General features: G+C 44.2%; 1 protein-coding gene across 1 annotated transcript; it reads right to left on the reverse strand.

Moving 5' to 3' along the window:
• Positions 1-32165: 32165 nt before the first annotated feature.
• Positions 32166-212412, reverse strand: ZNRF2 (zinc and ring finger 2). Its single transcript, XM_088462784.1, has 5 exons — positions 211406-212412; positions 88164-88259; positions 54094-54199; positions 49514-49594; positions 32166-38994 (listed from the first exon to the last, which is right to left on the reverse strand). The coding sequence occupies exons 1-4, from the start codon at positions 211851-211853 to the stop codon at positions 49537-49539; spliced, it is 708 nt and encodes a 235-aa protein (XP_088318910.1). The 5' UTR covers positions 211854-212412; the 3' UTR covers positions 32166-38994; positions 49514-49536.
• Between the last annotated feature and the right edge of the window lie 75946 nt (positions 212413-288358).

Below are 288358 nucleotides of genomic sequence, written 5' to 3' on the forward strand. Positions count from 1 at the left end.
TGAAGCAAAACGTATAACTGAGGCCTTGACTGCTATGTTGGTGTTAGACGTGCGTCCGGTATCCGCCATTAATGCAGTGGGATTTAGACAATTGATGGAGGTAGTGTGTCCCCGGTTCCAAATCCCGTCTAGATTCCACTTCACTAGGCAGGCGATACCGAGACTGTACAGAAACGTCAGAAAAAGTGTCCTCAGTGTCCTGAAAAATGCCGTTGTACCCAATGTCCACTTAACCACGGACATGTGGACAAGTGGAACAGGGCAGACTAAGGACTATATGACTGTGACAGCCCACTGGGTAGATGTATCACCTTACGCAGCAACAGCAGCAGCGTCACCAGTCGCAGCATCTCAGAAATGCCAGCTCGTTCCAAGGCAGGCTACGCTGTGTATCACCGGTTTCAGTAAGAGGCACACCGCCGACAACCTCTTAGAGAAACTGAGGGAAATCATCGCCCAGTGGCTTACTCCACTTAGACTCTCCTGGGGATTTGTGATATCTGACAACGCCACCAATATTGTGCGGGCATTACATCTGGGCAAATTCCAGCACGTCCCATGTTTTGCTCACACAATAAACTTGGTGGTGCAGAATTTTCTGAAAAGCGACAGGGGTGTGCAGGAGACGCTTTGGGTGGCCCGAAAACTTTCTGGCCACTTTTGCCATTCAGCGACTGCGTGCCGAAGACTGGAGCGCCAGCAAACACTCTTGAACCTGCCCCGCCATCACCTGAAGCAAGAGGTTGTGACGCGGTGGAACTCAACCCTCTATATGCTTCAGAGGAAGGAGGAGCAGCAAAAGGCCATTCAAGCCTATACATCCACCTATGACATAGGCAAAGGAGGGGGTATGCACCTGACTTAAGCGCAGTGGAGAATGATTTCCGTGTTGTGCAAGGTTCTCCAGCCCTTCGAACTTGCCACACGTGAAGTCAGTTCAGACACTGCCAGCTTGAGTCAGGTCATTCCCCTCATCAGGCTTTTGCAGAAGCAGCTGGAGAAAGTGAAGGAGGAGCTAAGACGGAGCGATTCCGCTCGGCATGTGGGACTTGTGGATGAAGCCCTTCATTCGCTTTGCCAGGATTCCAGGGTGGTCAATCTGTTGAAATCAGACCACTACATTTTGGCCACCGTGCTCGATCCTAGGTTTAAAGCCTATGTGGTGTCTCTCTTTCCGGCCGACACAAGCCTGCAGAGGTGCAAAGACCTGCTGGTGAACACACTGTCAGCTGAAGCGGAACGTGACACGTCAACAGCTCCTTCTTCATTTTCTCCAGCAACTGGGGCTGCCAGGAAAAAACTTAGGTATCCTAAGCAACCCACTGGCGGTGATGCAGGGCAGGCAGGACCAAGTTTGGACATCTGGTCCGGACTGAAGGACCTGGCAACAATTTCTGACATGTCTACTGTCACTGCATATGATACTGTCACCATTGACAGAATGGTGGAGGATTACATCGGTGACAGCATCCAAGTAGGCATGTCAGACAGTCCATACCTGTACTGGCAGGAAAAAGAGGCAATTTGGAGGCCCCTGTACAAACTGGCTCTATTTTACCTGAGTTGCCCCCCCTCCAGTGTGTACTCCGAAAGAGTGTTTAGTGCAGCCGGGAACCTTGTCAGCGAAAGGCGTAGGAGGTTGCTTCCACAGAATGTGGAGAAGATGATGTTCATCAAAATGAATTATCAGCTCTTCCAGGGAGACCAGCCTCCAGAACGTACAGAGGGACCTGTGGTGGTGGATTCAAGTGGGGACGAGTTAATACTTTGTGAGGATGAGGATGTACACACTGAAGAGGGTGAGGAATCGGTGGATGAGGAGGATGAGGATGACATCTTGCCTCCGTAGAGCCAGTTTGTGCAGGGACACATTAATTGCCAGCTTGTTTTGTGGGGGCCCAAACGAAACAATCATTTCAGCCACAGTTGTGTGGCAGACCCTGGCGCTGAAATGATTGGTTTGTTAAAGTGTCCATGTCCTGTTTATACAACATAAGGGTGGGTGGGAGGGCCCAAGGACAATTCCATCTTGCACCTCTTTTTTTTCTTTGCATTATGTACAGTTTGGGGCCTAGTTTTTCAAACTGCCATCCTGTCTGCCACTGCAGTATCACGCCTAGATGGGTCACGTGTTTGTGCCGCCCACTCGTGTCGCTTAGCATAGTCATCCAGCTACCTCGGTGCAACCTTTTGGACATAAAAACACTATTGTGAGGTGTGAGGTGTTCAGAATAGACTGGAAATGAGTGGAAATTAAGGTTATTTTAGGTTAATAATAGCATAGGAGCAGAAAAACCTACAAATTCTGTGATTTTAGCTGTTTTTATGCTTTTTTTCAAAAAAATCCAGATCCAAAACACAAAACCCAGAACCCAAAACACGGAAGGGTGGTTTTGGCAAAACCAATCCAGATCCAAAACACGAAGAAAGATCCAGATCCAAAACCAAAACACAAAACGTGGCCGGTGCACACCCCTAATATATATACACACACACACACACACACACACACACATACAAATGTTCTTTGTCCTGATGACGGGGGTTCGGCTCCGAAACATTGATTGATTAAAGCACTTTATTTGCACTACAGAAGCCCGGGAGTTTCATGTATGGATGTTTGGGGCGGCTGTGTCCCTAAGGAGACCACCCTGGCAGGTCAATCTCACCAGATTCTGGATTTTTTATATATATATATATATATATATATATATATACACACGACAGGCTCAATCCACGGCACTCGACCATCTGGTGTGCCCTTGGTATGTGACCACACCATCTACATAAAGAATATCATACAAACTCGGCACTCACATGCTTTTCAAACTGCAACTCCTTTGAACATAGGGAATGTTGGTTCCAAAATATTGCAATAATTTGTTAAGCTGGCCACCGCTTCACGGTCATTCCCATCTAGCCAGTCCCTACACTGATTCTCAGATAAATGAACTTGATCTGCCATCTTGGCCTCAAGCTCCCAGGGCTATCAGTTAATAAGCACCTGGAAAAATAAAAAAGTTGGTCTTACATTTGAAAAACAGGGTGCCCTAGCAAGTGTGACCACAAAATCTAAATAAACGACAGGCTCAATCCACGGCACTCGACCATCTGGGGTGCCCTTGGTATGTGACCACACCATCTACATAAAAAATATCATACAAACTCGGCACTCACATGCTTTTCAAACTGCAACTCCTTTGAACATAGGGAATGTTGGTTAGAAAATATTGCAATATTTGTTAAGCTGGCCACCGCTTCACGGTCATTCCCATCTAGCCAGTCCCTACACTGATTCTCAGATAAATTAACTTGATCTGCCATCTTGGCCTCAAGCTTGCATAATTAACTTGATCTGCCATCTTGGCCTCAAGCTTGCATAATTAACTTGATCTGCCATCTTGGCCTCAAGCTTGCATGAAAATAATTTAAATTTTGTGGTCACACTTGCTAGGGCACCCTGTTTTTCAAATGTAAGACAAATTTTTTCTTTTTCCAGGTGCTTATTAACTGATAGCCCTGGGTGTGGTCCTGTCTCTTTAAGGCAGGACCCAGTTTTCTGTTTAAAATGTATGCAAGCTTGAGGCCAAGATGGCAGATCAAGTTAATTTATCTGAGAATCAGTGTAGGGACTGGCTAGATGGGAATGACCGTGAAGCGGTGGCCAGCTTAACAAATTATTGCAATATTTTGGAACCAACATTCCCTATGTTCAAAGGAGTTGCAGTTTGAAAAGCATGTGAGTGCCGAGTTTGTATGATATTTTTTTATATATATATATATATATATATATATATATATATCTCACACACATGAATGTGGGTAAGTACTGTTATATATATATATATATATATATATATATATACACAAACTTACCTGGACACTCTGCCATCTTCGTGACTCTGGGAGCTCAGAGGACAACTAGCGCAGAGTGATGTGCGGTACCGCGTGTCACTGGTGGAATGCATGTACCGGCAGCTGCCAGAGAAGAGGAAGAGTCTCGGTGGTATTTAATACATGGAGCCGGTCGCAAGCCAATCAGCAGCGGCCACTGCTGATTGGCTGGATGTTGTTCCAAGAGCTGTGATTGGCTTGCGGAACTGCAGCCAATCAGCAGCGGCCGATGCTGATTGGCTGGCTGCCGTTCCGCGAGCTGCTGTGATTGGCTTGCGGACGGCTCTATGTATTAAATGCCACCAAGTCTCTTTAGTTCTTTGGCTGCCCCCGGTGCATTCCAGCAGTGATGTGCGGTAGCACACATCACTGCATTTCACACCACCGCTACCCGGGCCCCCTCTCTCTCCGGGCCCGGGACTGGAGTCCCCGCAGTCCCCCCCTGATGGCGGCCCTGCCTCTGGGTACAGTGTTTACCTGCGGCAAGTGCAAAGAGCATTGCATGGAGGCAGCAGAGAGTGAACTGTGCATTCTATGATTATACACCTGGTTATAACTAAACAGCAACAAATGCCATTTTCAGACAAAGGAGCAGCCTAGGGAATACTGTATATACTGTAGTAAACACAGTTGGGTTAAACATCAGCATTTTCTTGATTCTTTACCATCTATTATGACATGCAAAGTTTGTTCCTACAGACTTGAAAGGGATGTGACTGGAGTATGGGGATCAGCATACACATCTATGTTATTACTGTGTGACCAGGGTTTCAATGATGAGACTGTTTTATATGCTTTATATGTCTTAACATTTTAAGATGTTCTGTTGTAAGTCCAGGGAGTATTTTAAATGTCAATATCCTGGAGTCACAACAAAATGGTACACAGCATACAATCTGACCTCTACATTAATAACTTATTATTATTATTTATATAGCCCTTTTCTCCTAATAGGACTCAAAGTGCTAAAATACTTGGGGTATAGCACACTACTTTATAGTATTTTTGTGTGTTAGGTCTGCCTACTATGATATTCTCTCCTTTGTGTTGCTGTAACTCCACATACTATTGCATTTTATTTTAACCTTGACTACTAATTGTGTGCAAGTCCCGCCTACTTTTGTGTAGCCCCACCCACTGTTTTTTGTCCCTCCTACATGGGGTCACTTTAAATATTTCCAGGGCCACTTTAAATTCCCAATCCGCCCCTGTGTGTGATCTTACAGTATTTCCCTCATACGCACAGCTGCAGGGGATGCAGGACCAGAGGAATCCAATTGGATCTCTGTTTCACAACCTAGACCTCATTCACAGAGGAACCTATGCCTTCTGAAGATAATAAGCAGGCCCTCATTAATAATAATGAATAGGCCCCTATATCACCAGAAACACACAGTTATACTATAATTCCACCCGCCTACATTGCTAATGTATCATTTCTCATACAGATTAGCTGACCCATTGTTTTTGGTTAAGTTACACACCATCAGCCTGTTACAAGGAAAGTAAAATGCTGCAGATCAGAAACTGTGCCATGACGTATTACTGTATGTACTATAATATAACTTTGGTAAATACTCACCCACAGTAATGGAGTAAGGTCGGTCCGCTGGTGTGCCAGGCAGGGCCGGATTAAAGGGGGGGCGACAGGGGCGATCGTCCCTGGGCCCCCACACCTGAAGGACCCCACACCCAGCCTTCGGGGTTAAAGTGAACCGGAGGAGACGGAACCAGTTCCGTCTCCTCCGGACACCTAACCCCGGTGCCGCACGGAGACACAAGGCGCCCGCTGAGATTGTAACTAGCAGGCACCCAGCTCCCTCCCCGCAGCGGCAGCCAGAGCCGGAGACTACAGCTCACTCGTGAGCTCCGGCTTCCGGCTCAGGCAGTGAACTATAGGAGAGGAGCAGCCCCAGCCGAACGGATCAGAAGGCAGCGGGAGCAGGGCTTAAGGTAAGTATGATTTTTTTCTCTTTAGCGCAAGCGGTTTTTCCACTGCTGGGGGGCACATTACTCGGGGGGGAGGCATTACTACTGGGGGCATTACTACTGGGGGCATTACTCAAGGGGACATTACTCGGGGGGGGGGCATTACTACTAGTGTCACTACCACACGGGGCATTACTACTGGTGCCACTACCACAGGGGGCACAACTACAGGGGTATTACTACTGAGGGCATTACTATTGGGCACACACAGGGGGCATGACTACTGGGGGCACAACTACAGGGGTGTTTATACAGGGGGCATTACTATTGGGAACACTACTACTGGGGGTATAACTACAGGAGGCATTGCATAGGGGGCACTGCATAAGGGGCAACACTCCTGGGGGCACTACTACTGGGTGCACTGCATAAAGGGCACGTAATAGGGGCCCCAAATGTTTGTTGCCCAGGGACCCCACAGACCTTAATCCGGCCCTGGTGCCAGGGACTGCTGTAATTGCGTCCCTTGGTGGCTCGATGGTATTTCCCAGCACATAGGCTCTGCACCTTGCCAGCAGTACAGAGCACAGGCCCAGAGCAGCAAGTGTTGGCCCGAAGATTTTAAGTACCATGCTGCAGTTGTTCTGGGGGTCTCTCTGGCAGGACTTATAGGTGACGATGGAGATGAGCCCCCCAGCACATATCAGGATCCCTCCAAACACGTACATACAAAATGTGAGTCTGCATGTGTGCAGTGAGCAGCACGATCTGCTGATAGTCGTCATTTTTACCTATTGAAAATAGAGATAAAAGGCAATTATTACATTTAAAAAATATTTTTAAATGTTTGGTTGCCACTACTGTATCAGCATGGTCCCACATCCTACAGATGGGTCCTTATACATCTAGCCTTCTTGCGCGTTAAACAGCCATTATAGTCAGCGCAGAGCTTCTTTTGTGCGTCTTTTTACCTTACCTGGGTTTGTGCAGTGGGAGGAGCAGCACTATGATACATCTCTCTACCTGTGGCCACCTGCATCTAACCAGCGGGAACTCCCAGGGGGAGTGTAATAAAGCCAGCAAGTAGTAGTAAGCCTAGAACACCGACCACTCTCACCTGTTCTCCATATTGTACAATGCTGCAAAATGAGCTGGAACTAAAAGTTCATGCTATATAAATATAGAAATATGGGATTGGTAGCTGACAGGGAATGCTGGTCCTACTATTGTTATATTTGGGGGCATTTAGGGTATCTCCCGCTGATAGAAAGAGGTTACACAGTGGTTCAGATTGAGATTTTAAATCCAAATGTTGGGCTTTGGATTCTAAAAATTACATGATTTAAAGAAAAAAAAAACTCCAGATCCAAAACCAACACTCTCGTGGGTGGTTTTGGGTTTTGCAAAACCAATATATATGTGTTTGTGTGTGTATGTGTGTGTATATGTGTGTATATATATATATATATATATATTAGGGGTGAGCGGGTTCGGATTTCTGAAATCCGAACCCCCCGAGCCCCGCCGATCTGAGTCAGGCTCGACTTTTCCCGCCTGACTCGGATCTGAAATCGAGGCAAAACGTCATCATCCCGCCTTCCGGGTCTCGCGGGTTTTGGATCCTATATAAGGTACCCGCGTCGGCGCCATTTTCTCACTCGGCTGTGGACAGTGAAGAGGGAGGGTGGGAGTTAGGGCTGGCTGGGCTGTGTAGTGTAGTGTAGTGTAGTGCAGTGTAGTGTTGTGCTGTGCTGCGCTGTGCTGCTGTTGTCCATAGGGGCTGTATCCACTACTTCAAAGTCCATAGGGGCTGGCTGGACTGTGTTGTGCAGTCAGTTGTCCATAGGGGCTGTGTCCACTCCAAAGTCCTGTGCAGTGTCCCAGTCCTAAAGGGGTGCTGTAGTGTTGTCCAGGGGGTGCTCTGTCCGTCAGGGGTGCTCCCCCCAAGTGCAAAAAAAATAAATATTTTTTCTGTGTTTGTGAATTGTGTGCACTGTGGCTGCACGTGCATCAACAAAGGAGCAGCGCCAAGCGTGCGCCTGTGTCCCATAAGTAAAAGGCCGGCTGGCTTGTCCGTTAAAGGGTGCTGTAACCCCCAAAGGGCACTCCAAACAAAATAAAAAAATATATTTTTTTGTGTTTGTGAATTGTGTGCGCAGTAGCCGCACGTGCATCAACAAAGTAGTGCCAAGCGTGCGCCTGTGTCCCATAAATAAAGGGCCGGCTGGCTTGTCCGTTAAAGGGTGCTGTAACCCCCAAAGGGCACTCCAAACAAAATAAAATTTTTTTTCCTGTGTTTGTGAATTGTGTGCACTGTGGCTGCACGTGCATCAACAAAGGAGCAGCGCCAAGCATGCACCTGTGTCCCATAAGTAAAGGGCCGGCTGGCTCATTTCTTAAAGGGTGGTGTAACCCACAAAGTGCACTATTCTCCAGCAAAAATAAAAAAATATTTTCTGTGTTTGTGTGCGCCTTAGCCGCACATATATATCAATATAACATAAATGGAGGACCAAACTTTCTCCGATAAAAATAAAATAGGGAAAGATCAAGAACCACTTCCTCCTAGTGCTGTTGCTGCTGCTGGGAGTTGTTCATCATCCCAGAGAGGAAGTAGGAACACCACTACTTTTACTAAACAATTGACCCTCCAACAGTCCCTAGCGAGGAGGATGAAGTAAGACAGCAGTCATCCTGAAGCAAAACGTATAACTGAGGCCTTGACTGCTATGTTGGTGTTAGACGTGCGTCCGGTATCCGCCATTAGTGCAGTGGGATTTAGACAATTGATGGAGGTAGTGTGTCCCCGGTTCCAAATCCTGTCTAGATTCCACCTGCATCCTCAAAGCAGCAGCGACAATTGTGCGTCTGTCTGTTAAAGGGTGGTGTAACCCTCAAAGTGCGCTACACAAACAATAAAAAAAATTCTTCTGTTTTTTTCTGTCTTTGTGAAATGTGTGGGCTGTAGCCGCACCTGCATCCTTAAAGCAGCAGCGACAAGCGTGCGTCTGTCTGTTAAAGGATTACATCGTGACAGCATCCAAGTAGGCATGTCAGACAGTCCGTACATGTACTGGCAGGAAAAAGAGGCAATTTGGAGGCCCCTGTACAAACTGGCTTTATTTTACCTGCGTTGCCCCCCCTCCAGTGTGCACTCCGAAAGAGTGTTTAGTGCAGCCGGGAACCTTGTCAGCAAAAGGCGTAGGAGGTTGCTTCCACAAAATGTGGAGAAGATGATGTTCATAAAAATGAATTATCAACTCTTCCAGGGACACCAGCCTCCAGAACGTACAGAGGGACCTGTGGTGGTGGATTCCAGCGGGGACGAGTTAATACTCTGTGAGAATGAGGATGTACACAACACTGAAGAGGGTGAGGAATCGGTGGATGAGGATGAGGACGACATCTTGCCTCCGTAGAGCCAGTTTGTGCAGGGACAGATTAATTGCCAGCTTGTTTTGTGGGGGCCCAAACGAAACAATCATTTCAGCCACAGTTGTGTGGCAGACCCTGGTGCTGAAATGATTGCTTTGTTAAAGTGTGCATGTCCTGTTTATACAACATAAGGGTGGGTGGGAGGGCCCAAGGACAATTCCATCTTGCACCTCTTTTTTTTCTTTGCATTATGTTCTGTTTGGGGCCTAGTTTTTCAAACTGCCATCCTGTCTGCCACTGCAGTGACACTCCTAGATGGGCCATGTGTTTGTGCCGCCCACTCGTATCTCTTAGCATAGTCACCCAGCTACCTCGGTGCAACCTTTTGGACATAAAAACACTATTGTGAGGTGTTCAGAATAGACTGGAAATGAGTGGAAATTAAGGTTATTGAGGTTAATAATAGCATAGGAGCAGAAAAACCCACAAATTCTGTGATTTTAGCTGTTTTTATGCTTTTTAAAAAAAAAAAAACAGATCCAAAACACAAAACCCAGAACCCAAAACACGGAAGGGTGGTTTTGTCAAAACCAGTCCAGATCCAAAACACGAAGAAAGATCCAGATCCAAAACACAAAATGTGGCCGGTGCACACCCCTAATATATATATCTACATACATATATACACACATTTATTTATAAATTATTACAGATGATGCCTTATTTCCTTTCTACGTATCTTTAGATCTTTTAGGACCATTGGGTTACCCCTAAGGGCAGTGGTTGTCTGATAGCAATATCTAGTCCAATACTGATCTATATATACCTATGTACAATAATTATGGAGGATTTACATAAACAAATGTAATATAGATAGAGCAGCTGTTCCCACACTTGGCCCTCAGGAACCCTAACATATCACATATCCCAGCCCATCCAGCTGGTGCACAGGTACTACACCTATCACACACACACCATAGGGCTGAGCGCTCCCTTACAATCCCCCCCTAGGTAACAAGGGGTTGTCTGACCCCCCTCATTGGGGAGCAGATGACAGAGCTCATACTCACCAGGAGTGTTACAGGCCAGTCTGTTACAGTTGGTGCCCAGGTGCCATCATCACCAACTGCCACATGTTTTTAAAATCTGCAGCACGTTCCTTCCTAACTGACACAGTGTAAGGGCAGGTAATGGGGTCCTGAGGGGCGACCATGATACAGATAGAGATGTCACATATAAGTATAAAGGATAATGTATAGAGTCACATAAGGTGACTATCTAGTACCCACACTCTTTATAGATAACTGTGGACATACTGTATATAATATATAACTCCTGGCTACCAAGTAATTAAATTAGTATAAAACTAATAATCTATCCATAGATCATTGGTGACCAACATAGTGACCACAAACTTAGTATCCTTCCTATGTAATATTATCCTCCCTTAAAATATAGACTTATTGTTCCTGGGGTAAAAAGTGATACACATGATAAAACAAATCTTAGCAGTGTAAGGGTGCATACACACTAGGCAATCAGGAAAGACAGTATGATTATGACATCGTAATCGTACCGTCGTTCCTGATCCCCTGTAGTGTCTGCACTGAACGATCAGTCGTTCAGTGCAGGCACTGTCCATCATTCCTGAACATGCCAATTTGTTGTTATCGGCAGATTGCGCTGAATGTTCAGCCGATGGACAATGTCGGAAACGACCAGCGGGAGTGTGCATCGCTGGTCGTTTCTGACATAAAAGTGCACGATTACTGAGCGATTGCACGATTACGATGTCGTAATTGTGCAGTCGCTCAGTAATATCGCCCAGTGTGTACGCACCTTAAGTGTCTGTACACAGATGGAGATAAAAGCTCAGAAATACAGAAATGACAGGTATAAAACATATACGTTTGGGGAACACATACTACTCACCGGTCAGGTGACACTGTAATGATAGAAGCGTCCTGTCACATGACACAATGTAGCTGGAGTTATCCACCAATCAGATTACATGAAGCTGTAATGAGCAATGGTGAGGGATGTGATTGGGTCAACCTATAGATATGAGGCCTGATTTTTAACTGGTTCAAATGGGCATGGTTTTTAATAAAGAATTAGGATTGCGGAAATGGGGTATAATGTTTCAAAGAAGGAGGTTTCATATTTGGTTGATAATTATCAATGTGAGAGAGGGGTTGTAAGTTTGAGGTATGGATGGTTTTATGAGGGAGGGGATTAATTTGGGCTTTTCATTTAAATGAGGGAGATGGAGGGTCAAATTTATGGTCTAATATTTAATGAAAATGGGTTTTAAATCCAACATGACCCGTTCCATTAGGTACAAAATACTCTGATCCTGGACTTCCTACCTAATGCATGATTGTAGTCACCTGTGTTGAACTAGTTAATTGATAAGACAGGTGTTTCAGCACAGGTGTCTGCAAACATAAATTATGAGGGAAGTCCAGGAGCTGAGCATTTTGTATCTAATGGAATGGGTCATGTTGGAGGGTCTGTGTATACTAATATATATATATATATATATATATATATATATATATATATATTAACGGAACTGGATCAGAACCTTTATATACCCCTGCCTATACCTTCTAAAATCCTTCCTATAAACCTCTAAGAATAACGCTAATTTGCGTACGCAGTCTGACCGCAAATAAAGACTGGAGTGGAATCTGTGGTTCCAATGCACAAGTATTATTCAGGTAAAAGTACAGTCAGCTACACGCAATTGATACATACACAATTTAGGCATAAAAGGAAATTATACAGACCCCAAGTACAGTATACATACGCTGCGCCTCCGGACCCAGAGATAGACCTCAGACTAGAGACCCTCAGTACATACAGCATTCAGCATGGACTAACTAACCAGTATTCGGACACATGTATTTATCCCCCCCAGACTAAAACAGGACAAAGGGGAAATTTCCTGCTGATGTCATTGGTTCCCAGAGGAGAAACATATGTTACCGCACATTTAACAGGCTGATTCAAATAGACTCCCCCTGCCTCTAACAACAGGGGAATCTTTCTAATAACACCTCCTGTAACATTCCAACAGCTAAACATTTTGTTGCTTGTAAGTTCTGCGATCCGTAACTTGAGTTTGCATGATGCGATTTCTCCACCGATAACACCGGGATGCTGTAAAAAACGTACGCATCAGAACGACACCAAACACACCTTGCTTATCATGTATAATACCTTAGTTATCAAAAACCTTTATTTCGCAGCATTTAAACTAACTAAACCAACTTGAATCATACATTTGATGCTTATTGAACCTTATGAGTGAATATGAAATGTGTGGGTGTTCAGGGTTTGGTATAAGGACGCTAGTTAACTTGGGACAGATGCGTGCGCATAAAGCTACTTTTTCAGCAGTTTCATATAAAGTCTTATGCATTCGCTAATATGCGACTAGTTAATAGCGCTCTTGTGAGTATTATTGTGTGTATGAGAAATGATGAAAGAAGCGATCGCATTGTGCTAATATAAATATCGCCACATGTACTATATTGTGAGTTCACCTAAAATGGCGCTTAGGCGGTCATTCGCAAAATGGCGTCTTGCGATCGCATTTCTAAAATGGAGTCTTGCGGCCATTCGCAAGATGGCGTCGCTGCGATTAAATTTTAAACTGAACTTGTCTCAGCCAATTATTCAGCTTCGACAATATATATATATATATATATATATATATATATATATATACATACATATACACTAGTTGGAGTACCCAGTGTTGTCCCGGATTTTAAGAATGTTTGTTTACACATCATCCTCAAACAAACCTGTCCTTAGGGAGGCCTCACAAAAAGTGTGACAAACTTCACCATCAACAGTCCTAAGGTCTTCGAAGGAAGTAGGACCTGTAATGGTGTAAAGCAAACTTCAGAGATAGAAGCATTCAAAATTTGTCGGATGTGCAGTGTAAACACAGCCAAGAGCTTCTGTTGCTCTGATACCAAGATGACCATCTACAGCGACTCCATGTTTTCTGCACATAAAATCTTTTCGAGAAGCATTCCATGTGTAATATTTTGGAAGCTCACAGTATAGCAGGGTAGCCTTGCAAAGTTATCATTTTGACACAGTTGGAAGAAAGAAGTGAATGTGTTGCTCAATTTGGTATAGTCAGAGAGCCGAGAATGCTGGCAAGGCCTGCCAAAGCTCTCTTCGATAATAAACATTAAGATCACGACAAAACATGACAACACAAAACGCTTGCTCTGAGGCCCTACCCATATGCTGTGAGGCCCCACAATGTGTACAGGAAAAATTGTGTTTTTTAATTAATTAAAAATTAAACAGTAATTAATATCGATTTCATATTTTTTTAGTTGCCTCCGCCGTGTTTTAATACGCTTGTATGTAAAATTTCACAATCTTCGCTTGTAAACTGTGGATTTGTATAGAAATAGAAAGTATGATGGTCGCTCAAATCAGCTTAATGATATTGCCCATGTGCTTGTAAAGGGTGGGGTTTACACTGAACCAGAGAAAAAAAAGGGATATTCCCTCCAGCACACTGCAGCAATATTGGCAAAAATACTTGAATCCTACATGATAACAGAATTCAGAGGTATTAGTTGCACACATTTGCAAATATATGATTAAGCGCTGGGCCAACGTCAAGGCTCCTCTATACCGGCGTCCCTAACATTAAGGGGTTCACTTCCGAGGTGCAAGGCACCCCAAAAGAATCCAGCCAAGGACCATTCCCAGGGCATCACACGAAAATGGAAGAAAGGTGATAGTGAAGTGTAAAGTATAGATGTGTAAAAGATAAATCAATAAGTGTTAATATAATAAGAAAAAATTAAAATTACATAGATAATAAACAAATAGAAAAGTGATGAAAAAGTATTTATGTGAATTAAGTGGTGATGCCCTGAAAAAGGCCCAGCTAGAATAACCCTGGGGGCCCCACGCCCAAATGCTCACCCCAAAATAATTATTGCTACCAAATAGTAGCACCCACTCTGGGTCATATAAGTACAATTAATGTACTGCATGAATACTTTTTCATCACTTTTCTATTTGTTTGTTTATTATCTATGTAAATTAAAAAAATTTCTTATTATATTAACACTTATTGATTTATCTTTTACACATCTATACTTTAAACTTCACTAGCCCTTTCTTCCATTTTCATGTGATGCCCTGGGAATGGTCCTTGATCATGACTGCTGTTTACAGGTGCATCTGGCTGAATGTATCTTATCAACAAATCTCAGGATGTTGCCTAGTGCTTCTGACATGCTAGGCCGCTCCTGTCCCTTGAAAATACCCTGCATTAGTGTGTACTGCGTCTTCTTGCAGTGGTGAGTCACTGGGCCACACCTGATAAGTCTCGGTGGTTGAGAGAAAAGTCCCTGACCAGTGGAACCATTTAGCAGTCCCCAAATTTCAGTATGGGTTGAGTATGTGATCCCAGATGTCAGAACCCTAGCAACCCTTACCCCTAACCATACCCTTAAACCCACCTTTCCTGTAGCCTAACCCTAATACTTACCATTGGGATCACAGCCATTGGGATTCCGGCGCCAGGATTCTGACTGCTGACATTGTGTGCGCCGGGATGCCGACTACATCCCATCAGTATATTAAAGATGAATGCAGCAGGAAGAACTGTGCACTATCAGCAATGTTAGTGCTGGTCGTTCCTGCAACATGGCTGTGCAGCATGCTACATGGCTGTGCAGCATGCTACATGACTGTGCAGCATTCTACATGACTGTGCAGTGTACTACATGGCTGTGCAGTTGCAGACATGGCTGTGCAGCATGCTACATGACTGTGCAGCTTGCTACATGGCTGTGCAGTGTACTACATGGCTGTGCAGTTGCAGACATGGCTGTGCAGCTTGCTACATGGCTGTGCAGTGTAATACAGGGATGGAGTCAGGAAGCCAACAGTCTAAATGCCGACCGCCGACTTCCCGACTGTCTAATCCCGAGAAGGTACTAATGACAGGCGTCGGCATACCGAACAAAGGTAAGCCGGGTGCGGACAGCCACGGGTGGGGGGGGGGTTAGGTTTTAGGGCTCCTGGGAGGACTTAGGGTTAGGCACCCCCCCGGGAGGGTTAGGCTAGGGGAAGGGGGGGTTAGGGTTAGGCACCCCCCCGGGAGACCCTGGTTTAGGCTGCGGGGAAAGGGTTTTAGGATTAGGCACTAGGGGGGGTTAGGGTTAGCCACCCCTAACGGAGGGTTAGGGTAGGGAATTAGGTTAGTGGTACTTACCTTAATTAGCGATCGGGATCTTCACCCCTGCCGGGCTTCCGCTCTCGGGATTTGAACTGCCGGCCACGTGGCTGTGCAGCTTGCTACATGGCTGTGCAGTATACTACATGGCTGTGCAGTTTGCTACATGGCTGTGTAGTGTGCTACATGGCTGTGCAGTGTACATGGCTGTGCAGAGTTGCAGACATGGCTGTGCAGAGTTGCAGACATGGCTGTGCAGCTTGCTACATGGCTGTGCAGCTTGCTACATGGCTGTGCAGTTTACTACATGGCTGTGCAGTGTGCTACATGGCTGTGCAGTATACCACATGGCTGTGCAGAGTTGCAGACATGGCTGTGCAGTATACTACATGGCTGTGCAGTGTGCTACATGGCTGTGCAGTATACTACATGGCTGTGCAATTTGCTACATGGCTGTGCAGTTGACATACCTGAAACATTTAGGTGACAATCACCCAGCATTTCCTGAGTGAGAAGACTGGGTCTTTGCACATTACTCTTCAGACCCTGCCAAGCAGAAATATATAAAGGATCATGGTGCTGCTTATCCAACTAGCTGTGGAGATTTGGAACAGGATGCATCAAATTAGGGGTGAGCCTGAATGCACCAATTTTGAATAATCTTCAGGAATGATACGTTACAGAATACATTTGGGGTTACTTCAATTAGTTTGTTACACTGTAATAAATATAGTAGAACTTGAGATTTCAGTTATTTGTATAGGTATTTTCAGTGCTCCCTGGAAGCACTGATTTGTGGATTGCTCCCAAACTTAACATTACTGAGCTAAAGTCAACTCTTCAAACAGTGTTTTTTTGTGCGTTAATGTCAATTTTAATGCGCTAATTTTCTGGCATAAAAATACTAGTCATTAAATTTGTATGGACATTAAAAATACTTGTAAGGGATAACAATCCAGCAGGTTTATATAAATACAGTATAAAAAAAATATTTCAACATACTTGGCATCAACTCAAGTTTACCTTAGGTCAGGTAGTCACTGTCTGCCACTGAATACGTTTATATTTAAAAACAGGAAGTGTGTTATACCAGCGCTGGTTCTTGTACACTGATAGATCCTGTTCTGTGGTGAAACAGCTGCCTGAGGAGTGTTTACCAAACTTCCTGTGAACGTGATCGTAGTTTACTGTTTTCTTCATGATACTTAAATGATAAATCCAGTTTTATGACGAATCAGTAAATATAAAGACAGATCAATCAACATACCGCTCGATTGTCCTTATTTTATAACAACTGCTCCTTGTGTAATATTATGTGATTTATGATGGTTGTAGTTATAGGCATTTGCTGTGTTTTTTGTCTTCAAAATGAATTGTATGTGTATGTCTATGTACAGTGCCTATAGAAAGTCATTATACCCTGTCAAAATCCTTACCTTTTGTCACATTACACCTTGGGAAGCAGGGCTGGCTCGAGGCACATTAGACCAGTGGGGTCGAACAGGGGCGCCACCCCATAGAGGCCTGACCCCTCCCAGCCATCCCGATTTCAGCAGGACAGTCCCACTTTTCGGGCACTGTCCCGCTGTTCCACCCATGGGCCCAAGTGTCGCGTGGGTAATTATCGGTTGGGCACCCCCACCGCTGCAGCCGTGCTGGACTCTGGAGAAGCTGACGCACGGAATCCATTCAGTGCTGGGGGAAGCCCAGCTACTGACAGAGTGCTGGGCTCGCCCCCAGCACGCCCGTTAAATGGGAGGCGTGCCATACAGATATGCCCCCAAATAACGTCATTTAGGGGGTTTGACCTATGGTAATTAAGTCACACCCCCTTTTCGGACTGGTTTTAGGGTTAGAACATTCAACTAATGAAAAAAGAGCAACATTTCTGAAAATCTATAAAAAACTGAAACAACAGGGTTGGAAAAGTTATCAGTCCCCTGATTGCATACTTTGTAGAGCCACCATTTCTCTATCAGCTTTGAGAAACTACATTGGGGAATATTTTCCCAAGTTGCACTTCAAATTCATCCACAGATTTTCTATCAGATTTAGGTCTGGGCAGTGATTTAGGGGGTTATTTATCAAAGATTGGAGAGAGAGAAATTTGTGAGAGATAAAGCACTAACCAATCAGCTTCTAACTTACATTTACAAGCTGTGTTTGAAAATGACAGGAGCTGATTGGTTAATACTTTTTCTCTCACAATTTTATCTCTAATCAAGATTTAGTACATAGGGCCTGATTCAGAACCGGACGCTCTGACCAGAGCGCTCGCTCTGAATCAGGGCCCTCCTACTTAAAAATGGAGCGGCCTCTTGGACGCTCGCATAGCTGTGGGTGACCACCCACAGCTTATGCAAGCGTCCATGATGGTCGCGATGGTCAAGACCATCGCGACCATCGGGCTTGCGACGAGACCCTGAGGTAGGGTCTCGGTGACCGCAAGCCCTGGAGTGATTTTGGCTCTATCAGAGCCAAAATCACTCCCACTGACATCACTAGTGATGTCAGTGGGGCCGGACCCAGACGGTAGGCGTTCCCATGGGAACGCCTCCATCTGGCAGCCATGCCCCCGGCACGCCCACCAAAGGGGGCGTGATGTCACTCACCATCGACAACACGCCCCCTTTGGAGCGAGACCCGGAGCGACAGCTTGGCTGTCGCTATGCGGGTCTCGTGCATGCGCAAGACGGAGCTCCCTCCGTTGTGCGCATGCGCAGTTGGGTACCATCGACCCACTTGCGAGCATCCTGAGCTCGCGAGCGGGTCTGAATGAGACCCATAGACCCTTGGTCACTTAACTGACTTTTTTTCCCCTAAAACTGCTCAGACATTGGGCCTGATTCAGAGCCGGACGCAATTAGCGCTCGCTCGTCCTGAAAATAGGGGTGGCTATTCAAATGAACCGTTCGCTGTTTGCGGTCTGTTCACGCCTCTAGGTCTGAATGAGCGAACAAAACTTGCGGTTGTTTTTTGGGAAACTACGCCCCCTGGCCGCTCGCATCCTACGTCATGTCCACTATTTATTAGATTATTCGAGTACATCAAACAGGGTATGAACTGCTCGCTATTCTTGTGGTTGGTTTTTCCTACCACAATTTTGCGAGCAGTTCTAGCTAAAAAAAAAACACAGTGACGTTGTCAATGACGCTGCTGTTTTAATTATGCACACCCATAAAACACCCGTTTTGACCTTTAAGCACGCCTGCGATCGGATCTCCACTCCCCGTTTTCAAGCACCTTCCCCTGTTACCACCCACATATGCCTCATTCTGTCACTCAAAATAGCAGGCATTCGCTATTTTGCGAGCACACGATTTTCGGCAGCACTGACTGGTTCGCGCATGCGTATTACGATCCGTACGCATGCGCAGTTGGGCAAACATCGCTCGGAGCGAACGAGCAGCCACTTGCGTCCGGCTCTGAATCAGGCCCATTGTTTTTTTTTTTTTTAAATTGAATTAGGTCAAAAACATCTATTTATAACTTATCCCGCACAATTTTATTTAAAAAATATATATGTTTATTTTTATCATGTCTCATTAACAGATTTTTTTAAATATCGGTCATCGAGAGATATATATCTCTCAAACCATCGAAGTTCATAAAATCGCGACTCCCCTGAGCAGCCGCCAGGTACACACTGGGGGGCTGGAGGCTGCTGCTCTCTGCAGCCGCTGGGTGGGGGTCCTACCGTGCTGACCGATCAGCGGTGATCGACAACACTGCAGTCACTGGGGGAGGGTGCATTGATGCAGTGGGGCCTCTGCTATTGGTGGCTGCTATATTATCTTCCGGCAGCTGCCCACTGTACGTTATTGATACATTGCATCATTTGCGATCATGTCAGTGTCACAAGCCTCCGCACTGAGACTGCTGTGCGGGGTGAACGCCGGGCGAGCGTTCGCTGAAGTCTCCTCCTTCCTCCTGTTTGGATCTATGGTTAGCAGCATATTGTTTGCAGTTCCAGTCTTGGTTGCTGCTGAGCCTCTGCACTAATTACTGCCTGTCTGTGTGCACTATCAGGTGCACACTGATTGATCATCCTGTCTGTGCACAGCCCAGGTGCTCACTGGTCTGTCATTAGGGAGACTTGCTCTGGTTGGTCCCTGTTTCTATTAAATTCTAGCCAGCCCTTCACTCCATGCCGGTGATAGCGTTCCACGTGTTTCTGGTTCCAGTGTGGTCTCCTGTTTTCAGTTGAGTTACCTGTGTCTTGTCAGCCCTATCGTACCAGCCGCTTGTGTCATCTAGGCGGCACGGACTGCCGTAAGTATTACCAGCCGTTTGTGTCATCTGGGCAGCTCGGTCTGCATGCCTGTCTACTGCCGTTTGTGCCATCAAGGCGGCATGGGCGCACCTCAGCGTCCTGAGTACGCAATCTTGTGTACAATTGCTGGTGTCATCCCGCCGGCACTAAGCGCACTTTAGCGTCCAGAGTACACTACCCAGTGTACAACCTCTGCTGTCATCCCGGCAGCACTCAGCACACCCCAGCGTCTCCTTGCCAAGTTCATCCAGCCCTCAAGGCTACTGCACAGCCTGGAGGCTGCCTCACAGCCCATAGGATGTGACTCCTTTCAGTGACTGTTAGTACTGACCCTCAGGCCACAACCAACCCAGAGGCTGCTACCGGCCCAAAGGCTGCACCTCATCCTACTGGCCCTCAGGCCACAACCAGCCCAGATTATATAAAGGGGAAGGGGGGTCTGGGAGGACTTCTGCACTAGTCTGTAGATTATTTGCTTATGTAGAGAAAACCCCCAAAATTAAAATTGCTCAAATGTTATTTGCTAATATGGTGATTGGGGGTGCTGCCAAGGACATTATTGAAGTACAATTGTAACAAGAGAGAAAGAAAAAGATGTCCTCTTTGTGGCGCATGGTTGATAAATATAAAATGTAACTTTTATTTATTAAATTTAAAATCAAATTCCTAAAGTGAAATATAAAAGTAATAACATGTTATGTAAATTAAACATTTTTATTACATATTAATACGTTATTACTTTTATAATTCACTTTAGGAATTTGATTTTAAATTTAATAAAAAAAGAGGACATCTTTTTCTTTCTCTCCTGTTACAATTGCACAACCAGCCCAGAGGCTGCTACCAGCCCAAAGGCCGCACCTCATCTTACTGGCCCACAGGCCTCAGCAAACCAGGCACCTCCAGCTCTCAAGGCTGCTTCCGAGCCAAAGGCCGCATCTCAACCTACCGGCCCACAAGCCTCATCCAACCAGGCACCTTCAGCCCTCAAGGCTGTTACACGGCCGCATCAAACCAAGGTATACCAGCCCTCAAGGCCGTAGCGGGACTAATACCGAATTATCTGACCTGAGCCTTAGCAGCCAGTTAACGCATTGCCTGGTGTGTATAGGAAATGGGCTTTGTCGAGCAGCTTTGGTCATATTTGGGGCGTGGGTCCCCCTGGATTGCTTTGGTTGATCTGTTTTAGGGCACCTCATTATAACACATTTTTCTTTTATAACACATTTTAACCCTTCACTGTTTGTTTATTATACATGTACTTCACTTTTTTATTTTCATTCTTTATATGCAGCTGCTCTTAACTATCTCTTTTACACTGCACTTTTCTTACTATGGCGGTGCCCTGGGGCGGCTTAGCTGGGCCGGTTTGGGGGTGTCCTGCGCTCTGCATTTTAATCCTAGTATATTAGGGACCTACCCTACAGAGATTACCTGAATATAGTGGGTAGGCCCATAACCTTGGCCAAGATTATGCCAAAAACCTCTATTCACTGCAAAAATTTATTTATTTATATACAATCAGTTAATTTGGAGTTGAGCACCTGTACTTTTTTTGTGCATTGCCTGGTGTGGTTGCAAACAATGCGACCATGCCAGGCAAGTGGTTAAGAATATTCACCTTCCTATCATTAAGCCTCTATGTTGTTTTCATGGCAGTATGTTTAGCGTCATTGTCGTGATGGAAGGTGAAGCACCTGCCCTTCTTCAGCTGTCTAGTTGAGGGCCACACATTTTACTCAAGAATTTGGGTCTACTTGGCATCATCCATCTTACCTTCAATCATGACCAATTGCCCTGTCTCTGCTGAAGAGAAACACCCCCACAACATAATGTTGGTACTATCATGCTTGACAGTACAATATGGTGTTTTGGGTGGACTGCAGTGTTTACTTTTCTCCAAACATAACTCTTGGAATTCAGGCCCTCATTCAGAGCCACTCGCTAGCGGCAGTACGCTCGTTCCGAGCGATGTTCGCACATCTGCGCATGCTTACGGATCGTTATACGCATGCGCGAACCAGTCAGTGCGGCCGAAATTCATGTGCTCGCAATATAGCGAATGCCTGCTATTTTGAGTGACAGAATGAGGCGTATGTGGGTGGTAACAGGGGAAGGTGCTTGAAAACGGGGAGTGGAGATCCGATCGCAGGCGTGCTTAAAGGTCAAAACGGGCGTTTTATGGGTGTGCATAATTAATACAGCAGCGTCATTGACCACGTCACTGGGTTATTTTATAGCCAGAACTGCTCGCAAGATTGTGGTAGCAAAAACCAACCACAAGAATAGCGAGCAGTTCATACGCTGGTCGATGTACTCGATTAATGTAATAAATAGCGGACATGACGTATGGTGCGAGCGGCCAGGGGGCGTTTTTAACAAATAAACGAGCGTATGTTTTGCTCGCTCGTTCAGACTTAGAGGTGTGAACAGACTGCAATTTGCGAATGGTTCATTTGAATAGCCACCCCTTGTTTTTGAACGAATGACCGCAAATAGCGAACGGCTCTGAATCAGGCCCTCAGTCCATATGCTACGTGGCATCAGAATCTTCCAAGTGTTTCTACAAAGCACAAATGAGACTATGGCCCGTATTCAATTAGAGGTGAAAAGTCAGAAAAGTTTTGCCTGTATGACTTTCCGCCTCCTTCGACTGTTTCAGAGGTGGAAACTTTACACACGTGTCCCCGCTTTTCTCCATATTGAATTCCTAAACAGGCGAAAACGGAAAGCGGCGAATGCGGAACAGTCAGAAAGTACTCTCAGAAGTGGGGAAATCAGTCTGTACCCCAAAAAAGATGCACTAACATAGGGAATCAATGTAGATGTGTACTAATAGCTCTAATAAAAGTGTTTGGGGTACTTAAGTAGTTTAAATTGCTTCTTATTAGCGTCTTTGCAAAAGTGGTTAAGAATGGCATAAATCTCTTTTTTTGGAGAAAATAAGTACTCCAGTCATATTTGGGGAACTTGAAAATGGGTGCTAGTATATTTTTATGTCTGTAAAGTCAACTTTTAAAGAACTTGAAAAACCACCCACAAACATGCACCTGCAATCTCAAAAACACTTGGCCCCTCCTTACAGCACCCCAAGAAGTCGATTTCACTAGTTTTTATAGTTGTCCCCCCACTTTTTACTTTTTTTCGCACCCAAAACTAAAGTACTTTTTTGGGGTGTTCTGAGGTAATTTGTTGGTTGATTTATAACGATTTTGCTCTTTTTTTTCACCTGCTATTCATAGGAGATACTTTTCCGAATATTACAATGCATTGACTTTCCGCTCAGGCAAAATCATCCTGGAATTGAATATGGAGATACTTTGAAAACATGCGGAAAGTCAGGAATAAGCTGAAACTTTTCTCCAAACGGCACTCTTTGCTTCTAATTGAATCCGGCACTATGTGTGGCACTTTTTCAAAAGAGTCTTCTTTCTTGTCAGCCTGCCATACAGGACAGCTTTATGTAAAGCTTGTGAGATAGCAGTCTTTATGCCTGAAATTGAGAACTAAGGGCCTGATTCAGACCTGGACTCTATGCCGCAAACACACTCTATGGTCGATTATCGCATGATTACGCATGCTTCAAAATACGCATGTGCGAACCAGTCACTGCATCCGGGAATAGTGCGCTAGTAGTACACAGACTGGACGCTACTTTGAGTGACAGAATGTGCCATTTGTGGGTGGTAACAGGGGAAAGTGCTGTGAACGGGGGAGTGGTGCTGTGAACGCAGATGTGTCTGGACGTCAAAACTGAGTTTTATGGGTGTGCATAATTAGCAAAGATGCATCATTGTACACGTCACTTGGTTGTATTTCAGCCTGCAGTGATCGCAGTGCTTGCGGTGGTGTAGGGTCTACCTCAAGTGCTGCGTGTAGCTCTGATGGCTCTCGATGGTTCTGATTAATCCTACACTTCCTGGAGGTGACGTGCGTTAAGAAAGAAAAGTGGGCGTCTTTATACCGGCATGCGTTCGCTCTGCCGTCGCTCTCTAAGACATAGAGGGCATCCTTACACCAGATGTGATTGCGGAATTAGCATACCCAGCCCTTTTTGGCTGCGAGAGAGCGTAACTTAATGTCCGGGTCTGAATCGACCTCTGAGTCCTTCAAAGTTTACTTGGGCAACTTGGTAGCTCCCCTGCTCAAATACTCCTGTCTCTGGGGGTGATTCAGACGCTAGCCGCCGATGTTTAAGTACTGTGCATGCACAAAGTACTCAAAGCGCGTGCGCAATCCTATCACAGCGATTGGGAAGCGATCGCTCATAGCACACCAAAGACATGCAAGCTTGAGTGACATTAGATGCCGTTAAGGGGTGTTGACGGGGGAGTGGTTGTGTGAACACAGACGTGTCAGAGCATCCGAACGCCGTTTCATGGGTGTCCTTAATTAACATGCATCATCAGCATTCACGTCACAGGGCTGGATTAAAGTCAGCAGCTCTCGCAGTGCTTGTGGTAGCCTCAGGTCTACCTTAGCAGTGCAAATGGGTCTGATGGTGCACGATGGTACCGATGTTCCTCTTTTGTAGCGGCGTCTCACCATTCGTTCGCAGAGGGAAGTGGGTGGACTTTAGTAGCAGATGGGTGTCTGCATGTTTGTACAGCGAGTGTCTCTGTGATTGCATATTTGCATAAACATGTAACGTCACGCACCAAACGACCGCTTGTTAGCAAGCGGGTCTGAATCACCCCCTCTGTCAGCCGGTTTGGTGGGATGGCCAGAGGTGTTGGTTGTGCCATACACTTTCCACTTCTGAATAATCCTTTGAACGGTTCTCAGAGGGAGAGTAAAAGCCTTTGAAATCTTTTTGTACCCTTCTCCTAACTTGTGCCTTTCCACAACTTTATCCCAGTACCCTTTTGAAAGCAGCTTTCCAACTATGGTGAATTTTGTGCTTTAACTGGCCCTACTAGTAGTAGTGGAATCCTCAAGCAACAGTAGGTTTTATTCTGTAATCAAAACCACTGCAATTGGTGTCAGAGGGTAGCCAATTGGCCTGTTGTGTGATCTGGAATGTCATCGGTTGTACCTGAGCAACTTTAAAATGACTACACTAAGGCTATGATCATTTATACAAACTAGGTATTTTAGTAATTATATTAACTGTTATGATTTGGTGTACATGTTATATGCACTTTCCTATTGAGGGATGTAGTGTGTAAAAAACATATCTGTTGCTTTGGGAATTACATTTTTAGAATATATTGTAATCAATTTAACCCCTATTGTCCTTAGTATCTATTCAAAATATTGTGTAATTGGGGTGCTGCCACAGATTGTGTAAAGGGGGGTGCTGCCACAGATTGTGTAAGGGGGGTGCTGCCACAGATTGTGTAAGGGTGTGCTGCCACAGATTGTGTAAGGGGGGTGCTGCCACAGATTGTGTAAGGGGGGTGCTGCCACAGATTGTGTAAGGGGGGTGCTGCCACAGTTAGTGTAAGGGGGGTGCTGCCACAGACCTTGGACTTTTCAAGCCCCACAGACTATTACATTTGTTCCCTTGTGCTTCTGTCCATCAGATTACTTCCCTCCCCACTTCTCCCTCTCCTCATTATCTGCAATGCTGGAAGCCACAATTATTAGGAAGAAGAGTCCAGTCACACACACTGCAATCACGTGGGCAGTTTCAGTTTATAGGAAGGTAAGTAAGCAGTGTACTCCAGCAGTGGGAAAAGACTGAATATTCCTTGGTTGTATAGAAAAGTATTAGTAGCAGGAAGATGGAAATTACATTGCACACTATAGGAAACTGCAGGGGAAGATTGGGAATTTAATATGGAACTGGGAAAATCTCTGAAAATGGTTTCATGAAGGAGGGGCCAAATAAACTTGACAGGGTACAAAATAGCTGGTAGCACTGACCACAGTACAATATAGGGAGCATCCAAGACTGACATACAATACAGAGATTATCCAAGTAACTGCGATACTATAAAGAGAGAAGTCATATGACTCCTTTACTATAAAGAGAGCAGGCATATCACCGGCATAAAGGACAGAAAGCAACCCAGTGATCACCATAAAGTACATTGAGCATCCCAGTGATCACCATAAAGTACATTGAGCATGCCAGTGATCACCATTAAGTGCATTGAGCATCTCTGTGGCTGCAAAACAGTACATGGGCATCCCAGTGATTGCTGAACAGTACATTGAGCATCCCAATTACTAACATACAATAAATACATCAGCTGTGGTAACACTGCATGTCACAGCACTTCCAGCTGACGTGCTGTGCGGATACTTGTAGTTCCACTACAGCTGGACAGACACAGGTAAACTCTAAGTTACACATTAGACCCCCAGACTTGTAGTCCCCAGCCTGCTTACATCTGGATGATGAACTCAAGGAAGACTGTTCTCTCCAAAACCTGTGCACAGCGCAGGAGAGGCTGCTGGGCTGGCGTGTCCGTGGTGCTAGCCTCCCTGCAATTAGAGTGGCCTGCACAGAGCCATTGGAGAGGGAGGAAGAGAGAGAGAGGGATGGATCTGCCCAGGGATGGCCATTAATACATAAATTAGCCATAACCTGCCCCCCATGAACTTGGGGCCCAGACTAGGGAGCATGGACGGTCATTAGCTTTCCATGAGATTCAGCACAAATCACGTTATCGTGTCCCCCCCGACAAGTCTGCAGGGGTGTTTGTGTTATGGTGGAGGGGAGTCCGGTGATTGTGAGGGGGGGGGGGTTCTGGGATAAGAGGCCGGCCAGGAGAATTGTCCCCCTTTCCCGGTGGCCCGGAGTGCCATCTGATGTTCGGGAGCATCTGCCCTTCCTGGGAGGGTAGGCAAGTGAGAGTCTAGATGCAAAGTAGAGAAGCTAAAACATGAGCACTTTGGATTTATTTGGAGCAAACATCATAGTGTTGATGTTAAGATCTGTTTCTATTATTATTCATTTGAAAATACTAGTACAATATTAGCTACCACTTGTATTTGCCGTACAAACTATCTCTGGTGATTAAAACAAAATAGATTCCAATCATGGCAAACTGACGGCAAATAGAAGTGGTAGCTAATATTGTAGTGTATATGATCAATAGACTGCCGGGATGCCAGGGATATCCCCAGTGGGCCCCACTGCTTTATAGCCCAGACTACTGTATGGAGCAGGGCTCAGTCTGTTATGCACAACACCTGGGAGCAGCCAGCTACCAGGAAGTATATTTATGTCACCCACCGCAACACAGCACAGTCATAGCGGAAGAGAGGGGAAGAGCAGAAGCAGTGCAGCAGAAGGTAGTGTTCAAAAGAGTGAAGCCCACAGGTAAGTAAAGCACAGCAGGGGCTCAAAGGAATCAGGAAGGGGGAGAATCACTATATAATATTTAATTGTTTTTTTTTGGGTTGGGTACAGGATGGCGGAAGTCAGACACCCGGTGGCGGCATCCCGACACTGTTAGAATACAAACACCTGCTGGTAAGTACCCTAACCCAACCCTTATACTTAACCATCCCTCCCCGTAGCTTCCCACTGATATTAGAACTATTCTGTGGTACCTGTCAGTCAATACACCCAAGTGTCCTTTTTACGGTTATGGATCATATTTCTTTAACAGAAGCATTTGACATATCCTACTATGAATGCATTTTCCCATCAGCCGTAACATTAAAACTGCTGACAGGTGAAGTGAATAACATTGATTATCTTGTTACAATATCACCTGTCATGTGGTCGAATGTATTAGGCAGCAAGAGAACACACAGTTCTTGAAGTTAATTTGTTGGAAGCAGGAATAATGGGAATAAGGGCCAAATTGTGATGGTTAGACGACTGGGTCAGACCAGTTGGAGGCATTACTGTGTTTCATATGATCAATTTGAGGCATTACGGTGTGGCATATTATCAAATAGGGCATTACCGTGTGGTATTTTATCAAATAGGGCATTACTGTGTGGCATATTATGCACTGCATCGCAGTAAGCATAATTTAAATAAAAAACATTTCAAGATATTTTTTTTAGTTTTAGTATTTCTTTGAATAACATTTACTCAGCAAAGAACCATTACCTAAATGCTGGGAGGAAAACAGTGAGGAAAAGAATTGCTGCCCTCTTCTAAAGTAATTTTCTTAATATGGCACTCCAAGAAAATAGTTTGCTCTATATCCCTGTTTATATTGGATCTTGCCCTATTACCTCCTTGATAAGCATACAGATGTGTCCTCATATACCAGCTAGCCTCTTTTGACCATATGGCGCGATTCCCGTGCTGCTTACTTTTTCCTCAATTTTGATTCTTAGGGCCTGATTCTCTATGGATCGCTATTGAAGTGTTTAATAGTAACTCAAAGATTTTGCTATTCTGGCAAATAATTTTTGTTATTGTATTGTGGTGCTTTCAATGAAAATATGGTAAGAAAAAGAATGAAGTGTCTAATAAATGTATCCAATGCTTAACACAGTACATCTACCCCATAGTCACTCTTCTCCATGGGAAACCTGTCAGAAACAGACTGTCCTGTAATGCTGATCTAGCTGCAGGCTCCAGCACAATGGACAGGACTTGTACATGATCACAGAACATACTGTACATTGGGCCTGATTCACTACTGTACGCAACTGCGTATGCATGCAGTTCAACTGCAATAGTATGCTAATACATTGCGATCACTATCCCATAGTAGCACTGCACAAGGACGCTCACTTTACCTTATACATATTCATAATATTTAGCAAGACTGCGAAACCATCGGTACAATCGAGTACCATCGCAGCCTCACGCACACTTGCACAAGGCCTGACCTTACTCAGAAATTGCTAACTTCAGTGCGCGTTATGAGACCTCAGGTTGCGTAGGGTATCGCAGTGGATAATTTATTGCTCCTGTGTTTTGCAGTCTTACCAGACCCATACATGTGCCGGCCGATTCACCAATTCCGATCGGACCGTAAACGCAGATCGGAAATGCTGACCGGCAGCCATCGATGGTCGCTTATCTGTTGGGGAATCAGTGAAATTCTACAAATCCCCAATTTGCTGATCACAATCATATTTCATATTTATTAATATTTCATATTTATACTTGGTATAAAGTCGCAGATTAAGCATAAAACTTTGCATGGCATAGCTTTATGGCAAAATGCATAGACTTTGGGCCTGATTCAGTTGCACGCTGCTGCGACCACTGTAGCGTCTTTAGCTGTAGTCGCATCTACGACTTTATGCTAATGCTAGTATTAGCCCTTCCCCTTATGTACAAGTGTGCATCTGTCTGTGTAAGGACTGGGATGCCCACTTCCCGCTTTGTGTATCTTGCGCCTGCCCCATACTAGGTGCAGATTCTCTGTAAGAGTTGGGCTCCTATGTAAGCGATTAAGCGCCTGAGTTCGTACCCAGTTATGCGACACTCCCATAAAACAGTGTATCTCCATGTGTCTGAATAGCCACCTCCTAGTCACTGGCCAATACATTTCTCAGACCATGCATCTCTATCGCTACGGAGACTGTGGTCCTGATTCAGAGATGGATGCAGTTCCAATCCCAGCTGTTAGTGCAAATCTGTGTACAAAAGCCCCCACCTCCAAATGCATAGACGCCCAGCGCAGCCATCGCACACAGGAAGGCAGCTGCGTACACCGCCGCAGTCCACTCGCAGGTTCACCAACTGTTGCAGTGCTGAGTAGCCCCATGGTCATGCAGCAAAGCCGACTGGAGGGAATCGCTGGAGCCACAAACAGTGCATACGGGATCACAGGCGCCTCAACCTACCCACCTGAATTTTGTCGTCCACTCCCGTCACCTGCCCCTAACACTGACTTTCTGTCAATCACTGCAATCCCATGAGGGCTGCGTGCGGGATCGCAGAGAGAACTTGGCGCATGCGTGTTGCGATGCATAGCTATCTAATAGTCACTCATCAGCATATGGGAACTGCGTCTGTCTCTGAATCAGGCCCTCTGTGTGTAGTGTGTAACGCATGCACTGTACATGGTTTTAGGGATATTCGTGTACACACAGTAGCAACATATTGTTCAGCTGTGTGAACATTGGCACTGGCTGCGACTCAGAGTCAGGCCCTTTATGTTATCTTGCATTTCATCCTCTTTTCCCGCAGGCAATGGGGTTTATATAACAAGCATCGGTATCTAAAACTCAGCACTTCCGATCATGGTTATGTCCGATATTTAAAGGGGCAATGATTTACAAGCTGTGTTGTACTTGAAAAATCATTGCCATTTTAAATTTCAGTCAAAAACACAATCGAGTTTTAGAACCCGATCCTTAATAAATAAACCCCATTAAGTCTAATGTGGACTGAAATACCACTCATACCCATAATGGCTTTTTGTGAAGGAGCCTGGTGGTGGAAAAAAGTTAACAACCTATACCAATGGTGAGAGGCAACCCTATACCCCAGGAATGGCAAAGTAAGCCCACTTCAAGTGCTCAAAAAGAGTAACTCCCCATTCTGGACAGTCCATACGGTCAAGTGTTTTTTTGGGGTCGGACTCCATATTGCTTCGGGATGCTGTTTCTTTCATCTGCACCTCCTAGCAGTGTCTTTGTTAGTAGGAAATGCTTAGTGCTGTTGAGAATCCTCTCTCTGCCTACCCAGGCCGTGCCTGGCACTTATCTAATGATGAGGCACACATGCATGTGCAGAACACTGGCATCCAACAGTGCACACCTTTGCATTTCACGGCCAAATCTGCTCCTGGGGGCAGCAGACAGTTGGTCCCCCAGTATCCAGCCCAGTTCTCAGCTTACAGTATAAGAAGGTGGTTCAATGGGACTAAAGAGATGGTAAATCAGAGCTCTACAACAAAGCAAGCATTTCCTGGCCATACTAATGCTGGAGACAGGATTTACAGGGGGAGGGGTGTTATTATATACCACTGACTACAAAAACAAGTCCTTTGTACTTAGGGCATTTAAACTGCAGTTATTCATTTTCAGTTACAGTATTGTTATCTATGCACCTTTGACGTTTGCAGCCAAATGCTAATATAAGTTCTTCATTCATCTGAAAGGAAGGTCTCAAACTGATGACTGGTGCATATTGCTTTAAAAAGCAGCTTCAGCGAGAGATCCTTATCCGTTATAGCATTTCATGCTGGAGTTCCTGTACTTACTGTGTCTGCTGTTGCGCCTTAATTTCTGACCACTGCTTGTTCCTCTACTCTGCTATTTGCCACCCAGAGTGACTGCTATTTGTGTACCCGCTCTGCTATTGAATGCTGCCTGGACCGACCTTTGTTTTTGGACCCTTATTTACTTTCTATTTGAATGCCACCTGAACCGCCTATTGCCTGTGACCCCACCTCTGCTAAATGTATGCCATTTGTATGATCTCTGCTTGGGTACCCTGACTCTGCATTAGTCTTACTACTTGAATTATTAATTGCCATTACTCACTTGTTACATCCATATCTCATTTGGATTAACCCTGCACTTTATAAATAATCAGTACTGGGGCTAACCACATACCAGCAAACACTTAGAGCCGGATTAATTAGAGGCGAAATCGACCGTCTGTGATTTTACCAAAAAACGGAAGGCGGAAAAAAAAACCAGGCAGAAATAGTCGAAAAAGTCAGGAATTTGCGTCTGTACCCCAAAAATTGGCTGACGTACATCAGAAAATAATTTAGAAGTGTACTATTGGCCGTAATAAAAGTATTTACGGTACTTAAATTGCGTCGGCTGACTGCAATTTGCGTATATGAAAAAACTTTAAAACTTGATAGAAAGCAATTTTTTTTCCACTAAATTACTGTTCGACATAAATTTGAGGTACTTTAAAATGGGTGCAAGTATATTTTCGTGTCACTTTTAAAAACGGTTAAAAAAGAACCTGCTGCAACCATGTGCGATGTTTAAAACACTCGACGCAAGCATATCAAAATACCAGACCCAATACGTTAAACCCATTTTCAACAAATTTTTTCGCCAAATTACGCAACTTTTAAAACATTTTTAGGGTAATTTATCATTAGTGGGGTGTGTCCAATGGGGTCTGAAAGAAATCCTCAAATTTTAGTCAAATATACCATAGATATTTAGCATTTTTTTCCACCTGGTCTGAGCTGGTGAAAACTTTTTGCCTGTTTTTTGGCGAAAATCATCAGTTTTCACCGTTTTCTCTTTAGAAAATCGTGCGATTTTGCTGGAGGTCGCGAAAACGGCAGATTTTGCTGCTAATTGAATACGGCCCTTAGTGTTCCATGGGTATTGGGTATACTAGAAGTAAGTTACTATTTGTAAAGGCTCACTATGATTGGTTTTGATAATTGATCAAGTGTATGAGCTTTGTGACACTTTTCTACTGGACCTCTGTAGCTATCCAGGAAGACACAATAAGTCACCGCTAATAGCTTAGCTTAGTAACTATAGGCTTATCAAGGTTTTATTTTTATTTTGGAGCTTGGAACAATCTCCAATATCATTTACATCACTTAAACACACATGACAAGTGCAAAGACTCCGCTTGGCTGAATGACTGTGATGACACCGGCATTTTAGAAACTGAAAAGTCCGGCATCAAACCGGAACAAAATCACAGTATTTTATTAAGTTCATTTCACACACTGAATTAAGAATCCGGCCACTGACATAATTCCTTTGTACTTACTCTGCAGTTGCAACACTTTTTGAAATCATGACAAGAATTTAACAGTTACATAACAAAGGTAAACTTGTAGGGCACGTTTATTTTTATTAGTATGGATATTAAGCCACGATGAGCCACCATATGTCCAATGTGTAAAGAAAATGACAGAGATAATGGAGCTCTTCCCATACCGAGGATAAGCAACGAAGAAAAGATGACATGGATAATGAACAAATCAGGACTAACAAGTTAGCGTATATTAAATCCTTATTTTAAGATTTGTCTGAAATTCAAATTCTTGAATAAAAACATAAAATTGCTAAATGTTGGACTTAACTATACTTTGCATATTACCATGAAGCAGAAGAGGCCCAAATACATCAATATTATCATTTATTGTAGCTCCTGGAAGTGTGAACTTGTGTTCTGCGATATAACATTCCAGGAATCAGAACTCTGTTCTTAAATTCAAAGATTTCAACTGAGCCCGACCATTGTGACAAACCAGTGGTATTATAAGCACATTCATTCTGATAAGACACTTCAGTGTACACAGGTACAGACATGTAACCGCCAGTATGCATACAGTACCAGTCATGTCTACCAGTAATGGTGGAGTCATAGGGTCATTATTACCATAAAAACACCGGAACACTTCGTAACAATCTTATTTCTTACAGGATAGAACCATATTTTTGTAACATAATGGCCTTGTGTTAGGCGATGTGATGATATTTCTGCTACTGCCAAGTCCTGAAGGGTAACGCTGTGTACAATGCATTGAAAGCATTATACTATATAATAATGTGCTATGATAATCCATGGAAAAAATATTATTATTATTACCAATTATTTATATAGCACACACATATTCCGCAGCGCTTTTACAGAGAATATTTTGGACATTCACATCAGTCCCTGCCCCAGTGGAGCTTACAATCTATAGTCCATACCACATGCTCACACACACTAGGGTTCATTTTTTGTTGGGAGTCAATTAGCTTACCAGTATATTTTTGGAGTGTGGGAGGAAACCGGAGTACCCGGAGGAAACCCACGCAAAAACAGGGAGAATATACAAACTCCATATGGCCGAGGTGGGAATCGAACCCACAACCTCAGTGCTGTGAGGCAGTAATGCTAACCATTACACCATCTGTGCTACCTTATCTAGCAGTTACAATAAAACCTACACAGTACTTTAAAAGGAAAGAATCACTAGTTTTGTATATATTTTAAGAACAGTTCATTATCTGTAACATAATTACATGGACACACCGGAATTGTCAGTGCCCATGACTAAACCAATTAGCTGTTGCACAACTTTTATACTAGGTGATGATCTATACAGGCTACATAGCTGGATCCATGTATTAGGGCCATTTAGATGTTGAGGGGTCCTGATAACTCTGACCAGTTATCAGGGGCATATGTACCTATTGGCCAGGATGGCACTTGCCAGGGGGCCCAGCCAAGGGGGGGGGGGGCGCGCTGTCTGCCGGTGCCACCTATGGCCAAGGAGTAGAATCGGGCCGGGACTACCAGAACTGCAGTCCTAAGTACGCCGCAGTCTCCTACCCAGAACAGATATCCAGGGCCGGGCAGCCGCTGACGCTTGCCAGCGGCTGTCTGGCATGTACAATTATTGAATAAAGTATTTTTTTTATTTCTACACAAGGCGCACGTGACATCACACACATGCCTGATAAGTATGTGTGTGGGTTGCGGGGGCTGTACGCGAGTGCCAGGGGCTGGAGAGACAAAAGGTGGCTGGCTTGGGAGACAGAAGGGGTAGCTGGGGAGACAGAAGGAGGATGGCTGGGGACAGAAGGGGAGATGGGTGGGGAGACAGAAGGGGGTAGCTGGGGAGACAGAAGGAGGATGGCTGGGGAGACAGAAGGGGGTAGCTGGGGAGACAGAAGGCGGTTGGCTGGGTAGACAGAAGGGGAGCTGGCTGGGGAGACAGAAGGGGAGCTGGCTGGGGAGACAGAAGGGGTGCTGGCTGGGGAGACAGACGGGGGTGCTGGCTGATGAAACGTGGGCAGGCTAGGTAGACAGAAGGGGGACTTGCTGGGGAGACATTAGAAGTACTTATTTATCGTATAGTGTAATTATTCAGAAATTATGGGGGGGAGGGGGGCGCCAGTCCATTACGTTGCCAGGGACGCTCGGACCCCTAGATACAGCCCTGACAGTTATTGTGAGTTGTTATGGTATCTTGCCTGGCTCTGGATGATAACCAACCCCTTTAAAGTTGAAACTATTACTGCAGTTGACAGCTCCTCTAACCAAGTTGTTTTACAAAGTACTTAAATGTGTGTTGAATTATAAAGTGATACAAATATGAACCCAACAGTTATCTCTGCTTTGATACATTTTATGACATTGGTAAACAGACCCAGCACAGAATTTCCTTTCTCTCCTAACTTTCACTGTAGATGGAAAAACATTAACTTTGTACAATAACATGTATACAAAACAGTAATTACAGCATACTTTGTGTACCATAATGGCTGATATAAATTACCCGTAAATGAAAAGAAATTTACTACTTAAAAAAAAACAAAAAAAACCAATATTCTAAAAAAAATTGCATAGCTGCAACATTTTGGTGCCTTGATTTTCATGTTCAGAACCTGTAACACAAAGGACACCCACGTGCATTAACCCTTTCATCCCTGAGTTTTAGAGCTTGTCTGTACTTCATAAGTCATTAAAACTTAGAGTCAAATGACTAAGACCTTACGCCATATTACCATATAGCCTTTAGTACTTAAAGTTGATTATATGAGCAATGTATTTTAACAAAAATAACTTATTATATCCCATTTGCATGTTTTACTATGCAACTATACCCCAAAGCAGTGGGTTTATCCACTTAAAAACAAAGTGCAATATATGTAAAGTAGTTGGACTCGCTTCCACTGCCTCCTGCCCACTGTGAGCCAATGAAAAAAGAGTTGCATTGCTATTAGGGAAGCCAATCCCACCTCATGGCTTGCCTAATTGCAATGCATTCAATTGGGCCATCAAAGCCAGTTTCATAAGGGGCAGTAGGTTAGAAGCAAGTTTAAACTGCAAGTGGCTCTTGCACAGCGACTAGAGTGCTGCACTGTGAAAAAGCCACCAGGAGACGCAGATGCACCAGCACTTCTCCTTTGGATTAACCAATGCATGCCTGTAGTTTGTGACTGCTCTCTGCATATTTAGGACAGTAGTTTTTCTATAGAATAAGGCTGCTGTCTAAAAAACAGTTTTCAGATTCCTTTGTAGCAATCACAGATGATTACAAACATACACCTTTATTATAATGTCCCTTAACCTAGCAAATTTTACTCATTTTGGCAGTTTTATGACCTTAAACCTGAGTAATATTTACACAGCTGACATGAGGTGACAGCTGTGTGTGTGCATTCAGCATCTGTAATTGGGCACTCTCTCACACATACATTTTAAATAGACCGTTTCTGTAACTATTGGCAGCTCCTGATTGACACATTAAAGATGTCCGCTATGTGTCCTACACTCGTATGATTGAATGACAATTTCGAATATGAAAGCACCGCTATTGATAAATAACCCACAAAGCATCTGAAATCCATGACTTCAAGATCCTATTTAGCAAACACAGTCTAATACAGTTTAAATGATCCAAAGCTTCTTATTGTATTAAGGGGAACTATGGCTCTATTACAAAGTGACATATGTCATTCTACAGCTCTAAGGTCAACATATTACTGCATTAATGAAAGTCATTGGAAACTTCAGATTAAAGAAAATATATTTGTAAATTTAGTGATTTGTTTTGTTTCTTCAAAGTAAATGCTGTCAATTTAAGTACAAAATCTTATTGTTATGTTAAGGCATAACTTTCTTTACTTTGTCAAGGGGCATATTTACTAAAGGTCGATTTTAAATCGCTTAAAATCGACCAACATCGATTTGTGTTTCTGGGGCTAAATCACACATTTACTAACAAAAAATCAAATACACAATTGTCTAAGTATTAGTACATGTGTGATTTAGCCCCAGAAACGCAACATCAATGTTGATCGATTTTATGCTTGGACATAACTTTGTGCCTAGGTTTCACGGGCAGCATGCAGGTGAGGGTAGCACGTGGGTTGTTATCTTACCTTAGATATCTGAAAATGGCAGGTTATATTTATGAATATTTGTATATTTCAGACCTTGAACAACCTATTAATAATGGGTATAATCCAATCACAACAAAACGTATTGCCATATATGAATTAGAGGTGTATCTATGGGCAATTATCTGTTAAATGAATGGTTTCGCAAAGTGCACTTCACCGTTCCAATGCTTATATTTCATGTGGTTTGTCTGCGTGGTGACAAGGTCCCAATCCATTGTATTTTCCACCTAAAGCAGCAAAGCGGTCAGGGCCACCCCAGTGTCCACTACTTGAAATTATATCATTCAAAAATCATTATTTATTACTCAACATTTTAATTGATTATTATTTCACTAGAGTAAATTGAATCAATGCAATCATCTCACTGGTTCAGAAGTTCTTAACCTATGGGTTGGTACCCAGCATTTAATGCAAGTCTGTATAATTCTCTTTTTGCAAATGTATTTTACACTACTAATATTATATAGTGTAATAGTATTTTTAAATGAAAAGAACAATACTACTGAAATAAAGCAAAGCTGTCACATAGTACTATATTGGGCAAAACAGGTTATTATTTAGTTAATTGCTTTGCCTTTGCTCTAATTTGGCAAATGTCATTAGCAAATCCGGCTAAAAATTTAGTAAATATTACCAGATGACCAATACTGAAAACATGATTTAAAAAAACACAAAAATGTAATCTAATTTAGATAATTTAATTGGGCTCAATTTCCATCTTTCTCGATTTTTATCAATACTCTAATTTATTGTGATATTACAACATTTTATTTAGAAGTCGCTGACATATATAATATGTATATAAGGCAGTGGTTCTCAAACTCGGTCCTCAGGACCCCACACAGCTCACAGTTTCCAGGTCACCCAGCTGGTGCACAGGTGTATTCATTACTCAATGACACATTTTAAAAGATCGACAGGTGGCGCTAATTATTTTGCTTGTGATTCGGTGAGGAGATCGGGAAAACATGCACTGTTTGGGGTCCTGAGGACCAAGTTTGAGAACCTGTGATCTAAGGGTTATCTGAGAAAGTGACACTTTCCTGCTTATGTGGCGTTCACCTGATATCATATATTGTATCTTTAAAGCCTCATTATCCCCTATGCTTAAATGTTACTAACCTGCACCTTCCACTCCCTGAACCCCTGGTCCTGCTCCATGCTGCAGTTCCTCACAAAGTTCCGTGGTTTGTCTCTCAGTCTTGGCCGAAAACCAGGGTTTGAGGCAATGCAGGAGAAGGGGGAGAGCGGAAGGACCAATGAGAAACAATAATTACAAAAGACTACGGCTTTTGACTGGATCTTCCCACTCACCCACCTCCTCCACAGCCATTTTAAAGTGGCAAACTTAATTGTTTTGCCATTTTTGCATTACACAAGCCATGGTATCCCTAGGTAAAATGCCTACATAAAGTGGCCCCAGGGTGAAGGAGCAGGATAGTAACATTTAAACATAGACCCCAACATTTCCAAATACATTCCAGTTACTAGATGCATCATATCACACACAACAAAGTCTCAGCCTATAGTCTCTCTCACAAGTTTAAATCATTTGAATTATACCATGGCTTTTTGAATTTGAAACTTCTCAATAAAAATTACCTCATGATGCCCAGAGAAAAATAACTCACAGTAAGTATTGCATTGAACATTGCCTGCAGATGATCAATATTGAAAATAGGGACATTTCAATAGAGAAAATCTTCCAGGGACAAATCTATAAAACCTTGGAAATTAGGGGGAAATTGTAATCAGGTTTAATTTTTTTCCTAACTTATGTAAACAGACCAACTTTTTTCATATTAATGGCACTTTGATGGCTTATGTTCCCTGACTGGTTTCAAAATGTTTTACATAGTGGAAAGATGCAGTTTACGCTCGCAATAAGAGGTTCTCTGAGATGAAAGGGTTAAGTGGTAAAAGATATGTTGTACTATAGCCAGTACCCACTGGAGGCAACCAGTGAAAGTCCTTGTATGTATACACTGAGCAGACACCGGAAAATGGCGGATATGGGAAGTCCTATACTACCTAAGCAAAACACATGTACAATTTCACATTTTTGTCAAAGTACAAAAATTGGGTCTGTACCATAAAACCATAAACCGTTTTGATTTTCAATTTGGCATCTAAAAAAGGAAAAAATATATATCAAGAATAAATGAAAAAAAAATTATTTTTTTTTTCAGAGATGTCCTTATCTCAGTCCAGTCCAAGATCGTATGGTTGAATTCCCTTAAGAAAAAAAGTTTATTGGCTCCCGGCTGTATACATCTTATAAAACATTAACGCAGGGAAAAGAGTTAACTTTGGCCTACATTATACAATGTTCTTTAAAAGAAATGGAGGGGCACAAGTGTGTTCTCTTCTTAAACCATATGTGCAGCATTTTGAAAATCCCTGTGTGTGTCCTTATATTAAATATTTGGCACACTGATCTCTGAGGAAATCATTTGTATTCATTCATTGCTAGTGAGTCTAGGGTCCCGCCGACATAAAGGCCTAAAAGCCTCCTCTAAGGATATCCACAGAAGATTGTTCCTCAGGTTAATCAGTCCATACAGTCAGGGAGATAAAGCTAGAGGAAAGAAACAGACAATATTATTGGTGAACATATTACATATATGAAACATATTTTATGATGTCTTGTCAACATGCCTGAATATTCCTTTTTCCCCTCCCTAGGGCATCTTTTATGTGCCATCCCAAGTCCCCCAACACTGTAGCCCACTATGGTGATAACATTCACTGCATTCCACCAGCACAACCACCACATAAAAATCAGTTATTGAATGATCCAATGGTAAAATGTTTATAAAGGAGATTGGACACACATTTCATACTTAGTATGTGCAGCAAAGAAGGGTATGCTTATGTCTGTATCATGATGTTTGCATATCCCTGACTTGCATTTCCTTATACCTGAGAGGCGAAATGGGGAGAGAGAGAGCGAGCATAGGCCGTTTTACCTTGTGCCCCCTTTCCAAGGGTACGCAGTCGGGAAGCCGGCGGACCTAATCCCGATTGCCGGCTTCCGACTGTCATATCCCGGCAAGGGTCTAAAGACAGGTGTCGATATTCCGCCACCTGTCATTAGGTATACGTCGGGAGCCCGACGCCCGGCATCCCGATCGAAGGGACGCCAGGTACCGAGCGCGGATAGCTGCGGGGGGGGGGGGGAGGAGGGTTAGGTTTAGGGTTCCCGGGGGGGACTTAGGGTTAGGCACCCCCCCTGGAGTTTAGGTTTAGGCTAGGGGGAGGGGGGGTTAGCATTAGGCACCCCCGGGGGGGACTTAGGGTAGGCACCCCTAAGTGAGGGTTAGGGGGTAGAAATAGGTTACTCAATACTTACCTTAGGACGAGCGGGATTTCCTCCTCTGCCGGGATGCCGCTGTCGGGATTCCAACTGCCGGGTGATAAATCATACCGATTCCTTTCCAAGTAGCAGACATCATACTTAGTTTGTGCTAGTTACTGCATAAGTGTGGAAAGGGGAGTGGGGTTGGTAGTAGGCGGGGTTCCCCTGAAAAAGTCACAACCAGTACTAGTCTAGGCTGGTAACACTATAACAGGGAATCCCACAGCATGGGTTAATTGCTGTCCCCAAGGTGATCCAATTCAGCGGGAGTTGAATAGCACTGGGAAGTTAGTCCCGGAGCCATTCAAATCAGCGAGCTGTTTAGTCCGACACTTGCAAGTTAAGTCGAAGAATGCCAGTTCTTGCAACAACATGGGTGTTCAGTCGCGAGAACCAGCATTCTCCGACTAAAGTGCCAGCCCCGAGGCTGTTAGCACTGCCATAAGCCGGTAAACAGCCAATTTAGTCGGATTTCTCCTTGCACCCTCAGGTGGGGGCGAGAAGAAATCATTTAGTTGACCTAACAGCGCGCTGCATTGAAGAGCTCCAGGAGTTCCCTCCCGGCGCTATCAACACCACGCTGAATTGATTCGGCCCCTTAATTTGTAAAGGTACATTAGGTAACACACAAAAAGAATATACAAAAATCCAAAGAGCATGTATCAGCTTTAAATAGCACCTAGGGTGGGAGGAGGAAGAGGAAGGGGGGGGGGGGGGGTTTGGAGATGACGCCAGGCAGTGGAGTCATAAGCGCTTTAAGCACCACTGAAAAATAACAAGACCTTCTGGGACAATAAATAGTACCTAATCACTGATATAAAGTTAATCCAGGCCCGATAGGGTTCTATTATAATAAATATACCAGAGAGTCCACACGTCAATTAATTTGGAAATGTTATCATTGAGGAGAGCAGGTATTATACTCCACGTAAGTGGTGTGCCAAACTCTATTGAGGAGAGCAGGAATAGAAGGCACAGCAGACTGCTTCCTCCCCAGGACCTCTTCATGCACAGAGCCTGGCATTTTTCTTACACAGCTCAGCCGGCCTGGCTTACAGAAGAGTGCGGTCGTGGCGCCAGCCAGAAAGGGGCACTGTGAGCAACAGATATGCTGATTGCACGGAGCCATCCCCACCAGAAAGTAGGATCCTGGCCGGGGAGCAGTGGCATAACTAGGGTATTTGGAGCCCAGGGCAAATTTGAAAAGGGAGCCCCCCCCCCCCGATGTGCGCGTGGTCACTTAAAAATGGGGCGTGTCTACATGACACACCCCTTTATTTTCACGCTGAACATTCCTATACATATGCACCTTAACCCCAGTAGTACCCCTTATACAGTACCCCCAGTATGCAGTAGTGGTCCCTCTTATACAGCCCCCAATTAGTTCCCCTTACTCAGTACCCCCAGTAGTGGCCCCCCAAATGCAGTGCCCCATGTAGTGTTCCCCCTTATGCAGTGCCCGCCGTAGCAGTCCCCACAATGCAGTGCACCCAGTAGCGGTATCCCCTTATGCAGTGCCCTTTATAAAGTGCCCCCAGTAGTAGTCCCCCCCTATGCAGTGCCCTTTATATAGTGCCCCCAGCAGTAGTCCCCCCCATGCAGTTTTCCCAGTAGTGGTCCCCCTTATGCAGGCACCCAGTAGTGATACCCCCTATCCAGTGCCCTCTGTAGTGGCCCTTCCTATTATTGCCCCCAGTAGTGGTCCCCCCAGTGCAGTGCCTCTAGTAGTAGGCCCCTTTTATAATGCCCCCAGTGGTAATTCCCCCCCAAGTAGTAGTCCCCAGTAGAGGTTCCCCCTCCCGATTAAGTGCCCCCAGTAGAGGTCCTCCCAATAATGGTGCCCCCAGTAGTAGCCACCCCTTCCCCGTTGTGCCCCCACCCCCAGTAGAGGTCCCCCCAGTAGTAGCCACCCCCCTCCCCCGTTGTGCCCCCAGTAGTGCAGACAGGTTTAATAAATATATATATATAAAAATATACTTACCTGAATCCACGCTGCTGCTCCGGACCGCGACACCGCTCCCACCGCCGCCCTCCAGTCCTCCTGGGCTGGCGCGCTCAGCATTATGGGAGAGACGTCATGACATCTGTCCCATTACCCACTGCAGGGGTGCTGCAGCAGTCAATGAGAGTCTATCTGACTCTCATTGGCTGCTGTTTAACACATGCATCGCCGCCAGCGCTGGCGGCGATGCGTGTGTTATGCACAGCCTGAGCCCGCCTCCTAGCGCTACTGGGCAAGCACTCAGGGGGAGGGAACGGGCTCAGCTGTGCAGCACAGGACCGGCGCTGGAAGCCTAGCGCCGGTCCTGTGTAAATGTGTAGCGCTGACCGCACTCACTGCGGTCGGCGCTACACTGGTGGCTTACTAGGGCGGGCCGGACAGTGGCCGGCGGCGCCCCCTCGCGCCACCGGTCCTACGGCGCCCAGGGCACGCACCCCGCTCGCCCTGTCCTAGTTACGCCACTGCCGGGGAGTGCCCTCTACAAGTCCACTCTGCCTCAACCCCGGCACACCATGCATGGGAAAGCAAGCATTGCTGACATAAAGCCTCCCACTCCTATCTGGGGGGGATGTGCGATGGGCTGCTGCTTCCCTCCTGTGAAAGGGTTGGGTCCACCCCTGAGTCCCCCCCCCCTTGCCTACCTCATAATGCCCTCCAGCTTTAAAAAAGGAAGAACACTGGTGTTCCCCTGTCACAGTGGGATACCTCCCTGACAAACTGCTGCTGATGATGATGACATCATGGCATGCTCACAGTGTACGTTAATGTGCTTTATATATACATTCTTGCAAACATATTTAACCAGCTACTTTTATTCAAAATAGTCATATAATTGCTCCATTTAATGGCAGCACACATTTTATTGTAAAGTCTTGGGACACAAAAGTGTTCTGCTCTAAATTTTGTCTATATACCAGTGGTTTCCAAACTGTGCACCGTGGCACCCTGGGGTGCCTCAGGTTGGTGCTCCAGCACTAAATCATATTATTTATGGTCAATGTGATGTAAATATGTGGACAAACAAGCACAAACCTGTCCATCACCACATAACTGACCCTAAGGATGACAGGAAGCACAATTTACTTCACTGTACTACTTTACTTGATTTTCTTCTGAATTTCTCAATAACAAACGTTTGGCTTAGGGGTGACGTGATAACACTGCTGACACTCTAGGGTGCCGTTATTCAAAAAAGTTTGGGAACCACTGTTATATACAGACTACTTGCATACAGTAAGCTGAATGTCACGCCAGCAATTCTGTCTGTGTAGACTTTACACAAATCCAGACCTGCTATCCAAGGAACACCGGGCCTGATTCCGAGACTTACACTAATGCGATTGCAGCTGTAATCTCTTATGGACTGCAGTTGCTAGAATATGCTAATGTCTTCCAAAGCTTACTCCAGCATAGGGACGCCCACTGCTGCCTTCTCATATCTGTCCGATGCAACAGTGTAAACATCGGTAACATCGGAGCAGATCGGGCAGCCACGCAGCTTGTTACTCAAGTCTGACCTGTCTCACACACTGCCACTCTCCTGACATGCAGAGAGCTCTCATGCGACGAAGGAGATGGCAATAGCTAATTTATGCACGCCCATGCGTGCATACCTCCCCCAAACGCTGTCACTCACTTTGCCAGTGAATCCTCTGTGTGAGCGTCATCACAATACAATCGCATGCGGAATGGCTAACAATTGCTCGATCTGCGTAAATATCGGCATCACGTAAATCTCGGAATCAGACCCTTTGTCTAGAAGACTGAATGACAGCAGTCAGCTGTGATGGAACTGCTGCAGTGCCACACAGGACCAGTAGGTGGAGATGCAGTCTAAGGTAGGACTGTACAACAGCTATAACTGATTCAGCATTTTGTTGTGTTTTCTTATTCCATGTATGAAATGTTAAGTTGCAGTTATCTGACTATAGGACATCTCCAGTGTAATACTGTTCCATGCTCAGTAATGATCAGATGTCTCTATATTGATAGTTTACTACTTGCATAAAATAACCATTCAATTTGAAGCCATAAGATAGGTGCACACCTGACAGTTCAGAGGAGCGATCCACAATTTTTTATTTCTTTTGACAGCTGAACAATCTAGAGCACATCCCGTTTCCTGTATATGCACTACACAATTATCTGTACACACTGCATTTCATACACAACATCTGCACAGGTCTGTGAACGACAGTCAGCTCCGTGTGCGGTGTGCACACTGGGCCTGATTCAGAGCCGGACGCTCTGAAAGAGCACTCACTCTGAATCAGGGCGGTTTTTTTTTTTTGGTGCGGCCTCCGGGCCGCTAACATAGCTGTGAGTGACCACCCACAGCTATTGCGAGTAGCCAGGTGATGGTCGTGATACCATCGGGGCTTGCGACGAGACCCTTGCGGTAGGATCTCATTCCCGCAAGCCCCAGTGAGCATCTGGCTCTTAATAGAGCCGGAAGCTCACCACTGACATCACTCGTGATGTCAGTGGGGCCGCCCCCAAACGGCAGGAGTTCTGTCGGGAACGCCATTTGGCCAGCCAACCCCCCTGCCCACCTCCAAAACGGTGCGAGCTGTCGATCAAAATCGACAGCCGCCCCTTTTGGTGCGAGACCCAGAGCGACGGAGTGCCCGTCGCTAGCCGGATCCTGTGCATGCGCAGGTCGGAGCCGGCTCTGTCTGACCAGCCAATAATTCAAGTATTCACTGAAAAGCACACAAAAATGCTCTATTTGGGTGTGCACAAAGTATTTTCTATATACAGTATTTCCTTTAGCTTTTGGGCACATTAGCTGCACTTCATCTATTTAGGAGGTTTTGATATAACTTTAACTTTGTACTTAGAAGCTATTAACATGTGTCTATCAGCCTTCTCAAGCTCTGAAAGGCTCCAGTCAGTATCTGTCATTAGACGTTATGGGGAGAATTCAATTAGCAGCAGGACTGCTGCAGCTCCCAGGTTTAACACTCAGAGCTATTCAATTAGCAGCCTGTTTCCTTATGCGGTAACCTATAGATTCCGGGTTAAGTACCCAGAGCAATGTGTAAAGGCTCGCAGGCAGCGGCAGCTGGCACTGAAAGCCATACTTACCAGAGATTTATGTTCACCTCTCAGAGTAACGTGAATTGGATATGGAAATACCAGAAGCAATGGTTCTAGCGTTACATCAATTTACAGCATTTTACAAATGTTAAAAACTCATCTACAATTCAATAAAACAATATCAGTCGATACATGGCTTAAAAATCTATCTGGCTTCTACATTTGTTTGACTGGCTCCTACAATTTTGTTATACAAAAGGATTTTTACCAGTGTTAGTGTGTATATTAGACACATGGGTGATATCTTTATTAGTAAGAAAATACTTACACTCTCTCTATATATAATTACTACTATATACAAAAATATACACATCCAAGAAATCATGAATAAAGTGAAAAAAACTTAATATGTCTCATGTTCAATGTAGAGATGGGAAAATAAAGAAGTAGCAGTTTGGCCCCTTCCAATGCGTTTCATTAGTAATGAAGTGGTGCCAGGGAGTAACCACACTGCAGTTTGCCATTCATATCCTTCAGACTCTGGCTCTGCTACTCATCTCGCTAGGTGGACAGAAAGAACTACCTGTACTGTTTTAGTTACATATGTAAATAATAAATTATTTCTGATATAGCATTATTCATTCCTTTGTTGTCCGCTCACATACATACTTGCCTGATGTGGAGTAAGCCTAGGAAATTGCTGAGCATTTTATTAAATGAGTAACTTTGTATGCGCATTACGCATACACTACGCATCATTGTATGTCTGTCAATACCACGTATGTGTCCTCATATACCTAGCCTCAATACGCCATGCAGTGCGAGACGCCTGGTGCAAGTGATCCACCAGCTCTCATGTAACTCAGCTTGCGCCAAGCGTCTTTTTCACCTAAAAAGGCGTCTTAGTTGCAATCGGATGCGACAAACTGCTTCACGAGTGCACTGATTAATTTAATATGCGACACTTGTATATGTGAGTCGCACAGGACATGGCACGACCAGGAGGGCTGGTTGGCGTGATTGCAGCAATAGTGTATGAGGACACAACTGTACATTGTCGCTCACCTATCTGGTCACAGTCAGCGATATGCATTTTATCTCTGCATATATATAACATTTGTGCCACATATGTCAGCAAGTTACAGTAGCTAGTAACATATGGCTCTCAGCTGTCTGAAGACACTGCCCGTAAGCTGAGATGGGTTTCCTCCTCCTGCCATTCTTTGGGAGAGTTTACGCATGTGTTACCAGCTAACCTGTCTGTGATCAGCACTCCTCAGTTTAGCACTTATTGGACCTCACCTATCAGTCAGTTCAGTTGTACTGTACACATGCACTTGTACACACCCGGTGAACTTGAATGAGCATCGGCATCTGACTTTCTAGCTTGCTTCTTGGCTACTCTCTGTTATTGGATTACCATGCACTGACCTGACCTCCACTTTCTTATACCAAATATTTAACTTGTGTCTGGGTTACGTTCTTGCCTTTTCCCTGCCTGCTTCTAATGTCTATCTGTGTACAATTCAACACGTTTTTAGACCTTGCATTGCCTAACCCTTGTCTGCTGATCATTGCTAGCTGTGCACAAACTGTGGACTGTGTGGCTATGAATTGTTTGTGGCCTGATACTTTGAGAGAGGTGAGCAACACTTTAAGACACCTGTATCAGTGCAGTTGCTCATGACAGATGTGTCCTCCTCCTACATCTTTGCTGCAGTTGCGCCAAACAGCCCTCCAGGCGCGCCAGGTCCGTGCGACTCTGCTAGCCACAGGCGTCTTTTTTGCAGAAAATGCGTCTTGGTTGCTCGCAGATATAAAAGTGTAACATATCAAATTAATCACAGAGTCTCCCGGTGCATCCTAGTCCCATCACATTGAGACTAAGGCTCATTTTCAGCAAAAGAGGCGCCAGGGCTAGCAGAGTTGTGCGGGACCAGGCGGCTCACTCACGCCAGGCATCTCTTGCCGTGTGAGGTATTCAAGCAAAATGTATGAGGACACATTTGTATATAATCTCATATACCTTCCTCCCCAAAAAAAAGAAAAAGGGCAACAATAGCTGCCTGTGACATCTCTTCCCTTTATCACTACACATTTTTTTATATTTCTTTTTAATAATCAATAAGCTTCCATAACTATATTCTATATACTAATGTCATGTTTGCCAACCGTCAACTTTACTGCCCGTGAATAAAAATATGATTTTTTTTCTGATTGTAAAATACACAGGTGTCCTTGCTCATCTAGCCTCAATACGCCATGCAGCGCAATATGCCTGGTGTGAGGAGCTGTCAGGTCCTGTGCAACTCTGCTATCGTTGGGCGTGTTAATAATTTTTTTGCACCGAAATTGAGTGTTAGACCCGTATTCAATTAGTTTCGCACCCGCGATACTTTTCTGCCCGCCGCACTTTTCACCTACTTCGCGGGTTTTGGCCGCGGAAACTTATCGTGCGCGCCCCCGCTATTCGCCGTATTCAATTCCAAAGGACGCTAAAATGCGTCCCGGCGAAACTCAAACAGGCGAAAAGTGCTGTCAAAGATGGGGAAATCAGCCTAACACCCCCCAAAAGATGCACTAACATTGGGGATCAGTATAGATGTCCTCGAATAGCCCCCACGAAGCTATTTGTGGTACTTAAGTGCTTTCAATTGCCTCTATATAGCATCTTTGCACAAGTGGTGAAGAACAGCATTAAGCAGTATGTTTTTGTGAAAATAAGTAGTCCTGTCAGATTTGGAGTTCTTCGAAAATGGTTTAAATTCGCTAAAGTGAAGTTTTAAGTGATGACAAAAGCGCACCTTCGGAAAGCGCCTGCAATCAAAAAAACACCTCCCCCATACTTGCAGACCCCCCCAACAGTCTATTTAGCTACTTTTTATGTGTGTACCCCCACTTTGTACATTTTCACCCCCATTTGCAAAGTCATTTTTTGGGGTGTTCTTTTTTTTTTTAGTTTTTTTTTTTACGCAGTTATCCTTTGGGGGTCTGTTCCAAGGGTGCAGAGTGGTTTCCGCACCTTTGCACCCCAAAACCGCAATTCTGCACTGTTTTCCGCCTGCTATTCATAGGCGAAACTTTTTCGCCTATTACATTGCATTGATTTTCCATGTATGCGAAAAGTGTTTGCAATTGAATATGGCGAAAAGTTTCCGCCTGGTGAAATGATGTCATCCGTGACAATTTTTTGCGGATTCCGACTTTTCGCCGCTAATTGAATACGGATTGCAATGATTCATTTGATATGTGACACTTGTATCTGTGTACGACAGACTGTAAATGGAACTTGGCGTGGCAAAAAGCTGCATTGTAGCACTTCGTATACAGATTGAGAGAATCAGTCGCACACAGATATACAAGTGTCACATCTTAAGTTAATCAGCACAGTCTCCTGGTACATCCTAATCAAGTTCAGGATCCAGACCGAGAGAGCTTCCGATTGGTCACGCCCCCTTTCTGCGCAGCGAGCCTGCTCCAGCTTGTCAGTGTGAGACGCGGCCTTGTACACCTAGCCGCTGGGACAAACACGTGGTGGACACCTGCACTTCATCCTGCACCCGAGCAGTACAGCGCTACAGATCCCGTCTGGGAACCTCTGCCTCCACACGTGGCTCTCTGCTATTAAGCATCAGAGAGCCACGCTCACCGTTGACCACCCCCTACACAGGTATCCATCCGAGTGCTGACTAACCGGGACGCCGGTATTCAGCGGGACTGTATATTGGTGACACTGTGAGTTTACATTAGAGACACCACTGGCTGATACATACCTATGTGCAGGCCTTAACTGCAGGTCCCAATAAGTCTATGGACTAACTCTCATTGACCCTTTCCCTGCTGGGTGACTGCATAAGCGGGATTTCTGCTTACTGTGACTTACAGTGGTTATTTTAAGTTTATCCCACTATCTGTGGATGTACTAATATACAAGACATTTCTGTTCTACAACTTTGCATGCACTAACAACCGCTGTGTTATGTCTATATTACTATACTAATATTCTATTTGACCTACCAGGAACCCCCATTTGTTATTTATTATTGGTCTGGTTTGATCCATTACTTGGGATTTTTTATATATCCTATTTCTTAAACATATAATTTTATTTATTTTTTGATTATTGTGTCATATACTATATGTGTAAACGTTATATGTATATTTATTGTATGTATGTTATTCTATTTTTTAAGTGATAATAAATATAACATCACTGTCCAGCGCTCTCCCGACTTCTTTTTCGGCATCCTAATTGCATCACATTATCGGCAGAAAAGACACCCGGCGCTAGCAGAGTCTCACGGGACCAGGCGTGCTGAGAGGGGCTGCTTGGTGCAACTGCGACAAAGATGAATGAGGACATATCTGTAAAAGAAACATCCTATTGACCATAATAAATGGGACTAAAGATGGTCTCCAGTGCTGTGCACCTCTATATATTTATTTTTATTTCCAGAGGCCTCCTGTCCTTTAGGTGTATTTTACTGGTTATCAAAATGTGTGTAAAAATGTCAGAGCGCTGGTGAATTAGCATGTGGTTGTTTGATATGGACACATGAATATACTTATTCTGATATAAATACGAGCCTGCGTGTTATACATTAACTTGAATAATGTAATAAAAGCTAGATGCAGAATGGAATGCTATCATGTCTGTACTATAAGCAGAAATAGCGCAGCCATGTACACGTTATTTACCTATCATACAGGACAACAGGTGTCTAGTCTGAAGGGTGCTCGGGACATGATCGATTTACTTCAAACCATTCATCTATGCACCTGTCAGAGAGAAGAAAACAGCATACAGAGAGTTTCATTAGAGGGAAACAGATGTCTGTGTAAGGATGGAAAACATTTTCTACTCAGTATATGATAAGATAGCGTTCCTTAGGCTTTGTAACCACAAACGATATATAAAGCATTTAGGGCCTGATTCTGAGTTAGACGCAGTGGAGCGATGTTTTTCGTCACATGCATTCCGATTTTCTTCTTACAGAGTCATGGAACAAATGCAGCTGGATGGTGACTGAGGTGGCTAAAAAGACACCTTATGGGAGTGTTGCAGGCATGTCGCTGAAAACGGATGTGTACATAGACGCACAGACACTCACATAGAAGCTGCACCTACAGTACCATAGGGCAAGTTTCCATGGTGCGACCTAAGATGCAGCAGACAGTAATGCAGAATCTATAGAGGCTGCGAGTCCTTGTACATTTACATACACGGCTGTACACCAGGGAAGGGCTTTGTGGCAGCACAAACACAACGCAGCAAAGGAAGCAAGGACGGACGCAGCCGTATCAACTAGCCAACATAACTATGTAACCTGAATAATTTCCATCAATTTCAAAAGTATTCAGAAGGGATGAAAGCATGCTGCAAATATATGTGTATACAATGTGTTCTATGCTGCAAATATATGTGTATACAATGTGTTCTATGCACAAATATATGTGTATACAATGTGTTCTATGCTGCAAATATATGTGTATACAATGTGTTCTATGCTGCAAATAATATATGTGTATACAATGTGTTCTATGCACAAATATATGTGTATACAATGTGTTCTATGCTGCAAATATATGTGTATACAATGTGTTCTATGCACAAATATATGTGTATACAATGTGTTCTATGCACAAATATATGTGTATACAATGTGTTCTATGCACAAATATATGTGTATACAATGTGTTCTATGCACAAATATATGTGTATACAATGTGTTCTATGCACAAATATATGTGTATACAATGTGTTCTATGCACAAATATATGCGTATACAATGTGTTCTATGCACATATGTGTATACAATGTGTTCTATGCACAAATATATATGTATACAATGTGTTCTATGCACAAATATATATGTATACAATGTGTTCTATGCACAAATATATATGTATACAATATGTTCTATGCACAAATATGTGTATACAATGTGTTCTATGGTAGGGTTCACTTAGGGTGAAATAAATCTAGAGGAAGGAGGGCCCTGCACAAGGCTTTACATTCTATAAGGAAAGGGGAAGGAGTGGGGGCATTAGGCTAAAACAGTAGGTTTAGGATGTAAGAGGGAAGACTGGAACAGGCAGAGATCTGGTAGGCTAGGGTGAATAAGTGAGTTTTGAGGGAGTGTTTGAAGCGCTAAATGGAGAGTCTGAGAGAACAACAGTGAGCGTTCTACAGGTTAGGGGCAGCGTGGGAGAAGCCCAGGAAGAGGGAGTGAAAGTTGGTAATCAGTGGGGAGAGAGGCGGCTGCAGCTGGCTTACCATAGAGGGCAGGAGAGTGTGTGCAGGGAAATGAGGTTGAAGATGTAGGAGGGAGAGGAGAGTGAAAGAGCACTGTAGATGAGGTGTTAAAACTGGTTCAGTGGAGAGATGCTGAACGCAGGTTTCCGATTATAGGGAATATGCACGTGCGCTGGACCCGTTCTGCAAATGTGCAGAACAGGTCCTGTGTGATCGCACGCAGCCCCTGCTATACCTCTGCCTAAATGACAGGAAGAGGCATTTAAGGGGGGTTGCGGGGACGGCCAGTTTTCCCGGAAACGGAAACATGTCGTACCCGTTTCCTAACCTCACAAGCTGGCCAACCTGAGTAAGCTGAGACTTACTCAGCAGGCCAGCGGACCGGCAACCGATGGATGCGATGGTGGTCGCAGTGCTTGGATTGCTAATGCAGCAGGGGGTGTCATACAGGGGGTGTCAGATGGATTTGCAAGGATGGAATTGCAAAGCTGCCTGCGTGCAGCTTTGCAATTCCGTCCTAAGCGGAATCACCCCCTTAGCAAAAAGTGCACTACTGTAGGTACTTAGGATTAGGTTTTTCTGTTGCAAAAGAACTAGTATAAAGTCACAGATAAAGCATAACGATGCATGGCGAGGGACCTGTCTTTTGCCTGTAAAACATGGATTGTTTACTTTTTCCTCAATTTTGCAAGTTAGTATGCACAGTGTACTAGATACTTAGGATTTGTGTTTTGACGCTACTAAATAGCAAAATCAGTAGTGTGCTATAAAGGGCTAATTGGTACGATTTGAGGATCAGTATATGTGGACACATCTGTAGTACTCACAGGATTTACACTACATGTCTTTTTTCTAAACTCTTTGTCCACTACACTGTAGGGAACTTTGAGGCACGTTTATGATTCCAGTAACTAGCCTTATAATAACACACTTGGGGCTCTATTTATTAACATTATTTTTACTAAAATAAAGTGAAAAAGGGTGTTTTCACACCCTTTTCACATTATTTTAGTATCACCTGTAGTTATTAGAGGGCAATTGGAGTAGAATTCGTAAAATTCTACTCCAACCCCTAATTATCACTTATTTTTAGTAAAGCAGATCGCATTTCCCTTAATTGTAATGGAAAATGTGATCCGACCAGAGTTACTAAAAATAAAATGTGAAAAAATATCGGGGAAAGCCGTGTGATAATAACGCCCCCTGGAGGTGGCGTTATGCAGGGTCTGACCCGGTTACCGGACTCCTGCCCTGCTCTAACGGGGAGAACAGAGCCGGGAGTCGGTCCCAGTAATCAGCTGTGTGGTCTAAACAGACCGCAAGCTGATTACAGTAATGTAATGTCTCCCCTCCGGTCAGCTGGTCTCCCACAGTGCACTGCAGCCCGGTCATCAGGTGATCGGGCCCCAGTGCAGTATGGGAGAACACCTGACCGGAGGAATGGAGACCATCACCGGGGGCTGGAGCATACAGGTAAGTGCTATTAAGGGAGGGGGGGGGGTCGCGAGGGGAGCGGGGGGGCTTAGCGCCGGGGGCGGGGTAGCAGCGGCGACCGGTCGGCGCATGCGCGGGCACTTAATCACTGTATTTTTTGCGAAAATACCGTGATAAGGCTCCGAGGGGGATTCGCAGGGACAGAGCTTTATCGCAAGCTCTGTCCCTGCAAGGGATTTGTAGTAAATCCCTGTGATATTGCCTGAATTCGCAATGCAAATTCACTCGGTAATATCACACTACAATCTGCATTACCAATGCGGATTTTAGTAAGTAGAGCCCTTGTTCATGAATGTTCAAGAAACATCTCCATTAGATACCCTACTCCAATCAAACACAAGTAAATATCTGGTTATGGGCCATGTATTCTCATTAGCATGCATGAACATGCAAAACAACACAATTCCTAGGGGCAAGTATGTGAACACTGGCCCTGATTCAGACCCGGTCGCTCTGACAGAGCGCTCGCTCTGAATCAGGGCCGGGTTTTAATGGCCTCCTGGCCGCTCGCATAGCTGTGGGTAACCACCCACAGCTACAGCAAGCGGCCATGATGATGGTCGCGATGGTCAAGACCATCGCGACCATCGGGCTTGTGACGAGACCCTTGTGGTAGGGTCTCGTGGCCGCAAGCCCCAGAGAGATTTCGGCTCTAACAGAGCTGGAAGCTCTCTACTGACATCACTTGTGTCTCTACTAACATCACTTGTGATGTCAGTGGGGCCGCCCCCAAACGACAGGTGTTCTCATGGGAACACCTCAGTTTGGTCAGCCACCCCCCAGCCCGCCCACCAAAGGGGGAGAGCTGTCACTCAACATCGACAGCTTGCCCCCTTTGTTGCGAGACCCGGAGCGACGGAGTGCCCGTCGCTATCCGGGTCTCGCGCATGCGCAAGATGGAGCCGGCTCCGTCGTGCACATGCGCTCTGGGCCACCATCGTCCCGGTTGCGAGCGTTCAGAGCTCGCAACCGGGTCTGAATCAGGCCCACTGTCCAAAGTGCTAATCTAATAGATCACGAAACACAATCTTACCCTTACCTCCCTTATTATTTGTGTGTTGCCTTTTTGTCCCTTCTGTCATTCCTTTTCATTAAATGGAAATTGATCAAGCAATGTAGTATAATCTTGCCAAAAATGGAAAAGTGGTGAGAGAGATTTGTGGGAGCAAGTTAAAGAGAAGATGGATAGGTGCCGTGCATCTATGGTAGGTAGTTGTAGCTGTGCACCTTTTAATGAGTGAGAGACCTACTGATCCATGTATCTCATTGATAGTATTACCTCAAATAGCTGCCAGTGTTACTGCGACAGCAAGTAGATAGTAATGTGATATTTAAACAGTGACATAAATTCTCATTGGAGTTTTGCAGCTCTTCCGTCTCATAAATGCCTGACATCTTCCAGGACAATACTTAACCCTCGAACAGCATATACCTGCACACAGTATGCAGACCTTGGGTGTCACCGATAAAAAAAAAACTCCTATATTTTTTAATTGAAAACATTACGGTAATAATAAATAATACTTACCCTTTGTGATATATACATAAACAAGGTAATCTTGCTATAGTGTCCCCTTGTTGTAGCTCTTCCAGACAGATGGTACATTCTCCTGCATCTTTACTGAGTACATCCTCTGTTGGGAGTAGAAATAAAGCATTATAAGGATAAAGTGCATATACTGAACATAAAACAACTCTGATTTGATACTAGGAAGACAATCTCATCATCACTAACACTTACAAGGACACATATATTGATGTGTTGAACTTATTGAGTAAAGTAAACATAAATAATGATTATAGTTACAGAGTACTTCTACTAATCAAGTTATGTGATCCCTGCAACATGATGGCGGAAATGTTCAGTAATGGCTTCTGAGCACCGATTAAGATCTAGTTTAGCAATAGTTGTTTTACTCAATCATAATAAGTTACATTTATATTTTCTCCTTTTATTAACTCTTCTGAACTCCATGATTTATATTGAAGCACTTAGCAGTGTTTGAAAAAAACTAAATGAACTCATCACTTTCTGATCTTTTGCAGTGATCTTTTTCACAGTCAATTTAACAACTAAAAAGTTAGACAAAAAAACAGCATCTTGAAACGACTGCCACTCAGGAGAAATGTCCCACTTCTGGCCTCATGGATATACAGTATTTGGTATCACACAGAAGGTCATGGACACCTACTGTAATAATGTCCCTTGTTTAGGGCTTGGGCAGCCTGAGACACCAAAGGAAGGAGTGATAGCCTTTGGGAGATATCCAATTATCCCAGTGGCGTAACTATACATTTTGCTCCCCCTGCCAAAAAAGTTTCAGATGCCTCCCCCACCCAAAAAACAAACACACCCAAAGACAATGTTTAAGGTGTGTGGTTTCATGATACAGTAATGCCCCTTATAACACATTATGCAACTCCGTAATGCCCTTATAACAAATTATGCCTCATCTTAATGTCCCTATAACGCTTTATGCCACACCGCAATGCCCTTATAAAACATTATGCCACACTGTAATGCTACACCATAATGCCCATATTACACATTGTGCCACAACGTAATGCCCTTATAACACATTATGTCACACCGTAATGCCCTTATAAAAATTATGCCACAACTTAATGCCCCAATAACACATTATGCCACACCATAATGCCCCTTAACAATATGCCTCTTATAACACATATGCCACACAGTAATGCCCTTTATAACACATTATGTCACACTAAGTAATACCCCTAATAGCACATTGTGCCACACAGTAATGCCCCTTACACATTATGCCATACAGTAATGCCCATTACATCCCACCCTGACAGATCTACTTCACCAACCTTCCTCTCCTCTCCTGCCAGTCTGTCACCTCAACTCAAGACAGGTTGCACAGTTTCTATGTCCGTGTAGAACCAGAATATTGGAAACATAGCTTATAACCTGTAAACTGCGTGTATCAAGTTAGTGCACCTTATACAGTGCCCCCTGTAGTAGTCCCTCTTATGCAATCCCCTGTAGTAGTGCTCCTTATGTAATGCCCCCTGTAGTAGTGCCCCTTATGTAATGCCCCCTGTAGCAGTGCCCCTTATGTAATGCCCCATGTAGCAGTGCCCCTTATGCAGGGCCACCTGTAGCAGTGCCCTTTATGCAATGCCCCTGTAGTATTGGCCCTTAAGCAATGCCCCCTGTAGCAGTGACTATTATGCAGGCTCTCCTGTAGCATTGCCCCTTATGCCCCATGTAGCAGTGCCCCTTATGCAGTGCTTGGTTAGCCCCTCATCACTTCAGAGGCCAGTGTTCACAATTGCAGTGGCGAAGCAAAGGCCCCCGGCGCCCCCAAACCACTGCGCGGGCCATAGTTAAGCCAGTGAATCATCCCCAATATATTTTCGGGGGTGACAAACTGGGATTTTTATTGGCGCTAATCCCCATTTTTCGCCCGCTTTTTATCCAGGTATCCTATTTGTTCAGTCGAAGCAATATGATTTTTTGGGGGGATAAAACACATAGGTTCCGTGATAAGTTCACGGACCTATGTGTTTCCGCCATTCAAGCAGCGAAAACACAGCACTTTTTTTTCAGGGATAATTTTTCTGGATAAATCAGATCCTGAAAAAAAAAGCCCTGATAAGTGCTGGCATCGGGCGGACTTTGGGGCTAATTGTATAGTCTCAGGGGATCCATTAGCGCCCGAACAATGTTCGGGGCTATTTGGACATCGCCCTTTTTTATGGTAACCAGATGGATAATGCTGTAGCCAGCCAGTTACTGTAATGTATAATATAATGCACTATTACAGAGAATATGCAAGGTCACCTTTACAAACCATTGTAAACATATTAGGGGAAATATAAAAAAAACATCATGTCTGTAGACTAAATGGATTGGATTCTTACCAATATCTTACACTTCCACCAGATGTCACTAGACACAAAATATAGAATATTGGCAGCATTATTAAGTTGGACAGAACAAATTAAATGGAAACTTGACACATTGCATAATAAGGAACTAAGATATACTTTGTTTATAATGTAAGAGGGACAGAATTTTTATATGAGTACGATAGTCTTTCAAAATAGGTCTGGGAAAAAAAACAAGGTCATATTTCTGCGACCTATTTAGAGTTTGTCTCAAAAGCAAATCTCAGTCTACAACTCCCTCCCCTGGTCATAACTGGCTGACAGGAGACTGGACGGTGACTGGAGGCATGGCTTCACAGGAAAGGCTGAAAATCACAGCAAACAATAGAAACACATTACACTTAATAGCCAGATACAGCAGAAAATATCTTCCCAAGTGGATTGGTGCCTCTGCAATGCTTAGCGAAGCAGGCGCAAATCTAAAATGTAATTTGATTTTAATGACAACATTTTAGAATAGAATCGGTATAAAATACTGACGGAGGAGATGCCGCTGTCAGTACACTGACAGCGGCATCCCGATGGTTGTAATCCCGACAGGGGAACGGTGAGTACTGTTCCCCTATTCTATTTACCCCCTAACTCTCCTTTTTTGTACCCTTTACTAACCTAGCGTTTCCCGCTAGGGCGCATGCACCCACAATCCATTCACAGTGACCGCAGCGCTTTGGGGCAGCATGGCATGACCGTAAATGCCAGGCACGCCCCCAAGAGTGACAAAAAAGTGAGGTATCATAAAGACACACCCCCTTTTTTATTGGCCGCAGAAGTGCCCTTTCTCTAGGTCTGGAGCCGGGCCTAGAGTGAACACTAGTAACCCTCCCTACCCCGCACCCTGCCACCTTAGTCCTAAACCTAACCCTCCCCCCTTAGTGCCTAACCCTACCCCCATAGTGACTAACAATAATCTCCCCCCAGTGGTGCCTGAACCTAATCCCCCCATTTGGAGCCTAACCATAACCTCCCCCCCACCCCCACCCACAGCCTAACCCTAAGTCCCCTCAGGGTTCCTAAAACTAATCCTCCCCCATCCACCCCACGGTTGATACTTACCTTTCCCCGGTCTCCTAACAATCGGGAAGCCGGCAGCCGGGATTCCGACATCTGCATCCCCAGTCCTGTCAGGATTCCGGAGCCAGTGTTCTCTCAGTGATTGGGATTCCGGCACCGGGATTTTGGCAGTTGGCATCCCAATCGTAGGGATATTAACCTCATCCACTTTAGAATATATGTGCAGGCTTCCCCACACCCAAATGAATCTAATGCTGCATACACCTTTGACGATAAGTTGGACGATATGAACGATAATGGTATCGTTATCGTTCATCGCGTTTAATATTGTCCAGTGTGTATGCAAGACATCGTTAACGATGTGCACTCTGGCGGATCATTAACGATGTCTTTCATTGCCCGTACTTGCAGGGCAACCTGACAATTTAGTCAGGTTCTGCAAGTACGGGGATGAAGGAGGGTGCAGCCACTGAACAATATCTTTAACGACATTGAGCTGGCCGTGCAGGGGAAACACTTAACGATATAGCTTATGGAGTATATCGTTAAGTGTGTATGTGGCTTTAGGATAATTTGTGTAAAACTAGTTGTGTATTGCATTGTAAAACACTTTTGAAACACTGCTGAATCCGTTTTAGAGGTTTGGCATAAAAAGCTTTTACCAATTGTAACCAATCGCAAGCGGGTCGATGTTGCCCAAGTGTGCATGCGCACAACCCGAATAACGACGGCCAAGCCGTCGTTATGGGTCTCGCACCAAAGGAGGCGTGCTGTCGATGGTGATTGACAGCATGCCCCCTTTGGTGGGCGTGCCGGGGGCGTGGCTGCACAGACGGAGGCGTTCCCATGGGAACGCCTACCGTCTGGGGCCGGCCCCACTGACATCACTACTGATGTCAGTGGGAGTGCTTTTGGCTCTGATAGAGCCAAAAGCACTCCAGGGCTTGCGGCAGACGAGACCCTACCACAAGGGTCTCGTCGCAAGCCCGATGTTCGCGATGGTCTTGACCATCGCGACCATCATTTTGCCCGCTCGCTATAGCTGTGGGTGGTCACCCACAGCTATGCGAGCGGCCAGGAGGCCACTCCAAAAAGTAAGAGGGACGGCCCTGATTCAGAGCGAGCACTCTATCAGAGCGTCCGGCTCTGAATCAGGGCCTTAGTCATCACTATCAACATTACGCTTACACCAAGGTCAGAGCTGATGCAATTCAGACCCCTCCAGGAGACAGACTTCAGACTTTTCGGCAGCCATGTTTCTATTAACTTCAGACTACATACCCTGTACACGGGACTTAAGGGGCCTATCCATTAGCAGATGTATTTCTGAGCGATGAAAGACAAAAGATATCCCTTGAAAATTCCGGTGGCTGTGCTGAACGATATCTGTCATGTACATGACCGATTTTGCAAACGATATCACGAACGATGAACGATATCGCATGACATGATTCAGGGGTTGGATTTTTTTAAATGACTGTTTGAATATTCATTAAAGAAGGAATTCAGAGCGTCCTGGGAGTGGCTTTCTAAAAAATATCTTTCGTCGTTCGCCGCATATAAACTGCATGATATTGCAAATATCGTACAGCTATATCCGATAATTGACCAACATGTTGGAGAGATGATAGATGCGATTTATCGGCCGCTGGAGTGCGCAGTAAAAAAACTAAAACTTAAGGTGCATACACACGGTATGAGCTGTACCACCAACAATATGAAAGATATCTTTCAATGAAGTCCTCCTGCCACATCTCTGAACAGGCAAAGTTGATGATATCGTCCAGATTGGCCTGCATGCATGGACAATCATAGATATCGTTATCGTTCATGCGGGAACGCGCATTGTTGGTTGTTCACTGACTAAAAATGACCGATATGAACAATATATAGTTCAACGATATCGTTTTCGTTCATATCGTAACGATATATCGTACGGTGTGTATGCACCTTATCACTTAAGACTGACTGAGTAAAGCCCAATGTTACATCATATTTAAGAAAAACCACTACAATAAAGTAAGAGGGATGGAGTCAAAATAAATAAATAACCAAATACATTATATTTTCCAGCAAAACGATGAATAATATGTTCAGATTTTAACTAAACCTTTTGTGGTTGGAGCTACTGCAGCTCATACCTTATTTATCATATCACATTACTAAACTGTAATCGCTCCATAGTAAACATAATATATAAATCAGCCCTATTATTGTATGTTGTCCCCCACAGTGTTGTATTTTAACAACATATATGAACAAATACTATCTTTGTAACATCTATCAGTGCGGCTATGGCTGTTTCCATGCGATTTGTGCACTGTACGATCACTGGTGCCCAGCTGGCAACTTTCCTGTGCTCGCCCTACTGCCGGGGCATGAGGGCTCAGACGCAGCAGGATAATATGCAGATCTATTTTCTGCCTCCACCTGCTGAATAAATTAAGACTTTGTGGGAGGAGTGGGGGGTTAGAACAGGCAGCAGCAGCGGAGAACAAGTGGCACACAGTGGGCCTGATTCAGAGCTGCTCGTAAGCGGGCGCTCGTTCGTTCCGAGCGATGTTTGCCCAACTGCGCATGCGTACGGATCGTAATACGCATGCGCGAACCAGTCTGTGCGGCCAAAAATCGTTTGTTCGCTGAATAGCGAATGCCTGCTAATATGAGTGACAGGAGGAGGCGTATGTGGGTGGTAACAGGGGAAGGTGCTTGAAAACGGGGAGTGGAGATCCGAACGCAGGCGTGCTTAAAGGTCAAAATGGGCGTTTTATGGGTGTGCATAATTAATACAGCAGCGTCATTGACCACGTCACTGGGTTATTTTATAGTCAGAACTGCTCGCAAGTTTGTGGTAGGAAAAACCAACCACAAGAATAGCGAGCAGTTCATACGCTGGTCGATGTACTCGATTAATCTAATAAATAGCGGACATGACGTAGGACGGCCAGGGGGCGTAGTTATCCAAAAAACGACCGCAAGTTTTGTTCGCTCGTTCAGACATAGAGGCGTTAACAGACCGCAAAGAGCGAACGGTTCATTTGAATAGCCACCCCCTTTTCCTGAACGACCATCCGCAAATTGCGTCCAGCTCTGAATCAGGCCCAGTGTTCACTATTACTGTTGATATTAATGGCCACTAGTATTACTAGGTGTGTATTAATATGCATTACTGTTGTGGCTATTCCATAATAGTGCTAGGCACTATTCCTGTTATGTGAATTTATTTGATTTATTCACCATTTGCTGTTATATTTCTGAATTACTATTACTCCTGACATTTTAATGGGCACAAATATTAAAGGTATCTTAGTAATGGGAATTAGTATTACTGCTCTCATATTAACGCCCATTGCTATTTCTGATGATACTGGCCCTGATTCACAGCCAGACGCTCTGACCAGAGCGCTCGCTCTGAATCAGGGCCGTCCTATTTAAATTTGGAGCGGCCTTTTGGACGCTCGCTTAGCTGTGGGTTACCTCCCACAGCTTATGCGAGCGTCCATGTTGATGGTCGCGATGGTAAAGACCATCACTACCATCGGGCTTGCAACGATACCCTGCGGTAGGGTCTCGCTGCCGCAAGCCCTGGAGTGATTTTGGCTCTATCACTAGTGATGTCAGTGGGGCCGGTCCCAGATGGTAGGCGTTCCCATGGGAACGCCTCCGTCTGGCAGCCACGCCCCCGGCACGCCCACCAAAAGGGGCGTGCTGTCAATCACCATCGACAGCACGCCCCCTTTGGTGCAAGACCCGGAGCGACAGCTTGGCTGTCGCTATCTGGGTCTCGCGCATGCACACGATGGAGCTCCCTCCGTCGTGCGCATTCGCATTTGGGTATCATCGACCCGCTTGCGAGCGTCCTGCGCTCGCGAGCGGGTCTGAATGAGACCCACTGTGTGTGTCTTAGAAATGGGCGTAACTTTACTGCAGGTATACAGTATTACTACTGTTGTAGAGACATCCCCACCAATGACAGCAGCTGTGGCAGACCAATCGCCTGCAGAGAGTCATTGTGGCTGTGTGCTACATTTCGTAGTGGGGCTGTTGCTCATATTATTTGCTGGTTCTGAAGCATGTTTGGTAGAAATCTCCAATCTGTAACAGGTGAAATGTCAATAAAATATATTAATGTTGTTTATCTCTAGATAAGCAACATTACAAATCAATGGTTAATGTGCATGCCCTTTTTGGGACAAGGTCCTGTTCATATTTCACAAACAATTCTATAATATATATTTTCAGTGCAATATGACATTGGGCAAGCTAAATATATTTTCATTTGGACACAGATCACCTCTTGTGGCTATTGCGGCCACCTTGATGCTGATTGACTTCACCAGAATCCACAAACCAGAGACACAAAAGGGCTACTACAGTGAACTTGTGGCTTAAGTTACATGTATGTTTCCTGTATCTGAATGTAGTTATTATGGATAATTCATATTTTTTTATGTTTTTAAAAAAACTTGCAATATCTTACTAACAGATGTACTGTCTGGTGCAACCCTTTCTGAGTTTTTACATTTTCTAATAAAATGCAATTACAATCTCCATTAAAGAAAAAAATAAAAACAACAAGTAGCCTATGTACCGCTAGACGTTATTAGCTACTGTATTTGGATGAAATCTAAGGTCAGTCAATTTATATCTGCTTAGTGAAAATAGATCACAATAGGATATCATGTATTATATATACACACACACATATACACAGTGTCTTGCAAAAGTGTTCACACCCATTTGAATTTTACATGTTTTGTTGCCTCACAACCTGGAATTAAAATGGATAGTTTGAAGGTGTGCATCATTTCATTCACAGAACATTCCTACAACTGTGAAGTTGTGGTTTTTTTTATATTGTGAATCAAACAACATTTAGGACAACATAACAGAAAACTTCAGGGTGCATAACTGTTCACCCCCCTAAAGTGAGTACTTTGGCGAGCCACCTTTTGCGGCATTTACAGCTGCAAGTCGCTTTGGCTAAGTCACTATGAGCTTGCCACATCTTGCCCCTAGGATTTTTGCTCATTCCTCAAGGCAAAACTGCTCCAGCTCCTTCATGTTGGATGGTTTCCGCTTGTGAACAGCAATCTTCAAGTCTGACCACAGATTCTCAATTGGATTGAGATCTGGGCTTTGACTAGGCCATTCCAACACATTTAAATGTTTCTCCTTAAACCACTTGATTGTTGCTTTAGCAGTATGCTTCAGGTCATTGTCCAGCTGGAAGGTGAACCGCCGTCCCAGTCTCAAATCACAGGCAGACTGAAACAGGTTTTACTCAAGAATATCCCTGTATTTAGCACCATCCATCTTTCCCTCGACTGGAATCAGTTTCCCAGTCCCTGCTGCTGAAAAACATCCCCACAGCATGATGCTGACACCACCATGTTTCACTGTGGTGACCCTGGGATGTGTTGGGTTTGCGGCCAGACATAGGGTTTTCCTTGGTGGCTGAAAAGTTAAATTTTAGTCTCATCTGACCAGAGCACCTTCCTCCATACATTTGGGGAGTCGCCCACATGCCTTTTGGCAAACTCAAATCGTGTCTTCTTAGTGATAAAAATAAGTAATGGCTTTTTTCTGGCCACTCTTCCATAAAGTCCAGATCTATGGAGTGTACGGCTTATTGTGGTCACATGCACAGATACACCAGTCTCTGCTGTGGAACTCTGCAGCGCCTTCATGGTTACCTTTGGTCTCTGTGCTGCCTCTCTGATTCATGCCCTCCTTGCCCGCTATGTGAGTTTTGGTGAGTGGCCCTCTCTTGGCAGGCTTGTTGTGGTACCATGTTCTTTCTATTTATATATTTGATGGTGCTCCGGGGGGTCATCAAAGATTTGGAAAAAAAATTATAACCCAACCCAGAATTGTACTTCTCAACAACTTTGTCCCTGACTTGTTTGGAGAGCTCCTTGGTCTTCATGGTGTGATGCCTCTTGCTTAGTGGTGTTGCAGTCTCTGGGGCCTTTCAGATCATGTGACACTTGGATTTCACACAGGTGGACTTCATTTCACTAATTATGTTTCTTCGGAAGGTAATTGGTTGCACCAGAACTTTTGAGGGGCTTCATAGCAAAGGGGGTGATTACATATATGCAGATGCCAATTTTCAGAATTATATTTCTAAGGATTCTTTTTTATATATATTTTTCTCATTTCACTTCACCAAAATAGACTATTTTGTGCAGATCCATCACATAAAATTCAGATGAAAAAAAATAAAAAATTACAGGTTGTAATGTAACAAAAAACACACACACGATGCAAAACAAGCATGTAAATCCACAGTCATCTTACCCCTTTCAAAATGAAATTACCGGGTAATTCACTTTGACCTGGTAATTTGCTAAACAACCAGGGATTTTTCAGTGTGTGAAAGGGTCATCCTGGGACTAAATTCCCAGGTCTCCGACCCTGGTTTTTTGCAGGGTCGGAGACCTGGGAATTTAGTCCCGGGATGACCCTTTCACACAGGGAAAAATCCCGGATTGTTTAGCAAATTACCGGGTAAAAGCGAATTACCCAATAATTTCATTTTCAGTGTGAAAAGCGTATCACACAGAAAATGGCAAAAAACCTGGCATGTAAAAGCTGGTTTTTTTTTGTCATTTTCTGTCTGAAAGTGGTATTAATGACAAAAAGCAAGATAAAGGGCTCTAGTTTAAATAGGGCACTAATGCTCTTCAGTGCCCCTCCAAGTAAAGCATAGAAAAAACTTAGTAGCCATATAAATATAATAAACCAGCTTCCAGAAAGAACAATATATTTGCTAATCAAATGTTTTCCTTCATTTGTACTGCACAGACTGTAAGAGGTTTGAAGACAGTGTAACAGTAGTGCAATAGTCATGCTACTCGTTATGCACTTAGTCAACAGGCTGGAAGGAAGGAACATTTTCATCCAGATGGCTATTGATTTTTTGTTAGAATACCCTTAGCAATATAAAACAAACCATAAATATATTAGCCTCAGACAAATTGTACTGTAGGGATCAACATACTGTACTATTATGGCAACTTCCATTTTTGGTGATGAATACAAAAATGCAGATAAATAACATTATTTGGGAAAAAATAGGGTGACATTAATGTTAGCAAAACATGGGCTATTCTTCCTAAACTATGCTGTCAATCATATTCATATATGATAATTGCAGTCTGACAGCGTGGCCTAGCATCAGTTTCGGATGAGACTGGGCACAGGACCAGGTCAGAAGAACTGGAAAGTGACCAAAGCAAAGGGAAGACAGACACGACCTCCTGGTTACAATCAGTACAGTACAAAGGGCAAAAAAACAATTCCTCAGCAAATAAATACACAACATGTCTTGCAATTTATTTGGTAAAGTTTGTTAAGTGGTGTCCTCTGCAAATGAGGGGGTGTTTTCTATGCACGGTAGGTATACTAAGTGTTGCATGCAGATTAGCCTTTCCTGTAAGAATACTATGTGGTTGCATAAACCCCTATATATAATGCTACACACTGAAGTTATTTACACTTTCACCAGCTAAATTGTGAACCTTAATATAAATCAGTGGTTCAAACTTTTTTGAATTACGGCGCCCTGGAGTATCAGGATTTTTTTCCCTAGGCCAGAGGTTCCCAAACTCGCTCCTCAAGGCACCCTAACAGTCCAGGTTTTAAGGATATCCAGGCTTGACCACAGGTGACTTAATTAGTACCTCAGTCAATTTGATTTAACCACCTGTGCTCAACCATGGATATCTCTAAAACCTGAACTGTTGGGGAGCCTTGATGGCCGCATTTGGGAACCTCTGCCCTAGGCCAAAAATGATTAAATGAAGTAAAGGCCGGTACACACTAGACGATGTCCAGTGTGTACCGACCTCGTTAGCATTGCTGATCCTGGGAGAGACAGCGGGGGCCATGCTGCATTCGGCAGCATGGCCCTCCGCTAACCATATCGCCCATCAGAACTGCATGTAGGTCCGATGGGCGGTGTCACTGACGACGCGTGGGAGCGAGCATCGCCAGTGACATAGCGGGTACACACTAGACTAGATGATGTGCCCGATATGTTCGATCTGCCGGATCGGTTGACATATCGTCTAGTGTTACCAGGCATAAATTGTGTTTACGTGTCATCCTTAGGTTTAGTTATATGGTGGGGTACAGGTGTGCACTTCTGTGTGTCCATTTTATTTATTATTTATTTCTTACCTCGCACACATATTCCGCAGCGCTTTACAGAGAATATTTCAGTCATTCACATCAGTCCCTACCCAGTGCATCTTACAATCTATATTCCCTAACACAAGTACACAAACGCACACACTAGGGTTAATATTTGCCAGGAGCCATTTAACCTAACTATTTTATGATTGGCAGCCGACACATAGACCATAAATAATTAGAATTTTTACAGGACCACCAACCGATGGCACCCTAGTGTGTCACTGCACCCAGGTTGGAAACTATTGATATGAATGAAATGTAATGCAAAGCAGAGGGAGGTGACAGATTAAGCAGACTCCCTCTCCTCATACAGCACTGTAGCACTTGCCCACTCACTGCAGGGCTATTCGGTTGCCTAGGCCCTCTACATTTCTGTCAGCATAATTTCAATTTATGAAAGTGGAGGAATAAGAAGGAAGATGGAAAAGCAGAGGAGAATCTAGAATTGGGACCTTAGCTAAGGAGATCTGCGAATTAATCCCACTATCCCATAATGTTAGGGCATGTCCACCGGAATGGGTATGATATATATATATATTCGAATATCGAATATATTCGATTCCCGTCAGCGGCAGCCCGACAGGAGCAGAGTTCGAAGCAGCGGAAGCCCGACAGCGCTGGAAATCCCGATCGTGGATAGGCAAGTATAGACTAACCTAACCTAACCCCCCTAACCCTAAAGCTCCTTAGGGGTGCCTAACCCTAACTTCCCCCCCAAGTGCCTAACCCTAACCCCCCCTCTAAGTGCCTAACCCTAACCACCCCCTTCCCCGCTGCCTAAACCTAAGTCCCCCGGGGGGGTGCCTAACCCTAAGTCCCCCCCGGGTGTGACTAACCCTAACCCTCCCTCCCCCTAGTCTAACCCTAACCCTCCAGGGGGGGTGCCTGACCCTAAGTCCCCCCCCCCGGGAGCCCTAAACCTAACCCTCCCCCCCGCGGCTGTCCGCTCGCGGTGCCCGGCATCACTATGATCGTGATGCCGGGCGCCGGTCTCACGGCGTCGGGGAAATGCGGGCGTCTACATCTAGACGCCCGGCATTTGACCCATGCCGGGATAAGACAGTCGGGAAGCCGGCTGCCGGTATTTAGGCAGTCGGCTTCCCGATTGCTTCCCTGTCCACCATATGCAGAGTAAGGTTCCTATGCTCCAGCAAACCTCACAAACATTAAGGACAGGAAGAAAGACATTTTCTGTAACTTAGTAGGCACAATTCAACAGGTCTTGCAACAGACAAGAGTCTTGTTAATCTATTATTATAGATATTACATAGATCTATTTAAAAAAAAAAAACATCTACATTGTTTCCCACTGTTAAACCTGTCCCTACAAAAACTGACTGGATTCCTCTACACAAACTGTACTGATTTGGGAGGAGTCAGCTTAATTTTTGTTCTGGAATAATATGGATCAGAGAGGGAGAACAATCCATCCAAATGACAATGGGGTTCTACCCAACACTACTAGAAATTAACAATGTCACAAAAAATATGTTAATGGATAGTGGTGCTTTTAAATGGGGTGAAATTTCAAAAAAAGTATATTTATTCACACTTTGCAATGTAAATAGACTTCTCACTAATTCAGTTCTGCAAATTGTAATCTACCCTGGCATTTAGGCATTTTGATTATCCAAGATAAGCAGATTCTGAAAAATGTTAGCTGTCTACAGCGGAACAGGAGGGGAAGTATACGGTTCGTGTCTTACAGATCAGCCTTAATTAGTCAGTTAACAGTGCTATTTAAAGGTCATCAGACTTCCACACAGTGACAAAGAAATAACTGCACAGCATGCTCAGTCAATGTTCAAGCTATAAAATGATAAATACCACCAATATTATATATTTTTTACTTAGGAATTATTTACATTTAAGTATATCATATGGGATTGAAAAATCTAGCAATAAATCAATAGTACAAACTGCATAAACCCAATTGATATTTATAATTCTTATTTGCAGAGATTTTTTTTCCTATGTGCTTGCTGATTTAATTTTTATTCTTGCCTTAAGGCCCCCATACATCAGCAATCAGAAAATCACAATTAAACAATTTGAAGATTTGTTGTCTGATTTTAGGATTTCCCAATCTAGCAATCTGCACTCATATATTACAGATCTTTTTCAGTGATTTGCAGATCATTTTCAGCAAACACAGATCTGCCAATCTTGAAAGGCCCATCATTTACAAATCTGCTGATCATCCACACATACTAGCAATCTACAGCCCCAATTGATCTGTGAAATCCAACATGATTTATCAATTCCAATCACTTTTTGGTTTAAACTGTGATCTGTGAAACCCATACATTGCAGATTTTTTTACACAATCATCTGCAAATTGCAGAATTGCCACAATCGATTGCTGATGTATGGGGGCCCTTAACGGTTGGACGAGGTGGATTCAATGTAAACCTGTTCAGAGTCAATGACACAATTTTGAAGGAAACGTGGAAACGCTGTAAAAGTGGGAAATCACAGTGTTGTATCACCATGGTGTGCCAATACATATTCATTAGCTATTACCTGCTCCCAAGCCTTATCCATTTTTCAATTAACACATGAACATCTGTTCAATTTCACCATGAATTACTATAAGGATGCTAACAGTTTAATACACAGTACATAATAACAAAACATTTCCTGTTTATTTCAGGGATATATAATTACGAAAGTGTGAAAGTTATACACTTCCGTGCCTGTGATTGTATTAAATAAAATAATATAATATATGAATAGTGGAATGATCAATACTAGTCTTTGATTATTTTTATTGGGGCTTAAGATACATACATCAGAAATACAGTTTTTATTCAATTACATACTTTTCTTATAAATCAATTTGTTTGTAAACCCATATATTTAAAGGGATCAAATCATTAAAAAAAAAAGTATTTTTTTTTTTTTTAATTAGTTTTCCTTTCATAGAAAGGATATTGCACTGTTATCAACTAAAACACCAGGCTAACCGTCTCTGCATTATTGATTTAAAACCTGTGTTTGTAGAAGTCCATGGAGCTTTACACAGATTAGTTTGCAAATGCAAGTTCTGGCATAAAATCGTCATGTAAAGGTCTTAAAATGCACAAAAGTTAGTCCTATATGACCCTTTGACACCCAAATGTGTTATAGAATGTTATAAACTCACACCTGACCTCAAAGTTGCAATGGTAATCTCAAAAGTAAATGATACTGTAGCTGAAGCAACAAAAAGCTATTATACTGTTGTGAACATTGTCTCCTTAGCGCCACCGAGGCACAATTTTCTTTATTCTACAATTTTTTTAATCATTTGTAAATTTATACTTTTTTTCTATTTACTTGTTTTTCCTCGTTGTAACATTGTAAAATATAAAAACAAACAAAAGAAAACCCTTAAGGTGCATATCCACTATCAGATAGAGAAATGACAGTACTAGCATTCCCGCTAGGTTGTTTCGGCGGGGCGCTGCGCCCTGCCCTATTTCTGAAGGGCAGAAAGCACCCTGCCCTCCAGCGCGGCGCCCCGCTGAAATAGCCTGCTGGTTCTGTCCTCCACCCGCGGGCCGCAGTGTCCAGCGGGTTGGGAAAACGGCAGAGCAGCGGTCACCGCCAGTGAACTGATGCCGGACACATGCGCCCGGCATCCATTCACAGCGGCGCTTGGGGGCTGCCCGACATGTCCGTAAGTGCCGGGCACGCCCCAAGAATGATGAAAAGGGGACGTGTCATAAAGACACGCCCCCTTTTCATTGGTCACGCTCCCTTTTCAGGGTAGCGCAGAAGTACCATTGCTCTAGGTCCGGCGCCCTGCCTGCCGCCGGACCTAGAGTGAACACGAAGAACGATTACAACATTGTAATCGTACAGTTGTTCCTCATAATGTTCAGTACAGGCACCCTCCCTCATCCCCGAACATGCCCAATCTGTCGTTATCGGCAGATTGACCTGCATGTTCAGGCGATGACTAATGTCGGAAACGACCAGCGGGAGCGCGCATCGCTGGTCGTTTCTGACATGATAGTGAACAATTAATGAGCGATTGAACGATTACGATGTCGTAATCGTTCAATCGCTCATTTAAATCGCTTAGTGGATTCGCGGCATTACATTAGAAACAAACATGTAAGTGTGGCCTATAGTATCACAGTGCAGAAAAGATTACCTCTTCACACAGACAATACACATATCGCTAACCATTACTGTTCTGAGATGCACGGTTTCCAACACCATACATTACAGCTTTCTCCCATCCACGTTACCCTTTTTCCACAATGTAAGCTCACAAAATGGTATAGGAAACGTCATGATTATGGCCTAATCAGGAATTATGAAAATAATATATTAATAAGTACATTATCTCTCTCAAATACATAAGTGGGTAACAAAATACATTTATGAGGCAAATCCCTGACTCTAAGTAAACCAGGTTTTAATAAGTACGGATATCTACTTTAGCTAGTGTTCCTAGTAGGATGGTTTAGCAGGGCGCCACACCCTGCTCGTTTTATATAATTTCACACATGCATAGATATATACAACTCTATGCAAGGCGCTCAGTACCGGGACTTAATACATTAGATGCTGTAGCACCAGATATTGTTCCCCTCTGACGTCTGCTTCTCCCCCTATTCAGTGCTGCAGCCAACTGGGTGGCACCAGGTCCCAAATTCATAACTATACAGCAAACAGACACATGCCCTGATTCAGAGCCGGACGCTCTGACAGAGCGCTCGCTCTGAATCAGGGCCGTCCCTCTTAGTTTTTAGGGCGGCCTCCTGGCCGCTTGTATAGCTGTGGGTGACCACCCACAGCTATAGCGAGCGGCCAAAAAGATGATCGCGATGGTCAAGACCATCGCGACCATCGGGCTTGCGACGAGACCCTTGTGGTAGGGTCTCGTTGCCGCAAGCCCTGGAGTGCTTTCGGCTCTATCAGAGCCAAGAGCACTCCCACTGACATCACTTGTGATGTCAGTGGGGCCGGCCCCACACGGTAGGCGTTCCCATGGGAACGCCTCCGTCTGGGCAGCCACGCCCCGGCACGCCCACCAAAGGGGGCGTGCTGTCACTCACCATCGACAGCACGCCCCCTTTGTAGCGAGACCCATAGCGACGGCTTGGCCGTCGCTATCCGGGTCTCGCGTATGCGCACGGCGGAGCCGGCTTCGCGTATGCGCACGACGGAGCCGGCTATTCATGCCACGCTTCATTATCTAATACTAAAAAAACTAATGCCACACTCTCACTACACCATCCCTATACTAATGCCACACTCACATTGCACACTCCCTATACTAATGCCACACTAACACTGCACCCTCCCTATACTAATGCCACACTCACACTGCACCATCCCTATACTAATGCCACACTCACATTGCACCCTCCCTATACTAATGCCACACTCGCACTGCACCCTCCCTATACTAATGCCACACTCACGCTACAACATCCCTATACTAATGCCACACTCACACTGCACCCTCCCTATATTAATGCCACACTCACACTGCACCCTCCCTATATTAATGCCACACTCACACTACACTATCCCTATACTAATGCCACACTCACATTGCACCCTCCCTATACTGATGCCACACTCACACTGCACCCTCCCTATACTAATGCCACACTCACACTGCACCCTCCCTATACTGATGCCACACTCACACTGCACCCTCCCTATACTGATGCCACACTCACACTGCACTCTCCCTATACTAATGCCACACTCACACTGCACCCTCCCTATACTGATGCCACACTCACACTGCACTCTCCCTATACTAATGCCACACTCACACTGCCCCCTCCCTATACTAATGCCACACTCACACTGCACCCTCCCTATACTAATGCCACACTCACACTGCACCCTGCCTATACTGATGCCACTCACACTGCACCCTGCCTATACTGATGCCACACTCACACTGCACCCTCCCAATATGCATGTCCTCTGCACCCTGTACTCATGCCACAACCATAACGTAGTGCTCTCGCAGAGCTTGTACAGTTAACTGGTATGCAGTCACTTTGTCGACACAGACATAATAACCTAAAGTCGGGTGTCACAATGCTGACAACTGACTTAGGTATACTTATATTATGCTGCCATTAGGGTCAGAGTTGGATTAGGATTAGAGTAAGGGGCATATTCAATTGTTTGAGAGAATTAGCTTCCAGTGTCCAGGAGCTAATTCAATCATTTTGGGCAACTAAGGGTGCAAGCGGGTTTCTGCATAAAGAAGGGGCTTAGGGCTGGCCACAAGTGCAGTGCGCTCCTTACTTAGCAGAGGGAGAAGCTGCGTAGTGCGGCTTACCACGTGCATTAGGGCGCGAGAATGCTGCAGTCACAACCAGTGCGGGGCTGGTAACACAAACACTTGAATTAACTCCAGGCCACTTTATGTAGAAGTAAATTCTCTCAAACAGTTGAATCACTCCTGAAAGTCTATGGGAAATCTCACTGTTGACATTATAATGGTTGACAACATATACCACACCGCAGTTAACCACATTTTTAAAAAACAGTTAAGACTGGTAGGAGACTGGACACCTTGTCCTGCACCCATCTCATTAAAATATGCCATGCTCTGTGACCTTCCACAAAATATCCTATAGTGAACGTTTTTAGAGATCTGTTTGGTGTAGATAAGGCTTGGGTATGCGTTCAATGGGCCTGATTCAGAGCAGAACGCTCTGACCAGAGCGCTCGCTCTGAATCAGGACCCTCCTCCATGAAAATGGAGCGGCCTCCTGGCCGCTCGCATAGCTGTGGGTGACCACCCACAGCATATGCGAGCGTCCATGATGATGGTCGCGATGGTCTTGACCATCGCGACCATCGGGCTTGCGACGGAGACCCTGCGGTAGAGTCTCGCTGCCGCAAGCCCTGGAGTGATTTTGGCTCTATCAGAGCCAAAATCACTCCCACTGACATCACTAGTGGGAACGCCTCCATCTGGCAGGCACGCCCCCGGCACGCCCACCAAAGGGGGCGTGCTGTCAATCAACATCGACAGCACGCCCCCTTTGGTGCGAGACCCGAAGCGATGGAGAGCCCGTCGCTCGCCGGGTCTCGCGCATGCGCACGACTGAGCTCCCTCCATCGCGCGTATGCGCCGTGGGGGAACATCGACCCGCTTGCGAGCGTCCTGCGCTCGCGAGCGTGTCTGAATGACCCCCAATGTCCCGATCGTGGGGATTCCGGCGCTCAGATAGCCGGCACCGGAAACCCGACCATCTGAATCCCCAAGGCAAGTAGTGGGGTTGGGGGAAGTGATAGCGTTAGGCACTAGGGAGAGGGTTAGGCACTAAGGGGGGAGGGTTAAGTTTAGGGTGCAGGGAGGGGAGGGGGAGGATAAGTTTAGGCACTAGGTGGGAGAGGAAGGGTTAGGGTCAGACACCAAGGAGGGAGGGTTAGAATACTGACTGACAAGTGTCGGTATTCTAACCCTGTTGGGATGCCAAGTACCAATCCCAATGGGAGTCATCTTAAATTTATTAGATATAGCTTCAATAGTTCTTTGCATTTGTCTAGATCAATAATTAACTGAATGACAGATTGACACTTCAATGTAGTGACATTTTAAACTAGTGTCATGGACTTAATGTCTATTTTCCAAATAATCTCTAGACATATTTAATATAAAAATCTCTGAGAGTAGAAAAAGGCGTTTGTGGTCTATTAATCCCCACACTTGACATATACATGTTATCCTGCATCCTAAAGCAGTGGCAGTAAGCTAAGGTTTATAGCACGTTTCAAAATTTATAATGCATGCGTTTTAAGATAAAACATGCAGGTAAAAGTCAGCGCCATGTCATGTGTGCACACTCTAAAATGTTAGAGCCAGGCATGCTTGGGACTATTATTTATGTAGTGCCAACATATTACACAGCGCATTACTAAGAATAATTAGTCATTCACTAAAGCCTCTATCCCAGTGGAGGTTATGAACTACCACACAAATACCAGTTTTTCAGAATGCGGGAGGAAACTTGGGCACTTGGAAGAAACTCACACAATTGTGGAGAGAACATACAAACCCCACATCAATAGGCTTCTGTTCAAAATTAAAGCCATGGCTCCAGTACTGAGGTAGTATTGCTAACCACTGTGCCAATGTATTAGCATATTCATTAAATACATGTAACATTTGGCTAAGTTTACATCTTAAGTATATATGTTTGTTTGATAGACTTTCTAAAACAATTTCCACAATTACATTATGTCAGAGTAAGCTTATTACATGCCATGAACTATGTGATAGAATATTTAAGTCAGGGCTCTACAAAACCCGGGGGCCAGGTCGCCATGGTGACCAGATTTACAGCAACCCCAGGCAGCAGCTAGTGTAGTGCAGACAGCGAGCGCGGTCCACACTACAGAGTAACATATACACAGCTGTGTGTTTGTTATAGCAGCCGATGATAGTCAGACAGATTCTCATTGGATGCTGCGTTGTCCACGGAGGGAGCCGGCAGGAGCTCACTCATGAGCTCCGCTTTCAAGGCCCCCCCCCCGCAGCGGGTGATGGGAGAGACATCATTACATCTCTCCCATAGTGCAGAGCGGGCCGGGAGGAGCGGGGATCAGGTAAGTTGTGTTTTTTTTGTGTATGTGTGTTTATGTAAAGGGTACTGCATAGAGGGGGTGGTTGCTACAGGGGGCACTGCATAGGGAGGGTGTAGCCGCTACTGGGGCACTGTACAGGGTGGGGCCGCTACTAGGGGCAATGCATGGTTGGGACTACTACTGGGGTCACTGCATAGGGGGGACTACTACCGGGGGCACTGTATATGGGGGCCTACTACTGGGATTACATGACAGATACAAAGAGAAATCATCGACAGTATCAATTTCAAAGTGAAACAATTATGTGTGGTTTAACAACCAATTCTATCTAAAGATAAAGGGCATTGCAATGGGTACGAGATTTGACCCAAGCTATGCCAACCTATTTATGAGTTGGTGGGAAGACCACAACATCTGGGGTCAGACGGGGCTTGGGGCAAATCTCGTACTCTGGAGGAGATACATCGATGATGTATTCCTCATCTGGCGGGGAGAAGAACTATCATTAACCAATTTTCTTGCCACGATCAATGACAATGATAACCATTTACACCTTACTGCCAAATATAGTAAGACCAAAGTCGAATTTCTGGATCTTAATATATTCATAGAAGAAGGAAGGATACACACCAATACATATATATAAAAAAACCCAGTAGACGTAAATAGTTTTATTTTATCTAGTAGTTGGCACCATCCCCGTTGGCTCAATACCGTTCCCAAAAGACAGTTTCTCAGACTGAGAAAAAATTGCTTGAAAATAGAGGATTTCTACACACAAGGGCAAGAACTAACAACACAATTTCTCAACAAACAATACGATAAGAGTAAAGTGGAACAAGCATTTGAAGAGGCGAAATGTCACACAAGAAATGACCTACTTGAGTACAAATCCAGGGCCGCAACTAGGGGGGGCTAGAGGTGCATGTGCACCGGGTGCCGGAATGCAGGGGGTGAAAAAGGGCTGACTCACGGTGGCTTGGGGGCTGCAGATTCAGAAAACAGCCATCCAAAAATGGCTGCCACCAAGGAGTTGACAGATGCTAGAGGTCCTTACTGGACCTCTAGTATCTGTATCCTTGGCGTGGGCCATTTTTGGATGGCCATTTTCTGCAGATTCCATACAGACTAGCCGTCCACTTGGATTCTGCTGAAAAGGGCCATCCAAAAATGGCCGCCGCCAAGGAGGAGACAGACACTAGAGGTCCTACTGGACCTCTAGTATCTGTTAGGCCAGCGCAAATGCCGGGAGAAGATGCTGAAAGCCCTGTGAAATACCCTGACAACGAGCATAAACCCCATAGCAACGAGTATGAAACCCCCTGACAACGAGTATGAAACCCCCTGGCAACGAGCATGAAACCCCCTGGCAACGCGAGCAGGTAATTTTAAAGTAATTAGAAGCCTTACTGTGGGGCATAAAATGGTGTCATGCAGATATGTAAGTGGCACTTTGGTAATAGGCATTACAGTGTGTGGCATAATGTTTAATGGGCATTATGGTGTGTGGAATAATGTAAGTCACTATACCAGGGACGTTTGACTAGTGCACTGCCTTATGGAGGAGCAAGGACAAAATCCAGGTACGGGAAGGGAGGGGGCGCAAAATTGCTGCCTTGCACCGGGTGACAGATATCCTAGTTTCGGCTCTGACAAATCTGACAAAGTCCAAAAAACAACAGAAGTGTTATTTATAACACAATATTCCAGACAAGCCAAACAAGTCCAGCACATATTGAAGAAACGATGGCCTATTTTACTTGGAGACGATACACTGATAGACCTCCTATCAATAAATCCCAAAGTAGTTTATAGAAAAGTACCAGATCTCAAATGCAAGATAGTTCACAACCACATCCCCCCAAAAAAATCAAGACAGACCACCAGTGACAATAGTACACCAAGTTCAGGATTTTTTCATTGCGGCACATGCATAGGTTGCAGCAATATCAGACACAGAACAACCAAACCCACCACCACTTTCAGATCAAATATCACAGGGAAAGATTACTCAATAAAGAGTAGGGTAACATGTCACAGCAAGGGTGTGATTTATTTGCTGGAATGTGGATGCCACAAACAATACTAGGGAGAACTACAAGACCCCTGAAAATAAGCATCAATGAGCACATGAGAAATATCAAGAGAGGATTTGAGGAACATAATCTTTCCAACCATTTTAAGGTCTGTCACAAGAGTGATCCTCAATCACTCAAATTTGTAGGTTTAGAAGAGGTCACACCTAACTGGAGAGGTGGGGATTTTGAACATAGAATCAACACGAGGGAGCTAAAATGGATGTACGAACGACCTTCGCACCAAAAGGACATCATTTGGACAATGAACTAAAATCCATCATCTGTTAAAAATGATCAAAACAATCATATGCACTAACCTACCCGATCTTAACACAGAGATGAGGGAATCTATTTTGAAGAAGCACCCTCACATCTTCCGGATTAAACGTAAGACTGACCGTACTGTTATAATACTTATCCATACCCTTGCCCATACTAGTTGCAATTAAACATACTATCGAGTCTGCGTGGGATTATTTGAAACACTACAGTAGAGAGATCCACCGATGGGATCAATTTATCTGTCCTCTAAACAATTCACTAACATTACTTACGTTATTATTTTAACGACAATTTCTATGTGTGCATATGGAGATACATGACATAGGTACATTTGTGATGTGTATATATAGATACATGCATATGACAAATTTTGACTTACCCTCTTTCCAATTTCGATTTATGTATTTCCATTTTTTCATATTTAGATTCATTTATTTCTATTTTTATTTACAATTTTATTAGGATTTCATTTACATTCACTTAAAATTGTTTATTTCTCCATTTTTACCTACAGTCTGAGTTACATACCCAACATTTTCTCACTTCTTCCGTCAGACACCTTTCTAACCATATTGTGACACTAGTAGGCTGTTAGATTTCTATGTTTGCTCATCTTGTTTTGGAATCCAATAATACAGCTGCATACACCCACCAATGAATACCTATGACCAGATAACCTATAAGAGCCCACCTAATCTACATATCACCAATCCGTGATGAGGAGCTCTCCCTTATATTCCCAGACAAGCAAACCATAAGTTACCCAAACTCCTAGAAAAAGGCCTATATGGCTGAAACGCGTTGGAGCAGTTTATATGCACTGGCATTAATATACAAGAAACACATTGGGACTCCCTAACAGATCTACGCTAACTAATTCGACGCGCCAGACAATCAGCGGTCACGTGACCAACTACCCGGAAGTGCAGGACACCAGCGATCGAGGAAGACGGAGCACAGACAGCAAGACGGTGAGGAGTGGAAGCTGGACATCTGGAGCGCGAGTCAGTGGTGAGTCTCCATCAAGAGGGGGTGTTAGACGGCCAGTTCACTAGAACCAGATCTGTCACACTCCCTCCCCAGGCATCGACCAGCCCCCCCCCTGCAGCACGGGTACAGGAGCGCACCTGGCAACAGGCGCATCTCTGGTGATCCCGTCCAGAGGAGATAAGGTCCGTCCAGGAGAGCCTCTCATACTACCCCAGTTTTCCCGGCTCACGCTTCCGAGAGAACATCCCGGGCACCGGTGAGCGCATACTGGACTTATTCCTTAACTATCTCAGAATCAAACTAGCGGGACGCCGCAGTCTGCTTAGACTTTCTTTCAACAGTACCATTCATATCGGAACTATTTCCCAATGCATTAAGAGACAACTTTATAGGATTGAACATTCATTAGATTGATTTGGTTATATATGTTCCCAGGCTTCATTTGAATTTACCTATGTTTGCCTGTTTTTTATCGTTGCAATCATCACCTAAAAAGTAAAGATTCTGTTTTGTCTACACATTTGTTGCTCATTAGTATTACCACATTGATATCATCCTTATTCCTCAAATAGTGACCAGTGATATAGCAATTATTCCTCAGTTAGACCACCCTAACGGTGTATACTAGATTATTCTAGTTTGCCTTACACTACACTAATAGGATGCAAAGAGCTGAGCGCAGTATATAATTTACTATTAATCTACTGGGGGGACAACTACTGGGGCAATGCATAGGGGGGACAACTTCTGGGGGCAGTGATTAAAGGGGCACTACATAGGGGGACCACTACTAAGGGCACTACTGGGGCACTGTATATGGGGACCACTACTGGGGGCACTGCATGGGGGGTTGGCCGCTACTGGGGCACTGTATAAGGGGGTGCTACTAGGGCACTGTATAGGGGGGCACTACTAGGGGCAATGCATAGTGGGGACTACTACTGGGGGCACTGTATAGGGGGGACTACTACTGGGGCAATGCATAGGAGGGATTACTAGGGGCAATGCATAGGGGGGACCACTTCGGCGGGCATTGCATAGGGGTGCCCAAAGCATATTCTTGCACCTGGGCCCACCACTCTCTAGTTCGGCCACTGCAGGCGGTGGCTTTGCTTGCCCTGGGTTTTTTGGCTGCGGAGGGGTGGTCTTTCTGGGGGTTGGTTGCCTGGAAAGGGGGGTTAGCTGCTCAGTAATGTGGCTGTGGGAGGGTGGTTTACCTGGGGTACCACGTTAGTGGTGTGGCCATGGGGGTTGGTTGCCCGGGGCATAGTTGCTCAGTAATGTTGCCCTGGGGGAAGGGGGGAAACTTTCATCCTGGCTCCTAGATTTTAGAAACATTTGTCAAGCCCTGATTTAAGTAGTATTTTTTTTCAAAGCAAACCACTGGTTGATTTAATATGGTGAACATATTGAGGGAATGGCCATCAATCATTTGTGTATTGAAGCAAAAATACATGGACATAACTTTATCCCTGTATGCAAGTTACTTATATAACCACTACAACAGTAGCAATGACAAGAGCAGTAAACTGACTGATTTGCTGCTGTCATCCTCTTTAAAGGGGAAAGTCACAAGTCTTGCATTTTAGCTAGTAACATGAAAAAATGGGATAATCAAACACTACAGAAAAAGAAAAAAATCTCATTATTATCATTGAATAGGTTGTGAAAACTGGTGAGTCCAATATGGTAACTGAAAAACCACAGCTGCTGTGGAAATACACATTCCAGCACACAGACAATTGTTCATCCAGTTGCAAAATTTTATCTAATGTTATAATTAATTAGGTCAAAAACAGTTGGTCACTCATGTTACTGTATATAATTTTGATGGAGATATCTAATTTCGATCTCATTTACCCTTGAGTTTTGAGCATACCTCCCAACTCTTCCAATATAACTGCCATCATTTGTGGACCTTGAAGGGAAGGACTCTTGCTCCCCTGTGGGGGTTTCCAAGACGTATCATTGTGGGGCTTAACCAGAGTTTGGAAGGTTTGATATGGGTCTTATTATGTCTGAATTGAAATGATTAGACGTGTTGAATAAATGTACACTTGACCATGGATAAAACATTGTTTGATTGCGCTGCTCCTTTAAAGATTTCACATGATTTTTATACATAAAAACAAAAAAGCTGGTCAATAGTGATTTATATCAGTGGTTCTCTTCTCCAGTCCTCAAGTAGCACCAACAGGTCATGTTTTGAGGATTTCTTTAATCATACATGGGTGAGTATAGGAATACATCAGCAATCGTTGTGCCAATTCTGCGTTTTGCAGGTGATTGTATAAATCTGCAATGTATGGGGTTCACAGATCACAGATTTAACAACTCCAATCACTTTTTGGGTGCAATCAGGTTGTCCAACATGTTGGATTTCACAGGTCGGTTGGGGCTGTAGACTCCTAGTGTATGGTAACGATCAGCAGATTTGCAGACCGTTACCAGTAAAGGCCCCCATACATCAAAGATTGATTGCAGCAATTGTGCAATTTGCAATCGATTGTGTACAAAAATCTTTCCCCTTTTCAATCGATTGCAAAATTGCCACAATCGATTGAAAAGGGGAAAGATTTTTGTACACAATCGATTGCAAATTGCACGATTCAAATGATGGGTGTTTCAACATTGGGAGATCTGTAGTGTATGGGTGCAGATTGCTAGATTGGGAAATCCTAAAACCGAGCAACAAATCTCTAACTTGTCCAATTGTAGTTTTCTGATTGCTGATATATGGGGGCCTTTAATCTATTTTGCTGGGTTAATATTTAGCCCACCTGCTTCTACTGACAGAAATCCTCAAGACATAACCTGTTAGGAAAACTTGAGGGTTGAGGTGGAGAACCACGGATTTAAAATATTACCAGACAATATTTTTCTTAGAAATTGAACTTCACCTGTGGCTTGTGTATAAATACTATGGGGGCGTGAACTGATCCAAATAAAACATCAATATACCTGAAATCCAGGTGAGGAAAAGCTCTGAAGTATAACAAATAGTTTGGCTGTCTACACAAACCACAAAGTTAGCAGTGGATTAAAATATATTTATCCAAGTAAGTCCACAAGACTGATATCATCCTAGGAAACCATGCAGTTTCCCACAGTCATGGAGTTGTTTAATCTCTCCATTGAAGGGGCAAAAGGTTTAGTTAGCATGTATAAGAAAAAAGGGTATCACCTTTAAATATTAATTATTTATAACATGTCCATAATAGAATGTTAGAACTAGGGGTGAGCGGGTTCGGATTTCTGAAATCCGAAACCCCCGTGCCCCCCCGATCCGAGGCCGATCCGAGTCAGGCTCGACTTTTCCCGCCTGACTCGGATCTGAAATCGAGGCAAAACGTCATCATCCGGGTCTCGCGGGTTTTGGATCCTATATAAGGTACCCGCGTCGGCGCCATTTTCTCACTCGGCTGTGGACAGTGAAGAGGGAGGGTGGGAGTTAGGGCTGGCTGGGCTGTGTAGTGTAGTGTAGTGCAGTGTAGTGCTGCGCTGTGCTGCTGTTGTCCATAGGGGCTGTGTCCACTACTTCAAAGTCCATAGAGGCTGGCTGGACTGTGTTGTGCAGTCAGTTGTCCATAGGGGCTGTGTCCACTCCAAAGTCCTGTGCAGTGTCCCAGTCCTAAATGGGTGCTGTAGTGTTGTCCAGGGGGTGCTCTGTTTGTCAGGGGTGCTCCCCCAAGTGCTAAAAAAAAATAAAAAAATTTTTCTGTGTTTGTGAATTGTGTGCGCAGTAGCCGCACGTGCATCAACAAAGTAGTGCCAAGCGTGCGCCTGTGTCCCATAAATAAAGGGCCGGCTGGCTTGTCCGTTAAAGGGTGCTGTAACCCCCAAAGGGCACTCCAAACAAAATAAAAAAATATTTTCTGTGTTTGTGAATTGTGTGCGCAGTAGCCGCACGTGCATCAACAAAGTAGTGCCAAGCGTGCGCCTGTGTCCCATAAATAAAGGGCCAGCTGGATTGACCGCTAAAGGGTGCTATAACCCCCAAAGGGCACTCCAAATAAAATAAAAACATTTTTTCTTTGTTTGTGAATTGTGTGCACTGTGACTGCACGTGCATCAACTAAGGAGCAGCGCCAAGCGTGCGCCTGTGTCCCATAAGTAAAGGGCCGGCTGGCTCATTTCTTAAAGGGTGGTGTAACCCACAAAGTGCACTAGTCTCCAACAAAAATAAAAAATTATTTTCTGTGTTTGTGTGCGCCTTAGCCGCACGTATATATCAATATAACATAAATGGAGGACCAAACTTTCTCCCATAAAAATAAAATAGGGAAAGATCAAGAACCACTTCCTCCTAGTGCTGAAGCTGCTGCCACTAGTCATGACGTAGACGATAACATGCCATCAACGTCGTCTGCCAAGGCCGATGCCCAATGTCATAGTAGAGGGCACATACAATCCCAAATGACAAAGTTCAGGAAAATGACCTTGAAAAAAACATTTAAATCATCTGAAGAGAAACGTAAACTTGCCAATATGCCATTTACGACACGGAGTGGCAAGGAATGGCTAAGGTCTTTCCCTATGTTCATGACTAGTGGTTCAGCTTCACATGACGATGGAAGCCCTCCTCCCACTAAAAAAATCAAACGAGTTAAGCTGGCAAAAGCACAGCGAAGAACTGTGTGTTCTAAGAAGATATCACAAATCCCCAAGGAGAGTCAAAGTGTGGTGGTGGTTGCGAAGCCTGACCTTCCCAGCACTGGACGGGAAGAGGTGGCTCTTTCCACCATTTGCACGCCCCCTGCAAGTGCTGAAAGGAGCACCCACAGTCCACTTGCTGATATGCAAATTGAAGATGTCACTGTTGAAGTACAACAGGATGAGGATACTGGTGTAGCTGGCGCTGAGGAGGAAGTTGGCGAGGAGGATTCTGATGGTGATGTGGTTTGTTTAAATCAGGCTTCGGGGGAGACAGTTGTTGTCCGTTGGATGAAAAAGCCCATCACGGTCATGCCTGGGCAGAAGACCAAACATTCCACCTCTTTGGTCTGGCAATATTTCTATCCAAATCCGGACAAGAACTGTCTTGCCATATGTACCATATGTAAAGGTGGAATAAGTAGGGATAGGGACGTTAACCATCTAGGAACATCCTCCCTTATACGGCACCTGCAGCGCGTTCATAAAAAGTTACTGTCAAGTTCAGAAACTTTGGCTAAGACCGTAAGCAGTCCAGGAACACCTAAATCCCGTTGTCTGTTGTATCCAAGCGCCTGCAAACCACACCGTCAACTCCATCCTCGTCAATTTCCTCCTTAGTCAGGATCGGAAGTAGTCCTGCAGGCCATGTCACTGGCATGACTGACTCTCCTATCCGGGATTCCTCCGGAGGATCCTGCATTGCTACGCCTCCTGCTGCCGCTGCTGCTGCTGCTGGGAGTCGTTCATCATCCCAGAGAGGAAGTAGGAACACCACTACTTTTACTAAACAATTGACCCTCCAACAGTCCTTAGCGAGGAGGATGAAGTACGACAGCAGTCATCCTGAAGCAAAACGTATAACTGAGGCCTTGACTGCTATGTTGGTGTTAGACGTGCGTCCGGTATCCGCCATTAGTGCAGTGGGATTTAGACAATTGATGGAGGTAGTGTGTCCCCGGTTCCAAATCCCGTCTAGATTCCACTTCACTAGGCAGGCGATACCGAGACTGTACAGAAACGTCAGAAAAAGTGTCCTCAGTGTCCTGAAAAATGCCGTTGTACCCAATGTCCACTTAACCACGGACATGTGGACAAGTGGAACAGGGCAGACTAAGGACTATATGACTGTGACAGCCCACTGGGTAGATGTATCACCTTACGCAGCAACAGCAGCAGCGTCACCAGTAGCAGCATCTCAGAAACGCCAGCTCGTTCCAAGACAGGCTACGCTGTGTATCACCGGTTTCAGTAAGAGGCACACCGCCGACAACCTCTTAGAGAAACTGAGGGAAATCATTGCCCAGTGGCTTACCCCACTTAGACTCTCCTGGGGATTTGTGATATCTGACAACGCCACCAATATTGTGTGGGCATTACATCTGGGCAAATTCCAGCACGTCCCATGTTTTGCTCACACAATAAACTTGGTGGTGCAGAATTTTCTGAAAAGCGACAGGGGCGTGCAGGAGACGCTTTGGGTGGCCCGAAAACTTTCTGGCCACTTTCGCCATTCAGCGACTGCGTGCCGAAGACTGGAGCGCCAGCAAACACTCTTGAACCTGCCCCGCCATCACCTGAAGCAAGAGGTTGTGACGCGGTGGAACTCAACCCTCTATATGCTTCAGAGGATGGAGGAGCAGCAAAAGGCCATTCAAGCCTATACATCCACCTATGACATAGGCAAAGGAGGGGGTATGCACCTGACTCAAGCGCAGTGGAGAATGATTTCCGTGTTGTGCAAGGTTCTCCAGCCCTTCGAACTTGCCACACGTGAAGTCAGTTCAGACACTGCCAGCTTGAGTCAGGTCATTCCCCTCATCAGGCTTTTGCAGAAGCAGCTGGAGAAAGTGAAGGAGGAGCTAAGACGGAGCGATTCCGCTCGGCATGTGGGACTTGTGGATGAAGCCCTTCATTCGCTTTGCCAGGATTCCAGGGTGGTCAATCTGTTGAAATCAGACCACTACATTTTGGCCACCGTGCTCGATCCTAGGTTTAAAGCCTATGTGGTGTCTCTCTTTCCGGCCGACACAAGCCTGCAGAGGTGCAAAGACCTGCTGGTGAACACACTGTCAGCTGAAGTGGAACGTGACACGTCAACAGCTCCTTCTTCATTTTCTCCCGCAACTGGGGCTGCCAGGAAAAAACTTAGGTATCCTAAGCAACCCGCTGGCGGTGATGCAGGGCAGGCAGGACCAAGTTTGGACATCTGGTTCGGACTGAAGGACCTGGCAACAATTTCTGACATGTCTACTGTCACTACATATGATACTGTCACCATTGACAGAATGGTGGAGGATTACATCGGTGACAGCATCCAAGTAGGCATGTCAGACAGTCCATACCTGTACTGGCAGGAAAAAGAGGCAATTTGGAGGCCCCTGTACAAACTGGCTCTATTTTACCTGAGTTGCCCCCCCCCCAGTGTGTACGCCGAAAGAGTGTTTAGTGCAGCCGGGAACCTTGTCAGCGAAAGGCGTAGGAGGTTGCTTCCACAAAATGTGGAGAAGATGATGTTCATAAAAATGAATTATCAACTCTTCCAGGGAGACCAGCCTCCAGAACGTACAGAGGGACCTGTGGTGGTGGATTCCAGTGGGGACGAGTTAATACTCTGTGAGGATGAGGATGTACACAACACGGAAGAGGGTGAGGAATCGGTGGATGAGGACGACATCTTGCCTCCGTAGAGCCAGTTTGTGCAGGGACAGATTAATTGCCAGCTTGTTTTGTGGGGGCCCAAACGAACCAATCATTTCAGCCACAGTCGTGTGGCAGACCCTGGCGCTGAAATTATTGGTTTGTTAAAGTGTGCATGTCCTGTTTATACAACATAAGAGTGGGTGGGAGGGCCCAAGGACAATTCCATCTTGCACCTCTTTTTTTTCTTTGCGTTATGTTCTGTAAGGGTAAGGGTTAGTCTTATCTTGTTTCCTTATGGGTGTCGGGATTCTGACCGGCGGGATGCCGTAGTTGGTATTCTGACCAGCAGCATCCCTACCACCAGGATCTTATACCCAACCCATTAATTTCATATAATTCAATGTTTGGAAAAAAATATCAGGTGTAGACATTTTTTTAGGGTTAAAATACAGAAAAAAAACTATTCTTTCAAATGATAACAGATCCATGAGTCTTTTTAAAATAATTGTTTATAAGTAAAAAGTACTGTGAAGCATAAAAAGAAAAATAATACATTACGTGCACATTCAGATAACAGAACTGCCTGTTAGGAGGCTACCAAGAGGTTATTATTCCGTCTCCTCTCTTACCCTACTACCTTTCTTCCACCGCTGGAAAAGACCACACTAGATTCCCTACCATGTCTATCTGAATGGAATCAGTGCAGACACAGTAATGTATTGCCATTATCATCTAACCCAGTGGTTCCCAAACTGGGTGCCTCATTTCTCTTGCAGGAGTGCCTCGGGTTGGTGGTCCAATACCAAATAAAATGATTTTTAGTCAGTGTGATAGGCTAAACCAGTGCTAATGACTGCCAATCATAACATATGTGGACAAATAGAAACGCAGCCCTGTCAACCACCACATAACTGAACATAAGGGTGACATACTCTATAAGCACAATTTACTTCACTTAATTTTTGCTGAATTTCTCAATAAGAAACCTTTGGCCCAGGGGGTGTTGTGGAAAAAAATGCTGAAACTCTAGGGCACCGTGATTCAAAAAAGTTTGGGAACCACTGATCTAACCTAATTCTGGGCTACCAACTACAGCACAATATTACCCACTTTTACAGAGTTTCCACAGCTTGATACATTTCACTGAACATTTGTACTAAAAGTTAGGAACACGCATTTTGTTGTAAATATAAAAATGTGAATCCCGTTGATTTTTAAAGACTGGATGGTTAGGCACATGCTGGTGTTGGTATTAATGAGGAGCAGCTCGTTTTACAATGAAAGGGAATAAATATTATACAGTACTACACAAAGTATCACTATCTTATAGTCAGTGATTCATTATACTAGCAGCAAATTACACATAACAGCAGCATATAGAAATGTTGACCAATATGTTATTTCTGTTCTCCTAGCTGGGGGCAGGAGGATGTTGGGTACACCTTATATTTTTTACCTGTAGGTACATTTTACATTCAAAGCTATGGTCTCTGATCCAATATTTCTGAACTAATATTCATTAAGTCTTTGGCCAAGCCTACTTAATAAGCATTTTTGTGTCACATTCCAGGTTTTGGGGAATATGTACCAACTTTGGAGAGCTAAAGTGGAGAGAGAAAGTACCAACCAACCAGCTCCTGTCATTTTTCAAACACAGCCTGTGACATGGCAGTTAGGAACTGATTGGCTGGTACTTTATCTCCGTTCACTTTATTTCCATCCAAGGCTTAGTAAATAGACCCATAATCTGTAAAGTGACATAAGCTGATTGGCTGGTACTTTATCTCTCTCCAAGGCTTGATACATCTAGTCCTTAATCTATAGGATTCACTATGGCCTGGCTAAATGAATAAATTAATTAAATAAATTGAGTATACTGAGTGCTTTTGAGTTTTTTTTTTCTCTATAATATATCTTCCATCTAACAGTCTCAAATAAAAATATTGGGGTCTATTTACTAAGCCTTGGATGGAGATAAAGTGAACGGAGATAAAGTACCAGCCAATCAGCTCCTGTCATGTTACAGGCTGTGTTTGAAAAATGACAGTTAGGAGCTGATTGTCTGGTACTTTACCTCTGTTCACTTTATCTCCATCCAAGGCTTAGTAAATAGGCCCTATTGAGTTGAGAAAACATTGAGGATAGCAAAGACAGACAGTCAGAGGATGGTAATTCCAGCTTCTGCAGCTCATTTGGGACTTTGGGGAAGATGCATCAAGCCTTCTAAAGAGTGAAGTGGACAAGTTGCCCATAGCAACCATCCAGCTTCTACTGATCATTTTATAGAATGCATTTGACAAATGCTAGTTATAAACTGATTGTTTGCTATGGGCAACTACTGCACGTTTAAACAAGCATCATTTTAAGTATTTCTGTGGATTGTAGAAGCTTTCAACATTACAAAGCCATGTGTAAGCAAAGATCAGAATAAATAACACCCAATGCTCAGGGTCATAAATAGTAATATTAGTCATACCTCCCAACATGACCCACCCCAGGAGGGACACAATGCTCTGGTCCTGGACTTCCCTGGTAATTTATGATTGGTGGTGGCTCCACAGGTGGGGCTGCAGCACAGTCCAAAATTTAAATAGGGGAGTCACACCAACTGCCAGTCAGTCCCAGCCAGTGATGTTTGGCAGCGTGTGAAATGACAGTTGGTGGGGCTCCCCTATTTGAATTTTGAACTGCACTGCAGCCCCGCCTCTTACCAGGGAAGTCCAGGACCAGAGCATTGTGTCCCTCCTGGAGAGGGTCATGTTGGGAGGTATGATATTAGTGCCTGGGGTGGGAAGGAAATGTAACACCCCCAATACCTCAGTTGTAACCAAATTAACCTAAAATAATAATTCACTGCGCCCCTCTTCAGATTTACACCCTGGCCAGTTTCGCCTCAGACGCAGCTCTAGTTAAAATCCTGCCATTACCTACTAAGAGTAAAGGAATCCATTTCGTCGGCTGAATTTATATTAATAGAGTATGCATTTTTATCACTATACACTTGGAATTAGGTAAAACACATGGCTCATTGCACTTTATGCCTCAGCAATGAAGTACAAGGTCATAGTGAACTCATAGGTCCAGTTTTTTTTTTCAGACCATAAAATGGCTGCCATCACTCTGTATACAGAGCATTACATAATAATAATTTACTTAACTGCTTTGTAAATTGCTTGTCAAATATTCTTTTGCAGTCTACTGTTTGTAGCCATATTAATGTGCAATTTAGTATTATCAAACAACTAGTAATACTTACCATTGTATGTTATTCTTGGCTTTGTTAAGCACATCACGAGATGCAAATCCATTTCATCTGTGGGAATGAACTTTGAGCAGACTGGGCACTTAAATCCTGTTAAAGAAACACAAACGTATTAGGAAACATGTATTCTATAAAATAATATGCAATTAAAAATAATATGTTCTTGTAGAGCTATAAGAAGTCATGTATATTATAATGATATTACTAGTAACAAAGTATATCTGAGACTAATTATATTGTCACCAGGCTGCAAACTGAGGGTTACCACAGTAAAGAGAAATTAACAGTTTTATCAGGTTTCATCTGCAGCGCAAATGGAAAGCAGCCAGCCTTACATATAAGGATTATTAGCCTTACAGCATACAAAGCTGGCATACACAGAGGCGTTACTGGCAGATGCATCATGCTTTACATATTATCTGCCTGCCCACGTCATAAGCTAGAAAAATGGATCAATAATTTACAAAGTAGTTTAAAGTAGTTGTGTTCATGAATTATATATTGAATGGAATAGATGAATTAAGTGGTGTAAAATAAAGGTGTACCTGCACTTATAGGGATTTATGCAGAGTTAGATTGAAATCGGGTGCCCATTGCTCCTAAACTGCGTGCAAGGACAATATGCATATAATTGTCTGCATGCTGAGTTATGGGCATCCTGCGGTGTGCCAGCCCCATATACTTGCGTTTTCTACAAGTCATCATCAATGCACATTTGCATCTACCCTATACCAGTCTTGCATCCAGGTCTGTAGACACACCTTTGCCTACGTAAGAACACCATGGAGGGCATTCAACTAGGTGCAAGAATAGCAAAAATCCTGCACCTGCGCGGTTTGTCCTGCAGGTGCAGAATTTTTGCTATTCACTTAGATGCGGGGGTTTTCATTTCGGAAGCATGCATACTCGCAGTGTCCCAAAATCTGCAGCAGATGGGCATCTCAATACAGCTCTTAGCAACGACAACATTTGCATATTTTCGCAGCTGCGGTTGTATTGGCGTACTTCTCTGATAATATTCAAAAGACAATTGGGAGGATGTTTGCTATTATCTATATACATATAAAGAAGGATCAATAAAATAAACCCTAACGCAAACCTAAGCCTCCGATTTATGTATGCCCACCGGAATTACATAGATGCAGCTCCCAGCTTGGCAATACTGTTTTGCCAAATACACCAAAGAACAAACAAGAAAGGTAAAGAGATATTCACCCAGGGAGTGCTCCCTGGATGAATATCTCTTTACCTATCTTGTTTGTTCTTTGATATAAAGAAGGACACTGACTAAAAGGTCAATTGATGAAGGCAGGAAAGAAAAACTTGGTAGTAATAGAATGAAATAAAGAATTTTAGAAGACGGGATGAAGTATTGTAGACTGTTGTTCTGTAGCACACTGATGGGGCTACATTTATAATCCTGAGTTATAGCCTTGCATTCTGTCTGCTCATATCTCTGTGATTAATGAATGCTGCCCTCACCGATATTAAATTTTCATAAGTCCATGCATTGGTGCCTTACAAGGTAGTATAGGTAATAAGCAAAGCTGAATATATATTTGTCTGTGATATTAAAGCTCTGTCAATGAGGATATATGAGGAGATATCTAGCGCTCATATGGTGAAACTATTGTTTGATTACTGAAGTAAGGAAATTCGATTACCTCTAATAATAAACAGCTAGAGAAGGGGGGGGGATCCTTCCTTGGGGCCGTACAAACCACACAATAGACTCTCCTAATACTGCCAATTTTGTTTTTTACAGATTGTTGTTGTAAAATATAACTAAAAAACAGATATCTAACTGGCATAGTATTTATTTAAAAAGGGTGATTTACAAGGTTACTGGATAGATTCATTATATAACTTCTTAACAAACATATATGTTGTTATACTAATAGGTACGAAGAATTTTCACTGATGAAGCTGAAACAGGAAGTACCAAGTCATGAGGGAGCTGCAGTAATATCTAATCCTGCCATATTGTGTGGATTTTTTTTCTTATAGAGCTGACTGGCCAGTAAACAATAACACATGACCATCTGACCATATGAATGCATCTAATAAGCTATTTCCTGCAAAGCCAATTTTTCCACAACAATTTTAATTTATAGTGTATCAACAAAATTGTCCTGGTTATACAATAATAAGGAGGTGACTTAGCCTGCATTGGTTACAGTTCTAAAAAATACAAACCAGTTATTCGTTTTTGGGGGTTACAAAAGAGGAGCTATTGGGCCAGCTGTCTGATATTGCTATGGCCAGAGATTTGATCTGATGGCCAATTTTAACCTAAACGAATTCCATTAATGTGGGTAGAAAATTACTGCTATGAACGTGTGCAGTCGTCTCCCATATCAACAGGCTACTATGTGGAACACAAGTTATCTGGCAGAAGGGCAAAAGCTAATTTGATCTTGGTTTTCAGTATGAATACAGATTGTGAAAGTGCTGCCTTATGATCCTTCTGACTTTTTGGATTCTATGCTGGAATTGGTCAATTTGGGCAGAGAGACTGGCACTCAGCAATCAAGCATAGCTGTAGGATTGGAATATGTATGGCCACGTTATATATATTGAGAAAATCTCTGGTCACAGTACATCTGTGGAGGGGTCCCATGTTGATCGCCCTAGTGGTGTTCAGACAGCAGATACCCAAAAGGATTCAAGCTCAGCCAATCAGCACCTGTTTGAAAATGACAAACAATCTTTCCCTTTGTCAATCGATTGCAGATTGCAGAATTGCCACAATCGATTGAAAAAGGGAAAGATTTTTATACATAATCGAATGCAAATTGCACGATTGCTGCAATCAATCTCTGATGCATGGGGCCTTTAGCTTCAGCAGTTCATAAAGAAGTTTACTCTATGACTAAAACATACTAATAATAAGCACATCGTAACAAGTCAATTAGACTCAATCCCACACAACATTTTAAAAATAATTCTCTTGAATAATTGTAACTTAAAAGATCAGTGAACTTTTAGCTCCTATTGCAAAACTATATATATATATTGTTTTAATTTCCTGAAACTTGTAAAAGTAAAAACAGAAACACAAGTATTTTAGTATAATATAGGCACAAGGTTAAATATATTATAACAAAGGAACTAGTCAATCATTTCCTACTCCTGGGTCATCGACACTGCATGTGCTGATCTGTTTCTGCGATGTCGGTCGCAGTGCCCCAAAGCCGCAGCATGATTAACATGCTGCTGGCATCTAGGGGCAGCGACACCGAGCGTTCCAGAAAATGGAGTGTCTCTGCCCAATTTTCTGGGCTTCCCGAAGCCAGCGGCTGCATTCTTGGACGGTGCTTCACTGGTCCCAGAAGCATGATTTTCCCGGACATCCTGAGTAACCTGAGGGTTACTCAGATGTTTGATGCTCACGAAGCCAGTCTCTGTTGGCTGCGTCTTTGGATGCAGCATCAAATCAAAGATGCAGACATTGGGCGTCTTAGACTTAACACGCCTCCTACAGCTTTTGCATATTTTAGCACAGCCGCAGCTGACACAGCGGCTGTGCTAAAAATTAATCCTAGTCAACGGTGAACTGCTGATTCTATATGCACTGTAATGTACAAAGACAAAAATTAATTAAATGAAAAAACAAAATAAAAACAGATTACCATTAGAATAGAAAAAGTACCTAGGCGCTTAATGAATGGATATCACAGCCTAATAAATCACAGCTGATTGGGTTAGTCAATCCCAATAGTCAAGGAACATAAAAATAAAAAAAGCAGCTGGAAAATCAGGTTGTGTAAACAATGTAACAGGTTCGATAGTTTTAAGCAGTATTTATTATCAAGTAATAAAAATGTATCAAAACATATATTCTTATGCCTCTAATAATACATGTTTTATAAAATAGACATTAAAAACACAAATTGTTGCAGAGTTTAAATATATAGTCTTGCGACTCACGTAGAGTCTTAAATGGTTTCTAATATATTAAAAACAGGTTCAAAATGTACAGTATATGTGTATACTTGCCAGCCAATTGGAAAATTGAAGAAGTATACTTCTAAGAAAAAAAGTGTGAATATCACTGACAGCCAAAGTCCTTGTAAACTGAATTATGGTATTGATCCCGGTGTCACTAGAGGCTCAGAACTAATTTTAGGGAGCCAGGATCTCCGTTAATCTCCTGAACCAGCTGAAGTTGTCCTGATTGGGGACACTAAGCTCCTCATCCGGCAGCTGCCCCCGTTGGTGCCAGAGGGGGTGTGTATGCCGCTGTTTATTATTGTCCTCTGTTAGAGCAGCGGAGTTCACGGTGTCACTAGCAGGGCTCAACCTTGTAACGGGAGCCTGGATGTCCGTTTAGCTTCAGCAGGAGTAACGGGTTTCTGTGAGGTTGATGGTGAAACTCACCCAGCAGAAATCCCGGTGTATTCAGGAGGAGTGAAGCGCTGGTAGGGATGTCCAAAAACAGGAGAAAGATCACGTGGACTAGGTGTCACCTTGACAAAGACGCCAGAATAGCGTTGAAACGCGTAGGTGATTCCCCTGCCAAGATTTTCTGATTGCTGCAGAGATTTACTTCTAAAGGATACATTACCATTGCCATTTTCAGCCACTCTTAAGGATGTTTCCAGGGAACTATTCATTGAATAAACCCACAGGCATATTTCCATCTGCCGCTTCATTGAAAAGCCGGACAAACCATCTGCTGACTAGTCCACGTTATCTTTCTCCTGTTTTTGGACATCCCTACCAGCGCTTCACTCCTCCTGAATACACCGGGATTTCGGCTGGGTGAGTTTCACCATCAACCTCACAGAAACCCATTACTCCTGCAGAAGCTACATGGAGATCCAGGCTCCCGTTACAAGGTTGAGCCCTGCTAGTGACACCGTGAACTCCGCTGCTCTAACAAAGGACAATAACAAACAGCGGCATACACACCCCCCCTGGCACCAACGGGGGCAGCTGCCGGACGAGGAGCTTAGTGTCCCCAATCAGGACAACTTCAGCTGGTTCAGGAGATTAACGGAGATCCTGGCTCCCTAAAATTAGTTCTGAGCCTCTAGTGACACCGGGATCAATACCATAATTCCGCTTACAAGGACTTTGGCTGTCAGTGATATTCACACTTTTTTTCTTAGAAGTATACTTCTTCAATTTTCCAATTGGCTGGCAAGTATACACATATACATTTTGAACCTGTTTTTAATATATTAGAAACCATTTAAGACTCTACGTGAGTCGCAAGACTATATATTTAAACTCTGCAACAATTTGTGTTTTTAATGTCTATTTTATAAAACATGTACTATTAGAGGCATAAGAATATATGTTTTGATACATTTTTATTACTTGATAATAAATACTGCTTAAAACTATCGAACCTGTTACATTGTTTACACAACCTGATTTTCCAGCTGCTTTTCTTATTTTTAGATTACCATTAGAAAAGGGGCTTAGGTTATGTGCTATAAAGTATTTTCTATCTACCTAACTTTATTTTTGAAAACTTCCACCCTTTTAGCAAAACAAGTACTTCAGTAGAGATGGTAGATACAATTATACAATTAGTGGAACCTCTGCTGGCCTGCATCTGTCATCATTCCACAGAGGAGAAGACGAGTGCCAATAGAAGAACACTGAGGTAGCTGTATAAAGCAGTGAAAAGAGTGTAGAAGTGTGTCAGTTGAGAAGTTATAACAACCAATCAGCTTTGAGGTTTCATTTATCAAGTACATTCTGTAAAATAATAGGTAGGATGTGATTGGTTGCCATGGGTAACTTCTCCACTGGCACACTTCTCCACTCTTTTCACTTCTTCTAGTGATTCAGGTCCTATACTGTCCAGAGATCATGAAGGAGGCTGGGCAGCAAAGGTGCTAACTATATATATTGATACCCTGATCATTTGGGCAAACAGCAGGAGATCCATATGCAGGGTCTGCACAGATGTTTTTGTGTGGGGAAATGATGGAAAATGTCTATAGAGTGCAACAGTTTATCTGTGGTTTATACATTATGAACTACAGACATCACTGAGGCACTTTATAAGCTTTACTGTATTCATTGCATACAATTGGACATACACAATGAGTTGCTATCCAGAACCATTCAAGAGCGCCATGAAAGCCTTTTCAAGGCACAGTCCCTGTGTATCCCTTCTAGTTCTTTTAGATAACAGGATGCCAGGATTTTTGCATTACTGGACCTGCATGTAGGTCTTCAGTTTGGTGCTAGGCCATACTTTCCAACATCACCACTGGGCAAATTTGGCAGTATGAGCATGTCGATACCAACAGATAGGAGGCATGGTTGTGGTGGATGGGCCAACCTTGTATCACAAGCCAGACAGTGGGATACGAATGTAGGGAAGTCAAATAGCTACATAGGCTGCTGCACATACGTGAGTCACATGACATTTATGAATCATGCAATTATGAGGCAGGCAGACAGCGAGGTGACGCATACAACAATGCATTAAAACTTCATCAATATTGTATTAATTGAAGCCACAATTTATTTGCCATGATTAAATGACCATAGCCTAAACAAGAGCTTTTTCAATAAGTATATAAATAGAGCATTCATTGTGTCTTTAGTCGGTTTACATTTTGTTCCATGAGGTCCTGGGAACTGTTTAAATTAGCAAAAAGGTCAAATACTAGATGGCATTCTGTAGTCTGACAGTCATGTCAGCAAAATTATCTTTGAAAATTGTCCAAAAATCCAGAATACTATCATCTGGCACAAAATGGGTCTCAATGTTTCGGTATTAAAAGGTTCAGCCTGTACTATGGCAGGGAGAATTTTTTTTTTTTTAAGGAAATCCAGCTGCCCCTAGGGAATAAAATCCCATTAAAAGCTAACAAACAGACATAGCAAAAAATGCTTTTACTAGAGTAAGTCATCGACACATAATGTTGATTTGAAGAGCCCTGGCTGAAACTGGGTAGTACAGAGTGGTTGTATAACTGTGCGATTGCTGGTTTTTACACAGGTGATTCCAGATTTGTCTTGCTACAACTGGCTAAAGAGAGAAACAAGGACCTTGGTTTTAACCCTTCAGGTGCTGGGAAAATCAAAGGTTGTCGGCCTTCTCCACAAGTAGTATATGTGACAGTTTGAATAAATATCTATGACCAAACTGGTTGTCATCCACAATGTGGCTCCATTGTGACAACTTATGGGCGTATTCAAGTTGAGGCGTAAAGTCAGTTTCCGCATGTTTTTGGCGGAAACTTTTTGGCCGATGACGTCATTTTCGCCTGTTTGACTTTTACCCCATATTCAATTTGAAAAACTTTCTGCCTAGGCGGAAAGTCAATGCAAAGTAATAGGCGAAAAAGTTTTGCCTATGAATGGGAGGCGGAAAGAAGTGCAGAATTTGGGTTTTGGGGTGCAACGTTGTGGGAACCCCCGTGCAGCCTTCAGACAGTCCCCCAAAGGTAATCTGTATCAAAAAATGTTAAACACTTAAGGACACCCAAAAAATGACTTTGAATAAGGGGGCGGAAAAAAAAAATGTTGGGGTACAAACTTAAAAACTAGCGAACTTGACTCTGGGGGGGTCACCAAGTATGCCCCAAGTGTTTTTTTGATTGCAGGTGCTTGCGGCAGGTGGATTTTTCAAATTCACTTTATCAACTTTTAAATATGCTGACCCCCATTTTCAAGTACCCCAAATTTGCTGGGATAACTTATTTTCTGGGAAAAAAGCGCCTAAATACTATTCTGCATCATGTATAGAAAAACGCTATTTAACAGCTATTGAGCCCATTTAAAATCACCAAATACCTTCAGCAAGCCAAATCGGGGGGTACCATAGCTAACCCCCATATCCGCATCTTTTGGGGGGGGTGTCAGGCTGATTTCCCCAAAAATGACAGTACTTTCCGCCTGTTACAGTTTTGCCGGGTCCAGTTTTCGTGTACTTCCATACTGAATACGGGGTAAAGCAGGGACGGCCGCGATACTTTTCCGCCTGCAGAACAGGCAAAGTAGGCGGAAAGTCTGGGGCCGCGAAAAAGTATAGCGGCTCGGCTCATATTGAATACGGCTCTTATTATCTTAACCAGATTGTAAATAATTTCTGTTGGGTGGAAAAAAAAAATATGATGAAAATACGACGACCTCTACTTGTGCATGTTTGAGGTCATATATTGGCGTGAAAGTGGAGGAAACGGCATACTGGCGATATGCACAGCGTCATCCAGACACTTGCACCATATATATTATTATCCTTTATTTATATGGCGCCACAAGTGTCCCGCAGCGCCTTACATAGTACATAGTCAAAAAAGTGAACAATAAACCTGTGACTTACAGTACATTCAGAGGCATAACTAGGTTATTTGGCGCCCATGGGCAAGATGAAAAATGGTGTGCCCCCCCCCAACTGTGTGTAGGCGCCTTTGGGCCATGCCAAAATGGGCGTGACAACTTGCCCCAAGGGGTGTGGCCACTGGAAAATTGGGACGTGTCAACATGATACGCCACCGTTTCTAGTCACTCTGGGAACATTCCTTTCCATTCCAGTTTGAATCCTAGGTATGACTGTGTTTTAAATTAATAAGTATGTGAAGTAGCTTGATATAGTTATAATTCACAGTCTTCCCTTGTAATAGCAGATGGCTCATTGGTAAGCCCTCTGACTGCAAAGCATGAAGTGACAGGTTCGAATCCCAACTATGACAGTATTTTCAAAGGTGAATATGACTGAAGGGGAGGAGATGTGATCTGTGAGTCCCAGCATCTCCTCTCTGCGTCTGATCACTGAGTATTGTACCACTGAGTACAATACAATGCAGGACAAGACATACATTGCAGAGGGATGTTTCTTCCATAATGGCAACTTCTGGATATGCTGCCCTGGCCAGATTACAGTAGTTTCAGATAATTACAAAGATCCCAGATATTCACCTAAAAATTTACAAAAACACAGTGGTCATATAATAGCTAACAGTATTAGGAATACAGGAGATCTATTCAAAAAATATTCAACTGCATAAAGATAATGGACAACTGCATATTTAATCAATAATTCAAATGGTGTACAGTAACACAAATAAACATACCGTTACTGTATGACAATTACCCTTGTTAGTGTATTGTTAGTTTCATGTTTTAGCTCCACCTAGTTGTGCTATGTAAGGGTTTATAAGGTGCAGCTACCTGTGATTGGGGTGTGTTTTTTTTTACCTGTGTTTGCACAACATGGCTATTTGGAACTAGCATGGAGTGTTTGTCTTTATTGGATGCTTTTGAAAAAAAATCTGCAAAAATCAGGCTTACAGTGATTTACAATAGTTGTTGCTGGCAGGATACAGTTTGTCTTACTTATTTTTTATGCTAGTAAATATTTGTTAAAAATATATGAATCTGTCAAATCCTCAGCCTTGTGGCTACGACTACACTCTAAGGGATCAATTAAATTATGAGCGAGTTTACAAAAGCAAGTTTGTTACAAGAAAGTCGCACACATCGTGTGAATACACTTAGCCAAGAAATGAGAGATCCAACTAGAAATGCCAAATTGAGGTAGTTGCAGTGAGGCTGCGTGACTGTTCTACAAAATGCATCCAGGGGGAAATGCATGCAAAAAAATGGGAAACCATCGTGGACCTCAAAAAAGTGACAACTGATAAAGCAGAACAATAAAGAAGACTGTTAGTGAACATAAGAAAAGTACTGGAGGTTCTTAAAAGGTGTCAAAAGGCTTATTTTAGCACTTTTTATTAATGGTGGAAAAATGATAGCAAGCAAGTGTTTTACAGCAAATTATAGTTTTTACAGAATTTTGGGGTACAGAAAAAAGGTCTGTATCGTAATTTTTCAGTGTTTTTATACAAGTTGTTAAAAAGTTTAAATAAACCTGTCTCACATCATTTACACCTCCACATATCTGTCCCAGATCATTTACACCTCCACGCACCTGTCCCACTTTAATTACACCTCTACGTACCTGTCCCACATCATTTATACCTCCACATACTTGTCTCACATAATTTACACCACCACGTACCTGTCCCACATCATTTACACCACCTACCTGTCCTACATCATTTACACCTCCACATACCTGTCCCACATCATTTACACCTCCACATACCTGTCCCACATCATTTACACCTCCACATATCTGTCCCAGATCATTTACACCTCCACGCACCTGTCCCACATCAATTACACCTCTACGTACCTGTCCCACATCATTTATACCTCCACATACTTGTCCCACATAATTTACACCACCACCTACCTGTCCCACATAATTTACACCTTTACATACTTGTCCCACATCATTTACACCTCCACATACCTGTCCCACATCATTTACACCACCATGTACCTGTCCCACATCATTTACACCACCTACCTGTCCTACATCATTTACACCTCCACATACCTGTCCCACATCATTTACACCTCCACATACCTGTCCCACATCATTTACACCTCCACATACCTGTCCCGCATCATTTACACCTCCACATACCTGTCCCGCATCACTTACACCTCCACATACCTGTCCCGCATCATTTACACCTCCACATACCTGTCCCACATCATTTACACCTCCACATACCTGTCCCGCATCATTTACACCTCCACATACCTGTCCCGCATCATTTACACCTCCACATACCTGTCCCACATCATTTAACCCATTATTGAGTTTTTAAGAGAAAAGCCTCTGAAAACTGACGTCTCTATTGGCCAAATTATGTTATTTAAACCCCTCAAAGTGCATGATCATTCATAGGGATGGGTGTACCAATGTTCCAACATTTCTACCTTAAAAAAAAAGATTTACCTTACCTTTTCACATGCCCAGGGGGGGGGTGCATACAGAAAAATGTGAATTTCCTCTTAAAAAAAAAAAATCAATGCGAGTTTCTAATTAAATTACCATTCTGCATAACGAGAATGTACCACCTAAACGTACTGAACGAACAATAATTTTCTCTGTATATTTGCCTATTTAACGCCTTGATTACTGTAGCTTTGTGACATTTTAGCATTTTGCTCTGTGCTGATAAGCAAGTCCGGGTGCTAAAGGCATTATGTATCGTTGATAAATGGAGTCCTTTATTTGTTAAATATCACACAATTTTCTGTTGATTCCGCCCATCTTGAAATCATACTTGCGTACTCTCCCAAATAGTATTTGTGGGAATTCAATTAGCCACGGGTCTTACCACGAACTTTTAACTTCTGGTTTATATGCCCAAAGCTATTCATATATATCCTACAGTAAGCCCTGTATCCCGTGGTAAGCCCCGCGGCTAACGAGCAGTAAGGCTTAATTCCAGGTTAAGTGTTCAGAGATATGCAATTACCCTGTGCAGTAAGCCCCAAGGGTACACCTAACATGGATTTCTTTTTCACCCTCCTATGAGATCCTGAATTCCACAAGACCAGGGAACCTCTCTTGTTTTACCCACTTTCCTAGTTAAGTGGGTTTTTCCTGCAAATCGAGTTATCAAGTGTCTGCCCTCCGTGGTGTGCCCCCTATCAAGTGTCTGCTCTCTGATTTATTTGTATGTCCCTGTTTTCTATTTCTTCTGCTTTGCCCATTGTTCAGTGCTGTGAAGCAATGCTGTGCCTTACAAATAAACAACAATAATCATAATAAGAATGTCTTGCCGGAGACAATGGTTTTAATGCTTCATGTGACCTTGGACAAGTGTCTCCTAGCATCAAATGCAACCAAAATACAATGAAAATTGATGAACAATTCTGTGTACATAGCTGTGTAAGATAATATGCGCTATATAGAAAATAGTACATGAATAAACAATTCAGTTTAGAATATGCAATGTAGAGAGCTAAATAAATGAAAAGCTATCTGTTAGTAAAAATAGCACAGTTAACTTGTAATAGCCAGTTAAAGTAATTAAAATTAAGTTCAAATTATTGTTAAAGACTTAACCATGGTACTTAAGCTGAAAATCCATCCCTCTGCATATTTCTGGAGCTAGGCATATGGTTGGGCAGCCTCCAAGAGCTTAGTAACCTAAATTCTTCCTCTACTCTTCTGAATGAAAGGAGAATTGCTACGTTTCCCTCAGGATTGTTCTCTGATCTTTCTGGCAGCAGAATAGCAGTCAGGGCTGCCCAAAAGAAAAACCCAGACAGGGACGTGAAGTTCTGGGAACGGTGTACGAGTTCTGCTCCTGCCAAGTTTTATGCAATTTGTGAACAGCCATAATGGAACGGAAAAGCTTTATGGCAAAGGGAATACTATTTTATTCACATCAGACTGCTCTGCAGGGCATAGAGTGCTAATCTTACTAGGTAATGCTGATAAAATGTTGAAGTGTGCACACTGTCATAGAGACGAGGTGAATGCATAAAGTATTAGAGAGTAGATAGACGTGTGGTTTCATGGAAATGACAAACAAAGTTAACTGATAAGCAACAGATATGAGAATAATGTGAGCATTTGATGTAATCACTAATAACCAGCAATGAAGAATTTGGGAAGTCTCTTAATTTTTATATTTAAACTCTTTCTTATTCCATTTCTAAGCACTGTCCATAGTCATTAAGGTGCGATCTTCCCAGTGCCAACAGGAAATGTGGTGTGGCCCTGTACTGATGAGTGCAGCCAATTGTGTGTAGGTTGGGGTGGGGGCAGGAGGATTGCCACATCCCTATGCAAATTGCAGGGCTCTCTTTACATGCTGTAAAGGGGATCATCAGTGGATTGAAGGACCATTGGTTAGGCCCATCACAGGTTTGAAAAAAATATTGCTCACGGCAGCAACCCAGAAAAACAAGGAGAAAGGAGAAGTTACAACCATGTAAGTATTTTAAAGTGTCATAATATGTCAATAATGTCTTAAATTTACAGCGGGCAAAATAAGTTTTGAGCACATCAACATTTTTTCTGTAAATATATTTGTAATGGGGCTATTGTAATGATATTTTCACCAAATGTCAGCAACAACCCATGCAATCCACACATGCAAAGACATCAAACTATAGATGTCCATACATTAAGTTATTTGTAATGTGAAATGACACAGGGAAAAAGTATTGAACACACGAAGAAAGGGAGGTGCAAAAAGGCATGGAAAGCCAAGACACCAGCTGAAATCTATCTGCAATTAGAAAGCAATCCTTCCCTTGTCAGTGCAAACTAACATAAGATGGTTCAGTCCCAACTGATGGCCTACAAAAAGGTGTCTCAATACCAAGGTGTCACACAAGAAACACATCTCATGATGGGTAAAAGCAAAGAGCTCTCTCAAGACCTTCTCAACCTTATTGTTACAAAACATACTGATAGCATTGGTTACAGAAAGATTTCTAAACTTCCGAATGTTCCAGTGAGCACTGTTAGGGCTATAATCCGGAAGTGGAAAGAACATAATTTCACCATAAACCGCCCATGACCAGGTGCTCCACGCAAGATTTCTGACAGAGGAGTGAAAAGAAGAGTTGTCCAAGAGCCAAGGACCAATTGTGGAGAGCTTCAGAAAGACCTGGAATTAGCAGGTACAATTGTTTCAAAGAAAACAATAAGTAATGCTCTCAACCGCCATGGCCTGTATGGACGCTCATCACGCAAGACTCCATTGCTGGAGAAAAAGCATGTTGAAGCTCGTTTAAAGTTTCCTGCACAACATTTGGACAAGCCAGTGAAATACTGGGAGAATATAGTCTGGTCAGATGAGACCAAAATTGAACTCTTTGGATGCCATAATACACATCATGTTTGGAGGAGAAATGGCACTGCAGACCACACCAAAAACAACATACCAACAGTGAAGTTTGGAGATGGGAACATCATGGTGTGGGGCTGTTTTTCAGCATACGGTATGGCATACTTCATACGGTTGAAGGAAGGATGAATGAAAAAATGTACCAAGACATTCTTGATTAAAATCTGCTGCCATCTACCAGGATGTTGAAGATGAAACGAGGGTGGGCATTTCAGCAAGACAATGATCCCAAACACACAGCCAAAGACACTCTCAAATGGTTTCAGAGAAAGAAAATAAAGCGGTTAGAATGGCCCAGCCAATCACCTGACTTTAATCCAATTGAAAATCTATGGAAAGAACTAAAGATCAGAGTTCATAGAAGAGGCCCACTGAACCTTCAAGATTTGAAGACTGTTTGTGTGGAAGAATGGGCCAAAATCACACCTGATCAATGCATGCGACTAGTTTCTCCATACAGGAGGCGTCTTGAAGCTGTCATTACCAACAAAGGCTATTGTATGAAGTATTAAATGTCAGTAAGTGCGTTCAATACTTTCTCCCTGTATCCTTACACATTATTACACATAACTGTGTAATGCACAGACGGTGTAATGGTTAGCGTTACTGCCTCACAGCACTGAGGTCGTGGGTTCGATTCCCACCACGGCCCTAACTCTGTGGAGTTTGTATATTCTCCCTGTGCTTGCGTGGGTTTCCTCCGGCTGCTCTGGTTTCCTCCCACACTCCAAAAATATACTGGTAGGTTAATTGGCTCCAAACATAAAATTAACCCTAGTGTGTGTGTGTGTGAGCATGTGATAGGGAACATATATTGTAAGCTCCACTGAGGAAGGGACTGATGTGAATGGCCAAATATTCTCCGTAAAGCGCTGCGGAATATGTATGCGTTATATAAATAACTGGTAATAGATAAATAAAAAACTTAATTGAATTTATAGACCTCTATGGTTTGATTTCTTTGCATGTGTGGATTGCATGGGTTGTTGCTGACATTTGGTGAAAATGTCATTACAATAGCCCCATTGCATATAAATTAACTGAGAAAAATGTTGATGTGTTCAATACTTATTTTACCCGCTGTATATGTAGTTGATTTAGGGCCTGATTCAGACGCAATGCAGATATATTTACGCAAATTCCACAATTGTTTGCCGGTGCGCATGTATCTAAGCTGCACTGATTTGCGAATATGCTCACAGAGGATTCACTCGCAAAGTGAGTGACAGGTAGTCAGCGTTTGGGGGAGGTAACTCAGGAGGATAGGAAAAATGCAGGCATGTTGGACCATTTAAATACTGTTTTCTTGGCTTCCATAAATAAGCTACTGCGTACTTGCTCGCAGCAGGAGAGCCCTCTGAGTGACTGGAGACCCAGTGTGTCTGCGGCAGCTTAAACTTACTCAGAAGGCTGATAGCCACCTGACCTGCGTTCCATGTTTCCGGTTTTGTGCGTGAGCGGTGGACGTGAAATGCTTTCAGTGGGCGTCTCTGAGCTCTGGGCAACTAGTGAGTCATTAGCATATCTTCACAATTGCGATCCGTGAGAGATTGCAGCTTCTATGACATTTGCGTCCATTTCTGAATCAGGCCATAGTTTTTACAGTATTGTCTACATTAAACAAATAGTTATTCTAATATGAATCCGACACTCTTAATGTTTGCAGCCACGTACTATGGTAATGCAAGATATAGAACACCCTAGTCTATAGTGGTGTGGACAATCTGGCCATGCCCCCACTGCTTTTTCCCACTGATATTGCCTGGCCTACCCTGGGCCCTGTAAGGCCGAAAGGCCGACGTACCTGAACTGGAAAGAACTGCAGCAGACGGGAGACATGCCGATTTGGCTGCCGCCAGCGTGGCTACAATTTTGTCCAGATCCGGACCAAATAAGACTTCTCCATTAAAAGGCAAGGCTTCCAGGCCCTTTTTGGAATCAGCGTCCGCCTTCCAAGATCGCAACCATAAGGTGCAACGAGCCGCCACTGCAGCCAAAGAAATCCGTGAGGTCAGGGTACTGATATCTAAAGCCGCTTCGTTAATGCAAGTGGCCGAATCCCTGAGATTGCCTATCAACTCGGTCTGTTCAGCCGAACAGTCGGAATCGAAAGACGCCGCTAAAGTATCTGCCCAGCGCTCCATAGCTCTGGCTACCCAACAAATGGCCATAGCCGGCCTGGCTGCCCCCCCCCCCCGCAAGGGAATAAACGGACTTTAGGCAGATTTCCACCTTACAGTCTGTGGCATCCTTTAAGGAGGACATGGAGGGCATGGGCAACGTGGCACTTCGGACCAGGCGTGTCACATGTGAATCCACCTGTGGCGGGGATTCCCACTTAGCAAAATAATTGTCTGCAAACGGATAAGCCACTGCTAAACGCCTTTGAGGCTGATACCGTTTGCCTGGGTGTTACCACGCCTCCTCTAAGTGGTCCACACAGACCTGAACCAACGGAGGAGAGGTATGCCGGGGGACCCAGACCGCGATGCCACCGATCTTTAGTGTCCAGCAGCGCTCACCATGCTTCCAGCTAAAGATGGCCACCGAGGAGCAGAGAGGAGGCCGGCCTGGGGGAGGAGCGCTGCCACAGGGCCAGTCAGCAAAGCGGAGAGGGCTGTGTGCAGCGGGGGAGGCGCCGGCTGTGTTACAGGGAGGGCGCGCTCCCCTGGCATGCAATTAACCCCTGGGATGCCGCAGCGCTACCGTTCAGCTGCAGTCCGCTGTCCCAGGGGGGTAGTGGAAGCGCAGGTCCGAAACCTGGCTCCACGCTGCAGCCAGTCCCCAGGGAGCTCCCTGCCTGGGGACTCTGGACCATGTGTTCAGCAGGGACCCACTGCAGGACCCCGCTGCTTACCTGCTGCCCCCTTGAATCTGGCCATGGTCCCAAACATCTGGGGTCTCCGCTAGCTGTGACCCCAGATGCCTACCAGTATCCCCAGATCAGTACCGGCGTTCTGGTACCGGCAGGGGTGTAGGAAAGACAGCATGGATGTCAGTACTGACTGTCCATGCTGTACATCCAGATGAGCAGCCACAGCTGCTTGTAGAAAACTTCAGGGCCAATTCTAGCCCCCCTCTAACAGGTGCATCCGACTCCGGCCGGGCACCAAACGAAACTGAGATGCCTTGGCTCGGGGGCGGGGTATAGGAGGGGAACCTAGTGCAACCTGGGAGGCTGAAAACTTAACTCTATGGTGCCCGATGCCTGACGTCATCACCTATACCCAAGGTATCCTGTGGATACCCTATGGACCCAGAAGTAGAAATATGCAAAGTGAATATCAAATGTAGTGACATTAACAAGCGGATGTAGTAAGGATGGGTCAAATTGGATACAACGCTAATAGACCCTTTGTATTTTGGCGTCTCCGATATGGAGGCTGCAAGCTTTTGGAATCCATCTGATGCAATACAGTGTTTCCAGGTAAGGTACCTTTCACAATACAAGTACTGGATGGGTGGCATTACATCAGAAGACATAGATATCCAAAGTGGACATATCTCCTTTCACAAAATACATGACATTTGTTTATTGTTTAATTTTGGCACCAGAAGTTGTCTAGGTTTTCATTGCTCTAGAGATCTAGCATTCAGCCAAAACTACAGAACAAATACTCAACTGTAATACAAAAAAAAAAAAAAAAGGAGTATGTATATGTAAAGCTACTCCTTTGTGATTTCATGGATTATTGGGTTGATAATCCAGTGCTTGTTGTAACAACCTCTTAGCCAAAGAAACAATGCTGCCTGTTACTCTGTTTTTTCACTCTTCTTGTTCTGTTTGTTGGCCCTTTATATTCCATATACTAGTTCCCCACTGTAAGGTGTGTGAAAGTAGAGAGAGAGTTAGAGAGAACTAATGATTATAATATGAAAACAATCCTCTTCAATAGGAAAATAGACTTATGGGTAAATCCAATTAAAGGGCCACCTGTGAGTCATTACCCATGGCACAGGGGTACAAGGGCAGGACACTTGAGGACAGATATGCACATGGACATCTGCTGACGCAGAATAGGAATTTGCTGACAGATGTGTTTCAACATACCATTCGACTCCTCAATCCAGGGCAGTTTACTCTGGACAGCATGGAATGAGTTATGGAATCAGCTTCACCAGTAAGAAGTGAGAAGAGTTGGCGATAATTCCAAGCTACACTTATCGTAAAAAAAAAAAATTAAACAATACCAACCCAAAGGAGAGGAGATTCTGCACATTAAAGTGCTACAAGAAAATAATAGTAAAAATATCTTTGATTATTTTTAAAAAACTAAGTGGTTACATTTGGGTATTTCTGTGTGAGGGGAAGTATTATTGCATCTCTGATAGCAAGGGGCAAAACAGTGCTGTGGTGTGACTGCGCATTAAAAACATTTTTTTCTTTTAAATTATATAAACCAATTGTATTTGAATGATACTGGTTGGTAGTTTCTGCTGTGAATTGCAAGGTAACAGTCCCTACTTAATCCACTTAAAATTGTAACAAATTAAGTGAGTTCACTGAGGGGAGAATTCGACTGTTTTTTGGGACGGTGATAATTAATGGGCGCACGACGGAGCAATTCAATTGCTTTGGGCGCCCATTAATTATCGCGATTGTCACGCCCAAAAGACCGGGTTTAGCCGCATAAAGTTAGGTTAAACTAAACCATGGACTTTTCGCTTGGTTTGTTAAACTATGAATGCTCCTTTTTATATACAACATAATGGTGGGACAATTTCATCTTGCACTATTCTACTTTGTTGGTTTTATCGAGGTTGGTGGTGTTTCTTCTCTTTGAAAATGAACACTCAATGAATCTGCCTCTCACACGTTGAAAGATGTTAATTGCTTTTTTCAAACATTTCACATATGGACATTTGGCCTACTGGCTTCTACTCTGTTACTGCTATTATTCTACTATTAATAGAATATAATTATTCTATTATTATACGTTGCTATGTAAAATAATCAAAATTAAAGACACCAACTGTGTTTTTCAGAGCATTTCACTTTTGACCTTTGGCCAGGTTGCCGCTGCTATGCCTCTGTCTGTATGCCAACTGTTGGTTGTTAAAATGAGCAGTCTGACGATTCTAAGCCTCAGAATCAATGTTTTGTGTATAGAGAATCATCTCCATGTCACACATACTATACGCGGTCCTTACCAAATGACATACGCGGTCCTTACCAAATCATTTCTATTCTGGATGAGCCTCATCTTGAGTATCTGCTTCTAAAATGACAATTCTATGAGCCAGTACTCTGCCTGTATGTTTGATGAGAAGTGTTGTATTTTGTATTAATCTGCCATGTGTTTTTGTCAAAGAACTGTCACTAATTTTAGCCAGCCAGCCAGCTTTGAGGTAGTCTTTATAAACTTTAATGTATAAGCCTGTAAATGAATGTTAATCATATAAATACTAATATTACATAAGTTTACCTGTTTTTGACTACTTTTAATGAAATTCAAAACTAAAATAGGGTGTTTTGGTTTTGGCAAAAACAAAGTTGGAAACTCAGGGCCTGATTCAGAGCCGCTCGTAAGCGGCCGCTCGTTCGCTCCGAGCGATGTTTGCCCAACTGCGCATGCGTACGGATCGTTATACGCATGCACGAACCAGTCAGTGCGGTCTTAATTCATGTGCTCGCAAAATAGCGAATGCCTGATAATTTGAGTGACAGAAAGAGGCGTATGTGGGTGGTAACAGGGGAAGGTGCTTGAAAACGGGGAGTGGAGATCCGAACGCAGGCGTGCTTAAAGGTCAAAACGGGCGTTTTATGGGTGTGCATAATTAAAACAGCAGCGTCATTGACCACGTCACTGGGTTATTTTATAGCCAGATCTGCTCGCAAAATTGTGGTAGCAAAAACCAACCACAAGAATAGCGAGCAGCTCATACCCTGGTCGATGTACTCGATTAATCTAATAAATAGCGGACATGACGTAGGATGCGAGCGGCCAGGGGGCGTAGTTTCCCAAAAAACGACCGCAAGTTTTGTTCGCTCGTTCAGACCTAGAGGCGTGAACAGACCGCAAAGAGCGAACGGTTCATTTGAATAGCCACCCCTATTTTCTGGACGAGCGAGCGCTAATTGCGTCCGGCTCTGAATCAGGCCCTCAATTCAGAGCGAGTTTGATAAGCTACCGGGATGGAGCCTGGAGCTGTTCAATTGCCCCTCATCATGTCCGGCACTTACGTCAGGAGATGCAGACTGATGCCGGGGCTTAGTCAAGTTAAAGTGCATTTTCCAACTTAAGTGCCAAGTGCGATGCCGTTATCACATACGACACTGCCCAAGGCACTAGTTAGCGTGGATTTCTGCTCGCACTTCAAGAGGGTGTGAGCAGAAATCTGCTAGTCGTGAGTTTACAGCGTGGGCAACTGAATAGCTCAGGGCACTCATCCCTGGAGCTTAAAAAACTGCTGAATTGAATTCAGACCAAAGATGGTTGCTATAATGATGTAATATGCAGCAAATCTAGTCATCAAGCCCCATACCCAAATTAGTTAAGGAAGTGGGCAACATGCAGGATTGTGGAATGTTTATCTAGGAGTATTGATGTCTCCTGGACATCCTAGGCAAGTATGGTCTTGGTTGCCCTACAAATTAGGATCAACATACTGCTCAAATATATATATATTTTTATTTTGACCAAGATTTACAAATAAGAGAAAAACAACAAATCAGGAAGTGGTTGTCCTAGATAGATGTAAATTGGGGAAGTAGCCATTAAATGAGAACAGTATTCAAAGGCCTCAACACTTCCCCAAGTAATAGCCTCGTCTTTCCCCAGTGATCCCCTTTCTTTAGTTTTCAAATTATTTTTAATTCCTGAAGGTGCATACACACGTAACGATTTTGTAGCCAACGATTTTCGTTCAGATTTTCTATCAGATTATCTGTCAGATTTTCCCTTGATAAAGTGAACGATTTTTTGAAGTGTAATGAACGATTTTTACAACGATGAACAAAAAATGTTCCTTCCCTTAATGAAAATCGTTATGTTGGACAGTCTGAAATGGACGATGAACTACAAACTGGAGCGCGCTTGAACGATTTTCGTTAATCTTTAGAACTCAGAAACTGAACGATTGAACGATAACGACGTTGTCAACGACAAATCGTTCAAAAAATCGTTACGTGTTTATGTACCTTACCTAGTGACCCCCATTATTTGTGGTAAATTAAGGGAAAGGTATGAGAAATTTCTTATGATGGAGGAGGCTTTACGTCTAACTCTATGAGACCAGTTTGATGATAAATGGATTTAGTTAAAGTGAAGTCTATAAAAAGCAAAAGTAAATTCAGGCCTGTTCAAAAACTCAGTTTGGTGGTGAGATAAAGAATGTTGGTTTAAACTATCATATATGAATAAGTTCCACAAAATATGTACATGCAGTGTGTGCAATATCTTGAATGTGAATAGTTGATACAGTACACAATCACACGTGCACATACACAGAGATCGACAGCTTTAGAAACACATCCATTTGCATAAAAGTTAGCACAGTTGACATCTGGGGGGAATTCAATTATGCACAGGGTTTGTAGCACGGAGTTCTTCAATTAACCGGCATTTTCCCCATGTGGTAGACCATGGGTTAACGAGCACTGACCCATAGATTCCCTGCAGTCTGCATTTTAACATGGATTTTTCTTCACAGTTCCTGAGGCTGGGAGGAAATATCCAGCCCGTGGGGCTTAGTGTGCGGGGTTCCCGCAGCTAACTGAATTGGACAGTGCGCTCAATTAGCTGCGCGGGATATCTCCATTGGAGTAAAAGATGGTGTGGTGATGGTATAAGTTTTGATAATGTTTTAAATTGATATTTGGAAGATCTGCTCATTAATAAAAAAAAGTCTTGTATCACACATGCATAGAAAAAGTCAGAACTGCCGTACACCAGCTCCTGTGTGCATATATTTGTACACATTCCTCTTTTGTTCCATCAGACAGGTTGCTGTGACTGCTGTTTTATTTTTTTTATTGTAGAAGCCACACAATGCATATAATGAATACTACTACAATGTTTCATCCTTCCTGTAGATAGCTTTACAATGGATATAGAAAGGATTACATTAATACTTGCATAACCTTACAACACTGACCTTCACGGAACAAGACAATACATGCTCTCTTCTGGCAGATAAGAACTGAACTGCAGAATGGTCTGGAACCAGGCGCAGTTTGAAGAAATTAAAAATTATGAAAATTATACCCACAAAGCAAATTGGTAATAAATATTTGAAAGGAATCTATGCATATAATACACAAGTATCATTAATATAATAGGTGTAAAACACAGTAGATTGTGTTTTGAGAAGTCATCATTTACACTAATACTACATGTACTAATAACAGGTAATATTTGAGGATTTCACAGTGTCGGGCACAAGTTCCTACTTTCCAACTTCCAGGGACTCTTCCCAACAGCCAGTCTCGTAGTTTAAAGTAATAATCACGTTTAATTTCCATATAAATCTGACTGCAGGGTCTGTATTTGAGCCTTCTACAGGCTGCCTGCATCTACATTAATGTCACCTGTCCTATCCAGTTCTGTGGTGTTATGTTAAGGTTTAGGACTTATGCTATGGTCTACAACTGTGGATAGTATTATACAGATGTTCCTCACTTAACGACCTACCTGTTTAGCAACTGATCGGACTTATGACCAGCGCTCTGACCAGCTAACACTGGCTTGCAGGATCCAAAAAACATAAGATGACAGACCCTGCTGCGAGAGGGGGCCTGGCTGTGGCGCGTGACACACAGGAGACCTTGCCTCCCATGAGGGACAAGACTGACGGGGATGCAGTGCACTCTTGGAGGTGGGGTACACACAGACACGTGTCACCCTCTGCCTGGGTCCTGCTGCTTCCCGGCCACTATACGTCCTCTCTTTGCTACCGATTTGTTTAACAACCGAGTCGTAGGAACGGAACTCGTCGTTAAATGATGAATGGTGTACTCTGATAATCTGTTAATTTTAAATGTTTCTATATGTTTGCATCAGTTCACTTACTGTCTATAAGTCTATCTGTATAGATCTTTTTCAGTTCTAGGATATCCCTGGCTTAGTTTTGGACCTTCCTGCTTTCTGGCTTCCCTGTCCTGTGCATGGATTTGAATATGAACCTACTATTTGTACTCACAGCTGCCTGAGCCTTCACTATTTTGTTGTTTGCCGTCTGCCTGGATATAGGACTATTCTTGCTACTCATCTGCCCTGTTCTTAGGTCCATTTTCGCTAGCCACCTGCCCTTATCTCCACCTGGACCATTGGACCTTGATGCAATTAGTACTTAAATATTGCACTGTATGAACAAACCTTAGCACATAGTTTATTAAGTATTGTCTAACTTCAATATTATTTTCTGTGCCAGCATCGTTCTAGTACTATGTGCACAAGACCTTTGGGAAACTAAGAACCAGTGAGCACATTCAGGTCTTACAGAAAGGGGGGCTGCTAAAGGCAAAACCTTGCTAAACCTTATTCTAGAGGTTTACTCTAGGAGGCTGGCGTTTGACATTTAAACTCACAAAGGGCCTAATTCAGAGGTGCGCACAAACGCGAATGTGTCTTTTTCCGCAACTGCATCTGCAACGTTATGCAAATGTCGCAACTAATTCTCTGCCTACTGAGATGTCCTCTAGTAGCGGCACAATTCCGTCGCAGCACGTACTAAGATGCACCATCGGCCGCCACATAAGTCACATCATCAAAGCTTGCACCAGCCTTAAGGCAGGTGCAATTTCGCCATCTGAACATGGCCTCCTGTGTCAGTGCACCCGCGTCTTTAGAGGCAGTCGCTGACCATGGCGAGCCCGCGTCTGGCCAGCCACCTGAGTTACCTACCAGGAATTCCCACTGAAAGTCAATATCTCTGTATGCAATTTCAATCTGCGTCTTAGAACAGGAACCATCACGATGCAACCGCAGTGCAACTCTGATGCACGCGCAGACTGAAAACAACGGTGAATTGAGTGCAACATCACCACCTCGTGCACCGCAGAATCTGGCCCAAAATATCTTCTATAATTGGGTTCAGGCATCAGGGACAAATTAAGAAACTCTATATGATGTGGCTTTTTGAGGTAGGTGGAAAGAGTTGAAAATTAGAACATAATTAATAAAATCTTGGCATATCCCTTTTTTGGAAGTCCAATATCCGTTAATATTCTTATAATATACTGAATGGAATATATTATCTCACATATCATTACATACCTCTCTATTCAAACCACTTCATATTTAAAAAAAAAAAAATTACAAAAATCACTAATCAGTCGTAAATAATCCAAAAAAAAGGGTAAATAACACAGTGCGCAAAAATAAGGGCTGCTGGGTGTGTCAATCGCCTATACAGATGTCCCTGACACCATCACCAATAATCACAAGACAAAAATAAATGGAATTGGTATCACCAGCGCTCCTTTCTATTAGTACGTATAATTCTTCATATACTGTACATAAATTGTCTTTCCTTTTAGCCGCCAAATTCCCATCATATGCTCAATAATAGAAGGGAAAAAAAGAGGTATATAGTATAACACCCTTTTAATTAGCAGCATAAGCAATACATAAAAAAACATAATCCATAAAATATAATAAAAGAATTTGTCAATCGGCATTCACATTGGGAAATCCTCATATAGTGAGTGGCGTGGTAATTACCAGCTAGGTGCAAGAACTGGCAACGGACAGTTCTTTATAAGCATGTATAGCAGGGCCTGCTGCAGTTCAGGATTCTCCCTTGAGGTGGATAATAGTCACCATGCTTCTCTATTAAGCCGCATCGCTTCGTCAGCCTCACAAGGAAGTCTCCGGCACCCGTGCGTTCCGACCCTTCCTGGGTCTTTTTCAATGTAAGCCTAATCGGTGAATGCCTTCCTGAGTCAGGATCAGCGTATAAATACCTGTTTCCCTATCTGGGGTTGGTCCTAATGCACTTGATCCCTATACAGTGATTATCTACAAAGTTCTGTAGTAAATAAGTCAGCTACAGGGACAATGCAATGGGGAGCATTCATATAATTGACCCTTCAGCCTACTGAGCAGAGTAGACAGAAAACAGCGGATCAGTCTACTGTGGTTAGTAACACATATAAACGGATTACACTGGAAAGCAGGGAGTCAATCTCACAGATTTAATAAATCATTAATATGAATCCAAATCATGAAATCTGCCAAACAAGCAATATTCCTATGAATGCATGGGACAACTCTGAGCGATAGCCTTACTTGTTCTTTTAATCTTGAATTGAGATAACATTTTTAGACTAGGTAATTTTAATCTTACAAACCCCAAATATAAACGGACTACTATCCAAGGTCAAGGCCAATGAGATGTTCATCTAAATTATATTCAACCTTTTCTGGAGTCCGCTGAGTACATGTAAGTCAGCAGCTTCTCATAAAATATTTCAAGATTTGATTACAAAACAATGTTCTGTTTGTGAAATAAAAAAAATACAAAAAAGGGAAGTTCTTATGGCACCAAAAGTAATTAAACACACAGAGAAAGTCTATATAAAACAATAGCAGTCCGTAATTTGGAATAATAATGCTGACATGATAAGACATGAGTCAAAGTTTTTGTTTTAGGCAAAATTGGAGGTACTTCAGAAAAACTACAATGAAGGACATTTCTGAAAATAGTACCTAGTGCTCTGACAGCTGAAACTGCATCTCCTGATACGTGGACTCATCCAGCCGTTCAACGCTAAAGGAGATTGAATAGGGGCTGATTCAAAAACACTAAGGATTCAATCTTATTCTATTCGATGCTATCGCAGATGTGAGTCACTGCGAATTGGGTGCACTTGATAGCAGCTTGGATTCACCTAAAAGTGCTCGCAGCCCCATAAGGCTCAGAGCAAAATTAAGTGAATTCGAGCTCGCAGCGGGCCACGAAGGGTGCAAGGTGCCGGTCGGTTGTTGGCGTTTTAATGCCATTGCAACGGCAACTTGCACCCTTCGCATGGAATAGGATTGATCCCTAAGATGGTGATTCAGCAAGGATCGCAATTGCAAAGCTGCACGGAGGTCGCAGGCTGGGATCATCATAGCGACCATCGGTGGTTGATGGTCTCAATGGTGGACGGTGCGGGGCCGCCAGCCAGCAGGTTTGCGAGCCCAGGACACTGCGCTTGTAACTCCCGGAAAACTGAGCAGACACGCTCCCGTTTCCGAGAATGGTGGCCGCCCCCGCACCACCTTTTCAATGCCTCTGTCTGTCATAATAATTATGTACACTACATATACTTCAGAGACTTCCGTATTTAATATACGATAGTTTTGAAATATACTGTTTTACTTATTTTCTATGCTATGCTCACATCATTACCTTTTTTTTAATTCAATATATTTTTATTGATTATTTAATAAACAATTACAAACAAAAAGGAATAACATTGCTGAATTGTTATAAAAACAATATATTGAAATTTGTTGATGCACAATAAATGTATACATCTTTATTCAAAGAGGACATGGACACTGCCTCATATTTTATATAATTAAGCATCGACTCAAAAATAAAACAATTTCTGAGAGGGTCAAACATGGTAATTTACAATTAATTCCGATCAAACAAGTCTCAGTTACATATGTCGTTGGAATCACAGTTAAACATCATACATGCGAAAAATTATTATACCAGACATTTGATAATTATCATCAAGACTCAGTAAGCAATCGGCAATCATCGACAGAATCTCAATTGGCACTTCGAGCATATGACGATTCAAGCCAGCTAGACCATATTTTAGAGTATTTTTTTTCCGATTTCCTGGCTATATATACATATTTTTCGTGTGAAACTACTTTGTTTACCAACGATACCCATGTATTAATGTTTGGGCCGTGCAGTGCCATCCATGCCCTCGCTATGCACACTTTAGCGAGCATACACATATTGTTTACAAATAATTTAGGGTATTTACCAATAGAATCAACCTCAATATTAGCTAAAACACAGGATACCGGAGTAAGGACGTCCCGTGGTATACCCATATCTGATATAATGTGACATACTTCTTGCCAAAAAGTATTTATCTTTGAGCATTGCCATATAAGGTGCCCAAAATTTCCCTCTGTTGAGTTACATTTGGGACATTGCGTGTTTGCCCTACCCCCAATTGCATATAACCTAGTAGGTCACATAATTACCTTTGTTGTGTAATAGCTTAGTAAAAAATGTGTTGCTTAGTTAAGTGTTCCCAACACCTGTTAAACAGTATACTTATTTAGGCAGAGCCATTTTTACCTTATGTTTTATGTTGCAGTATGTCATTTGTTTTCCTCCTACTTTTGCAGGTCCTTGAGGCAGTGGCGTAAGTTCATCCCAGATGCCCGGAGGCAAGTTATAATTTGGTGCCCCCTCTGCCACAGCCGCTGACACTGTAATGTAGCAATTTGCATGCAGACAGGCTATAGATAGACGAAGGCAGCAGCTGATGGTCTGACATGGAGCTCTCCACTAGTGTATGGTGGCTTCTCAGGTGCCGGGAAGGGGTGCCATGTATTGGGCGGCCGTGACGGTACACTCCGGGTACATAGTTACAGCCCTAAGTGGGGTGAATATGTTGTGGACAATGGAGGAGATGCCCCTTCAGAGCTGGAGCCCGGCGGCAGGCGCCTCCATTGTCTCCCATAGTTCTGCCCCTGCCTTGAGGGCCGAATCACGATAAGAGCATTGCTATAACAAGGAGTGCCTACCGCTAGGCTTCCCTCACTTCCCCCTCCAAACACCCACTCATTACTGTGATCATCTGTCACTGGTGCATGCAATACCCATTCACCACTTCTCTGTGATCATGCCTCCCAAGGGTGTGGTATAAAAGACAGACAGGTAATAGGTTGACACCGAATGGTCGGCAGGCTATAGGTCCTCAGTGTCAACATGTCGACAAGTACCGAAGGTCGACCATGCAAAAAATCGACTGGGACAAATGGTCGACACACATATGGTCGAGACGCATTTATTTTTAAAAAATCTTAAACCCAATCCTATCCCTTCCCCTAGTGCCCAACCATAATGCTCCCCATGGTGCCTAACCCTAAGCCTTCCCCAAGTGCCTAAGCCTAACCCTTTATCTAGTGCCTTACCCTAACCATCCCCTGCGGCAGCCTAAATGTAACCCTCCCCCTAGTGCCTAACACTAAAAGTCAATCATTTTAACTGGTCAACCATCTGTAGCGGTCGACCTATTTACTGTCAACCTGTCATGCGGGTACAGCCTACCAACTTTACAAGCTGCGGGACAAAGAAGCCCATGGCTAAGATAGCGGGACAGAGCCCTCAAATCAAGACTGTCCTGTCTAAATCAGGTCATTTGGAAGCTATATAATAATAATAATAATAATAATAATAATAAAATTGGGATGAAAGTGTTCCCATCACAAACACATAAAGGAAACAGCCATTATATATACTAAATCAATATTATGACTGAGGCACAAACTATCTCAGACCTCAGTAATGTTACTAGTCTTTAGTGAATAAATATGGGTATTCGGATGGTAAACAGAAAATAGGTTGACAGGTAAATATTTATGAAATAAATGGATACAGGAGAGCGCACTCAGTAATAAGGTAAAACATACTCTTTACTTGTGTATAAATCCACATACATTTTTAAAACAGCAAGCATGACATTTCAGCGGTCACCCAGTCCCTGGCAGATAGCAGCAGCTTCAGGAATGAGACCTCTTCCCCGAGTAACGCTGGCTCTGGACACAGGTAGCGCTCGTTACAGCGTCCACATCACAAGCCAAACCGCAACATGTTTCATCACCCAATGACTTCATCAGGAGGTGTGTGCAGGTAAATATTTATCTTTAAATATTTGCAGTATATTCCCCAAAAACACCAGTTTTGGGGGGATATCCGCATATATCTAGTATCCCTGCAATGTATTATGCAGGGACAGCAGCACTGTCCCTCTATTTCGGACAGCAGCTGCAGCTCCATAGGTTTCTATGGGGGATGCGATGCTGTCAGATTTACTAAGCTACGGAATGCTAACTATTCCGAAGCTTGGCCCCTGCAGCTAATACCACCCACCCCCCCCCCCCCCCGGCAATGGCCGCAGCACATGTCGGTAGACCACGCATGCAGTGGAGTCCCGGCACATGCATAAGAGTCATTCATCGCATCGTCCCTACAGCAGGTGGGACGATGCAATGAATGAAGCGGTGCTGTCAAATGCACCAGGTAATGACACACCGCGCCGTTGTTATCGGATTGTGAAGGGTGTATGGTGTGTGCGATGTATTGTTACACTGCGTTGTTCCGTTGCTGGGTACACACATGGTACAGCTGAGTCTGTGGGCAGGAGGAATAGAATACCTATCGTGAAACTGCTATTGACAACCACAAAGTGAATGGTTAAACTATAAATTGCAATAAAGTAATGTAGCAGTTCTTCCAGATGCTGAATCAATGGCTTTTAACCCCTACACAGATATGCAGGTTCTAGCTTCCAGCAAAAGTGGTGATTTGAGGCAATGCTTAAATGGATTTAATTATCATTTTTATGGTTTTGGCATATAATGGTTTTGGGTTATTATGATAAAATACAAGTTTACAAGAAATGGTAATGGTAAAATATGATGAAGGCAATAAATACAATAATGAGTGTTTTTATGACTAATTTGCCAGGGAAGGTTGTCTATTGCTCACATCATGTAGCTGACTGTACAATGTACTTTATTATCTGCATGACAATATAGGCTTTATGTTTCTTCATAAAAAAACACTCATTTTTATGTAAAATGAAACATTTGCTATTGTTCTGCAGCAAAAGCCTATCTGTCACTCTAATGGGGCATACTGTACACATGGTCAGATCAGACGACAATAAAGACCTGCATGTGCTGGATGATTGTTATTGAACAACCAGCATGGCACCAACCCCTAAACGATCCGCGATCAACGATCGCGGGTCCCTATAGTAACCTGGTCGATAACGACTCGGTTGGACTGCATGGACGGCCGATGGTCGTTATCGACCATCCATGCCCACGCATCGTCCGTCATTTGGGGGGTTGGAAGGGGCTAAAAAATGGACGATAGAAACGATCTAACGATCGTTATCGTTTATATCGTCCTGCTAAATCTGACCATGTGTATGCACCATTACTAGAATACAATATGGTGAAATCAGTGCTGTGACACAAATCCTGGTTGCACAGCTGGGTCTGTTACTGGCACACCACATCTCAGTGACGCTGTTTGAGACTCAACACATAAAATAGCCTGGAAGTGTGGGGCAAAGGACAAAGTAATAATCACATGATCCTAATGCTACTTATGGTGTGTCATGGTGCAGAGCAGAAAATCAGCCCCCATCCTTTTGATAATGTTCTTATCAGCCCCCTCAGATAGTGTTATAAGTAGGATGATGAGGTTCAGGCAACCCTGTGCTGCAGATTGTTAAGCCCCAGTATGCCATTGCATTGTTGCTTATGCTAAGTATAAAGTTAAAACTAGAAAAGTATTATACAGGGAAAAAAAACACTTATGAACATCTCTTAAGAAAAAAAAAGTTTACCCGCATTCTATTGGCCCGTACACACGGGACGATCAGACAATGATCAGATATCGTTGTCTGATCGTCCTGCATATCAAACATCCAGCATCATGCACCAACCCCCAAACGACGCAACGACCGCGATCGAGCAAACAGGCTAACCTGATCGATATCGACCAGGTTGGCCTGCATGCACGGGAGATGGTCGATATTTACCATCTGTGCCCGCGCATCGACCATTGTTTGAGGGGTTAAAAAATAGAACGATATAAACGATCAAACAATGTCGTTATCGTTTATATCGTTCAGACGTAGTCCAATTTTTTTTTTTTAAATCTATACCTCAAAAAGACCACCACAAAGCCTAATTCTGACTGTACACAAACTCGATGGTTTGCGGACAAATCCAAATGTTAGAGATCTGTACTGCGCATGTGCAGGTTTCCTTAAGGGCACTACAGGAGTACTCGCATGTGCAAGTACTCCTGTAGTGCCCTTAAGCCGCCATGCTGCAGAGTTTAGGAGTGGGGAGTTGGTGTGGCCAGCCTGCATTCCCGCAAACTGGGAAGGTGCCACCCCCGTTTCTGGGAGTGCCAAGTATTTCCTGGCCTCGGCTGAGCATGAGCAGTTCCGTTGCCCATTCTAAGTTTAAGCTTACTCATATGGGCGATGACTGCGTGATCTGTTGCTTCGTCTTTGGACGCAGTACTTGGATCTGCGATGCTGTCAGGTGGTTTCTTTTGTCATCCTGCAGAATTAGAGTATTTTCGCATCGTTGCTGCACCCAGCAACTATGAGAATAGCATACAACTCTGATTCAGGCCCATAGTCCCTCCAATACAAACAACAGTATCAAAGAAATCCGATCCTCAATATCAAATATTCTCTCTTCTATGCTCTGGCTAAAAGCTTCAACCAATTAAAAGTTGTCAAAAAATTTTTTTTAAAGATTTTTGTTACCCCATCACCGGACTGGTGGGTATCTTTGAAGTGTACATGCTTCTCTCTGATTGGCTCAGTGTTTTTATCAGACAAGCGTTGTAGCCTTGTGCTCAGAATAAAGGCCGGGGGGAGGGGAATGTGGGCCTGATTCATACCCGGTCGCAAGCGCTGAGCGCTCGCAACCGGGTCGATGGTGGCCGAGAGCGCATGCGCAAGACCCGGATAGCGACGGACAAATCGTCGCTCCGGGTCTCGCACCAAAGGGGGCGTGCTGTCGATGTTGAGTGACAGCACGCCCCCTTTGGTGGGCGGGCCGGGGGGGGTGGCTGTCCAAACGGAGGCGTTCCCATGTGAACGCCTACCGTTTGGGACCGGTCCCACTGTCATCATAAGTGATATCAGTGGAGAGATTCCGGCTGTTAGAGCCGAAATCTCTCTGGGGCTTGCGGCAACGAGACCCTAACACAAGGGTCTCGTCGCAAGCCCAATGGTCGTGATGGTCTTGACCATCGCAACCATCTTCCTGGCCGCTCGCTATAGCTGTGGGTGGTCACCCACAGCTATGCGAGCGGCCAGTAGGCCATTCTAAAAAAAAAAAAAAAAGACCGGCCCTGTTTCAGAGCGAGCGCTCTGTCAGAGCGACCGGCTCTGAATCAGGGCCTGTATTCTTTTCTTGTTTTTAGGAGTTGTAGTTTACAGCAATTTAAAAGCCACATTCAATTCCACTGCCTAGGTTCATAACTGTGCAGCACCCAACACGCAAAGGGCATAGGATGGTATTATCCCATCTCTACACAGAGCCACCTGGGTCTAGGAAGAATCTTACCTCAATCGCAGAGGCAGGGGATATGTAATACAAATAGCCCCATAACATGCACCAGGTGAGGTTGATAAAACAGCCCAAGGCCACACCAGGTGAAGCCAGGAATAATTTTCAAGTTCATAGGACGGTAATTTAAAACCAAAATGGACACAACCCACACCACATTGGAATGGTTAAGACCACACTGCAACAGTGAAATAATTTCCTCTTCTACAGTTTATATTTCTTCTTATTTTTTTAATTAATTTATTTTTTCAAATCACAGCCATGTCCAACTTGATGGCTAGAACATCAATGTTATTAAGAGGTTCAGCTTTGCTCTGTTTAAATAGCAACACCCATTGCTCCTGCTGACTGCTAAATGCCACTGGGGTTATACTCTCCAGACAACACAACCTTTTTATCAGGAGCAATGGAGATTAAAACCCTTCTTTAGTAAGAGGATGCCTAAACCCCTTTAATGAAAGTAGCAACAACCAACCAGCTTTAGATGACTGTATTGATTAAGCTTAAATGACCCCTAAAGGCCTACACCATAATTGAATTATCTGCCTATCCTTAATTCTGGGCACACACACTGCAATAAATGCACTAATATTGCCAATTGGCCTGGCAATGTAACGCGTTTTGTTTCTGCTGACAGTGGTGTACAATATATGCTAGATCTTGCTGTCTACGCCTCAGGAAGAGTTAAACCGATGAATCTAGTATCCCAATCTAATCCCTTATTATCCTCATCTAGATGCATGTTACCAAGCAACTATCAACATGTTGAAGTGTCTTCCGTCTGAGATGTGTCTGCCAATGATTTGCAGTCTGGGAGTGTGTGCCAGGTAGCGCTGAGTTATGCAGATGTACACTTTCATAAAATGTAAATGTCAGCCTGTCTATCTGCTTACTATTCTTACTGGAGGCATGGAAGTCAGCCAGCAGCTAGTGAGGACATCTCTAGTGTCCCTGGAAATTAAGACATTTCCAAACTAATTTCCATTCTTAGAAAATCAGGTGTGAATATGTTCGGTGTAAAGAAGTATTATGAGCAATACCCCAAGACATGAATAAGATATAAAGGAAATTCTTACTATCTTGTGATCAAAAGCTCAGTTTCTCTGTACATTAGATCAGAATGAAATTTAGAGTAGAGACAGGATTGTTTGTCATTCTCTTTGAATATACAGTAACATTCAAAATGTAGCATAAAGCTTTGTGACAGGTGAAGCTATAACTAGGACATGTAAAGATCATAATGAGAGTTCTCTTTAAAGTACTGCAAATATGCATGGGCTATATAAAGACCTGTTAATAAATTAACTAAACTTTATCATACTAAGAAGTATTGTGGTTGTGGCCCATTAGGTACTCTGGGCCCGATTCAGCATATATCGCATCTGCAACAGCGAACACAGATCAGCCGATGGTACGTACTTCGCATGCACCGCAGTGCGCAGGTTAGCATTGCGATCACGCACGCTGATAGAAAGCCATCGCAAGGGAGTGATGGGACGTCAGCGTTTGGGGGTGGTGATAGGGGAGTGGTTGGAGAAACGCAGGCGTGCCTGTCCCCTTGAACGCCATTATATGGGTGTGCATAAATTAGCCACTGCAACAGCATACGCAGCTTGAGTACTCACTGCGTGCGACAAGACTTGCAATTTCTGAGACAGGTCAGACCTGCTGTAATTCTATGTGAGGGTCCGATGTTACTCGATGTTACTGATGTATACGCAGGACTGCGAGGTATTACGGATGAAAGAAAGTGTTAGTGGGTGTCTATGCTGGCTGAGCGTTTGCAAACATTAGTATATTTTCGCTGCAGAACTGCGTGCGTAATCTCAGCTGCGATCGCAATAGCGATCCATGCCCTCTGTCCCACATCTTCTGTAACTGTCCTAAAAAAAAATGCCAATTTGGAAGGAGGTACACCTCCTTATCTCCCAGATCCTCCTTCCTAGACCCTTTCCAGATGTTGCACCGAAATGTACACACACTTTTAGTTCTACTTACCTGGACATTGCACTACAAGTGAAATGCAATACATTGGAAACAAGGACATATATCAAGGAAGTTGATTCCAATACATATTTAAATGATAAAAGTGGCCATCAGCGTGTCTGGAAAGATAGCACCCCAAAGGGTGCATTCTGAGACTAAAGTGCAAATGCACAACCAATGCATTGTTCTAGTTACAGGCATGGGATGTGCACTCACCGTTTAAAGAACAGGGGTATTTCACTTGGATTCTAAACAAAGCACTTAGAGAAGCACTCTAGACATAGGGGGATATTTATTATCGGGTTCTAGACCAGATAATCAAAATTTTATATCACATCTTATCACGCAATATGAATTAAAGGGGCGCCAAAAGGAGTAAAAAGGGAAGTGATTGCTGATGCGGGAGGGCTTAGGGCTAGACACCCCCCGCACCGGGTTAGCTTTAGGCTAGGGGAAGGGGGGGGGTTAGGGATAGGCTCCCCCCCCCGGGAGGGTTAAATTTAGGGTGCGGGGAGGTGGGGTTAGGCAGCACGGGGGAGACATAGGGTTAGGCACCACCCCCTGAGTCTTAGGGTTAGGCACCCCCAATAGAGGGTTAGGAGGGGCGAGAGGGGAGGGTTAAAGATACTTACTAGCCGGCGTGGGGATTTTGATCTGTCGGGCTTCTCTCGTCAGGATTTGAACCGGAGGGCTTGTACGCCGTCGGTATTTCATACCCAACCCCCAATAAACCTATGGGGGACACTTTTGTGATCGAAAATAGGAGACTGCAACAGATATTGCCTATATCTGCTGCGGTCAGCGATACATACATTTGGGAAAAACTTAACATTTGTGGGTACCACCGAAAACGCCAATTTTCTGTGAATATCCTGCAAATATTGACTGATAAATAGGCCCATAATCTTATATATCAGGATAAAGGGGAATTGCAAAACAAAGAAGAATCTATGGCCCCGATTCAAAGCCGGACACTCTGACAGAGCACTCGCTCTGAATCAGGGCGTCTTTTTTTTTTTTTATGGAGCGGCCTCCTGGCCGCTCGCATTGCTGTGGGTTGCCACCCACAGCTAATGCGAGCGGCCAGGATGATGGTCGCGATGGTCAAGACCATCGCGACCATCGGGCTTGCGACGAGACCCTTGTGATAGGGTCTCGTGGCCTCAAGCCCCAAAGAGCTTTCGGCTCAAACAGAGCCGAGAGCACTTCCACTGACATCACTTGTGATGTCAGTGGGGCCGCCCTCAAACGGTAGGCGTTCCCATGGGAACGCCTCCATCTGGGCAGCCACCCCCCCACCAAAGGGGGCGTGCTGTCACTCAACATCGACAGCACGCCCCCTTTGGTGCGAGACCCGGAGCAACGGATTGCCCGTCGCTATCCGAGTCTTGCGCATGCGCACGACGGAGCCGGCTCCGTCGTGCGCATGTGCTCTGGGCCACCATCGACCCGGTTGCGAGCGCTGGCGACCGTGTCTGAATCAGGCCCTAAATACAGAGAGCTAGCGTTCATATCTCAGTTTAACACGTTTCAGAGATTTAAAGATAGCATTAAAAATAATTCAATGCTCCTGCAAATGGATAATATTTTGAATCGACTTTTGGTGAAGGGAGGTTTGACCACATTTAGGAAAGTGCAAAAATGTTAAAATGAAATTAGCTTCTATTGTTTTCAAAATAAACCCCAAAATTTGTGTGTTTCAAAAATGGTGAAATACATCAGTATTTCATTATTGGAAACTAAAATGAGGCTTGCAAAGCAGAAGTAAAATATTCATGATAAGCTATAATTACCTATTGTCTCTGGCCCTGATTCAGAGCCGGACGCTCTGACCAGAGCGCTCGCTCTGAATCAGGGCCGTCCTATTTAAATGTGGAGCGGCCTTTTGAACGCTCGCATAGCTGTGGGTTACCACCCACAGCTTATGCGAGGGTCCATGATGATGGTCACGATGGTCAAGACCATCGTGACCATCGGGCTTGCGACGAGACCCTGCGGTAGGGTCTCGTGGGCGCAAGCCCTGGAGTGATTTTGGCTCTATCAGAGCCAAAATCACTCCCACTGACATCACTAGTGATGTCAGTGGGGCCAGACCCAGACGGTAGGCATTCCCATGGGAACGCCTCCGTCTGGCAGCCACGCCCCTGGCACGCCCACCAAAGGGGGCGTGCTGTCAGTCACCATCGACAGCACGCCCCCTTTGGTGCGAGACCCGGAGCGACAGCTTGGCTGTCGCTGTCCGGGTCTCGCGCATGCGCATTGGGGTAACATCGACCCGCTTGCGAGCGTCCTGTGACTGAATGAGACCCTCTGTGACTACAAACCAGCCATTCAATTGGCTGAGTAGTAGAACAAAAAGGACACACAAGCCACTCCTCTTATGTAACCGTCCCTTACATAAGAGGATGCGGAGAAACGCGTCAACCATTGTACCAGCATAGGATGCTCTCATCAGCTGTTCCTAATCGGACTGACTGTTTTTGCCCAATCTACTTTTTAGTGTAGAAAGTTTCAGCCAATTACAGGACTCCATGAAACTGCCTCAGAGGTACGGTCTGGCAGTAGGGGTGACAACGTCCCCAGTACCAGGAGGTAAAACAGTGTTGTATGGGACTGTGTTATATATATGGTATATACGCCAACTAATACCCCTTTTCCACAAAATGCTGTGTACAACCTGTGTTACTGAATATGGTTTCAAGCCATGTCACAGTTGCCTGAAACCCTGTTCAAACCGCAGGTCATCCCTTTGCAGGCGCTTGGAGATAACATCAGCTCCACGCGCCAGTGATCCGGCTCTTGGCTACTTATAACGTGACCTAGGTCGTATACCCCGGGTCATGAGTTCACACCACTGCCTTCCCTGGTCAGTGCTGGGTTCGATCCCGGTAGCTACCAGGGTCGGATTCCTGGGTAACACAACCTGGGTTGATCCTTTTACGCCAAACCTAGACACAGGTTGCCCCAAAAATAACCTGGATAACAAGTTTGGTGGAAGAGGGGTATAACTGGAAGACCCTTTAACACCATAAATTGTACAAACATTGGTCCTGATTCTGAGTAGAATGCAATGGCACTGTCAGATGTCTAATTCACACTGCGCATGTGTGTCCAGAGTCAGAGTTGAGATTGAGGTGCAAAAGAGACTTCCTGTTTCAGATATAATTTTGAAAATGAATTGGGTGTTCCTGAGCGGTGAAATGGAGGTGGCTTAGTAGATGCACGAAGATGGCCCGTCCTGTGGCGTGTTATGGAAGTGTCGCAGAAAGAAGCACTCAAAGAAGCAATTTAGATGTTGGGGCATATTTATTATTGGGTTATAGACCTAATCATAAAAATTATATATCACAGCTTATCGTGGCAATATAAAATGAAGGATCACCAGAATGTATTAAAAACCACCTGCAGGGACAGGGGCGATGACAGGAGCCTGTCCCTGCGATGTGTAAGAAGGGAAGTGATTGCTGACGTGATCATATTCTTTCTTTCACTGGACCCCACAGCACTAAAAGAAGTACAGAGACAAGGAATCATTCACATAGGAGGCCATATTCAGACGGAGACTCTAAAGACCCACCAAGCTGTATTTCAGTGTTTATGGATGCTGACAGTGGACGTCTCAGTCCTTGCTCATTCGGACGCACGGCTTTACACCAGAGAAGGGTTTTGTTGCAGTATTTGCATAAGTAGACGTGCGACCAGCAAAAGGCGCAGACACGGGCGCTTGGATTGCTCTCTCCCTGGGCGGTCAGTATATTGGTCAGTATATTGGTTGGGCTCTCCCTAAACTTCATTTGGGATTGTGCCCTTTTGTAATGACTACATTATTATAGATTACATTCTGTCAATGTCACAGTGTGCTCTCTGATAACGTTGATGCTGTTCTCCTTGCTAATGTATTGGACGTTGTACGTTTTCTTATATAATCCTCATTCCCCATTTTGTACCCATCTGGTTGCATTTAAAAATTATTTCATAAAACAGTATAAACGAAGCATTGTGAAAGAATTGCAGACATGATCCCCGCACCCTTCAGACAATCGTGTAGGTTGAAGTCCTTGCAAGACAAAAGTAAGGTGTTAAAGCACAGAGGGACATTGCAGTTCAAGAGCAGCCTTGAAGAAGAGACTATACGTCTCGAAACGCGTCGGAGACCTGCACCTGTGCCAACCTCCGGATTACAAAACTTCAAAGGACTTCCTCCCTGACTGGGTATATGCGATTGGAGCCACTGCAGGGCAACCCGGGATCCTGTAGCCAACACCTGCTGGCTCCCCACCCCCTGTCGGGTAGGACTTCCTCAATTCATGAACAAATCCATTAATTTATAATGGCATTTTAACTTCAATTATTTTATTTACATTGAGAAATTTTTCATTTATTTTATTTTTCATTTGGGTTTTGTGAATTCCAACCCTTCATGTGGGATTATTCAATTCACTGCCACAATTTTATATCCTATGAATAGAATCGAAGATACTTTCAAGTTGTTCCTAATATGCATATGTTGTATGTTTATTCTTTTTATCAATAAAAGTATTTATTTGAGATTTAAGCGAGTTAGCATCCTAATTAGCGCCTAACCAGGACAAATACTCCCTTTTTTCCATATATTCTGACCAGTTTCCACTAGGGGAAACTTTTTGTCCACACGGCTTGCTCACAAGTAGGGAGCGCCCAGTTTCAGTTTTAAAACCTTTTTTCAAAAAAACCTTATACACACAGCCTGCAGGTAATTTTATACAATATTTTCAATAATTTTGTGACTCAAACAAAGTTTGTGTACATACATGAAATTCAGTTATGTTTCACATACACCTTATATACACAGCCTGAAGGTAATTTTATACAATATTTTTAATAATTTTGTGCTTTAAACAAAGTTTGTGTACATTGAACCATCAAAAAGCAAAGGGTTCGCTATCCCAGTCATGCTAAAAAAATTCCATATTTCAGAATATTCCGTATTTCGGAATATTTGGATATGGGAGACTCAACCTGTACTAGCAGTTCTATGTGTTTTTAGAACATGCAGCTAGTTTCTTATTTATTAAGGAAAACATCTATGACAGTGGTTCCCAAACTGGGTGCTGTGGCACCCTGGGATGCCTCAGGACACTTGCAGGAGTGCCTTGGGTTGGTGGTCCAGTGCCAAATAAAATGATTTTTAGTCAGTGCAATTGGTAGCCATTAGCACTGGTTTTACCTAGCAAAAAATATGTGGACAAAAACTAGTGCATTCCTGTCAACCACCACATAACTGAACCTAAGGGTGACATACTCTATAAGCACAATTTACTTCATTTCATTTTTGCTGAATTTCTCTGTAAGAAACTTTTGGCCCAGGAGGTGCCGTGGAAAAAATGCTGATACTCTAGGGCGCCGTGATTTGAAAAAGTTTAGGAACCACTGATCTATGAGTTAATCATCCAAATATTGCTTAAAGACAACTGAGCTTCATTTCATGTACATTATTAAACAAAATGGGACTGATACAGAGATGGTAGCAAAAAAAAAAGGAAAGTAACTTCGCACCTTGGTAAAACATTGCTGTACTGCAGGTGGGGCAGATAAAAAATGTGCAGAGAGATTTAGATGTGAGGGGGTGCATCCAAACTCCAATCTAAATTGCAATGTAAAAACAAAGCTGTTCAGCATTAGTGGGCTACAGTGGGCTACAAAAGCAGCCAGTATTTACCCTGCATGCTAAAACAAAAAGTATTTGCACGTTGCATTTGAACATGGTTTGTTCAGGTGCAATGTTGCTTGCTTTTTTTGCTTTTCTCGCTACTAAGAACCAGAACCCATTTGTGGTTCAATCTATGCCCTGAAGAATATATTTACAATGGTACTAATCTACTGTAGGTATAACTGATGGTGGTTTGTCCCGCACAATTAGGACAAGGACGCCCTCCAATGGCTTCCACTGCAGAGACAGGACAGACCACCATAAGAATTCAAGAGGACTGTTGCGCCGGCACGTAGAGGGGGTTGGAAAGGGAGTGTAGTGGGGACAGTATGAGGCAGAGGTAACCTTCCATATGCAATATTACTGGTACAACATAATACAATAAAAAATATAATAAAAATTTGTCAATACAATGAAAAGTGATAAAATAAATGTAATATTTGAAACAATTTAGGACTGAACCAGAGTCATACTCAATTAAGCCACATTGCCTGCTGTGAAATAAATGTTAATCTTCACCTGTATTCAGTAGCCCACGTCTGTGCGACCATACCTCCGCTATATATCCATTTGTGGAAATAGTCAAGATCTCTGATAGACTCCCCTCTGACTAGCCCACAATTCCATCTTCAAAGTTCAAACCCATGGAACACTTATCTTATGCACGAATGACCAGCTGTCATCTAGTCATAGCCATTTAGCCACAAATGGAGATGTGCACCAATCGGAATCGCAGGAGTTGCTCAATGTTACATATATGCACAGTTATTAAAAGTCATGAAATCTGCAACTCTGAGCCCCTTTCTATCAATTCTAGCAGAAATAAGACCTGTCCAAACCTGTGATCCCAAACCGAGCAGGGCAAGCAATTTAAATCTCTAGAAAATAATATGTGCACAGTATATAAAATGTATACAATATACTTTAAAGAAAGAAAAAAAAAATCAATATGTACAAATAGTCAAACTGAGAAATGGATATGGCAAACTGCAAACAGATTAGACTACAGAATAAGTACATGTTTGTGTTCATTAGCATTCAGGTTAACCAAAGATACAGGATTGTGATGTAAAACATGCGGCTGCATTTCATCCTAAATTACAGTGAATTGTAAGCATGGCATTAAATGTGGCTGTTGCACGTCATGTTATTTTATATTTAGTGCCTAGAAACACAGAGTGAGTCACCATTTTACAGCTTATTGGTCCATACAGCAGGCCAGCATCTTACATCCAGCACTGTTAGGAAGTGGGAGCTCACCAGCCATAAAAACACAGAATAAAACCTCTAAAGGTATTAACTAATAAAAGAGCCTTTAATACTAAGGCAACAGCACCAGTTCATTAAAGCTATGTTGAAACATATTTATTGAAAATAGAGTGGTACAGTTAGATTGTGTGTGATAAGTGGAGACATTGCCCATAGCAACCAATCAGCTTTTAGCTACATTTATCAAATACATTTCATAAAAAGCTGATTGATAGTTGTGGCCACGTCACCTGTCCTCCTTAAAAGGTTTGATACATCTCCCCTATAATGAGCATTCAGCAGCATTTTTTTGTGTAAACAATTGAGAAATATAGAATCTGAGCTCTATGCACACAGGGCTTGAATTAGAGGTGCACATTATTACAGCGTGACTGCATGTCAATGCTAAGGCCACAACCAATGGCCTTTGTACTGAGCCGCCCACCAGCCGCAGCGCTAATCCGCCGCTGTGCATATTAGGACGCAGCAATGCAGTTTGCATGTGCAGGAGTTATGGCAGGTGCAATTTCTTCATCTAAACTTGGCCACTGGAGTCAGTGCACATACATCCATGGACACAGTCGCTTACCGCAAGCAAATAAGACTTATAACAGCACCAGAGGGTGTAAAATAATGTGCCTATATTATGCCTGTAAATTAATCTATGGTACCAAACAAAAGTTTAGGTCCTGAAAAAAAAAATCTATATATAACATTTATGTTGGTGGAGATAAAAATAAAGAAGCTATTCTAGGCAAAAGCAAACTATATTGTGAAAACAATCCCGGCCTCTTTAGTGATCACATTGACTCTAACCTCTGGCACTGAGAGGACTAAACAGAAACACTAATAGCATCCCACTGACAGGTTTAATTTAATACTTGTATATACATATTTAATAATATATACACTAAAATCAGTGCACTAACTGTACACATATAGCTCCAGCTCTAGAATGGACTGCAATGTACTTTTGTACTTTACATTCTTTATTTAATGTTTATGAATGAAGAGTACAAAAATATAAAGGGACTTTGGATAACAAAAACTTACTTAGCTCTGCAACCTTTCAAACACAAAATGTTCTCTCTTCTTAAAGCTGCAATACCACATCTTACTAACTCTACTAGCTCTGTAATACAGAACTGGCCTATTTATTAATTCACCATTTTTTAAATTGTAAAGTTCTTGATTGCAGCACTTGATTGGTCTTTCTGCTCACTCCCCCTGACCCCCACCCAGCACCAAACATGGTCGCTTAGGCCTGTTTAGAATAAGCATGGAGTCTGGGGAAAAATCGCAGCACAGAGCAGCTTTCCGGGCTCCTGCAAGGGGACTCTAGTTAATAAAATTTATTCTGCCGGGAAAAATGCGAGGCACCAGTCCGTTGCCGGAGTTTTAACGCTGTTGTAATGGCAACTCGCAACCTTCGCATGGAATAGGATTGACCCCTTAATATAAAGAGTGTCATATCAAAGGACAATGAGATATAAAGAGGGAGGGACTATTGTGAATGATTTGGTTTACAAATAAACAACAACCACAATAATAATAATAGTAATAACGACAGCAACAACAACAACCACGGTATACAATCAGGAAGCCGGCTGCCTTAATACTGGCAGCCGGCTTCCCGACAGTCATATCCCGGCATCTAGATGTAGACGCCTGACATTTCCCCGACGCCGGGAGACAGGCGCCTGTCATCCCGATCGAAGGGACGCCTGGCGCCGCGGGGGGGGGGGGGAGGAGAGTTAGGTTTAGGGCACCCAGGGGGGACTTAGGGTTAGGCATCCCCCCGGAGGACTTAGGTTTAGGCAGCGGGGTAGGGGGGTTAGGCACTTAGAGGGGGGATTAGGGGTAGGCACTTGGGGGGAGTTTAGGGTTAGGCACCCCTAAGGTGGGTTAGGGTTAGGTTAGTAGATCTAACGGCTTCTGAAGCCGGGAACTCTGCATCTGTCGGCCATGCGGCTGGCGGTGTTTCATATCGATTCCACAACCACCTGCCTCAAAAGAAAAAAGCTTCACGACCGTATGTGGAAAACCCTTTTAAGGTTCCATCGCTGCTAAATTACATTTTCTACAACCATGTTTTTAGGTCAAACTTTCTTAAAGGATACTTCGCGCCCGAAAGGAGGACATCCCGACAGCAGCTCGTAAGTATCCTAGCCCTCCCCTGTCCCCCCCAAACCTCTCCCTCCCTTGGTGGTGTCTAACCCTAAAGTTCCCGGGGGGGGGGGCTAACCCTATCTTCCCCGCAGGGATGCCTAAACCTAACCCCCCCTTCCCCTAGCCTAACCCTAACACTCCCCGGGAGGGGGTGTCTAACCCTAAGACCGCCCGGGGGTGTCTAAACCTAACTCCCCCCCCATCCCGTGACTACAACCTAACTATACCCGGCTTACTTTGTTTGGGATGCCGGGCCTCGGGATTTTGGCGTGGGGTTAAAAATAGGCGTATGCATTTCAATCCAACTGTCGGACCAAACAGCGCGGTAAATTGAACAACTCCGGGAGCTCCCTCCCTGGGCTATTTAGCATCGCGCTGAATTGAATCGAGCACTTAGAGACTTTACAATCTAGGAGCAGTTTGGGCTTTTTGAAAAGCCCATTTATTGGCACACATCCTTAGCTTAACATTAATTTTACATAAGTCTGTTAAGCTCACACTTACTGCAGCCACTACAGACATTGATGTAAAATAATCAGTAGAGGTATAGTTCCAGCTTCAATGTGTAGGATTTAAACTGCAAAACAATAGTCTCCTTCATTCCTAGAAATATCATAGGGAAGATTCTATTACAAAACAGTGATCCCATGCACACCCCCTTACTCTCTGCCAAAATAAAACCGGCGTGATAATAGAGCAGATTGTTTCTTTAAGCATCACACTGATAGCATTCTGAGTCCTTGCCAAAATATGCAGTCAGCCTCTAGGGCCCATTACAGCTACAAGGAAAGGTCTATTTATCTTTACAACATGGTCAGGCATTTAGTCAGTGATGTGCTATATAGGTATATCACCATTACGTCATTAAATGAGCTGAAAGCCAGCCTAGAAAGATCTTTATGTTATTGTACCACAACTACTACATTTAAGACTCGATCCACTTAGGAGCTAAGGGGGTGTGTTGCCTGTAGGGCTGCGAACTAAAATATGCGACTCTGGCGCCGGGAGTAATTTGCTTGTAATTGGATCGAGCCCTTAGTTTGTGTCTTGTGTTAATAAAGTATCAGATTAATAATAACAACAACAACAACAAGTAACTTAAATAGCGCCAGCAAATTGTGTCGTTGCACTTACAATTGGGAATGGACACACATTAAAACATTTTTCATTGCAGTTGGTTCAGACACATGATGCTGGATAGTTTTATTGCAGCTGCAGCAGACATGTGCCACGTGTACGTCATGTATTTCTGGTAGAAACGAGTTTTGAGAAGAAAATATGAGATATGGTAAGAACTTACCCTTGTTATCTCTATTTCTACGAAGTCCATAGGGTTCCACAGGATACCTTGGGGTATAGGTGTGACGTCAGTCGCAGGGCACCAAAGAGTTAAGCTTTCAGCCTCCCAGGATGCACTGGGTCCCCCTCCTATACCCCGCCCCCGAGCCAAGGCACCTCAGTTAGTTACCAAGCCATAGGCCGGAGGAGGAGAAGGAAGAGAGAGAACAAAGATCTGGACACATACAAGAATCACATTCTCACCAGAGGGAGACGGAAAACCGGTGACCAGAGCAAAGCCCATTTGCAGCACAGGTGCGACAGGGCGGGAGTCCTGTGGAACCCTATGGACTTCGTAGAAATAGAGATAACAAGGGTAAGTTCTTACCATATCTCATATTTTCTACTTCAGGGTCCATAGGGTATCCACAGGATACCTTGGGGATGTCCCAAAGCAGTATCCTTTAAGGGTGGGGACGCTCCTGTGCTGAAAGGAGAATCCGCCGCCCGAAGGAAGCATCCTGAGAGGCGAAGGTGTCAAACCTGTAATACCCCACGAAGGTATGGACAGAGGACCACGTAGCAGCCTTGCAGATCTGGACTGCAGAGGCACCACGTCGAGCTGCCAACGAAGGACCCACAGACCTAGTGGAATGAGCCTTCACAGAAGGAGGGACCGGTAGGCCTTCATGAAGATAAGCTTCAGAAATAGCCATACGGATCCAGGCTGCCAAAGTTTGCTTTGAAGCAGGCCAACCCTTTTTACGGAAGCCATAGAGGACAAACAAAGCGTCCGACTTCCTAAACTAAGAAGTGCGGGCAACATAAGTCCTTAAGGCCCGCACAACATCCAAAGAGGCCTCACCCACGGAAAGACCCGGTGAGTTAAAGGCCGGAACAACTATTTCCTAGTTAACATGAAACTGGGAAACAACTTTGGGAAGAAACTCGGGCCGAGTGCGGAGCACTGCCCTGTTCCCATGAAAAACCAAGAAAGGGGGTCTACAAGAAAGAGCCCCTAACTCAGAAACACGTCTGGCCGAAGCAATGGCCAGAAGGAAAACAGTCTTAGCTGTTAGCCATTTAAGATCCACTGAGCCCAGTGGTTCAAACGGCGGTCCTTGGAGAGCCCTCAGGACCACAGCCAAATCCCAAGGCGCCACAGGTGGAACAAAGGGCGGCTGAATGCGGAGAACACCTTGCATAAAGGTGCGCACATCAGGGATTGTAGCAATCCTACGGTGAAACCAGACAGATAGACCCGCAAAGACTTGTTGAGTGCTTTCAGGTTGAGAATCGGACGATATGACCCATTGGGTTTCTGTACCAAAAATAGATTTGAATAGAAACGCTAGCCCTTCTGGGAGAATGGAACAGGCACTATAACTCCAGCCTGGAGCATAGTGTGTAATACCTTCCGCAGCTCCGTAGCCTTGTTCCGGTCTGATGGTAGACCCGTGGTGAAGAATCGAGCCGGGGGTCTGTGCCGGAAGGAGAGGGCGTAATCCACCTCCAGAACCCAAGTGTCTGTCGTAGTGGTCGACCAACACTGGGCGAACTGTAGCAGGCGGCCTCCCACCCTGGGATCCCCCAAAGGGAGGCCCGGACCGTCAGGCCGCAGGCTTGTCATCTGGCTTGGGGGCCGGACGTCTGGTACTCCATGCCTGCTTCCGGGGCTTGGCCGATTTCTTAGGACCAGCCTGTCGAGGAAACGACTGTGGTCTGGGCCTGCCCTGGGCCCTAGATGACCGAAAGGACGATGGTCCAGAACCAGAAGGAGCAGCGGCCGACGGGAGACAAGCCGATTTGGCTGCCGCCAGCGTGGCCACAATCTTATCCAGATCCGGACCGAAGAGAACTTCTCCAGTAAACGGCAAGGCTTCCAGACCCTTCTTGGAATCTGCGTCCGCCTTCCAGGATCGCAGCCACAAGGTGCGACGAGCAGCTACCGCTGCTGAAGAAATTCTAGACACCAGAGTACTAATGTCTAGAGCCGCCTCGTTGATGTAAGTGGCCGAATCACGGAGATTGCCAATCAACTCCGCCTGTTCGGCCGGACAGTCGGAATAAAAAGAAGCCTCTAATGAATCCGCCCAGCGCTCCATCGCTCTGGCAACCCAGCAAATGGCCATAGCCGGTCGTGCTGCCCCCCCCCCCCGCAAGGGAATAAGCGGACTTCAGGCAGTTTTCCACCTTGCGGTCCGTAGCATCCTTAAGGGAGGACATGGATGGCATCGGCAATGTGGCACTACGGACAAGACGGTTCACGTGAGAATCCACCTGTGGAGGGGATTCCCACTTAGCAAAATAATTATCCGCGAACGAATAAGCCACCGCCAGGCGTCTCTGCGGCTGGTATCTTTTGCCAGGCTGTTTCCACGCCTCCTCTAAATGGTCCACCAACTGACCCGAAAGAGGAAAGACTGTGGCATCGCCCTTCACATCTTTGAAAAAGGCATATTTAGACTTAGCCGCTGGGGGAACTTCGTCCTCAATCACCAAGGCTGTGCGGACCGCCCGAATAAGTCCAGGAATATATACTTTGGACTTAGCATCAGCGTCCTTAGTATGGAGAGGTTCCTGATCGTAAGGATCCAGAATCTCCCCATCATCAGACGTCCCTTCGTCATTCTCATAAGGAGCGGACAGAGACGCCACCGGCCGTTTATGAGGCCGCATCACAGACTCCCCTTGCAATACATCCGACAAGTGCTGTACAGAACTCGTCAGGGAGTTAACCCACGCTGGCTCCTGAGAAACCGGGAGCGGGGAAATAGGGAGACTGTGGGGTACCACCAATTGTCGTGGGAAACCCTGCATGGGTGACGACACCACAGACTGCTGGGACAAACCCATCGGAGTAAACGCGGGCTGCGGAGCTAACTGGCCCACTAAAGCTGTTAGCGCCTGAGCAAAACAAGCCCAGGGCGGCTCCTGTACCGGTGCTGTAACCGTAAGAGGCCGCGCCATGGACAAACACTGCCAGCAAAGGCCCTCCGCGCTACCCTCCCCCTCCGCTAACGGTACTTTACACGTTGTACACTGTAGCCGGAGGGGAAAATCACTTTCAGACATGATGGCACCACGTATGTGACCCCTCTCACCAATTATATATTAAATAGGCGAGAGACCACCCTGCAGCACCACACCGCAAGGGCTTAGCAGAAAGAACAGGGACAGTAATAAAGCTGACAGTTTAGAGAAGAAAAGTTACAGGCAGCGCTAGCACAGTCACATACAATGCAAAGAAAATCAATTCCTGCACTAACAGCGCTGATCACTCAACTACACAGACACAGGGCCTGGTAGGACACAGCGCTGCATACACAGACCTGACCACAGCGGAGGAGAGGTATGCGGGGGGACCCAGACCACGATGCTTCCGTCCAGTGCTTCCAGCAGCGTTCACCATGCGTTGGAGAAGATGGCCGCCGAGGAGCAGAGAGGAGGCTGGCCTGGGGGAGGAGCGCTGACACAGGGCCAGTCAGCACAGTGCAGAGAGGGCTGTGTGCAGCGGGGGAGGCGCCGGCTGTGAGACAGGGAAGGCGCGCTCCCCTGGCATGCATTTAACCCCTGGGACGCCGCAGCGCTACCGCTCTGCTGCGGTCCGCTGTCCCAGGGGGTAGTGGAAGCGCAGGTTGGTCGCCTGGCTCCACGCTGCAGCCAGTCCCCAGGGAGCCCCCTGCCTGGGGACTTAGGACCATGTGATCAGCGGGGACCCACCACGGGACCCCGTTGCTTACCTCTGTCCCCCTTGAATCCGGCCATGGTCCGGAACATCTGGGGTCACCGCTAGCTGTGACCCCAGATGCCCACCAGCATCCCCGGATCAGTACCGGCGTTCTGGTACCGGCGGGGTGTAGGGAAGACAGCATGGACGTCAGGACTGACTGTCCATGCTGTTCATCCACATGTGCAGCCACAGCTGCATGAAGAAAAAGCTTCAGGGGCTCTTCTAGCCCCCACTCCAACAGGTGCACCCGACTCCGGCCGGGCACCAAACTAAACTGAGGTGCCTTGGCTCGGGGGCGGGGTATAGGAGGGGGACCCAGTGTATCCTGGGAGGCTGAAAGCTTAACTCTTTGGTGCCCTGCGACTGACGTCACACCTATACCCCAAGGTATCCTGTGGATACCCTATGGACCCTGAAGTAGAAACCATGCAGTTTAAATAGGTATTACTTTGTGCCACTATAATCTTTGACTTTTGCTTTTTGTTCGCCATACTGGTACAGTGAGAAAAATGAATAAATAATTACTAAACCCTAGAGCAGGGGTATTTAACATGTGGCCCTTGAGTTGCTGTGGAACTACACATCCCAGCATGCCCTGCCACACCTTTCTTATTAGGGTACGCAAGGTATGCTAAATCTATGGCAGAGCGGCTGGGATGTGTAGTTCCACAACAGCTGGTGGGCTAAATGTTCAATACCTCTGCCTTAGACAGTCCGGGCTGGTTTTCTCTAAAACAGGGAGAAAATGAGCATAGGTTTCCCTCCTGCAGTACTGGTGTCTCCATGGGAGGGAGCATAAAACAGTGGGCCTGATTCAGAGCCAGACGCTCTTTCAGAGCGCTCGCTCTGAATCAGGGCCCGCCGATTGTATTTTTAGAGCGGCCTCCTGGCCGCTCGCATAGCTGTGGGTGACCACCCACAGCTAGTGCGAACGGCAAGGATGATGGTCGCGATGGTCAAGACCATCGCGACCATCGGACTTGCGACAAGACCCTTGTGGTAGGGTCTCGTTGCCGCAAGTCCCAGTGGACTTCTTGCTCTTACAGAGCAAGAAGTCCATCCACTGAGAACGACAGGCGTTCTCATGGGAACGCCTCAGTTTGGGCAGCCACCCCCCGGCCTGCCCACCATAGGGGGCGTGCTGTCACTCAACATCGACACCACGCCCCCTTGTAGCGAGACCCGGAGCGACGGCATGCGCACTGGGCCAACATTGACCCGCTTGCGAGCGCTCAGCGCTCGCGAGCGGGTCTGAATCAGGCCCAGTGTATGCATAACCTCCTAGAGCAGTGATTCCCAAACTGGGTGCCACACAGCACTTGCAAGGGTGCCACAGGTAGGTGGTCCAGTACCAAAATCAATTTATTTATGGCCAATGTGAGATAGTCAAGACCAGTGTCGGTGGCTGGCAATCGTAAAATATGTGGACAAACACAAACGCAACCCTGTCCACCACCACCACCACATAACTGACCCTAAGAATACATATTAGCTCCCACATAAAAAAAAAACACATACATTGGCCCTCACAGGAATAAAAGGCAACACATTGGCCCCCACAGTAAAAATTAACACTGGCTGGCCCCCACAGAAACAAAAAAAAGACATTGTTGGCCCCAAAGAAAAAAAAAAAAAAACACATTGCTCCCCCCAAAAAAACAAATTACACTGGCTCCCACACAAAGTATTAATTTAAATTTTTTTTCCCTACCTGTTCCTCATATACAAAGCTGTCACCAGAGAGCAGGAGTCTGGCTTGTGGCCACGGGGCTGGCTGGCTGGGCGTGCAGGCAGAGTTGGTGGATGTGGGGTTGGCTGGATAGTGAGGCAGGCAGGAATGTTGTCGGTGCTGGTAGCCGCGGGGCTGACTGGTGAGACAGGCTGGCTGGTGGTCGTAGGGCTGGCTGGCTGGCGTATTGGGGGTGCTGGTGGTCACGGGGCAGGTTGGTGAGGCAGGCAGGCTGACTGGGGGTGCTGATGGCCTTCATGCAGATCATCTGCAAGGGTCACGGAGCTGGCGGGCGGGCAGTCTGACTGGAAACGCGGCGTGCGTGACATGTGATGTCACGCCGCCGTGTCTGCATAGGTGATGACCCGGGTGCGCCTGAGACTTCCAGAAGAGCTCAGCGTTGCCCGGTTGGCAATAAGGCAGATCTGACCAGCAGCTCTGACCATGCGGCACACTTAACCGCTCGCGGAACACTAGTGTGCCGCGGCACAGCAGTTGAAAAACGCTGCTCTAGAGAACTGTGATGTAAGAAAGTTTGGGTACCACTGTCCTAGAGCCTACCCGAGCTGCAATGAAACTGGTCAATTAAGCAGCAACTATGTCACCATGTCAGCGCCCAGTATAATTGACAGAGTGCCAAAGACCTCTACCATTTTACCCACCCCCCTCCCCCCAAAAAAAAATATGAGATATGGTAAGAACTTACCCTTGTTATCTCTATTTCTACGAAGTCCATAGGGTTCCACAGGATACCTTGGGGGTATAGGTGTGACGTCAGTCGCAGGGCACCAAAGAGTTAAGCTTTCAGCCTCCCAGGATGCACTGGGTCCCCCTCCTATACCCCGCCCCCGAGCCAAGGCACCTCAGTTAGTTACCAAGCCATAGGCCGGAGGAGGAGAAGGAAGAGAGAGAACAAAGATCTGGACACATACAAGAATCACATTCTCACCAGAGGGAGACGGAAAACCGGTGACCAGAGCAAAGCCCATTTGCAGCACAGGTGCGACAGGGCGGGAGTCCTGTGGAACCCTATGGACTTCGTAGAAATAGAGATAACAAGGGTAAGTTCTTACCATATCTCATATTTTCTACTTCAGGGTCCATAGGGTATCCACAGGATACCTTGGGGATGTCCCAAAGCAGTATCCTTTAAGGGTGGGGACGCTTCTGTGCTGAAAGGAGAATCCGCCGCCCGAAGGAAGCATCCTGAGAGGCGAAGGTGTCAAACCTGTAATACCTCACGAAGGTATGGACAGAGGACCACGTAGCAGCCTTGCAGATCTGGACTGCAGAGGCACCACGTCGAGCTGCCCATGAAGGACCCACAGACCTAGTGGAATGAGCCTTCACAGAAGGAGGAACCAGCAGGCCTTCATGAAGATAAGCTTCAGAAATAGCCATACGGATCCAGGCTGCCAAAGTTTGCTTTGAAGCAGGCCAACCCTTTTTACGGAAGCCATAGAGGACAAACAAAGCGTCCGACTTCCTAAACGAAGAAGTGCGGTCAACATAAGTCCTTAAGGCCCGCACAACATCCAAAGAGGCCTCACCCACGGAAAGACCCGGTGAGTTAAAGGCCGGAACAACTATTTCCTCGTTAACATGAAACTGGGAAACAACTTTGGGAAGAAACTCGGGCCGAGTGCGGAGCACTGCCCTGTTCCCATGAAAAACCAAGAAAGGGGGTCTACAAGAAAGAGCCCCTAACTCAGAAACACGTCTGGCCGAAGCAATAGCCACAAGGAAAACAGTCTTAGCTGTTAGCCATTTAAGATCCACTGAGCCCAGTGGTTCAAACGGCGGTCCTTGGAGAGCCCTCAGGACCACAGCCAAATCCCAAGGCGCCACAGGTGGAACAAAGGGCGGCTGAATGCGGACAACACCTTGCATAAAGGTGCGCACATCCGGGATTGTAGCAATCCTACGGTGAAACCAGACAGATAGGGCCGAAACCTGTACCTTCAAAGAAGCAAGGCGAAGCCCATGATCTAGTCCCGCTTGCAGGAAGGCGAGAATCCGAGACAGACGAAACTCCCGCGGTGCATAACCTCTCGGTCGACACCACTGGAAGAACGTATGCCACACGCGATGGTATATCCTCGCGGAAGACGGTTTCTGAGCTCGCAATATGGTACGCACCACAGAGCTGGAAAACCCCCGGGACCTCAGCATGGCCGTCTCAACAGCCACGCCGTCAAAGACAGCCGAGTCAGGTCCGGGTGTCGACAAGGACCCTGAGACAAGAGGTCCGGTCGTAGCGGCAACCGCAGAGGACTGTCCACGGACAGACCCTGAAGGTCTGAGAACCAGTGCCGTCTGGGCCACGCGGGAGCTATCAACAGGAGCGTCCCTCCTTCCTGTTTGAATTTCCGGATTACCCGTGGAAGAAGGGAGACCGGAGGGAACAGATATGCGAACCGGAACGTCCCCCGGACGTACAGAGCATCCACCAGAGACGCCCCTTCGTCTCTTGTGCGAGACCCGTACACCGGCAACTTGTTGTTGTGCCGGGACGCCATGAGGTCGATCTCTGGAAGACCCCATCTGTCCACCAGTAGTTGAAAAACGTCCGGGTGCAGGGACCATTCCCCCGGATGAACGTCCTGGCGACTTAGAAAGTCCGCCACCCAATTGAGCACTCCCGGGATGAAGACCGCTGATATGGCCGGAAGATTGCGCTCCGCCCAAACCAGGATCCGAGACACCTCTACGAGAGCCGCCCGGCTTCGGGTTCCTCCTTGTCTGTTTATGTAGGCCACGGTGGTAGCGTTGTCCGACTGGACCTGTACCGGGTGACCCTGGAGAAACCGATGTGCCTGCTGGAGAGCATTGAAGACCGCACGGAGTTCCAAGATATTGATTGGAAGCTCCGCTTCTGTCGGAGTCCACCTGCCCTGGACAGATGTGGACCCGAAACTGCACCCCAGCCCCGAAGACTGGCGTCCGTAGTCAACAGGACCCAATTTGGAAACCAGAACGGACGTCCCTCGCTGAGGTGGGTCGTCTGTAACCACCAAGCAAGGGACAGGCGAACCTCCGGGGTGAACACAATCGTCTGGGACTTCAGAGACTGAGGCAGCCCGTTCCACTTTGACAGGATCAGGTGCTGCAGAGGTCTGGAGTGAAACTGGGCATATTCCACCATGTCGAACACCGACACCATGGAGCCCAGTAACCTCATCGCCGAGTGTAGAGACACCTGGCGGCTGTGCAGACAACTGCACACCCTTGACTGCAAAGCAGAGATCTTTTCCTCCGTCACGAAGATCTTTTGCTGTCCCGAGTCCAATAAGGCTCCAAGATGCAGAATCCTCCGAGACGGGATTAGAGTGGACTTCTGCCAGTTGATTAGCCAGCCGTGCCGTTGCAGCAGGGCAATGGTCAGGTCTAAGTGGCGTAACAGGAGCTCTGGAGATCCCGCCACCAATAACAGGTCGTCCAAGTACGGCAACATGCGGACTCCCTGCAGCCGCAGAGAAGCCGCCATGACCGCCATCACCTTGGTGAAGACACGTGGTGCTGTCGCCAAGCCAAAAGGTAATGCCAGAAACTGGAAGTGGTCGCTGCGGATTGCAAACCTGAGGAACTGTTGATGGCGCAAAAGAATAGGGACATGCAGGTAAGCGTCCTGTATGTCCAATGACACCATGTAGTCCCCCAGTTCCAGCGCCAGAATGATGGACCGTAGGGTCTCCATCCGAAACTTCGGTACCCGCAAAGACTTGTTGAGTGCTTTGAGGTTGAGAATCGGACGATACGACCCATTGGGTTTCTGTACCAAAAAAAGATTTGAATAGAAACCCTGGCCCCTCTGGGAGAATGGAACAGGCACTATAACTCCAGCCTGGAGCATAGTGTGCAATACCTTCCGCAGCTCCGTAGCCTTGTTCCGGTCTGATGGTAGACCCGTGGTGAAGAATCGAGCCGGGGGTCTGTGCCGGAAGGAGAGGGCGTACCCGTGGGAGACACCTCCAGAACCCAAGTGTCTGTCGTAGTGACCGACCAACACTGGGCGAACTGCAGCAGGCGGCCTCCCACCCTGGGATCCCCCAAAGGGAGGCCCGGACCGTCAGGCCGCAGGCTTGTCATCTGGCTTGGGGGCCGGACGTCTGGTACTCCATGCCTGCTTCCGGGGCTTGACCGATTTCCTAGGGCCAGCCTGACGAGGAAACGACTTTGGTTTGGGCCTGCCCTGGGCCCTAGATGACCGAAAGGACGATGGTCCAGAACCAGAAGGAGCAGCGGCCGACGGGAGACAAGCCGATTTGGCTGCCGCCAGCGTGGCCACAATCTTATCCAGATCCGGACCGAAGAGAACTTCTCCGGTAAACGGCAAGGCTTCCAGACCCTCCTTGGAATCTGCGTCCGCCTTCCAGGATCGCAGCCACAAGTTGCGACGAGCAGCTACCGCTGCTGAAGAAATTCTAGACACCAGAGTACTAATGTCTAGAGCCGCCTCGTTGATGTAAGTGGCCGAATCACGGAGATTGCCAATCAACTCCGCCTGTTCGGCCGGACAGTCGGAATCAAAAGAAGCCTCTAATGAATCCGCCCAGCGCTCCATCGCTCTGGCAACCCAGCAAATGGCAATAGCCGGCCGTGCTGCCCCCCCCGCAAGGGAATAAGCGGACTTCAGGCAGATTTCCACCTTGCGGTCCGTAGCATCCTTAAGGGAGGACATGGATGGCATCGGCAATGTGGCACTACGGACAAGACGGGTCACGTGAGAATCCACCTGTGGAGGGGATTCCCACTTAGCAAAATAATTATCCGCGAACGGATAAGCCACCGCCAGGCGTCTCTGCGGCTGGTATATTTTGCCAGGCTGTTTCCACGCCTCCTCTAAATGGTCCACCAACTGACCCGAAAGAGGAAAGACTGTGGCATCGCCCTTCACATCTTTGAAAAAGGCATATTTAGACTTAGCCGCTGGGGGAACTTCGTCCTCAATCACCAAGGCTGTGCGGACCGCCCGAATAAGTCCAGGAATATATACTTTGGACTTAGCATCAGCGTCCTTAGTATGGAGAGGTTCCTGATCGTAAGGATCCAGAATCTCCCCATCATCAGACGTCCCTTCGTCATCCTCATAAGGAGCGGACAGAGACGCCACCGGCCGTTTATGAGGCCGCATCACAGACTCCCCTTGCAATACATCCGACAAGTGCTGTACAGAACTCGTCAGGGAGTTAACCCACGCTGGCTCCTGAGAAACCAGGAGCGGGGAAATAGGGAGACTGTGGGGTGCCACCAATTGTCGTGGGAAACCCTGCATGGGTGACGACACCACAGACTGCTGGGACAAACCCATCGGAGTAAACGTGGGCTGCGGAGCTAACTGGCCCACTAAAGCTGTTAGCGCCTGAGCAAAACAAGCCCAGGGCGGCTCCTGTACCGGTGCTGTAACCGTAAGAGGCCGCGCCATGGACAAACACTGCCGGCAAAGGCCCTCCGCGCTACCCTCCCCCTCCGCTAACGGTACTTTACACGTGGTACACTGTAGCCGGAGGGGAAAATCACTTTCAGACATGATGGCACCACATATGTGACCCCTCTCACCAATTATATATTAAATAGGCGAGAGACCACCCTGCAGCACCGCACCGCAAGGGCTTAGCAGAAAGAACAGGGACAGTAATAAAGCTGACAGTTTAGAGAAGAAAAGTTACAGGCAGCGCTAGCACAGTCACATACAATGCAAAGAAAATCAATTCCTGCACTAACAGCGCTGATCACTCAACTACACAGACACAGGGCCTGGTAGGACACAGCGCTGCATACGACCTGACCACAGCGGAGGAGAGGTATGCGGGGGGACCCAGACCACGATGCTTCCGTCCAGTGCTTCCAGCAGCGTTCACAATGCGTTGGAGAAGATGGCCGCCGAGGAGCAGAGAGAAGGCTGGCCTGGGGGAGGAGCGCTGACACAGGGCCAGTCAGCACAGTGCAGAGAGGGCTGTGTGCAGCGGGGGAGGCGCCGGCTGTGAGACAGGGAAGGCGCGCTCCCCTGGCATGCATTTAACCCCTGGGACGCCGCAGCGCTACCGCTCTGCTGCGGTCCGCTGTCCCAGGGGGTAGTGGAAGCGCAGGTTGGTCGCCTGGCTCCACGCTGCAGCCAGTCCCCAGGGAGCCCCCTGCCTGGGGACTTAGGACCATGTGATCAGCGGGGACCCACCGCGGGACCCTGCTGCTTACCTCTGTCCCCCTTGAATCCGGCCATGGTCCGGAACATCTGGGGTCACCGCTAGCTGTGACCCCAGATGCCCACCAGCATCCCCGGATCAGTACCGGCGTTCTGGTACCGGCGGGGTGTAGGGAAGACAGCATGGACGTCAGGACTGACTGTCCATGCTGTTCATCCACATGTGCAGCCACAGCTGCATGAAGAAAAAGCTTCAGGGGCTCTTCTAGCCCCCACTCCAACAGGTGCACCCGACTCCGGCCGGGCACCAAACTAAACTGAGGTGCCTTGGCTCGGGGGCGGGGTATAGGAGGGGGACCCAGTGCATCCTGGGAGGCTGAAAGCTTAACTCTTTGGTGCCCTGCGACTGACGTCACACCTATACCCCCAAGGTATCCTGTGGATACCCTATGGACCCTGAAGTAGAAAAAACACAGATGCATAATTTTAAAATAAATGCCCCGAGACCTTTGTTCCCCATTGAATTACATTTAAAAAAAAAACCCAGTCCTGCTCAAGCAATGGACCGATGCATGATCTATTGTTAGGATTATACATTTTCATGCGGATATAATAGTGTGCCATTCAACAAGGATAAGGTTTCCACTTAGGGGTGTTAAGAAAGTCGCATTGTGAGAGATAAGGTGCGGGACGTGTTTGGAAAGATATTGTGTTCTGAAGTAAAAATATTGTATTCTGTAGTTAAAACTAAAATGACTTCACAGCAATACTAATAATATAAAAATGACAGAGGGGCTATACATAGTGCTATGAGATTATAGCGGGTATCTAGGTTATCCTAAATATTTTTTTGGGGGGGGGGAAGAAATAAAGAGAATACAGGTTACACTGATAATAATTTTTTGTTTACTCATTTATCCTCACTAATAAAGCACACTGTACCTTAGAATGAGTAAAAGCCAGTGCAATTCTTCCTAATAGTGCAGCACATACTTACAGTAGGCTAAGCACTTGTCTAGATTTTCCAATAAGAGTATCAGGTTCTTCATTGCTGCATAATCCCAATAGGTGTGTCATGTTCAAGGGAATTAATGCAAACACTCCAGTGCCGGGAGTTAGCATTAATAAAGCATCATCTGTCATTTTAATCTGGGTGGATATGAAATATTGCACATCAATGCGAGTCCTTAAATCTACACATGCATACTTTAAAGCTGGCATTTATACATTTCTAATTAGTTAGTACTCAGGACGCAACATTAAATACAGCAATTTTGATACACATTGGCCATGTAGCATACTTACATATTGGTGCCTATATTGTACATGATGTAGTTATGAGACCGGTGGGGCTGCGAGGTCACCGGTCTCAATCCCGACAATGGAGTTAAGAAAGACGTTGAAATACCGACACCTATCTTAATCCTGACGCCGGAATCCAGGAGAACATGTGCCCAAACGAAGGTAAGCCAGGGTGCCCTTAGTGTTAGCCGCAGGGGGGAGGGTTAGGTAAGTTAGCGTTAGTTTTTTGTTTTTTTTTGTTGGGGGGGGGGGGAGGTTAGGCACCCCTAGGGGGAGGGTTTGGATCAGGCACCACTGGGGGGGTTAGGCACTAATGGAGGGTTAGGTTTTAGACACGAAGGGGGGAAACTTAGGTTTAGCCACTAACGGGGAGGGTTAGGGTGCATGGTGGAGATGGTTAGGCTACAAGAAGGGAGGTTTAGGGTTAGGGGGAGAGGGGGGGAGGGATACCAACTATCAGATGCTGCTGTCGGTATTTTGACAGGAGGCTGCCCGACAGCCGGCATTACATACCTATTCCCCCAGCATACATGCCTTATGGGCGGCACATACTAAAGCAGTACCCACTCCTGCTGGCCTTGGTCAAACAGCTTCCAAGTGGGCTCCTACCGCTGTTGAAATTTGCATGGACATCACTCTTAACTAAAGATAATGTAGACTATATATTATATACCCAAGCAAAGCTCTTCTGAGAGGACCATATGTCAGATCTAAATTTAAATGGAGAGGAAAATGTAGCAACAGCAGCCATGTGCTTTTAAGACGTTCACCATGACATACGTTGTAAAGTGAGAATCCCTTTAATTATACTCTCTGCCACTCATTTGCTGCACATGAAATGCATTGGGTGTTGGGAGGATTAGGAGAGTTAATAGACAATTTATTAAGGTTAGGATGGCTGCAAGAAACAGAAAATACATCAACAACAAGCAGGTAGAAGAATCTTATCTAAGGATGGGCAATAAGAGGCCCCCCAGATGTTGTAGCTATTAGACCATGCTAAAACTGTTGCAAGGCATGCTGGGATGTCTAATTTGACAACAGCTGAAGGGACGCTTATTGCCTGCCCGTACATCGCATTTCCCAAAATCATAATGAGGCAATCACAGTTCAATTTGAAGCCTCGATCTCAGTGATACCAGGCTAAAGGATCGCTGTGTAGTCACTAAAGATTTCTCCTCACACCTTCCTGAGAAATCCGACTAAAGTGCCAACCGCGAGGCTGATTTCCGGCTTAGGACTTCACTAACAGCCACGCGGCTGGCACTTTAGTCGGAGAATGCCGGGTCTCGCGACTAAACACCCAGGTTAAGTCGCGAGAGTCGGCATTCCCCGACTTAACTACTTCCCGTCAGAGTACACACCACGCTGAAGTGAATCGCCCCATTGTGGCAGTTTTCAGAAATGCTTCCTATTATCTGCACGGATTTTGTCACATTACATTGCATTTGTCTGCAAATACAACACACATATTTGATTAGATTAGAGATAGAGTTATAATACACTCGACTCCCAAGTGCTTTGTATAAGTCAGATGATCATTCTCAGATCTTTAGGGCTCCTTCAGATGAGGATTTCTTTGAATTTCCTCATGCTGTATTCAGTATGGAAGACAACGGGAAAAAAAAATTCTGATTCAAAATCATCTAATTCTGAGCATCTGACACTCAGACAAGTGTATGAGAAAATATGGCTCACAGTATCAGTGGGAAAATCATTCAGGTATAGTTTTCATGGCTGCTGACATATGGATTAGACTGATACTGAACAACAAGGGGTACGAACACTGGGGTCAATTATTTAGATAGCAGTGGAATTTTCTTTAGATCTATACTATACTTAGTTTATACACACTGCGCTGCCCCCAACATATTTTTTTTTTTTTTTAAATGTCACTCTACAATAATATGTTGGGCATGTATAGAGACATATCAGTGACACTATTATTGTAAATAATATGCTAAATGTCATAAACATTATATCAGTTTCCAATAGTAGTTGTATTTGCTTACTTTGCTAACAACATATTAATAACAAAGAAAGTATTTTCTCTTCTGTTATTTCATCTGTCTGTAAGGAAAGGGTTCTCTTTTAAGTGGCGGCTGTTTATCGAGTACCTCTTAGCAAAAAGCAGAGAGAACGCCTGCTGATCTCTAAGAGTTAGGAACGAAGGCTGCACGGTCACCTCAAAATAGAGGTGAACAGTGAGATCCAGTTACCTCTGCATGTGACTGTCCAAAGTTACTATCCTATGAATGAGTCTGGAAGGGTTCAGTTACAATGCAGGTTCAACCGCTTGATATCTCTGTTCAGGATCAGCTTTATTGCAGAAATATATTGTCTCCTTAATGTCCTGGTTTCTAAACACATTCCTCTCCCAGTACTGGCAGCTTGTAAATCATAAAACTATACTTTACTGTATAACTCTGGATCAGCCTGAACGCTTATTAAAATACCAATGGCCTACTGGTCCATCCGATAGTCAGACACATTTTCCTCAAGTCATTCAAGAGTGGCGTCTATTCCTGGGGTAGATCCTGGCATCACAAGCCTTAGTTTCATTAAGTAAAAAAATTTATTAGAAGCACTGGAACGGCCTCCTACGATCAGGGCTCAACAATTTTTTCTAAAATCTAGGAACCAGCTTAAAAAATTAGGAGCCAGACCATCGTCCCCAATCAAAACATATGAAGCCTTGTATACTATACCACACAAGCACCTTCAATGCCCCTCAAACCTCCCAACATGCCATTTAACCACCACACATGCCTCTTCAATGCCCATCAAACCCAGCCACATGCCTATCTCTGATGCCCAATATATAGTATGTCACAAAATAGGGCCCCCTATTCATAGCATGCCACTCAGCAGGGCCCCCAATGAATAATACTTTTATAAGAGGAAGACCTTAAAATAAAATGTCTGCAGTAGATTATTTGAGTAAGTAAACTTGAAGCCCAGCAGAGGGAGGGTTGGGGCAGCTGAACAGATGATCAGAGTGGCTTCAGGACCAAATAAGGTACAGCAGGAGGCCAAGATAGTAGGTGTCAGGACGGCGGTGTGATATAAATGTGCATCTAGAAGTAATGTGTCTTACTGTATTGGATTGCTGCTGCTGCTCTAATTCTTCACAGGAGATGCCTGGGACCGCTGGTTCTGCCAAAGCTGCTGGGACCACCGAGGAATCCGGAGCCTGGGACCTGAGAAAGGCAGGTATGCTGGAACTTAGAGACCGCTGGGGATGCCGGGACCCAGAGACCGCCGCACCGGGGATGCCGGGACCCAGAGACTGCCGCACCGGGGATACTGGGACTGCTTTACTTATTTCTGAGATGTCTAGAGCTTCTAATGAATTCTCTCTTCCATGCTAAATCCAGTCGCCAGGTCTAAAAATTTGGCCGCCATGGCGCCGGGATTTGTCGAGCCCTGTCCTAAGATAATATGCATATATGCAGTATAAAAATATGCTAATGAATGCAATCGCACGGCAATCGCAGCTCTATACCAAGACGCCCACCACTGTATAAAGCCACCCACTTACCATGACATGCATCTGCAAGTCAGCGAAAACATCAGTAACATCGAGTAACATCCGCACAGTTGTGGTTGACCTGACCCTACCCCAGAAACTGCTAAACTTCCTGTCGCCATCTAGACTTCTGCCAGCGTATGCTATCGCAGGGGCTTAATCATGCATGTCACTGGCACGCCTGCGTTTCTCTGACCACGCTCGTCACCACCCTCAAACGGTCACTTCCTGTCAATCACTGTGTAAGAACTCTGCGTGCTCACTGCAATCGCTTCCCGATCACAGTGGCCGGTTCGCGCATGCGCATTGCATCTTATACGCATTAGCAGAATTCAAATATCGGCTGGCTGCATGCGAACGCAGCCTTGCGATGATACCTGAATCAGGTCCTTAGGATTAAGATTTTACAGTGCTACTCACATCAAAGTTTAAAGGTTCCCACACATTTTTTCCCCGATCTGGCCGATTCCGACACATTGGAACGACAGATCGGGTAAAAAATGCCCAAATCGTGAGTCCCCACTCACGATCACTATGGGATGCACGCCCCCGCAGGTCGCACATCGCATCGTCGGATCTGCTGTGCTGTACGTTAGATCTGACAATCTGGGACACAATGCATTATAAAAAAGTCTGGCTGCAGGAGATCGGATGCAGATTGGACAGCATATCGTGTGCTGATCGTGTACTGAGCTGCCGAGGAGAATTTCAAGGGAAATCGGACACATCGTCTGATCGTAATTATATCGGTATATCTGTGGGCACCTTAAGACTTAGGGGGTCATTCAGACCCGCTCGCGAGCAAAGTTCGCTCGCAAGCGGGTCGATGTTGTGAGAATGCGCATGCGCACGACGGAGGGCGCTCCGTCGTGCGCATGTGCGAGACCCGGCGAGCAACGAGAAATACGTCGCTCGGGGTCTCGCACCAAAGGGGGCGTGCTGTCGATGGTGACTGACAGCACGCCCCCTTTGGTGGGCGTGCCGGGGGCGTGGTGGCCAGACGGAGGCGTTCCCATGGGAACGCCTACCGTCTGAGTCTGGCCCCACTGACATCACTAGTGATGTCAGTGGGAGTGACTTTGGCTCTGATAGAGCCAAAATCACTCCTGGGCTTGTGGCAGCGAGACCCTACCGCAGGGTCTCGTCGCAAGCCCGATGGTCGCGATGGTCTTGACCATCGCGACCATCATCATGGACGCTCGCATAAGCTGTGGGTGGTAACCCACAGCTATGCGAGCGTCCATAAGGCCGCTCCATATTTAAATAGGACGGCCCTGATTCAGAGCGAGCGTTCTGCTCAGAGCGTTCAGCTCTGAATCAGGGCCTTAGTTACTACATAAGTTTCCATATATTGTGAGATCTAGTAGTTACTGCTACAAAATATTCTTTCATATGTGGTACTTGCTTCAGCAATTTATAGGGAAATAGGCAAAAAGTAGTTGTGGCATAACAGCTCAAACACAGCATGACAGTGTAATATTCAGGGAATAGAATAACTGGTAAACGGAACCTTTTGTTTGTAAGTGTATGGAACTCAACATATACACATTTTTCATTACAGGACCAGTATTTGAATATCAGCAGTACACATTAAAGGGATAATACAATAAAATAGATAATAATACATGGACGGTAAATAATGCATGAGATCAAGCGGTATTGTTAGATTACTACTTGCCAATTGTATTGAAACCCATAAGGGTTAGTTTTTATATATTAACTATATTGTTGTGTAACTATGTGATATTAAAGGTTTTAAAATGTACATACGTATCCTAATTTAAATTGTTTCTGCTATGGTGATACTATGTGAGTGCAGTTCCTTTTTTCTTATATTCTATTTCTGTTTGTACATATAGTCAGTTTCCACGGACTCACATTAGGTGACTGCAACTGCTTATTTACAGATTTGATTTGTCACAATTTCTAACACATTCAAATTATTCCAATATTCCTCTGAATTAATACAGTGTTTTTCCTTATTTATATAAGCATCTGAGATATATTTTTTCTGGTTAAAATATTCTGTTTTTTTTGTAAATGTAGTCTATTTTGGCCCATTCACTTCCTCCTGCACAACTGTTAGGCAGATTTTCTATTTGTAGAATTATAGTGAAGTATAGGTTTTTTAGTTACAATCAAACATTTTGTGTTCTTTAAGGTAAGCATCTCAGTGGGCCGAATTCAATTTAATGCGAAGCTGAATAGCCACGGGAGGGAGCTCCCACAGATATTCAATACACCGAGCTGTTTGGGTGGCTAAAGGATTTCTTCTCGATCCTTCCTGGGGATGCGAGGAGAAATCCGTCAAAAGTGCTGGGTGCGCAGCTGTTTGCTGGTTTAGCGCGGTGCAAACAGCCGCGAGCCCGGCACTTTAGTCAGAGAATGCCAGTTCTCGCGCCTAAACACCCAGGTTAAGTCACGAGAATGGGCATTCTCTGACATAACCAATTCCCGACAAGGCACACAGCGCGTTGTATTGAATAGCTGTGAAAGCTCCTACCCGTGGCTAGTGATCATCACATTGAATTGAATTGGGCCCATTGTATTTCTGAGTATGACTAAATAAACACTTGCATGAAAACTTCATTCTTAATATTTCTTACACCTGCTTTACCGCTAGAGCTGGCAACTCTTTATCAGTGGAAAGTACACATTTATATTGCCTGTGAATTTTTGAATTTAGGAGCCAATGTGCTGAACTAATACACAAACTCCTTTTAAACAGATTTGAGCATCTATAGGGTCTGTGGGCAGCTTTTATTTTTTTCTGCAGTTACATGTGCACCCATTTCACCTCTGTATCTTATGTGAATGTTCAGTACAGTTCAATTGAAAATTAGAAAAACGAGGTATGGCCTGTACCTAACATTTTAGGGTATATTTAGTAAATTGTGGGTTAATAGAAGTGGAGGTGTTGTCCATAGCAACCATTAAGATTCTACTTATTATTTATCTAGCACCTTCTAGAAGATAATAGCTAGAATCTGATTGGTTGCTATAGGCAACAACTCCACTTCTATAAACCCACACTTTAGTAAATATACCCCTTGGAGAGCAATTAATATGGTGGATCTATTTAAAATGTCATTTCACCAGTTCAAAGTAAACAAAGATGGTGCAATATTCCTAGGACTATGAAACCACTACAATGCATAGACTAGTAATTTAAATGATGGCCCCTATGAAACAGCAAATTGTTTCTTATCCCGTTACTTAAGACAGCACATAACACTGCATGCATATTGAGTTTCAGGGTGAATGGTCCGGGGAACAGAGACTACAAAAGAGCAGAGAAGACAGGAGACTGCAACTATCCCGTGAGTTACAGGGGTGTCCTGCTGTGGTACACAAGTTACATGTAGATGAAGACCAACTGTACACAACAGAGAAGATATTTTACCCTTTTGTTTGCCTTTGTATGCCTTTGTATTTGTAACATCACCTCTGAGATGGACGTTCTCTGTTTAGGGACACGGTTTTGTTTATTTCAAAATAAAAATCACAAGCTGCTGCTTGTTTGAACCTGAGCTGAAAAGCTAACTCAGTCCACTTCACAATGTGTTTTTTATATAAAAGAATGGCAGTCTACTAGCACAACGCTGCTTGGAATGTGTGCATGATATCTGCTGGCGTCTTATGTCTCTAATCATCCAGGCAGTGATGGGCTGCAGGAAAAGAATCCTTATCTCTAGTGACACCTGTTAAACCAGATTATCAGAGCTAAAGTCTCATAAAAAGTCTAATCTCGTATGTCACGTGGGGCAAAAGTGAAGCCTTTGCCAACGGCCCTTGGTAGCTCTGTGGTAGAGGAAGTTTCAGTAATGATTTTAGCTGCAAAGATAAACTGAGATCCAAAATCCTATATTGTTTACCACTAGCTGAGTACAAAGTATGAGTGAAGTGCTGTTGAATATTGGCTGTACCCAGGTCGGTTCAATGAACACATCAGAGCAACAATAGCAGTAACCAATAGAAAGCGTAAAACAAAATTATGATACAAGGATATGGAGGTCTCCGTATGGTTTAGAACTACAATACCTATAAGGCTATAGTAGAGAAAATGTATAGTTAAGAATCTAAAGAACTACAGATTAATCAGTCTAGGTTATCTACTGGGAAAAGTCAGAAACTATTTAACAGTTTGACATCAATTGCCTTTAGAGGATGATGGGGTTTGATTATCCAAGGAAGAAGATATCTAAATCCAAAATGGTCATTTTCAACATTCTCCATGTCAATGCCCCCACCCTGCGATGGCAGCAATATTTAGGGAAGCTAATCAATGCATAACACTAAGGTTGAGTATGGTATCTTGATGGTCAGGCTGCCGATGGTCAGAATACAGAAAACGGCATCCTGACAGTCAGAATCCCAACAGATTTCTGTAAGTATTATAACCCCTTACCTTAACCCTTCCGTCCTGCAGCCTAACCCTCCCCTCTCGCAGCCTATCCCTAACTCTTTCCACCCACAGCCTAACCCTCCAGTCCCACAGCCCAACCCTAACCCTCCAGTCCCACAGCCTAACCCTAACCCTCCCCTCCCACAGCCTGACCCTAACTCTCTCCACCCGCAGCCTATCCCTCCAGTCCCGCAGCCTAACCCTAACCCTCCAGTCCCGCAGCCTAACCATAACCCTCCAGTCCCGAAGCCTAACCCTAACCCTCCCCTCCTGCACCCTAACCCTCCCCTCCCACAGCCGAACCCTAACTCTCTCCACCCGCAGCCTAAACCTCCAGTCCCATAGCCTAACCCTAACCCTCCAGTTCCACAGCCTAACCCTAAGCCTCCAGTCCCGCAGCCTAACTCTAACCCTCCAGTCCTGCAGCCTGACCCTAACCTTAAGTCTGCCCCTGACCCTAAAACTTACCTCCGCAATCTGTCGGAATTCTGACAGTCAAGATGCCGCTGTCAATATTGTGACCGTCTGCATGCTGACGACATCCCCATATTTTAACATTTTGGTCACACATCAGCAGTAGGGTTCCTGACTAGGTAGGTCTGTGCTTACAGCTGTATCAAGCAACCTATCCAGAGATTTATTGTTGTAATAAAATAAAGAAAAATCACTAGTGGCAACAGAAAATCTGTCTGGGTTATTTGATAAACAGACCCCCAATCTTGATTAAAAAAATATAAAGAGGGAACAGAGCTTAGGCTTGCACAGTCAGGGGTGTCAATATGTACGTAAATGGGTCACCCAAAAAATTGCACATACTGGCAATGCACAACCTATATTTCTATAATAATTAAATAATACATTGCATTGTATTGTGCGTAGACATTGTGCAAAAAGGCAGACAATACTTTACACAAGCGATATCCAAGTATGTCTTTGGGACAGACAATTATGTTATGTATAACATCACCATATTAATCTAACAGGCGATTATGGAGTTTCTCAAATTAACAAATGGCAGCAGCCAGCCAGTGGGACACCAGGTAAATGACTCTGCTTTGCAATGTGGCATTTATAGGAAAAAATAAATCAGCCCAGAAAGAAATATTTTCCTTTACCTGGTGAGGAGCCAGACCATGAAAGACAGACAGAAAAAACGATTGATACTGTTTCCACTGTTATGTCCAGACACAGGTGCATCCGGACGTACATAATGTTCAATGCTGTGCGTGCTTGCGTTTTTTATCCAAACAGATAATGTTTTCCTTGAATGGCGTCCAAAACAATGCATGGGAAATACACAGATAGGTACATGTGCTTTTTAATGTAGTTCTGCTGCTTTCAACAAAACCTACACGTATTAATGCTCCATTGTAAGCAGGAAATACATGTTGTCAGGAGTCTGGAACACACTAGACTGGTTTGAATTACCTCTATGGACATAAAACTATTGAATTATAAATACTTCCTCTGAAACATCTTTCCATATTTTGTATGAGAAACGTTAAAACACAAAACAAAAGAAGAACTTGTACTGTGCTGTTGTGAGTGACATTATGCCTGATTCAGAGTCGTGGCTGCAAGTTTTTGCAGAGTCACAGCGGTGGTAATATGCAGGTGCTGGTCACAGCCTTCCCCTTGTGCGCTAGTGTACAACGGACTGTGCAAGCTCTGAGACGCTCACTTTCAATGCTCGTGGACATTGCAACTCTGCCAATGGTTGTAAACAATCCACCATCGGCGCACCGTTGACACTCACGACAGCCTATGGAGGGCGCAGTGTTTCTTTCTGAAAAACCTCTAAATATGGACTCTGTGGTTGTGAACGGCGTTGGAGAGTGCAGTAGCGTTCACTGACATGCCCATGACACTCCCATAATATGTCCATGTCCTGTGTTCAGCTCATATTGAAGCGATCCCATAGGCAACAGCGTTCTCTGCATACACTCAATGCTACGCATGCACCGTAGGGGTCTTTGGGACTTTTTTTGCGCATGTGCAGTGACAAATAATCGCTTAACAGCACAAACATCAGCATTACGGCCACCTCTGAACCAGGCCCACTGTAAGGGAGGATGTTACTAAACTTCCCCACACTTACCAATGTATTTTAATAAACTGCAAATTCAAAAAGCTTGTAAAATAGTTTTACTACAGTTTTTGTAGATACTGCATAGCTACTTACATGTTTAATTCCATTAAATATATAAAACAATGTTATCCCTATTGAAAAATATTAAATTATTTCACTACTTACAACTATCAGTTACATTTTAAAAGGACTGACATCATTAATGAAGTGTAAACATATGTAAAATCCATGCAGAGTAGTATTACTATGGCCCGGCACAGCGTATACACTGCATTTTGGGGGTCACCACATAATGCAACTGATTGAAAAGAAAAGTGCTGCAGTTGTACTTTCAGTCCTTTTTTCATTTTACTTTATTAATTCTGACAAACACATTTTTTAACTCACCAGATATAGTTTTTTTTTTATTATTATTATTAACAACTACACAACTCTATGCTTTTGTGTTCCAATTCAAGAGAAGAACCGTCTGGCCTAGCACAGCTGTAAATATCTCCATATCCACAATGTTCTGGCACTCATTCTATGCAATGCCTGTTATCAGAAGGGTCATATTTTTAGAAATGGAAGCAGAGAACATAAATTCTGGGGGAAAAAAAGCCTAAGAAAAAAAAAAATATTCACAAACCTATAAAACAACTAATGTTTGTGTATGCAAAGTATGTAGAGGTTAAAATGATGAGCAAAAAGAAATATACTGATCTAGACAACAGCAAGCACAACATACTGGTACCTTTTAACAAGGTTTTATTTAAATGATTACAAAGTAATCAGAAGAGTGCCTTTGCTATTGCACAAAAAACTTACGTCAAGCCAGTGTTTAATACATTTGCTGACAACTATCACATAGGGGAAATTCAATTATCGCAGGCTGCACTTACTGCTGATTTCTGTTCAACCCCTCCTGAGGCTCAAACAGAAATCTGCTGTAAGGATTTCTGTACTTACCACGGCCACTGTAAAAGCTTAGCTCAGGGCACGTAACCCGGATTCTATGTGTCAACTCGCGTTAGCCACGGACATGCCACACCAGGAAAATGGCCTGTAATTGAATAGCTCTGGACATTAATGTCAGAGGCCAGCGGTATCACGGTTAACTGAATCCGGCCTAAAATGGAGAAGTTGCTTATAGCAACCAATCATCTTCTTCCTGTCATTTTTCTAGCACAGCCTGTAAAATGACAGAAGCCAATTGGTTGGTACTTTATCTCTCCACTTTACTGTTCTTCAAGATTTGATAAATCTCCCCCTCAGTTTATAGTTCCACTTTAAGAGAAAGTGCCAGCTTTCATGTTGTTTTGGGGAAGTTGCCCTTAGCAACCAAACAGCTTCTAACTAACTAACATATATCAAGTAAATTCTATAAATGACAGGTAGAAGCAGATTGGTTGCTATGGGCAACTTCTCCACTCAATAGAAGGTTTGATACATTTCCCCCAAAGTTAGATATTTGGAAAGGGCAACATTGTGTACTGAAATGTCCTCTTACTCTTATTAATATGATAATTTGAGCAAAGGATGTTCATCACTACCTCATGGTGTGTACCCTGAAAACAAGCTAATATGTTATGTATTTATACCTTTACCTCTATCATTTCAAAAATAAAAAGGGAAAGTAGTGCATGGCCTCCACTACAATGAATGTGCAGGATGGAAGATAAAGTTGGCAGCCTGATGTGCCACGAGCAGTGATAGGCAGACAAGTCACTGCAGCTTTGCATGTCACGAGCAGTGATAGGCAGACGCATTCGGTATGGAATGCCGGCTGCAGCATGACCGGCAGCTCGAATCCCGGCTGCAGCAGCCAAACAAAACAGCAGAGCCCGGCAGTGGAAGACCGACAGCGCTGGAAATCCCGATCGTCTAAAGGTAAGTATAAACTATTCCATTCTAACCCCCTAACCCCCCCTTCTCCGCTGCCTAACCCTAAGACCCAGGGGGGGTGCCTAACCCTAACCCTCACTCCCCCTAGCCTAACCCTAACCCTCCCGGGGGAGTGCCTAACCGTAAGTCCCCCCCGGGTGGCCTAAACCTAACCCTCCCCCCCCGCGCGGCTGTCCCCTTGCGGCACGCGGCATCCCTTCGATCGGGATGCCGGGCGCCGGTGTCGGGAAAATGACAGGTGTCTGGATTATAGACGCCTGTCATTTAACCCTAGCCGGGATTAAGGATTCTAGATGCCGGCGGACGGGGTTGCGACCGCCGGCATCTTAAACGTATCCCAGGCAGACAAGTCACTGCAGCTTTGCATGTCACGAGTAATGATAGGCAGAGAAGTTACTGCAGCTTTGCATGTTACGAGAAGGGATGTGCAGGCTCGGATAAGTTCGAATTTTCCCGCCAAGATTGGATTTTTCACGCCAAACAACGGGTCTCAGAAAGAGGCAAAACGTCATCTTTCATGGACAAACATCATCTTTCATGGACTTTTGTCCAGGAATGATGATGTAAGTCCATGAAAAATAACATTTTGACTCTTTCTGAGACCCGATTTTTGGCGGGAAAAATCCGAACTTGGCGGGAAAATTCGAACTTATCCGAGCCTGCACATCCCTAGTCACGAATAGTGATAGGCAGACAAGTCATGAGTAGTGATAGGCAGACAAGTGACTGAAGCCCCATTAAGGCCAGAAGTGATCATGCTGCTTGACCTGAGGGACCACATAGCCACTTATGTGTGTGGCCAAAGTGTACACGGATCCACACTTCTGTGTTCAGCGGTGACATACAAAATCACATCAGAGGTGTATTGTGGTAATATTATGACTAGAGGAAAAATTTAATTTCAATACTAAAAACTACAGACTTTAGTAGCAATGCATGTCCAACACGGTTGCTGGTTAAGCAAATATAGTGGGGGTGTTAGCAAACACGTGCTACAGATACAACTCCCAACCACTAGTGATAGTTGTGGGTATTTAAATCCAATGGCTGCCAAGCCAATTAACATGATTTTAGTAAAATTGAAGAGTGTATAGTTAATTGATTTGAAAAGTTTTGACCAACTAAAACCTAATCATTATCTTAGGCCCTGGGGCTGCCACTTTTTGCCCCCAAAACACCAGGCTGTGGACAGTTAGATTGCTCAGCTTTTAATGTATAGGATCAGAACCATATTTTTTCTCTACATAATATATCCACCAATGAGCCCTGAAAGGAGGCCCAGGTCTGGGTGTACTTCCCGAACCCCCCACACCAATCTTCAAGCTCCTGATAATATCACATCGGCCAACTTTTCTGCGGACATTTTTTTATAGCACAGGGGGTAAGTTTACTAAAGGTCAATTTTGATCAATTAAAAATCAATCTAAATCAAATCAACAACCATGTTGTGTTTTAGGGGCTAAATAGCACATTTACTAACTCTTCAAAATCAATATAAAAAAAATCATTGGTTATTAAATGTGTAATTTCTCCCGAAACTTTTGTTTTTCGATCACTGTGTAGTTTCCTTGACAACATTCTAGTTAGAGCAAGTTAATATGTTGGTCCCAAGACAGGTGATATGAATGGATAGGAAAAACAGGAGGACTGGTGACTTGCTCTTTATATAAATAGGAGTAAGTCCATGTTTTGTTTGGGAGAAAACCACGTTAATACTGACTATATCAAGAATGCTTTGTATAAAATATCTTCCAGTGCGAAGGATAAGACTACAGAAAACATTGACATGTGATGCTTTCTTTACCTGACTAATGGATGTTTATGTGAAAAGTCTTTAAAAGTAAAATATTGTTCCCCTCTCCCTAGAGCCTCAGGAAAGCATGCCAGTGTTCATGACTGCACTTTGTGATTTGCCTTCTCACACCCTCTTCCTCCTAGAACAAAAGCTATAAATGAAAAAATAAGGAACTCAGCAAAGTCTTCTACCTAAGTGGTAGTGAGCTGTAAGGAAGAGCATCATACAATATCCATGGGGCCAATACTTAGGTTAGTAAAAAATAGCTTCAAAAAAGAACATCAGGGCCGTAAGAATCCAATTTTTAGGAAAACAATTAGTCAGTGACTACACTGCATATACAGGTTGAGTTCCCCATATCCAAAATGCTTGGGACCAGGGGTATTTTGTATAGCGGAATTTTCCATATTTTGGAATACTTGCATACCATAATGAAATATCTTAGGAATAGGGCCCAAATCTAAACACAGAATGTATTTATGATTCATATACTCCTTATACATACAGCCTGCAGATCATTTTATACAATATATTCAATAATTTTGTGGCTCAAACAAAGTTTGTGTACATACATGAAATTAATTTATGTTTCATATACACCCTATACACACAGCCTAAAGGTTATTTTATACTTTATTTTTAATAATTTTATGCCTTAAACAAAGTTTGTGTACACTGAAGCATCAAAAAGCAAAGATTTCACTATCTCAGTCATGCTAAAAATATTCCATATTTCGGAATATTTGGAAATGGGAGACTCAACCTGTGCTAGCAACATGTAATAGAAATTGTGATGATGATTACACTGGGGAACAGTCAATCTGTTGCCAGGTATTAAAGAGTCGATTTCGATTAAGTTTGTGCTCCTGATCATGAATATGCCATGCTTATTTTTCAATTGGCTCTAGTTTTTGAGATATGCATAGGTCTTTAATATTTATGAAAAATTAAATTAAACAATGTTAAAACTAGTTAAAGATATTTTTTATTCTGATTAAATTTGGTTCGGAAAATGTTATAAAAAGACACAAGATAATTACATACATAAGTGTTAGGAAGCTATGAGAACCGTTTTTGGTAGGATTTTCTTTAGTATTCTTGTTGCGGGCAGTCCCTCTGCAGTAGGCCATCATGTGACGATACCACTTTCCTTGATATCTTTCTTCCATTACCTGAAAATCCTGGTGGAACCGTTCACCCTGTTCTTCATTTAAAACTCCTAGATTGGATGAGAAGTGATCTAAATGGCTGCTCAAAAAATTTACTTTAACACTCATGTTGGCACCTACTTTCTCGAAACATTTTAGCATGTTGTGGGACTAATTCATGATAGTTGTCTGACTTGTGATTGCCTAAAAATTTTTGAACGACAGAAACTTAACTCAGCCATGCTTCAGATTCGGTTTCAGTCATAGATGTGGTAAAATTTGGATCCTTCACCAGTTTCCGTATCTGTGGGCCATCAAAACTTCCTGCCATTAATTTTTCAATACTAAGAGATGGAAATGTTCGACAGATATACGTGAAACAATCGCCTGATTTGTCTGATGATTTTACAAATTGTTTCATTAAACCCCGTTTGATATGGAGAGGCGGCAGTATAATTTTTTTCCTGTCAATTAAGGGCTCATGAATGATGTTGGCTTCTCCAACAGTTATAACTTCTCTTGGAGGCCATATGGTTTGCTGCGGTATGTGACAAGGATACTTAAGGTGCCCACACACATGGCGATCTGCACACGATCAGCCGATCTGTAAGATTTATGTATGATTTCCCTTGAAACTCTCCCTGGAAGCTCAGCACACAATCCCCACACGATCTACACACAGTTTGGTATCCAATCCTCAAATGATCTCTCCTGCTGTCAGACTTTCACAATGTAGATTGTCAGATCTGCCCTACTACATGGCAGATCTGAAGATGCGATGTGCGACCAGCGGGGACGCGCATCGCATCGTGATCGTGAGTGGGGACTCACGATTTACTCAGGATTCGGCCATATTTTACACGATCTGTCGTTCCAATGTGTCGGAATCGGCCAGATCGGGTAAAATATCGCCATGTGTGTGGCCACCTTTACTATATCCACTTTGCTGCACAAGAAGAAAGTTTACCATTTTTTAATTGACACAAACAGACCACTGATGCTGAGAATAAGCAATTTTTCTAAGACTAACTTGATAGAACGTACAGAACAAAACAAGCCCAAACGGCGACAAATTGGTTGTAGTGGGACAGAGAGAGGGCCGAACAAAGGCACAGGAGGTGTGCTAACTGCGTCACTGGGTCCTCTCCGTGGCTCCTCTCTGTACGCTGGAGGAGGCGTGGCTGTGGTCTGAGGATTTAGATATACATTTTGTTACATCACTAAAAAGGCACACACAAAGATACAATGTGAAATAAACTGAAGACCTTTGACCTGTGTGATCAATATTGTTCATATACTATACATACAAGGTGATGAGCAAGCTAGAGTTGTTCAAAACGTATGATCTAGCATGATTATACTGCAACAATGAGAATTGCAGAAAATAAATGTATGGACTAATGCAGTGGTTACCAAACAGGGTGCCATGGTACTTGCAGGGGTGCAACCGGTTGGTCAAATTATTTATGGTCAATGTGATAGGCAAAACCAGTGCTGGTGGCTGCCAATCATGCAATATGTGGACAAGCAGAAGCGCAAACTTGTTCACCACCACATAACTGAAAATATAGGTTGGCATTTAGGCACAATTTTATTAATATAATATTTTTCTGAACTTCTCATTATGAAACTATGGTGCTGTGAAAAAAATGCTGATAATCTCGGGTGCCATGATTCATAAAAGCGTGGGAACCATATACTACCTGCTAACCCAAAGAATTTCTACAGGAAAAATTGCATTTTAAAAATGAAAAAGTGTAGCTAACATAATGGGAACAAGACTGGCAAAGGACTAATAAATTCACACCTCATTTTATTGCTCACTATACGACCCATTCCATAACACTGATCAAAGCAGTCTGGGCATATTAATGAGCCAATGATTGCAGATGACAAGACGCCAGAGTAACATCATGAATAGCCTTGTGGTACAAGCTGGACCTTTGATATCCAAGTCATCAAGCACAAGGCCTAAAGGGATCCTGATGCCCATCTTTGGCCAAAAGAATACTACCTCTATAGTAGCATGTAGGTCCTGCTAAGGCTATAGAAATAATATCCCCGACAACGTTTTAAAGACCTATAATAGAGGCAGGACCATAAGTTATCCCTGTCTATTATAATAATAATGAAAAAAATAGAACTGCCTAACTGTTTGATTCTTAAACAAATAAATTAATTTACGAAATTAAAGTGAAGGTAACAATTGTTTGATAAAACATTTAGTACTATATGTATGAGCAGACGGACCTAAAACCACTTAATGACAACACCTGTATTCTTACCAAACGTGATCCAACACATAAAACATAAAATTATGTGCACTATTATGTTGTACAGCCAGCTCAACGACCCTGCAATCAAATTATGTGCTTTACTGCAATTAAATCAACAAGGGGGTTATAAAAATGGTTCCACTTGTAACAGATATTATTAATCTAAAATATTAATTGTATTTAAGTTTTCTGTTTGTTAATGAGGTACAACCAGTGGCAGACTTTACCTAGGGGTTGCAAGGCTGCAGCCCCTCCCCAGTAAAAATCCCATACTCCCCTGTGATCGCCCCAGGCCCCCTGCATGTGAATTAGCAGCAGAGACTTCTCATTGGAAGCACTTCTGCTTTTACTACAGAAACCTTAACCAGCTTCTCAGGGCTGAAGCAGATGCAGCCCCTAGCCGATGCCGTTATGCTGCACATACGCGTGTTTTTTTTTCTTCTCTTTGTGCGCATGCGTTTTGAATGAGGACCGCGCACAGCCGCCACAGCACAGGGTGTTTGGACTGCAGCCCGGGAAGCCCCCCCACCAGAAATAAGGTAGAAGACGCTGCTCCCAAGCCTCCTGTGTATTAAATTTGCTTTACATAGTCTGTTATAAAATTGTACATTTTCTGTCATAGTCACATTTTACATTCTGTTTGGTGAGTATCAGTATTCTTGAGCGTGCAATCTGACTACTATATTAAATACTATGGGGCATATTTATCAAGCCTGTTTTTCATAAACTTATGCGGAAACGACAGCTTCTTCATAATTATATGTATCCCCGCTATGTACTAATAGCCTAATACAGGAGATTTCACAAGAAAATCTTCTGCAAAAGGCTAATTAACGCTGCAGACTGCAGTCCCCATTATTCTCAATCGAGACTACGGTCTGACTCATATGTATTAAGTTTGGCCACGTTGCTTAACCCCATCCTCAGATGGCAATATCCGCTTTGTGCCTAAGAAAGCATTTTCGGAGGAGAGCAATCTCGCCATTCCCCTTCCTCAGTCTCATGGCCCTGATTCAGAGCCGGACGCTCTGACACAGCGCTCGCTCTGAATCAGGCCCGTCCCTGCTCCTTTTTGGAGCGGCCTCCTGGCCGCTCGCATAGCTGTGGGTGACCACCCACAGCTATAGCGAGCGGCCATGATGATGGTCGCGATGGTCAAGACCATCGCATCCATCGGTCTTGCGACGAGACCCTGCGGTAGGGTTTCGCTGCCGCAAGCCCAGGAGTGCTTTTGGCTCTATCAGAGACCAGCCCATGGGAAAGCCTCCATCTGGGCAGCCACACCCCCGGCACGCCCACCAAAGGGGGCGTGCTGTCAATCACCATCGACAGCACGCCCTCTTTGGTGCGAGACCCATAACGAAGGCTTGGCCGTCGTTATTCGGTTCTCACGCATGCGCACGACGGAGCCGCCTCCGTCGTACGCATGCGCACTTGGACACCATCAACCCGCTTGCGAGCGCTCAGAGCTCGCGAGCGGGTCTGAATCAGGCCCTCAGTCCGAGTCCGGCATTTGCAGTGTCAGATATTAAGCTGTGTACACACTGACAGATATATGGCCTGTTCCATTTGAACGGGCGATATATCTGTAGTGCATCGGCAGCTTGTACAGAAAAAATGTCTGTGAACAACGTGGTTCACAGACATATCACATTTACCCTGCAGTACAGTTGATGCAGATATATCTTGCAGATATATTGACACGTCTGGCTGTGTGTACAGGCAACGGACCGATTACCCGTACATTTACTGCAGGGACCGTCGATGACTGACATCTCAGCTGAGCGGGCAAATTTAAATGCCCACCAAGTTGTGATGTCAGTGCATGCAGTGCAGATACATCGGCCGAACGATTGGTAAGTGTATATGCTCTTACCAATCGTTAGGTAGGTCGGCGGGTCAGCTAAAAGGCCCAAAAGGCCCACCCGTTTGACCAGGTCTGTACTAAACATTAGGACTCTTTCGAAAAATTGAAAGAGTCATCCGATTTGCTAAGGATGTAACTCGTACTGACAGCAATCCCTGCAAGTTAATTTTAGTACATACTGGGATAGTATTGTTGAAAATGAAAAAGTCTGCCACTATTATTAATACATAGGCCCCTATATCAGTTTGTATTACAACATAGCAGTGTTTTGGCAGACTATACAACCTGTGTATGTAGTGTAATGGTAAAGATTTATGACACCTCCCTCACCAAAGTAGTTATTTTAATTACATATCATTTCTAACTGGTATTTTTATCTATAACTTCATAAAGATGTTTACTCTCCTTATTCCATTCTGAGTGAGTCACTAATGAAATAGTATTTTCACTGTCTAAAAAACAGACTCTGGGAGACCACATGACATTACTGAAACTAGCTCACATCTTGTAATTTGAAGGGAAGTGGTGGCAGATGTCATTTGCCAATTAAAGGTTAATAGCAGCCTAGCTATCTATCAGCACTCAGGCAGGAAAGATGCCTCATTTGCATCATAGTGGTGAGAGGATTTCAGCAACAACTCGCTGCAGGAAAAAAATCTAATTTAATCTTCTATGGTATTTGAAAAGAATGCCCAGTAATCATCCCTAAAGAGTCTAATTGCACACTGTACACAATAATATCATGGATAATTTGATGTATGCATTTAGGATATTATGGAATTAGGAGATTATGGGTCACTGAGGAGTAAGAGACTACTAAAGCTTTTAATATAGAATCCCAAAGCAACTTGTAATATTTTTATTAAGGTAGGACACAATTATATAAAAGGAGGACTCCAAATAATATGATGTTATAATTAATCAGATATTTGTATATACTGGAGATAGCTGTACACTGATTATATTACATTAAAAATAATATAATATTCCTTTTTAACAAGTATATCAATATTCACTACAGACTTCGGTGCTCAGGAAGAACATTATGAATGATTGCATGAGGTGTCTGAATATAAAATATTGCTGAATCCCACACTAAAAATTCTCATGGTGCCTCAAAAATGATATTACCATTACAAAGACATTGGGATCTTCTATGACAGTACTGTCTGGCTGAATACAAGATCACAACCATGCACATGCATAGCAAGGGTTTAAGCTGTGAGGAAAAAATATGAGATATGGTAAGAACTTACCCTTGTTATCTCTATTTCTACGAAGTCCATAGGGTTCCACAGGATACCTTGGGGTATAGGTGTGACGTCAGTCGCAGGGCACCAAAGAGTTAAGCTTTCAGCCTCCCAGGATGCACTAGGTCCCCCTCCTATACCCCGCCCCCGGGCCAAGGCACCTCAGTTAGTTACCAAGCCATAGGCCGGAGGAGGAGAAGGAAGAGAGAGAACAAAGATCTGGACACATACAAGAATCACATTCTCACCAGAGGGAGACGGAAAACCGGTGACCAGAGCAAAGCCCATCTGCAGCACAGGTGCGACAGGGCGGGAGTCCTGTGGAACCCTATGGACTTCGTAGAAATAGAGATAACAAGGGTAAGTTCTTACCATATCTCATATTTTCTACTTCAGGGTCCATAGGGTATCCACAGGATACCTTGGGGATGTCCCAAAGCAGTATCCTTTAAGGGTGGGGACGCTCCTGTGCAGAAAGGAGAATCCGCCGCCCGAAGGAAGCATCCTGAGAGGCGAAGGTGTCAAACCTGTAATACCTCACGAAGGTATGGACAGAAGACCACGTAGCAGCCTTGCAGATCTGAACTGCCGAGGCACCACGTCGAGCTGCCCACGAAGGACCCACAGACCTAGTGGAATGAGCCTTCAGAGAAGGAGGGACCGGTAGGCCTTCATGAAGATAAGCTTCAGAAATAGCCATACGGATCCAGGCTGCCAAAGTTTGCTTTGAAGCAGGCCAACCCTTTTTACGGAAGCCAAAGAGGACAAACAAAGCGTCCGACTTCCTAAACGAAGAAGTGCGGTCAACATAAGTCCTTAAGGCCCGCACAACATCCAAAGAGGCCTCACCCACGGAAAGACCCGGTGAGTTAAAGGCCGGAACAACTATTTCCTCGTTAATATGAAACTGGGAAACAACTTTGGGAAGAAACTCGGGCCGAGTGCGGAGCACTGCCCTGTTCCCATAAAAAACCAAGAAAGGGGGTCTACAAGAAAGAGCCCCTAACTCAGAAACACGTCTGGCCGAAGCAATGGCCAGAAGGAAAACAGTCTTAGCTGTTAGCCATTTAAGATCCACTGAGCCCAGTGGTTCAAACGGCGGTCCTTGGAGAGCCCTCAGGACCACAGCCAAATCCCAAGGCGCCACAGGTGGAACAAAGGGCGGCTGAATGCGGAGAACACCCTGCATAAAGGTGCGCACATCCGGGATTGTAGCAATCCTACGGTGAAACCAGACAGATAGGGCCGAAACCTGTACCTTCAAAGAAGCAAGGCGAAGCCCATGATCTAGTCCCGCTTGCAGGAAGGCGAGAATCCGAGACAGACGAAACTCCCGCGGTGCATAACCTCTCGGTCGACACCACTGGAAGAACGTATGCCACACGCGATGGTATATCCTCGCGGAAGACGGTTTCCGAGCTCGTAACATGGTACGCACCACAGAGCTGGAAAACCCTCGGGACCTCAGCATGGCCGTCTCAACAGCCACGCCGTCAAAGACAGCCGAGTTAGGTCCGGGTGAAGGCAAGGACCCTGAGACAGAAGGTCCGGTCGTAGCGGCAACCGCAGAGGAATGTCCACGGACAGACCCTGAAGGTCTGAGAACCAGTGCCGTCTGGGCCACGCGGGAGCTATCAACAGGAGCGTCCCTCCTTCCTGTTTGAATTTCCGGATTACCCGTGGAAGAAGGGAGACCGGAGGGAACAGGTATGCGAACCGGAACGTCCACCGGACGGACAGAGCATCCACCAGAGACGCCCCTTCGTCTCTTGTGCGAGACCCGTACACCGGCAACTTGTTGTTGTGCCGGGACGCCATGAGGTCGATTTCTGGAAGACCCCACCTGTCCACCAGTAGTTGAAAAACGTCCGGGTGCAGGGACCATTCCCCCGGATGAACGTCCTGGCGACTTAGAAAGTCCGCCTCCCAATTGAGCACTCCCGGGATGAAGACCGCTGATATGGCCGGAAGATTGCGCTCCGCCCAAACCAGGATCCGAGAGACCTCTACGAGAGCCGCCCGACTGCGAGTTCCTCCTTGCCTGTTTATGTAGGCCACGGTGGTAGCGTTGTCCGACTGGACCTGCACCGGGCGACCCTGGAGAAACCGCTGTGCCTGCTGGAGAGCATTGAAGACCGCACGGAGTTCCAAGATATTTATTGGAAGCTCCGCTTCTGTCGGCGTCCACCTGCCCTGGAACAAGTGTGGACCCGAAACTGCTCCCCAGCCCCGAAGACTGGCGTCCGTTGTCAACAGGACCCAATTTGGAACCCAGAACGGACGTCCCTTGTTGAGGTGGGTCGTCTGTAACCACCACGTAAGGGACAGGCGAACCTCCTGGGTGAGCACAATCGTCTGGGACTTCAGAGACTGAGTCAGCCCGTTCCACTTGGACAGGATCAGGTGCTGCAGAGGTCTGGAGTGAAACTGGGCGTATTCCACCATGTCGAACACCGACACCATGGAGCCCAGTAACCTCATCGCCGAGTGTAAGGACACCCGGCGGCTGTGCAGACAACTGCGCACCCTTGACTGTAAAGCAGAGATCTTGTCCTCCGTCACGAAGATCCTTTGCTGTCCCGAGTCCAATAAGGCTCCAAGATGCAGAATCCTCCGAGACGGGATTAGAGTGGACTTCTGCCAGTTGATTAGCCAGCCGTGCCGTTGCAGCAGTGCAATGGTCAGGTCCAAGTGGCGTAACAGGAGCTCTGGAGATCCTGCCACCAATAACAGGTCGTCCAAATACGGCAACATGCGGACTCCCTGCAGCCGCAGAGAAGCCGCCATGACCGCCATCACCTTGGTGAAAACACGTGGTGCTGTTGCCAGGCCAAAAGGTAACGCCCGAAACTGGAAGTGGTCGCTGCTGATTGCGAACCTGAGGAACTGTTGATGGCGCCAAAGAATAGGGACATGCAGGTAAGCGTCCTGTATGTCCAATGACACCAAGTAGTCCCCAGGTTCCAGCGCCAGAATGATGGACCGTAGGGTCTCCATCCGAAACTTCGGGACCCGCAAAGACTTGTTGAGTGCTTTGAGGTTGAGAATCGGACGATATGACCCATTGGGTTTCTGTACCAAAAATAGATTTGAATAGAAACCCTGGCCCCTCTGGGAGAATGGAACCGCCACTATAACTCCAGCCTGGAGCATAGTGTGCAATACCTTCCGCAGCTCCGTAGCCTTGTTCCGGTCTGATGGGAGACCCGTGGTGAAGAAGCGAGCCGGGGGTCTGTGCCGGAAGGAGAGGGCGTATCCGTGAGAAACCACCTCCAGAACCCAAGTGTCTGTCGTAGTGGTCGACCAACACTGGGCAAACTGTAGCAGGCGGCCTCCCACCCTGGGATCCCCCAAAGGGAGGCCCGGACCGTCAGGCCGCAGGCTTGTCATCTGGCTTGGGGGCCGGACGTCTGGTACTCCATGCCTGCTTCCGGGGCTTGACCGATTTCTTAGGGCCAGCCTGTTGAGGAAACGACTGTGGTTTGGGCCTGCCCTGGGCCCTAGATGACCGAAAGGACGATGGTCCCGAACCAGAAGGAGCAGCGGCCGACGGGAGACAGGCAGATTTGGCTGCCGCCAGCGTGGCCACAATCTTATCCAGATCCGGACCGAAGAGAACTTCTCCGGTAAACGGCAACGCTTCCAGACCTTTCTTGGAATCTGCGTCCGCCTTCCAGGATCGCAGCCACAAGGTGCGACGAGCAGCTACCGCTGCTGAAGAAATTCTAGACACCAGAGTACTAATGTCTAGAGCCGCCTCGTTGATGTAGGTGGCCGAATCACGGAGATTGCCAATCAACTCCGCCTGATCGGCCGGACAGTCGGATTCAAAAGAAGCCTCTAATGAATCCGCCCAGCGCTCCATCGCTCTGGCAACCCAGCAAATGGCCATAGCCGGCCGTGCTGCCCCCCCTGCAAGGGAATAAGCGGACTTCAGGCAGATTTCTACCTTGCGGTCCGTAGCATCCTTAAGGGAGGACATGGATGGCATCGGCAATGTGGCACTACGGACAAGACGGGTCACGTGAGAATCCACCTGTGGAGGGGATTCCCACTTCGCAAAATAATTATCCGCGAACGGATAAGCCACCGCCAGGCGTCTCTGCGGCTGGTATCTTTTGCCAGGTTGTTTCCACGCCTCCTCTAAATGGTCCACCAACTGACCCGAAAGAGGAAAGACTGTGGCATCGCCCTTCACATCTTTGAAAAAGGCATACTTAGATTTAGCCGCTGGGGGAACTTCGTCCTCAATCACCAAGGCTGTGCGGACCGCCCGAATAAGTCCAGGAATATATACTTTGGACTTAGCATCAGCGTCCTTAGTATGGAGAGGTTCCTGATCGTAAGGATCTAGAATCTCCCCATCATCAGACGTCCCTTCGTCATCCTCATAAGGAGCGGACAGAGACGCCACCGGCCTTTTATGAGACCGCATCACAGACTCCCCTTGCAACACATCCGACAAGTGCTGTACAGAACTCGTCAGGGAGTTAACCCACGCTGGCTCCTGAGAACCCGGGAAATAGGGAGACTGTGGGGTACCACCAATTGTCGTGGGAACCCCTGCATGGGTGACGACACCACAGACTGCTGGGACAAACCCATCGGAGTAAACGCGGGCTGCGGAGCTAACTGGCCCACTAAAGCTGTTAACGCCTGAGCGAAACAAGCCCAGGGCGGCTCCTGTACTGGTGCTGTAACCGTAATAGGCCGCGCCATGGACAAACACTGCCGGCAAAGGCCCTCCGCGCTACCCTCCCCCTCCGCTAACGGTACTTTGCACGTGGTACACTGTAGCCGGAGGGGAAAATCACTTTCAGACATGATGGCACCACGTATGTGACCTCTCTCACCAATTAAGTATTAAATAGGCGAGAGACCACCCTGCAGCACCGCACCGCAAGGGCTTTAGCAGAAAGAACAGGGACAGTAATAAAGCTGACAGTTTAGATGAAGAAAAGATTACAGGCAGCAGCGCTAGCACAGTCACATACAATGCAGAGAAATAACAATTCCTGCACTAACAGCGCTGATCACTCAACTACACAGACACAGGGCCTGGTAGGACACAGCGCTGCATACACAGACCTGACCACAGCGGAGGAGAGGTATGCGGGGGGACCCAGACCACGATGCTTCCGTCCAGCGCTTCCAGCAGCGTTCACCATGCGTTCTGGAGAAGATGGCCGCCGAGGAGCAGAGAGGAGGCTGGCCTGGGGGAGGAGCGCTGCCACAGGACCAGTCGGCAGCATGCAGAGAGGGCTGTGTGCAGCGGGGGAGGCGCCGGCTGTGAGACAGGGAAGGCGCGCTCCCCTGGCATGCATTTAACCCCTGGGACGCCGCAGGGCTACCGCTCTGCTGCGGTCCGCTGTCCCAGGGGGTAGTGGAAGCGCAGGTTGGTCGCCTGGCTCCACGCTGCAGCCAGTCCCCAGGGAGCCCCCTGCCTGGGGACTTAGGACCATGTGATCAGCGGGGACCCACCGCGGGACCCCGCTGCTTACCTCTGTCCCCCTTGAATCCGGCCATGGTCCGGAGCATCTGGGGTCACCGCTAGCTGTGACCCCAGACGCCCACCAGCATCCCCGGATCAGTACCGGCGTTCTGGTACCGGCGGGGTGTAGGGAAGACAGCATGGACGTCAGGACTGACTGTCCATGCTGTACATCCAGTTGTGCAGCCACAGCTGCATGAAGAATAAGCTTCAGGGGCTCTTCTAGCCCCCACTCCAACAGGTGCACCCGACTCCGGCCGGGCACCAAACTAAACTGAGGTGCCTTGGCCCGGGGGCGGGGTATAGGAGGGGGACCTAGTGCATCCTGGGAGGCTGAAAGCTTAACTCTTTGGTGCCCTGCGACTGACGTCACACCTATACCCCAAGGTATCCTGTGGATACCCTATGGACCCTGAAGTAGAAATACATTTATGTATGGGAGGGAGTGGAGATACACAACCAGGAATACTAATTTAAAAAGCACAACCCTGATTCACATTCTCTGTAACGTACAGCATATTAACAATGTTAGATATAGAGCATGCATCCTATAAAACACTACATGTTAATGTGTGTCCATTGTTGCTAGAATGGTCTCATTCTTTGATGCCTCAGTGTGTATAATTGTGTATTAAATGGTAATGGTTTGTTTTTCATATGTTCCCTCTATAAGCTGTATTCTGTATAAAGCTGGGCACACTCTGCCAATTATAATTGATAATCAGCTGATTGGCCAGGTAATTGTATAGTGTATTGCCAAGGCCAAACAGTAAGAACTGGTCTGTCGAACATGCTGAAATCGTCCAGCATGTCCAAATAGATCTGATCCATTCATCGGCCACATCTGGCAGTGGATGTACATCAGCCGACCACCTGACATTTCCCCTGTTCCTTCACAGGGAAGAAGTAGGAAATTTCTCCCAAGAGGAGATACGCAGATATCATGGCCATACATTGTGACACATCTCACAGTGTATGGCCACGATATCTTATGTTGCGTACACACGGTACGATTTTAATGAACGATAAATGCTTCATATCGTTCATTTTTATGCAGCAAACGATCAACGAATGACTAATGAAGTGCGTTACCGCATGGACGATAAAGATATCTATGGTCGTCCGTACATGCAGGCCAACTTGGACGATTTCAACACGATTTGCATGTTAATAGATGACTTCACTGAAATATCTATCATGGATAGCTATCAGTGTCAGTGACGTAAGTTCATCCCAGACGCCTGGAGGCAAGTTATAATTTGGTTCCCCCCCTAATCACAGCCGCTGACACTGTAATGTAGCAATTTGCATGCAGACAGGCTATAGATAGACGAAGGCAGCAGCTGACATGGAGCTCTCCACTAGTGTATGGTGGCTTCTCAGGTGCCGGGAAGGGGTGCCAAGTATTGGGCGCCCGTGGCAGTACACTCCGGGTACATAGTTACAGCCCTAAGTGGGGTGAATATGTTGTGGACAATGGAGAAGGTGCCCCATCAGAGCTGGAGCCCGGCGGCAGGCGCCTCCATTGTCTTCCATAGCTCTGCCCCTGATCAGTGTGTACACCCAAAATCGTTGCTAGTATTTATCACTATTTCTGTACTAAAATATATGATAGAGCACAATGTCAGTTGGAGTCTTGCAACACTGATTGGTGTTTTCTTTGCCATTCAAGAATATATTATGCTTTTCAGTGTGTGTTAAAGTACAAGCTGAAAAGATGTTTTTGCTGTATCGCAGAGGTGTTTTATTTTATTTTTTTTAACATCACTATTTCTATTGAAGAAATTTCCAAGCATAGGGGTACAGAAAGTAAGGAGAAGGTTAACAAAATAATGGATGGCAAAGATGACACACAAACATATTATCATCACACTGTACACCGCATCTTAAGTCCCACTTGGGCAAAATTTTATTATTATCCTTTATTTATATGGTGCCACAAGGGTTCCGCAGTGCCTTACATAGTACAGAAAGTACAGAAACAGTAAATAAACAGTTGAACAGAACAAGAATACAGTGACAGACAGTACAAGACATTGCATGACAAGTACATGTTACAGTATATAAACATTTCTGCAATAGTAGCAGGATGGCAAAAGTCAAGGTTTAGGTGCTGTTGTAAGGGGTATAGAGTAGATAACAATATACGTAAAGAAAGGAAAAGCACATGGGACTTAAAAGTCTCTGACTTATGTCTGGCATAAACCACAGTTGTCATTTATTTGCCACAATTGCGTTTTTTTAGTGAACACAAATGTACACACTGTTATAATGTTAAAGCATTTAAACCGTGTTGGCATTATAACTTTAAACATGATCATAATGCAAAATGTTTAAAGTTATACGGTCAACATGAGTAAATTGTAACAGTGTCGGCATTCACCTGACAACATATTCACGGTTGACATAGTCACTGTTAACATACTGACTACTTCCCAATTGTAACTGTATACCAAAATAAAGTGGATTCATTTTTTCAGTGACGGTTTATGAAAACAAAAACTTATGGTGTATGAAGGTTGTTACAGTTTTATAATTTTGGCAGGCAAAAGCAGAGCTCATTTAGAATTTGAGATTAGATTCAGATTAATCATTTTTTAAAAACACCTTGAAGATAGCCTCTACCACTACTTCTTTGGCGAGTGTTCTAGAAATTATTAGCTAATATATTACATACAGTCTGATATATTTAGCTTAAGTTTAGCTGCACTGTGATTCAGCCAGCCAGGAAAACGAAATGTGATGCTAACTTTGTGATTTGTTCTTGGAAACTGGTAGGTCATTGCAGGAATATTACCGCCAGAGGGACATTTCTGCAGTATCCAACGCACCCCTTCATCTGTCAAGACATGAAAGTGAAACATGCAATTCTAGAACAAAGCCAAGCTTAGATTCCATGTAACTGCCCAGCTGTCACTAGCTGAAGATATGCAGCAATAAAATACATGATATTGTAGAGTTGGAAACATATTTGTCTTCATGAAAACACCAGTTCCCACAAAGAGTAGCAATAATTAGTCATCTTTACATCTTTGCTCTTCTGAAGTCAAATAATCTGGAGAAGCCTAGGACTGCTCTGTTGGCCTCGCTTCACTGCAACCCTCAAACTAATTTGTTGGACTTGCACTGCCCCAGACAGTTATTACTACTAGAGGCCGTATTCAATTAGCGGTGAAAACAGCCATTAGTTATTGGCGAATACGGCCGTTTTCGCCAAAAAACGGCGATATTTTCGCCAAAAACTGGAGGTAAGTTTTCTCCATCCCATACCAGTCGGAAAAAAATGCTAAATCCCTATTTTTAGCTAAAAATGGGCCTTAGGATGCAACGTCAGCCTCAGACCGCTGTTACTCCTCCCTCCAGCAAACATGACTACTACAGCCTGCCCTACTGACAATCTCTGGACTCGTCTTCAATAATATCCATCGGATTGACGTACTTGCATGCGACACCCAGACATCCATCCGCTACTACTACTGCAGCCATGACCTCGATCCACCACTTGTCTGATCCACTCACCTCCAAATCCGCTTTGCCAACTCTGATCTCTCCGGTTCCGGGGAATAGTCAATGAACTAGATCCACTATATGAGGCCCTGGTGGCTCCAGCTTCACCGCTGGAACTCCTCCCTGCATCGGTTCCCGCATCCGAACTTGGTACAGCATTCCATGGATCCCATCCAGTTTCGCCTGGAAGCCACCCCTGTATTACAGCCTATAGCCTCTGTGCACTGATTTCCTCTCATCCAGTCTAGCAGATTCCCTCTGGACTATTCACTATCTCCTTACGAGACGCCTCACTACAGGCAGCTTGACCCTATTTTTGCTCCATTCCCCTGCACCACCGTATTCTACTTTTGCTCTTATGTTAACTGCGCCTGTTTTTGAAAATGTTTGCACACTAAAGAAAAAACAAAAACATTGCAAAAATTAAAAGAAAGAAAAAAGGGAAAGGAGAATAGAACAACCTATTATATGATATTATAAGGAAGACTCCAAGGGGGACCTCCAGAGACCTATGGGAGACTAAATTTAGAAAGGGCCATTCTGCTGATGTAATCATAACGTTCATGATCGATGGTATCATTAACAAGCGCCTGCCACTTATAAATATCCAGTGGGTCAGGAGCACAGCATCAGCAAGCAATAATAACTTAAGCTAGAGTAGACAGCCCCAGAACATAGCAGTAAATAATAACATTAAAAATATCCTCAATATCCATGTAAAAAAAACCAATATAATCTCCACAGTTGGCAATGATGGATATTTTATACCATCATCATCCATTCACACATTTTCTTAATCTACTGTAAATAGAAAAATATTAACTATTTTCTGTTTTTATATCTAAGTGACATTTGTTTTTGCCTCCCACTGCTATCTTGTTTGGCTTTGTGCTGGCATTTTCTTGTTTTGCCTCCATATTGTCAAATATATACTGTACTGCATTGCTTGCCTAAACGTGGGTACACACTAGACAATGGCCCTCATTCAGAGTCTATAGCTAGATACAAGCGGTCGCTCTGAATGAGGGCGGCCGCTTGTGGTGTGATGTGCGGCCTCCTGGTCGCTAGCTAAGCTGTGGGTTACCACCCACAGCTCTAGCGAGCGACCAGGTTGATGGTAGCGATGGTCAGGACCATCGCAAACATGGGGGCTTGCGACGAGACCCTAAAGTTGGGTCTCGGCAAGCGCAAGCCCCAGGGAGCTTCCTGCTCTGATCAAGCTCCCCACTGACCTCATTGTGAAGTCAGTGGGGCGGCCCTCAACCAGCAAGCGTTCCGTCGGGAACGCCTCCGTTTGGCCGGCCATCCCCCCTGCCCGCCTCCCGAACGGGGCGAGCTGTCAATCACCATCGACAGCTCGCCCCCTTTGGTGCGAGACCCATAGCGACGGATCGCCCGTCGCTAGCCGGGTCTCGCGCATGCGCAGGTCAGAGCCGACTCCGTCGTGCGCATGCCCAGATGGCATACATCAACCCGGTCGCAAGCACTGAGCGCTCGCAACCGGGTCGATGTTTGCCATCTGGGCATGCGCACAACGGATAAGGCCCAATGTGCTCACAATGCGATATCATGAATGATTTCTCTTGAACTCTCCCTGGTAGCTCCCCGGCACTCCAGGACATGATATGGTGCTTTAAAGTGCCCAATCTGACCAACGATCTATCGTGCGTCCTCAACGATTTTCAGTGTGCATTGTACGAGATTGGCAGATCTTGCCTGCTGTAGGTGAGATCTGAAGATACAACGGACAACCCGCGGGTACGCGCATCGACATCATTATTGTGAGTGGACACTCACGATGTGCACATATTTTACACGATATGTCAAAATCGGGCAAAATATCATCTAGTGTGTAGGCACCTCAAGTTATATTGTATATCTTTACATTGTGTTACCTCTGTTCACATTTTACTTTCCCATCTCCTGCAATGCAGACCCGTTCCCACTTTCACCCCATGTACCGGAACTTGACACTTTGCTCTCCCATCTCCCCCTCACTGCCCTCTCCCTTATTCAGTCCCATCACTGCTCTTCAGTGGTCCCTCCCCTTCTCTCAATACCCTCCCACACTCCTTGCCCCCTATATTATTATCCCATATTTCCTAATCGATCCCTTGACTTTTTTCTCGTTCACTTCCTCTCACACCCCCACCTCATCCTCAGTCCACCTCCCTTTCTCTTACAGCTTTGCCCCTGCCTGATGTCCGATCTCCAACTTTCTCACCATGAGCAGTTTTATTTCTCTCCGTCAACCTCCTTGCAATTACCGAAACCTGGTTCACCTCATCTGACACAGCTGCTCTCTTAGTTAAGGAACCCTCTCTCTACTACACCCCTCGCCCTGGTGACCGGCAAGGTGGAGGTGTTAGAGTCATTCTCTCCCGCTACTGGCTGCACCTTCCTTGGCCTAGCCACTGAACTCTCCCCCTCTCCTTTTTCTCCTTTGATGCCCTTTCTATTCACCTCTTCTACCCTATTCATCTTCAGGTCGCAGTTATCAGCCACCCCCTGGTCCCTCCTCCCACTTCCTAGATAACTCTGCAGCCTAGCACCCCCACTTCCTCTCCTCTGACATTGCATTTCTAATCCTGGATGACTTCAACATCACTTTGGACAATCCCATGGATGCTGCTGCTTCCAAGCTGCTGTCCCTCACCACCAAATTTAACCTCACCAAATTTACCTCCACCACACACACTATAGTGGTCACTAACTTGACCTAGTCTTCTCCTACCATTGCGATTTACCTGATTTCACGAATATCCCACTCCTTCTCTCTGACAACCATATTATCTCCTTTGGTCTTTTCCATACACCTTCAACCCCCCTCCCCCTACCTACCAAGAGTAGGCTCATCATGTACAACCTTTCTGCTCTTGAGTCCGCCCTCTTCTCCTCCTTACCGGACACCCTCCTCTTTCCCATCTCCACCCTCTCCTGCCCTGACCAAGCTGCTTTACTTTACAACTCTACACTCACCTCCGCAACTCAACATGGCCAAGTCCGAACTTATTGTTTTTCCCCCTTCCACTCCCCCTCTATCACCATCTATTCTGTCACCCAAGTCAGCTGCCCCTGTGTCATCTTCGACTCAGCTCTCTACTTCACTCCCCACATTAAGGCCATCACTTATTCCTGACGCTTCCACCTCCAGAACTTCATGAGAACCATTTCATTATTACTGCAAACCTCCTTCTCTCTGGCCTCCCTTCACTTCAATATATTCTATACGCTGCTGCTCATCTTATTTTCTTTTCCCACTGTATGGCTCCTGCCTCCCCCATTGTAACACGCTTCCATGGCTTCCTATCTCACTCAGAACCAGTTCGAACTGCCCACCTACAAAGTCTTAAACCCATTGGTCCCTCTCTAAATCTCCAACCTCATCTCTGTCCACACTCCCTTCAACCATATCCGGTACTCCTCTGACCAATGCCTCATTTCAACCCTGGTCACTTCTCTCCAAGACTTCACTAGAGGTGCCCCAATCCTCTGGAACGCAGTACCTCACCAGTCAGACTAACTACAAGCCTCCACAATTTTAAACACATCCCTAAAATGAACCCTTTTAGTAAAGCATACCAGCCCTTCTCTTAGATCAATACTTCTCCAATTCTCCATCATTTAGCTTTATAAAATCACCCTCCAACTGTTCTTCCCTTCCCCCTAGTATGTAAGACAGGGTCCTCCTCACTCTTGTTCTTCCCTAGTACACTCCATGTCACCAGTGCTCTGCTCAATTGTCTCTTTCTCCTCTTCAGCAACTCTGATTATGTCTGTTCACCCATACATTGGGTAAGGGGTCACTGAGTACTAAATTGATTCCATCCTGTGACTCCTGCTATCTTCAGTAAAGGCCCCCATACATCAGCAATCGATTGCTGCAATTATGCAATTTGCAATCGAATGTGTATAAAAATCTGCAGTGTATGGGCTTCACAGATCGCAGATTACAACCAAAACGTGATTGGAATTGTTAAATCAGATTGCCCAACATGTTGGATTTCACAGATCGATTGGGGCTGTAAATTGCTAGTGTATGGCCATGATCAGCAGATTTGCAGACCGTTACCAGTAAAATGATGGGCCTTTCAAGATTGTCCGATCTGTGTTTTCTGCAATCGATCTGCAAAACACTGAAAAAGATTTGTAATGTATGGGCGCAGATTGCTCGATTGGGAAATCCTAAGATCGGGCAATAAATCTTCAAATTTTTCAATTGTGGTTTCAGATTGTTGATACATGGGGGCCTTGAGTTGTCCTACCCATACCCCAGTTATCTGTTCTTTACAATCTGGTGTGCTATTAATGTTTGGTACTTCTGCTATGACATTGCTTTGTGTCGTTTATTTAAGATCTTATATCCTGTTTAATGTGGAATGTTTGTATGTTTCGCTTGTATGGTGCAGAGTACACTTTGTGGTGCATTACATAAATAATAATAATAATAATAATAATAATAATAATGTACCCTTTAAATATATAACCAAAATAATAATAATAATAATAATAATAATAATAATAATAATAATAATAAAGTACCCTTTAAATGTACAGTCAGGTGCATAAGTATTGGGACATTGACAGAATTTTCATAGTTTGGCCTCTATTCACCACCACAATGGCTTTGAAATGAAACAAACAAGATGTACTTTAACTTCAGACTTTCAGAATTAATTTGAGGGTAATTACATCCAAATCAGGTGAACGGTGTAGGAATTACAACGGTTTCTATATGTGCCTCTCACTTTTTAAGGGGCCAAAAGTAATGGGACAAACTAAACAATCCTAAATCTAAGTTTCACTTTTTAATATTTTGTTGCAAATCCTTTGCAGGCAATTACAGCTTGAAGTCTGTAATGCATAGACATCACCTGGTGATGCTCTGCCAGGCCTCTACTGCAAATGTCTTCAGTTCCTGCTTGTTCTTGGGGCATTTTCCCTTCAGTTTTGTCTTCATCAAGTGAAATGCATGCTCAATCGGATTCAGGTCAGGGGATTGACTTGGCCATTGCATAACATTCCACTTTTTAGCCTTAAAAAACTCTTTGGTTGCTTTTGCAGTATGCTTCGGATCATTGTCCATCTGCACTGTGAAGCGCCGTCCAATCAGTTCTGAAGCATTTGACTGAATATGAGCATATAATATTGCCCGAAACACTTCAGAATTCATTCTGCTGCTTTTGTCAGCAGTCACATCATCAATAACTACAAGGGAACCAGTTCCATTGGCAGCCATACATGCCCACGCCATGACACTACCCACCACCATGCTACACTGATGAGGTGGTATGTTTTGAATCATGAGCAGTTCCTTTCCTTCTCCATACTCTTCTCTTCCCATCACTCTGGTATAAGTTGATCTTTGTCGCATCTGTCCATAGGATGTTGTTCCAGAACTGTAATGGCTTTTTTAGATGTTGTTTGGCAAACTCGAATCTGGTCTTCCTGTTTTTGAGGCTCACCAATGGTTTACATCTTGTGGTGAACCCTCTATATTCACTCTTGTGAAGTCTTCTCTTGATGGTTGACTTTGACACATATACACCAACCTCCTGGAGAGTGTTCTTGATTGGCCAACTGTTGTGAAGGGGTTTTTCTTCACCAGGGAGATAATTCTTCCGTCATCCACCACAGTTGTTTTCCATGGTCTTCCGGGTCTTTTGGTGTTGCTGAGCTCTCCGATGCGTTCTTTTTTTTTTAAGAATGTTCCAAACAGTTGAGTTGGTCACACCTAATGTTTTGGCTATCTCTCTGATGGGTTTGTTTTGATTTCTCAGCCTAATGATGGCTTGCTTCACTGATAGTGACAGCTCTTTGGATCTCATATTGAGAGTCGACAGCAACTGATTCCAAATGCAAATGTCACACCTAGAATCAACTCCAGACCTTTTACCTGCTTAATTGATAATGAAATAATGAGGGAATAGCCCACACCTGTCCATGAAAAAGCTTTTGAGTTGATAGTCCCATTACTTTTGGCCCCTTAAAAAGTGGGAGGCACATAAAGAAACCGTTGTAATTCCTACACCGTTCACCTGATTTGGATGTAATTACCCTCAAATTAATGCTGAGACACAGAGCCTGGCTCCTCTCTGATTAGCCTGTTTCCCAGTGAGCAATAGAGCAGGGATGACCATTGGTGGGTAAACCATCGATGGTCCCCCTGTCGATGGTTTCATACCATTGAGGTTAACCACCAATGACTATCCATACCCTGAAGGTAATAATCAGCTAATCTTGCTCCCATCTGCCTCATTTAGAGACATTTTAAAACAGCACGTGTGTCTTATTTTTGTGCAAAAGAACATATTTATAAATGTACCTTACCATACTCCGTAAAAAGAGGTCACCCCATGCAGGACATTAATATTAGGGATATTGTCTGAGGTAAATATTCAAACACTAGGCCAGTCGGTAACTATGGGAAATGCCTATTAATAAACAGATACTGAACTTTAACAGTAAATAAAATTCAATGACTCAATTAATCTAATCAATTTCCTGTATGACTCTGAATATTTTATAAGCTTTATTTTCCAGTGTAACACTGGCTATAATATTAGTTGAGTCAGTAAGTGAATCAGGTAGTATATAAAAATGGATACTGTTGTCCATTGGATATCAAATTAAAAGGATGATGACCTACTTACTGACAAATGAGCTAGATTTATAAGGGAAACATTGCTAGCTGTAGAGTATGTGGGACTAGCACCATTTTGGAGCTATATCATGGATAGACACCTCAAACTCACATTTGGCTCTCTGTAAACAAACACAAGCCAGCTGGGATGTCTCCGTGAGCTGATAAAAGCCTATGAGTTTTCTACACTTGGACAAAAAAATACAACTCTTATTTTATGCATAAGACATAGGGGGTCATTCAGTCGGTCGCAAGCGCTGAGCGCTCGCAACCGATTCGATGTTGCCCCACTGGGCATGCGCACGACGGAGCCGGCTCCGTTGTGCGCATGCGCGAGACCCGGCTAGCTACGGACGCTCCGTCACTAGGGGTCTCGCAGCAGACGGGGCGAGCTGTCGATGGTGAGTGACAGCTCACCCCGTTTGGGAGGCGGGCAGGGGCCGTGCCTGCCCAAACGGAGGCATTCCCACCGGAACGCTTGCCGTTTGAGGGCGGCCCCACTGACATCATTGCTGTTGTCAGTGGGAAGCTTCCTGTTCGATCAGAGCAGGAAGCTCCCTGGGGCTTACGAGTGCCCAGACCCAACCTTAGGGTCTGGTCGTAAGCCCTGATGGTCGTGATGGTCTTTACCATCATGACCATCACCCATGTCGGTCGCTAGAGCTGTGGGTGTTAACCCACAGCTTAGCAATCGACAAGGAGGCGGTCGTTCAGGATGCAAGCGGCCGCCCTGATTTAGTGCGACCGATTGCAACTAATGACCGCCTCTGAATGAGGTCAATTGTCTTTAATAGCATAACTTCCCATACAGAAGAGAAAGCCTTTAAGTTAATGATAGTGAATTCATTTATAGAAAATGCTAACTGCCATGTAGAAAATACTCTGCAATATGACTACATCAATTTAAAATGGGAATGGTTATTATGCACGCCACTGCATAGCAACCCAAGAAACAAAGCAACCGAAATGTAGGGCACAGAAAATAAAAAAATATCTACGTATAGTTATTGTGCCCAAAAACAGCACCCTATTTGGGGGAGCGAACCCCTTTAAAGGTGTGCTAAAGACAGATAGACAGCCTGCCAGCCTACAAGCATACCCCAAAAACTTAATTAATATCCCCTATAGACTGTAAACTCGTATGAGTGGGACCCTCTACCCTTTGTCTTCTCTACAAAATTATAACTGCTCACAGTAATTATGTGTATTTATATACTGTCTTTATTAGTCTGTACTTATGTATCCTGTTGTCAATTTTAATCCCTTGTACAGTATTACGGAACCCTTGTGGTGCCTTATAAATAAAATATTATAAAATAATAATAACTAGACCATGGTTCAGAACAAGCAGCCATAGTACTTTCAAATCATGTCAATGTATTCTAAATTAACTGTCATTGTTCTTTACAACTTAATTTTTATTTCCTTTGTATAAAAAAATAAATAAAATGGAACAGTAATCCTATTTAAATAAGGCCCAAAACACTTACATACAGCAATAACAGAAGCAGCATTATAAAGTAGTTTCATTATACAAGCCTCCCGCAGTTGTTACCCTTAACTTCAGCAGATGCTGTGGCAGCTGGAGCTTTGCTTCTGGCTGCAAGCTACAATTGTCACAGTAACCAAAATAATTACCTGCCATTGTTTCAGAGCAAGTGAACACCAGGGAACTCCGTACCAGAAGACTAGACTTGTATGGCACTTTGAGGTTTGGAAATCTGCATTTGCAGAATATAAAGGAGTTTTTCATTTAAAGTGGTATTATACTGGAAAACATTAACAGTAAATTAAAGAAAACTTTCTTGAGAGATTTTTCATGCAAACTCGATCTAGTAAAGAAAACAAATCATTTTACTACACTAATAAACACAAATACACAAAGACCATCTCTTATGTCATTCCGTGAAACTTTACAATACACCTATAGGGAACATTAGCAAAACCAAAAATACTTATAAATGTGCAATATTGTCTGTCAAGTACTAGTCATCATATTCCTGGTAACTAGTTAGCACACACGCACATCAACAGTAATCGCAGGGGTTCTCTTCTTTTGGCAATACCTTTTAGAGAGAAAAAACATGCCCATCTGTATGTATGAAAAATAGGGGAATTCGCCCTCCCAAAGCTATGTTTAAATTACTCTCTATTGGTAAACTTCTTGGTACAGATGTGTCCCCATACATCTAGCATCAATACGCTACGCAGCACGACTTGCCTGGCGTGAGTGAGCCGCCAGGTCCCGTGCTACTCTGCTAGCGTTGGGCGTCTTTTTTTGCCGAAAATGTGTCTAAGGCATTCAATTTGAGGCGAAATGTCCGAGCTCGTACTTCTGGGGTCTTCCCATGGATAAAGTATTGGGCGTGTGCCCGCTTATCCCCGTATTCAATTAGGATCCGGCGAAAACAGGACCCGGCGGAAAGGTAAGTATGGAAAAGTCCTGGGAATTTTCGGGAAATCATTCTGGGACACCCTTAAAGATGTTCTGACATGGGGAATCACTATGGGTACCCCCATTTTGGCCTGCGGAAGGTAAGTCAGGTTTTTAAATAGCCGCGGCAGGTGCATAAATGTGCCTGTGAAGAAGTTTATCTTTTTTTTTTTTTAAATAACTATACCCATCAAATTTGAGGTACATGAAAATGGGTGCAAGCATATTTTTAAGTACCTAAAATAATTTTTTTAAATTCTTCAAAAATGCACCTGCCGCTACCAGTCACATTCTAGAAAACACCTGCCGCATACATGGGTACCCCCCCTGAATTGAATTTCGCTAGTTTAAAACTTTGTTCCCCAATAATTTTTTTTTTTGTCCCCAAAATAAAATTACATTTTGTGGGGTGTCCTGAGGAATTTAAAATATTTTTTTTAAGCCTGCAGCCCTAAACCCCAATTCTGCACTTTTTTTCGCCATGTATTACATGGAGAAAAGTTATGCGCGTTTTTTAACAAAGACTTTGTCATGATTGGTGTCTGCGAGTTACCTGTCTCAGGTGGTGATCGGGTTTCAACGGAGGTCGGCATGACTGGAATCACAGATAATGTAAATAGCTCTATTTACAAGACTTGGGTAGCAGTGAAAACTGCCTTTGATGATAAATGACAGGAACTGGAGGGACCGGACTGGAACCGGCAGGAAGACTTGTTGAATTGAACTGATGAGCTTGGAACTTGACTCTGGACTGGAACAATGTGGACTGAACTGATGAGCTTGGAACTTGACTCTGGACTGGAACAACGTGGACTGAACTGATGAGCTTGGAACTTGACTCAGGACTGGAATGTGACAATGGCTGAAGGAAAGTCAGGTAATGCTGAGATGAGGGCTAAACAGGGTAATCTGGAATTACTATGACAAAGGCTAGAACTCAGGTGCAGGCTGGACAAGATAATTGGAAATAACAGGTTTCAGGAAGGATTGGGTAGGTTTGGGAATTTGCAGGCTGGACAGGATAATTGGAAATAACAGGTTTCAGGAAGGAATGGGTAGGTTTGGGAATTTGCAGGCTCAGGGAGGGAATAGGTAGGTAACAGGGGCAGGAGTTGATCCACAGCAGGAAGCAAGGCAGGGTAACACGATGCAGGTTTACAGAGTGCCAGGGACCAACCAGGAGTAGGACTAGCAGCAGAGCACAGGCCAGGTATTGCTGTAACAGGACGTCTGGATGCCAGGTATTACTGTAGCAGGTTTTCGGGATGCACCAGTGGTTGCTGTCAGCAGGCTTACTGGATTGCCAGGTTTGGCTGTAACAGGTTTTCTGGAAGCACCGGGGGTTGCTGCCAGCAGATTTACTGGATTGCCAGGTACAGCTGAAACAGGTTTTCTGGATAGCGCCAGGGATTGCTGTAGCAGGTTACAGGGACAGACTTGAATGCATGAACCATACACCACGGGAAGACTAGATGTTCAGGCCCAGAATGCTATCAGGAGAGGATATATATACCATGGGTCTGGCAGCAATTGGTGGATACGGACAGGTGGTCTGGTAGTAGCATTCTGAGTGGTGGAAGGCACAACATGCAGAGGGAGTATTCATCTCTGCAGCTCTGAGAATCAGAACCACACCTGTGATTCCAATCAGGGCTAGCAGTGCTCACAGACAGAGGAGAGGCCAGGTGCAATAATCAGAGCGAATCCTCCAGGCAAATTACACACACAGCTCCATGGGGAAGCTGACAGGGATAAGTCTCAAAGCAAAAAGGTGACAACTAGACAGGGTCGTGACAGTACCCCCCTCTTTATGGGTGGACTCCGGACACCAAAACAAAAACTTTCAGACATCTTCCCAATTCTCAATTTCTTGGGATACTTGGAGTGGAAAGTCTACAAAGGAGATAGTTCAAGACCTTCGACGATTCTTCTTTTTGCTGCGAGAACGTTTTGTGCCAACCAACGGACCAGGAATCTTTGGCAACTCCTGTGGAAATATGTGGCTGGGAAGGACAGGATCAGATTTTTGGGAGGAACAGTAGCAGAAAGGGGACAAGGAGGTGTGTGCACAAGTCATGTTCTGGGTTACAGATTCAAAAGTACTGCTCTCTTGGGATGCCTGGGATTCGGCACGCTGGCCCTTGAAAACTTGACCTTGTTCAGATTTCAGAGGAGTGGAGGACAAATTCTTGGTAGCACAAACAGAGTGCTTGGACAATATTTTGGAACTGAGAACTTCGCTAGAATTTTGGTTTACAGGGTAAGGACCAAATTCTTTGACAACAGCTTCACTGAAAGTCTTTATATTTTGAAGCATTGGATCTTTGGAGTTGTAAATAGGAGCAACCCAGTCCCAAGCTTTACCTTGAAAAGATGAGATAACAAACTCTACAATATTAGTAGACTTGACTCCACATGGTTGGGAAGAATTCATCATACCGAAGAATTGTTTCAATAAGGCATAGTATTGAGTTAAGTCCCCATCAAAATAAATGCATGGTGAAGTATCTGACGAATCCTGTGTGTTCAAGGATTGTGGAGCACTTTCAGGTGCCTGGCAGGAGGAAATTTGAGGATGCTCCGATTGATGAGGAGTCGAAATAACTGAAGCTGACAGATGTTCGGAATTCGGACCAATTGATGGAACTGGAAGGAGTCCTGGGGAGCTAGAGACAGTAGCATCAACAATCAAAGCTGAGAACAGACTACAGAGATTGTCATCTTCTGGAACAATATATGCAGGAGACGGTGAACAGGAACCATAATCAGATTTTGTAGCACAAGACACTTCTCCCTGATAACAGGAACTTGAGACCCCCTCCTGGGGCGCGAGACTTGAGACCCCCTCCTGGGGCGCGAGACTTGAGACCCCCTCCTGGGGCGCGAGACTTGAGACCCCCTCCTGGGGCGCGAGACTTGAGACCCCCTCCTGGGGCGCGAGACTTGAGACCCCCTCCTGGGGCGCGAGACTTGAGACCCCCTCCTGGGGTACGAGACTTGAAACCCCTTGCTGGGGTGCCAGAATTGAGATCCCCTTCTGGGGAATGGGACTTGAGACCCCTTGCTGGGGTACGAGACTTGAAACCCCCTCCTGGGGTACGAGACTTGAAACCCCCTCCTGGGGAACGAAACTTGAAACCCCCTCCTGGGGAACGAGACTTGAAACCCCCTCCTGGGGTACGAGACTTGAAACCCCCTCCTGGGGTACGAGACTTGAAACCCCTCCTGGGGCTGCTGACTGGAGTCCCCTGCTGGGATGGGCAGAATCCGGGCTGGGACCGGAACGGGCAGAATCCGGGTTGGGACCGGAACGGCCAGAATCCGGGCTGGGACTGGAACGGGCACTGAGACGTTGACACTTAGAACCACTGCTGGAGTTGCAAAGGAAACAGTCTTTAATGAAGTGGTCAGAACTCCCACAATAGAGACAGAGCTGTAAATCTTTGCGCCGTTGGCGTTCGGCCACAGAGAGCTTGGGGCGTGGGTAACTACGATGTCTGACAGTACTTGGTTCAGAAGAATCCTTGTTTCTTAGGGATTCCAAGGCAGAGGTTTTAGTCGAGACAGAGGCAGCTTTAAGAAATTCAGGAATGATCTGAAAAATTTTGGTGATTAGAGCCTAAAGCTGTTCCAGCAGTCGATGGAAGGTAGTTAGGGGTTCAGGTAAGGTTTGGGTAACATGTAGCCGGTTATTCAGGATTTTCAAAAGCTGTAGCACTTGATGCTGTACGGCCTCCTGTGAATCCAAGCGGGTGACCAGGTTACGGAAAGCATCTAGTCCCTTAATAGGTGCTTGATCCGCCACCATCGTTGGGCCTGAACATTCTGTCATGATTGGTGTCTGCGAGTTACCTGTCTCAGGTGGTGATCGGGTTTCAACGGAGGTCGGCATGACTGGAATCACAGATAATGTAAATAGCTCTATTTACAAGACTTGGGTAGCAGTGAAAACTGCCTTTGATGATAAATGACAGGAACTGGAGGGACCGGACTGGAACCGGCAGGAAGACTTGTTGAATTGAACTGATGAGCTTGGAACTTGACTCTGGACTGGAACAACGTGGACTGAACTGATGAGCTTGGAACTTGACTCAGGACTGGAATGTGACAATGGCTGAAGGAAAGTCAGGTAATGCTGAGATGAGGGCTAAACAGGGTAATCTGGAATTACTATGACAAAGGCTAGAACTCAGGTGCAGGCTGGACAGGATAATTGGAAATAACAGGTTTCAGGAAGGATTGGGTAGGTTTGGGAATTTGCAGGCTGGACAGGATAATTGGAAATAACAGGTTTCAGGAAGGAATGGGTAGGTTTGGGAATTTGCAGGCTCAGGGAGGGAATAGGTAGGTAACAGGGGCAGGAGTTGATCCACAGCAGGAAGCAAGGCAGGGTAACACGATGCAGGTTTACAGAGTGCCAGGGACCAACCAGGAGTAGGACTAGCAGCAGAGCACAGGCCAGGTATTGCTGTAACAGGACGTCTGGATGCCAGGTATTACTGTAGCAGGTTTTCGGGATGCACCAGTGGTTGCTGTCAGCAGGCTTACTGGATTGCCAGGTTTGGCTGTAACAGGTTTTCTGGAAGCACCGGGGGTTGCTGCCAGCAGATTTACTGGATTGCCAGGTACAGCTGAAACAGGTTTTCTGGATAGCGCCAGGGATTGCTGTAGCAGGTTACAGGGACAGACTTGAATGCATGAACCATACACCACGGGAAGACTAGATGTTCAGGCCCAGAATGCTATCAGGAGAGGATATATATACCATGGGTCTGGCAGCAATTGGTGGATACGGACAGGTGGTCTGGTAGTAGCATTCTGAGTGGTGGAAGGCACAACATGCAGAGGGAGTATTCATCTCTGCAGCTCTGAGAATCAGAACCACACCTGTGATTCCAATCAGGGCTAGCAGTGCTCACAGACAGAGGAGAGGCCAGGTGCAATAATCAGAGCGAATCCTCCAGGCAAATTACACACACAGCTCCATGGGGAAGCTGACAGGGATAAGTCTCAAAGCAAAAAGGTGACAACTAGACAGGGTCGTGACAGACTTTGCACAGGCGAGAAGTCTTTGAAATTAAATATGGAGATAAGTGAAACAGGCGAAAATGACAAGTGTCGCATATCAACGCGGCCTAGTCGTATCACATTGCAACTTAGACCTGGCGTGCTCAGAGGGGCTTTTTAGCACGAGTGCAGCAAAGATGTGTAGCTACAGTATCTAAGTAGTGTTCTTTCTTTGGTGGCCACCTTTGTAAACCACAATATGTATCGGTACCACCTACATTCCAATAGTAGGGGGAATATGGTATCTGTTTTTATTCCTCTTGTTCGTACCCTATTGCCATGTCTATGCTACAGATGACTAAACGTGGAAACACAGCAAATGAAGTACATGGCATCACTAAAATTGCTTGTTATACATTGAAACTACAAAAAATTCCCAAACAAGAATGAAATGTGAAATTCCAGTCTACTCAGAGACAAGCACACGATCATAACTTTAAAATAAATAATGTTACAATTAGATTGTAAACGTGGTAGGAGTTAAGCACTATAGTAAGCAGGATTATTTACTTAGTCACAGATTACAGCTATCTAACTCACAGAGACAAACCACGTGTACGCGCTGTGTTCTCTGAGCCAACTGTTTAGCCAACACTTCTGGGTTTCTCCCAACAGTCAGAGACTTCTCCTTTAAATGACATTTGAAGGATGTCAAGGATAATAACTTTTACAACACAAACTAACAGAAACAAAAAAAAATGTGATCACAATAAAGCCTGAATGCCAGTGTGTGTCTACTGATTTCTCGTGTCACTGTCCTCTAAATAACGCACAGGCAAAGTACACACACATTTTTCTTTTTCACGTTGCAACCAAAGTTCTTAACCATCCATCTCCTGCCTCAACTACTGCAATCTCATCCTACCTGGCCATCCTCTCATCCATCTGTCCTTGCTCCAATCTACCCAAAATGATGCAGCAAGACATTCCTATCTCACAGCTCCACATCCACTGTAAATCCTTATACTGGCTCCCCATTTTCTCTAGAATCCAATGCAACTACTTATGCTGGACATACACTTCAAATGTCAGACTGACAGGCCAGTTATCTGATATGCTGACAACAACCAATATCGTTGTCATAAACGGTTTGAATATGGCAACGATATTGTATGCTTTCAGCCTGTCAGCATATCAGATAGTTGAATCGAGCACCGATTATCGGATCTTTCAGACACGCTGGATGATTTCGCATGACCGACAAACCAATAATTACTGCTCTGTCGCGGAAATACACTGTACAATTATCCGATAATCGTCGGGTCGGCCAGATAATTGTACAGTGTATGCCTGGAATTACCTACGTAGCCCTCAATGCCATCACCCATTCATACATCTCAAAACCCATTTTGAAATACTCTCCCTCACTCCTAAGGGCACAAGAAGCAGTCACCGGGCCACATGGCAACATTTGTAGGGGGCAGGGGTGCTGGTGATGTTCTTCTGACAGGGGAAAGGAAAGCCCTTACAGGCACCACTTCGCATTCTCAAAAAGGACAGAGCAGGGTACTCCAAATAGGATATTGTCCCTCCCCCTACATACAAACACACTCACTCACTCTCATAGCAGTGGCCCAGATTGACCCTACTAGCTAGCTAGCACAAAAGAGGCAAGAAAACTACCAAATACAAGTTGAGTCTCTGTACTCCCCTGGAAGGACAGATGGACGAAGTCCATGTTTCACATGTGCCCGTAGAATTATGGAGAACCCAAACGTTTGTTATTTTTAGTAAATTATCTTTATTAAGTTTCTAAAGGCAAACAAAGAACATGAAAGAAACAGGTTTAGGCCTGACAGAGTTTTTATGCTAATGCAGTAGCATTAGTAGCAATAAATGACAATATTACATATTTCCAATTCAAAAGCCATAAAACACAAAAACAAATGCTATTGTTGTTCGTTAACTTAATAACAATGTTATACTGAATATGGACCAGGACTTAATGTCAACACAGTAAAGTAAATTAGCTGAACACAGCGTGTTACAGACACACAGCACATAGTCACTTTATTTGTTATAGCCGTGATGCTGAAATAAAGACTGATAACATGTAACACATAAAAAGCATTGACAAATCTGTGGAACAAAAATAGAAAAAAACGTGAAAATCTTTGCTCTTTTTACAGTCATCTTAAGATTCATAATACAATGGGATAATGAGAAACACCCTATTTATTATTTTTGACTAAAATCAAACTCCCCTCATTTGCAATTTTTCTCCCACATGTAAGAAATGGTAGCTCCCTCCCACATCGTTAACGATGTCTTGCATACACACGGAACAATATTGTGAACGATAACGATATTGTTATCGTTCATACCGTTAAATATCATTCCGTGTGTATGCAAGTGTATTCCGTGTATACCCGGCTTAAGAAATGATAGCTCCCTCCCACATGTAAAAAATGGTAGCTCCCACCCACATGTAAGAAATGGTAGCTCCCTCCCTCATTTAAGAAATAGTAACTCCCACCCACATGTAAGAAATGGTAGCTCCCATCCACATGTAAGAAATGGTAGCTCCCATCCACATGTAAGAAATGGTAGCTCCCATCCACATGTAAGAAATGGTAGCTCCCATCCACATGTAAGAAATGGTAGCTCCCACCCACATGTAAGAAATGGTAGCTCCCACCCACATGTAAGAAATGGTAGCTCCCACCCACATGTAAGAAATGGTAGCTCCCACCCACATGTAAGAAATGGTAGCTCCCACCCACATGTAAGAAATGGTAGCTTCCTTCCACATGTAAGAAATGGTAGCTCCCACCCACACGTAAGAAATGGTAGCTCCCTCTCACATGTAAGAAATGGTAGCTCCATCACGCATGTAGCACATGGAGGGCACCCACTCATTAGTGCAGGTAACAGCAGTAGTTTGTCTTGTCCGCTACAGCAGAGATGAATAGCAGCATTCAGGGAGACATACTCCATATTTGTACTTAGTCCAAAAGTGGGAACCCCCTTCAAACAACTCCAGTGTTACAAACTATGCCTTTTCAGTCATTTCCACAAAAGAGAAAAGTATAGTTTGAGAAAGAAGAGTGGTTTCATGTTTTTGTCTTTGAGGGCACAGTGCATGGGAGCTTTTCATGGTCTGATGCATTTGGCAACATGGGAATAGGGCATAATCTAACAGGGCCACACAAGCACTGAATAGCCCATTCCTGCGCAATGTTCATGCACCTGGGCTCATGTGTGTGCTGGCTGGCCATGACAGCATGCATGTCTTACACAGGACAGTAAAAGTACATTATTTGACCAGAATGTAACAAGGTAGGGGTTTTACATTATATTTCATATAATTATATTGGATTAACAAGATCCTGATATAGTAAAACATATTGTGAATACAAATCAAAATGCTTTTGCAGTTGCTCTTAAAAAGTACTTCACAATTTTATTAATAATCCAAAATTATATGGTATTAATAATACCGGAATCCAGCATTAGATAATTACCAATTTGTTTTCCTTTTAATCTGAATACACCAAAATATGGAAATGTAAAGTCGCATATCCACATGCCGATATTAATGGACAACTGAACGATAAAGACATCGTTATCATTCAGTCGTCCATTAATCGTGCATAAATCGGGCAGTTTAATGTCGGAAACGACCAGCGATGCGCGCTCCAGCTGGTCGTATCCAACATCAATCATCGCCTGAACATGGCGGTCTATCTGCGATAATGACAGATTGGCCATGTTCAGGGATGAGGGAGGGTGCCTGCACTGAACGACATATCGATCAGAGTAGGCACTACAGGGGATGAGGAAGAACTGTACGATTACGATGTCGTAATCGTACAGTCTTTCCTAGTCGGCAAGTGGATACGCACCTTAAGAAAGAGACTAGTAATGTTTGCAGTTGAATGATAAAGCAGACAGGAAGCATAATGCAGATATATTGAATTGAAGGGTAAAGACCATCATACATCTGCGTTAGATTGGGACAATTTTCTGATGATTGGGGGGGGGGGGGGGGGGGAATCTGCAATGTATAGGGTACACCAATTGCCAAGTCCGACCAAAGAAAGATCAGATCTGTAAATCAGGTTGTCCAACATGTGGATTTCACAGACCATTCGGGGCTGTGAATTGCTAGTGTACTAGTAAAAATTATGGGTCTTTCAAGATTCCCAGATCTGTCTTTCCTGAAAAAGATCAGCAAATCACTGATTAATATCTGTAATGTATGGGCACAGATTGGTGGATTGAGGAATCTTGAGATTGGGGAAAACATCACAGGATCTGTGAATCGTTCTTTTGTGATTGCTGATGTATGAGCCCCTTAACTCGTTCAGACAAAAGCACTACAAAGGTTATGACTAGCAGGGGAAAATACAACGCAAGCTCTCCACTGGCACATTACTAAACCAGCACAATCTGTTTCATTTGTTATTTCACCTACTGTATCTACTAATATATTTGCTGAAAAAATGATATTGTTCTGCATGTTAGGAGTGCTGTAGATATACAAGAGTTAGCATTGGCAAGTAGCGAATTGCTTGCTGTAGACAGAGCTCAAAGTTCTTTTTTACAAGGAAACTCCCCCTAGACCTAAGGACACAGCTGTTATATCACAAACCAAAGGTTGTCAATTAAGTCTAAACAAGGGCAATAACATTACATTGTGATAAGGCTCCAGTTGCATTTTAACCTGTTCTTCATCTGAGCAGAGTTAAACGATTGTTATAATAGATTTACTAAAATGGGTGCAGGAGTGAAACCAAACAGGCATTAGCTTTTATTAGTTTGCCTTTAAAATACAGTCGAAGGTAACATCATGTTGTCTCTTATGAGTTACAAAAACACGGCACCTGTGTTAGTAAGTAACCCTCGTGGATGGCAGCAGGTCATTTACAGGAACGCTAACAATTTATATCTAGCCTCACCCACAATAACATTACTTTCCGTCTATAAACCGGATATAGGGTACCATGACCAGGGTTAGATTGCAATCTCAAATTTTATTTTAAAAAAAGGAAGCAAGATACAAGAGCAGCATACAGCACATATCGAAGTTTGCACAAAATTCATTATGATATTGCATGATTCTATCCATAGGATATAGAACATCCATCTATCACATTCACTGCTACAGAGTTCTCAATACAGCACTGTGGTCTGACAATACAGTAATGGGGCACATCCTCTAGCAGACTTTGAAACGACTGCACGATTACGACATTGTAATCGTGCAGTCGTTTCACAGTCTAATGTGCCTACACTCAACGCTCAGTTGTTCAGTGTAGGTACATCAATCATCCCCTAACATTCTCAACCTGACATTATCGTCAGGCTGACCAGCATGATCAGGCGATGATTGATGTCGGAAATGACTAGCGGGAGCGCTCATCGCTGGTTGTTTCCGACATTAATGTGCCCGATTCATGCGCGATTCATGAGCGATTGAACGAAAACGTTATCGTTCAATCGCTCACAGAAATCAGCAAGTGGATGTGCGTCTTTAGAGACTGATTTCACATAGCATTGCGGTAATCAAATGGTAGTGTAATTGTTCATTTATAGCATAGGGGACATAAATCAAAAGTAGGATCTGTAGTCTTGCCAAGGTAAAGAGGCTCATGTAATGTTCTCACATGAGTCTTTGTTTTGCATAAAATAGGGGATGATGGTTTTTGATAGTCCCTTCAGATTCACTGAAATTGCACAAAATTATGGCTTCTGGCTTCTACTATGGCAGTGGTTCCCAAACTGTGCGCCGTGGCACCCTGGGGTGCCTCAGGGCACTTGCAGGGGTTCCTCAGGTTGGTGGTCCAGCACCAAATCAAATTATTTATGGCCAATGTAATGTAAATATGTGGATAAACAGAAGCGCAAACCTGTCCACCACCACATAACTGAACCTAAGGATGACAGGTAAACACAATTTACTTCACTTTACAAAAAATTTTTCAGAATTTCTCAATAAGAACCTATTGGCCCAGGGGTGCCAGGAAAACAATGCTGATACTCTAGGGCGCTGTGATTAAAAAAATCAGAGTTATGGTATAACAAAGCTTAGATAACTCCTTTTCTCAAGGTCCATAGGGTCCACAGAATCTACCTTGGGGTATGTAGTGGAAACGATTCATTGCACCAAACAGCTCTAGCTTTGTAGCTCCCAGCATGCATCGGTCCTTCTCCCTATATACCCCGCCCTCAGCCATAGGCATTCAGTTTGTAAACAAGCCTAACAGCAAGAGATGGAAAGTGGAGAAGGAAGTACATCGCACACAAGAAACACAACATACGAAGAGGGAATCAGGGATACGAAAAAAGCAAAAGAACAGATCCCAACTGAGGCCAGGTGAGTCAGGGAGGGTGCTCTGTGGACCCTATGGACTTTGAAGAAAAACAGTACCTTCCCTGCAAAAGGCAAAGATTCAAGAGCCTTCTTGAATCCTGCATCTGCCTTCCAGGTTTTTAGCCAAAGGAATCTTCGAGCTGCAACTGAAGTTGCCGAGACCCTAGAAGCCAAAACACCTGCGTCAATGACCGCTTCCCCCAAATACACAGCTGCTTCTCGCATCGCTTCCCCCAAATACACAGCTGCTTCTCGCATCTGATAGAGAAAAGACTGCTGTTCTCTGGTAGCATCAGGTATAGTACCCTCCAGAGCTGTCGTCCATTCTTCCATAGCTTGCGCTACCCAGGCTACAGCCATAGCTGGTCTGGTAATATCTCCAGATAATGAAAACATTGATTGAAATGATTGTCAAGCTTTTTATCTGTAACCTCTTTTAAAGAGGATGCTGCAGGAATGGGTAACGTAGCGCTCCTAATCAACCTTGTGACATGAGCGCCTATCGTTGGGGGAACTTACTCATTTGCACTTGATGAGTGTAACAAATGGGATCGAGAGGATATATTCCTTGTAGCATGAAAATGCTTCCCAGGAGTACTCCATGCCTCAGACATAAGATTTGAAAATAATCTTTAGCCACCTTCTGATGCCTAAAGACCACCTTGGGACCTCCTCTTCCTCTATACTGAAGACAGATCTAACCGCTCTCACCAGGAGGGGACGTCCATAAGAGACTGGTGGTCTTCTTCCACTGAGTAAGACCCAGAACTCTGAGTATCAGATTCTGAAGAGTCCAGGTCATCATGAGGCAGCTGATAGGAACCTCTCTTATGCCCCAGTTTTGCCACCACTTGTCTATCTTGCTGCAGAGTAGCTATAGATGGCGGCATACTCTGACCAGAGTGACCAGTTGAATCAACCCAACAGGGATTCATAGGGGACATATACATAGAAGGATGTAACTGCTGTGAATACCACATAGCATGGGGAAAAACCACAGCCAGAGCCCGCGCTTCTGCGACTTTGTCCACTAAGTTTGACAAAACCTGATACCACTCGGGTGGTTCTAGCGCTGGAGCTCTACTGGCTTGAACAGGTAGCTGTTTACAAAAGAGTCTACACAATCCATCCAGGTTAACATCCTGCTCAGATAGGCCTGCCAAACAAGACACACATTATCTGAGAACTGGCATAACATCCTTCTCACCTACACCTTTAGACAAGACAAATGTATAAATGGTATAAGGTGTACAGCGTAAATGCAATGTGACTCCCTTGTCAATGAAACTCCACACACCTTTCAGACGGATGAGGAGAAACACAGTGATAGGTACAACTGACAGTTTGAAACAAAAAGGCAGTACAAATACAGCAGCTAGCATTAAAGTCACATACAATGCATAAATACGCACAATTGCTATTGCAAATGGTACTCTGAATCAACTAGCCAGCCCCAGAGGGGTAATGGTAGGATATAGAGTGCTATATACCAGACCCAAGGGATAGGTATACAGGGAGACCGACCAACCTCTGAGACCAACAGCTACAGCAGTACACACACACAAACGCGATGTGCGAGCGTCTCACCACGAGGTGGTCAAATATAGCACACCAGTCACTTGAACTCCGTACCAGAAGTAGCATCTGGTTTGGGGGAGGAGCGGCCGGGGGAGTGCCTTATCTCCTCCAAGCTGCGATTTTGACGGCACAGGTATGCTGGCCTCATAGTAGTAGACCCTAACTAATGCACTCTAATGCGTCTACTACCCACCCCCGGCGACAGACAATAAGGACCCGGCCGCCTTAGTGAGGATACGTCACACAAGGCCTTCACCCACAGCTGCACCCGATGCGTCTCCTACACTGGATGCTAGGACTGCCGCACACTTACCCGTCATCTCCGTGTCAGACCTGCAGTCCGGACCTCAGCAACAGGCGCTAGCAAAGCCACCCTGATGCCCGCCGAGAACCTCAGGGCATATAACGGTACTGGTGTTTTTGGCCCTGGCGGAGGTAGTAGGAATCGCAGTAGCTGCGTCTTTACCAGCGCCTGGTACTGCTAAACTTGGTAAATCATAAAATAAAAAAGCCTGAGACTGCCTAGGCAGTCCCGCTGTATAACAGGTGTGTCTACTTGCTGCGCAGCAAACAAAAAAAACTGAATGCCTGTGGCTGGGGGCTGGGTATATAGGGAGGAGGACCGATGCATGCTGGGAGCTATTTTGGCTATCACAGGCCTATGGTGTTAAATGATATGGAAGATAATCTTAACCAATATAAAATGTCAGAAAACTAGAACTGATTACATTTGCATTTCATTAAGTAAACTAGTTAGTATTTTTGCTTTTGGGAAAAGATTAAAAGTCAGTACTTATTTCAAGTAATATGTACAGAAATATGGCTATCTGGTCACTTAACAAAACAACATTTCATGCATTCTGTGCAATTTTGATGATAGTGGTAGAACTGGCATTTTTCCATGCATTTTTAATGATTGTAGAACACATGTAAATAGTTCTGACACTAGGTTTTATTGTCTGTAGTGTTGCTATACCCAGTAGCGTTGTGTTAAGTTCCTTTGGGGCGATGTTTATCACAACGTTCCCGCCAGGCTGTTTTAGCAGGGCGCCGCTCCCTACCCAATTTCAAAAAGGCAGAATGCCCCCTGCCCTTTTGTTGGTGCCCTGCTAAAACAACCTGCCAAGTGCCGTACCCACCCGCAGACCGCAGTGTCCCGGTGCAGCGATCACCACAGGTGAATAGATGTCGAGTACATGCATCTATTCAGAGAGGGGAGAACTTGGGGACAGCCCGGCATGTACATAAGTGTCAGGCACCCCCCCAAGAGTGATGAAAAGGGGGTGTCTTAATACTCTCCCCCTTTTTGTGGCCACACACCCATTTCACACACACCCTGCCCGAAGCCGGACCTAGAGTGAACACATTTTTTTTTTTTTCCTTTTGAAGGATTACTAAACACAATGGAAAGCCTACAACGATCTGTGAAATGCAAGTAAAAATGTATTACACACACACACACATTTTACTAGCGTTAAAAAAAAAGTCTATTTCCAGAATATGGATGCCATTTTTATATTGAGCTCAAACTTTAGGAACAACAAAAGCTAAATATAACATGTGAACTATATATATATATATATATATATATATATATATATATATATATATATATACATACACACATATATATATATATATATATATATATATATATATATATATACACTATAACAGAACTGATATTACTGCAGTGTGTGGATCATATCTATATAAATAAAAATATGCAGATAATGTGAATATAAATACAGTAACATGAACAGCTAAAAACAACAACCATACATATAGAACAGGTAAGAAAATCTTTTAATACAGATAATTAAGACATTTTCATCATAATAACCGTCAACATCTACACCTTGAGGGTTATTTACAGGGCACAGAACAGCAATAATGCAGTAAAGGGCCCCATACATCTGCGACGGATCATCGCGATGTAGCGAACCTGCAACCCGGCATCGCAGGATCGCTGAAATCCAACATGTTGGATTTCACAGATATGCCGATCGCGATCAAAAAATGATCGTGATTGGCAGATCGGTGAAATTTAACATGTAGAATTTCACAGATCCTGAGACGGATCGCGGAATATCGATGGCTGCCGGTCGGCATTTCTGACCGGCATATCAGTGTTTCCGATCCGATCACAGGATCGTGTAATCTGTCCGTAGGTGTATGGAGGCCTTCAGAAAACCTGATACACATCCAGGGCCGCATGGTCACCACTCTAACCTCCAAAATGGCTCCATATTATAAATAATCTCAGTAATAAATTAGAACAATTTAATAAAAGAGACACCAATCTGTAATAACATATCAGAAGACATTTAAACAAGTGTTACAAACTAAAGCAAACAAATGACAGAGCAGGAAGGAGCAGAGGGTTCATGCTAAGGCTCTGAGGGTCGCCTGTTGCTCATCACTGATCTAGCCAAATGCAATTTCAAGATACATGAGTCACGAATGTGACTAGAATACAGGGGTGTATCTAGGGGTCCGAGCGCCCCTGGCAAAGTAATGGACTGGCGCCCCCTCCCCCCCATATTTTCTGAATACTTCTATCTGTACTTCCTTGTGTCTGTCCATGCTTCTATCTTTTCCTCCTTCTGCCTCTCTGTGTCTCTTTATGTACCCCCTACTGACTCTATACCCCATATTCGTCTCTGTGCTCACTTCTGCATCTCTGTGCCTCTACATGTATCCCCAATTCATCTCTGTGCCTCTATCTGTGTTCCATTCTGCCTGTCTGTGCCTCTTTCTGTACCTCCTTATGTCTGTCTGTACCCCCTATTCTTCCTGTGCCTTTAACTGTACCCTCTTCAGCCTGTCTGTACCCCATATTCCTCTGTGTCATTATATGTGCACCCTTATGCTTCTATCTGTACCCATTATTCCTCTCTCTGTACCCCCTCCCCCTTGCTAAATTCCCAGCTGCCTGTTGAATGCAGCTCACCTGCTCCAGTAGTGCAGCAGTGTCCAATGTCCAACTTATGGATTACTTGGTCCTGATGGATGGCGCCCTCCACGGTGGGCACGTGTGTCCCAGGAACCTCCCCTCTCCAGTCCAATTTCCTGTACACTGCACTGCAGTCTCCGCCCATCTGAAGTCATGTGCGCGTTGGGGGCGCGGAGGGGGAAGTGACAGCTCAGGTTGACAGCTGTGACATGTCTAAGGCCAGGCAGTTTAGTTGAAGCGGAGTCGGGCTCCGGCGCACCTTCTATCATTTACCGCGACTGGAGCTTGCCCTCCCTACACCCCTGACTGTACTAGGCAGCTGCCGGCAAGCAATGGCGGCTGCCCGGACCTTGACATCTAGGAACTTCCTAGATGTCAAGGTCCGGGCAGCCGCCATTGCTTGACGGCGGATGCCTGGTACAATAGAATAAATAAAGTTTTTTTTTTTTAATAAGGCGCGCTTGACGTCATAACGCCATGTGGGTCTCATCGGTGCTGCTGCTGCTGCACTGAGGAGCCACAGGGGAATATCCGGGACTGCAGTCTTGGCAGCCCTGTTTTCATTCTACCCCCTGGCCACGGGTGGCACCCCCCGTTGGCTGGCGCCCCTGGCGAGTGCCAACCTGGCCAATGGGTAGATACGCCCCTGCTAGAATAGAACATAAGCAAGGCAAATGACGACATTACAACTACATTTACATAAAAGAAACATACAAAGATTCCATAGTACAATTAAACATTCTCCCTTATCTCTCCCATTCACTGTAGAACAAGTGGTGTGGACTGTAATGGTGGGTACACACACTGGGCAATATTACTGAGCGACTGCACGATTACGACATCGTAATCATGCACAAATCGTGCACTTTTATGTCGGAAACTACCAGCGATGCGCACTCCCGCTGGTCGTTTCCGACATTGTCCATCGCCTGAACATGCAGCACAATCTGACGACCTCGTCAGGTTGCTGCATGTTGGGGAATGGGGGAGAGAGCCCGCGGCGCTGAACGATATCGTTAATGATATCGTTCAGCGGCTGTGCTCAATGCCATGAACGACATTGAGCACAGCCTGCCGGGGACACACTACACGATATCTCTCAGGGAGCATATCGTGTAGTGTGTACGCACCTTAAGGCACATAAATCAGTCTGTCCTTAGAACACATGCCCGAAGTAACAACATTATCACAGCTTCCCAGTCATCTCCTGCTAGGTCGGTAATGTTCATAAAATGCATTCTTAATAGCTACCCACAGATTATCAAGAAATAAGAGTTCCAAGGGAATTGTCTTTTTAAGTAGCTTTTCCTGAAAATTGTAAGTTGATTCTGTAATCAAATCGTAATGGATAGGACATAGATGAATTAGTGGTTTTGTCCTCTTAGAGAACAGTTTGTGAAGGAAGCAAAACAGCATTTGACATAAGAAGGAAACCAGCCTGACTGAAGTCGGAGTGGTACCAAGCAGATCAACAAGCTCTGTGTGGCTTACTGCAAAATGTGTGAAAACCGTTAAAGAGAAACTGCTCCTGCCAATTATACCCAAACCTTCAAATTTTCGATTAGCATTAAAAGGGACAGTCAAGAGTTTTTCCAAACATAGAAATAGTAGTGATGGTACCCAAATTTTGCTTATGGACATTCTTAAACACTTGAAGGGCAAATCTGGTCTCTAAACAGCCCAATGTATCCAAGATCCACAGGTGGAGCTAATTATTTCACTTGTGATTCTGTGAGGAGACCTGGAAAACATGCACTGATTGGGGTCCTCAGAACTAAAGGCCTCCATACATCAGCAATTGATTGCAGCAATTCTGCAATTTGCAATCGATTGTGTATAAAAATTCTTTCCCTTTTTCAATCGATTGTGGCAAATTGCACAATTGCTGCAATCAATTGCTGATGTATGGGGGCCTTGAGTTTGAGAACCTGTGATCTAACAGGATGCAAGTACTAACTCACCTTTCTTTAGTTCCTCACTGATTAAACCTAATGTTAAAGCTGGCCATACACGCTACAATTATCAGGGCGATCCGCCCGATATCCGCGGATCACCCTGATAATTGTAGCATGTGGGGGCGACCGAGGGTTAAATATTGCTCGGTCGGGCATGCCGGATTGTCCAGCATGCCCATCCGATGCGATATTTACAGGTAAACTGTTGGCCGCATCGGGCAGTGTATGCCCAGCCGCGGTCGATAGACAGACATTTCCTGTGTTCCTTCCCATGGAAGGAACAGGGAAATGTCTCCTCCCCCGTGGGCGGAGCGCAGATGTCGGGCTAATACACTGTGAGAGAAATCTCACAGTGTATGCCACGGACATCTGCGGCTGGCAGGCTGCCAGATAAAATGTCTGTCGGTCTGACAGACATTTTATCTTGCCGTGTATGCCCAGCTTTAGTAATGGTGACATTACATTTTTTATTAATGGAGACTGCGATCTGAAGCGCTAATCAGCACTTTGCCAGAGATTTCTGTGAAATCTCCTGCATTGTTCCATTACTACATAGGATCAATACATAAAATTATGCAGAAACTGCAGTTTCTGCATAATTTTATGTAAAAAAATGGCTTGATACATAGGCCTCTTAATGCTTAAGTTGAATGTTTGCTTTTAGGCCAAATGTGAAAATCAGGTAAGCAAGGTATCAAATGCATGGTAAAGTATAAGTGTGATGTCACAGTGAAAAGACATGACATAACCGAACCTAAAAATGATTAGAAGAACAGGGAAAAATAGCTAACAGGCTTTTCGTTGTTAACAAGATTTTCTACAGAACCATGTTAGTCGAGAGGCTTTTTAAGTACAGACCACTATTTTTGGCCACTATCTGACAGCCTTTGGTACATAAACAATGTCCATGCTTGGTGTAAACAGAGGACAGATCATATGTTCAGAATCCACAATATTAAACACATGATGCATCTATAAGTGACAGCCGGATTGCCAGGAAGGACTACTTATAAACCAATACTTCTCTAGAAATGAACACAAATATGCAGTTTGGTATGTAAAAATGTACTGCTCGGAACAGAAAATAGTAATGCAAAATGGGATATTTATAGCTTATAACCAAAGACTCCGACATTACAGTATATGTCACTGTATTCAAGATTATTTGTGCTTTAAAAAAAAAAATAATTATAAAATGATAAAACAAGACATTGGATAATGTTTGAGACTGTGTATAGGATTTGCTGTATAGCTTCTTCAACCTGGTGAATAAAAATGATCTTCCACAAAGTACTGGTAAAGTAACTTAACATTACTGTGCTACTTTCATTAATTATCTGCAATGACAACCACCATTCACGTATCCCGATGCCTTTATAAATTCAAGACTAAGCAAACAATAGAGAACATCCTGTACTGTTGGCTCGAGATAATTAAAATAACGGAGTTCCATTACCATACAAATAGTCAAGATGGTGAACCAGGAATTCTGAAGTAACTATTCCTATACTCATACTAGCATATTGGACCCGGTGAACGCTGGGGCGAGGGGTTTCGTCTCTTCTTTCCCCCTCCCTGCACTAACCCCAGTTGTGAAATTTTTCAGCTGTCCCCATGTCCACTGTGTCCCTTCACTCTGTCCCCTGCAGTGCGAGCTACTGGCGGGGATGGTGGCTCCGGCCCTGGTTCCTACTAACCCGGGGCAAACCTTGTAGTTGAATAGCTCCTGGAGCTATTCAATTGACCGCGTGGTTTAGTCTGACTAAAATTGACGTCCATGAGGCTGATTTCCAGCTTAGCATGGCGCTAAAAGCCTCGCGGCCGGCACTTTAGTCGGCAAACTGACTGTGGGCCTGATTCAGAGATGTATGCTAATTGTGTCTTTGTAAGCAGCGGCTGTACGAAATTATGCAAAAGCTGCAAGAGGTGTCTTAAGAAAAAAAAAAAAAAGCGCCAGCTGCCAGCCTCTGATCCACTGCTGCATCTGAAGATGCAGCATCGGATCAATTGCGTGAACATCAGACATCTGAGTATTCAGCAAGTCCGTCAAAAAATCACGCTGTTGGGACCAGTGAAGCTGCATCTAAGGACGCAGCCACTGGCTTTGGAACACCCAGAAAATAGAGCTGACATGCCCGTTTTCTAGGGCGCTCCTCATCGCCGCCCCCAAACGCCAGCAGCATGTCAAACATGCTGCAGTTTTCAGGCCACTGCGACTGACAGAGTGCGGCTCCTGAACATGCGCAGATCATTGAACTTCGGAGATATACGGAAATATTGGATTCACATGAATGTGAAACAGGCCCTGTGTTGGGATGTCATCCAGTCCCGTTTGCCGTATACATGTAAACATTCTGGAAATAACAGAGGGCTATTCTGGAAATAAGTTCAATGCCAGAAAATAACTATGAGGCACAAAAATAATTGGGCAGACTACATAGAGCAATCTGTCGATATAGCATGCCAATATTACTTTACATTGATTTACTAAAATAAGAAAAAGAAAACAGGAATGCATATCTCATATTTGAATACAGTAATGTACAAAAAAAAGTTGAATGCCAGATGATACCTATTTGTGTTTATGGATTAAATATTGGACTAAAGAATGTTTTTCCTTATTTGAAACTTTTAGTTATAAAATGAAAACTAATTAATTTAAAATGTATAATCTTGTGTTCCTTCCAGGTGTGTGGTTTTCAGTGGGAAATACATTAAATTACCAATGTCATACACAAGGAATATGACTGATCTTATGCAAAATAATTTTTCAACCTGTCTAATAGAGTCACTTTTAGGGTTATGAGAAACCAAAAGAATTCCATGCCACTACTATGGATCTAAGAGGAATGGATGGGGGGTTTGCAACAGGCTTTTAGTCTGACATTATGGGGTAGAGTTACTAACGCTTTTAAAACAGGTAAGAGGTGGTGTTACCTATAGCAACCAATCAGATTTTATCCATCAGTTTCTAGAATGGAATAGAGAAATAATAGACAGAATCTGATTGGTTGCTATGAGCAACACCACTTTTAATTTTGAGCAACTTTAGCAAACTGTGCGTATGCAACATTGGTCTTCTCAGCAGTCCTGATCCTGCACCTGAGGTGATATTAGGGACTGTGACCTATTAGGCTGATATTGAAAGAAGTTTAATTATCCTGCCATACAGTATCTCCTCCCTGCTATCCACTACACAAACTCAAAAAAGCAGTCCCTCCAACGTGACCCCTTCCACAAAATGCAAACTGCTCCATATTCGAGCTTCTTCTCTCTTCAATTACTATTGCAGTTACCTGTACTGATTGAATTAATAGTAAATTAATAAGAAACCAATTAATTGATTCTGCACAAATACCTGTATTAGGAATGTAAGTCGGAAGTTTGAGCGAAGAGCATTTTGTACCGGGTGGAAGATATCACACCGCACGGTGTGTAAAGTCATTATCTTATTGACTGCAGGATACAATCAGAAAATCATTTTAGGGAACAACCTTTATGGTCCAAAGGGTGAAAAATTTATATTTTCTCCCAGAGAGACTACTCTGGTATACGGCAGCAATTTTTAGAGTGTGAAAACTATATCAATTTGTATTAATTTTCTATTATTAATATATATATCCTACCTATATATCTGTCTATTATTACCCAGTTTTGTTCTATTAATGCTTACAATTGTAAAGCGTGACGGAATATGCTGCGCTATATAAGAAACTGTTAATAAATGAATAAATAAATATATATGTTTTTCAATTTACTTATTAAAATTTTACTAACACCCCTTTCAGACATAGAACCCGGGAAATTTCCTGCTCAGACCTGGGAATTTCTCCTGTGAAAAATCACGGGTATTTGGTCTAGACCCCCCTTTCACACTACACTGTCTACCCGGGAAATTCCCTGGTAGAGCCCTTTCAGACAAGAGCAGGGTTTTAGACAGTTTTATTAAAGTGGACGGTAAGGCGCAGAGGGACAGGTGGGGAAAGTGACAGAGGGACAGGTGGGGAAAGTGACAGAGGGACAGGTGGGGAAAGTGACAGAGGGACACTGTACCTGTAGTTTCCCAGCGCAGCTCCGTGCAGCAGTGAGAATACGGGGAGGCTGTAATCTCTCCCTCCACTACTGCCTGGTGACAGCCGGAAACTTCCCGCGCTGGGGCTGAGGAGCCGCTGATCTCAGTGCTACCGGCGTTGAGTATGGGAAGGTGGGGAGGTGCGGGCGCTGTTACCGGCGGCACTGCTACTGCCGGTAATTATAGGGACAGGGGGGGGCTGCTCTCAGTGCTGTCGGCGCTGAGTATGGGAAGTGGGGGGTGCAGGGGCACTGTTACCAGCGGCGCTGCTACTGCCGGTAATTATAGGGACAGGGGGGCTCTGCTCTCAGTGCTGCCGGCGCTGAGTATGGGAAGGGGGGGAGGTGCGGGCGCTGTTACCGGCGGCGCTGCTACCGCCGGTAATTACAGGTACGGGGGGGCGCTGCTCTCAGTGCTGCCAGCGCTGAGTATGGGAAGGGGTGCGGGCGCTGTTACCGCCGCTGGTGCCGCCTCCCCGGTGGCTCAGTCGGAGCCAGGGCCAATCAGAAACTGCCTGGTTGCAGCCCGGGAGTAAAATCCCTGGGTTGCACCATTCACACTAGAGCAGGGTAGTCTTCCCAAAACCCTGGTCGATTGCAGGGGCGGCTACCCGGGAACGTGTTCCCAGGTACCTTTCGCACAGACATGAGACCAGGGAATTTTGGCCGAAGCAGGCCAAAATCCCGGGAATCTCAGTATGTCTGAAAGGGGTATAAGACACATCTAGAGTGATTCTAACAGCGCCTTACAAACGGTATTGGTTTTCAGCACAAACTTACTGTTTCTATCAACAGTTTTCTTTCTAAATTCAAAAGCCCCAAAATTTAGCCAACTTCAAATTAACTGACAGAATATTATATATCCAGTTACAGATGGCTGCACTTGAAGTCAGCTCTGTGTCCTGCTCACAAATAAACCATCTTACCACAAATAAAAATAAAACATGAAAAACTTGTGAAGGCTGTGGGAAATTATGTAGAGTGATGACAATGTCATCACACCAAGGGAAAGTTAATTTCAAAGAGCTACTGGAATCATAATGCCATCTCAGTTTAGCTGCTGGACCCAGAACGCTCTTGAGTGGCTGCTGTTGCCATCTCTGTTCCTTCTCTTGTGATCACTGCAGCCTTCTTGGTGACAGCAGCTGCCACCAGGACTTCTGCCAACGTAGGGAACAAGTGTGCTGGCTCTGTGTAACAGCGAACAGGATGCCAAAGACAAATACTAGTACACAGCTACTGTGAGCTGGCGGATAGCTAAGTGTCTGTGCAACACAAATGTGAAACCCTTCCTTAGAACCACAAGAAAAAAGAGGTTTATTTTACTTAAATGAAGCTGCAGACAGTCTTGAGATTTCTATGGCTAGTTCATTCTCATTTCTCCATCTTCCTCTGTCTCTCCTCATTCTAACCATACAGCACCAATGAGCTGACAATGCTACTGCATTACTTTAATGTGCAGTACTATAAATACGCTGGTATTTTAGAAATAAAAGCATAATAATAGTAATCATCATATGATTTACAATTTACAAATAATCCTCATTTACAATTAGGAGAAAATCCAACTAAAGGATTCAGTCTCTGAACAAACCACGTTGCAATGCAAGGGGTACTACTGTAATTTATTTTTCATATTACTTAGAGAAAATACCACTTGCTTTTGCAAACACATAAAGGTTGGTTTTATTTTAACATTAGGGGTGGCATATTCAATTCTTTTATAGGGCACTTAACTAATGGGCGCCTGACAGAACAATGTAGTTGTTGCTCCGTTTGGGCACCCATATAAAGTACTGCTTTGGGCACCCAAACTTCTGGATTCTCGCACATTTCTGCTTGTCATCTCAGGAGGCTGGGAGCAGAAATGTGTCTAAGCGTAGCTATGCGCACCTGAACGGAGAAAAAATTCAATTGCTCAGTCGGTAACCCATTAGTTAAGCTCCCGATAACAGAATTGAATTGCCCCCTAGGACATAACGAGTTAAGCTAGCAAACCCCAAATCTAAACCGGTCTGCACATATTAAATTAGTCACTCCTGCAACGTAACATGGTTTTGCCAAGGTACAAAATTCAAACTGCATGTACACCTAACTCTAAACGAAACCCATACTCTGTCTAAGGGGTATATTTACTAAAGTGTGGGTTTTTAGAAGTGGAGATGCTGCCCATAGCAACCAGATATTAGCTAGTATATTTTAGAAAGTGCTAGATAAATCTTAAGTAGAATGTTATTGGTTACTATGGGAAACATCTCCTTTTCTAAAAACCCGCAAGTAAATATACTGTATTCAATTAGCGGCAAAAAATGTTTGCCGCTAATTGAATACTTAGGGCCGTGTTCTACCTTAGGGGCGTGTCAAATTAGCAGCTAAAAGGGAAGTTTTTTTCGCCATTGGCAAAAACGGACGTTTTTCTCCAAGTAATGGCAAAATTTTCGCAAAAAAACAGGCAAAAACAGCAACAGGTGAAAAAAAACACTGGAGAAAAGTTTTCTCCATCCTAGACCAGAAGAAAAAAAAAAAAGGCAAAATCCCTATTTTTGGCTAAAATTGGGGGGATTTCTTTCAGAACCCTTTGGACACCCCCCCCCCAATGATAAATTACTGAAAAATAAATTGTTAGTTGCGCACTTTGTCAAAAAAGGACCGCACAAATTTTGGGCAAAAAAAATAAAAAAATCATTGAAAAAAAGATAGAAGGCAATTTTTTTTCCAAGAAATTACAGTTCCACATGAATTGGGGGTACATTAAAATGGGTGCAAGTATATTTTCGTGTCGTAAAAAAGAAATTTAAAAAAATGCTAAAAAACCGACTGCTGCGACTGCATGCGATGTTTAAAACACTTGATTCATCCATACCGCCCCCGAAAAATCAGACCCAATACGTTAAAATTATTTTCAACGATTTCTTTTTTTTTTTTCGCTCAAAATGCGCGCACCCGTTTTTCGCAACTTACGATTTTTTTTCCGGTAATTTATAATTAGGGGGGGTGTCCAGAGGGTTCTGAAAGAAATCCCCACATTTTTTGCCAAAAATAAGGATTTTGCATTTTTTTCTCCTGGTCTGGAGAAAACTTTTCTCCAGTTTTTTTTGCGCGAAAACTTTGTCGGTTTTTTTTTTTTTTTTTGCGAAAAAGGTCCGCTAATTGAACACGGCCCAAAGATTCAAACTTCTAGCTGCATTTACACACGGTCAGATCTGTCAGATGAACGATTGAACGATTTTACCAACAACTTGAACGATTTCAGACAGTATTAAAATGAATGAAATCGTCAAAATCTGACTGCAAACACAGACTATGTCAGATATCGTTATCTGACATGCGAGAGCGCGCATCGTTCATTATTTACATGTCAGATTTTCTTTCAGATATGAACGATTTTTTAAATCATTATCATTCATATCTGACAACAAATCTGACCGTGTGTATGCACCATAAATGTAGCCCATACTCTAAAATTCAAACTTCTATTCAAACTTCAAGCTGTAACTACTCATAACTAAAACAAAATGAAGCCCATACTCTCCTCAGCTGAAACCCCACTGCACTCTGTTTAGGGTTCGGCTATACAGGCAATTTTGGCCTGTAATTGCTGACATTTAGAGCGTGATTCAATTCAATGCGATGTGCGATGTTGAACAGCCGCGGGAGGGAGCTCCCTGAGCTATTCAGCTGCTGTTAAGTCTGAGAATGCCGGTTCTCGCAACTTAACCTGAATGTTTGGTCGAGAGAACCGGCATTCTCCAACTAAAGTGTGGGCCACGCGGCTGTTAGCGCCGCTCTAAGCCGGAAACCAGCTGCGAGCACAGCACTTTTGTCGGACTTCTCCTCGCATCCCAGGAGGGTGTGAGAAGAAATCCTGTAGCCCGTCCAAACATTGCGTTAAATTGAATAGTATCGGGAGCTCCCTCCCGGGACTATTCAACATCGCATTGAATTGAATCACCCCCTTAAGGACAAATCTAGATCATAGGCTGTCATTTGAATGTCGCCCATGGTATTGACAATACTGTGACTGACAAAAAGCATAGTAGCATGCAGAGGTTTGCTTGAGGTGGTACATGAATTGCAAGAGCCATAGAGGAGATGGTTGCTGAAACTTTTTTTGGCCCAGGTAACATAATATAATACTTAGAGGTCCAACAAGCAAAATACAGACACTTTAATATGAACGACTCTATACTATATCGTACCCCTTTCCTGTGGCTGCACAGAGCTTATTCAGAAGCATTGCTAGCTAAACCTACTTTCACATCTCACAGCTTTCTCCATGTACGGTTCTCGCTCCCACAGCTAACAACCTTCATTTAGGTTATTCCTTCAATTGAATACACACAAGGTTCAAACTCATCTTGAAATCAAAGTTGTAAATATATTTATTAGTGCATTTGGGTCTGAATTCAATTCCCCACGAAGTGAGGTCGTGATTTTCTGCTGCATACAGTGCACTAGAATACTGTACCCCCAACATCACCAAATCTCCTGCACTTCTCTACAAAAAAACGGTTGCCCTCTCCTTTGCATATAATGTCACGAGCATGGAAAACTAGCTGCCGAAAAGGTGTTAGCGAGATGAACAAGTAATTTTATGTATCATTGATGTGCGCTTTAAGGAGAGGTTTAGCATTTGTGAGTACAGTAAATAGGTCTTTGCATTACTACAGCTTGTTAATGGTTCCAATCAACACTTGTGACAAGGTAATGGAAAAATGAAACTCCTAGGCCTTATTTACCATTCAATGACGCCTCATTTCTTTACAACAGGCCATGGGACATTGTGAGACTTGGCTTACTATAATAAAAAAAAAAAAAAAAAAAACACCCTCTGTGGTCCAGCATGCTGAGAAAATGTTAACAGAAATACGCAGAGCCCTATCCATAATGTAATCTTGTATAAATTCAATATTTATGCGTGCAGTACACCAACAATTTAATTCTAATGTAATTTTACGGTTTTATATTGATCTCACGTCAAGGCATTTCCAGGCGTAATTCACCGCAAGTGCATTAGATCTTGTCACAGAGAATAATTACAGTAGACGCATTGTGCATTAGAATTACTGATCAATCAGATACTGGATGGCAACATGTCACCAGCAATGAAAATGTCCCCTGCACTCATCTATGACAACAACAAACATCTAACTACAGTAAGAAGCACACTGGTTTAAACTATAAGTTACTACCATTATAAGTGATTAACTTGTAGGCATGCTACAAAGAGTAAAGGAAAAATAGAATAAAGAACATTATGTGGTCATTAAATGATATTCTAGATAGAATCAGTTAATTCCCAAACTATTGGGCTCCTGACACACAGTATAATATGTGTATACACAACCTTCTATGTTTATGCACAATAACCTGCATTTAATTGATTTAAAACATGTTTTAGGGAAACGTGCTGACACTCTTTAGTGTATACAAACACCATGTACACATGACACTGATAAAACACACGGTAGATATATATATATATATATATATATATATATATATATATATATATATATATATATACACAAACATTTGCATTAGAGAGTCTGGTGACAGGAAATGTTTCACATCCAATGCTCTATACATGGAAACTCATTCACATACAGTAACTGGGTTACTGCTTACACATATGCTATATATATATGATGGGGGGGAATTCCTGGTCACCCCCCGTGATGACGTCACAGCAGCACTTACCGCCGAAGAGGTGCGGAGAGAGGTGAGAGGGCAGCGATCCGATCAGTAGCCGAGAGCCTCCTCCAGCGGTTGCCCGCTCCCTGCCTCCCTCCTCCGGTGTGCTGCTGCCGGAGTCCCTGGCTGCTCCCGGTATGCTGAGCCCGGCCTGACTGAGCTGGGCCTGGCTGCGGATCCCCCCGACAGATCGGCTCCGGGAACCTAAAGCTGGCGGCGTATGTTCCGCACCCCCAGCGGCCGCCGCTGCCGGGTGCCCACCGTGGATGTACGGGTACCTGGCCAAAGGGGAGGAGGATGAGGCAGTCACCACCCCGGGGCCCCTAATGGGCCCCCGGCCCGTGTGGGAAGGGATGTCCGAGCCTGAGTACGCCCGTGTCCGACCGTCCGAGGCCGGGCTGCTGCTCTGCCGTCCGCCCATCCCCAGCACACACCCTGCCGGGTCACCTCGCATCCACCGGGGACTGTGGCGTCTGTATGCAGCGTGCGGGTACTATGGTCGGTCACTTCCTATAGGTCAGCGCACAGGTACATGGTGTGTACACGGTGGTGGCAGATCCAGCAGTCAGTATACCCGGTGCCGCCTCCTGTGTTACCTGTAGTAGCGGCGGGTGTGTGTGCCCGGCTGCATGGTGCACTGTATATGCATGGTACAAGCGGGGGCACAGCAGCTGGCCAGGGGTACGCAGCCCTCCTCCTCACACGGTGCACACAGCGGGCGACACGTCCACATGCAGCGAGGAACTCAGGAACTTTGCTCCACAGCCCGGGCATGCAGCAGAGGAGGTGCCGGTGTACATGGCGGCGGTGCCCGGGCGTCCTGCATCCAATGTGACATGTGCTGCTGTCCCCGTCACGCCACGCTGCCTCCCCTGTCAGATGTGGCCAGGCTGTTATTGTGCTCAGTCTCACCCTCTCCTGTCACACACCGCTGCTGCTGCTGCTGCTGCTGCTGCTGCTGCTGCTGGTCTCCTCCCTCCTGTCACACACCGGCGCTGACTCTCCTCCCTCCCCAGTCGCTCAGTGCTACAGCCGTCCCTCTCCTCTGTGTCTCCTTCACTACTCTCTCTCACTGGCTTCCCCATTCATCCTTCCAGGCTGCCCCCTCCCTCTCATGCTGCTAGTTAGCCATATATGTGTCAATGAGAAGCAACACACACAGCCCATAGTGAGAGTGCTGCAACACATTACTAGTACTTTCCGTTCATCTCTCTGCCCTTTCATTTTTATTGTGTCCGATTATTCCTATCATTATTTGATTCCATGTTCTGTCATAAATATCTATTTGTTGTCAGTAATTAATTTTCTAATTCAATTGTCTGGTTAGTGTCTTCCCATACCTTGGTGCCCTCCGGAACCCTCCCTGGCAATGGCGGCCGTGCACCTGCTGCTGTGCAGGTGTGGTGGGGCTCTCGCCTTCAGGCCGCAGATGACGCTCCTACTGACAGTTTTGGGATATTGGGTGGGCGCTGACGGTGATTGTCTGCCCTGTAAGAGAAGTCGGTCACACTGAGCCTCTGGAAGGGACCCGGACGCCGCAAGACCTGGGAGACCTCCACTGAGATCAGTGGATGGTCATCATTGGCACTTTTGACCGGTTACACCCGCATGCCAAGCACAAGGGTGCAACCAGAACAAAAACACCCGAAAATGGAAGAAGGGACGACACATGACACGTTCAACACACAAAACACAAAATACGGCCCCTGTGTGTACTCTTGTCCCCTTGGTGGGGGACAATCTTGACACCTGCAAATGAGCACACAACAACAGCCCAACCCCATGGCTACGATAATCTGGCCTCTTTTCCCTAACGTGTGCCATCCGCAACAACCTGACTAGATATGCACACCTGGGACCCTGACTCTAACTAACCCGGTGGATAATAATAGACACTGGTCTATTTACTAAGCCTTGTATGGGGATAAAGTCAACGGAGATTAGGTGCCAACCAACCAGCTCCTGTCATTTTTCAAACACAGCATGTGACATGGCAGTTAGGAGCTGATTGGCTGGTACTTTATCTCCATCCAAGGCTTAGTAAATAGACCCCTTAGTCTGGTTGTGGTGCGCTCCCTATCCTGCTAGGCTAGACTCTCCAACAATGCATACCCCCCGATAATGCAGTAACAGCGATAGACAACACAGTAAGCTGCAGAACCTAATATGACATAGGTGCCTTGCCATAGTCTACCTTTAATGGGGGCCTGGCTGCAGAGGATAGGGCTGTAGCCGGATGCCGGGGCCACGGACAGGGCTGGATGTGGCCTACTGTCTGCTTTCCCGGGTCGGACAAGCTGCCCCGAGGACTTACCCGCGCTGGCCTAACGCCGACCTATACACAGCCTAGTGCCAAACTATAACAATGCCCACGGCCTAGTGCCGACCTATACAGAGAGAACAATGGGGCCTAATGCCCTGTGCAGCTCAGGCCCGTGGCCTGCATAACAATGGGGGTTACAGTGGGGCCTAGAACGCTGTGCCGCTCAGGCCTGTGGCCTGCCTAACAATGGGGTGAGGATACAGTGCCTTGGCCGCGTATTGGTGGCTTATCTGCATGTCGCAGCAGTGGATGGGGGCCAACAAGGCAAAGGAAATACAAAAAAGGTGCCTCACTGAGGGCTTATATGATCAGCCGGCCACTCCTGTGTCCTTCCCCGCGATGCCTTCGGTGTCCGGCTGTGTCCTGGTCTTCCTCCAGCAATGATTCGTCTCCGGCAGCGCGCAAACACAATACACCGTCGGGCCGCACGCGGTGGCTTACATAAGCCACCACACGGCCTTCTGGGGTTGGGGAATGTTTCAGCAATATGTGGCTTGCAGTTGGGGGATGTCTGTGCAATATGTGGCTTGCAGTGGGGGATATTTATTTGCAATATGTGGCTTACAGTTAGGGAATATCTCTGCAATATATGGCTTGCAATAAGGGGATGGCTCTGCAATATGTGCTTTGTAATAGGAGGTGTCTGCGATATGTGGTTGGCATTGGGGGATGTTTGTGCAATATGTGACTTGCAGTGGGGGATATTTATTTGCAACATGTGGCTTGCAGTTGGGGGATGTCTCTGCAATATATGGCTTGAAATAAGGAGATGTCTCTGCGATATGTGGCTTTCAATAAGGGGTGTCTGCAATATGAGTCTTGTAGTGGGGGATGTCTCTGCGATATTTGATTAGCAGTGGGGGGTAATTCTTTGTAACGTGGCTTGCAGTGGGGGGAGATGTCTCTGCGATACGTTACTTGCATTGGGGGGAGATGTGGCTTGCACTGGGGGGGGGGATGCCTCTGCCAGATGTGGCTTGCACTGGGGGGAGATGCCTCTGCCAGATGTGTCTTGCATTATAATGCGTCATTTGAAATGGGGACTTTTTTGTTTGCAATATGTGGTTTTCAGTAAGGGATGTTTCTCTGTAATTTAGGCCTAGCAAATGGGGTATTCTAAAATGTAAAATCCCAACGCCAGTTTAGATCCCGACGCTGGATCCCGACAGCCAAAATCCCGATCGTAAGTAAACCAAGGCATCTTAGCTGTTAGCTGCGGGATTTAGGTTTAGGCACCATAGGGGGGTTAGGGTTTGGTGGAGGAGAGGTTATTTCATACCCAACCCGTGTAGGAGAATGCTGCTATGGCTCGGTATGTTGTAATGTGCTCTCCCATGCATTTGTGGTGTTTTTTATTGATTGACTTTTTTTTTTTTAACAATTAATAGCAACTGGTTTTGACTTTTTTTTTGTATAGTTACCATTCACATGCAGCTTCTAAAGTCGGCAATACATCTGCGACGGATTGTCACAATGTAGCAATGCGATCGGAAATGCTGATCTACCGGGTAGAAACGCCGACCACCCGCCATCGATGTTCAGCGATCCGCCGCAGGCTCGCTGACATTTTACAGCTATAAAACTTTATAGCTTACAATACTAGTAAATCAAGAAGGAGGTCATAAACTCAAAAGTTTGAGGGGAGATTCTTATATATTTAAAAAAAATACAAACATACACTCTGGCCACTTTATGAGGTACACCTTTTTAGTACTAGGTCATGGCCCCCATTACACCCAGACAAGATTCTACAGGGTATATTTACTCAAGTGAAAGTTTTTATAAGTGGAGATGTTTCCCTTAGCAACCAAACAGATTCCATTTAACATTAATCTAGCACCTTATAGAAGATAATAGCTTAATCTCATTGGTTGAGTTGAGATCTGGTGAACTCATTGTCATGTTCGTGGAACCAGCTTAAGATGGTGTGTGTTCTGTTACATAGCTTGCTATCAGTCATTAGATGATGGGTAAACTGGCAACATAAAGCGATGCACATGCTCGCAACAATAAACATTCTGTGGCATTTAAACAATGGCCAGTTGATAATAAAGGGTCTAATAAACACAAGGAAAACATCTACACCAGGGGCGGCCAGACTTTTCGACTCTGTGATCCACGCTAAATTTGTAAATGTTTACCAAGCAGGGACATTTGCATGCACCCTGAAAATGGGGCGTGGTGGGTCCCTCACAGAAAAATAAAACATACATTAATTGCCCCAGCCCCCACACAGAAGACTAAACTGTCAGAGAGAGGAGCTCTGTAGTCCTTCCTTACCCTCAGCTGTGGGTAGCACCGATAATCCAGCAGCAGACACCAGACCACTGTGCAGGCAGGACTACGGCGTTTCCCTCCAGGTCCGCCAGTCTGAACGGTCCAGGGTCCCAGCAGGGGCTGCACTGTGCCCCCTATGGGGTGGCATCCTAGAGCCGGTCCTGCCCCAGTGCCACCCACTTAATCCGTCTCTGGCATCGGCGCAATGGACACTGTTACATGTGATAGCCTCCGCCAATAAGAATCAGCCTGATTCTTATTGGCTATTGCTGACATAGTTACTGCCATGGCTTCAGTTCAGTACAGCTAGCCAATAAGAATCAACCAGATACTTATTGGCTGCTGCTATACGTCCAATGTAATCGACTGGTCTAGTGTACACAGTCGATCACAATCAATACTTTGGCCATCCCTGACTCACGCAATTACCCTACCATCACCAGCTTGAGCCACTGACAAAATCATTTGAATCCATTGCCTCATATTATTTATGCCAAATTTTGACCTTTATCTGCATGTTATTCATTGTTATTCATCTGTCCTGTTTTGGTGGGCCTATGTCTACTGTAGCCTTAGTTTCCTCCTAACCAAGGAGTAGTGGAGTTTTCTCATACTTGCCGACTTCTCCAGGAGATGCAGCTGACTGCACATGGTGGATGGCACTGGCCGCTTATCTTCTTTAAGCCCTTCTCCTTGTAGCGTAATACCATGATTTCCAGGTCTATGAAGGGTGGCAAAATATTACAATTACATCATATTGGCCCCACCCTCTCGTTATGATTCATGGCATTATGCTCTCCTTCCTGACCAGTCCACTAGGAAGAGGGTGGAATGGGGGAGGACCACCAACTCTTCTGGGGGACGCTGTGAAAATTCGGGAGTCTCCTAGACATTCCGGAAGTACTGTAGTTAAGTATGGGTGTTCTGCTACTATAGCAAAAATTCAAGGTTCACTGTTCTGTGTGTACAGAGATACTATTCTGCATACAAAGACATAGTTATTGCTGTTACATTCCTGTCAGCTTGAACCAGACTGACCATTCTCCTCTGGCCTCTCTCATTAGCTATATTTTTGCCCACAGAATGTTTTTTGATTTGCACACCTTACTGCCTAAACTGTAGAGCCTTGTACATACAAATCCCATGAGACTATCAGTATGTGAGATAATCAAACCAGCCCGTCTGTCACAGTGACGTGCGGTGATGTCAATGGCTGGGGAGGCACACATGAAGATGGGTCAGAGTGCTGGGAGTCTGGTAGTCACCCCCTACTCACTGTAACTCTCCACTCACTGTACTAAGCTTCAGTGTCCATTGATTATCCTATCTGCATCACTGTCTTCTCTTGCTGCTGCTGACTGATCTCTAAACACTGCAGTGCACTTCCTGATTACATGACACATCCAAGATGTCCATCAGGGCTCAAGGCACGCCCCCCATACTCAGAGGCATGCCTCTATTTGCTCTCTTTCTGTGAAGCTTACGGCCCCGCCCCCAGCTCTGCAAATAGTGTCTGACTATACAGAAGCGAGGCTGAGCTGTTGCTGCCTCATCTCTGGTCTCCCTGCAGTACCAGGGAGCTCCACAAAGCTGGAAAGTGTTAACTATAAAAATGATTACAATAAACAAATAAGATGTTTTATAAGTTATAAATATCTTTGTATTATTCTAATAGTTTTTATATCAATTCTCAGGCATATGACAGGGGAGGCTTTGCCTACCCTGACTGTACATCCCTGGTCTGTCAACAACAGTCATTCCTCGGTCAATGTCACTCGGATCACATTTCTTCCGCATTCTGGTGTTTGGTCTGAACCCCAAACTGTCTTATGTCTGCGTGATTTTATGCATTGAGGTGCAGCCAGAAGAAAAAATAGGATGAATTAATCTTATATCCATGGCTGGTCCCAGGGGAATAACCTCTAACACTGCTTGCTTAAAATGGGGCTATGTTTAAATTTACTTATGTGGCACTTTCAGGTGATTGGAAGATTCAGAGTGGTAAGCAACATGGGGATGTGAAAGAGTAGGGGAAGCTCAAGTCACTGGGTTCTGACAATAAGCCAGCCAGTGCAAAAATAAATAAGTGACTGGCGATAAGGTTACCTTGAGATCATGTGACATGCTCAGGGGTGCCAAGTGGGCCAGTGGGTACTAATTACTCGGGCCTGGGCCCGCCACTACCCCATCTTTGCCTGTCTGAGGGGGCCCAGCCATGCTCTCTACGGCCCTGGACATGGTGTGTCTGATGTTATTATTAAATACTGAATGCTACTACTTACCTTTCTAATGGTATTTTCGATGAGGGTAAATTAAGGATCTCAGCTTTGCAAGTCACAACATCTCACTACAAATAAACCACCACACTGTATTAGGAAAATTATGTATGTTATGCAGAAAAGTCAAATAGCCATATCTTCCATGTGTCATGGTTTTCCCAAGAAAGCCATAACATGAGACCAATCTATATAATAAGCAAGAAAGTCTGTATGTTTGTCCTTTAAGCACGGCCAGAGTTTTGGACCTAGCTAACCCAATTTTGGCATGGTGGTATAGTTTGACCAGGATTAAGTTTTTGGCTAAGTTTGAACGTCATCAGGGCCACACACTGTCACACAATCCCTATAAATGGGGACACTCTTAAATTACATAGGTTCCATGGCTGGCTCAAGTGGAAATTGGCAGTCTGCCAAAAACCTGTGTGAAAGGTACAAAAGTATCCTTTTAACCTCACAGTCAGCAAGTGTCAAACTCTATGACTCATGTAAGTTCCTATTAAATCCTTTTTAAAATGACCATATATATTAGTCAGCCCTTCGTGTTTGAATGCAAGGGTGTAACTAGAATTTGGGGGGCCACATAGCAAGATCTTCAAAGCCCACCCCAGAGGTAAAGAAAATGCATACATTTGTCTCCACACAGTCCATTCATGTTATGCCACAGCCCATTCAGGTTTGCCACACAGTAGTACCCCTAATACTCATTGTCATGCAGTATTAGTGCCTCTTATACATTATGCCACACAGTAATGCCCCTTACACATTATACCAGACAGTAATGCCCTTTATAGATTATGCCACATTGTAATAGTGCCCCATATAACACATATTTCACACATTAGTAGTGCCCTTTGCACATGCCACACAGTAATGCAACTTCCACATTATGCTAATCCCAGCAACTCACCACCATATGTCCCTCAGGCAGCCGCAATTTGAATCTGGCACCGGTCGCAAGCCAATTGGAGCTTGCGGACTGGCAGCCAATCAGGAGCCTCCACTGCTGATTGGCTGGTGGTCTGTGAGCTCGGATTACCTCACGACTGGCGGTGGCGCTGCCTCTCTATATCTGCCTGCTGGTGCTCCAGCTGTAATCAGCTGCTGGGCTGGCACCCGGGCCCCCCTCGGCAGCCCTGACTGGATCGGCCCATCTTGTGTGTCTGACTGGGTGCACGGAGAGCGTTGGGTAACAGAGGCACCCACTGTAGTTACACCACTGTTTGCATGCAAGTTAGCAAACAGTGGGGTCCTTTTCAGGATCAATTGAATGGGATTCTAGGCAAGGACAATGTAAACAAATACAGGCTGTAGGAGTAATTCAGGGTCCAGTCTTCAACCTGGGCAGGGCTGCAACTTTGGGGGGGGCTAAGGGGGCACGTGACCCGTGTGTTGGACTTGAGGGGGTGCTGGGGAGACGCTGGCGGGAGGCTAGGTTGCTGCTCTTGTGTGTTTTTGAGTAGAATCCCATCCGTGAGAGGTACAGAGACACAGTCAGTCTAATGTGGTGCCGGTCGCAAGCCAATCAGTGCTCATGGACCGGGACCCAATCAGCAGAGGCTGCTGATCCGTGAGCTCCAATTGGTTTGCGAACGGCGCTACATTACAATGACGGCAGTACTGACAGATCCCCAGTGTGGCAGCCCCATCCCGCGCCACCACAAGCTCACCCACCTCACGCCCCTGGCATGTAAGAGAATGGAGATGGGGCCTTACTGTGCCTTAATGTAACTGTGGCATAATGTGTAAGGAGCCTTACTGTGGCATAATGTGTGTAAGGGGCCTTACTGTGGTATAATGTATAAGAGGCATTACTGTGGCTTAATGTATAAAAGACATTACTGTGACAGAATGTGTTGTAAGGGGCATTACTGTGTTGCATAATGCTTTGTAAGGGACATTACTGTGGCAGAATGTTTTATAAGGGGCATTACTGTGTCACAAAACCACACACCTCTAGCTCGTAAACACATTTTTTCAAATGTAATATAGCAAGTTGTGTTATATTGCTATATAATATACTAGCAACCTGCCCCGACTTTGCACGGGAGCAATTTAATCTCGCCACAGCCAGAGCCGGTGCAAAGTTTCCGGCACCCTAGGCAAGATTTCACCAACCGCCCCTGCTCCCTCCAATTCATAATATGTAACTCATCAGTCTCCCCAGTTAAATAACACAGCAGTGTTCCAAATTCATAATATAACATATAGAATATTACACACAGCAGAACACCAAAATAATAATGTACCTCATAACACTGCTGCAAATTCATAATATGCCACTATTAAAGGATAGTTATATCCCCTTTCTTTTTTTATACTGTTCCTTGTTCTATAAGTCTTTCCCCACTTAGTGCTTTCGCCACATGAAATAACATAACACACCCACAGAGTTCTCTAGAATATTAGTTTATCAAAATACAATTTACACAGTACGAAATGCAAATATACACAATTACACATATAAAATACAGTATATATATATATATATATCTATATCTATATCTATCTATATATATATATATATATATATATATATAAGGGGTGAGCGGGTTCGGTTTTACTCGGTCTTACCCGGATCTTTTTATTGGCTATCGCCGAACATGTGTTTTGGATAGCGAATAAAATCGAGCCAAATTTGCGGTAAAGTGGCGATAAGAACCGAGTAAAACCGAACCCGCTCACCCCTAATATATATATATATATATATATATATATATATATATCCTAATGGTTCAATGTAATCATAATTCTTATTGTGCTTGGGATTACAGGCTTGGCTTGAACCTCTCCCCTCTCCATTCAGCAGTCTTCAACACGTGTGTCAAGCCTCAGTCCATTCACATATATATAGTTTATCCTGACACAGTAAATGGGGGTTGTCAGCTCTCCACGTGTGTGTGTGAGAGAACTGGTCTTTACTGGGTTTGCAGTTGGCAGAGAAAGGAGGGGGAGAGATAGAGGGGGAAGTTCCAAGACAGGAGACATCTTTGGGGAATTCTCCTATAACAAGTCCCCCTGATGGCAGTTGCCTGTTCTTAACCGATAAACTGAGATATGTATATTATGTATATGTCACCATTTTAGTGTGTGTATGTACATCTGATCAAAGAAGGTGGATTATGACAATGTACTTTCTACAGTCCAGAGTAAGAAGTGATGAAAGGGTTGAGAAGCAGCGTTTCTCTCCTACGACATAAGTAGATGAAAAAAAACCCTTTTTTTTTTTGTATTTATGCGTATTTATACAAGGACAAAAAAATCTTCTTATGTAAGCAGCAGGCCCTTTCCTAAACATTTGAAACTAAAAGTCTATAGTTGTTTCTTTGATGTCATCGTCACCAAATGAGGTGGGGGGCACTTCTGGGGTGTAGTCATCTTTGGACATCTGGTTTGGATAACCTGTGTCCCGTTCCTTTCCGATCTGTATTCTGTCCGATCATCTTCGGGTCCATGCAGTCATCTGTCAGAAATATTGTCTGTCTACAGCTGGACCTCATCAGCATCAAAAGAAGAAATTTAGAGATATCAGTACTTTTGAATGTCTCCACCTTTCCTACCAAATCTGTTATCTTCTCTTCCATCCGACCCACTTGCAGTCTTCAGATATCCTGTTGTTGACTTGATTTCCCTATATGGACGAAAAACAGATTCTCTTTCTGAGCATTAGCTGTCCCTCCCCACCCTCTATGATAATTTATCATTTTGTCTGCTCCATATTGGAGTTTTCAAAAATCACATATTAATATTGTGAGTGTTACAGACTGAACTTTACATTGTTTTCTCCACTAGGTGACATTCAAGTTCCTACAATGCCTTTGCTTTTCTCATTTTTTTCTCATTTCCATTAAAACGCTCCAAAATATACCTAATCTGGGAAGTCCTAAATTTTCATCATTCAAATACCCATATAATGCCCCCCCCGCCTTTTTCTCCTGTCAATAATCTGTGTAAAAATTGGCAAGGAGAATCAGAGAAGTCTTGGGCTCTTTGATCCACTTTGGCCTGCTTTTCAATGTACTGGGAAAATATAAAGCAATATTAATATACATAATGCAGGTCAATATGTAACTTCTTCCTATCCAATTCTAAACACACAAACTAGGTGTACCCAATCAATTTACTAATAACAGAAAATCATCCTGTGGAACCTTTTTAAATATTAGACCAGTTTTAAACAACTTGTTCTCATTTGCCTGTAGGAGAGAGAAGAAAAAAAAAAAGAGTATACATACAATTTTTGTTATTTCTTTCAAAAACTTATTTACAAATTGTTGAATACAGAGAAAAACAACAAAATTGTAAAAAAAAAAAAAAAAGAGAGAGAAAAAGTTTAAATACGAGGCATTATGAGGGGATCCTTTGCTTGTTCCTCTTCAAATGAGGATGGCCCTTCCTTCAGGGCTTTATTACAGATTGCCACATTGAAAGAAGCTAAAATCTTAGCATCTTCGTCATGGAATGTTCCAGTTACTGCTGCCAATTTAGCAACTTCATCTGCAGAGTTGTTGCCCACAACCAAGGAATCATTTCACTTTTTATGTGCAGGGACTTTAATGACTGTTGCCTCATTAGGTTTCATCATTCCCCATTCACATAATTTCTTAAACTGTCGTGTTTAGCAGCTGAGACAAAACATTTTTGGCTTTGTGGCTTACGGTGAGGTTATGTCCACTCAATTCCATTATCCATCTTCCAAATCTCTGCTGGGAAACTCCAGGAAGTGTGTCCCGAAGTAGAAGGGTCAATGGAGAGTAAGGTGTCTGCACCACCAGTAGTCTGAAACCTACAATATGTTCTGTCACTTTGACAGCGTAATGGATTGCAGCCAGTTGTTTAGCACATTCATCAAAACATCTTTCTACTGGAGAAAGAAGCCTGGAGAAATACCATATAGACTCTGGGTCTGCATGGGCCTCAATGGCCATATCACCTTCTGGGTATGGAGTGGCTAGCACTGGGGCAGAGGAAAGATTTATTTTCAGGGTAGAAAATTTCACTTCCTGTGCATCTTTCCAGTCATTTAATGAAGGTTTCTCACCTCTTAGCAGTTTATAAAGGGGCTTCGCTTTTGTTGCAAAATCCTTTATGAACTCCCTCATGAAGTTTGTAACTCCCAAGAACTTGCATAAGTCTTGCAAAGTGCCAGGTCTGGGTAACTTGACCATTGCTTCAATACAGGCAGCCATTATATCTTTTGTACCTTGAGAAATCTTGACCCCTACGAATATGACCTCTGACCTAGCCAGGTTTGTCTTATGAGGGCTCAATTTGAGCCCTGCATGAAAAAGGAGGCTTAACAATTCCTGTAGAAGAGTTAAGTGGGTTTCTGTATGGAGAGTAAATCATCCACATATTGCAACAGGCAATCTGGTCGTGAAAACACACTACGTAATTTTGCTAGTGGTTGATGAAAATATCTGGGACTGCTGTGTAATCTTTGGGGAAATACATAAAACATGTATTGTGTATCTTGCTCAGTGAATGAAAAGTTGTAATGGCAGTCTTCTGTCAATGATATTGAGAAGAAACCATTGCCTACATCAATGGTAGAGAATACTTGGCTTTTGACATTTATTCTCGCCATTGTGCCTGGTGTTTCTACAACCACTTGTGCCAACATTGGGGTGTACCTATTCAAAACTCTGAGCTCAATAGTAAGTCTCCAGATATTTATATATCTCTCATTTTAACAGGCCATAGAGGATTATTGCACTTGGAATTTCCTTTTATGACCACCCCCCTTGACTCTAAATCAGTCACAGCTTCTGTAACTGATTCCATGGCTTCAGGGGGAAAACGATATTGACGTTGAGGTGGTGGATCTGGACCTTGTATGTCTACTTGGACATCAACCATCTTTCCACAGTCATTTTTTCCTTGGGCCCATAGTTCTAGGTATTGGTACACGATTGGTTCAAGTTATCTAATGTGAGAAATCTCTGGCCATTTGTGTACTACTATATTAGCAGTATCATCAATTGTATTTATGGGTGGTCCTAGGTGATCTTGCTTTATCACACAGACCTTTGAGCTTCTCGGGGCTCTCCATAACATGCAATTCACTAAATCTAAGATCCACTCTGTGTCATTACATCATTTCCATTGAATCTATCAGAACCAGAGTAATACCACATTGGGATTTTTAATGTGAGGTCATTGCTGATTTCGAGAATCACTTTGTCAATTCAATGGGCTCTCACCCTACCTTGGTGATCAAATCCAATCGCCACACATTGAAAGCTGTCAGGCTGTAAATCATGTTCAACATTGGTGATTGAAATTTCTGCTCCAGTGTCAAGCATGAATTTCAATTATTTGTTTTTTATTTTGCCCATTATATGGGTATCCCTGAGGAATCCAGTATGAGAACACATATATGAGTCAGATCCTTAGGGACCCCTAACCATCAATCTAGTTTCACCAGACTTCCAGTAGGGACATCTGTTGTGCGAGCTGCTATCGCTGCCTTTTGTACTGTGCAGTTGTTCACATGCTCTAGGCATTTCTGTGTCTGTTTTTGTAGAGGTCCCAATGTATGTAGCTGCACATGGGTCAGTTCTTCTACTTGTCCTGTGTGTGTACTCACCAGTGCAATGCACTTGTGCATCTGGTCTATGGGCTGCATCTGTGTTTGAGTATGTGGGTTAACATAAGTTGGGTCTTCTACCTGTCTGTTATAAGGCTTCTGTCATGGCCAGGGTTTCTCGGCAATGACAGTCACCGGGTATTACCTGTGAGGTCGTTATGGCGGGGGGCTCTGGCAGCAGTGCTTGTGTTTGGCGAGGGGCATTGGCTGCACGTGGTTCTGTGTGGGCACATTGTCACTAGGCCTGGTGAGGTCTGGCAGTGTTTCCGTTCCGTTGGCATGGGTGCCACCATCTTGCCTGCGGCCATGTGATTCCAGCTGTCCAATCCTGGTAGGTCGTGCTCATTCCAGCCAGTCACAGCACGACACTGAGTATTTAGGAAGGTCCAGAGCCTTCCTTCCTTTGCCAGTGCAACGTGTTTCTCAGCTGCGGCTGAGAGAGAGTACCTGTACCTTACCTGCCTGCTTGTAATACGCTTCTAGCCTGAACCTTGCCTGCTCCAACCTGCTGGACTTACCCTGCACCCTCCAGATACCTTCTCACCTGCCTGAGTACCTGAACCTGCTATTTCCCTGCACCTTGCTTCATTTCACTCCCAGCTGAACTTCACTACCTCTGCCTGCATCAGTTACAGCTCACCAAACCTGCATTCAGTTACAGCTCATCATACCTGCATTCTGTTTCAGCTCACCATACTTGTATATTGGACTGTTCTTGCCTGTCACTACCTGGACTTTTTCCCATTAACCCCCACTACAGTTATCAAGTGCACTTTAGTGCTATACCTGGACTTTTTCATTTGCCATTCCCATGTCTTCTAAGTCACTTATTAAAAACTCCACTTTTTCATTTAAGTCTGCTCCTATCACCACCCTGGGTGCCACAACAAATTCAGAACCTCATAGCTTCTTTTTGAATCCATTATTATTGACCAGGTTGTTTACATACTGTCTGTGTGCCCCTTGTGGACAATTACGTTATATATGTCCATACTTTAAACATGCATGGCAGCGCTCCATTTCTCCTGTGGTGGAGCTGTAGGAGTAAGATGTGTTTGCCTGTATGTGTTACCATAAGTTGTGTATCGGCTATCTTGTGATCTGTGGTTTAACATAACATGGTCCCTAGTCTTTAGAGATCTTTTGTTTTTCAGTAAATCTTGCCTGTATTCTTCTATAACCATCGCTGCATCTGCAAGCGTTGATTCTTTTGCTGCACTTAAGCTAATTGCTGTGTCAATGTACGTAAATCTTTCCACAAACATGCGTATCATGCCTTGTGGGACCTCTACACTGTGATCTTTTGTCACCCTTCTATACATGGCTTCAAACCTACCACATAAAGACAAAGGGCAAAATTTACTAAGCGGTGGGTTCTAAACCCCGGGGTTTTGGCGGCGGTTTTCTAAATTGCAGCCCTGTTTTATTCTATTCTAAAATTTGTTTTGACTGTGGTTTTGCAGTGGTTTTGGCCTTAGTAAATCTGTGGATAGCAAAACCACAGTAAAAACAAATTTTAGAATAGAATAGAACAGGGCTGCAATTTAGAAACTGCCACCAAACCGCCACCAAACCCCCGGGGTTTAAAACCTGCTGTCAAACAGCCGGGGTTTAGAACCCACCGCTTAGTAAATTTTGCCCAAAGGCTCATCATGTATGGTGGGCTTAAAATTAGATAGAATATCTGGGGTTACTTCCCAATGGACTGTTGCCAATTTCATGAGAGCAGAAAGTCTCTCTTTATCATGAAATATACCATTTGTGGGAGTAATCTTCCCAGTTGCGGCATACCTCTGGTTAAGGTGAGTGGGTAACAATTTAATCAACTCCATGCGATATTCTGGGGCAATGTTAAATGTTGCAATGTCCCTCAAAAATATCACATGAGGTAAAGGGGTCTATGCTGGGGTCATACTTTGGGATTTCCTTATGAATTTTTAACATGAATTGCGTCTTCTCCATGCTATAATTTCTATAGGGAGTGTAATCCAGTTCCATTACTGTGGCCTGTTTGGAAAATAGGAGCAGACTGTACCATTTGCCATCCATTGCTGAGTCCAAAAACAGGGTCATCAACATGTGCATGAACATTAGATCCACTCTCAATGGGTGATGGGGAATAATTTAATGTACATGCTACAGGGTACCTAGGGTTACCCACTGGAGGTGTTACACCCTCAGGGCTAAGTATGGCATAGTATATCCCATGCTTCCCATCTCACCGCCTCTATTTTCAGTTACACAGACTTGTTTTCTAGACACCTTGTTCGATAAATCATTTATAGTTTTGTGCATATTTGTTACCTTTTGGGTTTTGTTGGTTAAATTATTCTTTAACTCTGCAATTAAAGCTTCATTGGATGCTGCTTTATCCTTGAATTCATCAATCTCTGTATATAGTACTGCTAACTCTTTATCAACATCCGCATAATATCTCTCTTTTTCTAACAATTGAGATTTGAGCATACAAATTTGCCTTCCTCTATCAATATTGCTCAAATCTCTCTTTTCTAATTGTGATTCTAGGGTACACAACTTTTTCACATTTTCAACACATCACTGGCAATGAGAATTTGCATCATTTAACTTTTTGTTATTAGCCAACATCTCAGCATGTTCTGGTCTCCAAATTGTATCCTCAAATACATGTACCAGTTTGGTTAACATTTGAAGACATTTGTGTTTTTTATTTAATACACTGCGCTTATTTATACATAAAGTATCGTGTAAAAGCCTGATCTAGCAGTGTGGCCCATAATATCTCAGCTAAGGTCTATTTGTTGGGAATAACAGGGTTAAATGTACTGTTTTTGCACAATTTCCCAATAGTAAAAAAAAATCATACTTACCCGTTCCTTTGTAGAACTCATTGTCTGTCTGTGATCTGCGTTACTTCACACCGTGGTAAATCTGACCCCCTTAAGTTACCAAGACTTAACTTGCTGCGTCCAGAAATCTTCCAACAGGACTCTACTTCAATACAGCAAAATTTCAAAAAGTAAAACTGCGTTCCAGTCCTTAGCATGCAACAAGCAGCTCTTTGATATCTCTTCAAATGTGGGAAGACAAAGAAATAAACCAGTATCCAAGGAACTTTTAATTTTTCTAGGTTCGCTGTAATTACAGTAACTGTATTTTTTTTGTCTAGTACTCAGGCGAAAGCTTGTTATCTGTCCAAATTTCTAGAAAAGACTTGAAGTAGTAACACACTAGTAACAATTCCTTCTGTGTACTTGTTACCTGTCCTTGGCTTTTCTACCAAATCTTTAGCTTACAGATTAACCCTGATTCACCACTGTATCCTAGTATAAAATTACAATTAAAACAGTAGGGCATTGGCTCGCCAATATTAAAGGATCGTTATATCCCCTTTTACTTCCTTATACTGTTCCTTGTTCTATAAGTCTTTCCCCACTTAGTGCTTTCACACATGAAATAATATAAAACACCCAGAGTACTCTGTATAATATTAGTTTATCAAAATATGATATACACAGTACAAAGTATTACAAATAGCTACACAATTACACACATAAAATGCAGTCTACAATATATATATATATATATATATATATAATCCTGGGAAGGATTATATGTTTCTCACCTCCTATATAAGGTGAGTGTTGTCTTTTCATCGTGTTTGTCATTATTGATGTGTTCATTATATATTTGGCTGCCTTGATAAAAGAGCCCAGCTCTGAAACGTCGGCAAGTATATTGCCAAATATACACTTTTTTCTACAGCATTTTGGAGTGCCGCAGCTTGTTTTCTTTGGTGTATTTCATGTGCGCTGAGGGCACCCAACCCCTTTCCCGTTTATAACAACGAGTGCCGGTCCTTCCCAGGATTCTATACAACTGGGACTTGCTCCCACCCGGGACAAGGCACCTACTAATCTCAATACATTGGACAACGCTCTTCCCTCGATAGGGAGTGACTACACCTATAGGGATCACAGCGTCTTACAATATGGATCAGACCCTACCTTTGGATTCAGCGGGTAACACTGCGGGATGCAGGGGCATTTTCTTAACTAAATGGCAACGTGCATAGTTATTCCGATGCGGAAGCCCAAGCCCAGGGTTTGGATGAGTTAACACAACCCTATCTGAAATTAAAGAAACGTGAAATAGATTTCCTTCTCCACGGGATCTCTTTATCAGAATATTTCAGAGACCAAATGATTCCTCGCGGTTTCAGGGTCCGCAACATGCCCACTATTGGGCGGTACAACCCGGAGTTTTGTCAGAAATGGATAGGCATACTCAACAAATGCAGCATGGACCTAATGCTCCTAGTGATTGCTGAAGCCAGCAGGGAGCTTAAATTTACCAAGGATAAGATCTTGGCGTTCGATCTGCAACATAAGGACATGCTGGAACAAGAGGGCAGCAGAGACTGGATCCACAAAATTCAACAACAGTGCGATAACTATCGCCGTGATTTAATTAAATTTAAGAAAAACAAACAATATCCGGTAATTAACGATTATGAAGAAAACCGTGTATACCGGTGGTTGATGGGGTCTGATGTTCGATTAGGTACTCAGGGGCCTTTCCGACAGAGGGCAGGTTGGAGACATCATAGAGAAAATCAAACGCGGGATGTGCATACCTCCAACAGCGACAGTGATTTCGCCATCAGAGATTCTGACAACACTTCAGAGCCTACACCGGTCCCTTTAGACGAGGCTATCAATCCTTTGACAACATCCGTAACAAGAGGCCGCCCACCCGCAGGGGACACCAAAATCAAAGGAAGAAAAGGGCAGCCCTCTAGAAAGAAAGTCTGATTTAGAATGCGCGAGGATAGATTATATCACCTGAGGAGACACAAGTTTTAAACAAAGGCTTATCATTCGTCCCTACATCCTACCACGATGAATTTACCTGGCAATCAGATGCCCACAAATTCTCCCACAAACTACGTCTACAGGAATTTTTTCAAGACAAACCATACAGCAATACCTTGGAGCCTCACAATAATTTAATTTCCTCACGGAGCTGTTCCCACTTCGACCCCCAATCCTCCAATTCCTCATTAAAAACCAGACTAGTAGATGAAGCGGTATCCAGGTACAATCACACTCCAACTAAACAACATCCAAATCTATCCAAATCCGAACAATTGGCTCTTAAAAACTTACGAAGTTACCGAGACATCCTGATCCGCCCCACAGACAAAGGGGGGGCGATCGTGATACAGAACTTGTCTATGTACCAACAGGAATGTATGCGTCAACTATCTGATGATTCTACATATCGACGTCTGTCCAAAGATCCAACCTTAGAATTTAAAAATGAACTTGACACCATTCTTTCCACAGCTACCCTAACAGGGCAAATAACAGAAAAACTCAGGCAAGCATTAAGCCAAGAGCATCCAACTGTACCAGTTTATTACCTTGTACCGAAATACACAAGGATCCTGTGTGTCCCCCTGGAAGGCCTATTATTTCGGCTAGGAATTCAATCTATCAGCCAGTATCCATGTTTTTGGATTCCATTCTGCAGCCTTTGGTGATGAAACAGCCGACATTCATCAAGGATACTACTAGTTTCCTTGTGGCATTACAATCGATCAGAGAAATTCCAGAGGACACACTGCTGTGTGTGATGGACATGAACAGCCTATACACGTCGATTCCCCATCTTGAAGGCTTGGCAGCAACCCATAACTTTTTACTCAAGGAACAAGTTCCGAACATCGACATCGATCTTTTTATGACTCTACTACAACTCACACTCACCTGCAATTATTTCCTGCATGACGGAGCTTTTTACCAACAACTTCGTGGCTGTGCCTTGGGCAGTAATGTGGCCCCCTCTTATGCAAACATCTTCATGTTTGAAGAAGAACAACATATGTTCTTCGATGACACCGCCATCTCGGGTGAAATCTTGATGTATTGTAGATACATCGATGATTTGTTCCTGTTATGGACGGGAGGAGAAGAAGCCTTTAAAGATCTGATGGTTCATATCAACAGTCGGAACTCTCCAATCAAGTTAACCCATCAATACAGTAGAAACACCATTAGTTACCTTGACATTCAAGTGACAGTTGAACATGGACAAATCCATACAAGTGTGTTTAGCAAACCCACCGATCGCAATACATTACTCCTGGCCAGTAGCCATCACCCTAAACCACTTAAACAGGGCCCCCCAAAATCACAGATGCTCAGGGCCTCGAGGATCTCAAGTAATCCTTTAAATACTCGCATGGAGCTTGACAAAATTATAGATAAATTTGCCAGTAGAGGATACGACTTGGGAATGTTGAAACGCTTAAAGGATGAGGTGCTTCAGATTCCCAGAGATGAACTACTACATCCAGTGACCAAACCCCATAGGGACATAATTCCCTGGAAACAACGATTCCAGACCTCCAGCCCTGTAGTTCAACGTGCGTGTCGAGCTTTGTGGCCTATTATATCATCGGATAAAGATCTACCTAGCCTCCGCAATAAAAGACCGATGGCATGTTACACCAGGGGATGCAATATACGCGACATAGTGGTACATACAGATATCACTGGATTTACCAACCTGGATAGACCACCTTCCACTTTCCTACAGAGGCAACCTGGATGCTATAAGTGCCTTCACTGTACCACTTGTCAGAACATGCTAACAGGCACCTCTTTTAAACATCCACATAAAGATAAAAAGTATTCCATCCGCTTTGTGTTGAATTGCCTGTCGTCATTTGCCATCTACGTGATTATGTGTCCATGCGGACTCTATTACATCGGAAAAATGATCAGAACCATCAGAGAAAGGATGGCTCTGCACCGCTCTGCCATTAAACTCGCGTTGAATAGGGGCTCCACAGACCAACCAGTAGCCCGACACTTTTTGGAAGCCGGCCACCCATTGTCTTCCCTTAAACACATGGTAATAGACCATGTACCTGGCTTGATTAGAGGAGGCGATCGTGAAAACAAGCTTTTGCGCCTGGAGGCACGGTGGATTTATCAGCTGGGAACCATTGCCCCTCAGGGACTTAACGAAAAAATTAACTGGAATTCCTTATAACTAGTCCCCGTAGTCTCCGATTAGGATCTTCAGTCTTCGGACTGATGTCTTTACTACCGCATATTATTCCACATGTTACTTTATTTGATTCGTGCAGCTTAGTCTTTACCTGCGGTGCATTCTTGAGTGTATTTATTTGTCTATTAGTATGACTATACTTGGCACATGGGTATGTGTACTGTATTGGAGATATCAGATGTGCATCCATCAGTAGGGTTTTATTTATTTGTATCCTTAGAGTTTTGGTACTTATGCATTCAATGGTGTATAGTTTTATGGCCAACATATCAGCTGTATCTTTTACTACCCTCTTTTTTCTATGTTGGATGCACGTAGGATATCCCCTGCTGACAGTTATATGATATCTTCTAGGGTTGTGATTACCCGGGTCTGTGTAGCAGACCGGGGAGATGCTATTATGTCCCGCAGTTGTTGCCTAGTTACCTCGCCGTGTTGGACTGACGCCATCACGATGAGACCTGGCCTGTGGAGCTAGGTGTAGTTGATTAGCAACCTCGTCGCAGCAAGCTGTCATCGCGGTGGGACCCGGCCGCAGCGTGGGCGCGTTTTCCCCGGTCTGCCCCAGACCAGTGTTTCTCACCTCCTATATAAGGTGAGTGTTGTCTTTTCATCGTGTTTGTCATTATTGATGTGTTCATTATATATTTGGCTGCCTTGATAAAAAGAGCCCAGCTCTGAAACGTTGGCAAGTATATTGCCAAATATACACTTTTTTCTACAGCATTTTGGAGTGCCGCAGCTTGGTTTCTTTGGTATATATATATATATATTTATATAGATGGCACTCACCAATTTTGCAAGATACAGCTTTAACACATTCTAATAGTCACCATAAGGTCACCAAGACAGTGACCACAGCGCGACGTTTCGGTCAGTACATTCACCTTTTTCAAGCATTGCAACAAATCATTATCACAGGAACAATCAAATATAGAGGCATCAGTCCCATCGGGATCCACGGTCACTGTGGTGAGTGCCATCTATTTCTTCTATTTATGCTGGAGGGTGATGAGAATCAGATCACACAGCTGGTGTGCACCCCAACGTTGAATGACATTAAAACATGTGAGTGCGGAACTGGACTGTGTGTATATAATATATATATATATATATATATATATATATATATATATGGTTCAATGTAATAATAATGATACTTATTGTCCTTGAGATTACAGGCCTGGCTTGTACCTCTCCATTCAGCAGTATTCAACACGTGTCCAGCCTCAATCCATTTACATATATATAGTGTAACCTGATACAGGAAAGGGGGTTGTAAGCTCTCTGTGTGTGTGAGAGAACTGGCAAAGCAGAGAAAGGAGGGGGGAAAGATAGAGGGGGAAGTTGCAAGACAGGAGACATCTTTGGGGAATTCTATAACAGCCACCGGCTGCCGAACATGGCAATGAGCAATGTCCTCTTTGCACAATGTACCCTGTATTTCCTGGTCTTCCTGTTGAGCTTCCTCGCCTTGGTGCCCCTGTCTCAGAAAAGCGCTGACTTCCATTGAAAGGTGCCCCCCGTTCACCGAGGGCATGTTGCTAAGCAGGAACATCACATTGGAGAGGGAGCACTTCATGGTGGAGGTGGTGGCCGGAGTCTGCCTGCAGGTTCAGCATAGGGATGGATATGCAAGTCCAATGGTTACTATCAATGGTTTTGTTCTGATGATAGTGTTTTTACCATTTGATGGTGGCGGTCTGATGTTTGCCACCATTGAATGGAAGTAATTTGATGGTGTTTCGATGGTTGTTTGATTTTTTTAATTCCTGATGGTTATGCCTCCCCTGGCTCCTTCCTGGCTACTATGTCTGCATCAGGGTATCTTCATTGGTTTTTACGTTTGTTTATTATTCATGTATTTTTTCACACATTCTTTACTTTTGTAACTATTTCAACACTCAGCTACTTTCACACACCTGATACTTTATAATACTTCACTTCCACCTTTCTTTTGCGTGTTGCCCCGATGGGGAGTCTTTTCTTTGGCTGGGCTGTTTTTTGGGGTGCCCTGCGCTCCAGATGTGAGCCCCAGAGTGTTAGGGACCTGCTCGACAAGGTGACCTTGACATTGGTGGGCAGGCCTGTATCATTGGCCAACGATATGCTAACTACCTCTGATATGATATATAATTACAATCTACATTTAAATTTGAACAGTAATGATCGCATAGTGCATCTGCAATTTCTTTTCCTGTCCATATTACTTTAAAATCTCATCATGATAGCACCTTTCATTACTATTAGGGTGTGCAGTCTAGAGCCACTCCCCATCTTCATGGGTTCGCTGGAGGCTCTCTCTCATGCTCTGTCTGCCTTAGACATGACCCTGCTGAGTACCTAACTCCCTCCCCTCACTAGGTTACTGCTAAGCAGCAGGGCACATTGCTAGCTCTGATTGGCTCTCACTGTCTCAGAGAGCCAGTCAGGGCACAGCCCTCATCCTTGCAGCAGTCAGTCACTCACACAGCACAACAGTTTTTTCTGTGACTTGCTTCAGCATAATCATAACTGCTCGGGCTCCCTTTTTTCACAGGTGAATGGTTCATACACCTAAATCTTTCTCGACCAATGCTGTATAGAATACTGAAAACCCCATCAAAATCCATCCAGTGGTTCAAGAAATTAGCCCGAACGAACAGACAGACTCTAGAACCAAGGACTTTATTTATTTATACATATATATGTAACTTGAGAAAAAGTGGAAGGCACTCTAGGAGACTCTGTAAATTATACAAACTTCTACAAACTTGTAGTCAACGTTTCAGAGTGACCTTTATCAAGACTGTATGAAAAATGCAAAATAAACATACAATAAATAACTTACCACCAGTGTGACATGTGCAGATAATTCCAACCACCAGCCGAGACCCGGCGACGTCACACGCGCGACTCGTGGACAGCCGGGGACTCCCTGGGGGGAGTGGTTAGCAGTAAATGTAGTGAACATCCATCATAATAGCAACAACAATAAACAAAACAAACAACAAGCACGACAGGAGCCGTGCTGACCAGATAAAGAAGAACACATGTACATGAAAGTAACCAGTAACAACACAGCAATAGACCATGTCAATATCAAAGAGGACATGCATAGCAAATCTAGATATACACATAAGACATCGTGCGTCAGCATGGCAAAGTCATGAAAATAAACCTCATGAAAGATACAGCATCTGAACAAGGACAACACACAGAACCGCATCTGTGTCAGTCAATAGAACAGTAACAATCGATGTAAATATACAGTCAAAACTGTGGTGGACAATAGCTAGTCCCCTAAAGATCATAGAATTGCAAAGGTAAATAGGGACCATATGATCATCATCATAAAAAACATGAGAGCGAAAGTGTTTCATTGAGACCCCTGAGCTATACTGTTTGTAGTCTGTGTATCCATTGAGCCTCTTTTTGCAGTAAAATTCGGTCACGGTTGCCACCCCTCAGATCTGGTGGTACCCAATCGATCATTTTATACCGAATCGTGGACAAATTATGCTGGAATTCTTTAAAATGTTGGGGTACTGGTTGGTCCACATGTTTACCCTCAAGGGTGGACCAACCAGTATCCCAACATTTTAAAGAATCTGTCCTGACATATATACGAGCAGTACAAGCAGGGGCATAACGTCATCCCAGAGGCAAGTTATAATTTGCTGCCCCCCCCCCCCCTGAAGAAAAGGGAAAATAAACATGGTGCATATCTATCTATCTATCCATCCGCACAAAAACACTAATATAGAATATGTGAATTTGTTTCTATTAGGCTTATTTACTAAAGTAAATTTGCAGGATATCCCCTCCCTTTTCGGTTATATACAGCTATGCATTAGACACAGATAAGATAGTGACCTGTATGGTGCAATTAGCATGAGGCTCAGAGACCTCCTAATGGAAGTGAAAGCCAACTGATGTAGGGTGGGGAGCTCTCCTGATACCCTTGATGGATGGGAAAACCAACTGATGTGAGGACTTTGAGGTCTGAGCTTGACTAAAGATACTGTAAGACATAAAACACCCAGTCTACTGCCGACTGCTTCACATGCCGGGAAGTTGCTCCACCAAAAGATCTGCCCCCAGATTCAGTCACTGGTGCCCCAGGCCTCTGCCTCCCATGCCCTCTTACCCGCAGCTCAGTCTGGTGCATCCTTGTTGACATCCAGCTACTGGAAGATCTGCAGCCACCCTTATGCTGGGGCCCGCCGCACAGGTCTGCAGTTAGAGCTGCCAGCAGAGAGTAGTGAGACGGGGAGTTGTGGGTGAGGGGGGTGTCCGAGTCACACTGGCATGAGAAGCTGCTGAGGAGCAGTGACAGTAATGAGTGGGGACAGGCTGTAAATAGATGGAAGTGGAATTTGATGGTCTGACATGGAGCCCTCCACTAGTATATGGTTATGGAAGCATCTCAGGTGACGGAAGGGGTGCCATGTATTGGTTGTCATGATGGTACACTCCAGGTACATTTTTACAGCCATAAGCGGGGTGAATTTATTGTGGGTAATGGAGGAGGTGCCCCTTCAGTGCTGGCGCCCAGCGGCAGGCGTCTCCATTGTCTCCCATATTTCTGCCCCTGAGTACAAGCACAGGTATGCAAATACCGCACCACCTGCCACTGCAATCAACAGCCAGTTTATCATTCCAGCCACTAATTCCTGGGTGAAATCAAGGGACAAAATTACTAAAGGTTGAATTTGTGTTTTTGGACGAGTTCCAATCGGTTTTGGAATTCTGAGATTTACGAAGTCAAAACTGATAGCAATACGTCCAAAAACCCGACTTTAGAGCACCGGACCAACAATTGCTATTTTTACATAAATAACTTTAGAAATTGTTGGTTTGTAAAACAACCGAAAACCGACCAAAAACAGATAGCAAATTCGACTAAATAGTAGACATCAGGCAAGTTGGGGAGAAGCACTGCACAGATCAGTATGATCAGTGTCTTTTTAGGTTAAAAAGAAAGGAAAGGGTTAAAAAATATATACAGTCAGGTGCATAAATATTGGGACATTGACAGAATTTTCATATTTTGGCCTCTATTCACCACCACAATGGCTTTGAAATGAAACAAGCAAGATGTGCTTTAACTGCAGATTTTCAGATTTAATTTGAGGGTAATTACATCCAAATCAGGTGAACGGTGTAGGAATTACAGCGGTTTCCATATGTGCCTCCCCCTTTTTAAGGGGCCAAAAGTAATGGGACTATCAACTCAAAAGTTATTTCATGGACAGGTGTGGGCTATTTCCTTGTTATTTCATTATCAATTAAGCAGGTAAAAGGTCTAGAGTTGATTCTAGGTGTGATATTTGCATTTGGAATCAGTTGCTGTTGACTCTCAATATGAGATCCAAAGAGCTGTCACTATCAGTGAAGCAAGCCATCATTAGGCTGACAAATCAAAACAAACCTATCAGAGAGATAGCAAAAACATTAGGTGTGGCCAAATCAACTGTTTGGAACATTCTTAAAAAGAAAGAACGCACCGGAGAGCTCAGCAATACCAACAGACCCGGAAGACCACGGAAAAAAACTGTGGTGGAAGACAGAAGAATTATTTCCCTGGTGAAGAAAAACCCCTTCACAACAGTTGGCCAAATCAAGAACACTCTCCAGGAGGTAGGTGTATATATGTGTCAAAGTCAACAATCAATAGAAGACTTCACAAGAGTGAATATAGAGGGTTCACCACAAGATGTAAACCATTGGTGAGCCACAAAAACAGGAAGACCAGATTAGAGTTTGCCAAACAACATCTAAAAAAGCCATTACAATTCTGGAACAACATCCTATGGATAGATGAGACAAAGATCAACTTGTATCAGAGTGATGGGAAGAGAAGAGTTTGGAGAAGGAAAGGAACTGCTCATGATCCAAAACATACCACCTCATTAGTGAAGCATGGTGGTGGTAGTGTCATGGCGTGGGCATGTATGGCTGCCAATGGAACTGGTTCCCTTGTATTTATTGATTATGTGACTGCTGACAAAAGCAGCAGAATGAGTTCTGAAGTGTTTCGTGCAATATTATATTCTCATATTCAGTCAAATGCTTCAGAACTCATTGGACGGCGCTTCACAGTGCAGATGGACAATGACCCGAAGCATACTGCAAAAGCAACCAAAGAGTTTTTTAAGGCTAAAAAGTGGAATGTTATGCAATGGCCAAGTCAATCCCCTGACCTGAATCCGATTGAGCATGCATTTCACTTGATGAAGACAAAACTGAAGGGAAAATGCCCCAAGAACAAAGCAGGAACTGAAGACATTTGCAGTAGAGGCCTGGCAGAGCGTCACCAGGGATGAAACCCAGCGTCTGGTGATGTCTATGCGTTCCAGACTTCAGGCTGTAATTGCCTGCAAAGGATTTGCAACAAAGTTAGATTTAGGATTGTTTACTTTGTCCCATTACTTTTGGCCCCTTAAAAAGTGGGAGGCACATATAGAAACCGTTGTAATTCCTACACTGTTCACCTGATTTGGATGTAATTACCCTCAAATTATATCTGAAAGTCTGCAGTTAAAGCACATCTTGTTTGTTTCATTTCAAAGCCATTGTGGTGGTGAATAGAGGCCAAAATATGAAAATTCTGTCAATGTCCCAATATTTATGCACCTGACTGTATATGTGGGGTCCCCACCAAAATGAGTAACCAGCCCCCGTACTTCTCAGTCTCGTCTGGTACTGGAAAATTGGGAGAAAAACTGGCTTGGCCCCCCCTTAATTTTCCAATAACCAGCACCGAGCAGAACCATCTGGGTGACTTAAACTACAGTAGGGAGACCAACAGCATGGGTTCTCTCTGCCATATGTAAAACCAACCCCAAACTGGTCAGCCCAGGGCTGGAAATCCTTGGAAAGTCAGGACCTGAAAAATAAATGCAGTCCCCCCTCCCAAGGTTCAACCAGCTTTTCCTGCATCCCTGGTGGCAGTGGATGTGGGGTTAATGGTGTTAAAATATAATGTAATAGCGTTCTTTACAGTGGCACTACAGATCCCAAGTGCCAGCATGCCCAGACATTAAGGGCCCACTGGCATATGTAGCCCCACTGTAACCACTGTAAAGAAAATATTAAAATAATGACAGGAAGCAGACACCATTGGTAGAAGTCCTTTATTAAAAATTTTAAATATCCATACTCGCCAACCTCTTGGATCAGATCCTCGAGTCCATGTAGTAGTTCATAGGTCTTCAGAAAATTTAAAAAAAAAACACAAACCCAAGCCCAGTCAGACATGCACTGTACATGGTACTGTGTCTAATGCGTAATGACTGGGTCACTGGCGGTCATTCCCATTGAAGTTAATGGAAACACCTGGTTGGCTGATTGACAAGGCTGAAAGGTCCGGGGCTATTAATATTTAAAGAAGGAGGGGAGCCACACAGTTTTTTTTTTTATTACATTTTTAACTATTTCATTGTTTTTAACCCTAAGAAGCCTGCACATCATCTGTGCAGTGCTTCTGTTTGGACGGGTTTGCCGTTGTAATGTAACTTCTACATGCCGTCAGTTTCGAACTGAAAGATCAAAACCGATGGAATTTAGAGCTGCAAAAAACGACATCGGGTTTCAATTGAAGCCAAAACCAGGTGGATGATAAATCTGCATTTTATAGATAGCAACACGCTGTTGTTAGCAGTCGGCAAACCGACCTTTAGAACATTTATAAAAATACCATTGCACTGAAATATAGCAACACTGCCAGGCACTGTGAAGTACAGAAATACAGTGGAGCACTGAAAAATTACAGTGCAGACCTCACTGACCCAGAAGAATTTTTGAAACAGTAGCCCATAGGCTATACTATAGACTAACTCCTTCTGGAGATGCATTACAGAGCTTTGTAATCTTACTGCATAGCAGCACCCATAGAAACCTATGGGGGTTGCATTTGTGGTTAGAAATGAGGGACCATGTCTGGTATTGGAGATATCTGCTGCGACCTCTCCATGGTACATCTGGGGATCCTTAATATTTGCAAGTACCCCACAGAAATAAAGAATGATAAATAGGCCCCTTAGCCTTTATATTAAAATACTGCTGTTAAAGCTTATAAAGTACCAGTAACATAATGACACTAAAGCTAGCAGTTCTGTAACACTTTTCTTGCCACAAAGCATAATGTTAGTATTTTACGTATTAAATTATTAATGTAATTGCAGCTTTGCTTCAAGGCCTGCTTTACCTTCCATATGTTGGCAGGGTACATGGAGGAAGCTAGTTCATTGTGGTTGACCTAGTTTATACCCAAAGTGCTAATTTTCTAGAACTAATTCATCTTTCTCCTTATACAGAGAATAGGGCCATTCTTAAGAGTCATAGTAGTTGCATCTTATGTCTTGAAATCTGAAATATATTAATAAACTAAGATTAGATTAAATTATCACTAAAATAATACAATACCAGTTATTTGAGTCCAAATTCTAAATTAAATTTTAGGGCCAAAGGAATACAAGAGGGATGAGAGACCCGATACTGCTCCAGTTTTACAAATTGATGTTTGAGAAATTGGTAAATCTGAAGGAGACTACTATATATTGCTTTCATATGATCATAACTACACCTTGTTCCAAAATACTCCTGAGAAAAATATGTAACTTGTCACCTGCACACAGTAGAGGCAGCCATTTTATCAGTCTACGAACCACTAACACTAAGGCATTAGTGGTTCCAGTTAATTGTAATAAGTAAAGGTTCAGCCCACAAATGTGTATTGTCTACAGTAAATGTGTACTGTAGTTTCTATGAAATTTTGAGCACATGCTTCAATAGGTAATACTTTAATATCTAACCTTATTTAAAATTTTGCTGTCTCATGTCTAGATAATAAAAACATTTATTTATTTTTTCTTAATATTTTTTTATTGATTCTGAAGCATTTCAGACATAGTAACATTTACACAATACCATTTAGTGCATTGACAAGATCAAAGTAGTATCAAAGTATTCCGAAGGATAGTAAATCAAAATGGAATATGGACAAGTGTCGTATAAATATACATGTAAGTACATAAAAAATGATCAGGTATTCATTGAATATGTCTGCCAGGGCCAGATTAAGGGAGGGGGCAACAGGGGCGGTCGTCCCAAGGCCCCCACAAACAGAAGGGCTCCCACAAAGGGCTGAGAATAGGTGTCCAGCTAGACACCTGATCCTGGCTCAGCAGCCGTGGCTATTCTACCTATTGCAGCAGCACAGTCAGTGCTGCTGCATCAGCTTTCATCTAGGGAGGAAAGGGACCGGCTCCACATGCTAGCGGATGCAAGGGGGGTTTCTGAGAACCTAGAAACCCCTCCTGACACACCAATTCCACCCTACTGTGACTGGCTGTATCGGGGGTGGAGCCAATTCAACAAGCCCCACCCCATACACCCATGAATCGCAGCATTACATCATGGGGGTGGGGCCTAATGAATCGAGGTGTCTGGCCCCTGTTGCAACCAGGACTGGTCGTACAGCAGCTGCTGCTGCATCAAGTGAAGGTATGTTTGTGAACTGTTTCAGTGTGCGTATGTGATTCTGTGTGTATATGTGTCATGGTGTATATGTGTAATGTGTATACTGTGTGTTAATGTGTACCTATGTGTTAAAGTGTATATATGTGTTAGTGTGTGTATACTATTTATGTGCGAGATTATGTTGTATATTTAGGAGCCCCACCCCTAAAGAAAATCCTGCGTTTGCCCATGTCTTCATGTGGCCGGATAACTTTTGGGATTCTGAGTAGAAACGAATCCTGGCTCAGGTCTTCTCACGAATCGCTTCATAGATTTAAAAACCAGATCTTGTGTGTTTTTTATTGCATGTAAGTCCCTCCCTCATAATTTCAGGTGACAGAATTGGTCAAAATTGATTGGAAATTACTGGAATTGAAAGAAAAAACCAGGTCCAAGTTATATGATTTTAGCAATTTTTTTTTAAGGAAATCCAAAATTAAAACTGAACTAAAACAGTTCAGGGTGTTTTTCCTACAATTCTGTGCAACTCTGAATGAGGTCCTTAAGTCTTTATAACCAAATTTGTCATACAGTATGTATGAAAAGGTGAATCACCATTGTAACTGGTTTACACACAGGACAAAAATGTAAAATTACACTGTATAAATTAATAAAATTCTAATGTTAGAGTTTAATATTAATTTACACTATAATATCTGAAGAAAACATGATGTTCTTAGTGCACAATTTGATCAAATTGTAAATGTACTACTGTAATCTACTGCAACAAGGTGATCTTACTGAGATGGGTATCTAAACTAACAATTCATTTCTGCATCTGCCTTTAGATTATAGGTAGTGCTGATAAAAACTAGTGAATGCCACCCTAATTAAATACACCCATGAAGAAATGTGTGTTTTGCTTTCTAAGTTCTAATTATAAAAAAATAAAACTGCATTTTGTTAGCACACCCACCTGTCAAGATTATGTGCTGAAACAATCACAAGCTATTTGATTTCTTATAAAGGGTTCAAAACACGGTAATGCTGATGAATGTGTGATGATTGGTGAACAGAAGGAACTGTGACATGTGGGTTACTGTTTTGCATGCTCTTCAGAAGGGTGAGTTTATTATGTGCTGAATCAATCACAAATTACTAGATTCCCTAAAACCTTGCTGTGTATCTTAAATATACTATATGTTCTGTAATTATCAAGCCTGGTGCCTTAAGCTGCCCATCCACTAGGCGATTAAACCTAGTGATTGAGCGATAATGACCGTCGTTATCCCTCAATCGCTTGGTGATCGCCTGCAAAATGTGCAGTTTAATGTCTAACATGACCAGCAAAGCGCGTGCACGCTAGTCATATTGGACATCTATCATTGGGTAAACAAGCTGGTCAACCTGATGATAATGTCAGGTTCGGCATGTTACCAGATGATTGATGAGCCTGCACTGAACGACTGCTCGTTCAGTGTAGGCACATCACAGACATAGAAACGACAGCACGATTACAATGCCATAATCGTGCTGTCATTTCTATGTCGTGTAGTGGATGGGCAGCATTAGAGGTTTTTGTCTGAAAGTCTTCACAGAAATACTGCGCTGCATATCCAGGATATGGATAACATTTATGAGCAGTTCAAAAGTTGTGTTTGAAGCTGCTTCCTGATATGGTGAAATACTATGAAGTCTGTGAATCCTCAAAGCCTCTTCTCCCACCCAACAGAAATGTGTGAGAGGCTAGCAGAAGGGGGTCTGTGACAGCCCATTTTAAGCATATAATGCAGTGACAAACTGAATTTATTGTTTAATCTATGTACACCATTTTAGATGAGATTGTTCCAGAAATGTAATGTAAACTCCTTGGATTAATATAATTTCTTATGTAAGTGAATTTATTTTATTAATCCATATTATTTTACAAGAAATCTATTTGTCTATCTGTATGTCATTTCTTTATTGAATATTTTTGTATCTGCTGAGCATTGTGAGTAACTTTTCCCAACTTAAACTTTATTTGATTCAGATTGGTCTCTGTGCTTCTTATTGGATCCATATTGTTGGGAACCCAGCCAGTACATGCTACATAAATGTGTAACAGATTATTATTTTGGTAATAGTAACTGGGTCATAGGGAGAAGAGAATTTAAGGTTTCCTATTTGGAGTGAGACACTCCTGACAAACTCTTAGTGATGAAAATTATATTTTCATGCATTAATAGTGAGTGGGAGAGTGTAATAATGCCTGTAAACAGACCCGTTATTTTTTGTGAACTTTGTATCAGACCTACGTCATGCAGGCTCAAGTGAGTGTTGACTTGACAAAAGTTACGGACAGTGGTTACAGATTGAGTATCTGGGAACCAACTCGTGACACAACCCAATAAGTATAACAGGGCCTGATACAGAGGTGGATGCTAATGCATGTGTGGCTTTCATTTTTTTGGGATTTGCAGCTATGATAATGTCCAAATGCTGTTTTCAGCCTTCCCTTTATGTACTTGTGAGTGCCTGACATTGCATTGACCTGAGACACCCACTTTCAATGTCTGTGAACAGTGCAAATCTCCTGGTAGACTCAAACACACCACCATTGGCTGCCTCTGTAGCTGCGGCTCTGCAGTTGAGAACACAGCTGCATGGCCTTTATTTGTGTTCACTTCAAGCCACCTTCCAGGAACTCCAATGGCTGGCCGCCATCAGCTCTATTCCAATCGACTCCATTTGCAATAGCAGTCTCTGGGCCTGATTCAGAGCAACTCGTAAGCGGCCGCTCGTTCGCTCCGAGCGATGTTCGCACAACTGCGCATGTGTATGGGTTGTAATACGCATGCGCGAACCAGTCATTGCGGTCGGAAATTGTGTGCTTGCAAAATAGCGAATGCCTGCTAATTTGCGTGACAGGATGAGGCGTTTGTGGGTGGTAACAGGGGAAGGTGCTTGAAAACGGGTAGTGGTGATCCGAACGCAGGCGTGCCAAACGGTCAAAACGGGCGTTTTAAGGGTGTGCATAATTAACAAACCAGCGTCATCGACCACGTCACTTGGTTGTCTTTTAGCCTGAACTGCTCGCATGATTGTGGTAGGAAAATCCAACCACAAGCACTGCGAGCAGTTCATACGCCTTTCGATGTACTCGATTAATCTAATAAATAGTGGAGATGACGTAGGATGTGAGCGGCCAGGGGGCGTTTTTTAAAAAATAGCGAGCGCATTTTTCGTTCGCTCGTTCAGACATAGAGGCGTCAACAGACTGCAAAGAGCGAGCGCTCTATTTAAATATCCGGCCCCTTTTTCTGAACGAGCGAGCGCAAATAGCGTCCGGCTCGGAATCAGGCCCTCTGTGTACACATGCACAGTAGCAAATAACCACTCAACTGGGCAAACGTCAGCACTATGTCCACCTCGGATGTCGAGATCTATTTTTTACTGGACCTGATTCTGAGTCGCACCAAATGCTGATGTTCATGGAATTCCTAAAAACTCATACAATATTTGCGTCCCACTGTATGTACGCACAGAGGCGCAGTTGCAATTGAGATGCATGGCTTCAGATATATATTAGAAATGTCCTGGATGGTGGCTGGAAGGTGGCTATTTAGTTGCATGAAGATGGACTTCTTATGGTGGTGCTATGGGAGTGTCACAGGTGTGTGTTGCTAAAGTGGTTGCATACACAGATGCTTAATCACTCACATTGGAGGCCAGACTCAGACGTAAACTCTGCACCTACCAGCATTTGAAGATGTTCAAAGTGGGTGTTCCAGTCTTTGCACATTCAGACAAAAGCTTGTACACTAGGAGAAGGGCTGATACTAGCATAAGCTTATAGTCAGGTACATAACTGTGGCAGACGCTAAAGCGGTCGCAGCAGCGTGCAACTCAGGATCAGGCCCTGTATTTGTAAAGTTAACATTAACTTCTCTGTGTATAAATACATTGTCACATGTGTATAATATATATGGTACAGTACACTATAGCTTGTAAATAACATTTCAAGAAAGAAAAAATTCAAATGTAAAAAATAAAAATACTGCTTTCATCCCCTTCCCAAGGACCACTTTTAGACATTTAATGAGCCTGCTGTACATGAGAGATAATGCAGAACTCCTGTGAGGGTAACAGGTACTTTTCCTGAATTTTGGTAAAATATATCATACAATTATTTAAATAAGCCCTGAACTTTAACTAACACTTGGCTATACAATTTAGAGATACATTCAGAGAGTCCTAGGATTGAGAGCAAGGACAGTTTATTTTTTGGATAAAGATTAACATTTTATCCCTGGCCACCAATGTGTCTATAGTGCTGTCTTTACTTTAACCCAGTGGTTCTCAAACTCGGTCCTCAGGACCCCACACAGGTCAGGTTTTCCAGGTCACCCAGCAGGTGCACAGGAGTACTTATTACTCACTGACACATTTTAAAAGATCCACAGGTGGAGCTAATTATTTCACTTGCGATTCTGTGAGCAGACCTGGAAAACATGCACTGTTTGGGGTCCTGAGGACCGAGTTTGAAAACTTGTGCTCTAAACTGTACCCCAAAAGAAAAGCACCAGCAGTTGTACAAAGCAAAAAGGTTGCTGGGGATGATGGTGGAGGGTGTTTATTATTAAGATTTGGATGCCCTAATGCTATAATACTTTTATTTCACACAGGTAGACCTTACTAACCTCCTTTAAAAGGGAGGCTTACTAATTTGAAATAGCAGGTTACATGTCTAAAACTGTAGACTGATAATTTTTTTCAGGGCCCCTCCTATAGCTGATACATTATTGTAAAGTTTAATGGTCTATCCTCAGGGTTGTTGAACCCAGGGATAAAAGCCTCTTTGCTAAAATCCCCCCAAACTATTCATGTCAGTTGGGATTGACCATTTTCCTCTATTATGGTTACAGCACCAAGGGCCATAACTAGGGTAGTGCAACCTGTGCCATGGCACAGGGCAGAGCCGTAACTAGACTTTCTAGTGACCTGTGCCAGAAAGAGTATTGGCGCCCCCCCATTTTTCAAGTAGGGACATAATGCACCCAAAAAAAGGGCCATGGCCTCATGGGGAAGGGCCAGGGAAGAGATAGGGGAGGCCAGGAGCAGCAGGGGATGAAATAAGAGGAAGCTACAAGTGAGAATGATATTAAACAGAAAATTGACAGGCCCAAACAGTGCCCCCTGCCCTGCGATGCGGTGTACCATGGCACTAGTCACACTACCCTAGTTACGGCCCTGGCATAGGGCACCACAGGGCAGGGGGCGTTGTTTGGGCCTGTCAATTTTCCTGTTTATTATAATTCTCACTTGTACCTTCCTCTTCTTTCATCCCCAGTATCTTCTGGCCTCCCCTATCTCTTCCCTGGCCCTTCCCCGTGAGGCTATGGCCCTTTTTCAGGTGTACTATCTTATGACCCTATTTAAAAAATGGGGGTGTGGGGCACCGATGCTCTCTCTGGCACAGGGCACCAAAAAGTCTAGTTACGGCTCTGACAGCACCAATTGAGTTTGTGAATCATGGTCTGTCTAAGGAATGTGCTCCGTCAACAGAAATATTACAGGGAAAGATGGAAACTCATGTTTTTTATATATATATATATATATATATATATATATATATAATTCTACAGGCCTGGCGACAGGGGGTAGAAAAGATGTCCCGGTCCCGGGACCCAAAGTCCTGAGGGGCCCCAAGGTTAAGGGGCACAAAACTGGGCTGCTGAAGCTAATCTAGTTATTTCTAAAACGACCGCTATCACCCGTTTGGCGTGGCAAAAGTATGGGAAAAATATCATTAAGTCACCCCCGGTTACCCCTGTCACTTGGTTTGGTCCGTGCTGCACATGATATGAAGGACCTTGTGACATCATTACACTGCACCTGCGCTTCCTTGCTCTGGGCCTGATTCAGACCGGGCACAAGCGCTGAGCGCTTGCTACCGGGTCGATGCTTGCCCACTGGGCATGCGCACGACGTACCCGGCTCCGTCGTGCGCATGCGCGAGACCCGGCTAGCGACGGGTGCTCCGTCGCTCCGGGTCTCGCACCAAAGGGGGCGAGCTGTCGTGATTGACCATCTTGACCATCAACCTGGCCACTCGCTATAGCTGTGGGTGGCCACCCACAGCTATGCGAGCGGCCAGGAGGCCGCTCCATAAAAAACGCCCTGATTCAGAGCGAGCGCTCTTTCAGAGCGTCCGTCTCTGAATCACGCCCTCTGTCCCAGCAGCTCAGAAAGCCAAAGAGGAAGGGAGCAGCAGAGCAGGAGCAGACACCCGCTGGGCACAGCCAACTTCAAGATGCAGATCTGCAACACCACCACTGTCCCTAAAGACACACATCCCTCACTGGCTGGAAGTCCCTCCGATGGAGCAGAGTGACATGGACTGGTAGTGCAGCAACTGAGCCTGCACCAACAAAGACTGTGTAGTAAGCCAATTCAAGTGACATTGTAATTTTTACTTTATTTAGTTTTGCATTGGTTATTCATATATGGGAAATAATTGGGTATATTATTTTAAAATAATACACTATGGGCCTGATTCAGAGGCGCTCGCTGGTTGTGAGCGCACGCTCTGAATCAGGGCGGGGATTTTTTTTTTTCGGCCTCCAGGCCGCTCGCTTTAACGAGCGGTCTGGCGATGGTCGCGATTATCGCGACCAACGGGCTTGCGAGGGGACCGTGTGGTAGTGTCTTAGCTCTCGCAAGCCTGAGTGGACTGTCAGTAGGGCCGCCCACAAACGCCAGGCGTTCCTAAGGGAACATATGGGAAAGATTTCTGGACTGCACAACCTGACTATATATATATATATATATATATATATATATATATATATATATATATAATGGGAGGTGCTACCTGATGAGACTAATTGCAGGCACAGAAACAGACAAATCTCAGGTGCACAACTCCAAATTATTAATAATATATAAATGCAATAACATTTTGTAATCAATAGAGGTTTTTAGCATAATCATGGCCAAGGTTATGGGGCTACCCACCATATCCAGGTAACCTCTTTAGGGTAGGTCCCTAACATACTAGGGTTCAAATCCAGAGCGCAGGACCCCCCAAAACTGGCCCAGTCAAGCTGTGTTTGTGCAGCCAGCCCCCTCCCCGCCTACAAAATGGGGCGAGCTGTCAATCAACATCGACAGCCGTCCCGTCTTGTAGCGAGACCCGTTGCGACGGAGTTGCCATCGCAGTATGGGTCTCACGCATGTGCACACCAGAGGCGGCGCATGCGCAGTCGGGGACCATCGACCTGCTTGCTGCTGCTATTTCCTATATATACAGTCAGGTCCATAAATATTGGGACATTGACAGAATTTTCAGATTTTGGCCTCTATTCACCACCACAATGGTTTTGAAATGAAACAAACAAGATGTGCTTTAACTGCAGACTTTCAGATTTAATTTGAGGGTAATTACATCCAAATCGGGTGAACGGTGTAGGAATTACAACGGTTTCAATATGTGCCTCCCACTTTTTAAGGGGCCAAAAGTAATGGGACTATCAACTCAAAAGCTATTTCATGGACAGGTGTGGGCTATTCCCTGGTTATTTCATTATCAATTAAGCAGGTAAAAGGTCTGGAGTTGATTCTAGGTGTGACATTTGCATTTGGAATCAGTTGCCGTCAACTCTCAATAGGAGATCCAAAGAGCTGTCACTATCAGTGAAGCAAGCCATCATTAGGCTGAAAAATCAAAACAAACCCATCAGAGATAGCAAAAACATTAGGTGTGGCCAAATCAACTGTTTGGAACATTCTTAAAAAGAAAGAACGCACCGGAGAGCTCAGCAACACCAAAAGACCCGGAAGACCACGGAAAACAACTGTGGTGGATGACAAAATAATTATTTCCCTGGTGAAGAACAACCCCTTCACAACAGTTGGCCAAATCAAGAACACTCTCCAGGAGGTAGATGTATATGTGTCAAAGTCAACAATCAAGAGAAGACTTCACAAGAGTGAATATAGAGGGTTCACCACGAGATGCAAACCATTGGTGAGCCATAAAAACAGGAAGACCAGATTAGAGTTTGCCAAACAACATCTAAAAAAGTCTTTACAGTTCTGGAACAACATCCTATGGACAGATGAGACAAAGATCAACTTGTACCAGAGTGATGGGAAGAGAAGAGAAGGAAAGGAACTGCTCATGATCCAAAACATACCACCTCATCAGTGAAGCATGGTGGTGGTAGTGTCATGGCGTGGGCATGTATCGCTGCCAATGGAACTGGTTCCCTTGTATTTATTGATGATGTGACTGCTGACAAAAGCAGCAGAATGAATTCTGAAGTGTTTCGGGCAATATTATATGCTCATATTCAGTCAAATGCTTCAGAACTCATTGGACGGCGCTTCACAGTGCAGATGGACAATGACCCGAAGCAAACTGCAAAAGCAACCAAAGAGTTTTTTAAGGCTAAAAAGTGGAATGTTATGCAATGGCCAAGTCAATCCCCTGACCTGAATCCGATTGAGCATGCATTTCACTTGATGAAGACAAAACTGAAGGGAAAATGCCCTAAGAACAAGCAGGAACTGAAGACATTTGCAGTAGAGGCCTGGCAGAGCATCACCAGGGATGAAACCCAGCGTCTGGTGATGTCTATGCGTTCCAGACTTCAGGCTGTAATTGCCTGCAAAGGATTTGCAACAAAGTATTAAAAAGTGAAAGTTAGATTTGGGATTGTTTAGTTTGTCCCATTACTTTTGGCCCCTTAAAAAGTGGGAGGCACATATAGAACCATTGTAATTCCTACACCGTTCACCTGATTTGGATGTAATTACAATCAAATTAAATCTGAAAGTCTGCAGTTAAATCACATCTTGTTTGTTTAATTTCAAAGCCATTGTGGTGGTGAATAGAGGCCAAAATATGAAAATTCTGTCAATGTCCCAATATTTATGGACCTGACTGTATGTATATATATATATATATATATATATATATATATAATATTAGCAGTAGCAACACAGCATATTTATTTGAAATAATATACAAACTCACATTACACTATATGACTGTATGTCAATGTTACTAGTAGCTCCTTTGTATACGGTACTTTAGTGTTTTTCATATTGATTTTATGTTAATTGTAAGTGTATGACTTTTATTCTAAGTAAAAGGATTGCTAAGTTTGTGAAACCCTTGTTATAAACACTTATTTACTGTTATAACTGACCTGTAAAAACATCTTTCTTCAATTCACTTGTATATTAAAAAAAACTATTTTTTTTAAAGCCAACCTCTGCTTATACTCATTTTCTTTATCAGTTTCAAACTTGGTGCATTTGGGCTGGGTACGGGATGCTGGCGTTTGGAATATCGGTAGTCAGAATCCAAACGCCAACATCCTGGCATGGTTAGGATACATACACCTGTCGGTCTGTATCCTAACCCTCCCCTTCTCTCTACCCCTAACTCTTCCTCCTTGGTGCTTAAACCTAATCCCCCCCCTGCACACTAAACCTAACTCTCCCACTAACCGAAATACTTACTGTCAGGATTTTGGCGCTGGCATTCTAATCGCCGAAATCCCTGCTGTTGGTATTATGACTGCATCCCATACATTCTACACATATACTACCAGTACCTCTGAAAATAAAATTCAATATAAGAAACTGTATTTTGATGTATGGGTGCTGGGATCAAGGGAGGTGGTGGGGAGGCCGCAGACATATCTGTGTACCGTTGCCGGCCCTGTGTGTGTATATGTGTGTGTGTGTATGTGTGTATATATATATATATATATATATATATTATATACACAGGGCCATACTCTCTCTAAAAGAGCGTATGGTCTTACCTATGTAGCACAGACTACACAGACATTTGACCATATATGCCAGAAAGGTACTCATACAGGTTAAAGCAAACCTAATTTTGAACCTTCGTTTCGTATGTGGATGGAAAAAGTGTTTTCCTGTAGTCATATGCCTACAGGTCGTACATCCGACACACTTATAGCAGCCAACACTTTTAGTAAGAGTGTGAGCAGCTACAGTACCACAGTCTGTGATATCAGAGCGAATTAGCCAATCACGCAAGTTCTTGCCTCTTTTCAAACATGACATCACTCTAGAGTGTTTAAGGGACCTCAATTCTTTGTCTCCCTGTATAATCGGCTATAGATTTTTAAGTGATCCTTCAATTACTTTATGTGAGGTGTTAAACTTCCTAACCCAATGTAATTTGTCATTTGTATCTTTGGACCCAGTTTTTTCAAAAAGATCCTTCCTTGGATTACTCTCAGTTTTTAATAAGGTTGATTTCAATGACCGGCTTGAGTATCCACGAATTCTGAATTTATTGTTACTCTGTTCCAATCCTGTATCTAAATCATCTTCCTTGCTAGTTATCCTCTTTACCTGAAGCATCTGAGAGAATGGTGGCTGGTGGCTACTAGCTAGTGACAGAGGCCCTGATTTAGAGCCGGACGCTCTGACAGAGCGCTTGCTCTGAATCAGGGCGTCTTTATTTTTTATGGAGCGGCCTCCTGGCCGCTCGCATTGCTGTGGGTTGCCACCCACAGATAATGCGAGCGGCCAGGATGATGGTCGACCATCGGGCTTGTGATGAGACCCTTGTGGTAGGGTCTCGTGGCCGCAAGCCCCAGAGAGCTTTCGGCTCAAACAGAGCCGAAAGCTCTCCCACTGACATCACTTGTGATGTCAGTGGGGCCGCCCCCAGACGGTAGGCGTTCTCATGGGAACGCCTCCGTCTGGGCAGCCACCCCCCTGGCCCCCCCACCAAAGGGGGCGTGCTGTCACTCAACATCGACAGCAGTCCCCCTTTGGTGCGAGACCCGGAGCAACGGATTGCCCGTCGATATCCGGGTTTTGCGCATGCGCACGACGGAGACGGCTCCATTGTGCGCATGTGCTCTGGGCCACCATCGACCCGATTGCGAGCGCTCGGCGCTTGCGACTGGGTCTGAATCAGGCCCAGAGTTTTCCGATCGGTCGGTTTTGTATACATTTTTGTTGAGAGAATATTATTATCAACTGTAATCAGGACATCAAAATATGCAATTTGTTCCAAACTTAATGAATATGTAAACTTGGGCAGTCCAATCCGTTAATATGCTCAACAAGGGATATGAACTCATTATAGTCGCCACACCAAAATAAAATCACATCATCAATATATCTCGAATAAAAGAATATTTTGTCCCTGACATCTCTGTTGAAGAAAAGATTTTTTTCAATCTCAAACATATGAGTTTGCATATGCGGGTGCCACATGCGACCCCATTGCGCATCCACTGCACTGTAGATAATACTTACCATCAAAGTAGAAATCATTTTTATACAAAATAAATTCCAATAATGATAGAAAAAAATCCAATTCAGGACCTTTGTATAAGATATTACCACTCAGAAGATTGCACATAGATTTGATTCCTTCATGATGTGGAATGTTCTTGTATAAACTTGTGATGTCAAGGGTGCACATCCAAACATTACTGGGAATTGGACCCAATTCTTCCAATTTAGTGAGGAGTACCATGGTATCTTTGAGATATGTTTCTTGTGCTTGGACACATGGTTGAATATATAGAAGTCCAGGTATTCAGAAATTTTACTACATAAGGAACCTCTAGCAGAGATGATCGGACGTCCCGGCGGGCTTTCCAAACTCTTGTGTATCTTAGGTAGGCTGTAGAGCAGAGGAACCTTAGGAAAGTCAGTTTTAAAAAAAAAAAAAAAAAAGGCAGGTGTCCGTGTCAATGATTCCATCCAACAAGGAATCCAATTACATTTTATAACATTGTGTTGGATTTGCATTCAACATATGATATACTGTGTCATCAGAAAGTTGTCTCAATAATTCATCTCTGTAGTGGACTACAACCTGCACCACTACACCTCGTCTTTATAGGAACTCAAATCATTTAGTGCTTTAAATTCATCTCTTGATAGATTTTTCCTTATTTGTGTTTGTTTCTTAGCCAATTCAGATACCTGGACATCTAATGCTTTTAGCCTATTAGCCTCTATAGCTTCTCCCTGATAAAATAATATAAGGCAAATATTCCAAAACACATTTCATTATGAATTCATATATGGATGAGAGATAAGCAGGAGACTTCGTATGACATCACACACCATCCCTGACGGTGCCGTCTCTGACTCCACTCGGGCTATTGCAGGAGCGGTTACTACATCTGATAGCAGCGGCAAAGTGTGGCCCGTGGCGTCGGGGCCTGTGCAGGACTGTGGATAGAGGACAGACAGACCGACCGACCATCTCCGGTGAGTAGTACTAGCATCAGCCAAGCTGCAGTGTCTGACTGCTACTAGTCAACTTCTGACTGATAGCTAAGTGGCTGGAGAAGGACCAGCCAGGAAGTGTCAACAGTCTTTTAGAGAATGTGTATGTAACTGAGGAGGGGGGGACGCAATGGACGGTGGTGTGAGGTGGCGTTCAGCTTGGAGTGTATTATTATATGTGGGGGGTGTATTATATTATGTGGGGTGGGTGGGGGTTTATTATTGTTATTTGAGGAGTGCTGGGTTTATTATTATGTGGTTTGCGGGTGTATTCATGTTATCTGAGGGTGGGGTGAATTATGTGAGGGTGTTTTATTAATGTTATTTGAGGGGTGGGGTGTATTAATGTCACCTGAGTGGATTGACGTTATGTGGTATGGGGGTGTATTAAGTTATAGGATGCATATTAATTATAGCTTGGGGTGAGGGGGGAGTTGTCTATGTGGTGGTGTAGTAATGCGACTTGGCAGCTGATGTAGGTAAATATTAAGAAACGCCTTAGTGTAGTATTTTTGAAATGATAAATGATTTACTTTATCATTTTCAGGTACATCAGAGATAATAGAAGCTAGCATATCAGGAAAACAAGTCAGTATAAAGTCGGTGCCAATGCCCCCATTTTCTGATCAGAGGCCCTGATTCAGAACCGGTCGCTCTGACAGAGCTATCGCTCTGAATCAGGGCCGGTCTTTTTTTTTTTTTTTTAAGAACGGCCTTTTTTTAATCATGACCACCCACAGCTATAGCGAGTCAAGACCATCGCGACCATCAGGTTTGCGACAAGACCCTTGTGGTAGGGTCTTGTGGCAGCAAGCCCCAGAGAGTTTTCGGCTCTAACAGAGCCGAAAGCTCTCCCACTGACATCACTTGGGAACGCCTCCGTCTGGGCAGCCACCCCCCCGGCCCGTCCACCAAAGGGAGCATGCTGACACTCAACATCGACAGCACGCCCCCTTTGGTGCGAGACCCGGAGCGACTGAGTGTCCGTCGCTATCCGGGTGTCGCGCATGCGCACGACGGAGCCGGCTCCGTCATGCGCTCTGGGCCACCATCGACCCAGTTGCGAGCGCACAGCGCTTGTGACCGGGTCTGAATCAGGCCCAGAGTCCCAGCTTTACAGATCCTTTAAGTGCGCTTGAAGTGCCTTCCCTAGTCGATGACATCACTAATCTGCATCTCCTAATGGAGGTTGCCGCGGGGGACTCGGTTCAGGAAACGGAGTGTTTGGTGCTGATTTCATACAGGCCTAATATGTTAGCTTTTATTATGTCTGATGTACAGTACCTGCAATTGATAAAGTAAATCTTTAAATGTTTTAAAAGGACGACACTATCTGCGCCCCCCTATGTTTTTTGTTTGAGATTATCCATTTGCTGCCCTTGAGGAAGGGTGAAGTGAGGTGCTGCAATTGGTGTTACAGGTTGAGTCTCCATTATCCAAAATGCTTGGGACCAGGGGTATTTTGGATAACGGAATATTCCTTATTTTGGAATATTTGCATATTATAATGAAATATCTTGGGAATGGGACCCCAATATACACACAGAATGCATTTATGTGTTATATACACCTTATACACACAGGGCCTGATTCAGACCCGGACGATATGCTGCGCGCGCTCGCATCGAGTGATTTTTCGCAATCTGCGCATGCATATGAGTCGCAATGCGCGTGCGCAAACCAGTCATTGCGATGGGAAAGTGCTCGCCCGTAGCCCGCAGTCGGGCCGCTATTTTGAGCGACAGTGCCGTTTGTGGGTGGTAACAGGGGAAGGTGCTTGTAAACGGGCTGTGGATGTGCGAACGCAGGTTTGCCCGACCATCAGAACGGCGTTTAGTTGGTGTGCATAATTAGCAAAGTAGCGTCATTACACACGTGACTGGGTTGTATTTTAGCCAGAACTGCTTGCAATGTTGTGGTGGGAAAAGGCTACCACAAGCACTGTGAGCAGCTCCGATGGCTCTCGATGTTCCCGATTAATCCTACAAGTGCCGGAGATGACGAGTGTTGCGAGTGGCAAAGGGGCATCTTTATACAGGAGCGAGCGCATATTGCAGCCGCTCACTATTACTTAGCGGGCGGCTTTACGCGACGCAGTGCGAGCACATGATTTAAATAGCTGGCCCCTTTTAGCCAGCGAGCGGACGCAAATAGCGTTCGGGTCTGAATCAGGCCCACAGTCTGCAGGTCATTTTATACAATGTTTTCAATAATTGTGTGGCTCAAAGAAATTTTGTGTACATACATGAAATTAATTTATGTTTCTCATATACCTTATATACACAGCCTGAAGGTAATTTTATACAATAGTTTTAATAATTTTGTGCCTTAAACACAGTTTGTGTACAGTTTGCCACAGTTTGTGTACATTGAACCATCAAAAAGCAAAGGTTTCAATATGTCAGTCATGCTAAAAATATTCTGTATTTCGGAATATTTGGATATGGGAGGTATTAACAACTTTGTTGACATAACACTTCTTTTGTGCTATGAATTTTTTATATATACACACACTGTATATTACACACAATCATATAACCCAGCACTTTCCTTCATTAGCAATGTAGCTTACTGTGGTGTCCTCCTGGGGTTAGAATACCCAATGCATAGTTAGTATAACCAATGCACCCCCATCATCAGGGAAGAGTGGGCCTGATTCAGCACGGATCGCAACCCTACGTGAGTTATTGTATGTATTTTGCTTTGTAGGTATATTATATGCTTTACATGATTATGGGTAACAATCATGTACTGACAAATATTTGGATGTATATACTAAATTGCAACTTGTTTGATATAGGCACTCAAAATAAATCATAAAAATGAAGGTCCTGGTGTCAAGCCCAATGTAATATAGAGAGAGCAAAAATAGACGGCACTCTAGAACAGTTGCAGTAAACAAAGCGTGTTTTTTGTGCAAGTCAGCAACGTTTCAGGCACAATTGAACCTTTCCCAAGCTGTAACAGCTTGGGAAAGGGCCAATTGTGCATGAGATGTTGCTGACTTGCACAAAAAACACGCTTTGTTTACTGCAACTGTTCTAGAGTGCCGTCTATTTTTGCTCATCATTTCCTGTGGGAGCCTCTGGGGGGGCCAATATGTTTTTTTGTTACTGGGGAGTGTGTGTGTGTGCGAGGGGGGTAGTTTCACTCTGTGTGGGGAAGGGGGCGCTCCACAAATTCTCGCACAGGGTGCTAGTAGAGCTGGGGCCGGCCCCGGAGATAAGGAGCAACAATTTCTCTTTAGTAGGGAATATTTATTAAAGTTAAATTGTGCGATATCCCCTAAAACTGTAGTTATCAGGGAATCCCCACATAATCTAAGCATTCCCAGGTTGTCTGCCATGGTCCATTTCCGACCAGAAAATCAGCCCCTATAGGTTTCTATGGACCTGCTAAATGTTCGGATTTACTAAGCACGTGAATGTAACACATTCTGGAACTTGGCCTCAGCCACAAATGCCATCTGAAAATGACGTTAACCCACAGTAATTTATGGGATACTGTAACACAAATTTTTTCAAAGAGGGATCCTTTGCGCACTACACCTGATCGAGACAAACTTGTAAACAAAGTGATAGCAGATTCTCTTCACCAGGACGGGCTCTTATCAGAGCCTGTGTCCCCGCAAGAGAATATTGTTAAACTTCAGTGAAAGCTGTGAGAACTGCAAGACTGAGGGGTCATTACTAGGCACATTAGAGATGTGCAGACCCCTGTATAATTACCCCCAACTCCCTAATGCAATGGTCTGCATCAGGGGTGAGGGTCATTAGACTATAGTCTGCAATAGGGGAGGGGGGGTCATTAGATAGAGGTTTGCATTGGGGTTGGGGTAATAAGACAGGGATCTGCCAAGTAGTGGAACTAGTGAGTGGTGCAACAATAGCAAATTAGGAAATTTTTGTGTACACCGAAGGCAAGCCCAAAAAAGGAAAATGGCCACGTGGGTAAGGGATGTGGCTTTGTAACACACAGGGTAACAGCATTATTCATGTACAATGCAAATGGGAATAATACAGCACTCAGTGTATAAGTGCTGGCTACCTGTGTCACTGCTCCAGTCACAGGATCACATACCCTATCCATAGCAGTGCCCACCATATAGTGCAGAGAGCATCGCAGTGACTGCCGGATAATGCAGAGAGCATCTCAGTGACCACCATATATACAGAGAGCGTCGCAGTGACCACCATATAATACAGAGACCACCAGTACCCCACATATAATGCAGAGAGCATCACAGTAACTGCCATATAATACAGAGAGCATCGCTGTGACCTCAATATAATACAGAGACCATCAGTGCCCACCATAAAATGCAAAGAGTGTTGCAGTGACTGCCATATAATGCAGAGTGTTGCAATGCCCGCCATATAATCTCAGAGAGCATCATAGTGATGCCATATAATACAAAGACAATCAGTCACCGCAGGGAACATTGCAGTTACTGCCATATAATGCAGAAAGTGTTGCAGTGCCCGCCATACAATGTAGAGGCCATGGTATTGCCTGCCATATAATCTAGAGAGCAACTCAGTGGCACGGTCACAATCTCTACAAAAAAATATGGAGGGCCGGCAATACACAAGGGAGCGCCCCTCAGCCAGGGGAAGAAGCAGGGGAGGGGAGATCAGTGAGATTGCTCCCCTTCCTGCACAGCAGGCAGGCAGAGGAGACTGCTGCAGCTCAGCGGCAGAAGCGTGCACTATATCTAGATTGTCTCAGCAGATAAAAGTTTTAACTGAGCTCATCAAGGCTGTATCTTAAGAGATAATTCTCTGGAGTTTACCATTTAAGAATTTACAAAACCACAATGTTCTTAAATTTCTGTTATTTTAAATGTGACTATAAATAAATGTAATGATTATTCAATCAATAACTCTTAGGAGAGTTTCTGATGTAAGAGTTATTGATATACTCTCTCTGCCTACTGCAAATATTTTGATGTAGTGGTTCTTCCTTAACGATCGAATAAGCAGTAAATCTGTTCAGATGTCAATTTAGAGTTCGCACAGTCTGAAAAATAGATCATGTAAATAAAAAAATAAATCATGTGCATATTGAGCATATATCTTAAATTCAATTTAATATGGACTATCATTTCTGAAAAGATAATATACATGTTCCTCTACTTATCACCAACATAACACTAATTCACATTATCAGGCACTCGCATGTTCAATCTTGTCAAGGTTTACAGGGGTTAAGAACAACAAAAATATAGAAGAAAAAATTATCTGTGAGCGTATGTGGGATCCAAATGACATTGGGCCTGATTCAGAGCCGGACGCTATTTGCGCTCGCTCGTTCAGAAAAAGGGGCTGGCTATTTAAATTGAGCGCTCGCTCTTTGCGGTCTGTTGACGCCTCTATGTCTGAGCGAGCGAACAAAACATGCGCTCACTATTTTGTAAAGACGCCCCCTGGCCGCTCGCATCCTACGTCATCTCTGCTATTTATTAGATTAATCGAGTACATCGAAAGGCGTCTGAACTGCTCGCAGTGCTTGCGGTAGGATTTTCCTACCGCAATCATGTGAACAGTTCAGGCTAAGAGACAACCAAGTGACGTGGCCGATGACGCTGCTTTGTTAATTATGCACACCCTTAAAATGCCCGTTTTGACCATTTGGCACACCTGCGTTCGGATCTCCACTCCCCGTTTTCAAGCACCTTCCCCTGTTACCACCCACAAACGCCTCATCCTGTCACTCAAATTAGCAGGCACTCGCTATTTTGCGAGTACTAAGATTTCCGACCGCACTAACTGGTTGGCGCATGCGCATTACGACCCATACGCATGCGCAGTTGTGCGAGCATCGCTCGGAGCGAACGAGCGGCCGCTTGGGAGCGGCTCTGAATCAGGCCCATAGTACTCAAAAGAGCATCTTTTTATGCAAGGCTCCACCCACACCTGGAGAAAAGCAATAGCACGCTGTTCTCTCTCTGTATCAGATGCTTGAAAAGGCAAATATTTCCTATTCCCTCCCTGTCCCATAATTCCCTCCCAAAATCAAAAATCAGGAGATAAATAAGCCCCTCACATAGCCTGCCAAAACCATGACCATACTTGCCTAAACCCACATTACAATGAAGCCACTCTCTTTTCAGGGTAGATAAATGTGGAAAGTCCTGACAACATAGAGACTGCCAGAGGTATGCTATCCACTCTCGCATATTATCATGTGGAAGCTAATGAGGATTGCATGATTTTTTATTTTCTGGATGGGATGGAGCATAGCCCCGCCCCAGCGTCCACTAAGCCCCACCCCTGTTTATGATTGGACCACGGCCCACCATTCCCCTCGCAGTGATGGCCATTGAGGGTTGCAAACTATCAATAGTTTACCATAGGTGGTTTTTGTGCCATATATGGTAACCATCGATGGACACCCCACTAATGGCCATCCTTACCTACAGCTGTCAGTCAAGAAGGGACAGACTGAGAGGGAGATCTCCAGCAAGATCTGGTGTGAACTCTCAGTAATGCTTTGCATGTTGACAGGAGCATGGGGAAAGTTTGAAGCCCCTGTCAGCATCAAGACATAAAGCAGGGCCGAAACTAGGATATCTGTCACCCGGTGCAAGGTAGCAATTTTACGCCCCTCCCTTCCCGTACCTGGATTTTATCCTTGCTCCTCCATAAGGCAGTGCACTAGTCAAACGTCCCTGGTATAGTGACTTACACTGTTCCACACACAATAATGCCAATTACACATTATGCGACACACTGTAATGCCTATTACCAAAGTGCCACTTACATATTTGCCCGACACCATTTTATGCCCCACAGTAAGGCTTCTAATTACTTAAAATTACCTGATCATTGTCAGAGGTGTTTTATGCTCATTGCCAGGGGGTTCCATGCTAGTTGCCAGGGAGATTCATGCTTGTTGCTATGGGGTTTATGCTCATTGCCAGGGGTTACATGCTCTTTGCCATGGGGTTTATGCTCCTTGCCAGGGAGTTTCACGAGAGAAGATGCAGCTTTCAGCATTTTCTCCTGGCACTTGCACTGGCCTAACAGACACTAGAGGTCCAGTAAGGACCTCTAGCATCTGTCTCCTCCTTGGCGGCGGCCATTTTTGGATGCCCATTTTCTGACTCTCCAGTCCCCAAGCCACAGTGAGTCATCCCTTTTTCACCCCCTGCATTCCGCACATGCACCTCTAGCCCCCCCCCCCTAGTTGCGGCCCTGCATAAAGGCACATAATGATTGAAGTGTTGCAGTACTAGTATGAAGATATATTTGTCCAGAACTGTAATTAAGACTGCACCAAACAAAGGGAGTGCTGTTTTTTTACCACAACCATTTGGCTAGCTGTAAGAACTTTATGGTGATTTGAGGAACTGCAGAACTCAGGCTGCATTGAAGAACGTGCATAAGCCATATATAACCTGCATCCCACAAACCAAAGAGGAGCCCAGTATGTACATTCTGCTCCCTACAGAAGCAGTAACTCCGTTAAGGGAACTTTGTGACAGGTAGATAATGTTCAGTTCAGACTGTACTGTTCAGACATTTATTGAAGTGTCTATGACTATGTACTTATTTATTGAAATGTCTATTTCCTTGTCCATTGAAGTGCCTATTTCATTGTCAACAAACAGGTTATCGAATGGTCCAAAGAAATTTAGCTGTCTATCAATGCGTTATTGAACGTAGTACTTCCAGGTGCTTGCTGTCAGTTATTGAGTTGGGAACGAGTAAGCCTTTCCAGTACCATTGCCCCTCTGTCAATCACATTCGTTCTCAGTTCAGCTGAATCCAAATTGCGAGGAAGGACTGTGTGAAGAACAGAAGTAAGTCCGGGCATTGTAGACACTCCCTTCCTCCAGGGTGTTACAATAAGTGTGAGAAAGAGTGTAAAGAAGTGGTTATGTCCAAAAAATCTTAAAAAAAAAAATATATATATATTTTGCATGTCTGGTGGAGCCATTTTGGAAGCAGATCATCTCCCTGGCCTTTCAGATTCTTAACCAATAGATTCTGCATGACCCAAAGTTCTTGCTCTTTTTCTCCCTCTTCCTATCCCATATTGCCCTAAACACTCTCAAAAATTATTCCGCTGCATCCTGAGAGCTGCTACCTGCCAAATAGCAAGTCAACTCCACCCACTCTCACCTCGGTTAACAACCAGGTTTGGTACATGTACCAAATGCAAGGGCGCAACATTTAGCCATGGGGCCTGGAGCATGTGTGTGCTACTGCGCCCCCCCAGTGTATCCAGCATGTAGGGGCAAATTGAAGGTAAATAAAATTAAACATTAGTGCCCCATAATGGCATGTGGCATCAGAGCAGTCTGGTGTGACCTCACTAGACTCACCTCTCAGTCTCCTCCCAGTCAAGGGTGCTGCAACCCAGGCTGTCAGCAGCAGCACCCGACTCAGGCTTTCCCTCAGCAACATGGACACAGCTGCCATGTTCTCTCCTCCGTGTGAACCAGGCAGACTGATGTAAGGGCCGGGGTGGTAGATGGGACCCACTACAGAGGTGGAAAAGAAGAGAAGCTGGGAGTGATGATGGGAGGGAACCGCCTCCTTCTCCCTCATTGTTATTGCCCATAGCCCCTCCTCCCTTCTGCTCAGTCCCAGAGCCGGATTAAGACCTCACAGGGTCCTATGCAAAATATGCCCTGTGGCTCCATATTAATGTATATATAAATACATATTAAATAAATTTCTAACACAGCTCTCCCCCTCACTTAGTTCTCCCCCCTATACACATACAGCTTTCCGCCCCCTTACACAGTTCCTCCCCCTCACTCAGCTCTCCCCTCAAACACACACTATGCTCCCCCTCACTCAGCTCTCCCCTCAAACACACACTATGCTCCCCCTCACTCAGATCTTCCCCTCACTCAGACTCCCTCACACACACACACCGTTCCCCTATCACTGAAATCTCTTCACTGGGAACCGACCCCCCACAGCTCTCCCCATACCCTCACACAGCTCTACCTTATCACTCATCCTCCCCACTCTCAAACACACACACGCACACACACACACCTTCCCCCACTAACTCAGCCACCCCCTCACACACACACAGCTTACCCCATTCAATGAGATCTCTACACAGCTCACCCCCCTCACTCAGAAGCCCCCTTCACACACACACACACACGCGCAGATCTCACCCTCCTCACACAGACCAACTCCCCCCCACTCATACACACACAGCTCTTCCCCTTAATATAGCTCCCCTCCCTTCACATACACAGATATCCCACCTTACCTTTCTCCTCCCCCCTTTTGACTGTTGCAGGGCGCCAGAGGGCAGCCATCCGACCGGGTAAGGGGGGTGGGTCGCCTGCTGCGAAGCTTAACCTGAAGCACATAAACCAATCAGTGCCTCCATCCTGGAGGCGATGTGTGGGCAGAGCCACCTGCGCCATTCCGTCACACCATGCCCCCTGTCTGGAGGCACTGATCTCTTTATGTGCTTTAGGGCGGCTCAGCACAGCAGCAGGTGATCCACTGGAACCACCCTTGCTACACCCCTGACCAAATGGAGTATTATCGCAAGTATTTTGAGTAACTCCTCTGCTTCCTTTCATAAAATGTAAACCCCCTGGACTTCATGGCATAACTAACCTTTACTAGATCTGTCACCGTTAAGAGACATTCCAGTCCTGGTTGGTTGACCCCTAGACCCATTACTTGCTAACAATTCTCCATGTTAACATCCCTATCCCCTCTCTTTTCCCATTCTTTTTCTCTCTCCACATCTTTTCCTTTCTTATTAATGGAAGTTACACCATGCTGTAGGTGCTATCTTTTTGATTCCATTGTTTAACTGCTGTTTCCTGTTACGGTTTTAAATTGATCGGTTGGTACCCTGTTAACCTTTACTGTGTTATTGCATCTTTAGATGTGTAATTCTTTTGGTGCTTTCAATAAACTTACTTAAAAAAATGAAAAAAAAAAAATAAATATTGGTGTGTGTGTTTTTAAAAAACAAAATAATATCTCCTTGGTGGAATACAGGTCTCTGCATGCACAGGATGTCAGGCCATACTGGCACTTGTGGCACACACTGTTTTTTCGCAGCAGCCATACAAATGATACCTTGATTTTTATTTTTTTTTCAGAAAATATAGGATCTTATGCAGAACTTTTTACAACAAAATCTGCTCTTGAAAATATAATTATTTTTTTTTGCTGATTTTTAACCATCTCGACTTAAATGATTGCTATGTGTGGGAATTAAATGGTAACCCAAACAGCCCTGGGCTTTATATCCGCCCCCTTTCTGGAAAATTATATTTTTTTTAATCAATTTTAGATTCTGTCTGGTGACCACATTACAATAACTGGTAAGGGTGCACATTGTTGGAAGGGTGCCCATAAATGTGTTCTGGTCAGAATGGGGGAGATAGGGCATAACGGGCCCTCCCCCAGCTTTATAGTGCAGGGTGATATTGTCTGGTGAATCCCAGACAATAGCTGCTAAGGGCAGGGCCATATTATTCATAAGGCTGACTAGGCTGAAGCCTAGGGGCCCCGCAGGCCTAGGGGCGGCGCAGGGAGAAGTTGCAAGGCACACTCATAGTCAACTGAGGTTTGTTTTGAGACAATGGGAGAAGGGAGAGACAGTGGACCAATAGCGCACTAGAGTCAGGGTTGTTACACCCATGAGAGGAAACGTGACCACCGCCATCACAGCTACTGTCACTGCCACTACCTGGAGGAGGTTCTCTCGTCCCCACCGCCCAATCCGCCCCTGGTGGTATGTATGCTTTTTAAATGATTTCAAATGCAGGCAATTGGTTAATTGATTTTTATTTGAAAATCATTTATATCAGTCTGGGGAGACAAACAGACTAACATGAAATAAATTGTGAAGGGTAGTGGGAATGGTGCAGGGGAGGTAAAAGAAAAAAAAACGGTGAAGGTAAAAAAACAATACTGTATAGAAAAAAATCCAAATTATTGTTAAAAAACAAGATCTGAATTTTTTTATATAAAAGTAAAAAAAAAAAAATCAGTAGTTAAAATAATGTTTAAAAACACCTATAGGATAAAGATTCCAGAATCCTGACCAGTCCTTATGTGTGGCTGGTATTAGTGATATACTAGATAGGAGTGTCAAATGTTTCAAATCTTGTGAATACAGGTAGCCCTGCAGTGGTTAACGTTCCCTCCGAGGTTAGGTGGAGTGGTGGTGGTAAGTGACGAGCTGCTATGCAGGCAGTTCGAAAAGCGATCCCTTGGGTCACGACTGCAGGGGAGTCTAATGGAGCATACACACTGTCAGATTTGTCAGATCTGTCAGATGAACGATTTGAACGATTTTACCAAAGATTTGAACGATTTTTGACAGCATTAATGGTGCATACACACGATCAGATTTTTCCTTCAGATATGAACGATAACGATTTAAAAATCGTTCAGTCGTTCATATCTGAAGGAAAATCGTTCATATCTGACATGCCTGAACGATGGACGATCAATGATGCGCGTTCCCGATGGTCAGATAACGATATCTGACATCTGATGGGTTTGCAGTCAGACTTGGACGATTCCATTCATTTTAATGCAGTCAAAAATCGTTCAAATCGTTCAAAACTTTGGTAAAATCGTTCAAATCGTTCAGTCGTTCATCTGACAAATCTGACAAGTCTGACAAATCTGACCGTGTGTATGCTCCAATATCTGACATGCCTGAACGATGGACGATCTACAATGCGCGTTCCCGTTTGTCAGATAACGATATCTGACATCTGATGTGTTTGCAGTCAGACTTGGATGATTCCATTCATTTTAATGCAATCAAAAATCGTTCAAAACTTTGGTAAAATCGTTCAAATCGTTCAAAACTTTGGTAAAATTGTTCAAATCGTTCAATCGTTCATCTGACAAATCTGACCGTGTGTATGCTCCATTAAATGAATGGAATTGTCCAAGTCTGACTGCAAACACATCAGATGTCAGATATCGTTATCTGACCATCGGGAACGCGCATCGTTCAAATCGTTCATCTGACAGATATGTCAGATATGTCAGATTTTCCTTCAGATATGAACGATTGAACGATTTTTAAAAAATCGATATCGTTCAGATCTGAAGAAAAATCTGACCGTGTATATGCACTATAATAGTGTGCAGGATTATCGTGCGGGATACACATATAGCGAGTCCGTCGTTGTCAATGTGCAAGCCGTCATGTAACAGACACAATTAGGGACTCCACAATACAGCACGTGTCCGTGGCTTATCTTCACCTGCGGAACTGATATTGCTGATTGTTACCACTCACTTGTCCTTCTGTCCGGCCTGGGGCTGAGTCATACTTGCCAACTCTCCCTCATTGTGAGGGAGACTCCCTGAAATAGTAGCAATCTCCCTCTCTCCCTGAAGAGTCTAGCAATCTCCCTCATTTCATCCTTACCCCCATTTTGAAGCTGTTATATTAAAAAACAGAGAGATATACATTCCAATGGGATCATTAGTGTCATTTCCTTGCATTGGTTATTATAAGGCACAATGATCCCGATGAATTTCTGAAAAGTTTTAGTGTGTTTTCATCAACAAACAGATCTTACTAACTGCTTTTGGGCTGGTTTACATTTGGATGTAAGTCAGGTTTAGGACACGCCTCTCAGATGTATCAGTACACGCCCACTGTAACACGCGCTCATAGGTGCTGCTCTCACAATCTCCCTGAAATGCTTTTTCAAAAGTAGGCAAGTATGGGCTGAGTATTACCAGTGTGTTGTGCAAAGAGCCATGGTGTCATGGGATCCTTAGAAAAGGCCACCATAGTTGGCTGAAACATGTTGGTCACCATGGCTCTTTCTTGATTTCCCGTATTACAGACACCTTTCCCCTAAAGCTATATATGCTTAATGGTACTTAGATACTAAGTCTGAGGGTCAATACACAATCTTGTAATAATGTCATAAAAAGGTAATCAAACTGAGCTGATGTTAAGTTGGGCCAGCAAGTAATACAGATTGATCTGATAAAACACAGTTAGACAAATGGCAATACTGCAGAGTACACAAATAACGTAGGCTTAGAAAATAGCAAACAGTAAATATAGCAAATTCAAGATACAGGGATGTATTAAAAAACAAAGTTAAGGTATGTGGTACCCTGGGTGTTGTAGTGGACCCAGATACACATTGGGAGTAGATGGTACCGTACAGCTGAGAAGGCAGCTCCAGCGGATCTTCCTTGTCCTTTGGCAATGACTTCACAAGTTATATCCACTTCAGCCTGTAGCTGAGAGGCTAGACCCATACACGCAGTAAAATTACATAATGTGACAGCCTTGGTAAATAGAGTAATCAAGGCAATTTATTAAAGGGGATTAGGAGGATGTAGATCTAGGACAGGTCTCTGTATGAAAATAATGATCACTATACAATACATATAACAGGAGTTTACAGCACTAAGGGGAATATAGTAATTTCAACACAGTGGTTAGCAATACAGTAATGAATAGGCAATGGAAAATAAACACAGTTCCACTTGCAATATATCCCAATTGTATTCAGCATTGCACAGTAGCATTAACTCTGCGCAACGGAATTTGCTGCGCTATATAAGAAACTGTTAATAAATAACTCAGTACCAAAGTGCTCTTTAACTCAGCTATGGCTGCCACACTTAATGCTAACACTCAGACACTGTCTTAAAATATAGCAGATCACAGTATCTTTTAGCGATTCTCAGTATCTCTCAATAGTTCTCAGCTGGTGCTTCTGCAGTGGTCACTCAGTGCACCACAAGCAGGTGTTCAGTGACTTCTATCCCCTCACTAAATTAGTAATAATGCTTTGCCCAGTCTCTTGTCTCACAGCAAACCTGCAGCATCTCGCTCGACAAACACACTGTCCTGTTGCTGACATGTCTCAGTTTTGTCGCATAACGGCTCCATCTGGTGGCAGCCTCCTAAATTAGAACATCTATAGGCTCCTGTCAGAACCAGGGGTATCAAAGTTACACACGGGACATATAAAATTGTGGTCAGGACAATTTTGAGATCGAAAGGTATGTGGTAAAAATGTTTTAAAAAACTGGCATAGGAAAAACACAAGAGCAGAGATATATAACCGCTTTTTGGAGCAGGGAAGCACTACAGGAATGGAAGCTATCACTAGCAAGGAGGCTGATTACATCCTGCCATTTACACCTTAGACAACCAACGTCAGGTAGCACACACAGGAGTGTGTAACTAGCATTATCCATGTGCTCATGAGATCTTTACACTATATAACTATCTTCCCTGTTGCATAGCAACAGGTAGCCAGGATGTAGAAGTGAATGACGTTGGCTCTCTAATGCCAGTTCACAGTGTTCTAACAAATTGCCTTATTATGATTTTCAAGTTATTAATCATGCAGTGTCAAGTACAGAGGTTTTGACTAATTTTAAGTAAAAATGTTACTTCCTAGCCACCTGATATTACTTCCACTGGGAGTTCAACTGGTTACAGTCTACGTCTCTATGCCTCAGTGCTCCCATCTTCCTGTAGACTGTAAACTCTCATGAGCTCACTTTCTCTACCCTCTCACATCTGCAACTCCTTCATCACCCTAAGTACTTCTTCTATTTCTATATATGATTTGAATTTTCAATAAGTGGTAATTCTGACAGACTGATGTTTTACTGCGGCTTGCAAATAATAGATTATCTGAAATATAAAGAAAATTATTAAGGCTATACAAGTTACCTTGCAAACATACAAACCTTCTCCTTTCAAGCATGCTTCACCAAGTCCAACTCACAAATTATCACTGCTAATGGAGAACCATTGGGATGACATTCTGTCTATCTTCATTTTAAGGTGTTTGATTCATGTCTGACCTTATTGTGTTCAGTCTTCATCTCCTCCATTTCTAGGATGTCTTCAGTGGGTGCAAGCTCTGGAAAATTTCCCTTAGTGCATATGGGGAATGCAGTCAAACCTCCGAAAACTGAAGTTGGCGTCTTTCGGCTATCCCACCATCCAACGCGTTTCATGCAGCAATGCACTTAGGCCCTCATTCAGAGCCACTCACAAACAGCAGTACGCTCGTTGCGTTCCGATGTTGACTAACCGCGCATGCGTCGGTGTAACACTGCGCATGTGCGTACGGCAGATTGCGAGTTTTTTTGGTCTCGTTCGTCAAATAGCGTACAGGAAGTGACCTGTCAAATGTGATTGACAGAACAGGGCGTTTTTGGGTGTTGACGGGGGTGGAGATGGAAAAACGCAGGCGTGGCGAGGCGTTTTTGGGGCGTACATACATTAGCAGATGCGAGCGTAAAATGTGTACGGACCGACTCATACGTCACTGGATGATCCTCTTTCCCTTCAAAATGCTCGCACAGCTTAGGGTCTGGATTACTCGACCACATTGGCGATGGCCTTCACCTCCATCCCTGCACTCCTCGATGTTGCTGCGATTAATCACGGGTGGTCTGAACAGCAATTAGTGGTGGATTGAAAACCGGCTTGGTATGTGTATTGAAAGTAGTTTTTTGTGTTAGCACAAAAGCGTACGCAGGCGGAAATCATAGCTGCTAATGTGATGATTACACAATCAATTTACGTACATTTGTGGTATTTTATTGGTTAGGGCCTATTGTAACAATAATGTCATCATGTTTTTTTGCTTTTTCCCTTTTTCTTTTGGCCTGTTGAATTTGCCTTGTTATGTTAAATTTGAAACGTTTCTTAAAGAGCCCTTTTTTTGGGGGCCATGTAAAATGTGGTTCTTGCCAGTTTGTGCCTTTTGGCCCAGGATTAAATGTAATCCATTGTGACAATAATGTGAGAATACAATGTCAGTTTTTTTGTTTTTTTTTTATTGCTCAAAGAAAAAATCACAATTCAAAAATTTTTGCCCAAAGTTTTTTTGCAGGGTTCAATTCCAAAGTTACAATAATTGGGCCAAAATAAAAGATTTTTGAAATGTAGAACACAAAATTAAAAACAATTCACAAGAAAGGAGAGGGAAGTTTTGACCAGAAAGGAATATGAGCCAAGCACAGAAGGAGTGTGGGAAAAGTCGCCATTGCTGTCACCGTTTTTTCACCCGTTTGGCTGGGGGAGGGAGGGCGCCAGACTGGGTCCGGGATGTCATCGGGCTGGCCTGTCCAGAGGCAGATGTTGTGGCCTCTGGACTAGGCACAGGGCTAGGCACATTTGGAGGATTGGCTGATGTTGTGCCAGAGGTGGAGGATCCTGATGTTCCGGCAGGAAGGGAGGTCGGCTCCACCATGTGCTGGCGAACGAGCTGCTCCAGGGCATTGGCGATGCGGATGTTGGCCCTGGTATTTTCTGCCAGGGCCTGACCAATGGTCACGTTGGCCGCAGCATTTTGCTCCAGGGCCTCAGCCACCCGTAGCAGACTGGCGTCCATCCTCTGCAGAATCTCCGTATGGAAATCCGATTTGAAATTGAGTTCTGTGAGGAGGGCCACTGCCTGCGAGGGGGATTGCCCTGGACTGGCTTCTGCAGGGTCCTCAGCCGGATGTACTGGTTCCTCCCCTGCAGAGCCAGCAGAAATTCTGCGGCCAAGGCTCCCCTCTGGAGCAGACTCATCCGCCTGTGTCTCTGTTAGGAAAAATGAGAAAAGACTCACATTAGAATCTACATATTGGCCCACTAACATTTCAGAGTTGGTGACATCACAAGATTTACCTGGGACAACAGGAGCCGCAGTCTGGCATGTCCGTATCCATGTTGGACACGCCAAACACCTCCACAGGCTGCACACACCCCTGTGCCAGCTCTTCTAAATCCGTCAACTCCAATGACACAGGGGTGGGACCCCCACCTGTCCCCCTTGCATGCCTAGCCCTGTCCGCAAGTTTTTGCTTTAGGCGATATTTGAAGTCACCCCATCTGTGGGAAAAAATGGAAGCCATTATCCTTTTGTTTAAAATGATGTTTGTTTTTAGGGGGGGCAAGTGTTTACTTACCGCCGTTTGACATCCCGGGCTAGACGGACATAATCACCCACCCTATTGACAGCAACGGCTACCTCTTCCCACATTCTCCACTTCTGGCTTATACTCATATTCCTGTCTGCCTGTGGCAGGATGTCCACACACTTCTGAATCAAAACCTCCATCTCCTTTCTTGTGAAATGTGGCTGCCTTTTTTTTTTTGCAGCTTTGGCCGGAATACTGGGCCCAGCAGCCTGTTCCATGGCATCCTCCTCACCTATTTGTGTAAATATTCAGATTTCTCTAATTCACAACTTGCCCAATCTAATGTTTCAAATTAATCATTGATACAAAATGCATGAAAGACTTACCGCCTGACTCTTGGGCATTGTTTCCCTGGTCTGTAGCCATGTCTGAGGTCCAAACAAGAAATACACCAGAATTTAAATGTGTTTTCGTGACGTATTTATACATGCGTCCTTATTTTGCGGCCGCATCATTGATTGTGCGTTCCTATGATCCCTCCTTAATTTGTGCGGGAAACGAAACACTATTTATGGCTTGGTGTGTCTCGAGTCGAGGTGGCGTTTTTGGATTGTTGGAGGTTACCTTGGTTGGAGTTTCTTGTTTGCGGATAAAGGAGTTGGCATTTGGAGTTTATTTTGTTTGCTAGATTTGCGTTTTTATTTTCCGTTCGCTTTTTTTGTATATTTTTTTTTGGCCTCGTTTCTTGATTTGGTAAGTTTTGTGAAGTCTAACTTTGGTTCAATTGGTGTCTCATTGTGTTTCTTCTTGTTATTAATTTTGTGATCCATAATTTCATATCTTTTAGCATTTTTTTAATTTCGGACCCAAAGACCTTTTGATTTGGAATCTTATATATTTGATCTTGGTAAGTCCATTTTTTATCTTGTATTTGCGAACTAATTAGCGCATTTTTCTCAGTTTGTTTATTAACTTGTATTTGCGAACTAATTAGCGCATTTTTCTCTGTTTGTATAGTGACTTGTATTTGCGAACTAATTAGCGCATTTTTCTCAGTTTGTTTATTAACTTGTATTTGCTAACTAATTAGCGCATTTTTAAATGCTTATTAATCCTGTAAAATTTTTGGTGGTTGCCCTTTCGCTTTTTTGGCTTACATTTCAACCCATTTTGATGTACTGTGTGCAATGTCGTTTTGCTCTTTGGCCAAATGTGTGTTTCGCATATTTTAAGTTTTGTCTAGCACAAAATTTAGAAACATAAATGCACAGACTAAAATTTTTCAAATTATTTTTGGGATTAATTTCAGTTTGGACGTATCATGACAATACCCCGGCATGTAAGCAGCAATGGATGGTATCATCAAGCTAAGTTGTTCTTAATTTTCTTTTGGGGTGGGTCCAAAGCCTTACATTCCAATCTTGCCATTTCAGGTTGATCTTGGGCGGATTGTTCTGGCCATGCTCCCGGAAGCCGACCAACCTCAATCTCGTCCCAGGCGTAGGCATCGTAGGTGTGCAAGGCCCCAGATATTTCGAACACGTGTCACCCTTTTTGGAATGCCCGATGATGAGGTTTTAAGACGCTACCGTCTTCCTCCCAAAATCATCATAGACACTCTCTCATTAATAGAGAGTGATCTTGAGCGGCAAATTGACAGTCCAACAGCAATACCACCACTTACGCAATTTATGGCGGTGTTACATTTCTATGCCTCAGGATCGTTTCAAACAACGGTGGGAATAGTGGCGGGCATCTCACAATCCTCCTTTTCCAGGATCCTGAGGGCAGTGATGGAGGCACTTTTCAAGCACCTCCATCATTTTATTACAATGCCTTTGGATATGGGTGCCCTTAGTGTGGCCAAGGCCAATTTTTCCCAAATAGCTGGCTTCCCATACATCATAGGGGTTGTGGATGGTACTCACATACCACTTCAGCCTCCAGCACGGCTGGAGGCAATATTTCGCAACCGAAAACACTATCACTCCCTGAATGTAATGGTGGTATGTGATGCCTCCCTCCAGATCCTGTCCCTGAATGCAAAATTACCAGGAAGTGCACATGACTCCTTCGTCATCCGGCAATCAGGGATATGGCACAAATTAAACAACCTCCAAGCTGGTGATGCGTGGCTTCTGGGTAAGTGTAGACCTTTAGTACATAACAATGTTAAGCTTGATACACAGTGATCCTGATGTTGTCTATTCTTTTTCACAGGAGACAGTGGATACCCTTGCATGCCCTGGCTGCTCACTCCTTATTTGGCTCCCACACCAGGTCCACAAAGTGAGTTTAATACTGCACTTACAGCCACCAGGCAAGTGGTGGAGCGCTGTATCGGCCTTTTAAAAGGCCGATTCAGATGCCTCCACCGCTCTGGTGGCGAGCTCATGTATTTGCCGGATATGGTTTCGAAAATTGTGGTCCTGTGTGGGATCTTTCACAACATCGCCATAAGGAGTGGTGTTCCAATGCAGCCAGAGGATGCCTTACCTGAGGATGGCCCCCCCGAGGTTGGTCGGAGGTCAGTATGTGGGGGGGCCATACGCGATGATGTGGTGGCCCGATATTTTAGGTAATTATTGACCAAACAACAGTGTGTATACCCAATGTGTTACGGTTTTTTAGCGTTCATCTTTTTTGATATTAATTCTTGCACCATCTTCTGTTTGTTTGCATAATCTTTGGCACTCCCACGATGACTACTTCATGCTACCCTTCAAAAACCTTTATGTGGAAACTTCTGGAATATATTCTGACACCAATATTGCAACGCCATATTTTTGAAATCATGTGGGCATGGACCTTCGTCAACCAGTTCTTGATTTGTTGTGTGTTTGTTTCGTGTTTTTGGTATGTGGTGTATTTCTGATTATCACTGTGTGTTTTGTTTGTGAGTGACCACTTTGTATTTTGATTGCTGTTGTGAATAAATATTTGGAGAGTGTAATTTGTTTTCTTTTTGGGCACGTTAGAAGCAAGTGTAAACAAACTCCCAAACGTTAATTTTACCTAAGGGGTAACCCAGTAATGAAGCAAGTGGAGCTAAAATGTAATATGTTTTCGGGGTACTAACCAACACACCAAGGAATCCTGTACAATCAGTTGCCTTCGTAAGATTGTCCTAAGCAGTTTGGCCACCAAATAGGAACCTGAAAAATGGTGTAAACTATCATGTTGACCACCACAAAAAAGGAAAATGACATTGGTACTGGGAGGTGTTTCTTGTGCCTGTTTGCATTCAAAATACAACACACAATCTGTAGTGAGATTCTGTGGCAATTCTTGCTTGAAGAGTCTACTTATGTCAGTGTAAAGAATCTTGGATTTACTCCAAACGCATGAGACAGAGCTTGATTTAAAACTGATTTATTATGAAACAATTAGAAAAAATAAAAAAAAAATACTAATTCCTAAGGAGGACCAACAGATGGTCAAGGCCCTGCAGAAGCCCGGTGACCTGCTCCCGCATACGGCCCACACAATGAAATATTTGTTCCTGACGCCTCTGTTCCTCTGTGGGTGACAAAAGTTTGGGGATTAATAAATCGATAATGCAACATTCTAAAAAAACACAAAGCAAGCAAACCAAAACTTAAAAGCTTGTGGGCAAAAAAACATTACACGGATAAAACCCAGCACCCCAAAATGTCGTAGGCCAAAAATACAAGGGCCCTAAAAAAATGCACACAGGTGTGATATGTGTATGGTGACATCAGCAGGAACAGGTAAAGACAACCCCCAAAAATACCCTAAGGCGACAGAAAGCCAACAAAAATGGGGACGACACATGATTACATACAAACAGTTTGTGGTGGCCAAAAGAAAATGTAAAAACATACCGTTCTCCAAAACGCCAGAGCCAGAAGCCACTCCCTGGACCACCTCGGAGGTGGCTACATTCCCCAAATCTAGGGGCAGGGTGTTTGAGGAATCCTGGGAGGGGGTATTTGGAGGAGGGACGGATGGAGGAGAGGGGGAATTGGGCTGGAGGGGAAGTAGACCTGAAAATCTCGGCCACAGGGTCTGGGGAGGAGGGGGTAATTGAGGAATTGGGGTTTGGAGAGAGGGGCCGGGACTGGCGTCTTGTCTGGCGATGCCGCCGTAGTCTTTGCTGTGCCCCTAAAAAATGAAAAAAATATTGTGGTTAGTTTCAACAGGAATCCAAAATAAAAAAAATAAAAAAAACAATGACTAAATAGGACAGACCTGAAAACATGCACATGCAGATATGACTACAATGACTAAATAGGACAGACCTGAAAACATGCACATGCAGATATGACTACAATGACTCAATAGGACAGACATGAAAACATGCACATGCAGATATGACTACAATGACTCAATAGGACAGAAATGAAAACATGCACATGCAGATATGACTACAATGACTCAATAGGACAGACATGAAAACATGCACACGCAGTTAGGGCCCACAAGATAAACTTGAAAACCACAGTCCAGAAAACTTACTTTCCGCAATCTGCATGCGAAAGCATGCCAGCAAGCGGGGCGTCCGCCGGTGCAGGTCCAACCACCTGCGCTCCAGCTGGCCAATATGTCGGCGTGAGCCGAAGGAGCGCAGGCGGCGACGTACCTCCGCATATGCGGAACGCTTTCGCCTATTTGAGATGGGTGGAGGCTGACTGGTGATCCGCCTGTCCATCACCTCCGTCAGCACCAGCAGTTCGCGCCTGGTGAATGCGGCGGATCTCATGATGGCAATGGTGTTTTTTTGGCAAAATATTTTTAATAAAGCACCCAAAAAAAATTTGATTGGCTAATGTATTTGGGAAATTAACAGGACAAATTCTATTGGTTAGTGTATGAGTCATGTGTTCGACAGGGCCACAAATCTCTTGAGAGTTATGATAGGCTTGATGCAGTGACATGCGTAAGCAAATTTTAATAAAGAAATGAACCACAGAAAATTTGTGGGGATCTAAACAAATAGAACAATTGTTTAATTGGGGCTAACATGTCTTTTGAACAATAAAAGCGAAGGTTTCAGCCGTACGTATTCTGCGAGCAAATACAAACACGGACAAGATTAAAGTTTATTGCATTGTGTTGAAAAAAAAAAAACAATTAAGCTAATTGATACATTGATTGGCATGATACGATTGAGGGAGGTAGGCAGAAAAAACGAGCAGGTCATCGGAATCTGACAGTCCCACTTCCGGTTTGTACTTGTGCGTGCGTTCCCTTCAAGCCATTTCGGGGATGTACGCTCGCTATTTGGCACGCTCGTTAGTTAGAGGAGGGGTCGGCTGAGTTTGGGGCGGATTTTTTGCTGCGTACGAAAATACGAGTGAGTGCTTGAATTTAAATATTTTTTTACGTACGCCGAACGTACGTACGCCCAATTGCGAGTGGGTCTGAATCAGGGCCTTAGTCAAGGATAGTTTACCTTGTGGGTAGTCCCTTTTTATACCAGGGAGATTGAATTTTTTTTATTGGGTCTGTTTAAAAAAAGGAAGTCCTCTGCCGGGTCTTCTGTTTAAAGAAGCAGCAAGTGCATGTTTGGGTGCTTGTATTCTAGATATCCAGCATTGCCCTCAAAATTAAATGAATAAAAATTAATAAAATTTGAATAAATTAAAAACAAATTTAAAAAAAAAAATCAAAAACAAATTTATAAAAAATAAATAAGAAAATAATTAAAAAATAAGTAAATGAATAAGAAATAGATAAGTAATATATAAAAATTATCTTTAAAGTGTGTAAATTGCTAGGGAAAAAATCTGATGTTGGGGTGTATGAACCTTATAGAAATTATTTTTCATTGGAAGGCATTGAGCTCGATGTCTATATTTAGTCCTTTGGGTTTCAAGGTTTTAAGTTTGTATATCCATTTAGTTTGTTTTTTTTAAACTCTGTTACCAGGTCTCCCCCTCTCCAATGTGGGGTCACTTTTTGGAATCCGTTGAATCTCAGTCCATCTGGGTTCTTGTCATGTGTATCCAAGTAATGTTTTGACACACTGTGTATGGAGCGTCCTCATTTAATATTGTAGATATGTTCAGCTATACTGGTTTTTATTTTTATTTTCGTTTGTCCAATGTATTGGAGGCCACACGGACACTCTAAAAGGTATATGACTCCCTCGATTTTACAAGTTATTTCTTGGTGGATTTCATATTCTTTGTTTGTTTGGTTACACTGGAATTTTGATGTGTTCTTTGTTTTTGTTTTTTTGCTGTTTTGCACCCCTTGCATTTGAGGCAGTTATGGAATCCTTTGGATTTTATTCTTGTTGTTTTCTCCTGGTTGTCAACAGGGATGAAGCTAGCTGTAAGTTCTTGTTTTAAATTCTTTGCACGTCTGTAGATAAGGTTTGGTCTTGGTGGGATGATGAATTTTAAATCATCGTCAAGCATCAAGATGTGCCAGTGTGTTTTTAAAATCTCTTCAATTTGATCATGGTTGGAGCTGTATTGTGTGATGAAAGCTATACATTGAAGGTATGCCGGGTGTCTTAGCGTCTAGCTGCGTGAGGGAGAGGGTTAGGTTTTGGGACCCCTGGGGGGGACTTAGGGTTAGGCACCCCCCGGGAGAGTTAGGTTTTAGGTTTAGGGTAGCGGAAGGGGGGGTTAGACTTAGGCACCACTAGGTGGGGTTAGGGTTAGGCACCCCCCCTGGGAGGCTTAGGTTTAGTGCTCCCCAGTTATATAGTGCTCCCCAGTAATGGTCCCCCTATGCAGTACCTCCAATAGTGAGCCCCCGGTAGTTGCCCCCAGTAGTGAGCCCCCTGTAGTTGCCCCCAGCAGTGAGGCCCCTGTAGTTGCCCCCAGCAGTGAGGCCCCTGTAGTTGCCCCCAGTAGTGATGTTCCCACCGCCCGCGCACACACAAAAAAAACAAACAAACACTTACCTTTATCCCCGCTCCAGTGCTGCTGCCGTCCATCCCCGGCGTCCGCTCCTAGGCACTATGGGAGTGACGTCATTACGTCACTCCCATAGTGCACTGCGGGACCCGGAAGACGGAGCTCACTCCTGAGCTCCGTCCCTGGTGTCCGCTCCTCAGCACTATGGGAGTGACATTATGACATCACTCCCATAGTACACTGCGGGACCCAGAAGACGGAGGGAGCTCCGTCCTCCGGCTGCCGCCGGGGGTTTGAATAGGACCCGGGCGCCCGCTGGTAACACACTCAGCGGGCGCCCGGCAAATGGAGGGTGCAGGGGGTGCGACCGCACCCCTTGCACCCTCCGTAGTTACACCAATGGAGGTGGAGCGCCAATCAGCGGCGCTCCTTCTCCATGCAGCTCCCGGGGACAATGGAGCCAGGTGCCTCCTTCAGGGCTGACGCCCGGCGGCAAATGCCTCCATTGTCTCCAGGAGTTACGCCACTGTTTGAATGTCATCATGACTGTTCTAGTAAGGATGTTATTTTCATAGTTACAAACACACAGTATGCATTTAATGTAATGTAGAGATACTCTAACACAATGCTTATGAGTGCATTTAATGTCATTATTTTATACTTCATTTATGTCTGGAAACATTAAACTTAATAGACACACAGACACACATTCACACATATATCAAATAAGCATATTGCAATAAAATAACATGTGCGGCAAAAGGGGCAGTGTACTCTGTAAGGATCCAGGTGTGTTGAGTAGAAATAGTTATGCATTGGAAAGATACCTGCTTGTTGAAAATGCTCTCTATCTCTCTCTCTTCTCCTCCCTCCTCCCTGCCCCCACACGAGCAGTCTCCCAGTGCAGCCCAGCACACAGCAGCTTGCTGGGTTGCACTGGGAGACTGCTCCTGTGGGGGGAGCGATCACACTGATCGTGTGTCCCCACTGGCTATGCGCTGAGCTGAGGGGCTCACAGCGCTCCCCTCTCTAAGGGGGCGTGACCACGCCTCCCGGGATTAGGCCATGCCCCTTCACCCGGGCTCAGCTGTTGGCGTACCTGATTAGGATGACTGACGCCAGTTAGTGGCTGGTGACTAGGGCTTTGTTAGTAAGTGACAGGGCTGTAAACATAGTTCTCTGTGAAAGTCATTGTTTGCAGTCAACCTGAAAACAATAAAACAGTGGTAGACAAGACCAGAATCAGTGTGTGTGCTTCTACTATACCACAAGTGGTGTCAGTGCATGGGATGATAAGGGAAGCCAGTTTCCGCTAACCAACCCACAAAGAAGTCAAAATGGAGGAAACCCTGAAAATGCTAGTGAGTGGGCAGCAGCAAAGCCAGCAGCTGCATCAGCAGTTTCAGCATCAAAGCCAGCGACAGTTTGAGCGGCTTTGGGAGCAAAGTCAGCAGCAGCATCAATAGTTCCAACAGCAACTGGTACAGATGCAACAGCAATTGATTCAGATGCAGCAGCAATGGCAGCCGGGCCCTACAGAGGAGCCAAAGCTTCAGAAGGTGACAACTGACAATGACATAGAAGCCTATCGCGCCACCTTTGAGAGAACAGCGAATAGGGCAAAATGGGCACTGGAAGTCTGGGTGGAGAGACTAGCACCATACCTGACCGGAGAGGCCCAGCGGGCTTATATGGACCTTGATGATAGGGAGGTGTTGGTGTATATGACCTTAAAGCCGGTGTTACCAAGCAAGGTCAGGTTCAGCGCTACCATGAGTGATGTTACTCCAAAGTACTTCCCGTCAGACCTCAGCTAGTCGCTTTCATCAAAATACTAAATAAGTGGCTAAAGCCAGGGGAGAATTCACCCCAAAGGATGGTGGAGCTACTGGTGATTTACCACTGTGTACGGACCTTGGGCAGAGGTCTGCAAAAGTGGGTGCTGCAGGCAGACCTCCAAAGAACTTGTCACGCTAGTGGAGAGGTTTGGGACCTTGCAGAAAATAGCCAAGCCTCCTGGCTTTGTGCCAAAATCTATGCCAACACAAAAACCAGGGTTGGCTGGGAATGGCCCAGGCCCAACTGTGACAAGCCCCCTGGAAAGAGAGATGAACCCGAGGCTGGCAAAACTAACATATATTTAATGTGGGGAACCTGGACACATCAACTTGGAGTTCCCAACACTGCAGGAGTCTATGGACTGCTCCTTCGCCCGGAATGTGGGTCCAGTATATTCAAGCTGCTCTACCATGAGTGTACCCCAGAAGGGCAACAGGTTATTCCATATAACAGTCCTGGTTAACCAGAATGCGGTCCTGACCTTGGTGGATACCAATATAGAGCTCACTTTAGATTTGGGTTCTCTGGTCCCAGCGAACCCAGCACTTTGGTTGCCAAGAGTGAAGGTCCTGTGTATTCATGGGACAGCTGAAGAATATGAGAGGACCCTCCTGCCAATCACCCTCAAGGGCCAGGCCATATGGACAGTGGTAGTGGCAGCGATGGCTCCTAAGTTGCCATACCCACTTATCTTGGGGCATGATTTTAAGTTATTCCAGGAGGTGATCTTGGAGCAAGTCCAACCAGACATACTGGCAATTGATTCACCGGCCAGGTCTTCGGTTTTAAAAGATATGCCAAAGGTAGAACAAGATCTACAAGATCTGCACCCTGGGACCACAAAGCTGTCAGAAGAGGCTTCAACGTCTGCAGTCAAGGTGACACATAAATCGCCCTGGTTAAAGGACACGGGCCTATCACTTCCGGTCCTCCTGAGGGAACAGACAGACAATCCCATTGTGGAGCCCAATGTGGACATGGACTGGTCACCGGTGCTGAGACTATTTCTGTTGCAGGTCAAGTTAATGACACTACCCTTAAACAAACAAGCTTTTAAGGCAGTGACAGAGGAAAACTGGGGTACAAACATCACTACTCCAGCAAAACAAATATTTTTGAGGCAGCACATTTATAATCCAATAGAAAATTTGAGCACTCACCAGGACTTCTGCTTAAATTTTGGTTTATTACTCACATTACAAGCACAAAGAGTTGACGTTTCGGTCATACTAAGTGACCTTCCTCAGGACATATAGACCCAGACATAGGACATACTGATGTCTTGTCCTATGTCGGTCATTTAGTATGGCCGAAATGTCGACTCTGTTTGTGCCTGTAATGTGAGTAATAAACCAACGTTTAAGCAGAAGTCCTGGTGAGTGCTCTCATTTTCAATTGGAAAAAAAAATATGTATATAAAGATATATATATATATATATATATATATATATATTGAACAGGAGAAACAGAATCTGTTGCGCAGATGCAAACTCAATCACAGTCTCATATAATCCGGCTTCTGAGAAAGTTCCACATTCTTTGGCCCCCCTCATGGACAATCATTTCTAGAAGCAAATAGACAAGGAGGGCACCATGTTGAAGTATGTAAAAAATAACAGTTTTATTACAAATTGTTCAGAACACTGACAATGTAGCAGAATAATAACAGCATCAAACAAGGCACCGGCAGACACATCACATAGAAGCGTGCACTCTCAGGGTGCGTCACAGCAGGACTCGCGCACCAGACCTCCTCCTAAGCGCCGGCTGAGACACCAAAGGATGTTAGATCCAGGAAAACCCAAACATGTTTCGTCACACAAATGGACTTCGTCAGTGGGCGTGTGATATATATATATTTGGAAAATGGGTTAAAGAGACATGCGCCTGATAGTGTAGTAGATTTAAGTAAAGTGAACGTTGGTGCTCAAAATTTACGTGCGTACCAAATATAAGAACTTTAAAGCTTATCTGGTTTTTCCAGGATGTAGTTCATATAGGGACAAGTAAATGGGATGTCATCTGCTGGAACACCTTTGAAAAAGGCTCGTGCCAGCCAGGAAAAGAAAGGTAATATAGTGTAGTATGTTATTGCAGGGATGGTCAGACAGGACTACAAATAACTGCGTACCATGTACCGTAGTAAATAAAGCATATAGTAAGTGTGCCCAAGGTGTCTCCTGTAGTCCTTCCTCAATGTTCTTTGGAGGAGTAGAAAATGCACATAGGCTCTGGGATAGATATGGAATTGATCCCACGTCAGTGCTTTTTATCAAATGATTTATTTGAATACAATACACATGAGGGGACAGCTTATGGGGAAACACATAAAAAAAAAAGGAGAAAAAGAAGAGAAAAAAATATATATATTTTTTTAAAAATAATAAAATAAATGCTTATCTTTTCAAAGTGGTCTTAGTGGGTGTCCAATGTCTATAGAGCCTGGGTCAAGGTGCCTCAACGCGTTTCGTCCAGTATGGACTTCCTCAGGAGTATATATATACAGTCAGGTGCATAAATATTGGGACATTGACAGAATTTTCATATTTTTGCCTCTATTCAACAGCACAATGGCTTTGAAATGAAACAAACAAGATGTGCTTTAACTGCAGACTTTCAGATTTAATTTGAAGGTAATTACATCCAAATCAGGTGAACAGTGTAGGAATTACAACGGTTTCTATATGTGCCTCACACTTTTTAACGGGCCAAAAGTAATGGGACAAACTAAACAATCCTAAATCTAACTTTCACTTTTTAATACTTTGTTGCAAATCCTTTGCAGGCAATTACAGCCTGAAGTCTGGAACGCATAGACATCACCAGACGCTGGGTTTCATCCCTGGTGATGCTCTGCCAGGCCTCTACTGCAAATGTCTTCAGTTCCTGCTTGTTCTTGGGGCATTTTCCCTTCAGTTTTGTCTTCATCAAGTGAAATGCATGCTCAATCAGATTCAGGTCAGGGGATTGACTTGACCATTGCATACCATTCCACTTTTTAGCCTTAAAAAACTCTTTGGTTGCTTATGCAGTATGCTTCGGGTCATTGTCCATCTGCACTGTGAAGCGACGTCCAATGAGTTCTGAAGCATTTGACTGAATATGAGCATATAATATTGCCCGAACACTTCAGAATTCATTCACATCACCAATAAATACAAGGGAACCAGTTCCATTGGCAGCCATACATGCCCACGTCATGACACTACCACCACTATGCTTCAGTGATGAGGTGGTATGTTTTTTGATCATGAGCTGTTCCTTTCCTTCTCCATACTCTTCTCTTCCCATCACTCTGGTACAAGTTGATCTTTGCCTCATCTGTCCATAGGATGTTGTTCCAGAACTGTAATGGCTTTTTTAGATATTGTTTGGCAAACTCTAATCTGGTCTTCCTGTTTTTGAGGCTCACCAAGGTTTACATCTTGTGGTGAACCCTCTATATACACTATTGTGAAGTCGTCTCTTGATTGTTGACTTTGACACATATACACCTACCTCCTGGAGAATGTTCTTTATTTGGCCAACTGTTGTGAAGGGGTTTCTCTTCACCAGGGAAATAATTCTTCTGTCATCCACCACAGTTGTTTTCCGTGGTCTTCCAGGTCTTTTGGTGTTGCTGAGCTCTCCGGTGCATTCTTTCTTTTTAAGAATGTTCCAAACAGTTGCTTTGGCCACACCTAATGTTTTTGCTATCTCTCTGATGGGTTTGTTTTGATTTTACAGCCTAATGATGGCTTGCTTCACTGATAGTGACAGCTTTTTGGATCTCATATTGAGAGTCGACAGCAACTGAGTCCAAATGCAAATGTCACACCTCAGAATCAATTCCAGACCTTTTACCTGATCAATTGATAATGAAATAACGAGGGAATAGCCCACACCAGTCTATGAAATAGCTTTTGAGTTGACAGTCCCATTACTTTTGGCCCCTTAAAAAGTGGGAGGCACATATAGAAACCGTGGTAATTCCTACACCGTTCACCTGATTTAGATGTAATTACCCTCAAATTAAATCTGAAAGTCTGCAGTTAAAGCATATCTTGTTTGTTTCATTTCAAAGCCATTGTGGTGGTGAATAGAGGCCAAAATATGAAAATTCTGTCAATGTCCCAATATTTATGCACCTGACTGTATATTCATTCACTGTAGAAGTGGCAGATGGGGCACAGACATGTCTATTTTTGTCTGTTGCTTTCATTTTATTCAGAACATTACCTGTTAGTATTTTATCTTGATTGTGACAATCTTATCAATCTTATTTAGAGAATGTTTCATTGATCATACTATAATACTAATAGGTTATATAAAATACATATATACTATTAAACAGTTCAAGGATTTGAAATGTCATCATTTAGATAGTGTGGTTGTTTATAAATGAGGCCCTACTCTAATGCTGAGAGGTTGATTCACAGACCAGAATTTACTGCACATTTAAACTCTTAATTGAGTAGATGATGCATTAGAAGCAGTTCATTCAGAGGATAGTGCTTCTTGTGTACTAGCTGTGTAATATAACCAGTTAATCATTATCCCAGTGGAGAACTAAAAGACACTATCTTGCACTGTTAGGAACCATATCCCACAAAATGAAAACTAATAAAAGAAGACTAAAAGATAGCTCCAGCTTAATATATAATATATATTTCATCATCGAGTTTCCCCAATTTAACAACATAAGCCATACAATCTCCCCCATATCATCTTATCCAGATGATAATTGATTGTGATGGAGTGGAAAGTAGATCAGACGTGAGATATGTGGTCGTTGGGAAATGATGCACAGTCATGTGATCTAGCGTGTCCAATCATGGTGGTGGTATTTCTATCATTATAAGACACCATTTAATAATATATATATTATGGGCTTGCTTATATATATATATATTATTAGGGATGTGCAGGCTCGGATAGGTTCGAGTTTGCACGTTGAGTTCGGATTTTTCCCTCCAAAAAAACAGAACTCAGAAAGAGGCAAAACTTCATCTTACATGGACGAACATCATTCCTGGACTAACTCAGAAAGAGGCAAAACGTCATCTTACATGGACGAACATCATCATTCCTGGACTAACTTAGAAAGAGGCAAAACGTCATCTTACATGGATGAACATCATCATTCCTGGACTAACTCAGAAAGAGGCAAAACGTCATCTTACATGGACGAACATCATCATTCCTGGACTTTTGTCCAGGAATGATGATGTTCGTCCATGTAAGATGACGTTTTGCCTCTTTCTGAGTTCCGTTTTTTTGGAGGGAAAAATCCGAACTCAACGTGCAAACTCGAACCTATCCGAGCCTGCACATCACTAATATATATATATATATATATATATATATATATATATATATATATATATATATAAAGTCCAGTATTAGTCCACACTCACGTCTGAAAATCCAATTGCTGGGGTAGCCACCCAAATGGGATCACCTGTATCCCTGCATACAAAAAATGAACAAAGGGGGTGCACTCACCAGTCTTCTAAAATGAGTTTTTATTTCATCTTTTTAAAAAAAATTTACAGCATCATAGTAAAGCTCCGACGTTTCGGTCCTAGCCATGGACCTTTGTCAAGGTACAATTCCAAGTAGTACTTTGCATCAATATATACCTGAGTCCAATTAAGAGACTCCTCCCTCACAATCATGTGAGTACAAACAATACAAACATATAGAGACATGAAGACATCATTTCTAATTGTGCAATAATGCCAATCCAAGACTAACACTAAAAAATGAAAAGTAATTAAAAAAAACATGTTAACAGACACATATATATATATTACTTTGTGATTTGATTGCTCCGGGTGCTAGCATCGACAGATGAAGTGCAGGAAGCATTAACAGCGGTTGTCATGACTGCTGTATTAGCTTGCGTGCCACTTGACAGGAAATGGTACCGGCTTGCGTTCCACTTGGCAGGAAGTTTGGGGAGTTGACACGCACGCTAGCGGGGGATGCAGCTCGATTATACCTGTAAGGTTTGTTTTTGTATATGTGTCTGTTAACATGTTTTTTTTTATTACTTTTCATTTTTTAGTGTTAGTCTTGGATTGCAGCTGATCACTGGCGCCGGCTCCCGGCTCTGCTCTGCCTTTTAGAGCAGAGTAGGAGCCGGGTAACCGGGGGAGACCGCCACCTCCAGGTGGCGTTATTATTACAGGACTTTCCCCTGTATTTTTTTACAATTTATTTTTAGTAACTTTGGTCGGATCACATTTCCCATTACAATTATGGGAAATGCGATCTGATTACTAAAAATAAGTTATACTTAGGGGTTGGAGTAGAATTTTATGAATTCTCCAATTGCCCTATAGTAACTGTAGGTAAAACTAAAATAATGTGAAAAGGGTGTGGAAAACACCCTTTTTCACTTTATTTTAGTAAAAATAATGTTAAAAGATAGAGCCCTTAGTACATTCAAGAAATGTAGCCTTTATTGTATCATTCTGATGCAACAATGTTCAAAATTATTACTGTTATTTTATTTAGCTCCACCATATTACATAGCACTGCACTGAGAATATTTGTTATTCACATCTGTCCCTGCCTCACTGGGACTTAGGGCTATTTCACACCTGCTGGTTTTCACCGTCCGGCAAAAATCTGGGTGTCTTTTTGCTGTGGATCACTTGTAATCAAGCATGAAAGCAGATAAATCTTTCCAGACGGCACGGACACGGCACGGTTGCCATGTTACAGCCGGGAATATCAACTGAAATGGACGGCTGCTGTCCCCGGTTTAAATATTACAGATTGGAAAAAAAAACATACACATGGCAATAGCAGCACACACGGCACTAAACCATTGTGTGTGAAAGGAAAATATCCACTGGGAAAAGTCCGGATGTTTGCCGGCTGGTGAAAACCGGCAGGAGTGAAATAGCCCATACAGTATAAATTACCTAGCACGCACACACTTGGGTCCATTATAGCTGACCGCTAATAATCTGGTAATATATATTATGGGGGAGGAGAATTAATTGTAGCACCTGGAGGAAAACCACACAAACACAGAGAGAACAAGGGAAGAAACTCCACAGAGGTAGGGCCCTGGTTGGGAATTGCACTAAAGAGCCCAGCACGATATTGGGGTGTTGGAACAACATTAACACTTGTGTTTCATCCACTCAACGTGTGTCCTCTCTTTGTGGAAAAATAAGCACTTCCTGCAGTATCTTGCTTCCTAAAGCTCTGTACACATGGCGCGACTTAATGATCAGACAGCGATCAGACGATCGTTGTCTGGTCGTCCTGCATGTGCTGGATCGAACATCCAGTATATGCAGCAACCCCCCAACTACTATAACAACCCACGATCAACGATCGTGGGTCCTATAGTTAACAGCTAACATGGTCAATATCGACCATTCGTGCCCACGCATCGACCATCATTTGGTCATTTGAGGACAACATGAACGACAACAATATCGTTATTGTTCATATCATCCTGTTTAATCATACCGTGTGTACGCAGCATTATAAATTAAACTCAGGACCTGATTCACTTCGGATCGGTATTACAATTGCAGCTGCGATTATGCACGGAGGTCTGCTGAAAAAATATGCTAATGAATGCAATCGCAAATCCATCGCACACAGTCAGCATAGAGACGCCTACTACCACTATCTCACATCCGTAATACCTTGCAGATCTTAGCCACAGAAACTTTTTCAAGACGAGACTCTGTTTACACCAGAAGACCATTTTCTATTACTAATATTGTATTGTATTTTATTTTCGTTTTTTAATATGTGTATTGTACTGTGAACTGCATTATAGTTTTACAGGTACTACCTAGTTTTGGTATATTTTACATATTTCTATCTTATCAGTAAAAGTATTTACCTTTCAAAAAATCACTGTTCATGGTTTTTATGTGTAGTCCAGGTTTTTCACTCATTTCATGTATAGATATCCATCTATAGCAAGGGACTAAGGACCTGATTCAGACCCACTCGCTAGATATGTTCGCTTGCCCAATGCGCACGCAAATTCAGCAGGGCAGGTGATCGCACAGCAAGGCATTAGCACGCCTACTATGTCTTGGCGTGCGATTGCATTGTGTATGCAGACGCCCACCATCCAGTCTAAAGGTGCCCGCTCACGCACGTCATCTCCAGGAAGTGTATGCAACCATCGGTACCATCGGATGCGATCGCAGCATTTGTGGCTGACCATACCCTACCGCAAGGACTGCGAGCACTTCAGTGTAAAAACCAGCCACATGACGTGTACAGAGAACTGGACCCACTCGAACTTCGTGATCCGGGTTGGGATCCGAGTCCACCTCACATTTCCTGCATGACTCGGATCCCAATACGAGGCAAACTTTATCATCCCACTGCCGATTTCTCGCCGGTTTTGGTTACTATAAAGGTACTAGGTCATCTGTGCCATTTCACTCTGGCTGTAGAGGGGTGCTGTGTCTGTCCAGGGGTGCTGTGTCTGTCAAGGGAAGGGGCTGCTGTGTCCATCAGGTGTTGATGTGTCCATCCAAGGGCAGTGGCTGCTGTGTCCATCCAGGGCCGTGGTATCCATCCTGGGACAGGGGCTGCTGTGTCCATCCAGGGCAGGGGCTGCTGTGTCCATCCAGGGCAGGGGCTGCTGTGTCCATCCAGGGGCAGTGGCTGCTGTGTCCATCCAGGGGCTGCCCTTCCAAGGGTGCTCAGTGTAAAAAAATAAATAAAAGCTAATAATATATTTTTTTTTGTGCTGTACCCCAGTGTACTACATTATTTTATTTTTTTTACTTTGTCACTGCCGGTCAGACTGTAGTGTAATATATTCATACATGTATTGTGACACTGTAAGTGTAAACTGCAGTGTAATATACACGTATTGTGACACTGTAAGTGGAAATTCAGTGTAATATTCAACACGCATTGTGACATTAAGTTGTAGCGCAATGTATTCATAAAAAATATTGTGACACTAAGTGGTAGTGCAGTGTTTTATTCATAAAAAATATTGGTGTAATATTAAATATGTATTGTGACACTGTGTGGTAGCACAGTGTTTTATTCATAAAATATATTTTGACCCTAAGTGGAAATGCAGTGTAATATACACGTATTGTGACACTGTAAGTGGAAATTCAGTGTAATATTCAACACGCATTGTGACATTAAGTTGTAGCGCAATGTA

The sequence above is a fragment of the Taudactylus pleione genome, unplaced genomic scaffold (genome assembly GCF_031769625.1).
Source record: "Taudactylus pleione unplaced genomic scaffold, aTauple2 ptg000053l, whole genome shotgun sequence".
Lineage (NCBI taxonomy): Eukaryota > Metazoa > Chordata > Amphibia > Anura > Myobatrachidae > Taudactylus > Taudactylus pleione.

What these genes read in the sequence shown, in the direction of transcription:
- ZNRF2 (XM_088462784.1), bottom strand. Translation starts at nt 211,853, where the DNA reads ATGCGAGGTGACCCGGCAGGGTGTGTGCTGGGGATGGGCGGACGGCAG. An exon ending in CTCTCCGCACCTCTTCGGCG is followed by an intron (nt 88,260 to 211,405) that starts GTAAGTGCTGCT and finishes TTTCTTTAACAG; the next exon opens with GATTTAAGTGCCCAGTCTGC. An exon ending in GCCAAGAATAACATACAATG is followed by an intron (nt 54,200 to 88,163) that starts GTAAGTATTACT and finishes TACTCCCAACAG; the next exon opens with AGGATGTACTCAGTAAAGAT.